Here is a 288,358-nt window from a genome sequence, read left to right as displayed (position 1 = left end):
GGCACCGGGATATGAAGACATAAACGATCATGTTCCCTTAAACATAACCTTCATGAACAATATCACTCAGCAAGTCTGTTTCACATGCTATCACATTTCTATACATTATTATCTGCGCCATAAGAGAACTTTCCGGTCAAAAGGAAAAATATTTGATTTTCAGAGAATCCCTAAATATGGAGGTAAGTCCACTGATGCAATTTCCTTCAAGACAGGGGTAATATTGTGAAGAAACTCACTGGAGGTTTTCACCTCTGATGTGATAGCGTTCTGTTTATTGCGTATTCCAATACATTTGACTCTCTGTGAGATTGGTTGCAATTACAGTAAGCGAAACAGATTTAAACAAGGATGCAACTCCTTACTCACACTAGATGGCATGGTTCAATATTGGAATTGCTCCTTCGTCAGCACCATCTCGGTGCTATACAAACTCATCCAGAGCTCTTTGAGTCTTTTATGTAAGAAAGGAAGGTGGAAGCAATGGAGGAACTCAGAGCAAGCTGTGAAAATTGTGTTAAGATTGGGTGGATGTAAGTCACACTACTAACTGGAATATTGAAATCCTATCTTCTACAAGGTTAGGAGCAACAAGGAGTGGGAAAGAGAAAGGGGCTAATTAGGATGGAGGTCGACCTTTCATTTGACCTCCACCCTATCGTAGACGGGACCGCCAGAACAGGCTGTCAGCGGTCCTGCCAGAGGCATTGGGATGTGACCGCCACCATCGCAGTCGCAATGCCTATGTTTTGCATTGCACATGCCACAATGCAAAAAGGGGACACTTTACAGGGATATGTAAGGGGGCACCATATGTGCTCCCCAAAACCCACAACTAACAGCAGGGGGGAAGGGGGGCCCGCTACGGGACCCCAAAGTCCCTTTCTGCCTACCTTTTCATGGCAGGTTAACTGCCGTGAAAAGGCGGGCAGAAAGGGATGTCCTAATCCATACGGCAGTGCCTGGCAGGCACCGCCACGATTGTAGAGATTGGATTTCCCTCCAATGCACAGAGTCGTGGCAGTCAGTATTTCCGACCACCAACCATCTGCCCGCCATGGTAATATGGCGAGCGGAATACATGGTTCCGATGGAGGTGGGACTGCCACCAACGGGTTGTTAACATATGGTGTTATGTCATCATAATTACCCCCTAGGTTTTCACACAAACCCCTGTGCTGTCTGGAGTCTACTTCCATTCCAATAGAGCCAGAGTCTCCTAGTACAATGTACAGTGTGACAGACCTCTCAAATTAATTTCATATTTCCCCTATACTAATTCACTGCTTTTTTATTAATTTTTTATTTTATTTATCTCAAGGAGTAAACATATAAGCCATACATCAAAAGAAAGATTGATATCTATAAATTGAGTAAATAAACTTGTAGGAGATAACCAAAAGAGAAGGAAAAGAAAGAAATATTTGGAAGTACATTAATACCCAACCCTTTTACAGTTCTAATTTTAACATAGGCCCCGAAATTCGATGAAACTTCTTTCCAGAGCGGGCACCCCTGCTCTTAACTATAGCCATCTCTCTTTCGAAATTCTCCCTTAGCATTGCCCACCAGTCCAGAGCCCTGGGTGGTAATTTAGATATCCAAGCACGGGCAATGCATAATAGTGCTGTTGTTATAATAATCAATATAAAGGATCTTAATCCTAGGACAGTATCTGATTTATAGCCAAGCATAAGCTTGTTCTCCGTCAATTGTATATTAATCTTTAAGCAATCATCTATTATATGCAAAACATATTTCCAAAAGGCGACCAGACCTGAGCAGCGAACAAACATATGCAAACTGTCAGCGGCAACCAATCAACATTTTGCGCACTTGCATTTACCGTTCATATTTATGCCATTACGTCTATCCATCTAGCTATTCGTTCTGGAGTATAGTAGAGCATATGTACTGTTTTAAACTGTTGCAACTTTAGGTTAATAGAATATACCGCAGCATCTAAAGTCTCTAATGCCTGTTCAATATCTCCGGGACTAATATCTTGCCCCAATAGCGCACCCCATTTTGATGCTGGCTTTAAACTACCATTCTCCCAGGATTGAGAGAATAGCTGATATGCCTTACTAATAGTCAGTTTTGCCTCTCAGTGTAAATAAGTCAGTAAATCTGATCACATAGGTTGTCTTATATCTCTATGTCCCCATAAACAATCTCTAATCTGTAGATATTTATAAAACCTATTCCTAGGCATACCAGATATCATCTGTAAATCTGAGAATGTACGAAACCCAGTGGCACTGTATAAATGGCTAAGTTGACTAATACCATGTCTGTCCCTGGATTTAGCTTGCATATCATGGAAAATTACCAGAAGGGAAGGATTATACCATAATGTCATGCTAAAATGCATCAAAGGCAAAGAGCATTCAGCTCCGATCTCACGCCATATATAAACTATATCCTTAAGAGTCTTAAACTGTGCTCTTTTAAAATAGTTTGGATCATTCATCTTATACAAAAACATAATGCTATCACTACCAATAGCAAGACTATAACAACAGTGTTGTCTACTGGGAGATAGAAGGTCCCGTAAGCCTTCAAACGAAAGCGGCCCAAAAATATAATTTAAAATCAGGTAATTGAAATCCTCTATATCTGTAAGGAAGTTTTAGGTATCTTATAGCACGTCTCGATTACTTATAACTCCATACAAAGCTTCTAATAGCCCCCTCAAGTTTTTGTAAAAAATAATTCGGAACTCGCAGAGGTATGGCCCTAAATAAATAAAGACATTTTGGCAAAACAATCATTTTTATAATATTACAGCGCCCTATAATACTAATAGGCAATTTATGCCAGTCCCTCATTTTGGAAATCATCCTCTTAAGTAGAGAATCGTAATTCAATTTTGTAATCTGTCCCAAATCTGCAGTAATCCATACACCTAAATAGGTTCGTGATGTACATGCCCCAATTACCTCCCTGTCAGCTTGAAAATTAAGAATGGTCTGTGTCTAGTTAACATTCAATTTGTATCCGGAAAAATTCCCATATGTACTAGCTTCGATTTGGATAGCCTCTATAGCTCTGACTGGGCCATAGAGAGAACAGCTATATCATCAGCGTAAGCCGTTATTTTCAATTCTTCAAAGCCTATTAATAGAGGTGGGATGGATACATTGACAAGCAGTGATCTAATAAATGGCTCTATGTATAGAGAGAAAAGTAGAGGTGATAAAGGGCACCCTTGTCCAGTACCGCTCAGTATCATGAAGGGAGCAGACTGTTAATCTAAGTAGATACATTTTTCCTCTTGGGCATTTGTATAAAGCTTTAATCCAATCATAAAAATAGCCGTGGACATTTTACACCATAAGTATGGTCCAAAGGCAATCCCATGTTACACAATCTAATGCTTTTTCCGCATCAAGCATGACCATTCCTATGTCCTGATTTAATTTAGGAGCAGCATCAAAAGCAACGAAGGCAATATTCACGTGTGCAGTCGTATCTCTGCCGAGTATAACTCCATGTTGTTGATCTGAGACTAATTGTGTCATAAAAGGCGCAAGATGCGTTGCCAGTATTTTTGCAAAGATTTTTGCATCAACATTTATTAGCGAGATCGGGCGATATGACCCACACTCTTCTTTCTGCTTATTCTTTTTTAAGAAGAAAACAATGTTTGTCATATCCCACGAACTGGGTACCATCCCACTCACACTAATATAATTCGTAATCCTAGACATGACAGGAATCAGACTGTCCTTAAATATCTTATAAATTTCCGCTGGTATTGTATCCCCACCTGCTGCTTTGCCAGCAGGAAGAGCACCGATAGCATCAGATATTTCATCAACCGTAATATCTAAATTAAGAGAGTGTACCTGTTCATTTAACTATATAGTCAATACATTTGCTTTTATCAAACACATTAGAGTTACTATATAATGACTGATAAAAGCCAAACAATTGTTCTACTATCTCTTCAGGCTGAGTATAGAGTAACCCCCAACATATCTTATACCCTTTATTTCTCGCTCCGCCCTTTTGTCAGAAAGTTGATGTGCGAGCACTTTACCTACTTGTTTGCCATACTCGTATTGAAGAGCTCGATTTTTATTACAACTAGCCGCCGTCTTATCTTTTAGGGACCGTCCTAGTGCAGCGCGTTTTTCAATTAGAAGTGATATGTTTGTGAATATATTGAAGCTGCCGTCTGTTGCGTAATACCGCTTCATATTTCATTCGCATGTGCTATTTCTAATTGTCGGATGCCTTCTCTAATAGCCTTGCTTGCCAGGTTTTTGATACGTTTTGATCTAAAAATATATTGCTGAGTAGCTCCTCTTATGTAAGCTTTAAGTGAGTCCCAGATAGAGAAGAAGAATCTGAATCTTCATTATCTAAAAGAAAGTTACTAATACTCTTTTTCATAAAAGCTTGAAACTCTATATCCATAAGCAAATAACGAGGAAAGGAAAATTGGCGTGTTAATTTAGTAGATGAGCATAGCGCAAGTTCCAACAATAAGGGATTATGGTCTGAGACTATCTTGGGGCACACTTCACATTTAGCTATATTAAGGATAGCATTATTGGTCAAGAACATATCAATCCTTGAATATTGCTGGTGTGGTGCACTATAGTAAGTATAGCCAGGATGCAATGACTGCCAGACATCTTTCAGACAATGCAATTGAGCCATTTCCATATGGCGGCCCTTTCTGAGCGAGGCACCTGGATTAGTTGAATCTAAGCATGAATTCATGGTACAATTAAAATCTCCCATAATAATTAAGTCTCCCTGCCAAACAAAGAGATCTAGGGATAATGTCTCCAAAATATGCAGCTCGTCCAAGTTTGGACCATAAAGAGCACACAGTACAAATTTATAACCATCTATAATTAGCTGTATGATTATCCTCCTGCCACGGTTATCATGAGAGGCCCTAAGCAAGGTGTAGTTGAGCAGTGTGTCTATTAAAATAGCAACCCCTCTAATAGAGACCGTCTGGGAAGTACATGCAATTATCTTATAATCCAATTTTTTTAATAACTGTCTGTCTTTGAATGCTAAATGTGTTTCAACCAGCCCCACAACATGAGGTTTATAGTAACCCTGGGCGGAGAACTACGCTCCGTGGAGTTTGCGAATTTTCGGCAACTTCACACTTCGTGGCGAGCGCGAAGTTGTCGACTACTTCGCAATCTACAGCGTAGCGTAGTAGTTTTTCTTCCTCGCGCACTCAATAGCATTCTCGCGTGCGCGGTAATGACTTACCGTGGTTCTGCGTTCGCTTTCTCGCTTTTCTCTCCCGGTCGCGTTCCCTACGATGTTTGGAATCCGGCCTCACAATCCCATGCGACTTTGAGAACGCGAATACGTCATTCAGACGCGCGAACATGTCATTGGGACGTGCGATCCTCCTTGCAGCGCCATGTTGGTAAGATCGCGTTTCCGAACACGCAGAAACTGTAATCTGGCACAGAATATCTCCCGAGCATGTTAAAATCTTCTAAAAAATGTTCATTCACTTACGACCGCCCACCGCTGAAGTTTCCTCCCCCACTGTTGCTACTGCAGGTGCCGCAGCCACTGTCCCCTCCTGGGTGGCATTAGTATCGTCGCTGGCCCCGTCAGCAGTGGCACTGGTCGTTGGTAGTGACTGTGCACCTATAAAAGCAAGTACACCTTTTGAGATGCCTGCACAACTTCCCCTATTTTACTAGTTGTACTTCACCAGGAAGGAAGATTGAAAATACAGTTACGTACAACATAAAGCATTGTAAGTGTGACTAGTCCAAATTGCGTACTACTGTACAGCAGTCATTAGACAGAGTTTAGTTTTACTTTATTAGATGGTCCCTAGGGTCATCTAATCTCTACTCCTACTCTAGTCTTTGGAACGTTAGCCTGAGCCGTAACCATTTTAGAATGATTCGGGTCTACTGTTTTGCCCATGTTGTTACCTTGCAGCTTGTTGCAGTAAGAAAGACACCTTTGAGGCCACATGAGTGTTGCATACAACTAAAGAGGTTGACTTACTTACTTACAGTATTGTTAATCCATTTTGCTTATCCATAATGTTACACTTTTTTGGCATGACTGCTATAAACTGGCATAGTTATTCACTGTCTAACGTGCAACATTTTCCTCCTAGGCAGATGAGAAGATTGCCTTCTACGAACCAGAGATTAGCAGAGCTTTCAAAAGATGCATGTGTAACCAGTATACGTTCAACAGTGAGGGGTCTCCCACAATTCCCACAGTTCTCTATCGTGCACTAGTTGTACAAAAATGTATAGTATTTAATCTTCTTTATTGTGCATGGTGGAGATGGATGTTTTTCATGGAACAACTTACAAGTTACAACAATACAAAGCTTGTTGTTAAAAAAATAAAGTTTTTGAACTTGCACATAGACTCTGTGGTATATTTTGAGTGTCTGGGGTGTTGTGGACTTAAACGAGTGAGTGAGCGAAAGGGTGTTCTTCTGTTCTGGGTTGTGTAAGAAAATCATTGGGTATATCTAACTATCTTCTTGTGGGGGTCGGGACGGAGTGGGACAAATGACTATGACTGAGACACTTAGGTAGGTAGACTGTCGTTGAATTGTGGGTTCTTCTGACTGAGTTCTGTGACTAGGGTGTAAGTAACGTCCAACCTCCCTATCACCAACATCCTATTTTCTTGTGCATAGTTCTGTATGTGCCTGTGCAGAGAATAACCGCAACAGTAGTAGTAGTATAATAACCTAACAAAAATTAGTAGGCAAACATCTGGTTGCGCATTTTTGGGGTGGGAATTGACAAAGACTAGAGATTACAGATGACAACGCAAAAGACAGGAGTGGACCCAGTGGCTACAGCTATTCTATCACAGCTTTATTCCAAAGAAAAGAATACCTTAACTAAAGAGTGGCCAACAGGGCAAGCCTAGCTAAAGACAGACTAATAGTAGCAGCACAAAGAGTCATCGGGCAGAGGCAATTTGAAGGAATTTAAACTAGTCAGGGATGGCATTAGATACCCAAAATTTGGAAAACAAATTGAAGACCAAAGAAGGTTTAGCTAACATTTAATTAGGAAGGAGGCTTAATAGGTTTGAAACAATAAGGTGCGTTAAAAAGTCAGGGAAATATAATTCATAATAATATAAGCACTGGAGGACTTACTGGGGCCAGCAGCAGGATCCTCGGTAGAGGAGCGCTCCTCTGTTGGTTGTCCCGCCGACTCGGACCCCGTCTTCGTGCCCCTGGGTGGTGCTGATCATGTAAGAAATAATAAAGAAAGAGAAACATTAAGTGCTGTGAAACAAATACATCATTCATAAATCCTCTCAAACATTTCAGGAAACAACAATTGCAATAAAATGTACTTCGAAGTCTAAATGACTACTGGCTTGCAGGATTCACAGACCGTCTACTTATAGAACACTAATCAAATGTTCCATAAACATTCTGATTGCAGAATATACTAACGAAGCCAGTACCTCCTGACTTACACCACCTATTCCAGAATCCAGCCGGACCAATCGTTCAGTAAGTCGGCATTTCCATTTTATTTTTGCCCGCAAACATGCATAGATGAGATGGAGGAGTAGGACACATGCATAAATTTGTGCATACACGAAATTGTTGGTTGCTTGCGTCATATGAAGTGCTACTGACTGACGTGACAATACTATTGCTGCTAAGCCTACCACTCAGTAAACAAACTGCAAACCGGTTCTATGGAGGGGTGGGATAAATAAGAACTAACTAAGCATTGTTAGACCACTCAGCCTTAGGGTGGTCTTCACCCAAACTTTTTGACAGCTTACCTCCTCTTTTTGCTAATTCTTTTTATTGGCCTTAGGGCTCGGAGCACTTGACCAGTGCTAAAGTGCATGAGCTTCTCCCCTAAGCATGGCTAAATGTGGTATATCCATACTTAGGATATTTAATTTTCCTGTAAGGCCCTAGTAGAGTGCACTACCTGTGCCCAGGTCCAGTAAATTAAACGCTACTAGCAGGTCTGCACCACTGATTGTGCCACACAGACAAGTAGGCCTTTAAACGTGTATCAGACCTTCCATTGCAGAGCCTCCATGTGCAGTTCAATTCAGAATAACTTTATTTGGTTGATAACACAATCATAAAAGCAAACAGGAACATAAAATCCTGAAAAAACATGTGATCAAACATGTCCATATTTGATAGTATTAAAATGGTACCGCACACAAGAAAATCCCAAAATAAAAAGCTGTATAGATAATGCAGGCAAAGTGCATAGTGCCTTTCATTTCATCCCATGAGATAGCTTGCAACAACACATATTTTAAGTAAAGTTAAGTAAAGTGCATAGGGCCACATGATCGTACTGCAGTGCAAAGAAACCAGGTTACAACAGTACCTCATCTGAAAAACGTTGGAGAAAAAGGTAAGCTGGGAGACAATTTTTAACATTTCTAGATATCAGAAGTGGAGCCAAAATACTTTTAGTATTTAATATATAAAATTTACAGAAGAAAAAAAATGGACCATTGATTGACTAGCACCCTAATTTCATGGGAATGCAATTGCATCTAAATTCGGCTGAAGCCCTAGGGGAAAACAGAGTAAGTTCTTTACTTTGAATACAAAAAGATGAGGGTAGAGGCTATTAAATATAGCACCTAACAAATGAACAGTGTCTCAATGTATCAGATAATGCAAAGAACCAAGGAGCACTACCCTCTATGCTCCTTAACTAGGAACAAGTCCTACAACAATATTAAGCACAAAATGGTTCAGCACTATACAACAAATTATGAAAATCCAACATCAGTATTCAAGAGACAGTGAGCCGACGGAAAGATATCCAAGTCCCAGATGTGTGTTTCTTAAAAGGATTTCTCTTTATTTCTTATATTCACAGAGGCAGAAGATTATAGCCAACGCGATTTGTCTCCCACAGAGACTTCTTCAGGGCTTCACAAAAATCACAAAGTATATTCATACGGACCTTTGTGCAGTTCAGATATTTAGGAATCCAATGTTTGGCAGACTTCTATGTAATGTACAATATCAGCAATGGCATAGTAACCCTCAGCTTGTATGCTCCTTGTGTTCCAATGGAAAACGAGGAGCATACAAACTTCCTCCCGAACCGTGGTGGAATTCGCGCCGCGGTCAACGGGTTAAAAAGAGGACACTGGTAGTATACATGCTCAGTCCAATTACTGGGAAATTACAATAGGTGGGACTCAGGTAGGGAGACTCACCGACAGTAAAGGTCCAAAAACCCAGTGATGAAAAAGCTAAGGATTTACGTGGACTAAAATCTGTGTTGACTGAATGGGCAGACCCCATTTTACTACACAACCCCTATTTATTTTGCTATGAAGAACTGAGACTTTAGTTTATTGAGAACTCAATTAAACTTTCTGCTTTGTAGCTTTGATTGTCTATTTCGGACCAATCCCCATGCATCTTTTAATCTGCCTGTCATTAGGGACTAATAAATTGTGATAAGGGGATGATGGTTCCATGGCTGTCTAACGTTAAACAGTCTTTTGAGGCTTTAGGAAGGTCATATCTCTTTGATAATCCATGTTCAAACTGTAAACCAGATAAAATGTTGTTAAATCATAGCTTCAGTGATAGTAGACGACCTGTTAGAAAAGGTAAAGAACTAAGCAAATCCTTGATAATGTCAAAATGTTGCCCTAGAGACAACGTTTGAAATAGACCTTAATGAATGTATATCACCAGCCATTAGGAAAGGCAATTGCTATTTCATTTGAGGTTTGGCTCTCTGATTTATTTATTTTGTTTTCCCCTGGGATGCCAGGGAAGAAATAAAATGGACAATTGTCCTTGTGAAAATCAGTAAAAAAACAGACTTTGCTGCACTTTATTCTGATTTGTATGTATTATGAAACATACACTAAGAGATTATTATTTACTCTGCTTAAACATACGAATTTTATAAAATGCAGACTCTCATAACATTTCTTGCAGTTGTTACCGGATAAAGAGGTATGTTTTATTGCCTGATCTTACCTTAAATCAATTGTACCTTGCCGTAATTCTTGCTCTTTTAATGATTTTCTCTTTTTTTGTGTCTAATGTTTTGATAAATGAATATCGTTTTTATTTATTGATTCATTGTTATTAGAGAAGTTGTTTGAGGAGTCCCAAAACAAAGAAGATCATTTGGATATTATTATAGTGAAGTGTAAACTACATTATATGATTTGCAAAGACTATACCCTGAAGTTTAGGAGCCAAACTTATTGAGAAAATGTAACAAAGGTTTCAACAACAGGAGAGAGAGGGAAAAGGACACTCTCAGTCCCCCAGGTAATTATGTTTCAATCAACAAAAGAGTGTCGGTTTTATATGTGTGTAAGCACAGACACATGAGAAAGGTTAGAATTAAGTGAATAAATCACATTGGATTTTTCAGGAAGCCCTCACTCACCACCCTGGTTGGTGACATGCTTCATCATTGGGCCCACCAGGAGAAGCTGAATACTTCCCTGGTGTGCTACAACGCCAGGATACTGCGGAGCTGGTTGTGTGACAATAGTGTAAAAAGGTGATCTAAAAATGTCATGGTTGAATGCCACACAAAAAAACTTTATTCAGTGGTCAACGTGACATATTAAAATATGTGTGGGGAAATTACCAAGTAGATTGTTTGGATATTTCCACTTAAAGTGGGGTCGACATGTTTCTGCCCTTTATGTGTAATTTACTGGGCTTTCTTCAGGACCATGGGAAGTGTACCTCGGCGGTATGGACGCGCTAAGGCCCACCCTAACCTGAGGACGTGAAGGTTTAAACTTTGGTGTAAAAACTATAAGGTGCAAAGAAAAAGAGCACAAACCAACAAGTTGTGGGATTTACCTCGAGGTCCGGCCGAGGAAGTAGCTAGGTACCCAGCGGGTGCTAGGCGTTGCGGGCGGCGTGCCATTGTCGCCTCCACCCCCCTCCCGAGACCTATGGGGCGTGGATCATTTCAGTAGCAAACTATACAGGTTCCTCTAATTCGAGGTAAATCCACATGGAGTCTGAAAATAGTTAAAGAAACTTGAATTATAAGATCGATAGGAATTGAGCTAAGTTAAATAGTTACATCTAACACAGCTATTAAACTTCTTTTGTTAAATGCTTTAAAAGATAATATGTTAATGAGGACTTGGTTGACGGTGGTTAATTCTCAAAGTTTCTTAAAGAAGCTGAAGGGCTGGCCTTATGTACAAAAGATATTCTGTCAAAAATGACTCTAGTAATGAAACAAAAAGTTACGTTTATGACGCAGTTAAGTATTGGAAAAGTTTCAGCATGCTCGATTTATATAGGCTCACTGTTTAATTTTGCTGCAATTGGAAAAATGCACACCTCTTGTCACAACTCAGGGCAGACTGCGGGTTAGACGAGTATGAATGAGAATGAATGTGAGCACTACATATCCCAGAAGTCTCAGGGGGATAGGAGTCCTTTCTCTCTTTCTTGTCTGTCTTTCCTTTATACACTCTGTGGGCCAACGAGAAGGTGCTTGTCACCTGGATTCTGGACTCGCTACTATCGAGACCGGATGCTCTCCTCAGTTGTTGTTAGCGTACAGCGCTGGTCCGTGCTATCTCTCGGGACGTTGCTCGCGCCTGGGGCGCCGCTTTTGAAGACATCGGCATTCTCATCGCCGCCATTGGAATCCGCCACGGTCAGCGCTAATCCGCGCTGACATCCTGTCGAGCCGCAAGTCACAATCTGAACCTTTCAGCGAGAGTTGAGCTGAAACGCTGGAGGTTTCTATTTATTGGAATGGAGTAAGTGAAGGCGGGTGCTTGCCGCTTTCATTTAATACTTTTGCACACAGCGCTGGTCGCGCTATTCAAACTCCGTAATCGTTGGGGAGCATTTGTATGTCCTTTTGCTCTCATTTATTTTGGTAGACGCTGGGGCGTCATTGAATATTATTTTGGAACCCAGTATTGTGTCTACAATCACAAGGATAATCGGCCCTTCTGACATTCCTAGAGGAGCTGAGTCTTTTTTCCTTTTGCATTTGAACAAAGATGATTTTGTCTTTATCTTGAACATCAGAAGGTCGTTTGGATCTCCTAGCCCCATTGAGCTGTTGAGGTCTCGGATTAGAGTACGCACAGAGCTTGACTCCTTACCAAAGGGTTCATATTTTTGCCAGAGATCGGCCTGGCATCAGATAAGTGCATCATTCTATGGGAGTTTTCCATTGACCACTTTGGATATAGACCTGTCTTGTCACTGAGAAACCAAGTGATAGAGAACATTGATTTTCTTTTCTCTTACTTTCTTTTTTTTTCTTTTTTATTGAGCATTTTTGTATGACGACTGAGCAGCAGCGTATAACTGTAAGTTTATGTCCACACATAGATTTATTGATAGTAGTACTGATAATGTGTGCCTTTTAAGTGTGTTTGATTCTCTCTTCTACAGGACACACTACAAACCAGACGGAGGCACTTCAGTTCTACTACCTTCAGTACTGGTCTACGTAATTTTGTCTGCTGCTACGTTTTTGTTTCCTTTCTCCCTTTTTTCCCCTTCCCCGAATGTTGCAATATCTGACGAGTGCTGATGTTACTCTCAGGTGGTACCATACAGGGGAAGGAGAAAGCAAGCATCCTCATCGCTCCTGCTGTATCCGGCTTCTGAGGTTAGTGATAACCACGGTCATGACAGAGTGACAAGCCACGGTTATCTACAGCCTGAGCGATGGATACTAACACCGTGTTGACCACTGTGTTAGAAACCCTAACTGCCCTACGCATGGAAGTGGATGCCTTCCGAGGGGAAAACACTGAAATGAGAAATGAGGTGGGCACCCTAAGAAGAGAGGTAGCCGGGTTGTCACGTGGTAGTTCACCTGGAGCACAGGGTACCACTTCTTACATTAGGAACTGGACTCTTCCTCCCCCTACCTCGCTAGACAACTCTCAAGAACAGACAGGAGGAGTGGCTCCTACCACCATACAGGTTATACAACCTTTACAGTTACCACTAGCTCCTCCTGAGAGGTTTTTTGGTGATCCAAAAAAGTTTGGTATCTTTTTAGGTCAGTGTAAACTGCATTTCATGTGCAAGCCCGCTGTGTTTCCTGATGACAAGGCTAAGACTGCCTTTGTTCACTCTTATTTGGGAGGTAATGCAGCTAGTTGGTCTTTCCCTCTCATTGAACGAAATGATCCTATGTTACTTAGCTTCCCTCTTTTCTGTGATGAAATGCGCAAGTTGTTCGATAGGAAAGCACATCACCTTACCCTTGATAGAGAACTTCTTACATTGAAGCAGGGTCCACAGGACTTATTGTCATACATAACCACATTCAATAGGTTGGTAGTGGAAACCGAGTGGCCTGCTGCAAAGAGAACCTCCTTGTTTTACCAGGGGCTACGATCCGAATTGAAGGATGTATTGGCTCAAGTAGTTCATATGCCCACTGCTTGTGAGGAACTAATAGACCTAACGGTACAATTGGATCATCGGCTGCAGGACAGGAAGGGAGATAAACAGCGTTCAAACTCTCGCTATTTTTACCCTCGCCAAAAACCCCTACCTGAGGTGACTCCATCAGTCTCAGACAGAACAGAACCAATGCAAATTAGTGGAATCCGAGGACCTATAAGCCAAGAAGAACGTAATAAAAGAAGAAGTCAAAGACTATGTATGTACTGCGGAAAGCCCGGCCATTTCATAAAGGAATGTAAACTCGAACAAAGAAATATCCCTAGAGATGTGAAAGGTTCCAGAAGTGTACCAGTGGTGGACGGGTCGACAGAAGAATTAGAATACTCGGAAAACTAGAATGCTCAAACAAGAAGGAGACCCCTTGTTTGACGCAGAATGGAGAAGAGGTCTTTTCGGCATTAGCCAATACTGTCCAAACATCTGTGGCTCACATGAATGTGTGCGTGACATTGGAGTTGCCAGATGGGAAATTTATCTTAGTACACGCCTTACTGGATTCAGGGGCTACGGGAAACTTCATTGACCAGCAATACGCACAAGAACTGAGTATCCCATGCATCAGGAAGAAGACGCCAGAACCTGTGCGAGCGGTAGACGGAACCGCCTTAACATCAGGGCCAGTGTGTTTCCATACAGAATTGTTGCCCATGCAGTTTGGCATGAATCATTTTGAGACCATAAGGTTTGACATTATTGATGCCCCGAATTTTAAGCTGATTCTAGGAATGCCTTGGCTTACGTTACATGACCCTCTTGTGAAATGGGCAGCTCGCACTGTAACCATGAATTCGTCCTACTGTACGGAACACTGTACTCGGGAGCAAAAGCCTAATCTCATTCACTCAAACAGTAATGCCAAGGTGTTAGCAGGAGCATGCTGCGTTCAGAGCATTTGCAGCATGTCAACGTTACCACAAGACTATTCCAAATATAAATCAGTGTTTGATGAACAGGAAGCTAATAAATTGCCTCTGCATAGAGACTATGACTGTGTAATAGACCTGGAACCAGGATCCAGCATTCCCTGCAGCCACGTTTATACACTAACAGAGGCAGAAACCCTCTATCTGCAGCAATACCTGGAGAAACTATTGGCCTCTGGTTTCATTCGTCCATCTACCTCCCCTGCATCTTCGCCTTTGTTTTTCATCCCGAAACGCGAAGGAGGCCTGCGGACTTGAATTGACTATAGGGCGATCAACAGGGTCACTAGGAAAAACAGATACCCACTGCCTCTGATTCCTGTTCTTCTGGACCAGCTAAAAGGATCCACTATATTTACGAAATTGGATCTCCAAAGTGCTTATCATTTGGTGCGAATGCGGCGGGGGGATGAATGGAAAACAGCCTTTCGCACAAAGTTCTGGCTATATGAATAACAGGTGATGCCCTTTGGCCTATGTAATGCCCCTGCCGCATTTCAATACTTCATGGACGAAGTTTTGAGAGGACTGTTGGATGTGTCTTGCATAGTCTATATTGATGACATTTTAATCCATTCTGCTTCAAAAGAAGATCATGTCCTTCATGTGACAGAGGTGCTGGAACGTTTACAGAGTTATTCTCTTTATGCAAAGTTGGAAAAATGCCTTTTTCACTCCGCGGAAGTAGAATTTTTGGGATATGTCATCGGACCGGGGGGGATTCGAATGGATGAAAAGAAGACTGAAGCCATCACTCTGTGGGAATCTCCCTCAAGTGTGAAAAAATTACAAAGCTTCCATGGCTTCGCCAACTTTTATAGAAGATTCATAAGGGATTTCTCTAAAATCATCCAACCCAAGACCCATCTTCTCAGAAAAGGAGCTGTCTTTCACTGGAATAAGGAGGCCGAAGAAGCATTTCAGGCCTTGAAAACCTGCTTTATCAGTGCTCCTATTCTACGACATCCGGATCCCAGTTTACCTTTCATGTTGGAAACAGATGCTTCGTATTACGCCTTAGGGGGAATCCTTTCGCAAAGACATCCTGATACAGGTCAACTCCATTCTGTTGCCTTCTTTTCAAAGAAACTGTCCTCTTGCGAAGTCAATTACAGCATCACCGATAAGGAGCTGTTGGCCATAAAGTGAGCATGTGAAGAGTGGAGGCACCATCTGCTGGGAGCCCGTCACACGGTTGAAATCTACACGGATCATCGAAATTTGCTTTTCCTGAAGAGTGCCAGAGCTTTAACTCCTCGTCAACTCCGTTGGTCCTTGTTTTTTGCGGATTACGATTTTATCATCAAATACTGACCTGGACCACAGAACGGAAAGGCTGACGCTCTATCCAGACCTATGCTGGTACAAGACAATAGAGTGGAGAAACATGACGATCCTCCCAGTATCCTACAGAAAGCCTTGTTTCCAACAGAAGTAATGGCTCTGGATACCACGGCCTCATTCTTAGATGAGGTAATGAAACAAATCAAGGATCTAGATGTAAAGGAATGGGTCAACAAAGATCCGCAACATTGTTCTGTAACAAAAGACCTGCTGTTTTACGATAAGCAATTGTACGTTCCGAAAGGTCCACTTCAGCTCCAAACCCTGCAATGGTCTCATGACTCGACACTAGCTGAACACTTGGGAAAGCAGAAAACATTACAAAATATGAGACGACATTTCTGGTGGGAATCCTTGAAGTCGGATACAGAAAATTATGTCAGCAATTGTGCTGTGTGTGCTCAGGCTAAAGGATCACATCAGCGACCTAGTGGATTACTCAAATCTATTCCATTACCCCTAAACCTTGGCACACCATATCCATGGATTTCATTGTGGAGATGCCTCCGAGTATGGGGCATAACACTATTCTTGTTATCATCGACCATTTAACCAAGATGGGGCATTTCATTGCATTGATGAAACTACCTACTTCAAGCGAATTGGCCCTTACCTTTCTACAACACATTGTCAGATTGCATGGACTCCCTTCGGTTATCATCACAGACAGAGGTACTCAATTTACATCCAAGTTCTGGACGGCATTGTGCGAGGTGATGAAAATAGATGCCCGATTATCCACGAGCTACCATCCTCAAACGGATGGTAAAACAGAAAGACTGAACCAGACCTTGGAACAATATTTACGATGCTTTACCTTAGAATACGGAGCAGAATGGAGAACTCTCTTATGGACTGCAGAATTCGCATACAATAATGCTGAACATTCATCATTAGGGTGCTCTCCGTTTTATTGCCTTCACGGGTATCATCCTAACATGATGTCATTCGAACAGCCCGTCTCATCTACGCATCCCACAATACAAGAACACCATGCACACCTCAAAACAGTCCTCTTGGACGCAAAGATACATCTTGAAACATCTAGAACTAGAGATAAGTTTCAGGCAGATAAGAAAAGAACAGTAGAACCGACATATCAGGTCGGGCACAAGGTGTGGTTAAACACAAAACATTTGATATTCAAGGGGAACACTCTATTGCAACCCAAGTATATGTGGCCCTATTCCATCCATAGTGTTATAAACCCCGTAGCCATGAAGCTTATTTTGCCTGCTTGTTGGCATATCCACCCTGTGTTTCAGGTATCTTTGCTTAAACCTTGTCTCCCTAGCGTTAGGGTGCCCAAGAAACCATTGCCAGTGGCGGTTGAGGGGGAGGAGGAGTATAAGGTGCAGGACGTTCTTGATTCTAAACTTGTCAGAGGGAGACTGTACTATTTGATAGCGTGGAAGGGGTACGGCCCGGAAGAACGATCCTGGGAACCTAAGGGTAATCTTCACTGCCGGGGTGTTTTACGGCGGTTCCACACTCGGTATCCATTTAAGCCAGGTGGCCCACTGGGACGTCGGGCCTGGAGAGGGGGTTCTGTCACAACTCAGGGCAGACTGCAGGTTAGACGAGTATGAATGAGAATGAATGTGAGCACTACATCTCCCAGAAGTCTCACGGGGGATAGGAGTCCTTTCTCTCTTTCTTGTCTGTCTTTCCTTTATACACGCTGTGGGCCAACGAGAAGGTGCTTGTCACCTGGATTCTGGACTCGCTAGTATCGAGACCGGTTGCTCTCCTCAATTGTTGTTAGCATACAGCGCTGATCCGCACTATCTCTCGGGACGTTGCTCGCGCCTGGGGCGCCGCTTTTGAAGACATCGGCATTCTCATCACCGCCATTGGAATCCGCCACGGTCAGCGCTAATCCGCGCTGACATCCTGTCGAGCCGCAAGTCACAATCTGAACCTTTCAGCGAGAGTTGAGCAGAAACGCTGGAGGTTTCTATTTATTGGAATGGAGTAAGTGAAGGCGGGTGCTTGCCGCTTTCATTTAATACTTTTGCACACAGCGCTGGTCGCGCTATTCAAACTCCGTAATCATTGGGGAGCATTTGTATGTCATTTTGCTCTCATTTATTTTGGTAGACGCTGGGGCGTCATTGAATATTATTTTGGAACCCAGTATTGTGTCTACAATCACAAGGATAATCGGCCCTTCTGACATTCCTAGAGGAGCTGAGTCTTTTTTCCCTTTTGCATTTGAACAAAGATGATTTTGTCTTTATCTTGAACATCAGATGGTCGTTTGGATCTCCTAGCCCCATTGAGCTGTTGAGGGCTCGGATTAGAGTACGCACAGAGCTTGACTCCTAACCAAAGGGTTCTCATTTTTGCCAGAGGTCGGCCTGGCATCAGATAAGAGCATCATTCTATGGGAGTTTTCCATTGACCACTTTGGATATAGACCTGTCTTGTCACTGAGAAACCAAGTGATAGAGAACATTGATTTTCTTTTCTCTTACTTTATATTTTTTCCTTTTTATTGAGCATTTTTGTATGACGACTGAGCAGCAGCATATAACTGTAAGTTTATGTCCACATATAGATTTATTGATAGTAGTACTGATAATGTGTGCCTTTTAAGTGTGTTTGATTCTCTCTTCTACAGGACACACTACAAACCAGAGGGAGGCACTTCAGTTCTACTACCTTCAGTACTGGTCTACGTCATTTTGTCTGCTGCTATGTTTTTGTTTCCTTTCTCCCTTTTTTCCCCTTCCCCGAATGTGGTGATATCTGACGAGTGTTGATGTTACCTTCAGGTGGTACCATACAGGGGAAGGAGAAAGCAAGCATCCTCATCGCTCCTGCTGTATCCGGCTTCTGAGGTTAGTGATAACCACGGTCATGACACCTCTCCATATAAATATACCACTTTGGACTTACTATTGACCGTTATTCATCTTAAATGTTGATCTAACAATTTTAATTTGCATCTTATTTCTGAGGAGGGACTATATTGTTTGATACTTAATCATCACTGCCAGGTTGGATTTAGTAAGGAGAGGTATGCGTTCCAAAATATATATAATTTTTTTTAACTTAAGCTAACTTTGTACTCACTGACACTGAAAGTAGTGGTTAGTCTTGACGGTAAAAAAGCCTTTGACAAATATAGGTAGTGTTTTTTTTATCTGAAGCATTTAAGTCTTTTGAGAACTGTTTCAAAACACAGTTAAATCTTTATATAAAAGCATGAATATTTTGATCAATTGATTTATGTTGTAAATATTCCCATTAAAAAAGGGCACACGTGAGGGACTCTTTTCTCCTGTATTATTTGAATTATTACTGGAAACCTAACTTTGTCATCTAAGAAAATCCCCACGTTCAAGGAGTGGACATCACCGAGGATGACACTGAAATGCTACTAAATACTGATGATATTCTGCTACTTTTATCTAACCCAAGACTTCAATGATTTAAACCTTACAGATTATTGGGCCAAGACATAAGCTATTTAGCACAGAATGTTTCTCAGTTTTCAAACCTTGTAATACAAGACATACATGGGGAATGAGTAGGGTGGTCCTCTAAAGCATTTACATATATTCCCAAATACAGTTTTTTTCTCTGGGGAAAATGCAATCACTTCAAGAAGAAAAACATGACATTCTTAAGGATTATGTTAGAGCAGAGGCTTCAATCTGTGGGGCGGGACCCCCAGGGGGGCCCTGGAGTACTGGAAAGGGGGTCACGCATTCCCCAGCTTCACTTATCCCTGCAATCCAAAAAGGTTTGCTTTCCTTTTTCAAAAAACAGCTGTCCTGGGAGGGCTAATTTAGATCCTTATCTGCTGCTTGCCTGAATAAAATGCAAACCAGTTAATCTGCAAGCTAAAGGATGAGCAGTTCTGGCTTTAATTGATTAAATAACTCCAAGGTTTGTGATGACAAAAAAAACAAATCTAAAGAGTGGAGGTGCAACGAGCTAACAATTGGGCTGGGGAGTGCTTGCTTTTAGTTTTATTGCATTTACACAGCCCTTGGTACTCCTAAAGAGGTGTTGAAGGGACCATCATGTAAAAAAAAAGAAATTTGCATTACATACGCTCTAGTATTACTAAAATCTACATTTTGGAAGCACCATTTTATAGTAAAACTACTTGCACGTTTTGCAGCATTCTATTTTACACTGTGTGTAATGCAAGTATAAAATAATGACTTGCATATTTACAGTCCTTTCTGTCACAGGCTGGGACCTCGTTTCACTAAAAATACACATCACTATTATCCACTGCACCATTCCAGATTTAATTCTGTGGCTCTTAGGTTACACACAGACCTCGGCAGTGAATTAACTAATAGAAGATCCATAATGTACTGCAGTGTATTTCCCACTGAGTAACAACTTTTTAATTTATTTTTCATTTACGCTGCCCATTATTTTATATGTAGATAGCTGATGGTTAAAGACCTAAAAAAAAAACCTACAGAATATTTTGGTGATTATTTGTGAGAGGCTTGCATCACCAGAGCATCAATTATTTTGACGCTCCGGTGGCACAAGCTTCTCAACCATACCTATGAGTCTGTGAAAAGTCACTCTGCGTGGCTTTGCATGCCCTCATAGATATGGAGTAAGACATAGCAGTGCAAGTCCCTGCGTTGCCTTATTCTGCATCAAGGAGGTGTTCCATGGGCTTTGCCTGAGATTCCCATGCTACACCCATGGATTTTGATGCTACCCAGTAGGGGCTCGCAGAGGGAGTGCCACAGGGCGGTGAGGCGGGGCGGGGGAGGGGAAGGATGTGGGGTAGTAAGCTCCCGTTCACGGCTGACCAGAGTAACGTAAGTAAATAAATAAATAAAACAAATTTCATTGCGCTCGCTGAAGCGCATTTTAAATGAAATTTGTTTTATTTATTTATTTACTTACATGACTCTGGTCGGCCGTGAGCCGGAGCTTACTAACCCACACCCTGCCCCTCCCCCCGCTCCCTGCGGCACTCCCTCCACGAACTGCTACTGATGCTACAAATCACGTAAACCTGGGGCATCTCCAAAATTGGACCCCAATGGAGGCGTAACGTGCAGAGAAATGTATTCTTTTCTCCTAGTTTTTCCTCTTTCCTAGTGCACTGCATTCTGCAGCTAACATAGTAAACAGTATTTGCTGTGGGAATTGGGGGCTTTTATGGTTGTTGATGATGAGTACCAGGTTCTAGAAATGTTTCTCAGCTGGGGGTCCTGACGTCCAAACAAGTTTGACAAAGGGGTCTCGTCATCAAAAAGTTTGAAGACCCCTGCTTTAGAGGATCTCAGTATGAACCCTGGTTTGCTTCGGAGAGATTGGTTTTGTTCAACATCTGTTATCAGTGGTCAGTTTGTGCACGTGGTTGCAGGTTGTGAACATTGCCTCTCATTTTTGGGCAAGGGGGCATATTTTTCATCACCCAACTTTGACTAAAAGCCAGAATTATCGAAAATTCATGACAAAGGGAAAAGCAAGAATTCAAAAAGAATCTGCCAGAGCGAGAGAAAGAAACAGGAAGTGCAGTTTGCTCGAAGAAAGAGACATGAGGAGGAATCAAGGCTTGGGCCCTGATTTACTGTTTGACAGAGGAGTATTCCATCGCAGACGTGACAGATATCCCCTCTGCCTTATTACAAATGCACCTGTAATAGGGCAGACCCCTGGCGTTTATGATTGAGCACCCATCTGTCAAACTCTCGATCAGGCCCTAGGCAGCCTTGGTATTGGACAATTGCGGTATTCGGCAGGGCTGCCTGTGGTGCTATAATAGCAATGGTTGCTTTCTGTACTTAATTTTTTGCACCTATTAAGCAATGCCTAGTTTTCGTTTTGTACTAAAAGGAAATGATGGCGAACATTCCATTGTAAAAGCCCACGGTAGGTGAATTTGGGAAAGGACAACCTTGCAAATGATCTGACTGGAGTAATTATCCTACCCAACTGAAAAGTGTTTTCCTTTGAGGGAAGAGCCAGTGTGCACGTGAAGGTGAGAACGGATTGTTCTGTGCGCCAGTGTTTATTTTTAAAACACGCTAAACGGGTTTCCTTTCTCACTTTCTCTTGAAAGATTTTTTTTTGTGAAACATTGAACTGCTCTGCCAAGATTATATCTTCTTTTTGCATAAATGCTGGTGCGGGCCGAGCCCGCCTTTTCGGGTTTTGGCTATGTGTGTGTGTGTACACGAATAAATGTTTCAGGCAGAAGGGCGAGTCAGGGCCCAATCTATATCCAAGTTGCATTTCCGGAGTTGGTCTTGTGCGTGTACAACTCTTTAACTCCTCCCAGGCCGATGGGGTGATGTAGTTGTGGGTGCGTTCCAACTGCAGGCAGGGCTCCAAAGTGCCACGTCTTCTGTGCCACCTGATTTAATACAGCTCAAGGATTCACCAGCTGCATTCCTGCCTTCTTGTTGGTGTGTGACTTCACCTTTACAGTTTGTGCGTTCTTTCCAACGTTTGAACATTCCAGCTGTCGTCAGCAAGTTCCACTAATAGGAAGGCATGCTTATTTATTGGTGATTGTAGTTAATTACATTTACTTTTAAACATGACAACCCAAGATCGCTTCTAGCGTCAAGATTCACGTGAAAAAATACAAAACATACAAAAAACGCACAAAATAAAATTGGGCCTGGATGGATAAAGTTAAAAGTTAAAGTTTGTAGATTTATATAGCGCTGATAATCACCCATAGGGTAATACAGGCGCTGTTCATGGGCACGAGGAGATTCGTGGATTTGCCTAGAATGTTGCGCCGACGCCGAGACTCGAACCCGGATTTCCAGCACCCAGCCGTGCCACATGCTTTCCCGTGCATTGGCAATAAAACAGAGAAACAGTGCATACTCATGCTTAGCCAAGCTCCTTAAATGAGAATAATGTGTTACACTTCGAGACAGAACAATTGAAATATGTCAGGCACTGCGTGCTCGTTTCAGGAGGTGAAGCAGACAATGTATTGGGACTCTGTGTTTCCGTCAACCATCCAGCCTGCCAAGGAAACAATGTGTCTGTTTAATTATTAGCTAATGCAGCCCACTGCTGCCTCTCCTGCTACGTCACCAGCCTGTCATGTTTCCCCTCGGTACGGACGGTGAATGACTCAGATCCAAGAGACACCACGTTCATCAAATGGTTCAACAAATCTCCCTAAACTCACAAATTATGCAATTAAGGGGAAATGAAGATTTTCAGTCCTCGGCGTATAATTTACTGCCACTCAGAGGGCAATTGGAACAGCAGTGTGTAGCTTTGTCCTTAAAATGGGAAGCGTCTTCTTGTGTCACATGTAAACCCTGGATGGAAAGCTCTTGGTTACTATGTGCTTTGCTGAGCCATTCATGCATCTTGAGAGGTGTGGCTTCTCTCTTGAGTAGATACTGCATCATCAGTGTAGCTGGGGGACTAGCTCTGATGTTTGAGGTGCCTGGCTTTGTCATATGTTTGACTTGAGTACTAACTCTGCTGTCTGATTTCAGGTCTGTGATTTGAACATCCCATCAAAGAGCGCTGTTGTCTGGAGTATAAAGCTTATTATCAGTCTACCTTGAAGAACTACCCTTCCGCGAGATCAGTGGCCAGATATAGATTTGATGTCTGAAACCTGAAATTTGGTATCTAAGATCTAAGTCTATTAGGTCTTTGTAATCTGACTGCTAGCATTGATCTGACTGTGCCCCACAAGTAATGTCATCCTAACTTACTTTGTTCTACATGATGCACAAAGTGTGACGGGTATGCTCAGACGTGTCTGGTACTCTCTTGTACCATGGGATTCAAGCTGTACGTTACAGATGCGATCCAAATAGACAAAAACGCTGTGAGTTACTTGTTTTTCCTTCTGGACTTCGTATCACCCCGCAGTTTGGTATGGACTGTTCTTATGAGGAACAGAGTCAGTACTGATTTCCTTAAGGAAGGCCTCTATTGAGAGTGGCATGGTGGGCGATAAGCAATGGCAGTGGCTGAGATTAATTAAAGCATTCCATCCATCACCTTGGTATTTGTTGTAGTTGATGTCCTAAGTGCGAAGAGTATGCCTAGACCTTGCTTCCGTTCTCACTGTGCCACAGGGCTCAAGATGCATGCACCTTAATGATGAGGCTCAAATACACCAAAACTAGTTGTGGAGTTGCATGTGTTCCTTTCTGTAAGCAGCCTCACTAGCCAGCTCAGGATGAACTGTTCCATGTGGTGCAGGGTCAGTACTTATTTACAGAAGTTAGGTCTGTCTAGAGTGGGATTGTGGGCAAAACGATGGACTGAAATGTGGCTCTATCTGTCTGCTAGTGGCTGAAATTAATTTAAGCATTCCATCCACCATCTTGCTGTTTGTGGAGTTCTTTCTTGGAGCTTGATAACAAATATATATAAATATTAAATATAAACAAATTTAATTAAATAGTCATCTTCTCTGATCTGCTAGCCTGTCACACCTGCAAAATTCTAGGCATAGCTCTGTTAGACAAAGTTGGCTCCTGTATCTACTTTCCATTTTGGGGGATGACACTAATCTCTGATGCAGATGTACAATTTGATTAACTTTAATGACAGCTCCACTGTCTGAGATTTCTAGCCTATAAAATCTCTATAAACTGAGATAAATTTATTGTTTTAAGTGTTTCACTGTAATATTGGTGGAACAACAGATGCAGTTCGGGGTTTCGAGGTTCACATCTGTAAAATCTTGGTCATATGATAAATATCACTACTGTTTGAAGTGCAAAACTGTAAAATCTGTGTACGCTGATCTGATCTCCCTGCCTACATTATATAGTACGTCAAATGGATAATGTTGATATCTGAGGTGCACGTCTTCATCCTCTGTGCTGTAGATTAGAACAATTCCCAACTGGTATCATTTAAAAGATTCTATCATCAAAGAATTCGTACCTGTCACAGATACATACATACGTGACATGATGGACCTCATTAATACCATAGAAGATCAACCCTTTGACCAAGAGGCCCAGCTATTGGTTAGTATGGACATCGAGTCTCTTTACACCAACATCCCCCACCGTGAAGGACTCGAGGTCATCAAAAATCTCCTACTTTCCAGACCACAACCCACTCAGATCCCGACTGATTTTATCATGGACCTTCTACGTGTTGCTCTGCAGAATAATTACTTCATGTACAAAAATAGCTACTACTTACAGGTGAAAGGAGTATCTATGGGCGCTTGCTTCGCCCCTAACTTTGCTATTCTATTTGTTCACGACATGGAGAAATCTTTGATCCTAAACTCCATTAATCTGTACCGGCCCCAAATCCATCTGTGGCGCCGGTACATAGATGATATTTTATTAATCTAGAACGGAACATCGGACACTCTTCTACTCTTTGTTGACTGGTTGAATACCGCACAGGAACACTTAAAATTCACCAGTGAATGGAAATCTAACGACCTACCATTCCTTGATGTCACAATTCATGCTGAAGACGGCGCCCTGGGGACATTGCTCTTTCGAAAGCCAACGGAACGTAACACTTTATTACATTACTCAAGTTACCACCCTAGAGGCCTACGCGACGGCCTACCCTATGGCCAGTTCCTAAGGATTCGCCGAAACTGCAAATGGCGAAAAGACTACTTCAGGGAGGCAGACATATTGGTCACCAAGCTAATCAACAGAGGCTACCCCAGACGCTTGGTCACAAAAGCCAAGAAACGGGCCTGGTACAATCATCGTGAGGATCTGCTGGTGCCAAACAACAACAAAAAGACTATGACCAGAATCCCCTTTGTCTCAGTATACAGCCCTGACAGCAACAAAATCTCTAAAATAATTAAGAAAAATTGGCCTATTTTACGATCTGAAGAACAATTCCAGGAGCCACCTCTATTTTCATTTCAAAGGGCTAACAACAATGCCAACCACCTGGTACGAGCTATTACCTGGCCCACCACCTCTACGGAAAGACACACCATCACTGCTGCCTGGGGCTTGGATCCAGTGATCGGACATTTTAAATGCCAATCCTGTAGTGTCTGCGAGCTGACTGCCAATACAAAAGAATTCTTGTACAACGGGCAAACCCACCAACTCACACACCACTCCAACTGTAAAACCCAAAATGTCATCTATGCCATCCGCTGTCCTTGTGATCTCTTCTACATTGGCCAAACCACACAAATGGTCAAACAAAGGATAATCCAGCATAAGAGTAGGATTAACTGCAAGGTTCTTACAGCTCCCCTTGTTACACATTTCATGGAAAAATCACATGCTGACACAGACCTGAGATGGACGGTCATCGAAAAACCCACACTACCCATCAGAGGGGGCAATATGACTACCCTTCTGAATAGAGCAGAATGCAAATGGATTTCACGAGTGGACTCTGTCAATCATGGTCTAAACACTTTTGATGAGTGGAATAGCACCATTACTGTCTAAAGTGTGTCCTCTAACCATTTAGGAATCCTGAGATATATAACCCCAGACTTTAGACAACATTGCCCTATTAGACCACATGGCCGTAGAAGCCAATTTCTCATAACTTGTTCAATTGAGCCATCTCGCTCTATTAGTTCAAATGGTTATACTAGGCCATTATCCCACAATGTGTTCAATCTGAGCCACCCATAGATCTCTATGTAATTAACCCCCCGGTTTTAAACCACACTGCCCTTCTGCCTACCACTGTAACCCAAAATTGTACAGGCAGATTTACATGTCACCTTAATTGTATCTGTGCCCGCTTTGGACGGGAAATAGTGGTATGGACCTTAATTTGTGTAATTATTGTGTTCCCCTCTCTATAACACTGTATGGTTATGTGCTGCTATGGAAGGAACATTTTTCACCAAAACCTTTCCTGTTTGTCGACGTTGCCATCTCAACCGAGAGAGACACCCCCATACTCCCGGGTTTTATAATACACTATCCTTCTGGCCGACCATTGTAATTCCAATTGTACAGGTAGTTTTGTTCGTCATCTTAATTGTATTTGTGTATTTTTAGAATGTGGACCTTAATTTGAAACTATTGTGTTCATCTCCAAAAATACTGGATGGTTCAGCCCGATTATACCAATTACTGCAGCTGTATACGATCCTATGCCTGTTGCCCTCCTCTTTCCACTGACTCTGTTTCCTCGCATTCCGCCATAACCAGTGTTGAACCTTTTCCACGGTTCATTCTTCGGCGTTGCTGATTAATGAACGCGTCCCTGTTCCCACCACAACCCTTCCTGTTTGTCGACGTTGCCACCGCAACCGACAGACACACCCCCTGCCCCGCCCCAACCCTCCCGTGCGCGCGCCGTGCTGACTCCACCCCACCCCTTCGGTTTCCATTCTCCCAGTCACTGCTATCGAGCCGCGCGGAGCTGCTGCATTAACTGCGAGCCTCAGTCCCTTGCGATAGTCTTCATCGCCCCCTCCGTCCGGATTTACTCAGGTATGTTTAAGACACGCACTTCTTGTGCGATCACGTGCTGTTCTGACAGCCACTTGTACCCTGTCACTACCTGACCCCCACTCTGCTTTCCTCCCGTAACAGACGCCGCTTGGTCCCGCTGAACTGAGCCTTCCGAATTGCCGATCAGGTAATCACTGGTTGTCATACAGGACGCTGTTACCCCTAGCGCCCTTTACCAAGTCCTTAATTAATTTTTTTCTTCTCTGCAGCCGTGGACCAGCAATTGAACGCCCGTAACCCTGTCACCCATGCTACTCCGCCTTGGGTGTCCATGTAAGTGTCCCAGCCTCTTGAAACTGTGCTACTGCGCCTTTCATACCCTTCCCATAACTGTGCCACTCCCAATTTAGTTGCCAGTCTTCTATCTTTAGTCTCCCTACCTGGCTGTCAGTATGATCTCGCGCCCTCACCCGCCGCGCTTCCTACACTAGCGCCCTCATTAATTGCAGTCGCGCTCACCCGCACGCCGCTGCCCTAATTCTATATCCGGACCCACTGCGCCCTAAGTTGAACCCTCTGGATACTTCCTAATCTCCAGCTATCAGTCTCCTGACTTGGCTGCTATCAGTATTTTACGCTCCTCCCACCTTTTCCTCCTGTGCCTCAAGCAAATGCAGTCGCGTCCTCTTCCACCTCCCTACCTTGCGCTCGCCTCCCTGCCACCCAATTTACCCGCCCTTCTCTCCCCCCACAGCACTGTTTTCATCGACGACCCTGTCCTGATGACGATCCCGACTGACGGGGATCGAAACGCCGTCAACCACACAGCTTAAATTTTATGGCGCCTATTATGTTTTGTACTCCTGAAAAATTTACCTATTCATGTTTTAAGTGATTACAACTTGATCCTTGGAGCCACTACTTGTTTATAATTTCACAAATTGTCATAACGCGCCGACCACGCTGTTTCACCCCAGCACTTGCACTATCACTACCACCCACTGTATATATCTATGTATATATCACTTTTCACCAAGTGCTACCGGGTTGTCACACGATTTGATCTGTACAGTGCTGTCTAACTGTATTACCATGTAATAGACCCGCCTTGCTCTCTAAGTGGTGAATAATACCCTTCTTCAAAAAACCGCAGAGACTCCTTTCTGTTAATTTATGTAATGCGTATTGCATACACCTTTGAAATTGTCTTTTAAATGATACCAGTTGGGAATTGTTCTAATCTACAGTATACACCCATCCCAACGTGGATTATGGGTCCCCTCCTGTTATTCTTACACATTCATCCTCTGTGCAGCACAAGCATATGCCTCTTTGTGTATCATCTACAACATCTTAACAATAATCCTGTTGTCTGTGGTGTATACCATTTTACACCGAGGGGCTGCTCATCTCCTATGTGCAAGCCTGTAACATCAATATAACATGCTGCGTTTGCTAATCTGCTCCACACTCTATGGGGAAAGGCCATGTTTTTCTTTCCCTAGCTGGCTTCTCTTGGTTTCTGGCTCTATCTTTAGTATGGTATGAAAAAAATCAAGTCTCCTCTTTAGAAAATGCAAGATGAGCGAAAGTTGCATCCACAATTTTTTTCCTTAGTAGAGTATAAACATAAGATTGTATGTTTACTTTCTGATATCTATGTGTGAACTCCTTCTGCTCATCTTCTATGATCTGTTATCTGTGAAATATTTGGTGTTATAAAAAATCTGAAATGTTCTACCTATAACCGCAATTTCACTTCAGGCTGATCACAATGGATTCTTTTATCGAGTATTGTGCAAGCCATACACATACTGATGCTCTGAGTACTGGAATCCACAGCTTTACTGCAATAATTCAGTGAACATCAAGGTAGTATGGACATCATCTAATCAAACGATGGAATAAATGGATATGAAGCTGAACAAGTATAAGAAGACTCTTTCATAAATTTGAAACACTATTGGAGAAAACAGAACCATTCCCTGAAAAAATGGAAGGAAGGGCCTTCTTTCTCAAGAATCGAATGAATACAACAGAACAACATGATTTCAAGAGCACTAGAGATTTGAGATCTTACAGCTCGCTATGAATGGCTGGAGAATTAATCGCAAAGAAGCAATATCATAACTATTAGTGCACAACAGGAATGTGAAAATGAGAAGTGGCTCAAAAAGTATATAATTTCTCTTCTAACAAAATTTCTTACAATCTACAATACATTTTGACAAGAAATTAAAAAGTAAGCCTGGTTTTAAAACTTTTCAAAATGTCTCTGCTTTTTGTGGTTTCACAAAAAACTTTCCTGCTATACACTAACTTCCCCCTAATTTGCCTCTGTGAGATACTGGTGCTTCATCTCCAACACACTATGGTTCCTCCAGTATCACAATAATACAAAACGGGATTAGAGGAACAATTAATTTATGATGTATTCGATATCCGTTTAAGTACGTTAACATCACTTATATATTTATTTTAACAATTCTTTATTCAGATTTTTAAAGGTGTGCAGGCATTATGTAGACAGGTACATAAAGTAACAAGCATTTACAATGAAACGGTCTCGCCTTTGTAAAACTTAGAGCTATTGGCATTGTAAATGACAAAATTGCCATTTATGTGTTGGTTTTGAAAACAGATAAATAAATGGAATTGTCATATACAATGCCAATAGCTTAATCTCTCACACACGCCACAGACAAACACACAGACCCACGCCCACACACACACAGAGCCCCACACACACTCACACAGAGTCCCCCCACACACACACACAGAGCCCCCCCACACACACAGCCCCCCACACACACAGTGCCCCCCCCACACACAGAGCCCCCCACATACACAGAGCCACACACACACAGAGCCACACACACAGCCACCCCCACAGAGCCACACACAGAGCCACACACAGAGCCACACACACACAGAGCCACACACACAGCCACCCCCACAGAGCCACACACACAGAGCCACACACAGAGCCACACACACAGAGCCACACACACACAGAGCCCCCCCACACACAGAGCCGTTGCATTGGAAATGCTTGTTGTTGAAATAATTGGTCTGAGCCAGTCCTTCCATCTGTAGAGCGGGGCAGGTGCATGTTATGTGCGTGAACTGCTTTCTTCTGACACGTTCTGCTGGTGGAGATCTTTAAGGCAACCATAGGCTATTCTGTGTATGCATTGGCCTTAAGAAAGCACTAATGACCCAACGGTGGCTGTTTACAAATACAAACGTACACATACAGACTCCTACTCAAAAACTTACACACTTAACCACGGGCAAACACAAGCATAGACGCGTACGCAAGGCATAAATACACACAGACTCATAGATCCAGACACACCATCCAATGCACTAATCCACACGGCATGCACATACAATCACACATGCACATACACACAGACTCACAGAACCAGACACACAGACACAGACACACTCACAGATCCAGACACGTCATCAAACAAACACACATAGACCCACAGATGCGCACACACCAATACAGATCCAGACACACAATCAGACAGGCCCACACACACACGTTTGCATACACGAACACGCGCACACATGTAATCACGCACACACTAAGATGCAGAGAAGAGAGCCAGGATGAAGTGTGCAGATTGGAGGGGGATAGGCACAACCCATTCCCACCCTCACCCAGTCCCTATAAATCATTCAAACATGGAACAACGCTCTGGGCTGAGACCCCGGGTGATCCCATAAAAGGAGCAGCAGGAGCATAGACGCATACACAGGCACAAATACACACAGACTCATAGATCCAGACACACCATCCAACACACTGATCCACACGGCACGCACATACAATCACACACGCACATACTCACAGATCCAGACACACAGACGCAGACACACTCACAGATCCAGACACTCGCCATAAAAAAACACACATAGACCCACACATGCGTACACACAAATACAGATCCAGACACACAATCAGACATGCCCACGGACACAAGTACACACATGCATACACGAACGCGCGCACACATGTAATCACACACCCACTAAGATGCAGAGAAGAGAGCCAGGATGAAGTGTGCAGATTGGAGGGGGATAGGCACAACCCCTTACCACCCTCAACCAGTCCCTATCAGCCGACGCCAAGACTCGAAGCTGGTTCCCCTACTCCAAAGTGGGCAGGTCTGACCGTCACTCCACATAAAGTTGAAGCATGGGTTCAAGAGGGGTGAGTTGGCGGGTACCCCCTCCCTCCGTAATGGCAGCCGCAGAGCCTGGCTACAGTGCGACTCACCGCTGCCTTGATAAGTGGTGAACGCCTGTGTGTTTTGTTTCCCTTGAGAATGGAACATTTAAGGGAAATAATACTGCCAACAAACACGGAAGGCGTGCCACCAAATAGCTTTAATGGCTTTGTGAGAGGGGGTATGGGGTTGCACTTTTAGCAAAACTGCACAGATTCTTCCAGTCTTCAGCCCCTTACAAGGACTCCCCAATCCTGGAGACAGCCCTCCATTATGTGAAAAAAGAGTGCATTTACTCATCGCATTTAGGGTAAGAAACTGTAAGCAGGTCGTCAGCCCTGAGCTGGAATGCGTCTAGCGCCTGAAAGGTATCTGGGCTGCACAGCATACTGGGGTACAACACTCCCTGGTAGGGAAACAGCAGCTCTCCCGGTGCCTTCTCCTTCACTGCTAATAATAACACCTAACAAAAGGTTCAGGTACACAGATTCACTAGCAAGCTACAATTTCTACTGGAAAATTAGTTCAAATAATGAACGGGGAGAGAAAGAAAAAAAAAAAAGAAAAAAATAAATAAATAAAAGAAAGAAAGAAGCCTATATTTCAAAAACAATTACAAAAGATACTCATAATTTATTAGACATATAATTTCAAAAAACACATTCCAAGTGAAATAAACGCTCATAAAAAGGTGTTGGGAAAACTAAGACAACCAATTCGGTAGTCAGACAAAATATCGAAATTAAAATATCGATATACAATAATATCGATGTTTTAATATCGATGGTATAGTATATCGATGTGCCATAATATCGACAGACAGAATATCGAGATTAAGGTATGTATGTTAGTAATATCGAAATTTTGTTGTTTAGTGTTATGTATTTTATTTTGTTGTTTATATGTTTGCTAAATATGTTTAGAAATGTATGTTTGAAAATTAGTAATTTTGTTAACATTTTGCGTTTTAGTATTAGAGCGGGTTGTGGGTTTATAGGGGAATAGGGTGGGAAGTAATTTAATAATAATTAATTAATTAATATATGTTTGTAAATATTTTTAATTAATAATTAATTGGTAATTAATTAATATTAATTAGTTAATTAATTAATATATTGTGTACATATTTGTAATTAATAATCAATTGGTAATTAATTAATAATAATTAGTTAATTAATTAATATATGTTTGTAAATATTTTTAATTAATATTTAATTGGTAATTAATTAATATTAATTAGTTAATTAATTAATATAAGTTTGTACATATTTTTAATTAATAATTAATTGGTAATTAATTAATATTAATTAGTTAATTAATTAATATAAGTTTGTACATATTTTTATTTAATAATTAATTGGTAATTATTTAATATTAATTAGTTAATTAATTAATATAATTTTGTACATATTTTTAATTAATAATTAATTGGTAATTAAATAATGTTAATTAATTTTGGGTAAAGGAGTATTTTTAGGGTTCAGGGTCAGTTTTCAGTTCTTGGGTAAAGGGGTATTTTTGGGGTTCAGGGTCAGTTTTCAGTTTTTGGGTAAAGGGGTATTTTTAGGGTTCAGGGTCAGTTTTGGGTTTTTGGGGTACAGGGGTATTTTTAGGGTTCAGGGTCAGATTTGGGTTTTTGGGGTACAGGCGTACAGGGTAAAAATAAAATAAATTTAAATTTAATTTAAATCAATTAAATGAAATTTAAAAAAAAATACATTAAATTATTAAGTTTTTAATTTATTTTAAATGTATATGTATTACTTTTAATTTTTAATTATTAATACATTTAAAAAAACGATATTTTTATTTTCGATATTTTTGTACTACGATATGAAATTTTCGATATTTTTGTACTTACCTTTATGAAGATATGACTCCGATATTTTTGATTTCGATATTTTTGTGTCGATATTTTTGTATGTCGATATTCTGTCTGTCGATATTATGTCATACAACCAACCAATTCATTTTACCAAACACGTGGCTAACATACAAACATTACATATATAGAAAGAACAACAAAAACAAACATAATGTGTCTTTCACAGTTTGTGGCCACAGAATGCGTCGACGGCGTTTCAACCGCTGGTTGACTATGCGGTCATCCTCAGGACAAACAGTGGTTAGAGCGTTTTCAATAACAATATTAAAAAGCTGACGATTCGGCTGATGAACAGCAGATATAATACGTTAAAATTTATAAAGCAAATCGTAAATCCTCATAACACCATTCGAGGGCTGATAGAGAAGCATATATAAGAGTGTGTCTTCAGCACGACAAAAAAGTCCGTGGGGACCAATTAGTTATGGACCAACGTTTGTTGCGAGTGGCAGTGCCCTTAACTACTCGGCTGGACCAGCGGACGTATGCCGATTGACTGGGCATACGTTGGGCCATAACTAATTGGTCCCCACTGACTTTTTTGTCGTGCTGAAGACACACTCTTATATAAGCTTCTCTATCAGCCCTCGAATGGTGTTATGAGGATTTACGATTTGCTTTATAAATTTTAAAGTATTATATCTGCTGTTCATCAGCCGAATCGTCAGCTTTTTAATATTGTTATTGAAAACGCTCTAACCACTGTTTGTCCTGAGGATGACCGCATAGTCAACCAGCGGTTGAAACGCCGTCGACGCATTCTGTGGCCACAAACTGTGAAAGACACATTATGTTTGTTTTTGTTGTTCTTTCTATATATGTAATGTTTGTATGTTAGCCACGTGTTTGGTAAAATGAATTGGTTGTCTTAGTTTTGCCAACACCTTTTTATGAGCGTTTATTTCACTTGGAATGTGTTTTTTGAAATTATATGTCTAATAAATTATGAGTATCTTTTGTGATTGTTTTTGAAATATAGGCTTCTTTCTTTCTTTTATTTATTTATTTATTTATTTTTTTCTTTCTCTCCCCGTTCATTATTTGAACTAATTTTCCAGTAGAAATTATAGCTTGCTAGTGAATCTGTGTACCTGAACCTTTTGTTAGGTGTTATTATTAACTGTCCCTGGTTCAGGGGTATTGGACAGACTCTGTTGTTGTTAATGATTCTCCTTCACTGCAGCTGCGATTTTTTCATTCATTTCCACCAATCTCTTCAAGTTTGACATCTCGGTGCAGACTGTGCGAGGCGCTATGCGTAGGAGGGGAGGGTGCTGAGGCGCTGTGCGGAGGAGGGGAGGGCTGCGAGGTGCATGCCAAGGAGGGCTTAGAGGCACTGTGCCAAGTAGGACTGCGATGCGCTATGCCAAGAAGGGCTCTGAGGCGCTGTGGGGAGGAGGGCTTTGAGGCGCTGTGCTGAGGAGGGATTCGAGGCGCTGTGCCAAGTAGGGCTGCAATGCGCTATGACAAGAAGGGCTGTGAGGCGCTGTGCCAAGGAGGGCTTAGAGTCGTTGCGCCGAGGAGGGCTGCGAGGTGCTGTCCCAAGGAGGGCTGTGAGGCACTGTGCCAAGGAGTGCTACGAGTCGCTGTGTCAAGGAGGGCTGTGAGGCACTGTGTGGAGGAGGGAAGGGCTGCGAGGTGCTGTGCGGAGGAGGGGAGGGCGGTGAGGCGCTGTGCTGGAGAGATAAGCAGAGACGGCTACTTGTGCGGACTCCCCACCAGGGCTGCATGGGGGTGGGGAGGCGGCCCAATAGAGGTCTCAGCAGGCACTTGCCAGCAGCTGCTGCCTTTATCAGAGGCCCCAAGCAAAGTAAACAAGTTCTCGCTCCTGCCCAGTTAGATAGCTCCCTCAATGTGGCTATTCATACTCCCAAACCACGGACCGGCGAGCCAAGCCTCCCTGCTGTCCCCCTGTCCCGTCCCCTCGCGTGTACCCGCCCCTCTCCGCCAGCTCCTCAAATAAACACGGCTTTCACATCAGCCAGGCTGTCACGTGACCCGCAGAGCCACTTCAGAAAGATGGAGGGGGGGGAACGGGAGCTCCAGGGGCGGGAACTCATAACGTTTAAAGTTTTTCGTCTCGGCTCATATTCATAGCACACAGCGAGATTAGTCTTTGAGGTCAGACATTTTACAACGTGAAATAAAAGACGGGAAGGCCGAGCATTTGAAGAGGACGATATATTTCATAACCCCCAGGTACAGTCCGAAATAAATCTCTCCTGATAGGCTGCTCTGGAAACCTGAACTCCAGCATCACGTTTCCTACAAGCAGTTCAGAAAACAAGCACGCGCCACAACGCCAAGACGTTCTCTTTTAGCCCCGTCCTTTTCAGGAGGGCTCGGCATGACTTCCTGCTGACTTAAAAGGTTCCTTATCTTCTTTATGGGGCCATCTGGACCCATAAAGAAGATAAGAAACCTTTTACTTCAGCAGTAAGTCAAGGAACACAATCTGAAAAGGACGGGGCTTAAAGAGAAAGAAGAACATCACTAGGACCTCTTCTCCAATGGCTGGCCACCGTTTAGGAGGCCAGCTAATGGAGGAGAGGGGCGGGGCTTAACCTCGCTAGTGATATTCTCTCTATCTCATTAAATCTCGCCAGAGAGACTGCGCAAGCGCAGCCATGGCAGGCTGAGACCTAAAAAGAATACAATAGACTCCATGGTCGGAAAAAGCAGCAGAACAATTAGGCAAAAAACAAAGCCACAGACATGAGAAACGGAGCATATACAGCTGAAAAAAGAGGAGGATTATCCCCCATCCAAACAGGGTGCCTCACGAGACAGCATGCCAACCATAGCACTGTTAATAGTGCGGGGGGGTGTCTAGCAGCCGAGCAAGATGGCTGCAGCCTAAGAGAGCTCAGAGATCACGGGAGTCTTCCCTATTAATCTGGCCAGTTATCCTGTACCTGCATGGCTAAAACCAGGCGGAATCAAGTCTGGACCAACTGTAGACCCGATCGTGCCGCTTCGGAGACCTAGAGGATTGGCGGCTACCGATTGATGAGATGCGGCAAAGCTGAGGCCTGCAAGACACGTTGAAGCTGGGGCCTCTCGTAATTTACTGACCCCCTTCCATGAAGGATTTGGCGGCACAAGACACGGTTGAATACGAGCACTCGCCAGGGCACTGATCGTGAAATCGACTGCAACTGTGTGGCGCGAAGCGGAGAGGTGACTGCACACTGTGCTGCATCGGCGGAGAAGGTGAACTGCGAAGCATACATGCGAACACTCCTGGGCCTGCAACCAGCGTGAGCGGCACATCCAACGCGGCCGCACAGAGAAAGAACGGCAGACTCCGGGGGGGTGGAGGACCCTTCCCTGCACTATGATAGAGGACGAGGCAGCGCTGACTGGAACTTCTGAGGTCCAAGAAGCCTGAAATTAATCAAATTGGGGCTGATTGCGGGACTGCTGAACACCGTGTGATCGAGCACCATGTTGGAAACTGCCAGCGGAGAAGCGCTGCATGTGGACGCTTGTTTAAATTCAGAGGCTAGCATTGATGATCTTGGAGCCCGCGACCTTGGAGCCCGTGAGAGAGAGACATTGTGGCCTTAAGTCCCATGAACGCATGCAGACAACTCTATACTACCTAGCCAAGCAGAACTGCGTTTTTACCTACAGGCCCACACCTTTGCCCCAACAAATGCACGGACTGCCCCCGCCGTTACAAACAACCGAAATGCTATGACCTGGTGACACTGAGACGGTGATCCGGTTGTACCGTAGATCGCGTGCGCCCAGAGCTGGTCACGTGATACCGGAATCCACTGGCCCCAGTATTCGACACCCTGCAGAAGCACCACAGCCGGGTCATAAGCTCAACTTGACACCATCTGCATCTGATGCCACGGGAGGAGGAGGTAGGAATCCCGAAAGGACGAGCGTAGCAGAACACCACGCGGCAGGCAGAGGAGATTACTGCCCCCCGCCTGTGTGCTTGGTGAAACCCTTGGTGCACAGGACAGGATGTGGGTCCGTCTACCGTTAAACTGGACAAGTATGCATATAGCAAAGATCAAAATCAAGTAGGGAAGGATCACTTGTCCTAAATAACCAGGGTATGCAGGTTACGTACCGATTTGTCCCAACAATTATTAATCATAGCGTGTGAGGGCCCTAATTACTCCATCACACGACTCTAATTTTATCATCTCAAATCCAGATCAAATAAAGAGTATTACTCTGGCTGTACAAGATTTTAACCTCTAGTTATCACACCTTCACATCACTGATCACTACTGTTTTTAACCAGGGGTAAACCTCCGGCTGGAGGATGCATAACCACTAAACCCTATGATCATGCAAACACGTGTGTATAGCAACGGAGAATCAAGATATACCGCTCTCATTACCAACCCTACACGTGCATGAGGGTTTTTTAATTGGGACAAATCGGTACGTAACCTGCATACCCTGATTATGCAGGACAAGTGATCCTTCCCTACTTGATTTTGTAACTTTGAAACTAAGGAAGCTGAATGGATCACGTCTTCCTTCTCCCTCCACTTTGATTCGCTGATTATAGCAAAGATCAGCCAGAGAAATCACAAATGGACACTGCCGATTCAGTAACTCCCACATCAAATAATTCTGATGATGTCACACTGGTAGATATTATGGCCGCCCTGAAAAAGGTCCAATCTTCTATTGGCACGATCTCCACAGACATCTCCCTAATAGGGGCAGACTTCTCCAAAATAACCGAAAGAATGAAGGAGGTCGAGACCACAAATGCGGCGCTTTCCACAGATACGGCTACTTTGCAACACCAGGTACGCCACCTAGAAGCAGACAATAAACTAATATTGGCTAAACTAGATGATCAGGAAGGCGCTCACAACGTAACAATGTGCGAGTCATTGGTGTGCTGAGAATGTAGGGGGGCCAGCCTTAGACCTCTTTGTGGAAGACTTAATCAAGAACCAGTTGCAGCCACGGCGACTGTCCAGCTTTCTCTCAGGAGAGAGGGCACATAGCGTACCGGGTGGAAGGCCAAGACTGGTTGCCCCCCAGACCAATAATGGCACGTATATTCAACTTCCGAGATCATGAAGCAATCTTGCAGGCAGCAAGAATAGCTCTCCTTATTCGGATTGAAAATTGTACTGTCACGCTCTATCCAGATTATACGGCTGTGGTCACCAAAACACAACGCAGTTTCTTGGAAGTGAAGAAAGAAATGCACGCCATAGAACTCAAATATTCAATGCTATTCCCGGCAAAACTGAGAGGAGAGGTGGAGTGAAAAACCTGGTTCTTCGCGACACCAGAAGAGGCCCGCAACTGGCTGAAGGGATGCTGCGAGATCCAGGAAGATGGGAAACCAACAGCAGCACGGACTGACTGAATCACAATTGTCCAGATCCAGAGAACTCAGTGAAACGGGAGACTGAGAATAAATCAGCGATGGGAAACACAGTTGGTATTACACTACATGACACCAGAGCCAGTTAACAATTGAAAGCCACTGAAACACCAAAGGGCCACCAGAAAGGCAATTCTCATATTGTTACGACTCACTGTAAGCGTTTGAGTTGCTTAGACTACAATGGCGGCATAAGAAGCCGCCCCCTGCAGATGTTAACTGATTGTATATAGTGTTGGCCGCTGCAGTATGTATATCTAAGGGAAAGACTTGTGAGGGTCACTGGAAGACTCTCCTCCTCACGTAAGTACAAGTTATGAGACAAAAGCACTCTGCTCAGTAGGGGTGACGGGTAGTTCTAGGACCGCCGGGCAGGGAGGCAGGGAGGGGGAGGGGTAGGGGGATGGGGAACAGTTCAAGGTTTTGTGTTTGTTTTAGTTGGTTAAGATGCACAGTACTTCAGGGGGTAATATACACTATGTTATAATGGCGCAAGTGTCGCGAAACGCATTGCACTTGACTGCGAATGACATTACACATGGCACAAACGATACACTACCTGACAAGACAGATGCCCAATCCCTGACTCCCAATGCATTGGGCTCCCCCCTCCACATTAAACCTTGGAATGTCAATGGCCTAGGTGATAAGATAAAGAGAGGGCTGGTCCTACAATATCTTAAACGCAAAGACCTGAAGGTGGCACTGATCCAGGAATCACACTTGAGGGGTTCGGCATGTAAAGCCTTAGATAGATGGGGCTTCAAAAGGGTGGCCCACTCTGCATTTACCTCTGGTTCCCGAGGGGTGGGTATACTGCTACATAAGAGTTTTCCCCTTATCATAACTGGGTCCTGGACAGATGATCAGGGTCGTTTTGCAGCAGTATCATGTCAGTGGGAGGGGCGAACTTACAATTTAGTGTCGGTCTACATTCCACCTGCACTCCACCAGACGGCCTTCCCTGCCTTGGGTAAATTAATATTAACACTACTGCAAGGAGAATTGATTATGGGTGGCGACTTCAATGCCACGGTTGATGCTACTATAGATCGTAAACCCCCCAGAGACCCTAATAGCGCCACTCCTAAATTGAAGGAATTTATGGACGCGCTAGGACTCATTGATGCCTGGCGCACCAGGTTCTCACTTGAACAACAATATACTTTCAACCCAGGGGTCCATAACAGCCTCTCAAGGATAGACTATATTTTCACACTTGCAACAGGCCTTAGGAGAGTCCTCGAGGTAATACATTTGCCCAGGGGTATTTCAGACCACTCACCGGTCCAAATTAAATATACATCGCATATCCCGGGTCAGAGACGAGTCTTTCCACTCTACCCCGGATATCTTAAAATCCCCGCGATAGGTAAGGGCCTTCTCAAGACCACGGGTCAATACTTTGTGGAGAATGAACAATCAGTTGCATGCCCGACCACCCTATGGGAGGCATACAACACAGTGTTACGAGGCCACACAATTTAGTTAATTGACAGACATAAGCAGGAACAAACGACATCACTTAGACATCCTGGAACAGGGAGTGTCCCGGGCTGAGAGCGAACATGCCGCAAACACCAATGACAACACGGCACATGATTTAAATCTAGCACAATTGGAGTACAGGGCATATGCATGGGAAGCAGCAAAAGCTAGGAACACCGCAGCACAGCACACAATATATGAAGTAGGGGACAAGACGGGCAGGCTTCTCGCTTCGTTAGAGAGGCGGGAGAAAGCCAGTCGATGGGTTACACAACTACAATTAGGAGATGGAATTATCACTACAGACCCACAGCAGATAGTGGACACACTAGCGGCCCACTATAAGAAAATATATACACCCACAGCCTCTCTACCATTTAAGACAATCTGGCCTTTCTTCACGATATCCGACTACCCATACTATTGCATACTGCAGCACAAGAACTGGAGGTTGATCTGACGTCTGACGAGCTGGCGCTAGCGCTAGGAGCACTACACACAGGGAAGGCTATAGAACCCAATGGAATACCTGTAGAATTCTACAAAAAGGCGGCCACACCCCTCCTATCCCATTTGCTTAATATGTACAACGATAGCTTGGAAAAAGGGGAATTACCAAGAGATCAGCGCCTAGCAACAATAGTCTCAGTACACAAACGAGGCAAACCACCACAGGAATGCATGTCATATCGGCCGATTTCGTTAATAAATGCAGAAGATAAAATATTGGCGAAAGCATTAACAATCCGTCTGCAACCACACCTTACCACGCTGATACAGCCGGACCAATCTGGATTCATGCCAGGCCGTAACACGGCGCTCAATCTGAGGCGCTTGGGCGGTGCCATGGCGCGCATACCTACCATACAGGAAGATGCAGTTGTCCTCTCTTTAGACGCTCGCATGGTGTTCGACCCTGTCGAATGGCCATTTCTTTTTGCGGTCCTTCAGCGTTTGGGTTTTGGCCCCAAATTCTGTGTGTGGATGCAACTGTTATACACCAAACCCCTGGCATAGGTGGTGGCGAACGGGCGCATCTTGAGGGATTTCTCACAGGGAAGATGTACGCGGCAATGATGACCCCTGTCGCCGCTCCTCTTTGCATTAATATAGGAGCCGCTGGCCGCATAGATAGGGCAAGACACGATTATCCATGGGCTGAAATGGACAATGGGGTGATAAGACCATATTTTGCTATATGCAGATGATCTGCTGCTGTATATGGCATCCCCGGCGCGTTCCATTGTTAGCCTATTAGACATCTGCGCTGCATATGGGAAGGTCTCCTGTAGTGTGTTATCTAGGAAACCTGAATCGATATTCCTATTTCATGCCCTTGTCCAGCTATAATCAATAATATCCATACAACGGCATAATAATCATATCCATAATTCAGTCGTAGCACATGCTGTCACATTAAGCAAGGCTACTTCTCCGGCCCCCTAGTAAGCACACCGAGTTCTCTAAACAAAACCAAGCCTCCAGCAACCTGGGAAATCCCCCTTGCTATTGTTTTGATTGCGTCCTAGAACTCCAGTAAAGCACTGTAAGAACGGCCAGTTCTTAGTGACATCTTTATTGACGTCTTATGTCCAACCTTACGTCAAACCCAGGCACCTTTCAGGTATAAATATACCAACGTTGCCTTAAGCAAACACACGGTGGTGAATCTGGAGCAGAGCAGCTATCTACTTCTGAGAGCCCAGCTGATGCGAGAGCCCACGGACGCTGCCCCTCCCTTTTGACGCGCTAAGAAAGACGCTGTCTTTTCTCTTGCCGAGAAATCCAGCTCTGGCGTTTCCAGCCTACCCTTGCGGGTTGCTGGGATATCGAGTCCTGAGAGAGAGATACCAGACCTCCTGCTTTCTATTACCCAGGTACGGAACTGACTAAACCCTTACAGAGAATTCTTGAGTCAGATTCTTGGCAAAACAAACTTAACTTAAACTGTTACTTACTCCCTCCCACGTATTAGGCTTAGGTCAGGTACACCGGGGTAGGCGTATTTAGAAGCACCAGTTGAGTACGATTAGCCAATGTATATATGTATGTATATATTTGATCTATTTAAAGTATCATATGGCTAAGAAACCATATCAATGCTTTTACAGTATTATTTTATAATCCTGCTTTTACTGTACGCACTTTACTTTACTATAAGTATTGCAATTGTAGCAATTCATTTCTCCTGTATGAGGAAGAAGACTGCTCAATAAATAATACCTTTATTGAAAACGCCCGTCTCTCTTTTCTCTGCATTCTGGTGAAACTAAGTACGCACCTTTGACTGAGTGAAATAGCTGTCTTTTGTTTTCACACGACTCTAGAGATATACTCTTAATCAGGGAGAGCAAAGTTGTCATGTTTTATGGTTGTCAGAAACTAAATCCCTTCTTGTCTATCCAGGGAGGTTAAACTCCTCCTTGCTTATTCGAGAAAGTTTCTAGTGACATCTGAGCTAGCTGGCAAAAACTTAAGTCTAATATAGTCAGTAGAGACCTAGTTAACCTCAGTCCTACGTCTACACTGCTGAATATATTATTCCAATGCGCAGAGCCTATTGGGACTATAGGAACTACACTACATGGAGCCCAAAGTTTGGTAAGGCGATAAATCTAACGCAAGACGTTAGAGTAACTCAGTCGTGCTTTTCACACAGACCCTTTCTCCCGTAAATACTCCAAAGACGACTGGAGTGGGTCAAAAGTTAAAATCCGCCGGAACTTAGTAGGAAGAGATTTCTATGTATAGTTTTTGGTTTATTCAACGTTGAAGGATACAGTGTTCCAAAATATTGTGCACCTAATCTTTGTTTCCTTGAAAACCTGATCTGCAGCAAAAACCTTTCTGTCAGTAAAATGTCAGAAAATGAAGAAGAAAGGGAGACAGCTAGAATAGCAGCTCGACTCCTAGAGGATGACACAAGTCTCCTACAGAGTGACCCGGAGGCAATACTCATTCCGGTCAACATAAGAAAAACTATAACTCTTAAACTTATAGAAAATGGACTGACATCGAGAGGTGGTACAGTCATATTCATAATTGAGGCACATGAATATCGGCAGACAGAGGTATTCTATTCATGGATATACTTTCCAGCAGCAAACGCTGTCACACATGAATTCCACTATTACAAAATAGAGGAACCACCGGATGAGTACACCCCTTTCGAGGAGGTGGAAATCCCAATAAAATACCAAGAGCACTTGCTCTGGTTTAAGGGCGCCCTAAAACATAATAATCACATCACCAGGCTCGGTCCACTAGGTAGACCAGGAGCAACGTGGCCGGTTCTAGCCAGCTACACACCACATCCAGACATTGAAAAAATGTCAAGTGAAGAACTCTTAGTTAAAATAAAAGAAGTAACACAGGCATATAGAGAGTTGGTTCAATTGGCAACGGAGGATATAACTTTCCTCCAGAAATTGAAAGAAACAGATATAGCAGAACAACCATTTGAACTTGCCAGAATCATAGAAAAATCCTATGAAGAACTAGGAAGAGATAGTTTGGGTGGGAAACCAGTAAAACCCCAACTAACTGAAAATCCTGAAAAAATATTTATTAAAAATAATTTAAACGCTTTAAACGCTTTAAAGAGCTGGGATGGAAATAAACAATCCACTCCCAAAGAAAAAAGATTCCAGTCCAGAGGAAGGTCTCCTCAGCGGAGAGAAAGATCTCCGGACCAAGGACACAAGTCTCCCCAGAGGGAGACCTCTGAGAAAAGATACAACCTTAGAAATAGGGATAATCTAAAGAAACCTGATAGATATCAAGATATTGATACTCGTCCCTCTTGATCTTTTCAGACTTCCGCGCAGAAATCGGAAAGAAGAGGACGGTCAGAACAACGGGAAGAGCACGTCAAGTCCAAAGACAAAAAACCTGCTCATCAAAGTAAAAAATTACAATTTCCAAGAAAGAAGGTAGCCAGCATTAAAATAGTCAAACATGCCGAGGATACTGAGGACACAGCTGAAAAACGGAGAGTGGGCCCAGACAGTGCTAGACAGCGCAGCAGAAGTGACCAAAGCTCGCAAGATCCTGATGAATCTTCTGGAGATAGTGGACACAAATGAATACATTCAGGTGGAAACTGCAGATACCAGAGTTAGCAAACCTCATAAAATATACGAGATAACATTACGTATAGAGGGACATAAGACTAGGAAAGTAAGGGGTCTATTTTGGGATAACCTTTCCAAAGGCTATGACATCCTTTTAGCTGAAAAAGACTGGCCACCAGAGTTTGTCAGGGAGTGCCCTCATTGCGAAGAAATGATTATGCCTGCCTTCTCAAATCACATTCCAATTCATAAAAAATATACACTTGCAAGAAAGTGGGCAGTAGCCCAAGCTCCTGCATAATATAAAAATCATGTAGGATGGGATGAGGATTCTTCTCCTCACAAAATCCAGTTAAAATGTCAACCAACTGCACAAAGGCAGTACCCAATTAAGCAAGAAGCTAAAAAACAGGTCAGGGAGATTTTAGATCAACTTGAATACCAGGGGGTGATTTAAACATGCACCTCACAAATGAACAATCCTTTGTTTCCTGTCTCCAAGCCAGACGATTCATATCGTCTAGTTTTGGACTACAGACACCTAAACTCATGTTGCAAAACATTTGCGGTACAAAACTCACATAGTGCAGCACTAATGAATAACATCGTGCGCAAAAAATACAAAACAACATTAGACATCTCTAATGGATTCTTTTGTCAAAACATTGCACCTGAAAGCAGGTATTTGACCGCTTTTTCAATAATGGGCTCGCAGCAAAAATTCTGTCGACTCCCACAGGGGTTCAAGAACAGTCCAGAATTATTCTCAGCAAGAGTAACAGAGTTACTACAACTGTATGATGATGAGGCATTATCTTATGTCGATGACATCTATCTAACAGATGATGACTTGGATACTCACTTGAAAAGAGTGAACACCATAATACTTGGGTTCGCAGCAGAGGGTTACAAATTCAACTTTAAAAAGTCACAAATTGCCCATCTAACTGTCCTGTTTTTAGCATATGAATTATCAAGTGAAGGCAAAAGCCTGGCAGACAATTTCTTAGAAAAATGCGCTGTAATCCAAGCATCAAAAACGCTGAACAACTTACAATCAATTCTAGGTTTCCTGAATTTCGGAAGAACTTACATTCTAAATTATGCAGAGAGGGTTAAACCTCTCTACGATCTAATAAGACCAGATTTTAAACCAATCAATTGGACTCAAAAACACACAGAAATTTTGAGATCATTGCAAACAGACATGTTAGCTAAAACAAAATTGCAAACTCGCGATAACACACGCAACCTTGTAATTCGAGTCATCCCAGGAAGATGCGGATTCACGTACCTGACCTCTAATGAGGGAGAAAAGGTACCAATAGCGTACAAATCACACTTGTACTCACAAGCTGAAAAAACATTCAGTCTTGCGGAAAATGTTGTAAATGCGGTTCAAACAGCTGTTGCAAAAGAAAGTGCCCAAGCCCAAGGCAGACGGATTACTGTCTTAACAGCAGAATCAGCCTTCGAGGCATTGACAAGCCCATGTAATTTAACTACCGTGGCATTAGATCCAAAATAGATACAATGGGAAAATTCTCTTGCTACAGAAAAAGTGAAATACTATTTTGACCCGGAAATGAAAAAAATGAAATATCTAACATATGAAAAAGAATATCCTCTGCCTGATGACATTCTGCCCATACAACTTTACGCCTGTGTAATATACACAAACAGTTATGCAGAACCCTCAGTTTGGGGAAAACAAGCTTATAACGCTACGTGCGAGGTTGTCAAATGCCGGTGGCGCGGACGTAAATTGATGCCACTGGTAACAATGTCACAATCTGTAAAAGACAATTCAGGTCAGCAAACTGAACTAATAGCTTTAAAAATGGCGCTCGACATTGCCGATCGCGAATTCCTGACACTAATAGTGTGCGATTCGCATTCCTGCATCAAATCATACAATGAAGGCTTGCAGAAATGGGTTGAAAACGGTTACAAAGATGACACAGGTTCCACAATTAAGCAAAAATCGCTTTGGGAACAAGTAGTTCTTTTGAAAAAAGAACTACAAAAGACTCACGTGATCCATACACTGAGTCATCAGCGTGATGGCGTTCACGCTGCAGGGAATTCATTGGCTGAGACAGCCACAGCGGAAGCAACTAAGCCGGCTTCCGTAGCCACAAAAAAGCGTTCAGAAAAATACATAGACGGGGAAACCATGCTGGCGGTAAAAACGTCTTCAAAAGGCGACTGTGCAGCACTACCCGTGAATTATCCACTCAATTATACATACATAATCGATGCAAACTCCGTTCCTTTTGCTCGAATCCCTGGAGTGGGGGATAGAGTGATTCCAAACACGAACAGGAGAATCTTCTTAATACAAGAAGCACATATGGGATTAGGGCTAAGGCATCAGATGATCAAAGAATCTCTGACAGAATTACAATCAGAATACTGGTGGCCGGGAATGAGCGTGGATAATCACAAATTTGCAAAAAATTTCGAAAACTGCAACAGAGATCGCAGTGGCGAACCGGCCGACATAGTGCCAGAACACCTAATAGAAAGCATAAGGCGATCTATATGCATGATTAAACAGGAAACATGCGTCCCAATGTATATTATTTAAGACTTGATTCACTCAAAATGTGGCCCCAGCGCTCGGCTGACGCCAGAACTGTTATAAAAGATTTGCGAGTCTATATCGGCACATACGCAATTGGCATGCTACATTCTGACCAGGGTCCTGCTTTTAGCTCTCGAGATTATAAGGAGGCCATGACCAGCATGGGCATTGCATTGCGGTATTCTTGTCCCTTCCATCCTGAGGGAAACGGGATTGTGGAAAGAAAAAACCGAGACATAAAGCAATCTATAACGGCAAAGGTATTAGGTACGGGTGATGGGTGGGTCAAACATTTAACAAGTGACCAACGTAGTCTTAACAATCTGCCAAGACATTCTCTAAAAGGTTTCAGTCTGTATGAACTATTGTTCGGGACTAGAATGCATATCCAGGACCTTGATAGTCAGACTTCAGTGGTAGAAGGAAAATGTTTTGATATCAAAGATAGTTTGGCTATTTTACAGGACTTAAATGAAACAAGAAAAGACCTGAGCAACGTAAAGCTAAAACACCAGCCAACAGCCACTGAAGAGAAACCACCTGTCCCAGCAAGGCCTGTCTGGATTCCAAAGATTGGGGATCTGGTTAGAGAGAAGATCGCGGTGAAGAAGGAATTTGGGCCTTCTTACAGAAAAGCAGTACCTGTCTTAGCTGTCAACAGAACAAGATCAGTTGTACTACCGCCCCTTGCTGGTAAAAAGGAGAACCGAGTTGTATCCATCAACCTGGTTAAACCACAATCATGTGGCCAATAATAAGTAGTAGGCCAAGTGGACTCCCAAGAAATAGCAGAACGCCAAAGTTTGCTACAAAACAAGAGGTTCAAACTGAGAGACTAATCACATTTGATAAAGCTACAGTGAATGAACAAGGACTATGCAACAAAGCCATGGAACTTATGCCTCTTAAAACCCAAATTGCAACAGCTCGTCAAGAAACACCTGTCTACAACGATGTAGCCTCAGACTGTGCTAATGAAACAAAGAAAATTCCAAAAGCAAATGAAAATCCGGATGCAATTCCAACAATTGACAGAACTGCATCAGGCTACTTCATCAATTTTGATGACTTTTCTGAGGATCCAAGCGAACCTGAGGAACAGCCAACAGAAACAAAGACTTTTAAAGACAAAGCAAAAGAACTCTTTCATCAACTCAAAGAAACCTATCTGATTTCTCCATGGATTGAATTTTGGTTTGTGCTAGGTGTACTTTTCCTCCTGCTTTGGCTCATCATGGTACTGTGCTTGGGACATTTCATTGAGGGAAAATATAGTACAATGGACGCAGCAAGTCAGAACATCAACTTGGTCCTAAAGCCACACAAGTCATCCCACATTGAGAAAAGAGAACTATGATCAGTAAATTTCACAGCCAATCCAATACCCGGTGGGGTAGCTTGGGACAAAACAGATTATGAAATGTATGGCCCGGTCGAGCTCTTGAAGTATCCACATCAATTCAAGGTTTCATTAAGTGACTTTGTAAAACCGAGCATATTCTCTGATGATTGGGACTTTGAAAGTATTAATGATATGATGTCAGATTTAGTTATGTCAGCAAAATTTACAGAACATGATTATTTACAGGGTTCATCAAATTATGAACAGATGTACTGCTACAATCACTATGCTAACCATTATTTGCATAAATCTGCTCAACCTAGAAATGTTTTTAATTATAATCAATGGGAACATTGTGCAACTCCACCAAAAGGCAGTTCAAAAACATTTTTTTATAAATTCCTATACTTCTCAGGGTTTAACACAAGTGATGCAGAAACGTTTTATTTCAAACTGTTAAATAAGACAGGAATGAAAACCATGCTGACAAACACTAAATTAATCTATTCAGAAACATTTTTTGAAAAAATGACTACATTTGGTTTTGATTTTTTGAGAAACAATATTGAAACAAAAACCATCTGGGGTACCAAAGATTGGCAGGTCCAAGGTATAGAATCATTATTTAGAGCCTGCATGATCCCAGAACAAATTATATTCTTGAATGATACCATTCAACAGACAACCTGTCTTGGCCTAGCCAAAATTAAATAACTAAATAAACAGTCTATTCCAAAACCAACACCTGACAGTAATAGCACTATAGATGTTGAGATAGACGTATCCCATATTTTTAACCAAAACAGAACACATCCTGATTGGAAGAAATGGTTGATCTGGCCCACAGACACAAATAACTGTCAAGATAGATTCCTGAACAAAATACAGGGGTTCAAATTGACCAGGCCAGACCCTAGATACTCCCAGAGACAACATCCAGGGATAGTTACAACGTACAGTGTAGGAAAACTCTGCCTCGAATGGCTACAGACATCCACACTGGCAGAAATTAAGCAACACTTGACTTTACTTAAAGAAGGTGCTGACTTGCATAATTTCATAATGGGACCACGCAAACAGCGTCAAAAACGTTTCATAGCGGCCAGTATATATGCGGCATACAACGAAGCTTGAAAAGAAACACAAATTGAAACAGCAGAAAAAATACGAGAAATTGACCGTATTAATTTGGAAAAATCACTTTCTGTTGTGGACAATGGGTTAATGACTCTGTCTTCCAGAATATATTCACTGGACAGTATTGTATCATCTGCAATTGATATAATAGAACAGGACTTACTAATGTTACAACACGGTCAGTCCCAATTACGTTCTATTGTACAGCTTGGCTGGACGTTACAAAATCTGCGTTAAGGCTACGTGCCTTTGCGTTTAATCAACACAACGTTATTATTCTCTATCTTTAACCTTACTGATACACAAATCAGCTTGGCACAAAAAGGAGCGGAATATACAATTCTGAGCATTGAAAAACTTGAGAGATTACCATTGACAATGTCAGAACGACCTGTCATTGAATGGATAATACACGGAATCATAACTATTCCGATAACTACTTTCCAATTTAAATACTGCCAAGAGTATATACGAGCAAGCCAGTATGAAAGGTTGGGTAAAGAATACATTAAGTCATCATGGAAATTACCTTACACACACACATGTTATAGTGAAAAAGGATAGAGTGTATTTCTTAGTAATGATAATTGTAAAAGGTCACTAAGTGGTATACTTCTGTGTCAGGGTATAAACCTGCATGGGACCTGTGAGGGGACTTCAAATAACCTTTCATGTCACCAGCATGGCACACCTGCAACTCGAATAGAGCCATTTTTTAGACGGCTTTCTAACAGGAGCTACATTCTAATAGTGGACCACAGATGTTGTGGCTTGGTGCCAGGAAAAGCTTATCTAGTAAGCGTTTCTTCCATGGTCACTTGTTGTATGCAAGTATTGTATCCGAACAACACTCCAGACAGGGAGGGAAAAATTTGGCCCATTTTGAATATCTCTTCTATTCGAATTGATACTTTAAGCAGAATGAAGTCTGTTCTTCTACAGACGACTGTGCCCTTGACGTCATCAAAAGAAACGTATGATCTGCAAGTTGCAAGGACAACGGCAGAGATACATAGCCTTTTATCAGCAAATTGTCCCCTACATTTCGCAGAAATGTTAAGCCAAATCCTAAATATGTCAGATACTGGAGTTGTCCAACATGTATTTAAGACAATTTTTTCGGGACTGTTAACACACTTCACAACAGTTCTGGGCATTTTTCCTAATTTTGTCCATTCTGTCTTTGGTGGCCTACCACTCCTGTTGCAGGCATTTTATTTTTGATTCTCCTGCTTCGTTATGGCAAGCCAAAACGCAGACAAGACCCTGCAACAATGGAAGAAACGATCCTAGCTATACGCTATCGGGAGCGCATAACTAAAGTCCTTGGATTAGCCCGGCTAAGAGATCTGAATATGACCTGGTTTCTTTCATTCAGACCCATCTGGCAGAATTGTATCTTACCTGTGCTTCGATGTATGCTGTGCGGAGAAGAATGTGTGTTGGACGTCTGTCTTACACTACAATCAGAAGTACCATTGGATACGGATACTTTGCTAAGTCCTGTAACGGCTCATGCATCGCGTTGTCCCCAGCGGTTACTATCCTGATGACGGCATTCGTGGAAACTTCACCACTGCGATTAAAGGGTAGTGAAGTGCAAGATGAGAGCAGCATCAACCAGGTACGACCTTCTGTGAGTAATGCTGATCAATACATCGATGATAGCAATCATTCTCACGACTGCACAGTTGCGGCATTTTCCAACTTGGTCGAACTTTCACCTAAAGCGGTAAACTGCTTTTTTGAAAGTCTGTCTGAAATGATGTTCTCCCCTGAACAGAAAGAATAACTTTAAAGCAAACAAGCACACAGCGTTCCCTGAACTCTGAATTCGGCCTTCAGCTTTGAAAAACAAAAGCTACTGAAAATATTTGGAACTATATTTTTTTTCTCTCTCCCCTGAAAACGAAATTAATTTTTTTTCCCGATTCCAAAATATTTACCTTTTTTATGGCACTTGTACTCTGCTTAAAGTAGAACTATTCTTAGAGAACAGAGCTTCTATTTTAGGAACACTAAAGACAATATATCACGTCAGCCTCTAGCACATTTACAGCAACTGTATTTATATGTGATGGAATGGTCTCGCACCTTTTTTCTGTATTAAGAGCCATTTCATGTGTAAATTTCGCAAATCATTCATGCTGATATATATATGCATCCTTTTTTAATGAATGATTACACTGCTTGAAACGCGTGCAGTACCTATAATCATTTTCATGTATTTCGCATACACCATTTCAAATGCAAAAATGTATTTTGGGGTGGGTTGAGATACACGTGCAGCTTTTATGTTTACTATTGTTTAGTTTTAGTAATGATGGACATTAATTCGTGGAGTGGGTGTAGTGTGTTATCTAGGAAACCTGAATCGATATTCCTATTTCATGCCCTTGTCCGGCTATAATCAATAATATCCATACAACGGCATAATAATCATATCCATAATTCAGTCGTAGCACATGCTGTCACATTAAGCAAGGCTACTTCTCCGGCCCCCTAGTAAGCACATCGAGTTCTCTAAACAAAACCAAGCCTCCAGCAACCTGGGAAATCCCCCTTGCTATTGTTTTGATTTCGTCCTAGAACTCCAGTAAAGCACTGTAAGGATGGCCAGTTCTTAGTGACATCTTTATTGACGTCTTATGTCCAACCTTACGTCAAACCCAGGCACCTTTCAGGTATAAATATACCAATGTTGCCTTAAGCAAACACACGGTGGTGTATCTGGAGCAGAGCAGCTATCTACTTCCGAGAGCCCAGCTGATGCGAGAGCCCACGGACGCTGCCCCTCCCTTTTGACGCGCTGAGAAAGACGCTGTCTTTTCTCTTGCCGAGAAATCCAGCTCCGGTGTTTCCAGCCTACCCTTGCGGGTTGCTGGGATATCGAGTCCTGAGAGAGAGATACCAGACCTCCTGCTTTCTATTACCCAGGTACGGAACTGACTAAACCCTTACAGAGAATTCTTGAGTCAGATTCTTGGCAAAACAAACTTAACTTAAACTGTTACTTACTCCCTCCCACGTATTAGGCTTAGGTCAGGTACACCGGGGTAGGCGTATTTAGAAGCACCAGTTGAGTACGATTAGCCAATGTATATATGTATTTATATATTTTATCTATTTTAAAGTATCATATGGCTAAGAAACCATATCAATCCTTTTACAGTATTATTTTATAATCCTGCTTTTACTGTAAGCACTTTACTTTACTATAAGTATTGCAATTGTAGCAATTCATTTCTCTTGTATGAGGAAGAAGACTGCTCAATAAATAATACCTTTATTGAAAACGCCCGTCTCTCTTTTCTCTGCATTCTGGTGAAACTAAGTACGCACCTTTGACTGAGTGAAATAGCTGTCTTTTGTTTTCACACGACTCTAGAGATATACTCTTAATCAGGGAGAGCAAAGTTGTCATGTTTTATGGTTGTCAGAAACTAAATCCCTTCTTGTCTATCCAGGGAGGTTAAACTCCTCCTCGCTTATTCGAGAAAGTTTCTAGTGACCTCTGAGCTAGCTGGCAAAAACTTAAGTCTAATATAGTCAGTAGAGACCTAGTTAACCTCAGTCCTACGTCTATACTGCTGAATATATTATTCCAATGCGCAGAGCCTATTGGGACTATAGGAACTACACTACACTCCGGATACACTATAAACTGGGTGAAATCACTCCTATATGTATTACATGGCCCCCTCTGAGACTCCCGCCGGGCTGTTAACTGCATTGAGACCAGGGAATTTAGGTACCTCAGGTTATATATCATGGCCCAGCCCGAACATTTCATTGAGGAAAACCTCATGGAACCACTAAAATGATTTCGCCGCGATATAAAATATTGGTGATCATTACTGCTGACATTACTGGAAAGAGCAGCCCTCTTTAAAATGATAACACTACCCAGATTATTATACGCCCTGCAAAACACTCCATTCCTGGTTCCCCCCACATACTTCAAAGCAATTGACACTGAAATCACCAATCTCCTATGGGATGGGAAGCCCGCGCGTGTAGCAATGCACAAACTGGTTCGGGGCTGGTACGATGGAGGGATCTCTTTACCTAATATGTTGTAATATCTTTATTCGGCAATTTATCACCATAAAAGAATACATATACATATACAATTCCAGATTACCAATAAAAGATTATAAAATACATAAAAAACAAGGGAATCTCCTTCGATAAGTTATTACACATCAAGTTCAGATCAGCCTATAGGGCCCCCCAGGCGCGATTTTAGTAAACGGGAGCGTATCAACCATGCATTTCCCAGAAATTTGGCCACCCCACAGATCATAATGGCAGATGAAGAATCTGTAGAGAGGACACGAAGTGCCTGGCTGTGGCACCTCAACCCTAGTTCCCTACAGACGGGTTTCAACCAGAATTTCCGCGCCCCTTTGTAGGCTGGACATGCGAAAAACAGATGAGCCACCGATTCCTTTGGGGCCGCGCAACCAGGGCATGTACGCAAGAGGGCATCAGAATTCGACCATCTCGCCGTGAAATCGTGCACCGGGAGCGTCCCATAACGCAATTTTAGGTACAGCGCTCGATCCAACGGTTTTGTTATCAGATCTAGAAAGGGTTCCAATTTCTTCACACACTTGGTTAACAAAAATTGGTCAGTAAGAGAACCCACATTCATAGCCCTCGTGGCCTTACTCTGTACCCAGTCCCAGTAAAGTTTTTTAATAACAGCTTTGGGTGGCGGAGATTGCGACTCCCATGCCTCTCTTAGACCCAAATTAAAGGCCAGTTCTTTCAATTTATTTAGCCATCCTATTTTATTACATGTGTCCAGCAAAAGCAGATCGTCCAGCCCTTCTGCATACTTTGCAAGCTCCTCAGTTCTTCTTAGTCGGGACCAGAAGAGCAGCGGGCGTAACCTCACCAAGTCCTTTAGTGTTCTTCTGCCCAAATCTAGTCTTAGGGGGATCATTGGAGTTGAAGCGGGAAGAGCTACCACTTTCCTAAAGAAATTGTTTTCCGCTACCACCAGATCTGTAACCCCTTCGAACCCCCAAAGTTCGGAGCCATAAAGAATCTGTCCCTCATAGATGGCCATAGCTGGAGAGACCGGTTTACTACTTGATTCCCGGAGCTCCTTCAGCGTCACCCCGGATACTCTACGGTGACTAAGTAGCATTTTGGAAAGATGATCCTTCCAGGTCATACAGCTATTTATCCGGACTCCTAGATAGTCAAAGGATGTGACCAGCTCAAGGGGGGCACCATTGAGCACAAAATGGTTTTTAAATCTTTTTGAGGGGGCAAAAGCCATCAATTTAGTTTTCGATGTGTTGATGGTTAAGCCTCGAGTAGTGCAGAAGGAGCTAAACAGGTTCAAAAGTTTTTGTAAGCCCACCGGGGATTTGGATATTAATAGGGTGTCGTCCGCGAAGAGAAGTGTGGGGATTCTCTCCCCCGCCAGGGATGGGGCATCCGTCTCTTCCCCCTTCAGATGGTCCACCACTCCGTTTACAAATAGGGAGAAGAGGGTCGGAGCCATAACACAACCCTGACGTACTCCTCTCCGCACAGGGATCCTATCTGTTAATTGTCCCTGCGATCCCCATCTAACCCGCGCGTAATTCCCCTCGTGCAGCTTCACAATTAGGTTCAGAAGACTGCTGGGAAAACCCATCTCTCCGAGTATTTGCCAAAGTTTAGCACGAGGGACCAGGTCGAATGCAGTCTTGAGATCTATGAAGGCCATGTACAAACTGCCTTTCTTGATGGTAACCGCCTTCCAATAGATTGCAAAAAAACGAAAGACCTGGTCCATCGTGCCAACCTTCCTTCTGAACCCCGCTTGTAAGTGGGAGAGGACACTAGCCTCCTCTATCCAGTCGCCTACTCTTGAGATAATGACCCTGCCGACCACTTTCTGGATGATGTCTATCAGACTGATAGGTCTGTAGTTTGCAGGGTCATCTCTTGCCCCCTTCTTATGCACGGTAACTACCTCGGCTCCTTTCCAGGAGTCAGGTACCTGATGACCCCTCGTGATCAGATTCATTATTCTAGCGATTAGTTTGGCCCAGACTTCTGGCTCCGCCATCAGCAGATCTCCGGGGATCCCATCCTGCCCGGCGGCTTTCTTAGGGGTAAGGTGCCTAATTGCCATCATTACTTCTGAGGCCGAAAATAACAAAGCAATGTCCTCCGGATGGACCCCTTCACCCGACCCTTTTACCCCAAGACTCGATGTTTCCTCTAAGTCGCCATATAGGGATGAAAAATGAGTAAACCATTGCTGACTAGTTATATGAACAGCCAATGGTTGCGATTTTCCCTGCCTTGTTTTATTAATCAAATCCCAAAAGAGATTCGGGTTCCTACTACTCACAGCCGAGGAAAGTTCCTGCCAATGCCGTTCCTCCCACTCCCGTTTGGCCAATGATAATGCTTTCAGATAGTCCTTCCTGGCCGCTCTAACCAGTAAAGGGTCACCTGAAAGCAGAGCTCTTGTCAGATTTTTCCTTGTGCTCTTGCAATGATCAGTGTACCATGGTTTACAAAGAGTAGAGGGTATAGCAGGAGCCCTATTGCCTTTCCCCTTCAAAATGAAAAATTGGCCGACTTGATCTATTGTCGCTTTATAGACAGAGTCAAGTGAGGGGTGTTGGGGATCGATGGTCCGATTATCTCCCTCCCAGATCTCTAAATTAGAGGTCAAACCCTCAATCAAGGATTTAATGATACCTATATCATCCTCCTTGAGGTTAGCCTTATCCCATTTTAATCTACGGTTATTATTGTATGGGATCACCTCTTTAGTTGTTTTTAAGGAGTCGCTCACCCCCCTGACGTTAAAAACACCCCAATTGAACTTACAGCACAGGGGGTTGTGGTCACTATCCTGACTTGGAGAGACCTTCATATCAATAAGGTCCGCCCAGAATCCAACATCCATTAAGATGTAATCTATTCGGGACGGACCCGAGAGTCTATTAAAGGTCACAGCCCCTGACTGGTCGGATAAGGTCCTTCCATTAAGGGCTCTTAGATTGTAGTCCCTAGTCAGTGCGTTCATTTGAATGGCCCTGGGTGACCACTTCTTGATAGGGGGGAGGGAGAGCGTTGGAATGGACCATTTCGAATCCTCCTCTTCAATTCTTAAGGGATCATCTCCAAGGAGGGGTTCGAAAGTACAATTAAAATCACCCCCCACAAGGATTTTTGCCGAACAAGAACAGTGGGCTAAGGCCGAGTCAAGAGCTGATAGAGTCGAAGAGGTAGAGTCGCCTGGTGTCCCTCTAGCATACACATTAAAAAGGTCAAGCCTGACTGCGTCCTCCCGTCCTCTTGCCGAAAGGTGGAGTATATCATTGCACTCCACTTTGTGGCGTGTGACCACCCAGTTCAGATCTATTTTTAACCAGACCATGAGCCCACCCGCTGGTCTGCCCTTACCTTTGCTTACAGCAGGCACAAAGTGGGTGGTGTACCCCGATTTGTATAGCGGGACTAAGCTCCATGTTTCCTGAAAGAGGCAAACATCAAACTGCTCAATGAATGTATGCCACTCCGGGATTTCGAGCTTCCTCTTTAACCCGGCAATATTCCAGGAAAGGAGGTTTATTACCCGCTGTCCTTTGGGCATAGAAGTATTACCCACCCCAATCGGACTCTCATTAACCACCCTGCTCATAAGACTCCCCCCCTCCTTGACCAGTGAAGTGGAGGTTGTAGCGCAACCAGCCATAATAGTCAAAGGCCCGGCTAGCCTAGAATCTTCAATGAGGTCATTGGTGATGGCCATATGGGCTGTAGGTAAACTAACTTCTCCTGCTTCTATAATCCCACCAATTAATCCAGTATCCTCTGCTCCATGGAGTTCATTCTCCCCCCCCCCAGGCCCCAAACTTCAATCACAGTCTTCCAGCCCTGACAGCTGAGAAAACCGATTGTAAGTATCCAGCGGGGTAAACGGTATCAGGTGATTCATCCTAGAGCCCGAGTTCATCGTATGTCTATAGGGAACCATAGACCAAGCGGAGTGTAAATCAGGCATCCTAGTGGACTGATGCCCATACTGGGGATGGTTGTTAATATAGGGTAGTGTAAAGGGCGGCCTAGAAAACTGAGGTCTATTAGCGTATTTAGTGGTAGTGACTTCCAACCTGGGATAGAAGAATGTTAAAGCCCGTGGGGTGATGCCAGTTTCCCCGTTCCCAGGTGGCCAGTTTAAGATATAATCAACTGCCCGAGGGTCTCTAAAGTTAACCACCACTAAGTCCCCCTCTATATTTTTCGTAGTACTCCCCAACCAGTTAATCCTTCTGACATGAACTATGTCCCCATCTATATTTGGCGCTATCGGCCTATGCATCCTCAACCAGTGAATGATTTTATTCTTGAGGTCAACATATCCCTCCTTCTTGTTTCCTGTTAACTGTGGCACCCCCGTTAGAATCACAACATAAGGCACAGCTTCTGGAGGGATCTCTACTTGTGGGACCCTTTTATGAGATGTTCTACTATTATCACCATCCCCGTGTGCATTCTGAATGTTGCTAGTCGAAACCTTTAAGGTTGGTTTAGTGGAGACAGCACCCGATACAGTGGCTGGTGCCTTTAAATGTGTGGGCGGCGATGTGTTTTGTGGAGGGGGATCAACTCTACCCTGAGACTGGCTAATTTGCTTAATCTGAACAGGGACAGATGAAATTCCAGATTTCCTTTGGGGTATAGTGGGAGGGGGCCCTGTCAGGGGTATAGAATGCACCGCCCCACTTCCTTTATTAATGGTAGCAGTGGACATACTAGTTATGGCAGCTTCCAGTATGGTTAATCTAATTTCAACCTTTTTGATAGACTCATTGATAGGAAGGAGAAGAGATCTCAACAAAAATTCCAGGTTCCCCGTCACTGAGGAGAGAAGTTGGGGTGAAGTAGCAGATGGGATGGCTCTATCGTTGTTAATTGGAGTTGCATCATGTGTGTCTACTACAACAGGGCAGTGAACCGGTATAACCACACCCTGTGGTGTATGATCCTGCGCTACAACTGGTGGAGTCTCGGTTGTAAAAAGAGTTTTAATCCCTTTACCAAAGTCGGTGTGCGATGTTTTGGCTGTACCTGGTACCACCCTTTGTTTCTTCCTTCTTTTACTAGGGGGAGGGCGGTGAATCTGTGCTACAGGTAAGGACTTAACTTTATGCTGCTTAGGTTTAGAAGTCTCAATAACACGGCTACAGCTAGGGGTAGGTGAGACGCTTACAATATCATCCGGGGGCAAACAGGGGGTGGCTGCAAAGTCACGAAACAATAAAGGGACTCCGTCTTGGCTTGTGTTAACCTCGCTCAAATCAATCAGATCAGTCGAATCTCCCTCCCGGTTCAATGCAAGAAAACTATCGGTGAGGGGTCTGTATTTCATATTCTCAACTGAGCGGCGCCGCTCTGCCCTACGCTCTGCTAGGGTAGCGTCCCTTTCTCCCTCACTCTTCTTAGGAAAGTAATTCTCCAGTGAGCCATTACGTAATTTAGGATTTTTACCCGGAGTAACCTCTTCTGTTGCCATATCCAACTTGTGTTGAGACACTATCCTCCGAACTACAAGATAAAAGGGGTCAGGCCCAGCCCGGCCTCCTGCGGCCCCGGACGGCCACAGACGGTCCCGCCCTTGTCCCGGGCTTCTCCCGGCGCCCTCCCGCGCAGCGGGAAAGGCTGCTTCTTTTAAAGGTGAACTAGGGGGCGCGGCCGGCAGGGAGAGGAGCCCAGCTGACACGGGCGCGCGGGGACTCCTGGAACTCAGAGTCCACCCGCTCTACCCTCGCAGCCCTGCCGGTGTCCCAACTAGCCCCAGGCAAAGTTCCACACACTGCTAAACCGCGAAGCGGGACCCGCGCAGCGGGTCCGGCGAGCAGCAGCGGCTAGCAGGCAGGATTCGGCAGAGGTCCGTGGTCCGAGGTCCGTGGCGTTGCAAAGATAAAAGTAGATTCCCGCTGGTGTGGGAGATGGAGGTAATTAAATACCGCTGTGTTGGGGGCGCGGCCGGCAGGGAGAGGAGCCCAGCTGACACGGGCGCGCGGGGACTCCTGGAACTCAGAGTCCACCCGCTCTACCCTCGCAGCCCTGCCGGTGTCCCAACTAGCCCCAGGCAAAGTTCCACACACTGCTAAACCGCGAAGCGGGACCCGCGCAGCGGGTCCGGCGAGCAGCAGCGGCTAGCAGGCAGGATTCGGCAGAGGTCCGTGGTCCGAGGTCCGTGGCGTTGCAAAGATAAAAGTAGATTCCCGCTGGTGTGGGAGATGGAGGTAATTAAATACCGCTGTGTTGGGGGCGCGGCCGGCAGGGAGAGGAGCCCAGCTGACACGGGCGCGCGGGGACTCCTGGAACTCAGAGTCCACCCGCTCTACCCTCGCAGCCCTGCCGGTGTCCCAACTAGCCCCAGGCAAAGTTCCACACACTGCTAAACCGCGAAGCGGGACCCGCGCAGCGGGTCCGGCGAGCAGCAGCGGCTAGCAGGCAGGATTCGGCAGAGGTCCGTGGTCCGAGGTCCGTGGCGTTGCAAAGATAAAAGTAGATTCCCGCTGGTGTGGGAGATGGAGGTAATTAAATACCGCTGTGTTGGGGGCGCGGCCGGCAGGGAGAGGAGCCCAGCTGACACGGGCGCGCGGGGACTCCTGGAACTCAGAGTCCACCCGCTCTACCCTCGCAGCCCTGCCGGTGTCCCAACTAGCCCCAGGCAAAGTTCCACACACTGCTAAACCGCGAAGCGGGACCCGCGCAGCGGGTCCGGCGAGCAGCAGCGGCTAGCAGGCAGGATTCGGCAGAGGTCCGTGGTCCGAGGTCCGTGGCGTTGCAAAGATAAAAGTAGATTCCCGCTGGTGTGGGAGATGGAGGTAATTAAATACCGCTGTGTTGGGGGCGCGGCCGGCAGGGAGAGGAGCCCAGCTGACACGGGCGCGCGGGGACTCCTGGAACTCAGAGTCCACCCGCTCTACCCTCGCAGCCCTGCCGGTGTCCCAACTAGCCCCAGGCAAAGTTCCACACACTGCTAAACCGCGAAGCGGGACCCGCGCAGCGGGTCCGGCGAGCAGCAGCGGCTAGCAGGCAGGATTCGGCAGAGGTCCGTGGTCCGAGGTCCGTGGCGTTGCAAAGATAAAAGTAGATTCCCGAATATAAAATTGTACTTCTGGGCCTCGCAGCTTATGATCATAAACCAATGGCTACATACCTCACAGGAGGAGCCAGCTTTCCGCATGGACAGGTATGTCCTTCCATCTGAGCACATTATGGGTGCCCCGTACAATAATACCAGGAAGAATACCCTCACGGGTCTGACAACACACACTGTTCTGATATGGCATATAGCGCAGCAAGCACTGGGGTGGGAAGGAATTTTAGCTCAGGCTACGCTACTCTGGGAAACCCAACGACTAGGCAAACACCAAGGGATTCAGACAGTGGGACATCATAGGTATCTCCAAGATAGAAGACCTGTGGAAGAAGGGGGAAGTCATTGCTTTTGCTCAACTAAGAGATACTTATGGCCTGGCACCAACTGAAACATTCCGATACATGCAGATCAGACACGCACTGATGGGAACTATCCCACCGGGAACGCAACTGTCAGAGGCCTCGCCATATGAGGACAGACTCCTTACAGATTACATGTGCCAGAGGCTATCTCCCAAACCTATCGAAAGATAATAAACAATCAACCAGACCCCACAGCGACTCTAAGTGAATGATGGCAATTGGATGTTGGAGAACTGGATTAAACAGACTGGCAGGAGGCACTCGCATCTCCGTGAAGAGTTGCGATCGCCTCCAAACTTAAATTAGTACAACTAAAAATCCTCCATCGCATGAACTACATGCCTGTCACAATGCACCTACTAGGTAGAACACCCACACCCCTCTGCTTGCAGCAGTGTGGCTTTCTGGGTAAATTTTATCACATTTTATGGGAATGTCCGCGGATCACACCCAACTGGGAGGCAGTCATGAGCAAGATCTCGCGGGCTGGTGGAACCACTGTCCCGCCAGAACCAAAAAGGTGTCTCCTCAATATCTGGGAGCCTACAGATCTGAACTTGAGGACACAAGGCTGGGCTGCACTGGGGATGGTAATTGCGAAACGTAACCATGCCCAGCACTGGGGTACGGGGCTGATTACCACCTACCAACAATGGGGCTGTGATAAGGACAGCGCAATGGTGGCAGAAAGAGCACACAGATGTGTAAAGCAGGATCAGAGTAAGAGTTTTAAATTTTATGGAATAGATCATGTGTACATAGATTCACGAGGGGGAAACAGAGAACTGAAATTAAGGCGGCAGGAGGCAAGATGGATCATGCGCTTGCGGGCTGTGGAGGACGGCCTAAACTATGACCGGGAGTTGGAATTTATTTTTCCTGGGAGATTAGGAATAAAAGACAATGTGGTACTTGTAATTGTAATTGAGATATTTTGTACATGTTGGAAATCTGTCATTTTATGATCAAAAGCTTTAGTCTAACTCCACTTTAAGATGGCAGCCGGGGTAGCGTAAATGGTGAGTCCGTTTTTGGTGCTAACTAAGAAATATCATGAAACACGCTATCCGGCAAAATCCCCACTCAAAGATGGCGACCGGGGGAGAGATAGCGGCAAGTCCGCTTTCTATGTTTAACTCGGGAACATAACGGAATCAGGAAGTAGTGAAGGTGTTGCCTGTACTCGGGACGCCGAGACAACGTGGAGGGTAAGCATCCAGAATTGAGGGATTTAATGTCGAGATAAGGCGGTTTTGAGCATTCGAAATGGTAATGGCAAGTTATGCCGCTTTCTGTCCAACAGGGAGAGATGCAGGACTAAGGGCGGAGAAAAGAATGGAAGAGATATGGAGCAAAGTTACTGACTAAGGTACGAGTTTGAGGCTGGAAATGTCAGGAACAAATGTAGTGGCCAACGTAATGATAAGTGGAAGCGTAATTGTGAATTCTAATTTTTAGGTATACAAGCAAGATAAAAGTGAGTTAAAATTGAAAATTGAGAATAAGGGAAACTGGATTGGATCGATTTACCGAATAATACTGCAGGTGAGAGCAGAGTATTGGCAAATGGTTATTCCTGTTGTTAGTGTGAAAGGCTTGTAGAATTAAAAAAATGAATGGATAAATAAATGCAGGAGGTTTGAGATGTGGATATCAATTATTTTATAGGAATTACGAACATTGAAAAGAGGCTTTTCTCCAACCGATGGACTATAGTGATAAGAAATAGAGAGAGCGACCTCCCTAAAGTTTATATAGGTAGGAAATTTCGTTTTTGGAAAGTGCAGTAATCATTTGTGTTGCGTAGTTGATCAGTCTTCCTTCATGCCGAGACTTAAGAGTGAGGAAAATGTTTCTCCCCTCAGGCAGGAGATTGTTTGTATAAAGACAAGGTAAAATACTGTCGGAGTTAATATCAAAAAAACTTTTGGGGTTATAAGCAGACTTTTGTAATCAATGTCACAGGAGGATGTTCACCTTCAATTATGCATGAATATGTATAGGTCCTTTTAAGACACCACTGTGATACGTATTGGGACTATGTTTTTCACATGATGGATACAGTCTCAAATATATTTTCAAAAATATGTTTTAAATAACACTGTCAAAACAAAGCATTTGTAAATAAGAGTGATGTGCATGTATTCACTAAATAATGGTTTTCGAATGGCACAGGTTTCCTCTATGGGCCTAATGGGGCTCTATTTTGCTTATATTTGCAACTGTAATATTTGTATATATTGCTAAGATAGAAACCTTTTGTGTTATTTCCAGCCCTGATGAAGCCGATAGGTGTTTAATGACCTCGGCGAAACGCGTTGGTTTGGGATTGGAATTGGAATTAAAGAAGAGAATCTTCAAAAGTCCTTGGATTGTTTAATTATTTGGCTAATTGGAGCTATTATTGTGGGAGTGCTTCAATCTGTATGACTTTATAGGTGTGCCTAATCAATTTGATTACGCAGGGAGGAGTAGGGTGTTTTCCTCCCCTGAATATTGTAAGCACCCAAGTAACAGAAATTGTAGAGAGCTAATATAAGTGTGTATTGCCTCTTGAGCGCCGCTGTAAACTCCTAGAGCACCCAGGATCATAATGTGGCAGAAAGAGCAGTTTACATGCATAGAGGGTGCCCCAAGAAGTGGTCCAGGGCGTGGGGTACATGGAATGCATTTCAGGGCTATATATGCGAACCCCCGCAGGAAGAATCAATCTCTGATGTCAGTGATTAATGGATGTGTAACAAGACTAGGCGTATCTCACTGTAATGCTCTGCAATGTGCTGCAAATTATGAAAAAGTTTTTATTAATGAACCAACGACAAATGTTAACATTTTACCATGTACTGAGAGATCTCTACATCTTTACCGTGTACTATAATTATAAGTCAAGTTGACTGCGAATGTTCAGATTGTAAAATATCAATAAACTACTAAAAAAAAATAATAGTGCAGAGCACCGTAGCCAAGATTAGACGGGGCAGCATGCCAAAGACATAATTGAACCAAGGGGCCGTAACCATCCTCACCATCTGGACTCTCCCCTCTAGGGATACCTGCAGAGCAGACAGACCATCAAGTGAAGTCCTGCTCCATGCGAACCATAAAGAGTTGAATGTTATCCTGTACCATAATAAAAAAGACCCCGGTTGATCAGGAGGCCAAACATCAAACCCTTTGGTTTCCAGGTGAAGCCAAAGGCTGTCAACAAGGTTCGGGGTTCACAGAGCCTCAACGGGAGCGCCTCACTCTTGTTCTAAGCAAACCTGTATCACAAGTAAACTGAAAACTTGTCAGTCAAATAAATAAGATGCCCAAAAGCCCCAGGGTCACTCAAGGATAGTCAAATGTCATCTGCATAACGCAAAATCTTGCATTCACCTGCAGGGGTATCAATACCCCTGATGAGGGCCAACTGTCGGATGGGGCCACCAAGGGTTCCAGTGCCAAGAAAAAACAAGAGAGGGGACAATGGATATTCCTGCCTTGTCCCCCATAGAATAGGAAGTGTTTGTATATTACGTTTACTTGAGACGTCGAAAGCCACGATAGCAGTACCTATATGGGCCGTTGTACCTCGTCCATGAACAAAGCCGTGTTGCTGTGCTGATGCCAACTTGTGGACAAAGGGAGCGAACCGGGAAGCCAGAATTTAAAAAAAGATCTTGGCATTCGCATTAATGAGAGATATTGGTCAATAAGAGCTTCTATTGTCAAACGGCTACCCTTTTTTAGGGAAGACCACAATATTAGTAGTTCTCCATGAGTCAGGCACATTGCCCCCCTTTAAAATACCCAAGCTAAGCTGCAAATAAACCGGAACCAATAGATCCTGAAAAACCTTATAAAATTCAAGCAGGATGGCATCATCGCCAACTGCCTTAACAGAGTGAAGGGATTTAATAGCTTCCTCCACCTCATCCAACAATATATATTTTTGCAATTCGTCATCGACAAAGCAATCCATGCGAGGCAGATGACTCGCCTGCAAATATTCAGAGCCAGTGTGTTGACAGAATGAAGAAGCAGCTGTATATAAGTCAGCATAATACAGCCTAAATTGCTCTAAATTGTCCATTGGCTGAGTAAATGACTTACCACCCAAATGGGCATGATTATGCTTGACGTGGAAAAGGCGATTGACCGAGTGGCCTGGGATGCTTTATGGCTTACCATGCAGTCATTCAGATTTGGCCACAGGGAGGTTTTAAGCTCCCACTAAGTATTTATGGTAGGTGTAACGTTATAAGAATGAATAACCTCCCTAAATTCCTATATTTGTTTCGCTCTATACCATTATGCGTCCCCCTGTATTTCTTTAAGAAATTGAATAGTGTTATAGGTAGATTCATATGGCTGTATAAGCGTGCCTGGTGGGCTCTTAAGTTTATGAGATTAAAATACATACAGGGAGTTTTTAAGCTCCCAGATTTTCAGTTCTATTTTTGGGCTTCTTTTGCCAGTCGGCTCCGTGGCCTGCTCTGCGGACTGGAAGCCGGCCCAACATTGTTACCATATCAGCTTGCTTGTGGCCCAATAGTGGGTTTTATGTTGTATGAAACCGCTGACCCCAATCACTTCAAGCGGGTAAAGTTCAAGGTAATTATAGACATAAATCGGATATGGCTTGACATCTGTAAGCAATACTCTATCCTGGCGCAGCATCAATACACTGTGCTATGGGGCAATCCAACGATGCCCAACATATTCCAGGATCGTACTGGTAAAGACTAGCATTCTAAGGTCATTATCCACCTCGGACAACTTTCTGATGGACAGGGGTTCCATTCTTTTATTGCACTTAAGGATGGATTAGGCCTCTCGCAAAAAACATTTTTCCAATACCTGCAGGTCAGGGAATTTTTGTTACAAGGCAAGAAGGTATTAACATTGCTAAACCCTTTGGAAATACTGTCTGGAATATATACACGCACTGGTCGGGGGTAATTGGCTCAGTCTATCGAAAAATTTCTGGCTCGGGCAAGCGATGATAACGTACTAGTCGCGGATAAACTTAGCCAGGTCTTACAGGTGTAAATAGCCGCTTAGGATGTTTGGGAGAGTATGGAAGTACTCGATCAAGGGGTAACATTAGTTAATTTAAAGTTGCAACAGCATCGGGCTGTGTACATGCTGGACTACACTCCGGCGGTTATATCTAAGTGGGCTTCTGGTAATACGGAAAAAGCTAATATTGTCCGAAATGTCAGCTATATGCTGCAGACTTTAGGCCTATGTTTATTGATTGTCTAAAGCTCGACGCATTCTGGAGAGGGGTCACCAGGGTTCTCAGCCCACTCATTGGCCCTAATTATCACCTCACTGCAAAATACGTTTTTCTTGGATTAGAAGTGGAATCTTCTGGCAACTATTGTTATTGTTTGTGCCAGTTTATGTATTGCTAGAGCTTGGGTAGAGTCTAGCAGTCCTAGAGTTAATGTATTATGGGTTCTACATAGACAGGTTTATGAAATGGAACTTGTTTTTGCTAAAATTAGGGGACCGCGTTCTTGGTTGAAATGTAATAAGATTTGGACTGACCAGTTATGGGAACAACAAGGTGTTGTTTACCCATGATGGTGTTTCATTTTCTTCTTTTATGTTTTTTTATTCGTGGCTTTAAAGGTATTTGATTCTCGTTTTCTCTTTGTCTTTAATTCTTGGATCTCTTTTTTTAAACTTATTTCTTTAATACATTTTTCTTTTTGTTGTGTCTACCCTTCTAATTCCATGTATATAATATTTGTTACATTTATGGATTAAAAAAAAAAGAGTAGGAAGTGTTTGAGACTAGTGACCTCCACAATCAATCTGTGTGGTGATGAAGGTGTAAAGCCATTTGACTTTTTCGTAAAAATCAGTGGTGCAAAATAAGTACCCCCACTCCACCCTATTGAATGCCTTCTTGGCATCTAGAGACATAAGAAGCTTATCATCTCTGTCATCACAAATAAGCCATAGGACCTTCGCCATGAGGCGCATATGATTGTGTAAGGAGTGGCCGGGCATGAATCCCACTTGGGAGTCATGGATAAGATTCAGGATCACCCGCTTGAGGCGAGTCACCGGAATCTTTGCAAGCACCTTCATGTCCACATTGAGAAGGAAAATTGGGGGGTGGGGGGGTAGCTCGCACAACTAGTTAGTTAGATCCTTATTAGGCTTTAAGACAAGACCAAGGAGAACTTTGCTATATTCGGGGTAGGAGGGTGTCGGGGACTTCTTACTCTTTAAAGAATTTCTAAAACAGGGGGACCCTTATAGAACTCTGTCGGGAATCTGTCATCGTCTGTGGCTTTGTTTCTGGATATGGTGCCAATGGCATCCACAAATTCATCCGCAGTGATCTTGACCTCTAGGAGCTGATGGCCCACATCCGACAAGGTATGTAGTTGAACTACCATGAGAAAATCCTGCTGCAAGGTTTGGTCAGCAGGAGCCTTTGAGCGATAAACGCTCTACGATAATAGGCAAATGCCTCGGTAATCTCCACCGGGTGTGCCAGAGGTTCACCCCCCCCCCCCGATAGCCAGAATGGCGCTACTGGCCTCCAATTGGCTTAGCTGAACGGCCATCAGCCTGCCTGCCTTCATCTCTTGTTCATAGTGCCACCACTCCAGTCGACGTGGGAGATCCGAGGAGGGGCGTCTCATGCAAGCCTCATACAGGCCCTGCTCTTCCCGGGCCGCCCGCTTGTGAAGCACTGAGTGCTCATGAAAGCCTTCCTCATAGTACCATTGCCCACTGCCCAAAGATGCTGTGCAGAAGACGTGGAAAGTTTAATATACCCAAGACAGCTGCAAAGTGTTCTGCAGCTGTCTTTTCGCCTCTGGGGTCATGTAGTGGAAGCAGTTCAACCTCCATCGGTTGAAGTGAGGGGAGACGTGGTCAAAGTCATGCTCCAGTAGGACCGGGCATGAGCCGAGATCACCCACCACTGTATCACAGGCCCTCAGCAAGGGCAAGGCAGAGTGGGAGAGAAGGAAGAAACCAATCTTAGAACACGTCCCATGAACACACGACAGGAAGGGGTACTCCTTGTCTCAAAGGTGTGTCAGACTTCAGTGATCGAGCAATCCATGATCTCCCATGACATCATGCAGGATGGCCTATCTCTTGTCCTGGCCTTATCTATAGGATCCAAGCGGTTGAGATGGGGGTCCAGTGCCACATTCCAGCACACCCTCCCAATAATCACCCTGAGGAGAGGAAAACCACACTGTCCTTAAAGTAGGCATACAGGGAGCCCCCAATCAAGGTCTGGCCTACGGTGCCAAACTTCATGAACACATAACCACCCGGGGAATCAGTTCAAGTTTTTAAGATACTAAAATAAAAGGACTTGTGAAAATGGATGGCAACCCTGCACTTTTTCGGGGAAGGTGTAGGGCAGGTAGGACCACCCACCCCAGCAGCATCAGGCAGAAGGCTACTGCTAATAACCCTCCCCACCCAGTCCCGCCAAACTTTGTCCAACTCCAGGAGTGATAAATGGGTCTCCTGAAATAGGGCAATGTCAGGGAAGTGTGCCCCTGCAACAGTTTTATTATGCTTAATAAAATGGGTAATGCCATTAACATTAAGTGATATAATGCATAGACACTTGGGTCTCAAAAACGGGGCCATGGGCGGCACCTGCAAAGATGCGGAAATGGGCAACCAAACAAGGAGTCACAGGCACACTCAAAGGAAAGCACTCAGCAGGAAGGAAGGGGGAAGCAGCTCCAAGGCTGGTAAAAGGACACAATCAGATGTGCAGCAAACACCAGCAAGGCAGCAATCCACAGAGGCTCAAGAAAAGTACTTAGCATTCCAGTAAACAAGAACAGAGGTGATAACAAAATACAAAATAGAACCTTTAAACAGGTGAGCTTACCTCCCAGTCCCTCGCCCACTTAATGCTCTCGATCAACAGGAAGAACAAAGAGCAGGAACATGCTGATGGAAGTGAATGGCTCCCCCATATTCCCCACATTTCACTCAGACATCAGCCCAACAACCGCCTCTCCCAAAACAACATTGCCAGGATAGAAGTAAGGAGGGCAAACATGACCAGAATTCCAAAATGCCAGGGCGCCAGGACTCCCAAAGCAGCACTCCCCCAGAAATGACCCATAGTAAGATAACAAGGAGAATGTCCTGTTTCCCAATAAAGCAGGTGGGGCTTACCAGGGGGTGAGAGAAAACTCCCCACAGGCCGCTCAAGAGTCTATTTGGTCACAGCCGAATCGGGGAGGGTGACTTGTCCTGGCACATGTTAGCCGCTTCTGCACCAACCCTGGGTGCACTGCCCTCCCACCTTTTGAGGACAGAATACAGTCTCAATTGTTAAGGGGAAGTGGGGGTCAAATCACTCTGGGGCATAGCAGACAAAGGTGGGTCACCCCTTGGAGACGTCCAGGCCCCACAGGCCTGGCATCCATGTCTGTGTCCGAGAACCTAGACAAATAGCGTCCCAGCTCTTCTGGGTCATCAAACTCCCAGTACTTTATATTGACAGTAAGCAGCATTGTGGCTAGTTTCAGGAAGTCATATCAAATGTTCAGTTTACGCAGCAGCAGCCAAAGTTGCAAGAACTTGTTTCGGCGCACGACCGTGTCATGTGAGAAGTCTGCAGTCATAAAGATCTTGGCGTCGCATTGCACAAAAGATCCATTCTGCCACTTGGCCACAGCAATGACTTGTCATGTCTGCTGGTGGCAGAGGAACCATGCAATAATCAGTCTGGGGGATTTGCGGCATGTGACACTCCGGAGACTTATCCCGTGTGCTCTTTGGAATTCCAGTGTTGGAGGGAAGATGAGTCCAGTGAGGTCTAAAAGAAAAGTGGTCAGAAATCCAGGCATGTCCGTAGCCTTCATTCCCTCCGGCATCCCATGGAAGTGGACATTATTACGTTGACTATGATACTCCATGTCTGTCAGCTACTGATGGAGGTGCCATACTTCACTACCAACATCAGGGTTAGTCTCTAACACAGTGATGCGATCGTCCAAGGCTTCCATCCTGTGGTGCCTAGCGTCAAGGTGTGGGTTGAAAGAATACAGATGAGATTGGAGGGATTTGAGATCAGCAGCCATCGAAGTGGTAGCAGCATGCATGGAGGCCATGGTGGTCTTGATACCTTTGAGCTCCTTCATGATGGTCTCCAGCATGATGGCCACCATGGCTTCAGGTGGGTGGTGCAGCTTGCCCGCCACCAGGTCAGTGAATGAGAGCTTGCAGCTGGCTTTATCTTTGGGAATCAGGGTGTGGTAGCCCAAAATAGTCACTGGCAGCAGAGGCCCAAATGGCGGGAAAAAGTCAAAGACAGGACCGTGCACAAGGCCAAGACTATGCGGGTAATTCCACCGTGGCCTGCCACATGCAGGAACTCCACCACCCCCAATACCACCAGAGTACAGTACCTTTATAGCAGAGGGTGCCAGGGCCTGATGTAGATTAACCAGCCACCAGGCAAGGAAGCGGCACAGGGCACACACAGTCCTAGAGCTGCAGGGGCCTCCCCCACTGGTGATAAGTAAGACAAACCAGGCAAGGCGTCAGAGCCGATATCTCCAGCAGATAGACAGGGGTCATAGAGCATAAAATAATGGGCCTCTAAGCGTCAATACATACCCTCCAGTGCTCGTCTGCATGCAGGGTAAAGAAAGAGCGGGCCACAGTCTTCATAGTGGTCCAGTAATCTGCAGTATCCCCAAGTGTGGCTAAGATCACAAGGCAGTGAGGAAGGGCCAGAAGGTAAAACAAAGGATGCCCCACAGGATTCTAGTCATGCCCCCAGATGCATGTCTGGCAGGAGTTAGGCCACAGACTCAAGGGCCTGAGTACAAGTTCAAGCTGCGCTGGGCCAAGTGGATGCAGGAAAGATCAAAGCCCATGATGGTGATCCAGCGAGAGTGCAGGCAGCTCCCACTGCCTCTCGTCTCATCTTGTGCACTGCTGCCACTCAGAGACCCTGAGCAGCATGCACCTCACTGGAATGCTGCAATGTCTCATGCCACACCCATCAAGCTCAGGAGGCCACACCAACCGGTCCACATGCCTACACAATGTGACTCAATTGGAGCCCTCACGTCCCCTTCCCTGTCCCACCTCCCACGCCAGCAAAAGAGAGGCCGATGCCAGCCCATATCTGCCTCGAAGCATTGGGCGGCACAGGAGCTGACTGTCTTCCTTTGTGAACAGCAAAACACACAAGATGATGGACAAAATGTTGCACAAGGGTAAAACATTCAACCCCAGTCACAGTTCTGGGTTTAATCCATCATTATTTTGCTCACCCAGCCACCCCAGTTCAGACATGGCCATATACAAATCAGTCTTGACCCTGTGCCTCATGAGAACAGTCCAGCCCGAACTGCCAAGCCATGTCTTCCCTGGACCGGAATCAAGCATCCTAGTACCGGTTTCTGGCTATCAGCCGTCTTCAGCCAGGATAGCTTGACTCCAGTGGCTTAGTGAGCACGGGACCCACGTCTGGGCATACCCTTCCCACATAGGGCGAACAGCAAAACACACAAGATGATGGACAGATTGTTGCACAATAGCAAAACATTCATCCCCAGTCACAGATCTGGGTTTAATCCATTGTTATTTTGCTCACCAAGCCACCCCAGTTCAGACATGGCCATATGCAAATCAGTATTGACCCTGTGCTTCATGGGAACAGTCCAGCCCGAACTGCCAAGCCATTTCTTCCCTGGACCAGAATCAAGCATCCTAGGACCGGTTTCTGGCTATCAGCCGTCTTCGGCCAGGATAGCTTGACTCCAGTGGCTTAGTGAGCACGGGACCCACATCTGAGCACACCCTTCCCACATAGGGTGAACAGCAAAACACACAAGATTATGGACGGAATGTTGCACAATGGCAAAACATTCACCCCCAGTCACAGATCTGGGTTTAATCCATCGTTATTTTGCTCACCAAGCCACCCCAGTTCAGACATGGCCATATGCAAATCAGTCTTGACCCTGTGCCTCATGGGAACAGTCCAGCCCGAACTGCCAAGCCATGTCTTCCCTGGACCGGAATCAAGCATCCTAGGACCGGTTTCTGGCATCAGCCGTCTTCAGCCAGGATAGCTTGATGGCCATCCTCAACAAGTCTGGAGTGTAAGACATCAAAGAAGATCTCAAGGTCAGAGGAATCCAAGCTAAGAGGCATGAGAGGTGTGATGAAAGTACATGTAGTTATGAAAAGGTTGACTTTGCTGAGAAACGTCATCATTGTGAAGAGTTACTGATGACATTTGTTACACATATTCACATTGATCCATGCATGTGCTGTCATAAGGTATAATAACTCCCTAATGGTACTGCTGACATATATAGAGATTGGACTACAACAATCATAATATATTGTAATCTTGATGAAGAGAGTTTATTTGTCTCCCAATACGTGGTGGATGACTTGTTATCAGAGTAGAACTAATGTTGCTTCTCCACAGGATCATGGCACTGTGGTTTGATCTAGGCACCTAACACAGCAGCTCAGCATTCACATGTTCACATCAAACAAAATTGGCACATAAATCGCCTGCTTCATCTTATGCTTTCAGCACACTTGATCCTGTCTGAGTAAGAACCACCTGCTGCACATGAGTGTACTCCGTTGGCCCAATGATGTAGTAAATCCTGCTGTAGCACAGATATTTGCTTTGTGTATCGACGCTGTGGGAGTCCAAGGGGAGCTGTATATGCTGTCCACTAACTCTCTGCAAAGTATCATCAATTAGTAGAGTATTCTGTTTAAGGTTGACTCAGAAATGGGATTCACCCATCATACTGTCTGCTGTATGGTCTCTGTTGCAAAGAATTCTAAAGTTGCTAGCATTTTGAAGACGGGGAGATGACAATAGATCTCTATGTTGGGCTCCAGGGTATCCATAATGATAAAAATATATTTGCTATGATGCCCATATGAAGCATCTATATCCTTTTGATCTCAAACGGACTTATGTATATGGGTTCCTAACTCAGTCAGTCCTGACTGTCATCCTGCATTTCTGCACCATTTGTGGTCAATGATTGGTGGCCTGGTTCCCATCCTCATGTTGGTTTATTGTATCTGAACATGGGTATGGCAATGTATTATTTAGTGGTCTAGCAGTGCTGTATCCATGATGTTGTAGTGTGGAATGGAAGTGTGAGCTGTTCCCATGAACCCGTGAGAACTTCACCTGTCCACAGCTGTTTATACATATCTGGCCCTAGGTGCAAGTGGTTTTGATTTTATTTTTTTAGCTCACACAGTGCAAGTACTGTGTTTTGTGCATTATTGTGTGGGTCTTAGTTTTTATGTATTGTTTTACAGGTTTTCTTTAATTTCCTACACTTTCAGAAATGTATACCACCTAACTTTGACTAGAGGTATGTAAGCATGTATTTTCCATTGGGTTTCAATGGCCTGACATTTTTGTAATTGGGTGTTATTCTTTGACCTGTCATTCATGGTGTGACCTTTCCCCAAGTGGTTTGCTATCAACCTTCCTGTTTTCTGAATTTTATTTTTGTTGACAATAGGATTCTGTATATATTGAGAGGAAACAAGGGAACCCAAGTAAGGTCTACCAGGGACCTTGGGAATTAAGCTATTTTTGAGAACAGTGGTCCCTAGAGAAACAACAATTGAAACGGGGAAATGAATATAGACCCAGTCAGTGCTATATTTGTATAACTTGTCCAGCCGGACAGAGGTCAGATATTTAATATTTTGGATTCAAATAGGAACAATACAGACAAACAATTTTGTAAGTGGGACACAAGCCTGCATCCTACTGAACCGGGAGGGACAAACAATAGAAAACATAAAAGGCACAGGCAAGGTTGTAGGTTTGTTGAACATACAATTTTTAAATGTAACAAACAAATCGCAAGGGAACACCTTTACACATTAAACGACTATTCAGAGAGGGTGCATAAGGTGTATAGGGTGTCAACGGCGTTTCGATCCATATAAACAATAGATGGATCATCTTCAGGGCAATGCCTGTGTGCAATTGCCTGTAATATCTGGGGTACAATGGGGAGAAAAAACGGGGGGATGGGGGGGAAGGAAATACAAATAATTAAAAGAGAGCACCAGTTCAGATACACACATTGAAAACAATATAGAACAATAGGATTCTGTGCACATTACCACGGCTAACCAGTGCTAAGGTGCAGTCCTCTCTCCCTAAAACATGGTACAATTAGCTCCCACCTTATTGACATATTTAGCTTACTTATAAGTCCCTGGTATATGGTACCACATGGACCCAGGGTCTGAAAATTAAATGCTACTAGTGAGCTTGAAGCACTCATTTTCCACCCACTCAAGTAGCCCTTTAAAACATTTCTCAGGCCCGCCATTGCAACCTGTAGCGCAGTTTTAAAACTGCCAAATCAACCTGCAAAACTAAGGGGGATATTACCAACAACTAGCGATATTTATCGATACATGGGCTTAGCGAGTTTTTTTATCGCCAAGCATCGCCGGATATTATCGCAGAAATAACGTGCTATTAGCAACGTTTATCTCTAAAACGATAAAATATCCGGCAATTGCAGCGAAATGCATGAATATCGCTGAGAATACAGCAATATTCACGCATTAACGCCAATAGGGTCTTAGCCATATTATCCACCTCCCATTGGATATAATGGCTAAGAACTGGTCTGAGCAGGCGTTAGCTTTTGGAGATATTCGCGCTTAGCGCGAATATTTCCATCGCTACGCCTGCATTGATAATAGGCGATAGCGATGTTAGCAACTGTTTTTAATGGCTAACAGGTTGGGTACACCCACTTTGCATGTCATTAGCGATAATTATCGCTGACATGCAAAGCGGGCCCCAAACCGCTCGCTATTGCCTCAAAGCTGTCGCTAACATCAGTTAGCGACAGCTTGCTAATAGGGCGATATAATTATCGCCAGGCTTGGTAATATCTTTTGCCAGGCCTAAATCCCCCCTTTTTAAAACATATAAGTCACCCCTAAGGTAGGCCCTAAACAGCCCACAGGGCAAGGTGCATTGCACTAAAAAGGTAGAACATGTGTTTTTAAATGTTACATGTCCTGGTAGAGAAAAACTCTTAACATAAATCTATTTCTCCCTTCGGTTAACATTGGATTACTTATTACATTTATTAAGTTCTAAGATAGGATTGGGAGCAGGTAGGGATGTCAAGTTTGAACTCAAAGTAATTGAAAATCCTCTTTAATGGTAAAGTCGGATTTTAAATCACAATTACGGAAAATGCCACTTTCAGAAATTTGGCATTTTACTTTCCTAACTATGTGTTCCTTCTGCCTGTGTCCTGGGTCACATGACTGTGACCAGCTTGGAAATTGGCCTTTGTGTATTCCTCTCAGACAGTTAGACAAAGGGGATTAGGTCCTGGCAGGATCTGCCATCCTGACAGGATGGATGAGGCAACTCTTCCCCGCCTCACTTATATTTCAAAGGGTTGCCTCAAGAAACTCACAAAGGAACTTGACACAAGTCTTCTGTCATCATAGACTACTTGCAGCCTTGGCAAGGGGAAGGAAGAAGCTATCCACAACTATCTGTTGAGGGACCTTCAAAGACTGCAACCAGGTGTAAATAGTGGTTCTCCCAAATCGCCTATTCAGTACACTCCTGGGCCTGCGGACTACAGAAGAAGGACTGCCTTGTCACTCTGAGGATCGCCCTGCTGCTTGAGGCATGCCTTGTTCTACAGAGGACTTCCCTGCAGCTACCAGAGGACTGCCCTGCTGCTTGAGGACTGCCCTGCTCTCTGTGAAGGCAGACTGGACCTGCTTCCTTCATTCCAGGCTAACCTGAGTGACTCCAAGGGTCAATTGGCTGACCTCCTATTCTGAGCTACAGGGACACAACAAGCTCTAGAGACCTCCTGAGCACAGCTCAGCTAGCCTGCTGCAACTGGACCTATAAATGGATCTATCTGAGCCCTGCTGGCCATTGCAAGAGTAATTTCCTGATCCCCAAAAGGTGCCTCCCTATGTCCTGAACCCTTAGCTGGCATAAGAGTGCACAGCCATACCCTGACAGCAGCCCTGATTCAATCTTCAACATTCGTGGGAATGAAGTCCTTCCACTTCATACATATTTCTCTTCTGGCAATTAGTATCAGGTAGAAGAGCAGCTTTCTCTGCGATCGCCTCAAGATTGCTAGTTATCTCGTCTACTCCGAAGAGGACAAGGGGGGCATTCAGAGAGAGCTCTATATCACCCCAATAAGTTCCTAACATAGGGCATTGGAAAAAAATATGGACATCCTCAGTGTCCAAATGTACACACCTTATACACTTGGGAGGAGGCTGAGGGGCGGACTTTGCCATTTTAAACAGTGTCCAGTAAAGTCAATTAATAGTGAAGTGATTCCTCTTCAGATTAGCAGGTTGACGATAGAATACAAGAGCCTCAGGGAATTGCCCTAAGTCGATTTAATATCCATCTCCTGAAAGGCTCCTCTCCATACTAGGTGAGGAAGCGGCAAATCGTCATTGGCAGTGATTGCTATGGATGCGGCCAAGGCTTTCGATCGAGTGTTGGATGTTTCTCTGGGAGGTCATGAGTACAATAGGGTTCAGCTCTTGCTTTCTAGACACACTTCAGTCGATGTATGAGGGTTCATCAGCTAAGATTCTCTTAAATGACACACTGCCTTTTAGTTTCAGTATTTCAAGAGGGACACTGCAGGGTTGCCCCCTATCTCCCCTAATATATATATATATATATATATATATATATATATATATATATATATATATATATATATATATATATATATATATATATATATATATCAAGGTTCCACCAATCCGAGTCAGGAAGGTAAGAGGCCACTTCGGGGACAAACAAGAAAACCTTTATTTAAAAACAGCATGGGCATGATGCATTTCGGCGCTGTGGCCTTCCTCAGATGCCGCTGTTAGTCCGAATGTAGCTCCGCCCCCGCCTCTTAAGTGTCCTGTATTCTCCCCCATTGGAGGGTGAAGCTCAACCCCCAAATCACATGGTCGCACTGCCACCGCGATCCAAGCAAAAGTCAAAGTCCCAGAAAGCAGTGTTTCAGGTTGTGGGATGCGAGAGACGGAAGACAGGGAAAAGGCGTGTTGTAAGGGGATGGGCAGTCCAGACAGCAATATTAACATGAGGCTTCCCTGGGTCCCCTAAACGCTCCCAACCTGTGCATAGAAATCCACCGTGCTGTGAGTCGACTTGACAGTGCAAACGGCTCCCCGTGAAGTCACAGGCTGCACCTGGCAGCATCCCTGGCGGCGTCCAACACAAAGGTGGGCAGGAGTAATCCAATATCTTGGAGAAAAGAACAAGCTGCACCAGCTAATGCCAGAAACTCCTGCCACTTGAAAGGAACGGGGCCCCTTTCACGCCACTGGCCGGCGTGTAGAGAAATCAAAGTTCCACCAATCCGAGTCAGGAAGGTAAGAGGCCACTTCGGGGACAAACAAGAAAACCTTTATTTAAAAACAGCATGGGCATGATGCATTTCGGCGCTGTGGCCTTCCTCAGATGCCGCTGTTAGTCCGAATGTAGCTCCGCCCCGCCTCTTAAGTGTCCTGTATTCTCCCCCATTGGAGGGTGAAGCTCAACCCCCAAATCACATGGTCGCACTGCCATCGCGATCCAAGCGAAACTCAAAGTCCCAGAAAGAAGTGTTTCAGGTTGTGGGATGCGAGAGACGGAAGACAGGGAAAAGGCGTGTTGTAAGGGGATGGGCAGTCCAGACAGCAATATTAACATGAGGCTTCCCTGGGTCCCCTAAACACTCCCAACCTGTGCGTAGAAATCCACCGGGCTGTGATTCGACTTGACAATGCAAACGGCTCCCCATGAAGTCACAGGCTGCATCTGGCAGCATCCCTGGCGGCGTCCAACACAAAGGTGGACAGGAGTAATCCAATATCTTGGAGAAAAGAACAAGCTGCAACAGCTAATGCCAGAAACTCCTGCCACTTGAAAGGAGCAGGGCCCCTTTCACGCCACTGGCCGGCGCGTAGAGAAATCAAAGTTACACCAATCCGAGTCAGGAAGGTAAGACACACTTCAGTCGATGTATGAGAGTTCATCAGCTAAGATTCTCTTAAATGACACACTGCCTTTTAGTTTCAGTATTTCAAGAGGGACACTGCAGGGTCGCCCCCTATCTCCCCTAACACACATATATATATACATACATACATATATATATATATATATATATATATATATATATATACATATATATATATATATATATATATACACACATATATATATATATATATATATATATATATATATATATATATATATATATATATATATATATATATATATATATATATATATATATATATATATATTCACTGAAAAAACCATAGGTTATAGACCATATATAGTTAGGAATTAGCATTTAAAAAACCTTATTTTACTCACACAAAACCATTGAAATTCCATATATAGTTAGTTGTACTAACTATATATCGCGCACCCGCAATCCACTGCTGATCATGTCACATATTACATCATTCATGACATGGTCAGTGACATCACTGATGACATCTCAAATGACATCACTGATGACATCACTGATGACATCTCAAATGACATCACTGATGACAACATCCAGTGACTGTATTTTTCTGTAAAGTTAAAATATGTCTTACATATTTAAGAATGAGTGGATGTATAAGTGTCTGGATGAAGGATTTAGTAGGTGCATGACTGACTGTATGAATGAGTGATTAAATGTGTCTCACTGAGTGCATGGGTTAGTGACTAAACTGTCTTAATTTGTGCATCATTATGTCTGTTGTTCTGAAAACTGCTGCATGTGTTGTTCAGTAGCTATATGAGTAACTATATGGGTTATTGATTGGTTGCCCAAGTATTTGTATGGGAGACTGAGTGTGTGTGTGGGTGGCTGGGAGGTGTATGACTCTGTGCATAGATGTGTGAGCAGTTGATTCACTAGATGTATGGGTTCAAAAGTGCATGTGGAAACAGCTGTATGGGCGGTTGACTGTGTGCATGAGTGTATTGGTGAGTGAATGGATATCTCAGTGCTACATGTCAAAGTAAGTACATATGTAAAACACAGTACATGTGAGAGTTGACATATATAAATAACTTTGCAAAAGAGCCAGTGAATGTGTGAGTGGCTGTATGGATCATTGTGAACTTGTATCAGGGATTGTATAAGAGAGTAAATATGTGTTAGTATATGTTTGAATAAGTAAGGTGTGTATAACTGTATAGTTGAGGAAATGGAGGTGTGATTGATTCTTTGCATGACTGACTAGGTGTGTGAGTAACTCCATGGATGAGTGACAGTCTGTGAGTGTCTGTTTACACTGAGTGTATCTAAGGTTATATTAGAGTCTGAAGAGCTTCATCGTATTATCACATGAATGATGTCATCAGTGATGTGATCAGTAATGTCAAATGAGATGTCATCAGTGATGTCATCAGTGATGTCATTTGAGATGTCATCAGTGATGTCATCAGTGATGTCACTGACCATGTCATGAATGATGTAATATGTGACATGATCAGCAGTGGATTGCGGGTGCGCGATATATAGTTAGTACAACTAACTATATATGGAATTTCAATGGTTTTGTGTGAGTAAAATAAGGTTTTTTAAATGCTAATTCCTAACTATATATGGTCTATAACCTATGGTTTTTTCAGTGAATTTTCAAGGTTTTGTAAATGCTAATTCCTAACTATATATGGTCTATAACCTATGGTTTTTTCAGTGAATTTCATTGGTTTTTTAAAAGCTAATATCTATAGCTGTAAAATGTATTCTTCTTTAAATCCAAAAATATATTTTATATGTTTATTAATAATTTTTTTTTAAATATTTTTTTTGTTTCGCTCCCGGTCCGCGAACCGGGAAGCTTCCCGTTAGCTCATCTTGATGCCGCGACCCAGTCCGCGAACCGGTAAACGTTCCGTTTGCGCAACTGGCGCTTTAGAAATCAACATCGTGACGCGTCGCGAAAGCGCGACGTATCGCGTTGCCGCGTAATGCGTCTTATGACGTACCGCGTTAGCGCACCCGGAAGTGCCCCGGGGCGCGGACCGAGGCGCGAAACGCAGCTCCCCGGAAGCGATCTGCGGCGCGTCGCGAAAGCGCGACGTATCGCGTTGCCGCGTAATGCGTCTTATGACGTACCGCGTTAGCGCACCCGGAAGTGCCCCGGGGCGCGGACCGAGGCGCGAAGCGCAGCGACCCGGAAGCTATCCGGGGCGCGGACCGGGGCGCGGACCGGAGCGCGTAACGTAAGCATAACAGGTCATGTGACTTGTTAATAACACTTTTCATTGGTTCATTTCACTTTTGGTTTCATAATCATGTAAGGCTAGGTCAGGTGACCTAAAAATAACACTTTTCATTGGTTGAGAACTATTGTTTTTCCCAAATGATGAAAACCCCTCCTTCTTTCCTCACTCTGACTTTCATCATTGTGAGAGGAAGACCTTTATTAATACTTGAGAAATGGCTTCAGTAGTTGCTTCAGCTGGTGCACCCCCACCACCACCTCCACCTCCTCATGGGAAGAGAGGACCACCTCCCCAGGTCATGACCAATACAGAGGAGGAAGAAGAAGAAATAGAGGAAGAGGAGAGAGAAGAACCACAGTTCTTGGAAGAGATGCCCTGGGTTTCCCATAGGAAAGCCAGTTTCATCTGGCAGTTTTATTCAATCCCTCCAGGGCAAAAGAAAGTGAATGCGAGGTATGTCACCTGCCTCATCTGCAAAGATAAATTATCAAGAGGGACTGATAAAAAGTATAGTTATGGGAACTATACCATGCATAGGCACATGACCAGGAAGCATCCACTCAATTACAGCCGGGCGGAAATACGGGATATGGAACAAAATCCAACATCAACTCCTGTGGCCAGGTCAAGATCGTCAATATCATTGACACCAGCAGAGGCACGGGAAACTGTGCCAAACATCCAAGAGAATTTTGGCCACATGAAACATACTTGTATGCACTGTGGTGCGTTGATAGCATGTGGCAACATGAGTATCAATTCAATAAACCTAGCTTACAACAATCATAATTGCCCTAACCGCCCCCAGTAATTTTTGTTTTGCTCCTGTTGAGCCCTTTTCAATGCCTGTTTTTTGTTGTTTCCCCCCCCCAAAAAAACCAAAAAAAATATAAAATCGTTCAAAAAATACAAAAAAACAAAAAATGTTCAAAAAATAAAAAAAATATAAAACAACAAAAACATTTTAAAAAAAAGTTCTTTTCAGAACTACCTCCCCTTTCAAAAAAAATTGCTAGAATGTTTAGCACTCTGGCAAGCTCTATTTCTTTTGGTTCGCTTCCCGGTTAGCTTACCGGTACGCGGACCGGGAGCTAACCAAAAAAAAAAAAAAAAAAAAAAAGAGTAAGTATAAGGAAAGTAAACAGAGAGTGATGTTAAAAGAAAGACAGCTATAGGGAGTAAAGAAGAGATACTGTTTAATAGATCTATTTACCGAAGAAAAGACGGAAGAGGGTATAATTGTGAAAAACAAAATAGATAAGGAAGTGAAAGAAAAAAAAGAGAGTAGAACAATAACAAAGAAGAGTTTCATGGAGAATGTGAGTGAATGTTCAAAATAAGATTAAAACATGGGGAATAACAGAGAGAAAAAATAGAAAACAGAAAACAAAAAATAACAGAAAAAGATTAATTGAAACAGCAAAGAAATGTAAGTAACATAGAGCCATATCATCAATAATAATAATAATAATAAAACATTTATTGAGCGCATGGCTGCACAACTGTGTATCCCCGCGCTAATTGCTGAAGAATCTCAACCCAGAATCAAGTCAGAGGGAGAAAGCGAGGCGGAGTTATTGAGGGAACAAGTGGGTTTTCAAATTAGCTCTGAATAGAGTTTCCGATGGTTCCATTCTTAAATGAGTAGGAAGAGCGTTCCAGTGCTTCACTCCCAGATAACGAAAGGAGCGACCACCGATTTTTGCTCTGTGGATGCGGGGAAGTTTGAAAAGGGACATTCCTGAGGACCTCAGGTGTCGGGTAGGGCGGTGTATGGTCATGAGGCTCCTTAAGTAGGTGGGACCCTTGTTGTGGGCTATCCTATGGGCATAGCAGAGGCTCTTGAATTTAATTCTCTCCTTTACGGGGAGCCAGTGCAATTTGGATAATGCAGCTTTGGCAGAAGTTCTTTTGGGAAGGCCTAATACCAAACGGGCTGCTGCATTTTGTACACACTGCAGCTGGTGTAGATGTTTTTGGTTGATGCCTAGAAGGAGAGCATTCCCGTAGTCCAGGTGCGGTGTAATAAGTGCATGCACGATAGTTTTCCTGGCTTTGATTGGTAACAGGTCAATGATTTTTCTGAGAATTCTTAATGTGCCAATGCATTTTCCAATGATCTTGTTAACTTGGGATTTTCCTGATAGATCCGAGTCGATCATGATCCCAAGGTTCTTGACTTTCTCGACAGGTCGAGGGCATTCGCCGAGAGATGAGGGCCACCACGCTTGAGACCATAGGGAGGTTTTATTCCCTATCACTAGCACCTCAGTCTTATCTCCATTGAGACGGAGGCAGTTACTGTCCATCCACACGGCCACAGCAGCCATGCACTCCGAGAAGTTTGAGGCGTACTCCTCGGTATTAGGAGTAAGCCTAAACATCAACTGAGTGTCATCGGCGTAGCTAACAATGCCAACCCCAAAGTTCTCTATGATCTGAGCCAGGGGTTCCATATAGATGTTAAACAATGTAGGGCTCAAGCTAGAGCCCTGTGGAACCCCGTGGCTGACGGTCCGAGATGACGATTTGAAAGGCGGGCAATGAAGCTGGAAAGGTCTATTGGTGAGGAAAGAATTAATCCACGCCAATGCACATTCCTTTACTCCGATATCTGAAAGACGGGACAGCAGCGTGGCATGAAGCACAGTATCAAAAGCTGCGCTTAAGTCAAGCATGACCAACGCTGCTGTTTCACCCTCGTCCACCATCTTGCGGATATATTCCGTGGAATACAAGACAGCTGTCTCCGTTGAGTAATTTGGTCGGAAACCGGATTGGGTGGGGTGAAGAATGTTTTCTTCCTCTAAAAACGCCATAAGTTGAATGTTAACAATTTTCTCTATTATTTTGGCGCATTGAGGCAGTAGAGATATTGGCCTGAGATTTTGAAATTGAGTGATCGGAACATTGGGTTTTTTTTTCAGGGGAATGACTTGGGCGTTTTTCCAAGCCACCGGGACATGGCATTCTTTGAAAGAAAGGGTAATGAGTTGGCTTATTTGGTCCATGAGGGCAATGTCCATAATGTCTTTGCATTTATCTAACGGGCACACGTCATTAGGGGAGCCAGAGTGGATACTGTTGATTATGCTGGACAGTTTTTCTTTGTCAGGAGTGAAAAAATGGGTGAGAGTAGTTTTGTAAAGAGGGGGAATTGTCGTACCAGCTGCAGGGAGGGTGGAGAAAGTGGCATGAATTTTCTCTACTTTGTCGACAAAGAAGTCTGCAATGTTTTCGCATAGTTCATTAGAGAACGTGTCCTGCGTGTCCAGGCTTGACGTGTCTGTTAGCTCCTTGTAGATCCGAAACAGTTCTTTAGAAGGATTTATGGCTTCTTCAATTCTATTTTGGAAAAAATGGCTTTTTTCCTCTCTTATAAGTCTCTGATAGGCCCTTAGTTCTTGTTTGTAGGTCTCCTTCAGTTCCATGGAGTAATTCTTTCTCCATTTCCTTTCAATCGCTTTACAACGAGCTTTAGCTACCTTTAATTTTTCTGAGAACCACGGTTCAGATTTTGTTCTCCTAGCTGGGGGCTTGCAGGTCCAGGGGGCAATTTTATCAAGTGCTTTGCTAAGCCATAATTCGTATGAATTCCAGGTTTCTTGAAGGGACTGACCTTGGAGAGGAGGGTGGATTTTTAATTCGTCAATCAGACGTTCTGGGGTATAGTTTTTCCAATTGCGTCGCTTGGCATACAAGGGTTTGTGGACATTAGTCTTAGACCTGGTCTTGGGTATGTTGAACATGATCATGTGGTGATCTGACCAAATAATAGGGACCGGGGGTTGTATGTCGATACCTTCCCAGGTCGCAAAGATGGGATCGAGGAGATGGCCATGTTTATGAGTGGGGGAGCTGGATATCAGGGTAATTCCCAGAGCTTGTAGGGCAGTTCTGGGAATTACCCTGATATCCAGCTCCCCCACTCATAAACATGGCCATCTCCTCGATCCCATCTTTGCGACCTGGGAAGGTATCGACATACAACCCCCGGTCCCTATTATTTGGTCAGATCACCACATGATCAACATAGGCAATAAAAGTTTTGCAGCTTTTATCGCCAGAAATGTGTCGCTAAAGCCGCTTTTGCGGCAGAAAACTGCTGCTAAAACCACTTTTGCACCAGTTTTCTGCCAATAAAAACAGCAATAATTTTATTGGCTGTGTTCATAATATGCCCCTTAGTGTGCTTCAACTACACAGAGAAAGCATTATGAACAAGTAGTGATAGAGTGATCAGTCAAAGACACTAAGAGTAATAGAGACAGAGTGAGTGAACAAGAGTGAGGAACTATGAGAAGAGAGGGACTGAGAAAAAGAGTGGAAGGAGTTGAGTAGGTAGGTAATAGAGAAAGGAATGAGGTAAGTAGCAAAGGCAGGAAACTGAGGGTTAAAGAAATGAAGCAGTGGAACTAATAGAAGTTAAATGTGATAGAAATGTAACGAAAAGAGTACAAAATATTTACCTTATAATTGTCGTTAAATTACTCACTTTTTGTTTTTATACTTTCAATCTGTGAAAGAGAGAACAAACATTTGAAAAATATTAAAACATGTATTTAAAAATTACAAAAGACAAGGGAAAAGATTGAAGGACAAACAGTTTTTCAACAACTTTGACACTTACAGAAGCTTCTGCTTCTCCAGGCCCCCTACACAGTCCTAAAGATATACATTTTAAACTAACAGTATCTTGTTGCAGATGAAGTGAGGCCTATCTTAAAACATGGTGCATCTTTTGCATTGCTGTTGTCTCAGAAAAGTGTCGCAAGACACTAACATTTTTAATGATTGCTTCAGGATGCCAATAAGATGTGTCCTATCCAGAGGTTTGTTTGAGGTGAGGCCTACTCAGGGTTGCAGATGAAATTTAGAGTTGTTGAAGAGTACAGAGAAGATAATACATTTGCAGGCCTACCAATGAAGTGAGTCATGTCCACTGCACTCTTGAACAAAGGCCAAACCTCCTCTGTTTCCCTGGACAGACCTAAACTTGATCTGCACAATGTGATTCGTAATGATAGGAAACACAGGTGATGTAATTGAAATACGTGCAATTTCTTTTGCTCATTTCACAATCACATCACTTGTGTTTCCTTTGCTTAGGTATCTCATTGTGCAGATGTAGTCCAGCATATGAAAGAGTACGCAGAAGTGCAGCACTGCATGCAACAACTTTGACACTTACAGAAGCCTCACCTTCTCCATGCCTCCTACACAGTTCTACATATACATCATAAATGCAAACAGTACAGAATTAATTATACATGTTAAATGGTTTATTTTTGCTGTTCTCAGAATGTATCAAAATTCACTAAAAACAGTGACTTGAAGGTATTCATCATATAACAGCGGGGAAAAAAAAAACACAATCAAAATGATTGTGTTTAAAAAACCCATACAACATAACAAATCAGAATTCAGAACTCCTTAAAGTTAACTTACTTTCCATGACGTCAAAGGATGTCCTATGAACAGCTTACACTCTGTTGTGCTGTTATTACTTTCAGCCCGCCACTTTCTGAAAGAAAACCTCCATCGTTTTTAAAAACATGTTACATGCAATAAATGACTTCTTGCTCTCTACCACAAGTTTCCACAAGGCCAAATCTTGTCAGAGCCATTTATAACTCTTGGATTTCTTGTAAGCCAATCCCGTCATTTGGCATTTCTGCAACTTTCAGAATTAAAATGTTGAAGATCATTTTCACAATCCTGGAATAGTAATATCTTCCCCTTCTTGCTCAGTCATGTTCTACATTTCCTATGACACTGATACTGCTTACTATGAAGCAGACTTACACTACCTCTATGACTACTACAATTATTTAATTCTCTACATCACTTTTAATCACAAAGCAATGTAAAACAGTAGACAGCATTGCAGACTTACATTCCCTCTACTCTATGTTTTGATTGGCTGCTTCAATTAGCTTATAAAAAGAAATAGTTTTTCTGAACTCATTCAAAGTGCACTTATTTCTCCATGACGTCCAGTCTTATGGTTAGAAGTTATGTCTCTGAACTACACTTATCCTCAAGGCCAAATCGTGTAGGAGCCATTAGAACTTCTTGAAATTCCACAGAGCACATCCCGAGATTCTTTCCCAGGTAAGAGTTTTTAAGGTCATACGGCAAATTTTTTTTGAAAATTAAAACAGAATCATTGCAGAATGACCAGCCATTTCTAGACTTTAAATAAGCTGTGTAATGTCCTGATGTTATTGAAGGACCGTCATGATATATAATTGCTGCAGTTACAAAAGTCCTTCCTGATATTGACAACTGCGAAGCCACAACATTTTTAATTAAAGTTGTCAATTTTGTTCCAGCAGGCCTACATCGTTGGAACATTAAAATGACATACTGGCCATATGTTCGTATAAATAATGTGGACATCATTTCAGATTTACATTGGCTACACTCCATGTTGTGATCAGCTGCTTTTACTAGCTTATTAAAGGAGACTGATTTACTGTCTGGCAAAGTTAAATATATAAATCTTTCTGAGTCTACACTAGTAGTACTTGATACCATACAGTTCTCGCAGTCATGCTGCCATTGATAAGAAAGCCCAAACAGCTGATCTACATCTACACCTTCAGCATGCAATACATCAAGCATATACATTAAAAACTCCTGACAATCTTGCTGAATATTTTGAGAGAATTGTGTTTGGCCTGAACATCTGTCTAACAGATTTCGAATTTCAGACACACTTTCTATGTTTGTTCTATCAGTGCTACATTTCTCTAACACAGAATTTAACAAACTGCAAAATCTTTGATCAGAATTGACCACAATCTCTTCTTTTACATTTTCTAGAGAAAACAAAACATTAACCACTACATTAGCATAGCAGTTGACACCAGAACTGTTTTCAAATTGAAAACCAACAACATCTTCAACAGAATCCTTTTTGTTTCTGCTTATAATTTCAGGTTCATCGACTTTTCGTCTTTTTGCTACAACCTCCCCAGTATTGGTCACATTTCTTCGTTTCCGGCCTACCACACGTTTCTCAAACAAAGGATATTGAGGCAAATGTGGCGCATACTCTCTTCTTAACCTATTGTATTCCTTAACACAATCTAGATCCGCACAAATGCTTGTGACATCACACTCAATCAAGTACAATCCCGATAAAGTTCTAACTCGTGACAATGCCACATATGCCATACCCTCCTTGAACACAGAACTGCCAATATTCACCAATGCACTGTCTACACTTAAACCTTGCGATTTATGGATTGTCACCGCATATGCCAAGCAAACAGGAAACTGCTTACGGCGAACATATAAGTCTTTTACAAGCAAAAATCTAGCAGAACAACGACCAATTAGCTGTACTTCCTCAATGCCAACAAATTTAATTTTTAAAAATTCAATTCCATCTCTATTTCTGTATTTTACAAAATCAACAACATTACCCATTGATCCATTTACCAGACCTCTTTCAACATGTAAATTCCTTCTTAAAATTATACGGCAGTTCAAGCACACATTCAGAGTCTTTTCAAAACCTGCAGTTTTAGATATACTCTTCTCTAATGAATCCAATTTTGTTTTCAGATTCTCAGACAAAATAATTGTTGATCCCATATGCTCTACTCTGTCAATAGCTTCCAGTTTCACAATCTCTTGCTTTTCTAAATGCAACATTTTGTTGTTGAATTTGGCACATTCTGCAAGAGTTGGCATCAAACATATTCCAGATTTCTTCTCAGTAATTTTCTGAAAAATATTCTCAGGCACAACATCTTGTTCTGGATATAAATTAGACAGTAATCGTGCATGTAAAGCTTCTTTCCCATGCTCGGTCACTTTTCCAATTCTAACATCTTGTAGAATAGTCTTGTAAACTTCATCCTTCGCCTGACGCATATTTTCATGCAGTTCAGCATAATTGAAGTTTAACCATATATTGACGTTGCCAATGCTGCCTAGGCACTTCCTGGTATCTTCATGCATGAGCATTTTGAACCCAGGTTGCCCTTTCACTGGTGTCAGCTGCAGAAGATCTCCGAAAACAATGATGTGTTTGCCACCAAATAACACATCATACTCTGTTTTGAGAACTTCTTGCATTCTCAAATGCACAAAGGCAAGCATGACATTGGAAACCATGCTTACTTCGTCAATGATAAGAAGTTTCATTTTCCTCAAGATTCTTGAAACTTCAAAACAAGCATCTCCAGATAGCTTGTGATATTGTAATTTGTTGTCATGCTCCACTGGCAGCATCAGTAAATGATGTAAAGTAATCCCTTTAATGTTATGTGCTGCCAGTCCAGTTGGAGCGGTGACAACACAAGACAGCGATGACTCTGTCCTTTCCTGCAAATAGCATGAAATTGCTTTAATGAGGAAACTTTTTCCAGTTCCCGCTTCTCCACTCACGTACAGTCGGACAGGCTTCAACGACGTACATGAGCACTCTTTCTTGTCATGACTTAATCCATGATCAATTTGCATGGTAACTTCGTCATATATTTTCCTCTGCTCAACGTTGAGTTGTCTTTCCAACTCTTCTAAGTTAACCGCATCCTCCTGAGCATGTGCCATGGCTCTTTCCACTTCATTCATAGCAGTGGCAGCTTCATTTTCGATAACAGGTCCTCCTAGTGGATCCTGACTCAATGAAGTAGAACTCTGACTGTCCTGAGAACTGTCTCTGGCAATCTCGGCTGCAATCATTGCTTCCTGCTCAATTTCCGCATTCAACATTTGTACATATTTGGGAAAAGCAGGACATTCTATGGTCTCCTTGGCGGCATTGAAAGAGTCTTCGTAACAGAGAAAATCTCCAAGCAGTTCCTCTTCTGCACGCCAAGGCTTGAAAAGTTGCAAAAGTGCTAAATAGAAAAACTCCTTTTTTTCAGGAGATTCGCCACTCAATTTTCGATGGTTTACCAAGTGGCATTTTCTTTGCTTGACCAGACATCCCTCACTTCCTATTACAGCATACACTCCTTTCTCAGTATCTTCTTTGATGTTCCTCTTGAATATGTAATTTTGAAGAACCTCATACAGACAAACATTCTCGAGGTGAATGCTTCGATTTGGATAATATGTATCCAACATGTTGGTCTTCAAAATGTCGGTACTGTTTGGCTCCTTTTCCGCCAAATACTCAATTTCCCGCACAGGTTTGAGAACTCGATTACGCGTTGCAGCAAGACCAAGACTCGCCCAAATGATACTCCTGGACTTGGCATAGAGACTTGCTGAAGACAACCGGTCAGAACATTCGTACGCTCCGATTTCTCGATGCGACAACATCTTCAGACTGAAACTGTACAACTTCTTGCTGAGGCTCTTTTCATGGGAAATGTCCTCCCACATATCCTTCAATTCTGTCTTCTCTTTTTTGGTGATGTAAGACGTCACATACCGAGCCACAGCCATACAGTTATCAGCCACAAACTGTATATCCATGTTAGCATTCCACATGGACAAAATCACCGGGTTGTAGTCGTTGATGTTCTTGGACTCTTCGTTCCTCTTCAAATTGTATGTGTTTTTAGGTGATTTCTTCATCACATTATGTCGCAGCGAAGACATCAAACTGTTTACTCTTCCTTTAGAAATCACCGGTCGTGGAAAGCCGAAACGACATTTGGTGTAGAACTTGTCCTTGTTTCGGAATTTACGACGACAGTACTTTCCACATCGATGGCTTTGGAAACGCAGAACTTTTTCTCTTAGGCTTTTCTTCTCCTTTGCGTTTGGAACAGCACACGTAGAATACTGTTGTATAAAACTCATCACTGAGTCTTCTGGATCCGTTCCAAATTTAGGTGCATCCTTGATCCACAGCAACATATGTATATGAGGAGCACCTCTTGCTTGGTACTCCTTTCTCCAGAAGAAATCCAACACCTCTCCAAGAGGTGGATTCTTCTTATTCATGATGAAAGACATCATAGCTTCAAATCTATGATTGAAGTACCTACATACATTGACTGGATCCAAAGAGCACAGTTCTCCGGGTGTCTTGAATTCGATGTTTTCTACGTTAGCATTTGCCTCTCGTAGAAATTCAAGTAAGTCTTCCCAGCCATACTCGGCACAGCTCAGAGTGAGGAACCATGTGGGAGTACCTAAGTTCCTCAGCATACATTTTAAATCACCATGACGACGGTACCAGTACTCATTAGTACCACGCTGACATGCCATGAGATTAATCAGGTGAGAATCCAAAATACTGTCTTGGACATTGACTTTATCCATAAAGTCACTTGCCGAGATGTTTTGCATGTGTATACCACTTTTCAAGATGTGGTTCACTGCATATGACAGTCCAGACAGATCGCTTTCAAACAGGAGATGAAACAAATAAGGAATGCATTGTCGAAACCTAGCATCTCCTGCATACAATCGCAAAGTCCGGTATTCAGAAGCAGGAATTTGATGAGGTCGCTCATCATATCTTCCTCCCTGACCTGTTGGAAAAAGCTGTGGGAAACACCGAGCTTCCAAACTTTCCTCCCAAACACTAATGGGACTCCCTTTGGCTTGTTTCATTTGAAACAACTCAATAGCATTCCCCATGACTTCCTTGGAATGCAAAGGATGAACACTATAATGTTCATATATTTCTTCACTAGTAGAAGTTTCTACTTTCTCAATTTGACCAGCACACAAATCGCTATCCTCTTCCTCACTTACTTCCTCTTCTGCAACATATACATTCTTATAGTATTTATTATTTTTTTTCAAATACAATGTTGCCTTTTTAACTTTCCTAACATCTACTAAATCTTGCCATATTTTCTTATTCTTTGTCGGAACCCCATTAACTAAGATAACCAGAGGTTCCTCGTCCACTTTTTCTACTCCAATTGTGTTAATGTTTTTCTTCAAATCTAGAGGCAAATAAACAACTCTTCCCTTTAATCCTCTCTGTAAATCTGATGGAGGCAATTTCCCTGTCTTTGGCTCCATTCTTACAATAGCCTGAAAGGGATGGATACTTTGAATCAAAATAGATTCATAAGTATTTAAATCCTTCAATTCAGAAGGAATCTCAACCAATTCCAGATTATTATGAACTGCTCTAGCAGGCATCTGGTTTTGATTTAATTTGCAACAACAATAAGTACACACACGTTGATCCAATCCCAAATCAAAACAATTTTCTACCATCAAGTATGTTGCGAAATCCTTCCATTCACTATTATTTTCCCTTTCACTTTTTGCATATAAATCCACTAACTTAGTCTGATTCTTATAATAAGTGCGTCGACAACACACACAAGTGAAATTTGGCCTCTCACTTGATTTGACCTGAAACGTGGCAATTTCCCTCTGGAAATTATCTGTACTGGAAACCTGTACACTATCTTCCACATCACCCGCTTCTTCTTGGTCAATTTCAACATTCTCCTCTTTATTTCCAAAGTAACAAAACTCAATTTCTTCACATATATTCTTCACATCTATTTCAGAACCATGCAAAAGAGCAGCACATAATTTTTTAAGCATAATTGCTGGACTCTTAGCATAATACAATATTCTAACTAATTTCCTCACTTTATTATGATGCACTGCTAGCATCCTGAAATGATGAAAAACACTCTGGCATACTCTCCTGGAAATACAAGCCAGTGAATGACCAAATGGCAAACCTGGCACTTCTCTCACTCTGCAAGGATCTAATTCTTGCAACAACCTTATTTTCTGTTTCAAACTTTTCTTATTAAATGACCGTACAAAATCACAAAGCAAATTGATGGAATCCTGTCGCACACTGCAAATACTACTACACTTCCAGGTGTACACAGGACCCTTAGCACGTCTTCCTAAAACCTCATTACCTAACACCTCTTCTGCCTCTGTTGTCACAAGTTTTTCTTTTTCAACTGGACAACCATCTTTCACTTCATAAGCACGACCACTGGTGTCAACTGCATGCACCAAATCATTATCCTGGAAATAACTCTCCTCATTAAAAAATGCCTCACAGCTTGAACTATGCATCCATTCTCCAGAAAAAACTTCACAAAAATTACTACGATTAACTATTCTCTTCCATCTACTATTTCTTTTGAAATCATAAATTGCCTTGTTTAGCTTCCTAATTCTATTGATTATCAAAATAAATAACTTACGTTTAATTTCAAATGCCTGATCAATAACTTTCTCAACTTTTTTTTTTCTCTTATAAAAAAACACTTTCTGTTGACCTTTCTTAATATTTTTTAACAAATTGCCAATTATCCTGTTGCGGAACATTCGTTTACGAATGTCCCTAAACTGTTGTTTCCTTCTACTATCATGCACAGAGTTATCTCTTGCTCTAGCAGTAACATTTTTGATTGGCCTTTCCTTTCCATTTGAATTGCTTCTCTTTTTCTGGACTGAAACATTTTCTGTAGTAATATTTTTTTTACTACAAATATTTCTTATGAATGTTTTTGTACTCTTACCCGGTGCTTTCTTGTTGACTTGACAAATCTTTTTGTTAGAGGACTGCTGCTTTTTTTCAATCACCTGCTGTCTTTGACGTTTTTCAGCCTTTCTCAGTCTTTCTTTCGTTGGCATGGTGAAATGTTGAAATGATCTGCAGTTGAATCTGTGGTAAAATATATTAAAAAATTTTATTAACCACTATTACCCAACAGTACATCAATAACAGTAATCAAAAACTTAAAACACTACTTTACATTTTTACATATAAGATTTTTTAGTGCATGGCAATTTTACAATACAGAAATAGCAGAAAAGAAATGGAATTTATATTCATGTTACCTGTGCTATCTTATATGTGAATCTGATCTAATTTTATGAGCATATTTTAATATTTTATTGAAGACACTACACATAACCTGTTTTTGAAGGTGTCTTTATTTTTAAATTAAACGGTTTACATTTTTACTTTTTATTTATTATAAATTTTAAAAATAAATGTTTATAGTTCCATAGGATCAAGCAGGTCAGCTTCCCAACCTATGTCATATAATTCGGACAAATCTGCATCCTCATCACGTTCTTCTTCATCCTCAGGATTTAAATCATCCAAGGGATCAACATCCACTGATGTTTCAATTACAAGTTCAATGATGAGGTCAAAATCAACTGATTGCTGATTGTCGCTCATGTTGATGTTGTCTTTATCTTTAAAGAAAGATAACAACAATGAGATGTTGCAGAGTAAGAGACAAATCTCAGAGATTATAATAGTAAAATTGTTTAACAAGAGTAACATTTTGCAGCTATTATTTAGCCATGTCCAGCGATGCTGAGCAGGTGAAGCCTATGTCTAATTTTTCAGTGAACAGGACTCATCTCTTCTTAACCTTGGATAAGCCTCACCGACTCTGTGTCCCCTGCACATACTTAAATGTAAAGGGGCAGATTTATGTTAAATGGCACATCCCCAGGCATGCACCAGTTAACGTGCACCGCTGCTCTGCCACCCATGGAGTGCTACATTTACAATCAGATAGGAGAAAGCTGCGTCAAAACCCTGCGCCTGCTTTAAGCAGGCATAGGTCTTGACGCAACATTGTGGAGATGGGGCACCCCTGAGCCTTGCTGGAGCTGCATCGCACTTGCGATACAACTCCAGCAATGCGCCACCTTTACAGCACAGATACGTCACGCATCTGTGCCATTTTTGCCCCATGCTGCGCCGCATTGTAAATGCAGCACACCATGGGTGGCGGAACAGCGGCGCAGGATGACTGGCACATCCCTGGTGATGCGCCAGTCATCATAAATCTATCCCTAAGCTTCTTATCTTGTTACAGATGAACCGCCATATGTATCATCAAACTATTTTGCATTTCCTAAATAGCGAATTTTAAGGAATAAATAGCAATTCTTTACCATTCCTAATTTGCAATGAGCAAATTGCTAATTGCAAATTACCCATTCATTTCCATGGGCTAGGAGGCTCATAGGAATGAAGGTGCAATTTGCGATTAGCAATTAGCTCATCGCAAATTAGGAATTTTTCCAAGGGTGCAGGGGTGTCTCAAGAACACCCTGCTGCACCCCTGAAAAAGAAATTTGGGGGCATATGGCGCACATACATGCCCTAAGGGCATGTATTGGCGTCATATGGCACCTTTTGTTTTTTGGAAAAAAAGCTTTTTGAAAAGAATTCGCAAATTACCACCAACTAAAAGTTGGTGGTAGTTTCCAAATCCTTAATGTCATTTTTTACATATTTTTTGTTTGATACATTGCATTTAAGGAATCGCAAAATTTGCAAATCCTTCAGTGCAATCGCAAAATAAGGAATAGCAAATTTTGCTATTCCTTATTTTGCATCAAACTTGTTTGATACATACCATTTGTCTAATTAGCATTCGCAAAGGCCGAAATTCGCAGAATTTTGATCTTTGCGAATGCTAATTAGCTTGATACATATGGCCCCAAGTGAGGCCTGTCTTGCAACATGGTGCATCTTTTGCATCACTGCTGCATCGGTTTCATGTGGCACGTTTTTTTTACACCATGACACATCTGCCTAAATGCATCAATTTGTAATTTTGTCGCCTCATAGCAAATCTTTTGCACCGCCGCTGCATCATAAAAGTGACGCACAGTGGCGCAAAAGAGGCATACACCTATCATAAATCTGTCCCTAGCATTTTAAATAATTAATCCAGGATGACGATAAGGTGTGGCCTATCCAGAGGTTTGGTTAAGGTGAGGCCTACTCAGGATTGCAGATTAAAGTTACGCTTGATGAAGAATACAGAGGAGATAATACATGTAAAGGCCTACCAATGAAGTAAGTAATGTCCACTTTATTGCGCCAGTCATCATAAATGTATCCCTAAGCTTCTTATCTTGTAACAGATGAACCGCCATATGTATCATCAAACTATTTTGCATTTCCTAAATAGCGAATTTTAAGGAATAAATAGCAATTCTTTACCATTCCTAATTTGCAATGAGCAAATTGCTAATTGCAAATTACCCATTCATTTCCATGGGCCAGGAGGCCCATAGGAATGAAGGTGCAATTTGCGATTAGCAATTAGCTCATCGCAAATTAGGAATTTTTTCAAGGGTGCAGGGGTGTCTCAAGAACACCCTGCTGCACCCCTGAAAAAGAAATTTGGGGGCATATGGCGCACATACATGCCCTAAGGGCATGTATTGGCGTCATATGGCACCTTTTGTTTTTTGGAAAAAAAGCTTTTTGAAAAGAATTCGCAAATTACCACAAACTAGAAGTTGGTGGTAGTTTCCAAATCCTTAATGTCATTTTCTACATATTTTTTGTTTGATACATTGCATTTAAGGAATCGCAAAATTTGCAAATCCTTCAGTGCAATCGCAAAATAAGGAATAGCAAATTTTGAATTAAGGACATTTTAAGTCATTTCCACATGTGCAGTGTTTTCAAATTATGATTTGAAAATCGTTTTTAGGGAAAAGGAATGGTTTGTAAATTTATGACAAGGACATAATTGTGTATGCTTCTTTATAAGGCATTTCAGTGTCTCTGATGTCATTTTTCCCATATTACATTATAAGACCTTTCCCCATGGAGCACATTCCTTGTAAATATGCTCCCACCTGTGCATGGTAAATTTAGATTTTGACTGTTTGAGTCACATAGCCATGTTAAAAGTGACCCAAAAAAATTGCAAAGGCTTTAAAAAAACACTTTCATGTGTCTTAAGGACATTTTAAGTCATTTCCCCGTGGGCAGTGTTTTGTAAGTGGCGCAAAAGAGGCATACACCTATCATAAATCTGTCCCTAGCATTTTAAATGATTAATTCATGATGACGATAAGGTGTGGCCTATCCAGAGGTTTGTTTAAGGTGAGGCCTACTCAGGATTGCAGATTAAAGTTACGCTTGATGAAGAATACAGAGGAGATAATACATGTAAAGCTCTACCAATGAAGTAAGTGATGTCCACTTCATTGCGCCAGTCATCATAAATGTATCCCTAAGCTTCTTATCTTGTTAGAGATCAACCGCCATATGTATCATCAAACTATTTTGCATTTCCAAAATAGCGAATTTTAAGGAATAAATAGCGATTCTTTACCATTCCTAATTTGCGATGAGCAAATTGCTAATTGCAAATTACCCATTCATTTCCATGGGCCAGGATGCCCATAGGAATGAAGGTGCAATTTGCGATTAGCAATTAGCTCATCACAAATTACGAATTTTTCCAAAGGTGCAGGGGTGTCTCAAGAACACCCTGCTGCACCCCTGAAAAAGAAATTTAGGGGCATATGGCGCACATAAATTTTAACAACATTCCTTTACCTCAAAAACGATTTTCAAGTCATAATTTGAAAACACTGCCCACAGGGAAATGACTTAAAATGTCCTTAAGACACATGAAAGTGTTTTTTGAAAGCCTTTGCAATTTTTTTGGGTCACTTTTAACATGGTTATGTGACTCAAACAGTCAAAATCTAAATTTACCATGCGCAAGTGTGACCATATTTACAAGGAATGTGCCCCACGGAGAAAGGTCTTTTAATGTAATATGGGAAAAATGACATCAGAGACACTGAAATGCCTTATAAAGAAGCATACACCATTATATCCTTGTCATAAATTTACAAACCATTCCTTCTCCCCAAAAACGATTTTCAAATCATAATTTGAAAACACTGCACATGAGGAAATGACTAAAAATGTCCTTAAGACACATGAAAGTGTTTTTTGATTGCCTTTCCAGCATGGTTGGGTCACTTTTAACATGGCTATGTAACACAAACATTCAAAATCTAAATTTGCCATGCACAGGTGGGAGCATATTTACAAGCAATTTGCGCCACAGAGAAAGGTCTTACATTAAAATGGGAAAAATAACATCAGAGACAGTCAATTGCCTTATAAAGAAGCATACACCATTATGTCCTTGTCATAAATTTAAAAACAATTCCTTTTCCCCAAAAACGATTTTCAAATCATAATTTCAAAACACTGCACATGGGAAAATGACTTAAAATGTCCTTAAGACACATAAAAGCGTTTTTTGATTGCCTTTGCAGCATGTTTGTATCACTTTTAACATGGCTATGTAACACAAACATTCAAAATCTAAATTTGCCATGCACAGGTGGGAGCATATTTACAAGCAATTTGCGCCACAGAGAAAGGTCTTACATTAAAATGGGAAAAATAACATCAGAGACAGTCAATTGCCTTATAAAGAAGCATACACCATTATGTCCTTGTCAGAAATATTATAACCATTCATTTCCTCAAAAACGATTTTCAAGTCATAATTTGAAAAGACTCCACAGCTCCTATGCAGAAAAACACCCTGTCAGTACTAATACTTCACATTTTCTCCAATTACATTTTCTCAAAGAAACAAAATCTATTTGTAAAACACTTGAGACAAAGCAACATTTGAAAAACACAACTTTCTTCATAATTTTCTCCTTAAAGCACACTATTCTCTATCTAAATTAAAGAAATATTTTCTCACCTTAGCAAATACTTTGAGTTTCAAAACAGTCTCAGAAACACACCAATTTGTCTTCAGCAGAGCAAAAGGTATGCACTCCAGAGTCTGCAGCTATCAAAAGCACAGAAATGCTGTAATTCTTCACACATATCTCTCATGTCACCCAATCAAAACTCTTCCCTCACTTTTTTTCAAATGAAAACCCTTCCCCCCTCTGCCATTTCATGCCTTTTCTGCATGGCAACCACCTCTTGGAAGACTTCTGGTGTTTGCAAGTTCACACAACAATGTTGCAATTGAACTCTGAACTCTCAGTGCACCTCATATCCAGTGCATTCTTTCATTTAATGATTTTTTCTTGACCACTCAAAATACATCTTTCAAACAACTCATCCATGCACCCTAACTTTCTGTTTTCAGCAATCAAAATCCACCAATCACTGTTACTGCTTCATTAACACAGAAACTCCACAGTTTTTTTCATTTTAAACTCTTATTTTTTCAACTGCCATTTCATTGCCACACTTCATCTGACTGCAGGAGAACCTTCTCTCACCATGTTTTCTGTCTGGATTGTTGGACATAGTTACATCTATTGGGCTCAGAGGTATGCTGAGAACAGGAATTTACCTAACCTCAATTTACAAGATGTGGAAATTAAGTGGTTTGGCCACAGAGGATTAAAATGTCACCAATTGATACCATTGGTGAAAACCTTTATGCATTTGCCAAAACCTGACCTGTTAATTGTGCACTGTGGAGGTAATGATTTGGGCACTTTGACTGGGGTAGGTCTGGAAATGCTTTTAAAGGACACCTTTGAGCAATTGATGGCACTTTTTCCTCAAACTGCCTTGGTATATTCAAATATATGCCAAAGACAGAAATGGAGGTGGTCAAACCAATTTTGTCCACAAATTGAGAAGTCGAGGAAGCATGTAAACAAATCTGTTTCAGCTTACATGAGAGACCATGGAATGGGCTCCCTGTACAACAATAACTTGCGTTACTACATGCAAGATATCTACAGAGGAGATGGAGTTCACTTCTCAGATGAGGGCAACAGAATTTTCATTCTGAATTTAAGACTGTGCATTGGTACCTACTTATAAGTACCTAAATGTACCATAAACCCAAAAGCTCTTCTCAGAGCTACCCTACATCTGATCACTCACAATTATTATTTTACTCTAACATTTTTCACTAATTTTCAACAAAGTACGCTCCCTGGGGCGCTTCCCGGTACGCGAACCGGGAGCTAACCTCGCGAAATTTTTAAAAAAAATGTTTTTTTTTGCACATATAAGCCTCCTCAGCCACCCTCAGAAAACCTAGGGGGTCAAAATAAGTCTACCGTGCCCCCTTCTACTCATTCTGAACATTATTTGCCCTCCATCTTGTATCTTAATTCGACCGAAACACAAAATGGTGGACTCCCGTAACGCTTAAGGTTCGCGAACCGGGGCGCTCACCAGTTCGCGTACCGGGTCGCTCCCTGGGAAGCGCACCATCAAAAAAGGTGGGAAAGTAGTTTACAGAAAAGCGACTGGAGACAATTTCACCAAATATAGATTAGCTCATACTACATACCAATCCCTACCATTTTCACAAATTTGATTGGAATTCCATTTAGCCATTTAGCCTGTAGACCTCTCTAAATACCCTGAGGTAAATTACTTATCAATAACATCTGAAGTGTTGGAATTGACAACCAATTAAAATGTTACTTTCATTTTCTACTTTTTTTACCTGACATTTGATTGGTTATGTATCATCTGAATATATATAAAGAAAGAGAGAGAAACACAGCCATTTTGACTACTACTTCCTGAACTACATTGCAAGATCATTTTCACTCACAACTTAAACTTGTTTTTAGAAGGTGAGATATTATTTTATAAATTTGAAAACATTTTCAGATAGTTATATACTATCCCTCTGTAAGAGTTAGACATTGAGAAAGGCTTCTTTATTATAATTATGGATTGATTTAGGTTTCTGTGGTATAATTATGAATTTACTTAGGCTTCTTCACAGGCACTTTTTAATAGTACTACTTCACGCCTGAAACCATACAGTGCCCATAGATTACTTCTCTGTTATAAACTCACAAGTACCTGTCTGAACTTAAACCCAACAGTGCCCTATCTCTACTGATATATTTATTTTTTATGCAAATTACAGCAATAAAATGGAAGGTGAGCAGAATGTTTCCTTCGAAATTGTTCTGGACAGCAACAATGAACAAGTTATGGAACCCATTGATGACTTAGAATTCATGGATGAGTCACGGGACTATGAATTACTTCAATGTGTAGAATCTGTCGATCATTTACTCCATTATGATGACGGTCAAATGTGGGAACTTATGTTCACTCAACAAGAGGACATATCGGACAGTCAAATGCTAGACGTTCTATTAAATTTTGAAAAACAATCCGAAAAATAAAATTGTATGTAATATTAAAAAATTGTTTGAGTCTTTAATCATTTTTATATGTAATTCATAAACTAGTTAAATGTTAGAAATGTTATTAAATTTTGAAACACAATCACAATAATAAATAATTGCTTAAAAAATAAAAAAATTAAAAAATAATCAACAAAACCAACAATCAATTAACATACAGTATTTGAAAAGTCTATCATTCATTTTTCATTATAGTACGCTGCCCAGAACGCTTCCCGGTTCGCGAACCGGGCGCTACCCACGCAAAAAAACAAATTTTTTTTTTATTTTTTTTTGCCCCGCGGGGCCCTTTTAAAGCCTCCACATTAAACCTAGGGGGTCAGGGAGGATATACTATGCCCCCTTATGGTCATTTCCCCCTTTGTTTTGGCCTCCTCTTGTCTCTCGATCCTACCGAGAGACAAGATGGCGGCCGCTCCGGACTGTTTAGAATGTTGACAGGCACCGGAGAGCCAATCAGCTTCGCTACGCGAAGTTTCGGTACGCGTAAAGTCCGCGAACCGGAGCGCTGCCCGGAGCGCGCTTACAGATATATATCTTTTTTTAAACGTTAATTTCTCAAAATCCACTGAAGCACATATATTGAGACCTAGCAAAGGCACATCGGGCTACCAGTCCCTACAATTTTGCCAAGTTTCGTGCAAATCCATTCAGCCGTTCGGGCTAAAAGTGAGGCCAACCGCCCTATGGAAAACTCAATGTTAAAAACACGTTTTGGGACCCCCCTTTTTTCTCGGCCCCCCCTTGACGAACCCCCCCCAAATTTCCAGGGGCTGCTCAGAAACAAAATGTTCCATTTTCCTGAAAATTTCAGCCAATTCCGTCCACAAACGCCAAAGTTATTAGACATAGAATTTTCAAAAATCCCATAGGGAAAAAATCCTAACTATATATACCTACTGGCGACCGCCAGTAGGTAATATATATTACCTACTGGCGATAGCCAGTAGGTATATATAGTTAGGATTTTTTTCCTATGGGATTTTTGAAAATTCTATGTCGAATAACTTTGGCGTTTGAGGAGGGAATTGGCAGAAATTTTCAGGAAAATGGAACATTTTGTTTCTGAGCAGCCCCTGAAAATTTGGGGGGGTTTCGTCAAGGGGGGGCCGAGAAAAAAGGGGGGTCCCAAAACATGTTTTTCCCATGCAATTTTCCATAGGGCGGTTGGCCTCACTTTTAGCCTGAACGGCTGAATGGATTTACACCAAACTTGGCAAAATTGTAGGGACTGGTAGCCCGATGTGCCTTTGCTATGTCTCAAGATATAGGCTCCAGTGGTTTTTACGAAAATTAACTTTGAAAAATATATATTGGGCTACATTGGGCTATATATATGTTGGAGCCCAAATGTAGCCCAATGTAGCCCAATGTAGCCCAATGTAGCCCAATGTAGCCCAAAGATGGCCACCAGAGACAAAAAAAACAAATGTAGCCCAAATATCAGCCAGATGTAGCCCAACTATAGCCCAATGACAGAATGTCCCAGAGTGTTCTAAAGAACAACTAGAGTGCTAACAGTCCTACTTATTACAAAGGTATGGCACACCTGAAGCCATCTTGATTGGAATAAAGTGGTAACTCTTAAAACATTTAATTTAAAAAGGAACAAAATGAGGGGGTTCATTTTGCCATAGAAAGTATGATTAGCGAATATATGACGAAATCCCGCATACCATCAGTCCGCAAAAAAAATCCCGCATGTACTATTAGGCCGCAAATTAAAATAACGAAAACTTTTAGAACGAATATGCCTTTAGCATACACTAAACAACTAAACTACCCTAAACCCTAAAACACTACCCCCAGCATGACCCTACACTACACAAACAGTACAACACTACCCTTAACCCTAAAACACTACCCCCAGCATGACCCTACACTACACAAACACTACAACACTACCCTAAACCCTAAAACACTACCCCCAGCATGACCCTACACTACGCAAACACTACAACACTACCCAAAACCCTAAAACACTACACCCCAGCATGACCCTACACTACGCAAACACTACAACACTACCCTAAACCCTAAAACACTACCCCCAGCATGACCCTACACTACACAAACACTACAACACAACCCTAAACCCTAAAACACTACCCCCAGCATGACCCTACACTACGCAAACACTACAACACAACCCTAAACCCTAAAACACTACCCCCAGCATGACCCTACACTACGCAAACACTACAACACTACCCTAAACCCTAAAACACTACCCCCAGCATGACCCTACACTACGCAAACACTACAACACTACCCAAAACCCTAAAACACTACACCCCAGCATGACCCTACACTACTCAAACACTACAACACTACCCTAAACCCTAAAACACTACCCCCAGCATGACCCTACACTACGCAAACACTGCAACACTACCCAAAGCCCTAAAACACTACACCCCAGCATGACCCTACACTACGCAAACACTACAACACTACCCTAAACCCTAAAACACTACCCCCAGCATGACCCTACACTACGCAAACACTACAACACTACCCTAAACCCTAAAACACTACCCCCAGCATGACCCTACACTACGCAAACACTACAACACTACCCTAAACCCTAAAACACTACCCCCAGCATGACCCTACACTACGCAAACACTACAACACTACCCAAAACCCTAAAACACTACCCCCAGCATGACCCTACACTACGCAAACACTACAACACTACCCAAAACCCTAAAACACTACCCCCAGCATGACCCTACACTACGCAAACACTACAACACTACCCAAAACCCTAAAACACTACACCCCAGCATGACCCTACACTACGCAAACACTACAACACTACCCAAAACCCTAAAACACTACACCCCAGCATGACCCTACACTACGCAAACACTACAACACTACCCAAAACCCTAAAACACTACCCCCAGCATGACCCTACACTACGCAAACACTACAACACTACCCAAAACCCTAAAACACTACCCCCAGCATGACCCTACACTACGCAAACACTACAACACTACCCTAAACCCTAAAATACTACACCCCAGCATGACCCTACACTACGCAAACACTACAACACTACCCAAAACCCTAAAACACTACCCCCAGCATGACCCTACACTACGCAAACACTACAACACTATCCTAAACCCTAAAACACTACGCCCAGCATGACCCTACACTACGCAAACACTACAACACTACCCTAAACCCTAAAACACTAGCCCCAGCATGACCCTACACTACGCAAACACTACAACACAACCCTAAACCCTAAAACACTACCCCCAGCATGACCCTACACTACGCAAACACTACAACACTACCCTAAACCCTAAAACACTACCCCCAGCATGACCCTACACTACGCAAACACTACAACACAACCCTAAACCCTAAAACACTACCCCCAGCATGACCCTACACTAAACAACCACCACAACTCTACACTACACTAACACAACACTACACTACACAACACTACACTACACTACACAATCACTAACCCACGAAAAAATTGTATGGGTGAATGAGTGAATGTGTGTGTAGACGTAGGAATCAGTGAGTGCGTATGTAGTAACTGGTATTGGTGTGTCATGATGTCATCAGTGATGTCATTTGAGATGTCATCAGTGAAGTCATTTGAGATGTCATCAGTGATGTCATCAGTGATGTCACTGAAGTATGGTGTTCTGTGTTTAACTGTATAGATGAGGAAATCGAAGTGTGATTGATTCTTTACAGGACTGACTAGGTGTGTGAGTAACTCCATACAATCACTCATACATACAGTCACTCATTATTACAACACTATCATATGCACTCATACACCTATGCAGACACTCACACACTGCCACTCATCCATGGAGTTACTCACACACCTAGTCAGTCCTGTAAAGAATCAATCACACTTCCATTTCCTCATCTATACAGTTAAACACAGAACACCATACTTCAGTGACATCACTGATGACATCACTGATGACATCTCAAATGACATCACTGATGACATCTCAAATGACATCACTGATGACATCATGACACACCAATACCAGTTACTACATACGCACTCACTGATTCCTACGTCTACACACACATTCACTCATTCACAAATACAATCACTCATACATACAGTCACTCATTATTACAACACTATCATATGCACTCATACACCTAGTCAGTCCTGTGAAGAATCAATCACACTTCGATTTCCTCATCTATACAGTTAAACACAGAACACCATACTTTTCACACATATACTAACACATACTTACTCTCTTATACAATCACTGATACAAGTACACATTGATATGCACAGAGTCACACACCTCCCAGCCAGCCACACACACACTCAGTCTTCCATACATCCACTCATTCTTCAATATGTAAAACATATTTAAACTTTACAAAAACACAGACACTAGATGATGTCATCAGTGATGTCATTTGAGATGTCATCAGTGATGTCATCAGTGATGTCATTTGAGATGTCATCAGTGATGTCATCAGTGATGTCACTGACCATGTCATGAATGATGTAATATGTGACATCATCAGCAGTGGATTGCGGGTGCGCGATATATAGTTAGTGCAACTAACTATATATGGAATTTCATTGGTATTATGTCAATAAAATGTCCAGCTAACTATATATGGTCTCTAACCTATGGTTTTTTCAGTGAATACATATATATATATATATGTATATATATACATTTATATATATACACACACACACACATATATATATATATATATATATATATATATATATATATATATATATATATATATTCACTGAAAAAACCATAGGTTATAGACCATATATAGTTAGGAATTAGCATTTAAAAAACCTTATTTTACTCACACAAAACCATTGAAATTCCATATATAGTTAGTTGCACTAACTATATATCGCGCACCCGCAATCCACTGCTGATGATGTCACATATTACATCATTCATGACATGGTCAGTGACATCACTGATGACATCACTGATGACATCTCAAATGACATCACTGATGACATCATCCAGTGACTGTGTGTTTCTGAAAAGTTTAAATATGTTTTACATATTGAAGAATGAGTAGATGTAGAAGTGTCTGGATGAAGGATTTAGTAGGTGCGTGACTGACTGTATGAGTGAGTGATTAAATGTGTCTCACTGAGTGCATGGGTTAGTGACTAAACTGTCTTAATTTGTGCATCATTATGTCTGTTGTTCTGTAAACTGCTGCATGTGTTGGTCAGTAGCTATATGAGTAACTATATGGGTTATTGATTGATTGCCCAAGTATTTGTATGGGAGACTGAGTGTGTGTGTGGCTGGCTGGGAGGTGTGTGACTCTGTGCAGATCAATGTGTACTTGTATCAATGATTGTATAAGAGAGTAAGTATGTGTTAGTATATGTTTCAAAATGTAAGGTGCTCTATGTTTAACTGTATAGATTAGAAAATGGAAGTGTGATTGATTATTTACAGGACTGACTAGGTGTGTGAGTAACTCCATGGATGAGTGACAGAGTGTGAGAGTCTGTATAGGTGTATGAGTGCATATGATAGTGTTGTAAAGATGAGTGATTGTATGGATGAATGATTGTATGGGTAAATGAGTGAATGTGTGTGTAAACATAGGAATCACTGAGTGCGTATGTAGTAACTAATATTGGTGTGTCAATGGTTTCAAAAATTATACTCTGTATTTAACACTGGGTGTAACAGAGGTTATATTAAAGTGTGAGGAGATGCATTGTATTGTCACATGAATGATATAATCAGTGATGTGGTCATTGATGTCAAATGAGATGTCATCAGTGATGTCATCAGTGATGTCATTTGAGATGTCATCAGTGATGTCATTTGAGATGTTATCAGTGATGTCATTTGAGATGTCATCAGTGATGTCATCAGTGATGTCATTTGAGATGTCATCAGTGATGTCATCAGTGATGTCACTGACCATGTCATGAATGATGTAATATGTGACATCATCAGCAGTGGATTGCGGGTGCGCGATATATAGTTAGTGCAACTAACTATATATGGAATTTCAATGGTTTTGTGTGAGTAAAATAAGGTTTTTTAAATGCTAATTCCTAACTATATATGGTCTATAACCTATGGTTTTTTCAGTGAATTTTCAAGGTTTTGTAAATGCTAATTCCTAACTATATATGGTCTATAACCTATGGTTTTTTCAGTGAATTTAATTGGTTTTTTAACAGCTAATATCTGTAGCTGTAAAATGTATTCTTCTTTAAATCCAAAAATATATTTTATATGTTTATTAATAACTTTTTTTTAAAATATTTTTTTTTCTTCGTTCCCGCTTCGCGAATCGGGAAGCTTCCCGTTAGCTGACCTTGATGCCGCGAAATAGACCGCGAGCCGGTAAACGTTTCTTTACCGCAACTGCCGCGTTAGAAAACAACATCGTGACGCCTCCCGTCCGCATGACGTTTCGCGTTGTCGCGTGATACGTCATATGACGTGCTACGTTAGCGAACTCGTACGCTTACCGAGTCGCAAAGCACAGGTTTCTGGAAGCAAACCGGGAGGCCCTGCAAAGCGCGTAACGTAAACACAGCAGGTCATGTGACTTGGTAATAACACTTTTCATTGGTTCATTTCACTTTCGGTTTCCTAATGATGTAAGACTAGGTCATATGATCTAAAATGAACACTTTTCATTGGTTGAGAACTATTTGTTTTCCCAAATGGTGAAAATCCCTCCTTCTTTCCTCACTCTGACTTTCATCATTGTGAGAGAAAGACCCTTTGTTACCAGTGAGCAATGGCTTCTTTACTAGCTTCAGCTGGTGCTTCCCCACCACCTCCACCACATCCAAGGAAGAGTGGACCACCTGCTAAAGTTATAATTCAGCAAGAAGAGGAAGAAGAGGAACAGGACGACCTAGATAATCTCCCTATTATGGCCAGAAGATCTGTTGTACCGGAAGTAACGGGACCAGAGGGCAGGGAGATGGTGCCAAATATACAAACGAGATTTTGTGAAGTAAAACAAGTCTGCGTACATTGCAGTGGATTCATTTGCTACGGAGAAAGTAGCATCACTCTGATCAACAGAGCTATTGACAATCATGCTCATGTTTGTCCGAAACTCCCCAAACAATAAATTCTTTTTTTTTGTTTTCTTGCTCCTGTTGAGCCCTTTACAATGAATCGTTTTCGTTGCCCCCTCCGAAAAAAAAACAAAAAAAATATAAAACTGTTCAGAAAAATTCAAAAAAAGTAAAAAAATGTTCAGAAAAATAATAAAAAAAATATAAAACAACAAAAACAATTTAAAAAAAAGTTCTTTTCAGAACTACCTCCCCGTTATTAAAAAATTGGTACAATATTTGCAACTGTGCCAACCTCTATTTCTCTTAGTTCGCTTCCCAGTTCGCTCCCCGGTACGCGAACCGGAAGCGAACCAAAATTTTTTTTTTTTTAAAAGAACAGTAAGTATAAGGGAAGGAAACAGACAGTTATGTTAAAAGAAAGACAGCTATAGGGGAGTAAATTAGAGATACTATTACCCGTAATCCACTGCTGATGATGTCACATATTACATCATTCATGACATGCTCAGTGACATCATCAGCAGAGGATTGCGGGTAACAGTATCCCTAGTTTATTCCCTATAGCTGTGTTTCTTTTAACATAACTGTCTGTTTCCTTCCCTTATACTTACTGTTCTTTTTAAAAAAATTTTTTTAGATCAGTCAGAAACAGTGAAAGTAATGAAATATAAAAGACTACGTAGAATATGAGCACTGTATGCAACAACTTTGACACTTACAGAAGCCTCACCTTCTCCATGCCTCCTACACAGTTCTACATGTACATCATAAATGCAAACAGAACAGAATTAATTATACATGTTAAATGGTTTATTTTTGCTGTTCTCAGAATGTATCAAATTTCACTAAAACAGTGACTTGAAGGTATTCATCATATAACAGCGGGGAAAAAAAAACACAATCAAAATGATTGTGTTTAAAAAACCCATACAACATTACAAATCAGAATTCAGAACTCCTTAAAGTTAACTTACTTTCCATGACGGCCAAGGATGTCCTATGAACAGCTTACACTCTGTTGTGCTGTTATTACTTTCAACCCGCCACTTTCTGAAAGAAAACCTCCATCGTTTTCAAAAACATGTTACATACAATAAATGACTTCTTGCTCTCTACCACAAGTATCCACAAGGCCAAATCTTGTCAGAGCCATGTATAACTCTTGGATTTCTTGTTAGCCAATGCCGTCTTTTCGCATTTCCGCAACTTTCAGAATTAAAATGTTGAAGATCATTTACACAATCCTGGACTAGTAATATCTTCCCCTTCTTGCTCAATCATGTTCTACATTTCCTATCACACTGATACTGCTTACTATGAAGCAGACTTACACTACCTTTATGACTAGTACAATTATTTAATTCTCTACATCACTTTTAATCACAAAGCAATGTAAAACAGTAGACAGCATTGCAGACTTACATTCCCTCTACTCCATGTTTTGATTGGCTGCTTCAATTAGCTTATACAAAGAAATAGTTTTTCTGAACTCATTCAAAGTGCACGTATTTCTCAATAACGTCCAGTGTTATGGTAAAAAGTTATGTCTCTGTACTACACTTATCCTCAAGGCCAAATAGTGTAGGAGCCATGAGAACTTCTTGAAATTCCTCAGAGCACATCCCGAGATTCTTTCCCTAAAATTTTGGTTTTAAAAACACCAGGTAAGAGTTTTTAAGGTCATATGGCAATTTTTTTTTGAAAATTAAAACAGAATCATTGCAGAATGACCAGCCATTTCTACACTTTAAATAAACTGTATAATGTCCTGATGTTATTGAAGGACCATCATGATATATAATTGCTACAGTTACAAAAGTCCTTCCTGATATTGACAACTGTGAAGCCACAAAATTTTTAATTAAAGTTGTCAATTTTGTTCCATCAGGCCTACATCGTTGGAACATTAAAATGACATACTGGCCATATGTTCGTATAAATAATGTGGACATCATTTCAGATTTACATTGCCTACACTCCATATTGTGATCAGCTGCTTTTACTAGCTTATTAAAAGAGACTGATTTACTGTCTGGCAAAGTTAAATATATAAATCTTTCTGAGTCTACACTAGTACTACTTGATACCCTACAGTTCTCGCAGTCATGCTGCCATTGATAAGAAAGCCCAAACAGGTGATCTACATCTACACCTTCAGCATGCAATACATCAAGCATATACATTAAAAACTCCTGACAATCTTGCTGACTATTTTGAGAGAATTGTGTTTGGCCTGAACATCTGTCTAACAGATTTCGAATTTCAGACACACTTTCTATGTTTGTTCTATCAGTGCTACATTTCTCTAACACAGAATTTAACAAACTGCAAAATCTTTGATCAGAATTGACCACAATCTCTTCTTTTACATTTTGTAGAGAAAACAAAACATTAACCACTACATTAGCATACCAGTTGACACCAGAACTGTTTTCAAATTGAAAACCAACAACATCTTCAACAGAATCCTTTTTGTTTCTGCTTATAATTTCAGGTTCATCGACTTTTCGTCTTTTTGCTACAACCTCCCCAGTATTGGTCACATTTCTTCGTTTCCGGCCTACCACACGTTTCTCAAACAAAGGATACTGAGGCAAATGTGGCGCATACTCTCTTCTCAACCTATTGTATTCCTTAACACAATCTAGATCCGCACAAATGTTTGTGACATCACACTCAATCAAGTACAATCCCGATAAAGTCCTAACTCGTGACAATGCCACATATGCCATACCCTCCTTGAACACAGAACTGCCAATATTCACCAATGCACAGTCTACACTTAAACCTTGCGATTTATGGATTGTCACCGCATATGCCAAGCAAACAGGAAACTGCTTACGACGAACATATAAGTCTTTTACAAGCAAAAATCTAGCAGAACAACGAGCAATTAGCTGTACTTCCTCAATGCCATCAAATTTAATTTTTAAAAATTCAATTCCATCTCTATTTCTGTATTTCACAAAATCAACAACATTACCCATTGATCCATTTACCAGACCTCTTTCAACATGTAAATTCCTTCTTAAAATTATATGGCAGTTCAAGCACACATTCAGAGTCTTCTCAAAACCCGCAGTTTTAGATATACTCTTCTCTAATGAATCCAATTTTGTTTTCAGATTCTCAGACAAAATAATTGTTGATCCCATATGCTCTACTCTGTCAATAGCTTCCAATTTCACAATCTCTTGCTTTTCTAAATGCAACATTTTGTTGTTGAATTTGGCACATTCTGCAAGAGTTGGCATGGATTGGTGTCACTACAACGCGGTTTTTTACAACGCATTCCGTTACATCGGAATTTTTACAACGCAGGATCCATTACATCGGATGCCATTACAACGCATGGCATTACATAGCAGATGCTATTACAACGCATGGCATTACATCGTAAGTATAGGTAAGTATATCTTTTTAAAAAAAATGTAATTAAGTTAATTTAATTAATTTAATTTAATTAATTTAATTAAAATACATTTTAAAATAGTAATTAATTTAATTTAATAAATTTAAATCTATTTATTTAATTAAATTTTAATAAAAATTGTAATTAATTTTAATTAATTAATATAATGAAATTAATTTAATTTAAATATTTTTAAACATTATAATTAAAATAAATTAATTAAAATATTTTATTTAATTTAATTAATGTAATTAAAAAATGTAATTAATATAATATAATTAATTTAATTTAATAAATATATTTTAATTAATTTATAAATGGTAAATATAATTTAATTAGCCCTAAGCACAAACCCAACCCTGAAACCTAAAAACACCCCTGTATCCCAAAACCCAAACCCTGCCCTGAAACCTAAAAACACCCCTGTACCCCAAAACCCAAACCCTGCCCTGAAACCTAAAAACACCCCTGTACCCCAAAACCCAAACCCTGCCCTGAAACCTAAAAACACCCCTGTACCCCAAAACCCAAAACCTGCCCTGAAACCTAAAAACACCCCTGTACCCCAAAACCCAAACCCTACCCTGAAACCTAAAAACACCCCTGTACCCCAAAACCCAAACCCTACCCTGAAACCTAAAAACACCCCTGTACCCCAAAACCCAAACCCTACCCTGAAACCTAAAAACACCCCTGTACCCCAAAACCCAAACCCTACCCTGAAACCTAAAAACACCCCTGTACCCCAAAACCCAAACCCTACCCTGAAACCTAAAAACACCCATGTACCCCAAAACCCAAACCCTACCCTGAAACCTAAAAACACCCCTGTACCCCAAAACCCAAACCCTACCCTGAAACCTAAAAACACCCCTGTACCCCAAAACCCAAACCCTACCCTGAAACCTAAAAACACCCCTGTACACCTGTACTTATTTTAAAAATTATTTTATTTAATATAATAAATAATAATTTAATAATATTATAAAACATAAATAAATATATTTAATTATAATTATTATTAATAAAATTAAAAAAATTAAATACTTACCTATACTTACGATGTAATGCCATGCGTTGTAATAGCATCTGCTATGTAATGCCATGCGTTGTAATGGCATCCGATGTAATGGATCCTGCGTTGTAAAAGTTCCGTTGTAAAAGCCTCCCGTTGTAAAAGTTGCGATGTAACGGTGCATTACCGTTGGCATCAAACATATTCCAGATTTTTTCTCAGTAACTTTCTGAAAAATATTCTCAGGCACAACATCTTCGTCTGGATATAAATTTGTCAGTAATCGTGCATGTAAAGCTTCTTTCCCATGCTCGGTCACTTTTCCAATTCTAACATCTTGTAGAATAGTCTTGTAAACTTCATCCTTTGCCTGACGCATATTTTCATGCAGTTCAGCATAATTGAAGTTTAACCATATATTGATGTTGCCAATACTCCCTAAGCACTTCCTGGTATCTTCATTCGTGAGCATTTTGAACACAGGTTGCCCTTTCACTGGTGTCAGCTGCAGAAGATCTCCGAAAACAATGATGTGTTTGCCACCAAATAACACATCATACTCTGTTTTGAGAACTTCTTGCATTCTCAAATGCACAAAGGCAAGCATGACATTGGAAACCATGCTTACTTCGTCAATGATAAGAAGTTTCATTTTCCTCAAGACTCTTGAAACTTCAAAACAAGCATCTCCAGATAGCTTGTGATATTCTAATTTGTTGTCATGGTCCACTGGCAGCATCAGTAAACGATGTAAAGTAATCCCTTTAATGTTATGTGCTGCCAGTCCAGTTGGAGCGGTGACAACACAAGACAGCGATGACTCTGTCCTTTCCTGCAAATAACATGAAATTGCTTTAATAAGGAAACTTTTTCCAGTTCCCGCTTCTCCACTCACGTACAGTCGGACAGGCTTCAACGACGTACATGAGCACTCTTTCTTGTCATGACTTAATCCATGATCAATTTGCATGGTAAGTTCGTCATATATTTTCCTCTGCTCAACGTTGAGTTGTCTTTCCAACTCTTCTAAGTTAACCGCATCCTCCTGAGCATGTGCCATGGCTCTTTCCACTTCATTCATAGCAGTGGCAGCTTCATTTTCGATAAGAGGTCCTCCTAGTGGATCCTGACTCAATGAAGCAGAACTCTGACTGTCCTGAGAACTGTCTCTGGCAATCTCGGCTGCAATCGTTGCTTCCTGCTCAATTTCCACATTCAACATTTCTACATATTTGGGAAAAGCAGGACATTCTATGGTCTCCTTGGCAGCATTGAATGAGTCTTGGTAACAAAGGAAATCTCCAAGCAGTTCCTCTTCTGCACGCCAAGGCTTAAAAAGTTGCAAAAGTGCTAAATAGAAAAACTCCTTTTTTGCAGGAGATTCGCCACTCAATTTTCGATGGTTTATCAAGTGGCATTTTCTTTGCTTGACCAGACATCCCTCACTTCCTATTACAGCATACACTCCTTTCTCAGTATCTTCTTTGATGTTCCTCTTGAATATGTAATTTTGCAGAACCTCATACAGACAAACATTCTCGAGGTGACTGCTTCGATTTGGATAATATGTATCCAACATGTTGCTCTTCAAAATGTCGGTACTGTTTGGCTCCTTTTCCGCCAAATACTCATTTTCCCGCACAGGTTTCAGAACTCGATTACGCGTTGCAGCAAGACCAACACTCGCCCAAACGATACTCCTGGACTTGGCATAGAGACTTGCTGAAGACAACCGGTCAGAACATTCGTAAGCTCCGATTTCTCGATGCGACAACATCTTCAGACTGAAACTGTACAACTTCTTGCTGAGGCTCTTTTCATGGGAAATGTCCTCCCACATATCCTTCAATTCTGTCTTCTCTTTTTTGGTGATGTAAGATGTCACATACCGAGCCACAGCCATACAGTTATCAGCCACAAACTGTATATCCATGTTAGCATTCCACATGGACAAAATCACCGGGTTGTAGTCGTTGATGTACTTAGACTCTTCGTTCCTCTTCAAATTGTATGTGTTTTTAGGTGATTTCTTCATCACATTATGTCGCAGCGAAGACATCAAACTGTTCACTCTTCCTTTAGAAATCACCGATCGTGGAAAGCCGAAACGACATTTGGTGTAGAACTTGTCTTTGTTCCGGAATTTACGACGACAGTACTTTCCACATCGATGGCTTTGGAAACGTAGAACTTTTTCTCTTAGGCTTTTTTTCTCCTTTGCGTTTGGAACAGCACACGTAGAATACTGTTCTATGAAACTCATCACTGAGTCGTCTGCATCCGTTCCAAATTTAGGTGCATCCTTGATCCACAGCAACATATGTATATGAGGAGCACCTCTTGCTTGGTACTCCTTCCTCCAGAAGAAATCCAACACCTCTCCAAGAGGTGGATTCTTCTTATTCATGATGAAAGACATCATACCTTCAAATCTATGATTGAAGTACCTACATACATTGACTGGATCCAAAGAGCACAGTTCTCCGGGTGTCTTGAATTCGATGTTTTCTACGTTAGCATTTGCCTCTCGTAGAAATTCAAGTAAGTCTTCCCAGCCATACTCAGCACAGCTCAAAGTGAGGAACCATGTGGGAGTTCCTAAGTTCCTCAGCATACATTTTAAATCACCATGACGACGGTACCAGTACTCATTAGTACCACGCTGACATGCCATGAGATTAATCAGGTGAGAATCCAAAATACTGTCTTGGACATTGACTTTATCCATAAAGTCACTTGCCGAGATGTTTTGCATGTGTATACCACTTTTCAAGATGTGGTTCACTGCATATGACAGTCCAGACAGATCGCTTTCAAACAGGAGATGAAACAAATAAGGAATGCATTGTCGAAACCTAGGATCTCCTGCATACAATCGCAAAGTCCGGTATTCAGAAGCAGGAATTTGATGAGGTCGCTCATCATATCTTCCTCCCTGACCTGTTGGAAAAAGCTGTGGGAAACACCGAGCTTCCAAACTTTCCTCCCAAACACTAATGGGACTCCCTTTCGCTTGTTTCATTTGAAACAACTCAATAGCATTCCCCATGACTTCCTTGGAATGCAAAGGATGAACACTATAATGTTCATATATTTCTTCACTAGTACAGGGTTCTACTTTCTCAATTTGACCAGCACACAAATCGCTATCCTCTTCCTCACTTACTTCCTCTTCTGCAACATATACATTTTTATAGTATTTATTATATTTTTTCAAATACAATGTTGCCCTTTTGACTTTCCTAACATCTACTAAATCTTGCCATATTTTCTTATTCTTTGTCGGAACCCCATTAACTAAGATAACAAGAGGTTCCTCTTCCACTTTTTCTACTCCAATTGTGTTAATGTTTTTCTTCAAATCTAGAGGCAAATAAACAACTCTTCCCTTTAATCCTCTCTGTAAATCTGATGGAGGCAATTTCCCTGTCTTTGGCTCCATTCTTACAATAGCCTGAAAGGGATGGATACTTTGAATCAAAATAGATTCATAAGTATTTAAATCCTTCAATTCAGAAGGAATCTCAACCAATTCCAGATTATTATGAACTGCTCTAGCAGGCATCTGGTTTTGATTTAATTTGTTACAACAATAAGTACACACACGTTGATCCAATCCCAAATCAAAACAATTTTCTACCATCAAGTATGTTGTAAAATCCTTCCATTCACTATTATTTTCCCTTTCACTTTTTCCATATAAATCCACTAACTTAGTCTGATTCTTATAATAAGTGCGTCGACAACACACACAAGTGAAATTTGGCCTCTCACTTGATTTCACCTCAAACGTCGCAATTTCCCTCTGGAAATTATCTGTACTGGAAACCTGTACACTATCTTCCACATTACTCTCTTCTTCTTGGTCAATTTCAACATTCTCCTCTTTACTTCCAAAGTAACAAAACTCAATTTCTTCACATATATTCTTCACATCTATTTCAGAACCATGCAAAAGAGCAGCGCATAATTGTTTAAGCATAATTGCTGGACTCTTAGCATAATACAACATTCTAACTAATTTCCTCACTTTATTATGATGCACTGCTAGCATCCTGAAATGATGAAAAACACTCTGGCATACTCTCCTGGAAAGACAAGCCAGTGAATGACCATGCAAACCTATCACTTCTCTCACTCTGCAAGGATCTAATTCTTGCAACAACTTCATTTTCTGCTTCAAACTTTTCTTACTAAATGACCGTATAAAATCACAAAGCAAATTGATGGAATCCTGTCATACACTGCAAATACTACTACACTTCCAGGTGTACACAGGACCCTTAGGACGTCTCCCTAAAACCTCATTACCTAACACCTCTTCTATCTCTGTTCTCACAAGTTTTTCTTTTTCAACTGGACAACCATCTTTCACTTCATAAGCTCGACCACTGGTGTCAACTGCATGCACCAAATCATTATCCTGGAAATAACTCTCCTCATTAAAAAATGCCTCAGAGCTTGAACTATGCATCCATTCTCCAGAAAAAACTTCACAAAAATTACTACGATTAACTATTCTCTTCCATCTACTATTTCTTTTGAAATCATAAATTACCTTGTTTAGCTTCCTAATTCTATTGATTGTCAAAATAAATAACTTACGTTTAATTTCAAATGCCTGATCAATAACTTTCTCAACAATTTTTTTTCTCTTATAAAAAACCACTTTCTGCTGACCTTTCTTAATATTTTTTAACAAATTCCCAATTATCCTGTTGCGGAACATTCGTTTACGAATATCCCTAAACTGTTGTTTCCTTCTACTTTCATGCATAGAGTTATCTCTTACTCTAGCAGTAACATTTCTCATTGGCCTTTCCTTACCATTTGAATTCTTTCTCCTTTTCTGGACTGAAACATTTTCTGTAGTAATATTTTTTTTACTACACATATTTCTTATGACTGTTTTTCGACTCTTACCCGGTGCTTTCTTGGTGACTTGACAAATCTTTTTGTTAGAGGACTGCTGCATTATTCCATGGTCCTGCTGTCTTTGACGTTTTGCAGCCTTTCTTACTCTTTCTTTTCTAGGCATCCTAAAATCTTGAAATAATCTGCAGTTGAATCTGTGGTAAAATATCATAAAAAATGTTATTAACCACTATTACCCAACAGTAAATTAATAACAGTCATCAAAAACTTAACACACTACTTAAGTATATAATATACTGAAGCCTATCTCCAATTTTTCACTGAACAGGACTCATCTCTTCTTAACCTTGGATAAACCTCACCTACTCTGTGTCCCCTGCACATAATTAAATGTAAAGGGGCAGATTTATATTAACTAGCACATCCCCAGGGATGCACCAGTTAACGTGCACCGCTGCTCTGCCACCCACGGTGTGCCGCATTTACAATCAGATAGGACAAAGCTACATCAAAACCCTGCGCCTGCTTGAAGCAGGCATAGATCTTGACGCAGGTAGGCTGAAAGCTAAAGCAACAACTAAGTGTCGTGTGCAGCAGTTACAAAAAAGGAAAAATGGCGTTTAAACCAGTAATGAGACCATGCTAACGTAATACAGAGTAAAAATATCCAGGATCTACATCAGTTTGGGGTTCACGAACCTGGCAGGTACAAGGCACTGAGGCTTTCCACCGTGCATGTCTCATCCCAAAACATATGTTGTTTGTGAATGAAACAATTTCCCAGACCAAATGCTTTGGATTGGCTACTTCTAAAAAATTTAACACCCCTACTATCCCGGAGTTAGAGGAATATGATGGTTGGAGTAATTTTACTCGTTGTCTATTAAAGATTTACAGGCCCTACTCCGCAATTCTTCCTTTAACATTTCCAGTATAAATCCAAAAGGTTGACTGCTTTGGCAACGTGCCTTATCCACGGTTTAATAACGCTGCCTTTTGCTTTATATAAGTTTTCAAATTGTATGAAATATATACCAATAGGTCGTTATTAACCTTTAGGTAGTGGTTTTCTTCATGAAGTCTGGTCGCTTCCATACACATACAGATTTTCAAAGATGATCAAGAACTTTATCTGAATGGAGAGGAATGCACTGAGACGCCAGATCATTCACTAATGTGTAGGCACATACAGTTACACGGTTCATGCAACAAACACCGACCAAATATGGCTTGCGTGTTGCAAGGCACACCAGTTCCTGCTATCATCCCCACGTTCAAGTTCTTGGAAAATGGTAGTTATTTGATGCTCAATAATGAAGATTGTTCTTGGTTAATTAAAAGTATTCATTTTATCGTAACAGTAAATGAACGGGTTATTTGCTGCAGAAATGTTCTATTTCCTCCCACACATGAACATAGGGAGTTTTCAATCTGGCCACAAATACCAACCTTGGGAGCACATTTCAACGGCATGGCAAGAATAAGAGCTATTTTGTCTCAGAGAGAGGTGGCCTTGAGTTCGGCCCGTGAAACTTTCGTGCTTCACACAGCGAACACCCGTACAGAGGTGCAGACCCTTTTAAATACAGATTCGCCTTTCCATTTCAGCAAGATGGTTCGGACTGTCTCTAACGCGTCCTCCACAAAGGGCCTGGCGCACTTTTTTAAAGTTGTTACCAGTGGTCTCGTGACTTCATTTGAGAAAATCTTTGGAGTCATCCCTCCTTTCTTACATTCTATTTTTTCCACTCTGCTTCGTGGATTCCCATTTTTACTTGCATTACCAGCGGACGCTCTTGTGCTTTTTTACATTTTTAAATATGGATGTCCCTCCTGTGCAAGCTCCCGCCCTGCAGCTGCTGACACTGTTCCGCAATCGCATGCTAGAATATTATGGCACAATGCCGTTGGCGATATTAAGCACGGCATATGGATTATCTTTTCTATGCTGATGTGATTCCTTCAAATCTAAGACACTAAAGTATCGGCACGCCCTAAACCAACACAAAGAGACCTTCTTAGCAAATAATATATTATGTGTATTAGGGAGGGTGAGATATAAGCAGCCGCGGGCCGTGGAGGGAGTTACGGTGGGGCAGGGATGCGGGGAGGGGGAGGGGCAGGGTGGAGCCCTCTCCACCCTGCCCCTCCCCCTCCCCGCCTCCCTGCCCCACCGTAACTCCCTCCACGGCCCGCGGCTGCTTATAAGTGTTGCTAACTCTTATTCATTTACAGCATGTTAACATACTGTCACCATTCGCTTTTTATGTACTATTGACTATGCTGGTAATTTTGCTACTGATAATATGTGTACTTGTATAATCTAAGATACTACGCCTGAGAAGACGGCATTAGTAAATAAACATTTCAAATACACATGTGTTCTTCTTAACTCCATGTTCTCGTTTCTAAGAAATATATAACGACCGACTGTTCATGAGTTCCACGTATCCTGAGGTACTATAAGTTCATATTCTGGATTGTCTAAACATTGAGAGTTTGTTATATCCAATGTGACACTGTACCTAGCTTGCTAAGGGGTTTTGATTACTAAGGTGAGTTTTGGGACACCCTAATTCGCCGAGGTTCCAATCCTCTGTCCGCAGTTCTGTGTCAGAACAGAAACCCTGCGACAGGGGCACCCCTCAACCTTACTGGAGCTTCATCACACTTGTGATACAACTCCAGCAATGCGCCAACTTTACGGCACAAATACGTCACGCATCTGTGCTGTTTTTGCCCCATGATGCGCCGCATTGTAAATGCAGCACACCATGGGTGTCGGAACAGCGGCACAGAATGACTAACACATCCCTGGTGATGCGCCAGTCATCATAAATCTATCCCTATGCTTCTTATCTTGTTAGAGATAAACCGCCATATGTATCATCAAAGTTTTTTGCATTTCCTAAATAGCGAACTTTAAGGAATAAATAGCGATTCTTTACCATTCCTAGTTTGCGATGACCTATTTGCTAATTACAAATTACCCATTCATTTCCATGCAGCAGGAGGCCCATAGGAATGAAGGTGCAATTTGCGATTAGCAATTACCTCATCGCAAATTACGAATTTTTCCGACGGTGCAGGGGTGTCTCAAGAACACCCTGCTGCACCCCTGAAAAAGAAATTTGGGGTCATATGGCGCACATAAATTTTGAAAACATTCCTTTACCTCAAAAACGATTTTCAACTCATAATTTGAAAACACTGCACATGGGGAAATGACTTAAAATGTCCTTAAGACACATAAAAGCATTTTTTGATTGCCTTTGCAGCATGTTTCAGTCACCTTTAACATGCCTATGTAACGGAAACATTCAAAATCTAAATTTGCCATGCACAGGTGGGAGCATATTTACAAGCAATTTGCTCCACAGACAAACTTCTTACATTGAAATGGGAAAAATAACATCAGAGACTCTCAATTACCTTATAAAGAAGCAGACACCATTATGTCCTTCTCATCAATATTAAAACCATTGCTTTTTCTCAAAAACGATTTACAAGTCATAATTTGAAAACACTCCACAGCTCCTATGCACATAAAAGCCCTGTCAGTACTAATACTTCACATTTTCTCCAATTACAATTTCTCAAAGAAACAAAATCTATTTGTGAAACACTTGAGACAAAGCAACATTTGAAAAACACAACTTTCTTCATAATTTTCTCCTTAAAGCACACTATTTTCTATCTAAATTAAAGAAATCTTTTCTCACCTTAGCAAATACTTTGAGTTTCAAAACAGTCTCAGAAACACACCAATTTGTCTTCAGCAGAGCAAAAGGTATGCACTCCAGAGTCTGCAGCTATCAAAAGCACAGAAATGCTGTAATTCCTCACACATATCTCTCATGTCACCCAATCAAAACTCTTCCCTCACTTTTTTTCAAAGCAAAACCCTTCCCCCCTCTGCCCCCTCTCTGCTTTTTCTGCATAGCAACCACCTCTTGCAAGACCTCTCACACAACAATGTTGCAATTGAACTCTGAACTCTCAGTGCACCTGCATATCCAGAGCATTCTTTCATTTAATGATTTTTTCTTCGCCACTCAAAATACATCTTTCAACGAACTCATCCATGCACACTAACTTTCTGTTTTCAGCAATCAAAATCCACCAATCACTCTTACTGCTTCATTAACACAGAAACTCCTCAGTTTTTTTCATTTTACACTCTCATTTTTTCAACTGCCATTTCATTGCCACACTTCATCTGACTGCAGCAGAACCTTCTCTCACCATGTTTTCTGTCTGGATTGTTGGACATAGTTACATCTATTGGGCTCAAAGGTACGTTGAAAACAGGAATTTACCTAACCTCAATTTACAAGATGTGGAAATTAAGTGGTTTGGCCACAGAGGATTAAAATGTCACCAATTGATACCATTGGTGAAAACCTTTATGCATTTGCCAAAACCTGACCTGTTAATTGTGCACTGTGGAGGTAATGATTTGGGCACTTTGACTGGGGTAGGTCTGGAAATGCTTTTAAAGGACACCTTTGAGCAATTGATGGCACTTTTTCCTCAGACTGCCTTGGTATATTCAAATATATGCCAAAGACAGAAATGGAGGTGGTCGAACCAATTTTGTCCACAAATTGAGAAATCGAGGAAGCATGTAAACAAATCTGTTTCAGCTTACATGAGAGACCATGGAATGGGCTCCCTGTACAACAATAACTTGCGTTACTACATGCAAGATATCTACAGAGGAGATGGAGTTCACTTCTCAGATGAGGATAACAGAGTTTTCACTCTGAATTTAAGACTGTGCATTGGTACCTACTTATAAGTACCTAAATGTACCATAAACCCAAAAGCTCTTCTCAGAGCTACCCTACATCTGATCACTCACAATTATTATTTTACTCTAACTTTTTTCACTAATTTTCAAGAAAGTACGCTCCCCAGAACGCTTCCCGGTTCGCGAACCGGGCGCACTCCACGCAAAAAAACTAAAAAAACGGTATATTTTTTTTTGCCCTGCGAGACCCTTTCAAAGCCTCCACATCAAACCTAGGGGGTCAGGGACGATCTACTATGCCCCCTTATGGTCATTTGCCCCTTCGCTTTGGCCTCCTCTTGTCTCTCGATCCTACCGAGAGACAAGATGGCGGCCGCTACGGACTGTTTGGAATGTTGACAGACGCCGGAGAACCAATCAGCTTCGCTTCACAAAGCTCCGTTGCGCGAAAAGTACGCGTCCTGGGACGCTGCCCGGTCCGCTGTTACAGATATATATCTTTTTTTAAACGTTAATTTCTCAAAATCCACTGGAGCACATATATTGAGACCTACAAAAGGCACATCGGGCTACCAGTCCCTACAATTTTGCCAAGTTTCGTGCAAATCCATTCAGCCGTTCGGGCTAAAAGTGAGGCCAACTGCCCTATGGAAATTAACATGGGAAAAACGCGTTTTGGGACCCCCCTTTTTTCTCGGCCCCCCCTTGACGAACCCCCCCAAAATTTTCAGGGGCTGCTCAGAAACAAAATGTGCCATTTTCCTGAAAATTTCAGCCAATTCCGTCCACAAACGCCAAAGTTATTAGACATAGAATTTTCAAAAATCCCATAGAGAAAAAATCCTAACTATATATACCTACTGGCGACCGCCAGTAGGTAATATATATATATATATATAAAACACTTCTAAAACTGAGGTAATGAGCTGGAATGCTAGAGATTGGGGTGGGAGAGTGAGCTCAAATTTGAGATATTTGGGGATCACAAGTGTTGATAATGTAGATAATATCCCCCAGAGAAATAGATTGCTTACTTGTCAGGTGGAGAAATCTCTCATTAATCATTTTTGGGCATGACACTTTGATAAAAATGGTGATTCTCCCCAAAGTGACTTACCTCTTTCATGCTATTCATGCTATTCCTCTTACATTTCCAAAATTCTGTGTTGACAACATTAAGAGGAAGGTCCTCAGTTTTATTTGGGCCTATAAGGGGGCTAGGTTGGCCTGGAAAAAACGTAGACGAAGGCTGAATAAGGGAGGGCTGGCCTTGCCTGATTTAATCTATATTGCACAGCGTTCCAATTTAAAAACATTCAGATGCTGCTGGGGAAGCCTGATGATTCCATGTGGGGGAAGCTGTTAGGGGAAATGGTGAAAGAGGCGAGGACGGAGGGATTTTTCGACACGTTCGGTGCTCCTATATTTTTAAAGAAAGTTCAATTAAAGGTATTGAGTTCTGCGCTGAACTTATGGTACAAGATGAGGAGAACGTGGGGCCTAGGCTACTACTCAATTCTTGCGCCCGTTTGGGACTCCTCTAGTACTCCAACATGTTTGAAGGACAGATTAAGCCTCCCACTGAGTAGGGCAGGCCTCACTCCATGTGCAGATTTGAGGACAAATGAGGGGTTACTTCCCTGTGAAGTCCATAAGGCAAAAAGTGGAAATAATCTGTCTAACTTTAAATTTATCCAACTGTCTTCCTGGTTTATAGCCTCAAAACAGGAGATAGGGGGCAACTGGGAGTTAGATACTTTTCTCCAAGAAACAAGACCTAAAAGTAAGGAGGTTGCACGGTGGTACGAGAAACGTCTGGAGGCTGAGGAGAAGAAGAAAAGGAGAAATCCTGACATTTTCGCCTCTTCATGACTGTGAACCGGCCCGTCTCTGCCAAAACTCTGCCAACTGTGACAACAGGCAATGCGAAATTCCATTGAATCTGAGTCTTCACGCTACAGCAATGACCAGCTGTAACTGGCAGCCCTATATGGGCACTTATTTTGCCACTGTAAAGTAAATCCTCAGGCAACCTCTCTCTTTACTTACAAACAACGTTTCATGATTAACAGTGCTCATAAACACAAAAAGATTAGAAAAACTACAAAATTATGTTATTGTCAATATTAAAAAATATATACACACATGCCATATATAGATAAATATACATAAAAAGTACAGCTCTAAAACAAACCAATACAGTCACCCACAACTGACATGACACATACATATTCATAGATTACACTTGATAAACAAGAAATGGAGTTCCAAATTATTTATCTATCATTTTCATTTTGATATACAAGTCCTAATCTGAAAGATAACAATTCAAACATATTTTCTTAAATGGATAAATATATGGCATATGACACCAATTTCAATAGCCCAATCTCTTTACAATAATTCCAGATGGATTTTCACCCTTGAACGAACTTGTGTATGTGCTTAAAGTAGGCCACAGAAGCTACTTAATATCGTCTGTGTGGTACCGCCAGGTCCACCACATGAAGTGAAACTGAAACAATATTTTCAGTTGGATTTTCACCCTTGAAATGATCTTAAAAACTTGAGTACGTTCTTAATGTAGAACACGGAAGCTACGCGATACCGTCCGTGTAGTGCCGAAAGGTTCTCTGCACAAACTTGTGCAGATGACGTGGAGGCACGATGCGACAGGTATCGAGTAGCTTTCGTTGTCTACCTTGAGCGCATGCGCAGGTTCTGAAGCCACTTTTAAGGGTGGTAATCCATCTGAAAATAGTGGAAAAAGGTTGGGACACTGTCTTATAGCAGCACAGTTACAAGCAACTTGTTCCAAATTTTGCATGCTACTTAATCCCGTTGTCAGGCACTATTTTTAGTAATTTGTCACAGGAACAATTATACAAAACCATTTGAGGAAAGCTAGTCACTTGTTATACGTCAACCCTGCAGCGTTCGATTACGTGAAGCATACATTCCTACAAGCAGGAATCAGGATGGTATCACTAAAACCTACAAAATATGGCTCTCTTGATGAAGGCCTGTCAGCCAAACCATGCATAGAGAGATCTTCTGAGTGTATCTTTTTACTCCAGCTACATTACATTCATCAATTGTCAATGATATTTGGCTATTGAAATTGTGTCATATGCCATATCTGGGAAATATTGGTTAAATCGCGGTGTTCACACCGCAACACCTTTACAACGCAGGCATTACAACGCAAGTCATTACAATGATTTGCACTGGATGGCGCTCTAAGCTAAGGAAACGTATGATTTACTATTCCAACACCTTCCCTACTGTAACATAGGCTGGAGTTGGAATAGTAAATCATACTATTCCTAAGACCAGGGACTTCCAGCGCAAGTTGTTGTAACGACTTGCGTTGTAATGCTTGCATTGTAAAGGTATCACGGCGTGAACACCCCAATGTAACATCGTATATTCGCTATATCTTGATCTATTTAAGAATATTTGTTTGAATGGGTATCTTTCCGATTAGGACTTGTATAACAATAGAAAATGATTTATAAATAATTTGGAACTCCATTTCTTGCTTATCACTTGTAATCTATGAATGTGTGGGTTATTTTAATTGTGAATAACTGTACTGGTCTGTTTTAGAGCTGTATTTTTATATAGATATGTATGTATATGTCATGTGTGTATATATTTTTGAATATTGATAATAAAGTAATTTTGTAGTTTTTCTAATCTGTATGTGTTCATGAGTTCTGTTAATCATGAAACATTGTTGTTTTTAAGGAAAGAAAGTGGTTGCCTGAGGATTTATGTTATAGTTGCTCTTTTCTCTGCTTCAGGAACTTCCCATTAGTGCAGGGGGTCCCCTTTATAAATGCACTTATTTTGCCACACCATTTTAGCTCCCTTGTACTGTAGTGCAGTTCCTTTATTCCCAATAGGCTCTGCGCATTGGAATAATATATCCTATAGATTAGACGTTGGACTGAGGTCAACTGGGTCTCTATCCAATATACTAAACTTAATTGTGTGTGTGCCACCTAACTCAGAGGTCACTAGAAACTTTCTCGTTACACAAGAGGGGATTTGTTTCTGACAACCGCATAAACATGACAACTTTGTTTCCCAAGAATAAGAATATATCTCTCAGAGTCGTGTAACCAATAGATAAGTATTTCACTCAGTCAATCGTGCATGCTTCGTTTCTACAAAGTTGCAGAGAAATAGAGAGACGGGCGTTTTCAATACAAAGGTTTATTGAACAGTCTTCTTTCTCATGCAAGAGAAGTGAACTGCTACAATCGTTATGCAGACTGCAAAGTATAATGCGTACAGTGTAAACAATAATATGAAATAATACTGTTAGAGCATTGTATGGTTTCTAAGCCAAATACATACATACATAACATTGACTAAAATACTCAACTGGTGCTTCTAAAATACCCCTACCCCAATGTACTTAACCTAAGTATAGTACGCGGGAAGAAGTAAGTATTGTGTAGCATAGGTTTAGTTGTTTTTTGACAAGAATCTACCAAAGGTTTCTCTAGGTTCTAATCAGCTCCATACCTTGGTTTAAATGAAGGAGGTCTGGTATCTCTGTCTCAGGACTCGATTTCCCAACACCCTGCAAGGGGAGCCGGAAATACTGGAGCTGGATTCTCGGCAGGAGAAAGGCAGCTTCTTGATCAGTGTGTCAGCTGGAAAGTTGGCTTCCTTCTGCACTTGCTGTAGCGAGCTGCGTCGGGCAAGTAGATCTTCGAACTGCCCTGAACCACTGTATCCTGCTAGAGCAAGTAAAGGTATATTTATAACTTGAAGGTGTTTAGGAATGCCATAGTTTGACGTAAAGTCCGGCATATGAATGTCAGGAAAGAACCCCTAGGGAATAGTTGTTCTTTGTAAAGTAGCTGAGTTCTTGGACAAATCAATATTCAAGCAAGGGGAATTTCCCTAACTGCTTAAGGTGGTTTTCCAAGAAATCATTGTGACGTTTGGTACGGGTGGAAGTAGCCATGCCTGTATTTGGGTGGCATGGGCTATGCCTAAATAAGGGATTGATTTCTATGCCTACATAAGGGCAATGTGAATTGTACCTATATAAGGGCATGAATCTGGAAAATTCAATCGGAACCGAAAACGCCACACAACACCCACTCCACTTTCTTATGTACGACATTACTAAGTTCTAAACACATTAAAACATATCTAAACATGATGTGTTAAAAACCCACCCAAAATACATAAAAATGCATTGGTACTGGTTGTACACAAAAAGCATATGTGCTGTATGCATTTAAAGCAATGTTTCATTCAAAGCATATAGATGAAATTTGAAAATGCTATCCGAATGAATCATGAAAATACATTTAAGAAATGGCTCTTAATTACAGAAGAAAAAGTAGAGACCATTCCATGGCAGATTATATAAACTGTTTGAATGTGGACAAGGTCAAATATTGTCAATTTGGAAGTTTTCAAAGAATTCTAGTACTCTATGAATAGTTCTACTTTAAGCCGATTACTTTGTGCCAAAAAATAAAAAAATACAAATTTGGAAAAACAAAAGTTTGATCATAGAAAAAATTAGAGTTCAAAAGATAGAAGGTCAAATTCAGAGTCTCCCAGAACACTGTGTGCCAAATCAAAAGTCAGTGTTATTGTTTGGTGAAAACATAAAATCTTCTAAGTCTGAAAAGAATTCGTCTACCATTGTAGGTGAAAGTAGGATTACCTCGTTAAGAAGATTAATTGCACATAGATGTGAAGCATCGCTGTCAGCGTTGGTCGCATTTTCAATGTTCGAATTTGGTACCTGTGTGCCGCTTTCCTCTCGTACCTCACCATCAGCATTTTGCGTCTATGAGATCTTAATGAATGCCGTCATCAGAATTGGTAGCCGCTGGGGACAACGCAGTACATGAGCCATCACTGGTCCAAGCAAAGTATCAACATCCGTTGGCATGACTGAAGGGATTGTGAGACAGATGTCTAACACGTATTCTTCTCCACATAGCAGGCATCGTAGAACAGGTAAGATGCAAACTTGCCAGATTGGTCTGAATGACATTACCCATGTGGTATTCAATTTTCTCAAACGAGTTAATCCCAAAATTTGGACTATGCGCTCACAACACTTTATCGCCAGTAGAGTATTTTCCACGGTGATCAGGGTGTCTGCTGTGGATTGGCTTGCCATATCGAAGCAGTAGGAGCAAAAATAGTATCCCTGCAGCGAGTCCCAAAATGAGAGGCAATCCACCAAACACAGAGGGCACTAAGTTTAGAAATATTCCTAGGACTGCTTCGAAAGGTGCTAACAGTCCTGAAAAAATTGTCTTAAATACACGTACAATACCCCTCGTATCAGACATGTTTACGATACGACCTAATATTTCTGAGAAATGTACAGGGCAGTTTGTAGTTAATAGGGTGTGTATCTCTGCAGAAGTCCTTGAGACTTGCAGATCATCGGTCTCTTTGGCCGAGGTCAGTGGCACCGTTGTTGGTAAAAAAATGGCTTTCATTCCGCTTAAAGTATCAATTCGTATAGAAGAGATGTTCAGTGAAGGCCATAATGGTGACTCCCGGTCTGCCTTGGTTTTTGGAAACAATACTTGCATACAGCAAGTGACCCTGGCTGACACAGTTACGCGATAGGCTAAAACTGGCAACATGTAACAGCAGCTGTGATCATTCAACATAATGTAACTTCCATTAGAAAGTTGCCTAAAAATTGGATCAATCACTGCAGCTGGTGAACCTTGCAGGTGGCAGGATAAATTGTTAGAGGAACCATCGCAGGCCCGTGTAAGTTTATACCCTTATAAAGGAGAGAGCCTCTTAGTGCGTTTTCACAAATATTACCACTAAGAAACACTTCTTTTCCCCCACTCCAACATCTGTGTGTGTAAGGTAATTCCCAGGATGTCTTGATGTATTCTTTACCCAACCATTTATCTAGGCCTGCTGGTATATGTTTTAAGCAATACTGAAAATGGAAAATTGTAACAGGCAGAGTGATTGTACCGTGTATTATCCATTCAAAAGCTGTTTTTTCAGCTACTGTAAATGGCAATCTTTCCAGTTTTTCAATGCTCATCACCGTATAGTCTGCTCCCCTCTGTGCCAAATTGATCTGTTTATCAGTGAGATTTAATTCTGAAAACAGTGACGTTATATTGATTAAACCACAAGGTACATAGCCTGAACAAAAGTTTTGTAACTCCAGCCTAATAGCATTATAGAACGTAATTGCGACTGACCATATTGCAACATGACCAAGTCCTGTTCCATTATGTCTATGGCAGAGGATGGTGAACAGCGTTTACAACGCAACTTTTACCACGCAGTACCTTTACCACGCAACTTTTACAACGCAAGTCGTTACAACGACTTGGGCTGGAGGGTGCTGTAGCATATGGGAATAGCTTAATTTACTATCCAAAACCTTCGCTACTATCCACGGGGACTGGAGTTGGAATAGTAAATTAAACTAGTCACTATCCAGCGCCCCCCAACGCAAGTCGTTGTAACGACTTGCATTGTAAAACCTGCGTGGTAAAGGCATGCGTTGTAAATGCATGCGTAGTAATGACATTCATCCGCAGAGGATACTATGCTGTCCAAAGAATCTATCCTGGACGACAGAGTCGTTAACCCATTGTCAACTACAGAGAGAGTTTTCCCTAAATTAATACGATCAATTTCTTGTATTCGTTCTGCAGTCTCTGCTTGCCTAATCTTCCATTCTTCATTATACATGGCATAGATACCGGCGTATATAAAATGTTTATGACGCGGTTTAGTAGGTCCTTGTAAGAAGTCCCTCAGGTCAGCGCCATCTGTAAGTAAAGATAAGTACTGTTTAGCGTAGACTAGTGTAGCCATTCAAGACACAGTTTCCCTACACTGTATGTTGTTACTATTCCTGGATGCTGTCTCTGAACATGTCTTGGAACTGGCCTAGTGAATGTGAACCCTTGTGTTTTATTCAGGAATCTATCTTGACAGTTGTTTCTGTCAGTGGGCCAGATTAACCATTTTTTCCAATCTTGATCTGTTAAGTTGTGAAGCAAAATAGTATGTACATCGACCTCTTCCTCTGAAGTGTTACTGCTATCAGGTGTAGTTGTAGGTATGGACGGTTTGTTTAGGTCTTTTATCTTGGCTAACCCAAGACAAGATGTCTGTTGGACAGTGTCATTCAAAAACATTATTTGCTCAGGGATGATGCAGGCTCTAAATAAAACTTCCACTCCCTGCACCTGCCAGTCTTTTGTGCCCCAGACAGTTTTTGTCTCAATGTTGTCTTTCCAAAAGTTGAAACCTAATGAAGACAGCTGAGCATTTACTTGGTATTTGTCAACATACTTTTCATTCCTGTCCTATTAACATTTTTAAAGTAAAATGATTATGGATTTGAAACATTAAAACCTAAAAAGTATGGAAATTTGCCATAAAATGATTTTGAGCTACCCTTTCGTGACGTAGGACAATGCTCCCATTGGTTATAAGTTAATACATTTCTAGGATTTGCAGATTTATGCAAGAAATGATGACCATAGTGATTATAACAATACATTTGTTCATAATCTGATGAACCTTCAAGTATTCATGATTTGAAAACTTTGCAGACATTTCTAAGTCTGACATCATATTAATAACGTTGCCTGCTGCCGGTGGAAGCGTTTTCTCAGCGTAGCGAGGTATTGACCAGGAGCGGTTACAACATGCAGCTGTAGCCAGATGTCGGGTATACAGGTTACTGCCCGCCCTCGTCGATCATGAGGGTATTTTAATCTATTTTCAAGTTCACCACTTATTTTTAAATATTCTGGTCCTGACGAAACGCCAACGACCCTTAAGGCGACACAGGCGTGAAACATGTTGACCTATGTATACACCCTGGCATATTATGCCCTTGGGGCTAGATTTTATTTATTTAGCAGTTAAGACTGCTTTGGGTACAAATTACAAACATTCGCTCCATGGTTACCCACTAAATATTTTACACAATATTAGCACGCACTTTCTATCAACCTCACATGACCCCCTACCCCGCACACCCACATGCACCATCCGGCAGTCCTAAAAAGATCTCCGATAAAGAGACCCTTCGGGGGGCCCGTAGGGAATTGCAGCGCCGGCCCTACGAGGAGCAACTGCCCGATGATGAAGCATGCGATACAAAAGGGGATAATGGACGGAGCGCTTGAACAAATCAAACACTCACCCCCAGTCAACTGATCTGGGTTTAATCCATCACCATTCTTTAGTTCACTCAGCCACCCCAGTTCAGACATGGCTATATGCAAATCAGTCTGACCCTGTGCCTTATGGGAACAGTCCAGCCCGAACTGCCAAGCCATGTCTTCCTTGAACCGGAAACAAGCATCCTGGGACCGGTTTCGGATTCATAATCCTCATCAGCCAGGCTATCTTGAATCCAGTGGCCAAGTGAACAAGGGACTCACGTCTGAGTATACCCCGCCACACCTAGGGCGAACAAAGCGATACAAAAGGGGATATTGGACGGAGCGCTTGAACAAATCAAACACTCACCCCCAGTCAACTGATCTGGGTTTAATCCATCACCATTCTTTAGTTCACTCAGCCACCCCAGTTCAGACATGGCTATATGCAAATCAGTCTGACCCTGTGCCTTATGGGAACAGTCCAGCCCGAACTGCCAAGCCATGTCTTCCCTGGACCGGAAACAAGCATCCTGGGACCGGTTTCGGATTCATAATCCTCATCAGCCAGGCTATCTTGAATCCAGTGGCCAAGTGAACAAGGGACTCACGTCTGAGTATACCCCGCCACACCTAGGGCGAACAAAGCGATACAAAAGGTTATAATGGACGGAGCGCTTGAACAAATCAAACACTCACCCCCAGTCAACTGATCTGGGTTTAATCCATCACCATTCTTTAGTTCACTCAGCCACCCCAGTTCAGACATGGCTATATGCAAATCAGTCTGACCCTGTGCCTTATGGGAACAGTCCAGCCCGAACTGCCAAGCCTTGTCTTCCCTGGACCGGAAACAAGCATCCTGGGACCGGTTTCGGATTCATAATCCTCATCAGCCAGGCTATCTTGAATCCAGTGGCCAAGTGAACAAGGGACTCACGTCTGAGTATACCCCCCACACCTAGGGCGAACTGGGCCTGGGACAGACTAATTTGCATATAGCCAGGTTATGAACTGGGATGGTGCAGTGAGCTAAAAAACGGTGATGGATCAAGCCCTGATCTGTTGACTGGGTAGGAGTGTTCTGCTTAATTCAGATACTCTGTCCATCACCACCCCCTTTACTGTATCGTTTTGTCCACCATAAGCGTGGAAGGGTATGCTCAGACGTGAGTCCCTTGCTCACTGCACCATCAGGATTCAAGCAAGCCGGGCCGAAGACGGCTGTGCTGCCAGAAACCGGTCCCCGGAAGCTTGTTTCCTTTCTGGTAAAGAATTGGCTTGGTAGTTTGGTCTGCCCTGTTCCCATGATGCACTGGGCCAGGGACAGACTAATTTGCATATAGCCAGATTCTGAACTGGGATGGTGCAGTGAGCTAAAAAACGGTGATGGATCAAGCCCTGATCTGTTGACTGAGTAGGAGTGTTCTGCTTAATTCAGATACTCTGTCCATCACCACCCCCTTTACTGTATCGTTTTGTCCACCATAAGCGTGGAATGGTATGCTCAGACGTGAGTCCCTTGCTCACTGCACCATCAGGATTCAAGCAAGCCGGGCCGACGACGGCTGTGATGCCAGAAACCGGTCCCCGGAAGCTTGTTTCCTTTCTGGTAAAGAATTGGCTTGGTAGTTTGGTCTGCCCTGTTCCCATGATGCACTGGGCCAGGGACAGACTAATTTGCATATAGCCAGGTTCTGAACTGGGATGGTGCAGTGAGCTAAAAAACGTGATGGATCAAGCCCTGATCTGTTGACTGGGTAGGAGTGTTCTGCTTAATTCAGATACTCTGTCCATCACCACCCCCTTTACTGTATCGTTTTGTCCACCATAAGTGTGGAAGGGTATGCTCAGACGTGAGTCCCTTGCTCACTGCACCATCAGGATTCAAGCAAGCCGGGCCGAAGACGGCTGTGATGCCAGAAACCGGTCCCCGGAAGCTTGTTTCCTTTCTGGTAAAGAATTGGCTTGGTAGTTTGGTCTGCCCTGTTCCCATGATGCACTGGGCCAGGGACAGACTAATTTGCATATAGCCAGGTTCTGAACTGGGATGGTGCAGTGAGCTAAAAAACGGTGATGGATCAAGCCCTGATCTGTTGACTGGGTAGGAGTGTTCTGCTTAATTCAGATACTCTGTCCATCACCACCCCCTTTACTGTATCGTTTTGTCCACCATAAGCGTGGAAGGGTATGCTCAGACGTGAGTCCCTTGCTCACTGCACCATCAGGATTCAAGCAAGCCGGGCCAAAGACGGCTGTGATGCCAGAAACCGGTCCCCGGAAGCTTGTTTCCTTTCTGGTAAAGAATTGGCTTGGTAGTTTGGTCTACCCTGTTCCCATGATGCACTGGGCCAGGGACAGACTAATTTGCATATAGCCAGGTTCTGAACTGGGATGGTGCAGTGAGCTAAAAAACGGTGATGGATCAAGCCCTTATCTGTTGACTGGGTAGGAGTGTTCTGCTTAATTCAGATACTCTGTCCATCACCCCCCCCTTTACTGTATCGTTTTGTCCACCATAAGCGTGGAAGGGTATGCTCAGACGTGAGTCCGTTGCTCACTGCACCATCAGGATTCAAGCAAGCTGGGCCGAAGACGGCTGTGATGCCAGAAACCGGTCCCCGGAAGCTTGTTTCCTTTCTGGTAAAGAATTGGCTTGGTAGTTTGGTCTGCCCTGTTCCCATGATGCACTGGGCCAGGGACAGACTAATTTGCATATAGCCAGGTTCTGAACTGGGATGGTGCAGTGAGCTAAAAAATGGTGATGGATCAAGCCCTGATCTGTTGACTGGGTAGGAGTGTTCTGCTTAATTCAGATACTCTGTCCATCACCACCCCCTTTACTGTATCGTTTTGTCCACCATAAGCGTGGAAGGGTATGCTCAGACGTGAGTCCCTTGCTCACTGCACCATCAGGATTCAAGCAAGCCGGGCCGAAGACGGCTGTGATGCCAGAAACCGGTCCCCGGAAGCTTGTTTCCTTTCTGGTAAAGAATTGGCTTGGTAGTTTGGTCTGCCCTGTTCCCATGATGCACTGGTCAAGGGACAGACTAATTTGCATATAGCCAGGTTCTGAACTGGGATGGTGCAGTGAGCTAAAAACTGTGATGGATCAAGCCCTGATCTGTTGACTGGGTAGGAGTGTTCTGCTTAATTCAGATACTCTGTCCCTTACCACCCCCTTTACTGTATCGATGATGAAGCATGACACCTCTCGAGGTGTGTGAGGGCAACAGAGGACACTAAATGTTTTCCCTGTTCACTGTGGGTCACTTTACCTAGGAATTCTGTTTCTTTTTCCTTCTTGGTTTGTAAATATGGGTGACTATTTGCACCCGCATACATAGGTGACTTTTTGCACCTTGTATTAGGAACAGTGTCCCCTTTGTTGTAAGTATGATTAAATCAGGAGCATGGACACTGGACCTGGTCAAGCTCCTTGATCCCTCCCCCTCTATTTTTGTTAAATCATATTATTAACAGTCTCGAAGTCCCAATCATCAGAAAAGGTACTAGATGAAACAAAGTCATTCAAGGAAATCTTGAACTGGTGTGGAATCTTTAACAGCTCCGCGGGACCAAGAATGTCATATTCAGTTCTGTCCCAAGCTATACCACCAGGTATAGGATGGCCTGTGATGTTCACTGATGACAAGTCTCTTTGTTCACGATGAAATGATTTGTGTGGCTTGAGGAGTACGTTGATGTTCTTACTTCCTTTTTAACATATCTTCCATTTATCAGCATTCCCAAAGTAAATACAAGAGTCAACCAAAGTAGAAGAAAAAGTACACCCAACACAATCCAAAGTACAATACATGGTGAAACCAGATACGTCTTTTCCAGTTGATGAAAAAGTTCTGTTGCTTGTTCTTTGAAAGTTCTTTTTACTGGCGTTGTTTCAGGTTCACTAGGATCCTCCGAAAACGTATCAAAGTTAATGAAATTGCCAGAGGCAGTTCTGTCAATTGTAGGGATTGCATCAGAATTCATTGAAATTGCTGGAACCACTTGATCACTTGTTACATTTTTATAGTCAGATGCTATTTCATTGTAGACAGGCGTTTCTTGATGAACTGTTATTTGGGTCTCAAGAGGTACAAGTTCCATGGCTTTGTTGCATAGTCCTTCTTTTCGCACTGCAGATTCTTCAAAGGTGATGAGTCTCTCAGTTTGAACCTCTTGGATAGTAGCCAGATTCGGGCATCTGCTACATCTTTGGAGTCCACTTGGCCTACTGCCTATGATCGGCCACATGATGTGGTTTTACCAGGTCGATGGACACGAACCTGTTCTCCTTTTTACCAGCAAGGGGCGGCAGTAATACTGTTCTTGATCCGTGGATGGCTAGGACAGGTACTGGTTGTCTGTAAGAAGGCTCACGTTTCTTCTTGTCCGCAATCTTTTCTCTGACTAGATCCCCAATCTTTGAAATCCAGACAGACCTTGCTGGGACGGATGCTTTTTCTTCAGTGGTCGTTGGTTTCAGGCACACGTTACTTTAGCTTTTTCTTCTTTCATTTAAGTCCTGCAAAACAGCCAAACGGTCTTTGATATCAAAGGGTTTTTGTTCTACCACTGAAGTGTGACAATCGAGATCCGATATAATCATTCTTGTTCCAAAAGAGATTTCATATGGAGTGATTCCCCCTAGAGAACTTCTTGGCAGATTATTAAGACTACGTTGGACACTTATTAGATGTTTGACCTACCCATCACCCGAGCCTAATACCCTAGCTGATATAGATTGCTTTATGTCCCGTTTTTTTCTCTCCACTACCGAATTTCCCTCAGGATGGAATGGACTAGAGTACCGCAATACAACGCCTAATTTGGCCATGGTCTCCTTGTAAGCTCGAAAGCTAAACGCAGGACCCTGGTCAGAATGTAGCATGCCGACTGCGTATGTGCCGATAAAGACTCGCAAATCTTTTATAACAGTTCGAGCGTCAGCCGAGCACTGAGGCCACATCCAAATAAACCTTGTCTTAATATTTGTGGGACCGCATTTGTTCATAGGGACGTCTGGGTGTAGAAAGTCTTCTGCTGTCTAACAATGGTGTCTGTACTGGGCTAGCTACACTGTAATCAGGTATCTGGCGGTGTTCTCTGCTGCGATCTCTGTTGCAGTTATGGCATTTAATTGCGAATGTGACCATTCATCCCTGGCCACCAGTACGTCTCTTTTAATTCTAGTATAGATTTAGAGAGCCCCTGATGTATCAGACCCTCTCCCAAATGTGCTACGTGTATCTAAGCTACTCTAGGTTCCTGTTTGGAATCACTCTATCCCCCACTCCAGGAATTCAAGCAAAAGGAACGGAGTTTGTGTCAATTATGTATGAGTATTTGAGTGGATAGTTTTGAGGTAACGCTGCACGGCTGCCTTTGCTTGTGGCATTGACAGCTAGCAGTATTTCGCCGTCTATTTTCGTTTTTGAACAAGTGATTGCAGATACGGAAGCCCTTTGCACAGCTGCCTTCGCGGCTTCATCAGCCAGTGAATTTCCTGGAACGTGAACGCCATAACTTTGATGACTCAGTGTATGTATCACGTGATCCTTTTGTATTTCTTGACGTAACTGAACTACTTGTTCCCATAGCAACTTATGCTTGATTGTGCCACCTTTTGCATCTTTGTAACTGTTTTGAATCCAGTTTTGCAAGTATTCATTGTAAGATTGAACACAATAATACGAATCGCACTCTATGAGTGTGGGGAATTCGCGATCAGTATTTTCAAGCGCCATCTTGAATGCTTGTAGTTCAGCTCGCTGAGCTGTACAATCTCATAGAGATTGCGTTTTAGTGACCATTGGTCGGAATTTACCATTGCGCCAGCGACCTTTAACAATCGCACTATAAGCTTGTTTACCCCTCGTAGCGGGTTGGGCTGATCTGTCAGTATAAATTATACATTCATACTGCTCTAGAGGCACAATATCAGTAGGCAGAGGACATTCTTGTTCATATTGTAGAAATGCTTGTGTTTTCAAATAAGGGTCAAAACGTATTCAACGTCTGTTGCAGCAAGATAATTAACCCATTGTATCCATCTCAGATGTAAAGCTTTTGCATTTGGAATGCTCGCTTTCGTCACTGCCTCTAAGGCAGGTACAGGAGTAACGACCATATTGCGCATACCCTGTGCGAGGGCTCTCTCTTTTGCTACTGCTGTTTGAACCGCTGTCAGAATTTTTTCTGTTGAAGTGAATTTCATTTCTGCTTGTGTATACAAATGTGATTTGTAAGCAATTGGTACTTTTTCTCCTTCATTAAAAGTTAAGTATGTGAATCCGCATTGTCCTGGAATGATTCAGATCACTAAGTTGCGTACGTTTACGCGTGTTTTTAAATGTTTTGTTGCTAACATGTCTGTTGCAATGAATGCAACATTTCTGTGTTTTCGAGTCCAATTAACTGTTTTGAAATCAGGTTTGATTAATTCGTAGAGAGGTTTAAGCCCTTCTGCGTAGTTTAGAATGTAAGTTCTTCCGAAATTTAGGAAACCTAGAATCGACTGTAAGTTTTTCAGCGATTTTGGAGGTTGGAGCAGCGCACATTTCTCTAGAAAGTTTGCTGCCAGACTTTTGCCTTCACTTGAGAGTTTATATCCTAGGAAAAGGAAGTTTAAATGGGCAATTCTTAATTTCTTGAAATTGAATTTATACCCTTCAGAGGCGAAGCCCAATATTTTGGTGTTCACCCTGTTCAAGTGCCTATCCAAGTCATCGTCTTTTAGGTAGATGTCATCGACATAAGATAATTCCTCATCATCATAGGTTTCTAGTAACTCTGTTACTCTGGCTGAAAATAACCCTGGACTATTCTTGAATCTCTGAGGGAGACGACAGAATCGACCCTGTGTCCCTATAATTGAGAAAGCGGTCGAATACCTACTTTCATGTGCAATGTTTTGACAGAAGAAACCGTTAGAAATATCTAATGTGGTTTTATATTTTTTACGCACAATGTTATTCATTAATGCTGCACTATGTGAATTTTGTACTGCAAAGGTTTTGCAACAAGAGTTTAGATGTCTGTAATCCAAAACTAGATGATATGTATTGTCTGGTTTGGAGACAGGACACAGAGGATTTTTCTTGGAAGAGGTACATGTTTCCATCACCCCTTGGTATTCAAGTTGATCTAAGATCTCCCTGTCTTGTTTTTTAGCTTCTTGCTTAACTGGATACTGCTTTTGTGCAGTTGGTTGATTTTTTAACTGGATTTTATGGTGAGGAGAATTCTCATCTGATCCTACATGATTTTTTTATAATGCAGGAGCCTGGGCTACTGCCCATTTCCTGGCATAGGTATATTTTAAATAAATTGGAATGTGGTTGGAGAAAGCTGGCATAATGATGTTTTCGCGATGTGGACACTCCCTGACAAATTCAGGTGGCCAGTCTTGTTCAGGTAGAAGAATGTCATAACCCTGAGAGAGCCGCTACAAAAAGAGTGCTCTTATTTCTCTAGGTATGTCCCCCTTCATCCGTAGTGTTACCTCAGATAACTTATGTGGGACACTAACCCTGTATCTGCAGTTTCAACTTGAATTAACTCATTTAAGTCCACTGTCTCCAGATGATCTTTCAAGTTGTTGCGAGCTATGGTGACTTCTGCTGCGCTGTCCAACATCTTTTGAGCCCATTCCCCGTTTTTGAGTTGTATCCTCAAGATCCTCTGCATGTCTGATTTTTAGACCTGCTACCTTCTTTTTTGGTGAATTGAGTTTTCTTATTTTTTGGAACGTGCTGGTCGTCTTTAGACTTCACGCGTACTTCCTTTTGTTCTGACCGTCCTTTTCTTTCGGATTTCTGTGAGGAAGTCTGAAAGGTACGAGAGGAACGTGTATCAGTATCTTGATATCTATCAGGTTTTCTCAAATTATCCCTATTTGTGAGGTTATACCTCCTTTCAGAGGGCTCCTTTTGAGGAGACCTACCTCGGGATTGAGAACGCTTCTCTTTAGAAGTTTGTTTAGTGTTCTCCCACTTATTTTTAGGAGGAGTAGGAACGTTTATAATAAAGACCTTTTCAGGACTTTCTGACAGTTGAGGTTTAACTGGTTTCCCACCCAAGCTGTCTCTGCCTAATTCTTCATAGGATTTTTCAATTATTCTGGCCAGTTAATGTGGTTGCTCAGTTACATCAAATTCTCTTAGCTTTTGGCGGATCGCCACGGATGCTGCTTCACCTTTAATATTAGCTAATTTTATTGTTGAGACCTGTTTGAAATCTTTCAGTGATTTCATACCTAGATTTAGAGCAGGCTCTGCTCTGTATTCATTTTGAATCTGTTTCAGGACGTCTGGTATTACCGCCATGGACTGAACACCATGTGTTTTGGTGTAGATTGCAGCAAAGACTGTACCCCAAGTGTTGCAGTCCTCCAGATGTGGTGCGATCCCCATAGGTAAACAGATTGTTAGAACTCTGTCCCCCACATGCATCAACCTATTTAGGAAGTGCAAACGGTGCGAATCGGTAAATTCGGCCGTTTGCACTTCCTAAATATGTTTTTGGGATGCATCAAACAGAGTGTCAAAATTCGCTAATTTTTGCATTTCTTAAAAATGCAAATGCAATTAAGGAATCGCATTTGTGCGATTCCTTAAATGCAATGAATCATTTTTTTAAAAAATTGCGAATTTTGAAATTGGAAGTGCAAATTAACACGAGGTTGACCCTCGTGTTGATTTGCGAAAATTTTTAAAAAAGCAAAAAAATGCATTTTTTAAACTTGGATGTTACAGACACACATGTCCTTAGGACATGTGTGTGTGAAACATGCACTTGAAAATACATTTCAGGGGTGCAGGCGGGGGTCCTTTGGACCCCCCTCTGCACCCTTGCAATGCATCAACAAATTGCAAGTGCAAAAAAAAAAAATGCAAAACGGCATTGATTCCAATGGGCCTCTATGCCCATAGGAATCAATGTAATGCCATTCCTTAATTGCGATTCGCAATTAAGGTATCGCAATTTCCGAAAAATAAGAAATCCTAAAAACTTTTAGGATTTCTTGATGCATAGGATTTTGCATTTCCTAAATAGCGATTCCTTAATTTTCGCTATTTAAGAAATGCAAAATCCTAGATTGATGCATGTGGGGGTGTGTTTCTTATGAGGAGTAGTATCAAGAAATACTGCCTCGATTTTAGTAATTGTTTGAGCTATCCAGAATGGAATTTGTTCATGTTTTGTGGGTAATTTACCAACGATTGACTGTAAAGTCTGTGGTGTAATTTTATTTGTGTTCCCCTGGTAAGGGGTGTGTTGTTGAATCCTTATTGTCGTTTGGACAGTAAAGGTCCGCATGACATATTGAACCAATTGTCTGTAAATTTTGATTAGCTATTTTAGTTGAACTATTAGTTCCTCAACCGACATTTCTTCAATGGCAGGATGTGGTGTATAGCTGGCTAAAACCGGCCATGTTGCTCCTGGTCTACCTAGTGGACCAAGCGTGGTAATGTGATGTAAATGTTTTAGGGCGCCTTTAAAGCAGAGCGCATGCTCTTGGTATGTTAGTGGAATTTTCAATATCCTCGAAAGGAATGTATTCCTCTGGTGGTTCATCTTCTTTGTAGAAGTGAAACACTTTTGTTCCTGGATTTGCTTCAGGGAAGGCTATCCATGAATAGAATACCTCTATCTGGCGGCTGATGACATTTGAAATTGGTGGGGCGTAAAAGTTGATGATAAGTGTTATGTGGATAGCAAGCAAGCCGACTATCATAGGAGGGACTCGAGGGGAGAGGGACTTGCAAAGTGTGTGCAAATGGAGCATTTTACAACAACTTTTAGAGGGCAAGAATGTTTATAAAGCAATTCTGAAAGTGTAGACTTGAAATATGCAAATACATTACAAAATACCCAATATATTACAGCACTAAATGAGCATTCTCTGCCTTAAGTGTCTCGTCTGCCCTCCACGCCTCCTCTGCCTTACGTACCTCTTCTACCCTCCGTGCTGCCTCTGCTCTCCATGCCTCCTCTGCTTTCCGTGCCTCTTCTACCCTCCGTGCCTCCTCTGCCTTATGTACCTCCTCAGCTTTACGTACCTCTTCAGCCCTCTGATCCTCTCTTGCCTTATCTTCCTCTTCTACACTCTGATGCACCCCGTCTACGCTCTGCACTGTGATCGTCTTCTGCCCTCTTCACCTCTTCTGCCCCTTTCCCAGCCTCCTCTCCCTGCGCCTCTCCCGTGGCCGCTTCGTCTGTCTTCTTCTCCTCCTCCTAAATCCCTCACATCACATTGACACGTGAGGGCCTAGTACTAAACCAGCGAATGCGCCTGTGCTTTGTGGGTGTCCTGTCGCTCTGGAGGAATCCATACTATATGCTGGTTTGTGTGTACTCTGCAAGCTCCTCAGCACGACGCCATGCGGACTGCCGGGGGCAGATATACATAACAGCCCCATCCCACTTCTTGTTGCCCGGCCCTGTCATTATACCCCTCTCTCCCGCCCAGGTGCTTGTTTTCAGGTAGAAGTGGGTTTGGCAGCCTATTCAAAAGTCTCTCACAGCTGTGCGTTTTCGCTGAGGCCCTGCTCCTCTTCCTCTGACCCCCATGTTCCTGCTGATTTTACGAACTCAGAGATCGCATGAGATGTGCAAACCCTCCGGCTCTTCACTAGTAAACGATTCAGGCCGTGTAGAAATACCGCCCCCTTCGAATTCGCACGTACTCTGGGTTTTCTAGGAAGTTGGAATAACAGACGCTCACTCATCAATATTTTCTGGTCATTTAAATACCGCACCAAGAAGCACTTTTCCTTGCGCGCACTACACTTCATGTTTCCTACCAATAGATGCGATATTGGAACAGAATCCTACTTCACAATACCACCACGGCCTTTCTTGAGAAACATGATATTTTCCACACAAAAGGTGTTGTTTCTCCCGATCTAGGCACGGAATGGGCACGACAAGCACTGCCGTCTGCCAATCGTGATAGAACCTCAGGTAGAAACCACTGGACAGATCACTCTCTTTGAAACGACAATTCATAAGGCTTGCCCACACCTTTTTATTCTTATACATAGCATTGACTAAGAAAGTGAAAACAACGCCCAAGTTTGATTCATCTGAGAATTCAAGAGTTGCGCCGCCTCACTTTCCACCAGACATTCCTCCCAGGATGTTGAGAACCTTTATGCACATGCCTTCACACCGCTACACAGTCTACTCTTACCTGAAGCCAGTCGCGGCTCGCGGGGGGTATGGGGTGTCACACGGGGGGGGGGGGGGGAGAATTATATAAAACAAAAGAAAGTTACCTCGCTGGCCGCCGGTCCGGGTCCGCGCCACCTGCTCTGCTCCCCTTCTTGGATCCTTCACTTCACAAATGGCACTGCCCCTCTCAGCCAATCCTGGCGTTGCTGTAGCGCCATGATTGGCTTGGGGCACAGGTTACTTTTCGCCCGCAGCATGCTGATTAGGAGACCGAGGGGCTCCTAATGGGCATGCGCAAAAAAGCGCAAATACAAGTGCGCATGAGAGGGCACGGGTAAAAAATTCACCCTCCATCCCCACTCATGCGCACTTGTGTTGCAGCTGCCTGCTGGTGCTGGCCCTGGTGACAACAATCATGTCAATCAACATGACGCCAGACCGCGCACCCCCTTCAGACTCTGAAGGGGGTGGGCGGTCTGACGTCATGCTGACTGACATGATTGTCAGACCCTCGGCCTCTCTGAATGGTACAGAAACGCCGAGGGAGCTGCGGGCGGCTGCGGGCGGGGGGGCTATGCCCCCATGCCCTAATGGACGCACCGTGCCTGTTCATGTGCCTCTATCACAAAAACTACCCTACCACCTCTAGATGATAGGCCATTTCTTCTAAGTTTCATAGTGATGGCTTTCCTTAAAGTTTCTGGAATGCTTATAGCATCCTCGTCGGTCTCTTGGAGACCTGTAAAGTTTAAAGCTTGTACGGCTGCATCTGCTGCCGCTCCACCGTTTGCGGTGTTGTCGCCATTATTCGACATTGTTTCGTGAAAGTTGCAGAGCAACTTTCAAGGAAACAAAGATAAGGTGCACAATATTTTAGAACACTGTATACTTCAACGTTGAAAAACCAAAAACTAATACATAGGATTTTCGTACTACTCAGTTCTGGCGGATATTATCCCTTTAACCACTCCAGACGTCTATTGGAGTATTACGAAAAAAGGAGTCTCTGAGGAAAGCACGACTGAGTTACTTTAGTATTTAGTGTTAAATTAGTGCCTTACCAGACGTTGGGTGCCATGTAGTGTAGTTACTATATTCCCAATAGGCTCTGTGCATTGGAATAATATATCCTATAGATTAGACGTAGGACTGAGGTCAACCAGTCTCTATCGAATATACTAAACCTAATTGTGTGTGTGCGAGCTAACACAGAGGTCACTAGAAACATTCTCTAATACACAAGAAGGGATTCGTTTCTGACAACCGCATAAACATGACAACTTTGTTTCCCAAGAATAAGAATATATCTCTCAGAGTCACGGAAACAATAGATAAGTATTTCACTTAATCTATCATGCATGCTTCGTTTCTACAGAGTTGCATAGAAATAGCGAGACAGGCGTTTCAATAAAAAGGTTTATTGAACAGTCTTCTTTCTCATGCAAGAGAAGTGAACTGCTACAATCATTATGCAGACTGCAAAGTATAATGCGTACAGCGCAAACAGTAATATGAAATGATTCTGTAAGAGCATTGTATGGTTTCTAAGCCATAAAAAAATACATACATAAATAACATTGACTAAAATACTCAACTGGTGCTTCTAAAATATGCCTACCCCAATGTACCTAACCTAAGTCTGGTACGCAGGAAGAAGTAAGTATTGTGTAGCATAAGTTTAGTTGTTTTTTGCCAAGAATCTACCAAATGATTCTCTAGGTTCTAATCAGCTCCATACCTTGGTTTAGAATGAAGGGTTTCTGGTATCTCTGTCTCAGGACTCGATTTCCCAACACCCCACAAGGGGAGCCGGAAACACTGGAGCTGGTTTCTCGGTAGGAGAAAGGCTGCTTCTTGATCAGTGAGTCAGCTGGAGAGTCGGCTTCCTTCTGCACTTGCTGTAGCGAGTTGCGTGGGGCAAGTAGGTCTTCGAACTGCTCCGAAACACCATATCTTGCTAGAGCAAGTGAAGGTATATTTATACCTTGAAAGTGTTAAGGAATGCCAAAGTTTGACGTAAAGTCGGGCATATGAACGTCAGCAAAGAACCCCTAGGGAATAGTTATTCTTTATAAGGTAACTGAGTTCTTGGACAAATCAATATTTAAGCAAGGGGAAGTTCCCTAACTGCTTAAGCTGGTTTTCCAAAAAATCGTTGTGCCGTTTGGTACGGGTGGAAGTAGCCATGCCAGTATTTGGGTAGAATGGGCTATGCCTAAATAAGGGATTGATTTCTATGCCTATATAAGGGCAATGTGAATTGTACCTATATGAGGGCATGAATCGGGAAAATTCACTCGAAGCTTAAAACGCCACACAACAATACTTTTCCCCTGTTCTGGGCCTGTCCCACTCCTGCTGTTTTTCCCACTCCCACTGTTTTTCTGATCACAACCCTCCCACCTCCGTGCTAGTCACTTCTACTTCCCAGGACTTTTTTGGAGGATGCTCTGTGACCGCGCACACAGCGGGCATGCCACTGGCATGCCAAAGGCAAGCCCATCTGCACCCATTAGCATCTGGACCGCTCCTAGCTCCAGGAACCCTGGCACTCCATACTCCCACCGATACGCCACTGGAGACCTATGGGCCCCGGATGCAACAAGAACTGATGTCTAGCACCACTTGCTTCACAGTGGAACCTTTCACCTGCATTCAATGCAAGTTCACCTCCACCCCAACACCATCATCAAAGCAACCAGCTCCACTCCAGCCCCAACTGTCTCCTTGGAACAACTCAGCTGCCTCTTGATCAATGCCAGATCACTCTGCAAATATGCCCATCGCCAGCCTCACCCCTGACATGACCTTCATTACAGAGACCTGGCTCACCTGAATCTGCCCCGGACATCGCCAATGCCACACCGATCAGCTACAAGATGAAACACTGCCACCGCAGATATGAATCGCCATTGTACACAAGGAATCAACCTCCTACACCATCACCGATGGCAAAACTACGACGACCATGGAACACGTGAACTTCCAGCTCTGCACAGGTGACAAAACCACCATCAAAGGCACCCTTGCATAGAGACCTCCAGGACCACAAACCAGCCTCAGCAACGCCATCGCTGAGTTCATCACCCGCTCGCCTTTGAATCTGAACACTACGTCTTCCTGGGAGACCTCAACTTCCACCTTGACGACTCCACTGACACCAACTCCACCAACCTCCTGGAAAGATTGGACAACAGCAGCCTCAAGCAGCTGGTCACTGACCCCATACACAAAGTAGGACACACACTGGACCCTATCTTCACATCCAGCTATAGAATCATATACAGCCACACCTCGGAACTGACCTGGTGGGACCACTCCATCGTTCTTTTCACCCTTGCTGAACCTCCCCACACAACCCCAACCACCACAGCACCCACAACCACAGCTGGACGAAGGTAATTCAGCAACAATGGACTGACGCCCTCGGCAACACACAGCCCATATTCACCATCAACCTGGACCAGGCAGTAGAGCACTTCAACGCCTGGATCACCAGTACTGCCATCCAAGTCGCTCCCCCCAAACCTGGCAAAATGCACAGACCTATCAAACGAGCCAGCTGGTACACTCCAGAATTCAGCACATCAAAGCACAGGTGCAAACAACTGGAAAGAATATGGCGTAACAACAGGAACCACACCGACCAAGCTACCTTCAAATCAGCCCTCAACAGCTACCACTACCAGCTCAAAGCCACAAAAAAGGATGCCCAGACCCACCGGATCAAGACCAGCGCCAACTAAACCAAGGAACTTTTGACATCATCAGAAAATTCAGTTGCCCATCAGCCACAAAAAATTCGGTCCCCTCTTCACAGGAACTCTGTGACGCCCTTGCCGACCACTTCCACAAGAAAATACCACCTGCTCACCTCATGGGAACAACTCAGCACACCGAACACAACCACGCTTATCGACTTCATCTAATCGGAACCACCCACCGACCCATTGCCCCACCAACTTTTCAGCCTTTGATGAGATGAGATCAGCAACCAGCTCACCACCATCCTCAACTCCTCAATAACCACAGCCACTTTTACTGATGCCTGGAAACAAGCAAGGGTGATAGCCCTACTCAAGAAAGCTTTGCAGACCCCAGTATGCTCCAGAACTACTGCCCCATCCCTCTGCTCCCATTCCCCACCAAAGTCCTGGAGAAGGCCATCAACCTAAAGCTTACCAAACACCTGGATAGAAACAGCCTACTGGACACTTGCCAATCAGGCTTCATTGCCAACCACAAAACAGAGACGGCCCTGATCGCCATAACAGATGACATCCAAACCCCACTCAACAGAAGAGAATCAGCCCCCTTGATCCTGCTTGACACACAGTGTTGACCAGCAAGATGACTTGCCACGCTGCACTGCTTGATGTCTTCAGAAATGAGCCCCTGCTTAATTTTCACATACTGAAATGTTCTATAATAACTATACTGACTGTTTTGCCTAATTGCTCAGCTTTTATGTCTAACACCCAGGTGTTTCATGCGTTTAAGATGTGTTCTATGTAAAAAAGGGATAGAAAATGGCAGGAATATATTTGGATATTTATATTTTACTACTTACCTAAATATTTCATAAAAAAGAGCAGTGAGATGCGTTTCACAAATAAACAGTTATACTGGTGGTATCACTGATCCAAATATGTCTCTTACGAAAGCAGCTCCTGTCTCTTTGTCATGTTTTTCTCTATGGTACATCTTTGGTATTAATATGCCTAAATAACAGGTTTCTCATGGGATGCACTTAGAGAGTCCACCTCCCTCCCTTCACCTAACAACCCAAATACATGATATGCAGAGCATCCCATCCCTTAGTCCTAGCCTCTTTAATATCTACAGGACACCACTCGCAGAAATCAGATCGTACTACATTAGCATCATCTCCTATGCCGACAATACCAGCACGTCCTCTCGCTCTCGGCGGACCCCATCTTCATGATGACCAACTTTCACAACTGTATGAAGAATGTCTCTGCCTGGATGAAGGACAACTGCCTGAAGCTCAACACGGACAGAACTGAGGTTCAGATCTTCAGTAGATACACCGCCCTCTAGAATGACTCCTGATGACTGGTGGAGCTCGGACACGCCTATGCCAAAAGACCACGCCCCCAACTTCAGCATCATCCTGGACAGCAAACTCTCCATGAAACATCAGGTCAGCGCTTCTCTGCATCCAGCTTCCACAGACTCTGCAAGCACCGCAAACCTTTGAAGTGCCTGCCCATCAGCACCAGGAAAACTGTGATGCAGGCCCTCATCACCAGCCGACTTGACTGCAATAACACACTATATGCAGGCACCTCCACCAAACTCATGCAGAGACTCCAGATGATCCAGAACGCAGCTGCCTGACTGATCCTCCAACTGCCCAAGAGGACCCACATCCTCCAGCACTGGGAGGCCCATCACTGGCTCCCGTTTGCAGAGCAGATGTCAATTAAAGGTTCTGACCCACACCCACACCCTCAAACCCCTCATGAACCACCCCCTGCATTTCCACTGACATCCCAGGAATCTCCAATCCGTACACCTTGCCCTTGGCCAGATACCACACATCCGCCACTGCTGGTCCAGAGGCTGCTCCTTCTCCCAACTCAGTACCAAAGCCTGGAACATTCTACCCCTCCCCCTGCACCACTGCACCGCCCCCTTTCTGACCTACTTTTGGAAGGGACTCAAGACCTAGCTCTTCGACCTGTGCCTGCAGCACAGCACATGAATACCCTCTCAGGTGATCAGCCGCGCTATACAAGTATGCCCTGATTGATTTATTGATTGACAGCGACAACCACGCGCGATGCTGTACCTGCTCCTTGCGGCCTCCTCTACTGCAAACTGGACTCTACATGCCGGACTGCGAGAAGGTAACTTTTTTAGTAGATCTAACTGGTCCTTGTATATGGCCCACATTCCATTGCAGTTGGCCTGAACTCACAGCTTTCTCTGGTTTAGCTTGACCAGGTGACTGCGAGTGGAGCTTTGTGCTTTTAGGCGCTATACTTACCCAAAACGTTGACATTGCATGTCTTCGGTTATACTGAATGGATGTTTGTCATTGTGGTATCATTTCATTTATTCATAAATTTACTCTAACTTACTGAATTTGTTTGGGATTTTTCTTGTGTTGTATTTTCACTTTATTATTGTTTGTGTGCTGCATGAATACTTTACACATTGCCTCTAAGTTAAGCCTAACTACTTTTGTGCCAGGCTAATATATTAACTTTTGTGGTTCACACTGATGGGATTGTGGCTATTGCTTGAGAAGGGTTTTCACCCCTCTCAATCAATAGCCCAATGTCTTACAGTTATTTATCACGTGTTATTTATCGCACGTTGTAAAATATCACATATTGTAAAAATCGCATGTGATAAATAGTGCATGCGGACCACAGACATCTGGTATTTAGGACATGAGATGGATATCACAAGCTGTTTTTAACATGTGATCAGATGATTCAGTAAATTCATGTACTATTTATTACAGCATGCAGTAATTACCACTCTTCCGAACTCATAATCAGGGACTTAAATTCCTTCATCTACCTTTACTATTAAGGCAATACTATGCCGTTATGGAACATAATGAGCTTTGTCAGTGGTGTCTGAATGCAGTGACAGGTTCTTCTGTTTATCTTTACCAATAGACATAATCATTTCATAGTACACGTCTTAGACACTTTTTGCTATTAGCCTTTCTATAGCACGTTAACATAGTGTATCATCTAGGTTATTCCAAAAGAAATCTTCACAATCCTGGTCAAGGCCAGAGAAGCAAATAATTCAAAGCAGGGAGTATTGTTTAACTTATAACTGTAGCTAAATTGCAACCAGTAGAAGGCAAACATGCTAGAAGTCAGAAAATAAAAATAAACAATTTACAGGTGCGTACGTCTCTTAAGGGTGCATTTAACAACCATTAGTAAACACAAGTGTTACTTAATGAAACAGATTTCAATTACTCTGATTCTTTAGTAGATGTTTAAAAATAACATTGTGTTTCCAATAGATCTGAATTGTTTCTGTAACACGAAAGCAACATATCACGGAATAGGATAATTGGATTTCTAGTATCCTGGTAAAACAGATAACCATGTATTAGCAATGAATAAAACAAATGGAATGCAATAACACACTATATGCAGGCACCTCCACCAAACTCATGCAGAGACTCCAGATGATCCAGAACGCAGCTGCCTGACTGATCCTCCAACTGCCCAAGAGGACCCACTGTCATGTCCCGCGATGTAAAGCAGTGTGCACGGGTCCCGAGCTGGAGACGGAAGCAAGAAAACTACAGTTCCCGGCATGCTGCGCGTAATGCACGTAGGACGTCATGTGCGCACGCATGCCAGGAAATAAAGAAGCGGAACTAACGGCCGTGCAACGCCGATAATTCCGAAGTCCCAGAAGAGAGTACGGAGCTACGGTCCTTTTGGCAGTGTCTGACTTGTTTTCATAGTCCGTCAGAACCGTGAGTAAGGAGCTTTATGGCGGCGGTGTGAGGCGTTGGTTCCATCGATCCCAACAGCACACCGGCCGGCCGCCACCGAAAGCTCCCAACAGTGTTGAATGTTTCTGAGCCCTGTTTGTCTTTTCAAGGGCAGTTTGGAGCGGCAATAACCTGGCGCTGCTGCGTAGCCAAACATTATTTGTATATATCTGTGTATTCTGAGAACAAGGAAAAGCGAAGGGACTCACTTACACCAGGACACTGAGCCTCGCTATTCCATTAGCCCTGTAGGAGTATAACTACGACTCCTTTATTAAGACAGGGCACAATAACTCGGGGGGATCGCGGTGTGACGTCAACACTGCGTTCCGTACAAGAAAAGGAGCCTTTATCTTGGTGCATTCAAGGGAGGTTCCACAAGAAGCAAAATTTATGGTTCTTATATTCTTTTCATTTCTGCAGGAGACAGGAGAGGTCATGAGAGAGGGGCTTGTGAAATACCCGTACAATCTGATATAAAACAGTATTCAGGGTATGTGTAGGGTATTTACTGGTATACCGCAGTTAATCAGGTTACCTTGCACCAGTATATGTTATACCGTGTATGTTTTGTTTTACAGCTGGGTACAAGTCCTCTTACCTCCTCCACAGCAGTGTCTCCGCTAGGAATAAAGCCTTGTGTATTTTCCTTTACAGGTATTAGTCAAGCATAAAGAGAAGTACACTGTTTTAGTAAAGGGCACTGTGAATACCCGGTAGAGTGAGGGAGATAGGGTGTGCTAATCTGGTGTTCTTTGTCGTTGCAGATCTCCCTCCCCGCTGTTCCCTTCCTTTCCCGCGCCCCGTTGAATTACTTCGTTTGTTCGTGTCGTTGCATATCGAACATTGGGGTAGTTTAGTAGGGCCGGGTATTGGACTCTCAACTCAGCCCCGAGGAAGCCTAAAGCCGAACCTTGACAGAATTATCGGCCCAAGGAATTTACCTCCTCTTGGCTGTGTTGAGAGCCGCCATGACAACCTTAGAGGATGTTCTGGCTGCTTTGGCCTTAGTACAAGTAGAGTTGGCCGCATCCAACAGAGAGGTAGCCGCCTCGAGGGCAGAGAATGCCCAATTGCGGGCTAGGGTGGATAGATTGCCGCAAGCCTCCACAACCCAGGGAGCTGCCGGTGGCTCTTCCCCTACCACGTCTGTGGTGGTTGAAATGCCTGCCCAAATACCCCTGGCTCCACCGGAACGATACCATGGGGACATTAAAAAGGTGCAGGTGTTTATGACGCAGGTTCAAATGCACTTTATGTGCAAACCAAAAATGTTTTCCACACATCAGGCAAGGGTGGCTTTCCTTATATCGTATTTAGGAGGGGAAGCTGCTCAATGGGCGGTTCCGATAGTCAGAAGAGATGACCCTCTTCTGTATCACTGGGACAATTTTAGAGAAGAATTCGAAAAAACATTCGATAGGAGGGCTGAAACCTTCACGGCGGATCGTGAGCTGCTGAAGCTGAAACAGGGGGATGCCGATCTTGTCACATATCTCAACAACTTTAGACGACTCGTGGCAGAAACAGATTGGCCAGAAGCCAAGAGAACCGCGTTGTTCTATCAAGGTCTTAGCGAGGAAATGAAGGACGTGCTGGCACAAATCGATCCTCAACCACGTACATGCACTGCTCTTATAGAGCTCTCCTTGCGATTGGACCATCGTATGAAAGAAAGAAAGGGAGAACATAAGAAAAAGGACAAGACCGTGATGCCCTATGAACAAGCTGGTAGTGGTGAAAAACAGTCTACTCATACCGAAGCAATGGAGGTAGGGGCAGTGCGAGCCTCATTGACCACGAGCGAAAGAGACCACAGGCGCAAACAAGGGTTATGTCTCTATTGTGGCAAGAAAGGCCACTTCCTGCGTGAATGCCCGGTGAAACCAAAAGGTAATAGATACAAGGGAGGCCAAAGCCTCGCCGGAGTGACAGAAAAAGAGTCGGGAAACTACACGGCTTGACGGCGGAGGAAGGGAAGCCCTCAAGCTCGCATGTTATCCCTTCGCTCTCCCCAAGCACAGAAGCAGAAAAAACTCATTTGTTTCTGTACATGACCATGACGATAGATGGAGTACAACAGGATGTACGTGTGATGATCGACTCAGGTGCTACGGGTTGTTTTATGGATGCCACTGAAGCACGGAGACTAGGAGTGACGCTAGTACCAAAAAACACACCAGAGACGGTCTACGCAGTAGATGGAAACGAACTACAAGCAGGACCCATACGCTTCCACACGCAGGAGTATGAACTGGTTTATGATAATCATCATCAGGAAATGCTGGTGTACAATATCATAGAAGCCCCACAGTATGGCATCATACTGGGTCTCCCATGGTTACAGAAACACGACCCAGATATACGGTGGACCACTAAAACGGTTCAGTTTCTTTCTCCATACTGCAGCGAACACTGTATGATGAAGCCTTGGAACCCTGCTTCCGCCTTAGCTTCTATGCAAACTATAGCCACAGCAGCAGAAAAAGATGTGACGTTGCCTCCTTGTTATGCAGAGTTCGGGGCGGTCTTTAGCGATAAAGAAGCAGAAGAACTTCCACCTCACAGAACCTATGATTGTCGCATCGATCTCCTCCCAGGCTCTGAAATTCCCAACGGGAGGATCTACGCGCTGACGTTGCCAGAAACAGAAACCCTGAGAGATTATCTTGAGAAATATTTGGCTCTTGGATTTATTAGACCTTCCAGATCCCCTGCAGCGTCTCCCTTATTCTTCATTCCGAAAGCAAACGGAGAAAAAAGGTGCTGCATTGACTATCGCGCGCTTAACGCCATCACGGTAAAAAATCAATACCCTTTGCCCTTGATCCCGGTACTCCTGGAACAAGTCCGTGCAGCACGTATCTATACCAAGTTGGATCTGCGTGGGGCATACCACCTTGTACGCATTAGGCAGGGTGATGAGTGGAAAACGGCCTTTAAAACGCGGTATGGGCTCTATGAGTATTTGGTGATGCCCTTTGGGCTTTGCAACGCCCCGGCCGCGTTTCAATTCTTTCTCAACGAAGTGCTTCGAGACTTTTTGGACCGTCATGTGGTCGTTTACATAGACGACATTCTGGTCTATTCAAATTCAACTGAGGAGCACATAACCCATGTTAAATCGGTATTACAGGCTCTTAAGGAACACCATCTCTTTTGTAAAATCACCAAATGTGAATTCCATGTCACAACAGTGGAATTTCTGGGTGTGATACTGACGCCCTCGGGACAAGTGATGGCAGAAAGAAAAGTGAAGGCCATAGTGGAATGGCCTGTACCCAAGAATGTCAAGGACATACAGAGCCTGTTGGGTTTTGCAAACTTCTACAGGAGATTCATAGCAGGGTTCTCAGGAATGGTGGCACCCCTCACGAAACTTACAAAGAAGAACACCCGGTTCGTGTGGGACCAGGAAGCAGAGCGTGCGTTCAATGCATTAAAAACTGCATTTTCCTCTGCCCCGGTGTTGACGCATGCCAATCCGGATCTCCCGTTCATCGTAGAGGCAGATGCCTCTGAGATAGCTTTGGGGGCAGTTTTGTCCCAAAAAGAGGGTACCTCGGGTGTTCTACACCCAATCGCCTATATGTCGAGGAAACTCAGCCCTGCAGAAGTAAATTATACTATAGCGGAAAAAGAACTGCTTGCCATCCGAGACGCTTTCTTGACCTGGCGACACTGGCTGATGGGAGCAAAACACCTGATCACGGTGTATACTGACCATCGCAATCTACAGTTTTTAAGAGCAGCAAGACATCTGACCCCAAGACAGCTTCGGTGGATGTTGTTCTTCGAAGAATACCGCTTCATGGTGACGTTCAGGCCCGGCACCAACAACAGAAAAGCTGATGCACTGACACGAAGAGAAAACCACCTACTCCCTTTGGAGAAACCTGTTCGATCTATCATTGAACCCGGACAGGTGATAGGAGTAACACACACCAACGATTTCCTTACGGGTGTACGGAGAGGAGCCCAAACCTGTGTGTGGCGCACTTGGCTTCGGCATCATCCTGAGTGGAAGATGAAACAAGGTATCCCCATGAGAGGAACACAGGTTCTTATACCTACGGCTGCGTTGCGGAAGACGGTCTTCTCCTGGTGTCACAGCGCCCCGTGTGCGGGACATATGGGATTCATTAAAACGTTGGAAAAGACCCAAAGACAATTCTGGTGGCCTTCCATTAGACCAGATTTGATCCGATGGGTGGCGGAGTGTGTCACTTGCAATCAGATGAAATCAAACCGACAACAACCGCAAGGGTTGTTACAACCGCTTCTCACTCCTACCCTTCCATGGGAAAGATTCTCAGTGGACTTCATTGTAGGACTCCCAAAAGACCAAGGCAAAACGGCTATAGTGGTTGTGGTGGACTTCCTAACAAAGATGGGTCACTTCATAGCCTGTGATCAGGTGCCCTCTGCGGGCCAATTGGCTCAACTCCTACTGGTGAACGTTGTAAGGCTACATGGTCTACCCCGTGATATCGTATCTGATCGCGGGGCTCAGTTTACAGCCAGATTCTGGAAAACATGGTGCACCGCCTTACACATCACCTCGTCTGTGTCCACAAGCTTCCATCCGCAAACAGATGGACAGACGGAGAGAGTAAACCAATCCCTAAAACAGTATCTCCGTTGTTATGTTCAAGAAAGCAGCGATTCCTGGGTAACTTGGTTGTGGGTGGCAGAGGTGGCCTACAATAGCACCCAACACGCATCCACTCTCCACTCACCTTTCTATTGTTCCTATGGGCATCACCCCCGGTTCACCCCCATGCTGTTACCATCAGATAATGTGAAATTACCTGAGGTGAGGGAGAGATTGCTGCGTGTGCGCCAAGTTCTCTTGGATACGCGCAGGAATCTTACAAAGGCCAAAGCTAGGTACAAACAACAGGCCGACAGGCACAGGAGACCCAATCCAGTCTATCGGAAGGGGGATCTGGTGTGGTTGTCCACTCGTAACATCAAGTTTAAGAGGCCCAGCGTGTTTAACCCCCGGTTCATCGGTCCTTACCGAGTGGTGGAACATGTGAACCCTGTGGCTGTGCGTTTGCGTCTGCCGGCGCAGATGCGGATCCATCCGGTTTTTCATGTGTCGCTTTTGAAACCCTCTAGGTGTCCTGTGCGCAGATCACCTCAGCCTGTCTGGGTGCATCAGGATAAGGAGTATGAGGTACGGAAGGTGCTGGACTCTAGATGGGTGAGGGGTCGATTGCAGTACTTGCTGTCCTGGAAGGGGTATGGGCCGGAGGAGGATTCCTGGGAGCCGGCCAGGGCAGTTCGGGCTCCCAGGTTGGTGGCTCAGTTCCATCGGTTGTTTCCTGCGAAGCCCAAGGCGGGTAGGTCCCCTTTGTGAAGGGGGATGTACTGTCATGTCCCGCGATGTAAAGCAGTGTGCACGGGTCCCGAGCTGGAGACGGAAGCAAGAAAACTACAGTTCCCGGCATGCTGCGCGTAATGCACGTAGGACGTCATGTGCGCACGCATGCCAGGAAATAAAGAAGCGGAACTAACGGCCGTGCAACGCCGATAATTCCGAAGTCCCAGAAGAGAGTACGGAGCTACGGTCCTTTTGGCAGTGTCTGACTTGTTTTCATAGTCCGTCAGAACCGTGAGTAAGGAGCTTTATGGCGGCGGTGTGAGGCGTTGGTTCCATCGATCCCAACAGCACACCGGCCGGCCGCCACCGAAAGCTCCCAACAGTGTTGAATGTTTCTGAGCCCTGTTTGTCTTTTCAAGGGCAGTTTGGAGCGGCAATAACCTGGCGCTGCTGCGTAGCCAAACATTATTTGTATATATCTGTGTATTCTGAGAACAAGGAAAAGCGAAGGGACTCACTTACACCAGGACACTGAGCCTCGCTATTCCATTAGCCCTGTAGGAGTATAACTACGACTCCTTTATTAAGACAGGGCACAATAACTCGGGGGGATCGCGGTGTGACGTCAACACTGCGTTCCGTACAAGAAAAGGAGCCTTTATCTTGGTGCATTCAAGGGAGGTTCCACAAGAAGCAAAATTTATGGTTCTTATATTCTTTTCATTTCTGCAGGAGACAGGAGAGGTCATGAGAGAGGGGCTTGTGAAATACCCGTACAATCTGATATAAAACAGTATTCAGGGTATGTGTAGGGTATTTACTGGTATACCGCAGTTAATCAGGTTACCTTGCACCAGTATATGTTATACCGTGTATGTTTTGTTTTACAGCTGGGTACAAGTCCTCTTACCTCCTCCACAGCAGTGTCTCCGCTAGGAATAAAGCCTTGTGTATTTTCCTTTACAGGTATTAGTCAAGCATAAAGAGAAGTACACTGTTTTAGTAAAGGGCACTGTGAATACCCGGTAGAGTGAGGGAGATAGGGTGTGCTAATCTGGTGTTCTTTGTCGTTGCAGATCTCCCTCCCCGCTGTTCCCTTCCTTTCCCGCGCCCCGTTGAATTACTTCGTTTGTTCGTGTCGTTGCATATCGAACATTGGGGTAGTTTAGTAGGGCCGGGTATTGGACTCTCAACTCAGCCCCGAGGAAGCCTAAAGCCGAACCTTGACACCCACATCCTCCAGCACTGGGAGACCATTCACTGACTCCCGTATGCAGAACAGATGTCAATTAAAGGTTCTGACCCACACCCACACCCTCAAACCCCTCATGAACCACCCCCTGCATTTCCACTGACATCCCAGGAATCTCCAATCCATACACCTTGCCCTCGGCCAGATACCACACATCCACCACTGCTGGTCCAGAGGCTGCTCCTTCTCCCAACTCAGTACCAAAGCCTGGAACATTCTACCCCTCCCCCTGCACCTCTGCACCGCACCCTCTCTGACCTACTTTTGGAAGGGACTCAAGACCTAGCTCTTCGACCTGTGCCTGCAGCACAGCACATGAATACCCTCTCAGGTGATCAGCCGCGCTATACAAGTATGCCCTGATTGACTTATTGATTGACAGCGACAACCACGCGCAATGCTATACCTGCTCCTTGCGGCCTCCTCTAGTGCAAACTGGACTCTACATGCCGGACTGCGAGAAGGTAACTTTTTTAGTGGATCTAACTGGTCCTTGTATATGCCACACATTCCATTGCAGTTGGCCTGAACTCACAGCTTTCTCTGGTTTAGCTTGACCAGGTGACTGCGAGTGGCGCTTTGTGCTTTTAGGCGCTATACTTACCCAAAACGTTGACATTGCATGTCTTCGGTTATACTGAATGGATGTTTGTCATTGTGGTATCATTTCATTTATTCATAAATTTACTCTAACTTACTGAATTTGTTTGGGATTTTTCTTGTGTTGTATTTTCACTTTATTATTGTTTGTGTGCTGCATGAATACTTTACACATTGCCTCTAAGTTAAGCCTAACTACTTTTGTGCCAGGCTAATATATTAACTTTTGTGGTTCACACTGATGGGATTGTGGCTATTGCTTGAGAAGGGTTTTCACCCCTCTCAATCAATAGCCCAATGTCTTACAGTTATTTATCACGTGTTATTTATTGCACGTTGTAAAATATCACATATTGTAAAAATCGCATGTGATAAATAGTGCATGCGGACCACAGACATCTGGTATTTAGGACATGAGATGGATATCACAAGCTGTTTTTAACATGTGATCAGATGATTCAGTAAATTCATGTACTATTAATTCCAGCATGCAGTAATTACCACTCTCCCGAACTCATAATCAGGGACTTAAATTCCTTCATCTACCTTTACTATTAAGGCAATACTATGCCGTTATGGAACATAATGAGCTTTGTCAGTGGTGTCTGAATGCAGTGACAGGTTCTTCTGTCTATCTTTACCACTAGACATAATCATTTCATAGTACACGTCTTAGACACTTTTTGCTATTAGCCTTTCTATAGCACGTTAACATAGTGTATCATCTAGGTTATTCCAAAAGAATTCTTCACAATCCTGGTCAAGTCGATAGAAGCAAATTATTCAAAGCAGGGAGTATTGTTTAACTTATAACTGTAGCTAAATTGCAACCAGTAGAAGGCAAACATGCTAGAAGTCAGAAAATAAAAATAAACAATTTACAGGTGCGTACGTCTCTTAAGGGTGCATTTAACAACCATTAGTAAACACAAGTGTTACTTAATGAAACAGATTTCAATTACTCTGATTCTTTAGTAGATGTTTAAAAATAACATTGTGTTTCCAATAGATCTGAATTGTTTCTGTAACACGAAAGCAACATATCACGGAATAGGACAAATGGATTTCTAGTATCCTGGTAAAACAGATAACCAGGTATTAGCAATGAATAAAACAAATGGAATGCAATAACACACTATATGCAGGCACCTCCACCAAACTCATGCAGAGACTCCAGATGATCCAGAACGCAGCTGCCTGACTGATCCTCCAACTGCCCAAGAGGACCCACATCCTCCAGCACTGGGAGGCCATTCACTGACTCCCGTATGCAGAACAGATGTCAATTAAAGGTTCTGACCCACACCCACACCCTCAAACCCCTCATGAACCACCCCATGCATTTCCACTGACATCCCAGGAATCTCCAATCCATACACCTTGCCCTCGGCCAGATACCACACATCCACCACTGCTGGTCCAGAGGCTGCTCCTTCTCCCAACTCAGTACCAAAACCTGGAACATTCTACCCCTCCCCCTGCACCTCTGCACCGCACCCTCTCTGACCTACTTTTGGAAGGGACTCAAGACCTAGCTCTTCGACCTGTGCCTGCAGCACAGCACATGAATACCCTCTCAGGTGATCAGCCGTGCTATACAAGTATGCCCTGATTGATTTATTGATTGACAGCGACAACCACGTGCAATGCTATACCTGCTCCTTGCGGCCTCCTCTAGTGCAAACTGGACTCTACATGCCGGACTGCGAGAAGGTAACTTTTTAAGTGGATCTAACTGGTCCTTGTATATGGCACACATTCCATTGCAGTTGGCCTGAACTCACAGCTTTCTCTGGTTTAGCTTGACCAGGTGACTGCGAGTGGCGCTTTGTGCTTTTAGGCGCTATACTTACCCAAAACTTTGACATTGCATGTCTTCGGTTATACTGAATGGATGTTTGTCATTGTGGTATCATTTCATTTATTCATAAATTTACTCTAACTTACTGAATTTGTTTGGGATTTTTCTTGTGTTGTATTTTCACTTTATTATTGTTTGTGTGCTGCATGAATACTTTACACATTGCCTCTAAGTTAAGCCTAACTACTTTTGTGCCAGGCTAATATATTAACTTTTGTGGTTCACACTGATGGGATTGTGGCTATGGCTTGAGAAGGGTTTTCACCCCTCTCAATCAATAGCCCAATGTCTTACAGTTATTTATCACGTGTTATTTATCGCACGTTGTAAAATATAACATATTGTAAAAATCGCATGTGATAAATAGTGCTTGCGGACCACAGACATCTGGTATTTAGGACATGAGATGGATATCACAAGCTGTTTTTAACATGTGATCAGATGATTCAGTAAATTCATGTACTATTTATTCCAGCATGCAGTAATTACCACTCTCCCGAACTCATAATCAGGGACTTAAATTCCTTCATCTACCTTTACTATTAAGGCAATACTATGCCGTTATGGAACATAATGAGCTTTGTCAGTGGTGTCTGAATGCAGTGACAGGTTCTTCTGTCTATCTTTACCACTAGACATAATCATTTCATAGTACACGTCTTAGACACTTTTTGCTATTAGCCTTTCTATAGCACGTTAACATAGTGTATCATATAGGTTATTCCAAAAGAATTCTTCACAATCCTGGTCAAGTCGAGAGAAGCAAATTATTCAAAGCAGGGAGTATTGTTTAACTTATAACTGTAGCTAAATTGCAACCAGTAGAATGGAAACATGCTAGAAGTCAGAAAATAAAAATAAACAATTTACAGGTGCGTACGTCTCTTAAGGGTGCATTTAACAACCATTAGTAAACACAAGTGTTACTTAATGAAACAGATTTCAATTACTCTGATTCTTTAGTAGATGTTTAAAAATAACATTGTGGTTCCAATAGATCTGAATTGTTTCTGTAACACGAAAGCAACATATCACGGAATAGGACAAATGGATTTCTAGTATCCTGGTAAAACAGATAACCATGTATTAGCAATGAATAAAACAAATGGAATGCAATAACACACTATATGCAGGCACCTCCACCAAACTCATGCAGAGACTCCAGATGATCCAGAACGCAGCTGCCTGACTGATCCTCCAACTGCCCAAGAGGACCCACATCCTCCAGCACTGGGAGGCCATTCACTGACTCCTCTATGCAGAACAGATGTCAATTAAAGGTTCTGACCCACACCCACACCCTCAAACCCCTCATGAACCACCCCCTGCATTTCCACTGACATCCCAGGAATCTCCAATCCATACACCTTGCCCTCGGCCAGATACCACACATCCGCCACTGGTGGTCCAGAGGCTGCTCCTTCTCCCAACTCAGTACCAAAGCCTGGAACATTCTACCCCTCCCCCTGCACCTCTGCACCGCACCCTTTCTGACCTACTTTTGGAAGGGACTCTAGACCTAGCTCTTCGACCTGTGCCTGAAGCACAGCACATGAATACCCTCTCAGGTGATCAGCCGCGCTATACAAGTATGCCATGATTGATTTATTGATTGACAGCGACAACCACGCGCAATGCTATACCTGCTCCTTGCGGCCTCCTCTAGTGCAAACTGGACTCTACATGCCGGACTGCGAGAAGGTAACTTTTTAAGTGGATCTAACTGGTCCTTGTATATGGCCCACATTCCATTGCAGTTGGCCTGAACTCACAGCTTTCTCTGGTTTAGCTTGACCAGGTGACTGCGAGTGGCGCTTTGTGCTTTTAGGCGCTATACTTACCCAAAACGTTAACATTGCATGTCTTCGGTTATACTGAATGGATGTTTGTCATTGTGGTATCATTTCATTTATTCATAAATTTACTCTAACTTACTGAATTTGTTTGGGATTTTTCTTGTGTTGTATTTTCACTTTATTATTGTTTGTGTGCTGCATGAATACTTTACACATTGCCTCTAAGTTAAGCCTAACTACTTTTGTGCCAGGCTAATATATTAACTATTGTGGTTCACACTGATGGGATTGTGGCTATTGCTTGAGAAGGGTTTTCACCTCTCTCAATCAATAGCCCAATGTCTTACAGTTATTTATCACGTGTTATTTATCGCACGTTGTAAAATATCACATATTGTAAAAATCGCATGTGATAAATAGTGCATGCGGACCACAGACATCTGGTATTTAGGACATGAGATGGATATCACAAGCTGTTTTTAACATGTGATCAGATGATTCAGTAAATTCATGTACTATTTATTCCAGCATGCAGTAATTACCACTCTCCCGAACTCATAATCAGGGACTTAAATTCCTTCATCTACCTTTACTATTAAGGCAATACTATGCCGTTATGGAACATAATGAGCTTTGTCAGTGGTGTCTGAATGCAGTGACAGGTTCTTCTGTTTATCTTTACCACTAGACATAATCGTTTCATAGTACACGTCTTAGACACTTTTTGCTATTAGCCTTTCTATAGCACGTTAACATAGTGTATCATCTAGGTTATTCCAAAAGAATTCTTCACTATCCTGGTCAAGTCGAGAGAAGCAAATAATTAAAAGCAGGGAGTTTTGTTTAACTTATAACTGTAGCTAAATTGCAACCAGTAGAAGGCAAACATGCTAGAAGTCAGAAAATAAAAATAAACAATTTACAGGTGCGTACGTCTCTTAAGGGTGCATTTAACAACCATTAGTAAACACAAGTGTTACTTAATTAAACAGATTTCAATTACTCTGATTCTTTAGTAGATGTTTAAAAATAACATTGTGTTTCCAACAGATCTGAATTGTTTCTGTAACACGAAAGCAACATATCACGGAATAGGACAAATGGATTTCTAGTATCCTGGTAAAACAGATAACCATGTATTAGCAATGAATAAAACAAATGGAATGCAATAACACACTATATGCAGGCACCTCCACCAAACTCATGCAGAGACTCCAGATGATCCAGAACGCAGCTGCCTGACTGATCCTCCAACTGCCCAAGAGGACCCACATCCTCCAGCACTGGGAGGCCATTCACTGACTCCTCTATGCAGAACAGATGTCAATTAAAGGTTCTGACCCACACCCACACCCTCAAACCCCTCATGAACCACCCCCTGCATTTCCACTGACATCCCAGGAATCTCCAATCCATACACCTTGCCCTCGGCCAGATACCACACATCCGCCACTGGTGGTCCAGAGGCTGCTCCTTCTCCCAACTCAGTACCAAAGCCTGGAACATTCTACCCCTCCCCCTGCACCTCTGCACCGCACCCTCTCTGATCTACTTTTGGAAGGGACTCAAGACCTAGCTCTTCGACCTGTGCCTGCAGCACAGCACATGAATACCCTCTCAGGTGATCAGCCGCGCTATACAAGTATGCCCTGATTGATTTATTGATTGACAGCGACAACCACGCGCAATGCTATACCTGCTCCTTGCGGCCTCCTCTAGTGCAAACTGGACTCTACATGCCGGACTGCGAGAAGGTAACTTTTTAAGTGGATCTAACTGGTCCTTGTATATGCCACACATTCCATTGCAGTTGGCCTGAACTCACAGCTTTCTCTGGTTTAGCTTGACCAGGTGACTGCGAGTGGCGCTTTGTGCTTTTAGGCGCTATACTTACCCAAAACGTTGACATTGCATATCTTCGGTTATACTGAATGGATGTTTGTCATTGTGGTATCATTTCATTTATTCATACATTTACTCTAACTTACTGAATTTGTTTGGGATTTTTCTTGTGTTGTATTTTCACTTTATTATTGTTTGTGTGCTGCATGAATACTTTACACATTGCCTCTAAATTAAGCCTAACTACTTTTGTGCCAGGCTAATCTATTAACTTTTGTGGTTCACACTGATGGGATTGTGGCTATTGCTTGAGAAGGGTGTTCACCCCTCTCAATCAATAGCCCAATGTCTTACAGTTATTTATCACGTGTTATTTATCGCATGTTGTAAAATATCACATATTGTAAAAGTCGCATGTGATAAATAGTGCATGCGGACCACAGACATCTGGTATTTAGGACATGAGATGGATATCACAAGCTGTTTTTAACATGTGATCAGATGATTCAGTAAATTCATGTACTATTTATTCCAGCATGCAGTAATTACCACTCTCCCGAACTCATAATCAGGGACTTAAATTCCTTCATCTACCTTTACTATTAAGGCAATACTATGCCGTTATGGAACATAATGAGCTTTGTCAGTGGTGTCTGAATGCAGTGACAGGTTCTTCTGTCTATCTTTACCACTAGACATAATCATTTCATAGTACACGTCTTAGACACTTTTTGCTATTAGCCTTTCTATAGCACGTTAACATAGTGTATCATATAGGTTATTCCAAAAGAGTTCTTCACAATCCTGGTCAAGTCGAGAGAAGCAAAGAATTCAAAGCAGGGAGTATTGTTTAACTTATAACTGTAGCTAAATTGCAACCAGTAGAAGGCAAACATGCTAGAAGTCAGAAAATAAAAATAAACAATTTACAGGTGCGTACGTCTCTTAAGGGTGCATTTAACAACCATTAGTAAACACAAGTGTTACTTAATGAAACAGATTTCAATTACTCTGATTCTTTAGTAGATGTTTAAAAATAACATTGTGTTTCCAATAGATCTGAATTGTTTCTGTAACACGAAAGCAACATATCACGGAATAGGACAAATGGATTTCTAGTATCCTGGTAAAACAGATAACCATGTATTAGCAATGAATAAAACAAATGGAATGCAATAACACACTATATGCAGGCACCTCCACCAAACTCATGCAGAGACTCCAGATGATCCAGAACGCAGCTGCCTGACTGATCCTCCAACTGCCCAAGAGGATCCACATCCTCCAGCACTGGGAGGCCATTCACTGACTCCCGTATGCAGAACAGATGTCAATTAAAGGTTCTGACCCACACCCACACCCTCAAACCCCTCATGAACCACCCCCTGCATTTCCACTGACATCCCAGGAATCTCCAATCCATACACCTTGCCCTCGGCCAGATACCACACATCCGCCACTGGTGGTCCAGAGGCTGCTCCTTCTCCCAACTCAGTACCAGAGCCTGGAACATTCTACCCCTCCCCCTGCACCTCTGCACCGCACCCTCTCTGATCTACTTTTGGAAGGGACTCAAGACCTAGCTCTTCGACCTGTGCCTGCAGCACAGCACATGAATACCCTCTCAGGTGATCAGCCGCGCTATACAAGTATGCCCTGATTGATTTATTGATTGACAGCGACAACCACGCGCAATGCTATACCTGCTCCTTGCGGCCTCCTCTAGTGCAAACTGGACTCTACATGCCGGACTGCGAGAAGGTAACTTTTTTAGTGGATCTAACTGGTCCTTGTATATGCCACACATTCCATTGCAGTTGGCCTGAACTCACAGCTTTCTCTGGTTTAGCATGACCAGGTGACTGCGAGTGGCGCTTTGTGCTTTTAGGCGCTATACTTACCCAAAACGTTGACATTGCATATCTTCGGTTATACTGAATGGATGTTTGTCATTGTGGTATCATTTTATTTATTCATAAATTTACTCTAACTTACTGAATTTGTTTGGGATTTTTCTTGTGTTGTATTTTCACTTTATTATTGTTTGTGTGCTGCATGAATACTTTACACATTGCCTCTAAGTTAAGCCTAACTACTTTTGTGCCAGGCTAATATATTAACTTTTGTGGTTCACACTGATGGGATTGTGGCTATTGCTTGAGAAGGGTTTTCACCCCTCTCAATCAATAGCCCAATGTCTTACAGTTATTTATTACGTGATATTTATCGCACGTTGTAAAATATCACATATTGTAAAAATCGCATGTGATAAATAGTGCTTGCGGACCACAGACATCTGGTATTTAGGACAGGCGATGGATATCACAAGCTGTTTTTAACATGTGATCAGATGATTCAGTAAATTCATGTACTATTAATTCCAGCATGCAGTAATTACCACTCTCCCGAACTCATAATCAGGGACTTAAATTCCTTCATCTACCTTTACTATTAAGGCAATACTATGCCGTTATGGAACATAATGAGCTTTGTCAGTGGTGTCTGAATGCAGTGACAGGTTCTTCTGTCTATCTTTACCACTAGACATAATCATTTCATAGTACACGTCTTAGACACTTTTTGCTATTAGCCTTTCTATAGCACGTTAACATAGTGTATCATATTGGTTATTCCAAAAGAGTTCTTCACAATCCTGGTCAAGTTGAGAGAAGCAAATAATTCAAAGCAGGGAGTATTGTTTAACTAATAACTGTAGCTAAATTTCACCCAGTAGAAGGCAAACATGCTAGAAGTCAGAAAATAAAAATAAACAATTTACAGGTGCGTACGTCTCTTAAGGGTGCATTTAACAACCATTAGTAAACACAAGTGTTTAGTTAATGAAACAGATTTCAATTACTCTGATTCTTTAGTAGATGTTTAAAAACAACATTGTGTTTCCAATAGATCTGAATTTTTTCTGTAACACGAAAACAACATATCACGAAATAGGACAACTGAATTTCTAGTATCCTGGTAAAACAGATAACCATGTATTAGCAATGTATAAAACAAATGGATATTCAAAGGAAGTGAAAACAAAGGATGAGACTTAAAGTAACCTCCACACACAAAATGGCAATATACATATGAGCTGTATGCAATAAAAAGTTACCAAAGCAAATACTGTCCCGTGTTTTAGGCAAATGAAAGCACCTCATACAGAAGCAGTTTACTGTTAAGCAATCACTTCTCACTTAGAAGAAGAGCAGACTGAACATAGTGTTAACTCGTGAAGCAATTGTCCTACTATAAATCGGTATGATATTTAGGTTCAGATTATCATTTGGATGGTTAATTCCGACCTGTGCGTTACCCCTGTTTACACATTGGTTGGAATTACCAGTTGTTAAGCATTGGAAAAGGGTCCTCTTTCATGAGTCTCCTCAAACCTTTTGCCTTCCTCTTCCTCTTTTTGCTGAACTCGTTTTGTTGGCCTTAGGACTCTGACCATTTTACCATGCTGACCAGTGCTAAAGTGTATGTGCTTCATCCCTAAACATGGTGACTTGGTGTATATCTGATTGGCATATTTGACTTACTAGTAAGTCACTTATAAAGTGATATAACCTATGCCCAGCGCCTGTAAGTCAAATGTGACTATTAGGCCTGCAGCACTGATTGTGCCACCTGAATAAATAGCCTTTCAAACCTGTCTCAGACCTGTCATAGCAGTGCCTGTGTGTGCAGTTTACTGTCATTATGCCATGGCATTTAAAACTACTGGCAAAGCTTGAAACTGCACTTTAATCACTCATAAGTCACCTCTTAGGTAGGACTTGGTAGCCCTAAGGGCAGGGGGCTGTATAACTGAACTGTAGGACATATACTGGTATGTTATGCATGTCCTGGTAGTGACAAACAGCCTGTTTCGTTTTTCACTACTGTGACACATACTCCCCTGATAAGTTAGCATTGCAAAATCCTTAATACACTTTCAAGTTGTAATTCCTGATCAGAGAAGAGTAGCTTTTTCATGTTTCATATGCTTGGAATGGTAATGAGAAATCCTTCTCACTGGCAAAGTTAGACTTGTCATTGCTATTTTAGAAATGCCACTTTTAGAAAGTGGACATTTATCTGTGCTTATAATTGTGTGCCTGACCACCTGTCTCCAATACACATCTGTGGTGGGTGACAGCTACACTTTGTGCATTCCTTCTAGACAGCCACCACGCAGAAATGATACGTGTGTCTGAATACTCATCTACATACATTTGCATTCTGATGGCCGTGCCTGTGCAGGATGGAAGGGAGGGGCTGGCACTTCACTTGAATAGGCTGTGTCCTGTCTTCACACACAGAAAGGATTACCCTTCACAAATAGCCTGACATACATGTCTTGGTTGAAATGGATACTTGTGCACTTCAGAGAGCTGCTTTGAGGTCACCCCCTCATCAAAGGCACCTTTGGGTAAAAGTAGTCAGTCTCTGACCCACTAAAACCAGACACTACTGAACCTGTAACTGAACCGTTGCCAGAAGAACTGCTGTGCTTCTTAAAGGACTCAACTGCATTGCTGATCTGGAAGGGATGCTTTTCTGCTTGTTGCCCTGTTGCCTGCTGCTCTCTGACTCTGCTGAAGGAGAGTCAGACTCTGCCTTCTTCCAAGTGATCTCCAAAGGCTTGTTGGCTTGCGACTCAGGGATATCAAAGTCTCTACCCCTGTTCCTGTGCCTGGCTCACTGGAAGTGGGCCATATATTTGCAACACTTGTTTCGATGCATCCCCTGTGTGCGTGTAGCACAACCAGCGCATCAACCTGGTTGCAGGGGTAAATCTATGCTCAACCTCAGAACCAGCGCTTTGCCTCCAGAGATCGATGCATCGAATAGTGTATTGCCGCCGCTGAAGCTTGCTGAGATCAATGTATCCCCTTGACTGTGTGGAAATGTCCGGCACATAGCTTGATGCCTCTTGACTCCGGCACCCGTCTTCGGAACTGACCCTTCGCCTTCACTGCGTGGAGAAGATCGACACAACCTGCACCTGTGGCCTTGACATTGACGCATCTTGCTGTATACGACCAGGAAATGTACTTTGTTAACCGGGGCCTTCATGGGCCATGTAGTCGGCTGGCGCTCCATTGTGGTCAGCCTGAACTTTGTATTTGCCCTGGTTCAGCGTTACTTGGTACTCCCCTGAGGCGGAAAGCCGTGGGATTAGGGTTAGAGCTGTGACTTTAAGATTGAATTGAATTTTTAAGCTGTATTTTACGTTCAAAACTGAATTTTAAACTTGTGTGTACTGCCGCATTTAATTTGCTCTTGCCACTATTTTGAACTTAATTTGTTGGCTGGTTGCTCCGGTGACGCTCACCTGTCGGACACCACTTCCTGACCTCCATCGGCAGCCGATTAGGCGCTGACGCGGAAGGGGACACAGGGAACCGCCATCTTGGAGGTAGGGGAAGGTCTGTGGACTAGTTGTTGCAGCCTCCCGCCCTCCCAGGGACATAAAGCGGGCCGGATATCGCCGCGCTCAATCTGGTACTCCACTGAGGCGGAAAGCCGGGGGACTAGGGTTAGAGCTGTGACTTTAAGATTGAATTGAATTTTTAAGCTGTATTTTACGTTCGAAACTGAATTTTTAAACTTGTGTGTACTGCCGCATCTAATTTGCTCTTGCCACTATTTTGAACTTAATTTGTTGGTTGGTTGCTCCGGTGACGCTCACCTGTCGGACACCACTTCCTGACCCCCCCGCGCAGCCGATTAGGCGCTGACACGGAAGGGGGCACAGGGAACCGCCATCTTGGAGGTAGGGGAAGGTCTGCGGACTAGTTGTCGCAGCCTTCCGCCCTCCCAGGGACATAACGCGGGCCGGATATCGCCGCCCTCATTCTGGTACTCCCCTGAGGCGGAAAGCTGGGGGATTAGGGTTAGAGCTGTGACTTTAAGATTGAATTGAATTTTTAAGCTGTATTTTACGTTCGAAACTGAATTTTAAACTTGTGTGTACTGCCGCATTTAATTTGCTCTTGCCACTATTTTGAACTTAATTTGTTGGCTGGTTGCTACGGTGACGCTCACCTGTCGGACACCACTTCCTGACCCCCCGCGCAGCCGATTAGGCGCTGACGTGGAAGGGGGCACAGGGAACCGCCATCTTGGAGGTAGGGGAAGGTCTGCGGACTAGTTGTCGCAGCCTCACGCCCTCCTCCCGCCCCCTCAAATGGCCACAGGGCTTCGCCCGCGCAGCGGGCGCGCCGGCGGTGCGCCAAAGCCAAACCCGTCTGCGCCCGTCCGTGCCGGACCCGCGCTTAGCGCCACAACCACTGGCCAACAACATGCAGGTCCTCGGCTGAGGCGAACATTCAGCCGAACTCAGTTGTAGAACTTGAGGGGGGATGTGGGAGAACAGGCTGCATCACTCTGAACCCTGACAAAGATATGCAGGCAGGCCCCCGATGGTGTCCATCGTGCCAGGCGGACCTCCCAGTGATTCTCTGCAGTAAAACTAGGGCGTTTTCCTTCACTCCTACTCTCAAAGAAAGGCGGGGGGAGCAAATTACGAACTGCTTGCTGATCAATGCCAGATCTCTGGTAAAGCACAGTATTGAGTGTGCTGAGATGATTCAGGACAGAAATATTCAAATGGCTTTTGTCACTGAGACCTGGACTGATGCAGCATCCGGTCCAGACTTAGTGAAGGCTACTCCACCTAACTACTTGAACTTCGTCTTGGATAGGCCAAGGAAAAGGGGAGGAGGTCTGGCTGTTATTTACCACGCTTTCATCCAAGGAATATTTCAGCCGGTGACCTCTGAGGCCTGTGAGCCCTTGGGGTTTAAGCTGCTGCTCTCCAACCATCAATCATTTACGGTTTGCCTCCTGTACAGACCTCCTGGGACGAAGTCCCTCTTCCTCGAAACAGTGGGTAGTATCCTAGAGGAAGTCCTTTGTGTAAACTCCTTTACGATCCTGGGGGACTGTAACTTTCATTTAGAGGGTGACACTGACATGGATACGTTGGCCCTAGCTGAGGTGATCCATGGGGCAGGACTGACTCAGGTGGTCACAGGGGCAACGCACCTTGCCGGGCATACACTAGATGGGATATTCTCGAATAATCCTGACCTTGAGTTCATTAAAGCTGAACCCGTGGACAGATCATGGGGCGGTGCTGTTTACCATCTTTAGCCCCCCGGTGCAGAAGGCATGGCATGATGGGAAAACAACTAGGATGTGTAGGGCATGGAAAAACCTTGACGGTATGGCCTTTGAGGAATTGCTGTTGACCTCTAGGACAGCTTTGCCAGCAGATGTGAATAGAGCTACCACTGAGTATACGGACTGGATCGATCAGGCCTGTCATACGTTATCCCCATCTAAGATATGCCGGCCTACTAGGTCGGTTCCATCTGCCCAGTGGTTTTCGGACGAGCTTAAAGAAGCCAAAGCAGCTTGTAAGAAGTTAGAGCGGATCTGGCGAGCTAAATACAATGATCTGGATAAAGAGAGACTGAAAATCAGCCAAAGGGCTTACAAACACAGTATTAGGAAGGCCAAGAGTGTTTATTTCACGGATCGCATCGAGAAGGCCAAGAATTCAGCAAGGGAACTCTTCGACACAGTGGCCAGTCTGACTACTTCCAAACCGGTGATTGTGCCACCCAGTATCAAACTCTGTGAGTCCCAGGCAAATTTCTTCCTGAGCAAGGTACAAGCAATCTTTACCACACTCGAACCGCAGGTGGCTCAGAGCCTCTTGAAGGGGTCTCATAGGGCTCCCCAGGCCAATTTATCGGTGGCTAAATTCTCGGCGTTTGAGCCAGTGCGCTCCGAAGACATTTTTAAACTGCTGCTGGCAACTAAGTCGGGATCTCCCCACGATCCTTGTCCTACGTCAGTGGCAAAGTTGGCAGCCTTCACAATAGCTGACACTCTAGCCAACCTTTTCAACCTGATGTTTGAAAAGGGTGACTTTCCCACAGTTTGGAAGCTGGCTTCCATTTCCCCATTGCTTAAGAAACCCTCTTTGGATATTACTGATCCTAATAGTTATAGGCCTATCGCCAGATTGCCGCTGCCGGCAAAACTTCTCGAGAAGGCCATGAACCTTCAGCTATGTGCATTTTTGCGCACTTCGAAGGGTCTGTACCTAGCCCAGCATGGGATCAGGGAAGAACACAGCACTGAGACCGCTTTGATTAAGTCCACAGAGGAGGTCAGGAAGGCACTGGATGTAGGGGGTCAGGCGGTGCTGGTCCTTTTGGATCTGTCTGCGGCCTACGATACGGTCCACCACGCTGTTTTGGTGGACCGGTTGGAGGACTGCGGGGTCCAGGGACTAGCACTGAGTATCTTGAAAGCCTTCCTCAAAGATCGGGTTCAAGTGGTGACGATGGGAGATTTTGAGTCAAGACCTTTCGAACTCCCAGGGGGGGTCCCCCAGGGTTCCTCCCTAAGCCCCACTTTATTCAACATCTATGTATCCTCTCTTGCCCCGGTGATCCGATCTTTTGGGTTCGAGTTAACATCATATGCAGACGATACCCAGATTGTGGTCTCAGTACTCCCTGGGAAAGAGCTAGGTGTGGCTGCTAGGTTTCATGACTGCATGTCAGCAGTTAGTTCGTAGATGGCAAAGATTTGCCTAAAACTGAATTCTTCCAAGACCGAGGTTCTTATCTTCGGGTCTGATACAAACCTTTGGAGCTCTAAGTGGTGGCCGGCGGATATGGGATCCCCGCCATCTCCTGCTTTGAAGGTGAAGAATTTAGGGGTTATTATATATAACCAACTCTCCATTAAACCTCAAGTTAAGGCGATTACCTCCTCTATGCACTGGACTCTGAAAATCATTAGGAAGGTCCTTCCCTTTTTACCGGTCGGGAGCAGAAAGACGGTGGTGACTGCACTCGTGCTTTCTCGCCTCGATTACTGCAACAGCCTTCTTCTCGAGGCCCAAAAGGGTCAGCTTAATAAACTTCAGGTCCTACAAAATGCGGCTGCCCGCCTAATAGGGGGTTTGCCCAAGTTCTCATCGGTCACCAGGGAACTGGAGAAGCTGCACTGGCTCCTGGTTCGGAAGCGGACTCTGTTTAAATCCATGTGCATAGTCTTTAAGGCGCTGCACGGTCAGGGCACGGTGTTTCTCCAGGAGGTCTTCCAATGGTACAGACCTAATAGACAACTCAGGTCGGCCAGTATGGGGCTGATCAAAACAGCCCGCATCAGGAAAGTGCGCTGGGGGGCAGAAACTTCGTCAGGGGAGCAGCGAAGGCCTGGAATGCCCTTCCTTTGGCCCTCAAACAAAACATGAACCTGTTGGCATTCAGAAAAAATCTGAAAACATGGCTTTTTACTCTCTAATTTGGGAGGTTTGAATCTTCAGGGAGCTACCACTTCAGCCCCAGGACACCGGTTGGTAACAGTGCGCTTTATAAGTGATATAAATAAAAATAAATAAATTACTTAAAGTAACCTTTTTAGTGCTACTTGCTTCTAAGTGCTCTACTGCATTTATTCCTTTAAAATTCAACATCTAAACTTCTATACATTCGAATTTTTGTCATTTTGGTCTTGTTTTGTTCAGATTATAATAATGTATTATTAAAACCTGTGTGAAGCCTTTTTGTGGTCTATTCATTGTGTTACTATGAGAGTGTTTTGCACAAATACTTTGCCTCTTTAGCTAAGCCTGACTGCTCTGTGCCAAGCTACCAGAGGGTGAGCACAGGTTATCTTTCAGTGTGTATCCAGCTTACCCTGACTAGAGTGGTGGTTCCTGCCTGGCCTGGGAGCATACCTCATCCAACCAGGAATCCCAGTTCCACAATTATTGGATGTAGTAAAAAACTCAACCTTTCTTGAATCTCGGCAGGTCAAACAAGGGAAATCCATACAATATTTACCATCTCATGCGGATTCTGGCGCATTAGACACCAAATCTGCATGTTATTTCCCAACAACTTATTATAGGTGCTATTTGTCACACTCGATAAAAAACGTACCCGTGGTGTTGTTATTTATCATGTGTGATAAATACCATTGACACTCAGAATCAGGACCTAAGACTTTGGTCCCTCATATACCTGATCATTGATTCTAATTACTATGCAATATTTTCCATTGATCTACGATTAACATTTGCACATAAGGTCTCCTGTCATGGTGAAAACCTCATCAGAGTAATCACAGTGCTTAAGAAGTCAAAACACTAAAGTGCCATGCAAGGCATTAGCATTTTCTGTCTGAGGAGTTTTCCCCCCGGAAAAAATCCATTTAGAAGGGATGTGAAAACTTGACCTCATAAAAAATTCTTTTTTTGTGCACCTTTAGGAATACATACATTCAAAGTTGTACTACATTTTTTTTTATAAACATTAAAAATGACTGACATTTATCAACCTTCAAGTGATGAGTCTTTTGCAGATTGCATATGTGAGAAGTTGGCCTGGTATATGATGTCCACTATTCTAATGGGCACCTTGCACCAGTCCAAACGACCCTTATGGTGATGGTTGTAAAGTGAACCTTATAGACCAGCTATCCTAGTGGTAGCATGGACAAAACAGTCTTAGGCTAAAACTTCAGAGAGCATGTGAAGCCAGCTGTTTTACCATATATAATCCCTTGAATACCCAATGAAAGGACACCACACAAGGTATATATCAAATATATAGGTATTTATTACTAACACAACCCCTCTGTGTAGAGATGACCCGGACAACAGGTAAGTTGGTAACAGGCTTTATGCATAAGCACACTGACAACAAAGCACGTCTTACAGCCAAGAGCCCTCGCAGTAACTGTCACCCCCCAACTGTCATAACACTTGTCAGCGTTCCAGATAAGAACACGCTGACGTCATAATACAACCAGCACGAGACGCTTGCAGGCACATCACATGGTACAGTAAATAAGTAAACACAACACATCTCCTTATCAATAATAACAAAACAGGACTATGTGGAACCAACAAATGAGGTGTCCTGGCAAGAGGTGAGACCACCCGCTAATCACGCACAAAATCGTGTAACTTAACCAGTGGTTTGACTACTCTCCTAAATCTGCTCACAGTAGGCTCGTCATTAAAACTGGTGTCCCGAGCCGAAAGATCTTCATCAACAGAATCATGTAAGTCAACATTTGTGTCACGCGTGGCCTGATATCCTTTGTACACTTCCGATAACTCCTCGCTCAACCTACTACTACTGTCCTCCCGAATCAATGAACTGTCAAAGGTATGCTCACCCCCTGAAGATACATCATTTGTACCCGAAGATACATCATTCGTATCCTGTGGGTGAGAGCCTCCACACACCTCACGATCCAGAATCCAATCGTAGTCTTGAGCATAGGAACCATCACGGTCAACAGGTACGCACTGGGAATGGGACGTGCCCACCCCTCTTTACACATTGACAATGAGGAAAAATGCCATATTTTACCATCACTCAGTAACGCAGAATTACAGAAAACCTTCTTTACTTCCATTGGTTGTGAGTAGTGATTCTGCCCTTTGCTCGAGCACTTCGATTTTTTTACTCTAACTCTGTCTCCCACCTGGACGGAAACTTCTTTACAAGCATGTTTGGAGTCATAGTGTCTTTTTCCCACTGTTTGTGACTCCCGCAAATTTTCCTGAATTGTCTTGGGAGACCAACACTCTCTTTTGGGGACTGCCCAACCCACATTGTCCTTAGTTATGGGGTCCTCCCTCTCAAAAGCACAAAAGGACTGGCACCCGTGGATTCACAAGGAGTTACTCGGAAAGCCCAAAGATTGTTGATGAGTTGCTTTCTCCATGACAGGTCATTTTGGTTAGCTAGTTGAATGATCCCTTTAATCACCCGATTAAACCTCTCAACTGCACCATTACCAGCAGGATGGTATACAGAAGTGGTTTTATGTTTGATTCCATGTTTAGCAATGAAATCTTTAAATACTGCAGACGTAAATTGTGGACCATTGTCAGATACTATACAATTTGGGAGGCCCTCTCTAAGGAATAACTTGCGTAAGAATCCTACCACACTTTTGGCCTCCGCACTCTGGACCACTTCTACTTCCGGCCACTTCGAAAAATGGTCTACCAACACAATAAGGTACAATAGTTCATCGTGTTCCCAAATGGGTCCACAAATGTATATCCCTAGTCTGACCCAGGGCATGGATGGACAAGAAAGGGGTTGAAGGGGTGGCCTCAATGTGTGTTTAGATTTGTCCGAATTCTCACATGCCACACAATTCCTGACACTCCTTTCAATTTCGATGTCATACCCGGGCCACCAGTACGAGTTTCTGACTCTACTCTTGGTTTTACCTATTCCCAGGTGACCCTCATGACGAATCTCTAGAAGTTTAGCACGTAAACACTTGGGAGGAACAACCTTGCCATTCCTTAGTACCAAATCTCCTTCCACAGACAGTTCATCCTTAAGTTCCCAAAATGAATGTAAATGTCCAGGAACTCTTTTCTTTAGCGGCCAACCAGCTCTTATATACTTTTTTACTTCAAGAAGAACAGTGTCTTCCTCCATAGCTGCAGACCAATCTGCCCCAGAAATACAAGGTATCTCATCTACAATGTTGGCTATGCAAAAAGTATCAATGTCCGAGTCTTCCCCATCAGTGTTGGGTAAAGGTAAACGACTTAGACAGTCTGCAACCTTATTTTTAATTCCAGGAAGGTACACAACCTCATAGTTGAACTCTAGCAGCTTCATGGAGATGCGAGCTAAGCGGGGGGATGCAATTTGGAGACCCTTTGTAGAAAGTACCTTAATTAGAGGTTCACTTCTTAGGGTGAACTTGTAACCCCAAATGTACTGCCTAAAATGATCCAAACCCCAAGCACACACCAGTGCCTCCCTCTCAATCACAGAATACCTTTCTTCTGTGGGTGTGATCGATCGTGAGGCAAAGGCTACAGTCTCCTCCTTTCCTTCCTCAGTTATCTGTGACAGTACAGCTCCCAGCCCTTTATTACTCGCATCTGTGGTGACCACGCTGTGGAACGAGGGATTGAACCCTTGGAGGGATGGGCATTGCAGATGTCTTCTTTAATCCTTATAAAGGATTCTTCACACGTGGAACCCCATTCGAATTTGCTTTTTTGTTTGATAAGTTCTCTTAAGTGAAAGGTCTTTGCAGAAAAATTACGCACAAATTTGGCATAAAATTCCGAAAGGCCTAGGAAAGTCCTAACTTCCTCCTTGCTCTTGGGTGAGGGAGCTTCCCTAATGGCTGATAACAGTTCTTTCTTTGGTTTTATGCCACTGCCATCAATTTCGTGTCCCAAATAAGTAACCTTATTTGTAGCAAATTTGCACTTACGCAAATCGGCCGTAAGGCCATGGTGTTCCAGTACCCCCAAGACTCTGTTCAGTTTCTCGTCATGTTCTCTTCTGGTGGTGCCTGTTACCATGATGTCATCCTGAAAATTTAAGAGATTCTTCTCTTCCTTAAAGAGTGTGCTTTGGAACATGGCCGCAGCCGAAGCCAGTCCGAAAGGTACCCTCTTAAACCTAAAACATCCCAAAGGTGTTACAAACGTAGTGAGGCTCCTACTTCTGGGATGCAAAGCCACTTGGTGGTAGGCTGAGCTCAGATCAATTGTGGAAAACCACTTTGCTCAATTAGTGTGGGAAAGCATCTCACTAATCTTCGGCAAAGGAAATTGGTCAACCAAGATGTTCTTAGTGAGATCGCGTAGATCAACACATAGGCGGAGTTTGCCATTGGATTTCTTCGCGATAACCAAGGGCGAAACCCACTCCGCTGATTCTACTGGCTCAATAATACCTTCATTTTGTAACCTCTTCAATTCATCTTCTACTTCCCCAATGATGGAAAACGGTATGTTCCTAGATTTTTGTATGCAAGGGACCGCATTTCCTTTGAGTTTGATCTCATGAGCAAAACCTCTAAGTTTTCCAACTTTCTCGGAAAACACCTTGGGATATCTTTTCATAAAGAAATTGTTACACTCTTCCTCAGTTTGTAAAATCAAAACAGGATCAGGGCTATTAGGATCCAGAATTATTCCTAATTCTCCTTGATCGATCCATCCTAATACAGATGGACCAACCTTGGAGATGTACAGTTTTCCTAGCGTTTGACGAGACATAAACTGAAATTGTAACTCTCTGAAACCCAACATTTCGATAGGGTCGTATGTAAAAGATTTAGGAAAAATGTCAGGACTTTGTAACTTCTTGCCTATAACAGGGACACATTTTTCCAACCACACCATTTCGTTAACAATGGTATAAGGTGAACCTGAATCAGCTACTATTGAAATGTCCACCCCACCAATATTCATGTGACAAATAGGTTTCTTCCTTTTGCTCCCTCCATCCTCAACATTCAACACAAATAAATTCATATCATCCTCATCCGAAGAGATACTATCATTGTGTTCATCAAAAACAATTGCTTTTACATTTCTTCCTTCTTTCTGTTTCTTCGGACACATTGCAACAAAATGCCCAACTCCCCCACAATTTGAACACTTTTGCCTCAAAGCAGGACAAGATTTGTCATTTGCCAAATGGTATCTGCTACCACACCTAAAAGATTTCCTATCATCAGAAAGTTTAACCTTATAATTTGAATCTTTTTTTTGTACATAACTAGCACGGGTTTGCTGTTAGTATTTTTAGAAGCTATTACTTTTGCAATAGTGGATTTATCTTCCGTGGAAAATTGTTCTTCCTTCAACACAGCTTTGGCACATCTTCCAGTGAGCTCAGTACATTTAACAATCTCCACTACTTCCTCTAAAGGCAATTCGCCTTTGGCCCACAATTTCTCCTAAACATGTTTATTAGAGGACCTCATGACAACTTGGTCGCGAACTAATTCATCATGTAATGCCCCAAACCTGCAAGTAAGTGCTACGTTTTTCAACGCAGCCACATAATCTTCAACTGACTCTTCTGGCCCCTGTTTACGTTGAAAAAAATTAAACCTGTTAACTGAGATAGAAATAGTGGGCTTGAAATACATAGTTAAATCTTCCAATGCGATAGTATATACATCACCTACTCTAGGTTTTTTGTTAATACGATTGTACATTTTCATAGCTTTGGCACCTAAACAATGAAGGAGAATTTTTTTCTTCTTTTCAGGAGTCAATTCTTCTTCATCCTCGAAAGTGGACATGTAGTTCTCAAAGTATTCTCGCCACTCTTCCCACTTAAGTGCATCATCACCTGTTGAAGGAATGAAGGGCAGTGGGGGAGACAGATTCCACACATTTCCCGAAGCCATAGTTGTAAATGAAGAAGGAAAGGTACAGTAACAAAGTACAGAATAAACTTATCCAAAGGTGTGCGTGTCACCGCAGGCAAGCACAATTGGGACAAAACAGCAGGGAACTTCTGACACCCTGCTCTTGTGAATAGTGTAAAGGATGGTGGTCAAAATGTGCGTGTAACCCCCAAGTAACACGTAATATAGCACCTTGTAATCTCAAAAGAATGTATAAACTTGCGTGTCACCGTTGGAGACACATGTTATTGAAAAACACTAATGTGCGTGTTACAGTTGCAGAAAACACGCAGACATTTGCCAGGATGTAATAAATAAATTGGTGTGCATGCCACCGTAGTTGGAGACACGCTTTATGTTTGCTAACAGAGGTGTGCGTGTCACCGTAGTAGTAGACACGCCTCAACAAACCACCAGGAGGTGTGCGTGTCACCGTAGTAGTAGACACGCTCCAATGTAGATATCCTATGTAGATATGCTCAAATATGCCATAACAGGTGTGCGTGTCACCGTTGAAGATGTGGATGAAATGCGCTTTCGAGATACTGAAAGAATAGGTGTGCGTGTCACCGTAGCAGGAAACACGCAGAGGTTGAAATTCCCAATCAAAAATGGCTGCCAGACGTCGATTTACGTGTGCGTTCCACTCACGTCATCACTCGTAATGACAAGAATGCGTTGTCAGTGAAACCACAAAGACATTTCCTCACATGCCAGGCCACGAACAACCAGATCCCCTTAAGGTGACACCACCACCACACGGGTATCCGACAGCAAAAATATGGAAACTCCGACAGCTAGCAGAATCCCCCCCCCCGCTGGTCGGCAGAAGCAACACTCACCGGCTTAACAATCGGTGCAAAGCGCTCTGTGTGACCCACTGCTTGGAGGGAAGGCCGGCCTCTGAATGCAGGACACTCGAAATGCCGCCGTGTGGAACTTGCCTCCACAGATGAAAGAACCACACAGGTTGTGAAGAAAAAAAAATAACGCAGCAGTAATTCCTTGAAGATTCCACAATAAACCACTGGCGCAAATGCTGGCAACACCAAGGTATATTTAACAACAAGGGGTCTGCCCTGTTCCCATGATGCACTGGGCCAGGGACAGACTATAGCCAGGTTCTGAGCTGGGATGGGGCAGTGAGCTAAATAACGGTGATGGATCAAGCCCTGATCTTTGGACTGGGTAAGAGTGGTCTGCTTAATTCAGACACTCTGTTCATCACCACCTCCTTTTCTGAATCAACACCAAGGTGACATGTAGAAGGGAAACGAGAATGGCAGAACTCGGCAGATGAAGACGTCTTCTGATAGAAAGAAAGTGGAACAGCAGACCACTTGTGGGTTCATTGCGGTGTCAGTAATCCCGTATCGTCGCCAAATTGTAGAGATGACCCGGACAACAGGTAAGTTGGTAACAGGCTTTATTCATAAGCACACTGACAACAAAGCACGTCTTTCAGCCAAGAGCCCTCGCAGTAACTGTCACCCCCCAACTGTCATAACACTTGTCAGCGTTCCAGATAAGAACACGCTGACGTCATAATACAACCAGCACGAGACGCGTGCTGGCACATCACATGGTACAGTAAATAAGTAAACACAACACTCTGCACTCTTTATGAGGGCAGAGTTCGAGATACGTTACAAGTTACTTATTAAGCATACTATAAGTTGCACAAATACAATTCTGCCCTAGGGGCCTCACGAACCATATACTAATTGGGTGGTATAAGAGCCACTTCAGGAAAGGTGAATAGGCCTAGGGCCTAGGGAATAGCTGGGGCTACACTACAGGACCAAAGGTTTGGAAGTAGGAGACCCATGGGAGATGCGTGCAGTGTGGGAACACAGACGCAAGCTACCATTGACTTACAATGGAGAACGAAGAAGTTACAAATTTACTGATTAGGGACACTTTCGAGTGGACTACGGTGAAACCCCTTTAACCTAGGACACTTGGATAGTCAATACCCACCGGAGCACCGGAGTACTCGAGTTACCTCACCCAGGGACGCCGGGTGCATAGGTGTCTTTTCGTGTCGGGTTTCGTCGATGCTTTCAATGGAGACCTGCAAAAGAAGTGCTGCAGGTGGCCGAAGGAAGAGTGTCCGGGTTTATCCAAGGGTGGATCAAGGAGCTGAAGAACCTGAAAGCAGAGGGGACAGTGCCTGGGTTACTAGCCAGTGACCAGGATGGAACCAGGATGGAACCAGGTGATGTCGCGATGCGAACAGGTGAAGAGGTAAAGCATGTCTCTGCAGCCATGAGGACCAGGAGGCGTCAACGACAACCAGGAGCTAGAGTCGAGCTGTCCCACAGAGGCTCTAGTTGACTGTGGTGTCGGTATCCGGATTTGACCCAACAAGCCTTGGTAACCACAACCCACACAGGATGTGAAGATTCGCTTCAGTTCAGACCAGTAAGGTCTGAGGAGCTTTTCTTTTGGAAGGAAGCTGGAGCAAGCACAGAGCAACCAGTCAAGCATTGGAAAATCAAAGGATCATCTTCAAAGGGCACACAAGACAATGGGCTAGCAACCGGGAAGACACGTCAAGCTGAAATGCAGGAACAAGCCCCACGCGGCACTCGTGGAGTGTGGAGGGCTGAGCTTTGGTGCACAACTGCGAGGGTACCTTGGTCGTTGCACAATTAGCAAAGTGCAGGTAGTCCAGGATAACCGGTCCCACGTCTCTCGTGTCCGCCATTGGTCTCAGCTTTGCTGTGGATGTGGATCGAAGTCGGAGAAGTCTGCAAGTCTAGTTTCTGAGTTGCTGAGTCATCGGGTGCCCACTGGGTAATCGACAAAGCAAACTGGCAGGTTACTGGTGGTGCCTGTTTGAACAGGGTGGTCTCTCCTTGACCACCAGGGAGATCTTCTTCAGTCTTCTAGTCAGCATAGAATGCCAAAGTCCAAGGGTTTCATGTTGTAGTTTCTTTCCGGGGTAATCTGATGTCTCTAGACACAGATTCTAACTTTATACCAAACTAAGGGTCTGGATTACCTGCTAGGTCCCTCCTATGGGTGGACCCTGAGAAGGGGCGGTTACACCCCTTTCTTTTTGTCCAGTTTCGCGCCAGAGCTGGGGCTGGAGTGCCCCAGCAACTGGTTTGAACCGGGCTATGCATGGAGTACCTAGTGTGTCCCAGGCAGTGTCTAATTTTGCAGCCCTCCCTGCCCCAATACACTAAAAGCCTGTCTGGAGAGGTGCTAGCACCTCCCAAGGCAGGAAACCTATTGCCCAGGCCTCTCCTGCCGGAGTTTCGTCCAGCAGCAGGAAGTCAGACTCATGTCTGTGGCAGCACCATCCATTTTGTGATGCTGAGGCTCTGTTTAACTTTAACCGGGTAAAGCATTAACCAACATTTCTTCTCCCTCTAGAAGGGTGGAATGCTACCCCGTCACCAGAATTGGTGGGGGGGTAGTATTCCAAAGTATTTGACACCTTACACGACATGTTTTGATAAAGCCATACCAAAGTTAGCATTTAACCGCGAGGATTATAATGCACTTAAGAGTATATGGTATGGCTATATCATAGAACAGCTTTAAGGACATGGTTCCGAAAGCTGCAGAGGGGCTCGGTTCATGCTAGGGTACCCTCTCACATAAAACCAAGCACTCTGCCTCCAGGATTGTCGAGGCCTACCATAGGAGTGACTTATAGGTGCATATGTGTCTATATATAAGGTAGATATAGATATACTATATCTAAGTGAGGGGTGATTACACCACCTTACCCAAGCTGAGTGATCAGCCTGTGGTGTCAGTTTGGATGGCCCGCCAGGGGTGGCATAATACATGCTTTAGCCCCTGGTAGGCCTTGGATGCACCGATGCCCTGGGTACCTATGGTACACTATACAGGGGCTCACAGAGGTGACCCAATATCCAATTTGGTATGTCCCTAGAGTACATGGAGTCCATTTTGTAGAGAGAACAGATAGCCTGGGGCTCTGAATAGCAGGATCCCAGGCCAACTAAGTCGAAATCTGTCCACGCCTAACCCCTAACATAACATCTGAGGAGAAGAACCTCTGCCCCAACTGCCTAGGACGTCTGCCACACATCAACCCCCTCCCACTTGAATCTTTACCCAAACTGGAACTGATAGCTGACAACAGGCATTTTCCGTTAAAGAATGCTGGATACAAGCACTCTACCAAGGGAGAATTAATCAGTGGACTATTAAATGTCAGATCCCTCCCGAAACATGCCACTGAAATACAGCTGTTGATCGAATCCAACAACCTGGATATTCTATTCGTAACCGAGACATGGACGGCGGTGGGAATGGAATCAGAACTAGGGCCGGCATGTCCGGTAGGATATAAGATCGTTCATAAACCCAGGACTACGGGACAAGGGGGAGGAATAGGAATTATCTTCAGGGAAGAGCTAAATATTGTAAAACTGGATGTCGATATGGTCTCATGTGCCGAAGTTCTCGGGATATCGATCAGACACGACGCAGGCCATTGCATCACGGGTTTAATATGCTATAGAACACCGGGGCACATCAATGCAATGCAACAGCAGGAACTGATTACTGTGATTAATAACATGTCAATCTCACACAGCAGACTGCTGGTATTGGGAGATTTTAACCTGTGGGATAACAACCAACTACACACGGCCTATTATAATATTACACAATCCTGTAGTAACTTAGGTCTGAAACAATGGATAACCACTCCCACACATAGGCAAGGAAATATACTGGACTTAATATTCGCCGCAGAGGACCTCGTTACTATGGGAACAACACTACCTGTAGACTGGTCAGACCACCATCTCCTACTATTTAACATCCATATCTTGATTAATACAGGACCAACAGACACGCAGACTAGGACCTTCATTAGCCTTGACTGGAAGGGTCTGCTAAAAAGGAAAGAGGAAGGGAAGCCCGACTTCCGCCAAGTGGGGAACTCGTTTGATCTAGAGAACGATATCACCACAAATTATCATCTACTATTTAAGGAGGTAACCAGGAAACTTGATGATATTGCACCATTGAAAGCAATTAGGAAAAGAGGAAAACCCTCCGCCCCCTGGTATACGGACAAACTGAAGGAATTGAAAAATGCCTGTAAAAAGACGGAGAGGCTTTGGAGGAAAGATTATCTAGAACAGGAGAAATTGATCTGGAGGCAGACAATTGCGCAGTATAAGAAAGAGATCATTATAGCCAAAGCAAACTACTTCGCAGACCTAATATTAAACAGCTCTAACAAATCTCGTGACACCTTCAGGATAGTCAAAGAGCTGTCTTACCCTGAATGTGCAGAAAGCCAAATCAAGCCCTCACAAGAACTATGCGATGGCCTAGCATCATTCTTCCAGGAAAAAATTACCAAAATCATCGAGGGTATGAAGGATATCTCCATTCCTCCAGTGCAGTATAATAATAACACCGAGAATAGGGAGAAGAGTGTAGGAAATGTAAGACGCCTCACTCCAAAGGCCATCTTGGAGAATTTTGAGGCCCAGACAGAACAAGAATTTACAAGGACTGCCCTTAATATAACATCAGGATCCCCTTTGGACCCTCTACCTCATAAAATAGTAAAGGAGTTCGGGGACAAACTCTTCCCAGTACTGCGACAGCTGTGTGAGCAATCTCTTAACACAGGCACTGTACCAAAAGACTGGAAACTAGCAGTTGTCACCCCCCTACTGAAGAAATCAAATCTGGACCCGAACTGCTATAAAAACTATCGACCTATATCGCTCCTGCCATACCCAGTTAAGATCATGGAGCGGTTGGTCAGCAGGTCACTAGCCCTCTTCCTGGAAACTAACAACATCCTTGAAGAGGAGCAATTCGGCTTCAGACCAGCTCATGGAACCGAGTCAGCTTTGCTGACGGTTCTGGACGACCTACGAATGAGGGCGGACAGGGGAGAATCAGCAATATTAATTCTGCTGGACCTGTCCGCCGCATTCAATACGGTGAGTCACGACATTCTGCAGACAAGACTGAAGAGCATTGGAGTTGAGGGAGTTGCGCTTGACTGGCTCTACTCCTATCTGACGGACAGATGGCAGGCAGTAGCAATTCCTCCGTACCAGTCGGAGTTTGTTAAAGTTCCACATGGGGTCCCACAGGGGTCTGCAATTAGCCCAATACTCTTCAACATATATATGCAACCCCTGATGGGCATCATCAAGGCTCACGGCATTAGCGTGATCAACTATGCGGACGACACGCAGCTGATGATTTCTCTTGATGGTGCCCATGCAGACTCACTTGAGATCTTCCACACCTGTATGTTGGAAATGACATCCTGGCTAAACCAGAACTCACTACAATTTAACAGTGACAAAACCGAAATAATTCATTGCAAAGTAGGTAAAATCACTAGAAGTCTACCTACAGACTTCTGGCCTCTGGAGCCAGGTGAGTCTTTAACCCCAGAGAAATCAGTAAGAAACCTTGGAGTCAGTTTCAATGACAGTCTGAGTCTAGAGACCAATGTCAATAAGCAGGTGAGTAGCTGTTTCGCCTTAATGCGAGGACTTTGAAAGTTGCTGCCCCTTCTGCCAGCACAGGTCAGAGCCACTATAGTTAGGAGCACCATTCTCAGCCGCCTGGATTACTGTAATGCTCTGCTGCTGCAATCCCCCGCCTACCTGATTTCCAGACTTCAGAGCATCCAGGCGGCTGCAGCAAAACTAGCACTCTCCCGAGAGCGGAGATCCTCCACTACCATCGCTTTGGCCGACCTTCACTGGTTGCCTGTGCACCAGAGGATCCTTTTAAATCCCTATGCACTGTCTTTAAGGCAGTGCATGGGATGGGACCTCGACCACTCCAAAACAAATTTAAGTGGTACGAACCCACTCGGTCCCTTCGATCCTCCTCCTCCAATCTTATCAGCATACCCAGGATCAGGAAAGCCACCTGTGGTGGCAGAGCCTTCAGCATAGCGGCAGCTCATCTGTGGAATAGACTACCTATCGACCTCAGGAAAACAGATGCACTGATGGCCTTCCGAAAAAAGGTGAAAACATGGCTCTTCCCTAAAATCTAGCCCCATAACATCAAAATACCCAGAATCAAAAGATATCCCTTCTACCCATGATGCACAGTGTTGTCAGCAATATGTACATAGCGCCAGGATGCCCGTAGGGTTGCAGAGCGCTTTACAAATGCTATAAATAAATAAATAAAAATAAATAAAACCTGCAAAACACTAGGCAAAAATGTTGGGGTAACCATAGTCAGATATCCACCATCCTACAGCATATATTTTAGGTTTTCATATGTAGACATATAGTTGACAGGGGGAAATTTGATTTTGAATAATTTATTAGGAGCTCCACGCACATAAACTCTATAAGGGCTACATACGTTTATTTACCTTTTTTTTTAACATAGTGGAGAACACCATTGTTTACTAGTGTATTTGATGGTAGAAAACATCTCATATGCCTTCCACCACAATGCAAGAGGCTACCTGAGATTGTCTCACAAACGTAATACACAAGATGGGTTCAGAATATTGACATTCTGCTACTCAGATCTATATTCCCAGTTGCCAAAAGATGCTCTGAACTTTTCGGCAGTCCAGCTTCTTCTACCTTTTCAAGTTGTTATAGCAGCAGTGAGTGAGCATGTAACACTTGTAAAGACAACAGCCACGGCCCGTGGAGGGAGTTCCATGGGGCAGGCAGGCGGGGCGAGGGAGGGGCAGGGTGGGGGTTGGTATACACTGGAATATGGATGATTGCAGGTAAGTAAACAATTAAATTAATAAAACGAATTTCATAGCGCGCCCTGCATCGCAAAATGCGATGCAGGGCATGGAACGAAATTCGTTTATTTAATTATTTTTTATTTCGTTATTATTAATTAACTGCAATCATCCATATTCCGGTGTTTACCACCCCCCACCCTGCCCCACCACCCCACCTGCCCGCCCCACAGAACTCCCTCCCCGGGCCGCGGCTGAAAGACAGTATATATCGTGGTCGACATTTGTAGTAATTAGAGAAGTTGGGGGATCCTAGAAACATCCACACACATGCAGCGAAATAGTGGCATGGATCAATGTAGACTCATGAACTCTGATTTTTAATATGACATCTTCATATTAGAGACTGAGGGCTAGGTTTATCAACATTTGGCGCAACGCAGCAAGTAAACTTGCTGGGCTGCATCTATAGGACAAAGCAGAAATGTGCCAAATGACTAATCTAATGGTGCAACCCTGCTCTCTTTCTGCTCTGGCGCACTTGTGGCTGCCAAGTGTCAATGCAGGCACCCTTGCACCACGGTGCAAGGATGGCTGTGTTACAAACAGGATTGTTTTTGTGCAGGAAGAGAAGCCTTCCTTCACAAAAACATTCCTTAGAGACATTTTCCTATTTCTATGTGTGCTGCAGAATTCAGCCCACATGGAAATAACGAGGAGAAATAAATAAATATATTTCTCCTTATTTCGCCTCACTAGGTAGGTTTAGCATTTTGACTCATTTCCAGGTTTCCTAGTGTTAGTAAATCTGGGAATATACATAAAATGTATGGATGGGAACACCCACGCTTCAACCATGAAACGCATTCCCAATGCTGAATAACTCAAGACAGCGACTTGCGCTGCCTTGTCTTACTCCAGATTTACAATATCATGCAGCACCATGCAAGGTGGCTCTGTGTGGCATAGTAAATTTGACTTAAGGGCTTGCGTTGCCTTAAGTGACGCAAGAGCAACACAAGCCCTTGATAAATCTGGCCCTGAGTTCAGAACCAGGTAGAAGTTTGAAATAATTAGAGAGGGAGCCAATATATATTTTCATTAGAAAAGACGAATAAACATATGGAATTGTTGCTTTGAGTGAAATTTGGTTTGCTATTTAATGCATTATATTATTGTAGTTTAACTGCTGTTTAATCAAGCTCAATGTCGGTTACCCCCAGTTTTCTTTCTGGCATAGGTAGCCTTATCAAGCATAATGCCATTGTTTGCTGGTCACTGTGCCAGATCAGTGACAATGGCAAGCCATTCAGTTCATTAAAGTGGATATTACATGATTACCAAAGCCATGTAAAAATCCCAGGAACATTACCATCTTTTTAAAGCTAACCTGCCCATAAATGTAATCTCCAACTTTCGTTCTGAATTCAATAGAACTCCTGGGCCCCTAATTGCCTTTGTTATGTTTCCCTGTGCAGTATGTTGTATCTCCTGGTAAATTTGAACCCCTAGGTATTTGACGTTCACATTTGAGTGTCTCCCACTTAGTGAGGAAAGTCAGTGCACTCTGTGTTGGCCTAAGAAGAAATATACATGAGTTATGCCAGTTAACACACAATTCTTATATGTTCTCAGACCTCTCTATCTCTTGCATGGCCTCTTCCAGTCTCATTGCAGTATCTGCCGAAAAGCGCTTCAACACCCCATCAGGGGTAGCAAGCGCTATATGAATGCAAACCCTTCCCTCTTCTATCCCCAACTATCCGTTTTCAATTCACATGACAGACTAACATGCCCACCACTTAAATTAACTTCATATTCCTCTATACAAATTTCCCCACTAATCCTGCTTGGGTTCTGGAATAGCGTGCTACCCGCCGAAATACGCTTCAACAACCAATCAGGGTTAGCAAGCGCTATGTTAATGCAAACTTGTCCCTCCACTATCCTTTTCAATCCAAATAGCAGACTAACATGTCCACCGCTCAAAATAATTTCATATTTCCCTATACTAATTCACCACTAATCCTTTTTAGGTTTTGAAGTAGCATGCTACTTTCCAAAAAAGCACTTCGATGCCTCGTCAGGAATATTAAGCACTATATAAATGCAAATACAATTACAATTTACTAATGGAATTGCAGATATTATGCTTTACCTTCTTGTGTTATTTAGAACCTGACTCGTCTCGTTTTTCACAGGGGGTACTTTTGATGATAATCTTGCTGGTGTATCCTTTTTCGACTGCCTTTCAATGCAAGTATAAAAGACCAAAAATGTAAAAGTTCTGATGATTACACAAGATATTTGTTGTAAAAGTTGCATAGATATTAGTTGCCTAATTCGCTATTTGACGTCTCTAAAATATTGTGATTTGTTGTTTTCGTATTTTCTTTTCTTATGGCATATGCAATGTTGTTAGTCAAAGTAATTTATAAGCAATGTTGTTATTCAAAGTAATCTAGTTGCTCAGTCTTCAGTAATGATTCGTACGATTCTACAGAGGCAACATTCTAGAATTCCTTATTCTTACCTGCCTGGTGAGCTGGGAGTCCTTGCTCAGCTGTGCAGTCTGTCATCCACTGTTTGGGTCCATACCTGCAAATAAACGGTTATTTTTCATCTTGCATCTCTGATTCGCCCTAATTTTGGCATGAGGAAGAGAACATCAATTAGCTTTAAATAAGTTCAAGGCTCCCATTGTTAATGCCTCGCCATTTGTTCCTTTCTATTACAAGTTTCATTGTGTATTTATGTTGATGCTATTGCATAGCGCCTTAGAGCGATGTTAAATCAAGAGAGCCAAGGAGGTGAAAAACGGTAGCCTTTGCCTCAAGACCTCTTCTTGTTCTGAATTTAGATATTCCACCGTTGAAAGAGGAGTATCGGTGTGCGCATGGAAGTTGAACGCTTCAAAACGTATTTGTGGGGAAAGGAATTCAGTTTTGTGAGGATGTGGGTGCAGTTTGGGATAAGGCTGTGGGGCCTTATCATAGAGTACACTCGCAAATACCTTCCTGAGTCCAGTCAGTCTCATTTTACATGACCCTAGCTCACCCCTGGCTGGCTGTGGCTGCAAGAAGTAAGGCTTGACAAAGGAACTGAGGGGCTCATTCTGATGGCGGAAGGACCGCCACCGCCGGGCTGTTGGTGGCGGTCCTTCTGCCATCACTGAGCATTTTACCCACCGCCAAATTAGGAAGGTGGTGGGTATCGCGGCGGACGCAAAGTCGGTGTGCCGCTTTTCCGTCGGTGGCAATCGCAACGATTGTCTGGCGGACGGAAAAGCGTCACTAATATGGTGACGGGGCCTAGCAGGCACCGCTCACCATATTATTATGTGTCCTGGGGGATGCTTTCCATGGCGTTGCTGCCGCCATAGAAAGGCTGGTGGGGATTGTGTTTGGAGGCCCATTGCGGGCCCCCTCAGTGTGGAGGGAGGGGGTAGGTGCACTTGGGGGTACCTATGGTACCCCCCTACAATCCCATGCACAAGGTGGCAGGCACCGTGTAGTGCCAGCCACGTTGTGCATGGAAATGCACATCCTGGCATTTTGGCATAGCGAACGGTGCTACAGTCAGCAGCACCGTCCGCAATGCTAAAAGGCCAGGATGCGCCCGCCATACTGGTGGGTCATCCTTATTGGACTGGTGGGACCGCCGCACGTCTGGCGGGCGGTCCCAGCACTGTTATGATGGCGGGCAGACTGATGTCCCCTCTTAGGGGCTCATTATGATGGTGGAAGGACATCAGTCTGCCTGCTATCAGAACGGTGCTGGGACCTCCCTCCAGACGTGCGGCGGTCCCACCAGTCCAATTAGGATGCGGCCGCCAGTATGGCAGGCACATCCTGACCTTTTAATATTGCGGACGGTAAATGCTACGATGTGCATTTCCATGCACAACGTGGCAGGCACCGCGTGGTGCCTGCCATCTTGTGCAAGGGAATGTATGGGGGTACCATGGGTACCCACGAGTGCACCTACACCCTCCCCCCAAACTCAGGGGGCCTGCAACGGGCCCCCAAACACAATCCCTGCCAGCCTTTCCATGGCGGCAGCGACGCCAAGGAAATGCATGTCCCAGGACACAACAGAACATGGCGGACGGTGTCTGCTAGGCACCGCCACCATATTAGTGGCCCTTTTTCGTCCGGCAGGCAATCGGTGCGATTGCCACTGGTGGAAAACCAGCCGACGGACTTTGCGTCCGCCGTGATACCCACCTCCACCCTAATTTGGTGGTGGGTAAAATGCTCAGTGATGACGGAAGGACCGCCACCGCTGGCCCGGCCCTGGCGGTCCTTCCGCCATCATAATGAGCGCCTCAGTGTAAAGCATTTAACAGCACCAAACAACAAAATCGTAAAGTCATACAACAAAAGAAAAGAGATACAACAACAATTTATAAATGTAGAGCATATTTTAATGAATTTATAGAGTCCTTGATCATCGGATTCCACTGGAGGGTCTCGGATGTAAAGATTTTTGAAGGAATAAATACTTTAAAATGCAACCGCAAAGAAGCACTGGTCAATAAACACGTTTGAAAAGTGTGAAGCAGTTTGTTCGTTGACTCTGGTCCAGCTTGGGTGACCAAATACAACTGGGCATAGGTCTAGGACCCAATAAGGTTACTTGAGACAGTTACCTAGACACAAGAGCATTTTTAAGGCAAGTTCCAAACTTTACAGAATGACCGCTATAAACATCAATGGAGTGGTCCTGATACTGCGGATATAGGAAAAAGATGCTACTGGTGCTTTGTGGTCTATGGGGGTGAAGTGTGGTTGATCCTTTGGCCATGGATGGGTTGAGGCAACTTTGGCCATGGCCCTTAGGGTATCACGATGTCCTCTTTGGAACAGTAGAAGACCAGCTGTGGCTGGGCTAGCAATCTTGCGACTCGGCAGAGACAGCAAATATCCTTGGTGGGGTCTAGTGTCCCTCTTGGGTGACAAATCCAGTCTCTGAAAGCACTACCAAGTCTGGCAGACTCAGGAGCAATTTCTGGCCATCTCAGATTTGTCTCTTGGCATGCCCGGCAGCAGCCAGCTATGATTCCCGTCTTTGCCGGTTTGGGCTTCCTCAGTTTTGATGTTCATCGTGCTGTTCCCGGTGGCCAGCTGAATGACCCTTGGAGCCACTGCTTCAATCTTGGGCTGGAAATCAACTTTTCCCTGAGACAGGAGCTACAGCCACAGTACAAACTCACGAGTTCAAAGTGCAGCAGGTGCAGTTCTTTCGATGATCCAGCCTCTCTTCATGCAGCTTCAAAGGCAGCAGGGCTGTGCTCTTTAGGTCCTTTCTCCACATCCCATGTGTACTGAGGTTCTGGGTTCTAGGGGTGCCTGAAGTTACAAAATGGTTACTAGCAATGGGCTAGTAGGTCCCCTCCTCTTTGGTGACAAAGTTGCAGTGATGTGTGGCATTTGGCAATCCCAGAGTGCAATATTTTTGTCATTCTCAAGATGTCTCAATATTCTCTTGACTTTCCGGGGCTTTGTAGCCCATCCCAGAGGTGTGGCTACCGAAGGCTATACACCCATGGGAAAACTGGGTTGGGGATGGGGTTTTCCTCTCTGTCCCTGTCCTTAACTTGTCTGCAGGAGCAAAAGGCATCCTGCTCGTGTGGTTTGTTACAGGCAGCCCTTTAATGGCGGCTTCCCCTTTAAATCTTGGGTTTTTTACTAACACCCCGAGTGACCTTCCTGCGAGACCTCTAACTGCCTTTGTTCCCAAGCCTGGTGGTGTACATACTGGTCTTTCAGTCTGCAGTGGCAGGCTGGTGGCCATTTAGTTGTTTGTAACACTCAGGGTGGTACAAACAGTGCTGCACTCCGGTTGGACACTCTGCCTTATATGCCCTTGGCACCCTTAATACATACTATATACAAGGGACTTATAAGTAAGCCAGTATTTGCCAAATTGGGACATCCAATTTGACATAGCTTTAGTAAAGGGTCAGAACACTGGCACCCAGTTCTGCTTAGCAGGCCTCAGTGTTCTTTCATGCTCGAAAAATGAGCGCTAATAGTCCAATTGGGGCAAACAGTGTGTGTGTGTGGGGGGGGGACCTGCAAAAAGACCTGCTCCGTTACAACTATTGAGACTGATCATAAGCCATTAATGGCTTTACTCAATAGCAATGGGCCTCGGAAGGCCTTTGCTCAGTTAGTCAGAATTTTACCTCAAAATGCATGAATATAATTTTCATGCAGAATATCGTCCAGGGACTTGCAGTGTTATAGCAGATTGTCTACGTTACCTGGTTTATGACTTGAGAGTAGGCCAGAATTGATTGAGGGATGTGTGGCTGTGTCTGTATAGAATGTTTTTGCTTTATACAATTATGAGTTTTCCAAATAAGGTTAAATGGAGGTTTTCAAGGCTTATGATTATTTGTGTAAATCTTTAGAGTTAACCAATGAAGACTGGCTACGCCCAACAAGATAGTAAGATGGTGACAATTAACGACCCAACACTATAATAATAGGAGGAGCTGCCCTAAATGAGGAGAACATAGTACTAACATTCTTCATATGTTTGCCACATGCCCTCAGCTAGTGGTTTTTTGACGCAAAGTCACGCTTGTTTCGAAAAATCGTCTTAGATTAGATATTACCTTTTCTAGCAAGGAGATATTGCTGGTTTATGAGATTGATTCTAATCGAGCAAGGTTTGCAATAATGGCTATAATTATAGTCACCGCTAGATTGGCTATAGCTCGGGCATGGATTTCTCCAAGACCATGTAATCCAGCAGAATGGTGGGGTATTCTTATAGAAGTTTTTGAAAGGGAAAAGGCTTTGGCTAGGGGCTCAAAGGCAATGCAGAAATGTAACGCTATTTGGCATGGTATGAATCAGGGTTAATTTTGGAAAATAGGTGGCCGTTTTACTTTGCTTATTTTCTTTATTTGCGTTGGTTTTTTCTCCCCTGCTACTAGAATGTATGGATATTGAAAATATGTAATATGTTGATGTAACATTTTCTTCTTGTTTTGTTTCCTTTGCACAAAATAAAAAAGTTAAAATAAACATTTAAAAAAAAAACCAATAAAGACTGGCATCGGAAGAAACTTCTTTCGCCAACCATGCATGTTTTTAGGAAGGTTAGAGATTCTATTTCCATTAGTGACGAGGTTGTCATGAAGGAGGAGAATGTTATTAACCCAAAGAATATTTATCATATTATATTTGGGTGAGACTCTTACTAAGAAACAGGTCAGAGAGGTGTTTTGGTGACCTTACATGGATTCTCTAATTTCTAGATATGTTAAACATTGTTTAATGTGTCTTAATTCGGACAAATCATGAATAAGGTTGATACCCTTCACACAGAGTTTCCAGATAGGCCCTGGAAAAAGTTGGCTTTGGATATACAGGCCCTAATGGCAATGTTTCTCAAAGTAAGGTTTATGCTTTCATTCTCATTGAGTATTTTTCTAAATGGGTTGAAATCAAGTGGACAACTCAACCCACCTCTGACACAGTAATTAATTTTCTCAGTGAATGTTTTTTTAAGAAGGGTTTGTGTTAAAACGAATAATGATGTGCAGTCATGTCTTGTAAGTAAAGGTGGTAGATTTATTCTTGTAGTTACATCACAGGTTCTTAGTTACAGGAAAATGTTTTGATCCATAAAAGTGCCCCACCAGGAGCAGCCTCCTCGCTGCTCAGCCCTTCCACACCAACTGATTCTCTCCTACATACAAACTCACTCAACATTCTATATGACCTCATCATAGGCTGAGCAGCAAGGCAGAGAACCACTGTAGGGAGAGTGCATTGAGTAATTAATACATCACAACACATCTCCCCCCTTACAATGATCGAAAACATTCAAAGTGACTGAAGGTGATAAGATACACATGTCAGCAAAGTAGAGATAGTAAAACACACCTTAAACAGAAAAGGAGGATGCATTACCAAACACATCCTTCTCCCTGATAATAATAATACAACAAAATGTAAGAAGGTGTTAAAACTCACATATCAGAACAGGAGGATGCATTAACAACAAAACGTTATAACACATCCTTCCGCCTGATAATGATCATAGACAACAAGGAATGCAAGACAAGAAGATACATTCTCAAACTACACACTGCGGTTACAAATCCAACTCACCACACGGAGTACCCATTGCGCCACAACTAAGGCACAAGACTGCAGCAAAATAGGGATCTACAACCCTCGAATGCACAAACTAATGGCAGGGCAGGTCCACCTCAAATAAGAGGGATCAGATCCACCCATACCAAGACAGAGCACTTATAATCCCAACACTCTAGAAACTGATATGGCTATCTTTAAACCCAAAGTAAGACCAGGGTATCCTTTAACCCAAAACACACTCAAAATATTCTATGGGTAACTATAAACCCCAAACAATCAGATTATGAGTATCTATAACCCAAGGCAAACATATTATGTTTTTTTTTAAACCCAAGGTAAACCTATTTTGGGTATCTATAAACCCAAAGTAAATCCAGGGTAACTTTAAACCCGAAACACACTCAAGACACTCTAGGGGTATAGTTAAACCCAAGGCAAATCCAGGGTATCCTTACCCAAAACACTCTCTAACACTCTATGGGTATATATAAACCCAAAGTAAAACAAATTCACAAAATATTACAGAAATCGTGACAAAAGGGAACACACCTTCCTATGCACCCAAAACTGGAACAACCACCGCCCTCCAAAATTACACCTAATAGGGACTGTTGGACTTGGCACTTTTGGCAGGTTCACCCTGAAACTTTTTGCATTTGCCTAGCCTGTTTCTGTAACCTGGTGTTGGTGATTTTAGGCCTCTGAGCACTTTTCCCTGTGGTCCAGTGTAAATTGCATGTTTTCTCTGCGTATGTGTGATGAGAGTGGCCTTCCCTCCCATGGGAATGCATGGGGAATATGTGTGACCATGGTAGTTCCTGATGTGTGGGGAGTGCAGGGTTGAGTTTGGTATGTGCAAACTCGTGTGATTAAATGCTGCGCGATGATGTGCGCAGATTTATTGTGTCTAGTTTGGAAGTGCCACTTCTAGAAGTTGGTATGTCTGTGCAGTAAATGTGAATTGACTGTCTGGCTTGTGATTGGCTGGAGCTGGCTGGTGTGCCTGGCTCCAGGAGTCAGGATGGGTCTGCCCCGGTGGTGAATGGAGAGATCTGCATGTTGATGGCAGGTAGAAGTGCACCTGGGACCTGAATAGGGCTGGGCCTTCCCTCCACAATGCTGGCTCCACCCCCTGTGGTGTGTCTGATGTGCCTGACCCACCCTGTGAATAGGCGGAGGGGCTGAGCAAAACAAAGTGCTCAAGAACCAGTTGCATCTGGTTCACCCTTTGCCTGCATCTTTGGAAACAAAGTGATTTTGTGTATAAAAGAGGGGCTGTGACCCCATGAAAATGTTCGTTTTCTAACTTGAAACTACCAGGGGCGTGCTGCTGCTGGGGCCCAGGGGAAGGCCTGCCTCCCTGGGCCCTGCCCAGCCCCTGGATGCCCTTGAGGACTTCTTTGGGACCCTCCTGCCCTCTTCACCTAGGAGGACCTTGTTGCTGGGGCCCTGTTTGCTTAAGGGGCCATATCTGGGGCCTTTGAGGTTGTTGTGCTCCCCAGTGCCTCGGGAGCGCTTTATTTTCATTTATGGGCAGAGCGCTGTCGTTTTCCCAGAGAGAAGCGCTCCTGCCCCTTTTGTTCCCAGCGTAGGTGCCCACCCCGCTTATTGCAATATTTTATATAGCAGGTGCCCACCCTGCATCATGGCTGTAGGAGTTTTATTTAAATTACAGCGGGTGCCCACCCCGCTGTGCATTTTCGTTCTTGATGGTGCCTACCCCTCATTTGCCGAAGGAATTGCCGCCGCAGCCCAGGAGGAGCACCGGAAGCTAAAGTCCGGCCCGCCATTGTGGGCGGGGCCAGGTGTCCATCACTTCTGCTTCCCCCCTGCCAGGGGGAAGCCGTGCCGCATTGCATCTCTCGAGTGGGGAGAAAAGGAGTATGACGGCTCGGCAGGGCTCCCATGAGCAGAGGGAGCCCTGCAGCAGGGAGGAGTTGCTCCCGGGTGAAGCGCGGTATGGCGGGTCCCTGCGAGGCCCTCTCAGGATCGAAAGAACCCCGCCCACTGCTGCACTACTGAGAGAAGTGCCGCTGCCTCAGGAGGAGGTGCTTCCATGCTGAGGGCCGGTGGAAGGAGAGAGATCGCCGGACCCGGTGAGTGTCATGGGGGTGCTCTGTTTGTGTACTGGGTGGCCCCGCCTGACAGAGGGCCACACCAGCTAGAATGATGGAGGGCCAGTGAGGACCCTGTGGCAGTCAGAGCGGCCCCATCTAGCAGCAGGCTGCTCCAATGTTTGCCAGGACAAGTTCTCGAGCACTGGTGGCTCCAACGATTAGGGGCCATGATTCTCAGAGCCAGTCCGCTCCAACGTGGCTACATTTGTTAAAAGGTCACCAGGGAGGGTCCCGACGTCCCATGGGACTCGTTATTTTCTGAGCCTAGGTGGCTCCAACGATTAGGGGCCTGTAGTTGTGGACAGAGCCTGCATGGCTCCAATGCCTATCCTAAATTAGTCCCAGAGCCAGATGGCTCCCGCCATGTTTGGGGGCCCGTTCTTCCCAACTTTTGCTGGTGCATAATTAGTTAAGGAGCCCGAGGGCTCCAAGGCACATGTTGATTTTTAGAGCCCCGTGTGGCTCCAACGCTTTGTGGGGCATATGTGATTTCCAGAGCCCGAGTGGCTCCACCAGTGGGCATGTCCCGTATTGAAGAGTCAAATGGCTCCGGGGGGCACAGTCAGTTGTCCCTAAGGGCCAGCGAGGGCCCATGCTGCAGTTTTGCATTCACAGCTGCCCAGCAAGTAGTGGGCAGCTGCACAGTTTAGGTTCTTTCTTTCTAGAGGACATGTTCTTGGTGAACCCAGGAGTGAGACGCACTCCCTTCGCCCCTACTTTGGCCTCCACAGCTGTGCAGCACTTAGAGCCAGCTGCAGCGATAAGTCCCTGTTCTTGTTCTCAGCTGCCCAGCAAGTAGTGGGCAGCTGCAACACTTAGGTTGGCGCAGATGGCGCACCCCTGACTGGCGCTGCCTTGGCAGCGTGCCCTGACATTCTGGACACAGGGCAGTTGAGCCCTTTCTTGAGATGGCCAGTTGGCCAGGGGGCTAGTATGTGGCCGTAATGTGATTGATGTGTTCTAAATGTGGTGCTAGGAAATGTATTGTTTATAGTATGTTTTGCGCACCCTGTATCTGATACCTCTAAAACTGTGATTTACGCCCCTAATGTGAGTTAGACTTAGGAGGTAGGGTCTAATGTGTTTAGACTAGTGAGAAGAGTACATAATGTAATTTATGTTACAGGTTGAGGAGGAGCACGATGATTACCAGTAGTTACTGGTTGTAGGTTTATGATCTATTTTTACTTGTACCAATTTCTGCTATGTGTTGATCCTAGCAGTGGCCCACGTGGCCCTGTCCTGTGTAAATAATCCCTTGTGAATATTGCCCGTGCCAGTTGGCACAATGTATATTGTGTGATTACTATCTGATGTGCTTTGAGAATACAAAGGCTATTTTTATATACCCTTGTGTGGAGTTCCTTTTGTGGTGTGCCTGGGATGTTGTTGCTGTGTGCGTGCGCAAATGCTTTACACATTGCCTCCGGGATAAGCCTGACTGCTTGTGCCATGCTACCAAGGGGGTGAACAGGGGTTATCTTTGGTGTGTAACTCCCTTGCCCTGACTAGAGTGGTGGTGTCTGCCTGGCTTTGGCGCAAGCCTTAGCCAACCAGAAACCCCAGTTCTAACAGGGACTGAAGCCCACCTTAATAATAGAACTACATTTAAAGAAACACTGTAAGATGCTTGAAGATTACATGTTAAACATTTTAAGCATTAAAAAAATATATTATGCAAGGCACAGAATAAATCAATTAGAGTTGACATGAAAACAATTGAAGTTTTCACTTCACAGATAAAAGAGCACAGTAATAACATGTTGAGATAACTTGTAAAAAGTACACCAGGTGTGCGTGTCTCCGCAGATAAGCAGAAGAGATGGCACGCTCTATTTGTCCCACAATCTGCGTTGCAAAGAAGGGCATCAGGTAGGCACAATAACTGTCACCAATAAATTCCACACCAGAGAGTCATGTAAAAACGTTCTTCGGACAGCCGCAACAGGAATACGAGAGGTAATAAAGAAAATACTCAACAGTACCTCTTCGAAAGTTTTCATATTCGATGCCCTCCGCTTTAACCAAAACCAACGTCCACCATGAATACCCATGTAAGAAGGATGAAGACAGAATAATTCTATGTCAGGACGGAGGCTCCGAATATGCTTACTCAATTTCTTTACCGAAAAAGACAGCAGCCAATCAGCACACAGTAAAGAAAACGAAAAACTACGTTACCCATGAACCTTGGGTAACCATAGAGTACATAGACAGAGTAAATAGAGTCATAGAGGTCACAACTTCCTCTTTCTTTGCTGCTGCCGCAGCCAGTTAAGTGCACTTTTTCCTATTTACTTGCTTGTGAACTATTAGCTCTAATTGTGCTTTATTTGCGCTTACTACCGCTTTTCTGTTAGATAATTGCTTGTATTGCGCTTCTTACCGCGCTTCTGCTAATTCATTACATGCGCTCGTGTTTTCACCGGCTTCCGCCGGTTCGCTTGCCTTTCTCTGTGGTTTGTTCATTGTGGGGAGCGTGGGCTCACCTCCCGGTGGCTGGCGCACTCTTGTGGCGCCGCTTGTTCGAGTGGAGCGGGAGAACAGGAGGCTGAGGGACCGCGTGCTTCGTCGCGCGTCCCTCCTCTGTGCAGGCAGCTGTCAGCGTGCATGCACGACAGCATTTGTTTACATTTGGCTTCGTTTTCCATGGAGCGCTTCTCTGAACGGCTGCGTTTTCACACAGCCCTTGCCCACAGCCTGTCAACAGTTTGCCTTCGCCGACGCCTCATTTAAGTAGATAAGTGAGGTAGTTATAACGTGCATAGGCTCTGCCTAGAGTGGATATATCTCTGTGCAAGCCCTCCCTCCACTATAAATATTTATTTTACCTCAGGTTTTACCCTGTTGTGATTACTGGCTTGCTTTTGGGGTTCCACTCCCCCTGAATTGGCCTTGGCTATAACAAAACGTTTGATTCTTCTTCCTGTGGGCATTAATTGGCAGACTATTGTCAACATGGGAGATTTTTATGAAGAAGAAGGTTATTATTATGATGAGAACGAGGCCTCTGGTTCTGTTGATGACTATATGGGGCAAGCTCTCTTTCAGGCAATTGCCCCTTTGAAAAGACATTTGTCGGATTACGCAGCCCAACAGGGTTGGTTGCCTCCTCCTTCTAAACGCGCTAAGAAATCTCCCAAGAACCCTCACCATTCGGACTTTGCTAAATTAGCCAAGACTTTGTCTTCTGCCCGTCCATCCAAAAAACCAGCTGCATCTGGCCTTTCCTTCCCAATTACTGATTCTGATGATGGTTCCTCCTCATCCTCTTCCTCCTCCGTGCCTACGAAACCGCCACCTTCAAAGAAGTCTCGTAAAGAGCATTTTGTGGATGCCCCCTCTACGCCACAAGTGCTTACCTTTGATCCAACCGAAATTATTCATCCGAATTCTTCGTCCTGGTCGCCCTCTCCTGAGGTGGCGGACTATATCCAGAACAATATACGCCGTCCTTTTGAGAAGGATGTGCGTGCGCGTTTGCGCTCTGAATGTCCGCGCCCGGACCTCGCTCATAAGCTTGCTGACACTCCTGAAGTGGATCCGACCATGGTCACATATATGAGAAAATATTCCAAAGACCCAAAGAAAGGTATAGACCGATCCTGGCGGTCCTGCCAGGACAAATTGCTGGATCTGCTGGGTCCCCTTACGGAAATTCTTGATTTAAGCTTTCGGGCCAAGGAGTCAGGTGCTTTACTTGATCCGGACGAATTGGTGCAATGGTCGCAGCGTGCGATTTGCATCCTTGGGAATGCGACTGTGCTTTGTCATCTGAGCGTCGCCGCTCGATATTGATGAAATTGGATCCCAAACTCACCGACTTGGCTTCTTCCGAGTCGGGGCCTCAAGCCCAGGGTTTGTTGTTCGGTTCCCCGTTTATTAAGGAGCTCACTAAGTTTGTGGCCACTTTCAGTGGTTTGGATAAAGCCCAAACTAACTTGCGACGGGCTTTTCACCCGGTGTTCGGCAGGGCCGGACGAAGGGGACGTTCGTTCGGCCGTGGCTCCGATCAACCCACTCAGAGAGGTTTCAAGTCCCAGCTAGGTGGCCAGGATTACTCCTCCTGAAAATCCAATTTCTATCCCTCCAGGAAAGGCAGAGGACAATATAAGAAAGGAGGTTACAATTGTAACCAGGGAGGACGACAGGATTCCTCAGCCTCAGGTGAGCTTGATTCTGGCTTCAGATGTGGTTTTGGGGGGCAGACTGCAATTTTTTCTCCCAAATTGGCAGTTAATCTCGAGCGATGCCTGGGTGTTGGAGACGGTGCAGGGTTACAAAATAAAATTTTACACACGCCCTCACCAACATCAGTGGCCTAAGCCTCTTGATTTTTCCCAACAAGATCGGAACTTCATCTCCGCAGAGATCGTTTCTCTTCTGGCCAAAGGGGCCATCGTCTCCACGACGCCTCACCCGCAGGGCTTTGTCAGCAATGTGTTTCTCGTGGAGAAAAAGGGAGGAGGATCGCGTTTGGTCCTCAACTTAAAAGAGTTCAACGGCGGGGTGGTGTACCGTCATTTCAAGATGGAAGGTATCCATCTTCTAAGGGACCTCCTTCAGGAGGACGATTGGATGGTTCGCCTGGATTTGAAGGATGCTTATCTTTCGGTTCCGATTTACGCGCCTCATCTTAGTTACCTGCAGTTTCAGTGGCTCGGGACCTGGTACGAGTACAAGGTCCTTCCATTCGGCCTTTCATCAGCTCCGTGGTGCTTCACGAAGCTTCTTCGTCCAGTGATGGAGTCCTTGCGGCCGCGCGGGGTTCGCTTAATTGTTTACCTGGACGATGTCCTCCTCTTGGTGCAGTGCCCACTTCTTCTTCAGTCTCACTTGCAGTGGTCCATAGATCTATTACAATCTCTAGGTTTTCTAGTGAATCCACAGAAATCTGACTTTGATCCGTCTCAATCGATGGATTTCCTTGGTTTTCGAATAGATTCGGTCTCATGTCAACTTCTCTTGCCAGGTCAGAAGATCAGGTCCATCAAGAGGGACTTGAGATTGCTCCTAGCTCGGCAGACTGTCTCTTTGGGATCGGTGGCTCGAATCGTTGGCCTTCTGTCCTCTTCGATTCAAGCAATTTTTCCGGGTCCGTTGCATTACCGCGCTTTGCAGCGTCTCAAGATCAGACATCTGCAGAAGGGTCTTCGGTATTCGGATCACATTCCTCTTTCGGAGGATGCCCGAGCAGAGATGTTGTGGTGGTTGGACCACATGGAATCTTGGAACGGCCGGGCGTTGTTCGGGAAGACCCCGGATGTAGTGATCGAATCCGATGCCAGCCTTTGGGGTTGGGGAGCCCGGTGCGGTCCAGTTGCGACGGGAGGTCGATGGTCCCAGGAGGAGTAGTCACTTCAAATCAATTGCCTGGAGCTTCTGGCAGGCTCTTTCGCGATTCGGTGTCTGTCTCCTCACAAGACGAATTGTTGCATTCTTCTCAGGATGGACAATATCTCGGCGGTGCGTTATGTCAACAAACTGGGAGGAACCAAATCCAGACTTTTGGCGGAGATTGCGAAGGACTTCTGGCATCTTTGTCTGCAACGTCAGATCATAGTTATTGCAGAATACTTGCTGGGCCGAGACAATCGGATTGCGGATTGGAACTCTCGTCACCTGAGAGATTACAGCGACTGGAAGCTTCATCCTCGCATCTTTCGCTTGTTGTCCAAGATTTGGGGACGTTGTCACCTCGACTTGTTTGTCTCCCGCCTCAACGCTCAGGTTCCCCGGTTCTACAGTTGGCGTCAGGATCCGGAGGCCCTGGCCACGGATGCGTTTCTCCAATCTTGGCCTCCTCTCCTGTGCTTTGCTTCTCCTCCGTTCGTGATGATTCCACGGGTTCTGGCCTGTGCGAGACAGTTCAAATCGGAGCTCATTCTCATCACTCCTCTTTGGAGGGCTCAGGCTTGGTTTCCAGTTCTTCTGGAGATGAGCTGCTCGACACCGCTCCTTCTTCCACTCATTTGGAATCTGTTGCTGGACCCTCTTCACGAACCGCACCCTCTGGTTCTGTCGGGTCGTCTACGTCTGGTGGCGTGGAGGATTTCGGGGGACGCTGAAAAGTCCCGGGGTTATCTGGAGATGCTTCCCGATTTATCAGTGAGGCTTGGGCCCCCAACACACGCAAGCGTTATGCGTCAAGTTGGAAATGCTGGTGTGATTGGTGCGCACAACGGTCGATGGATCCCGCTACCGCAGATCTCGCTTTGATTATTAATTTTCTAGCCTCCATGTCTTCTTCTGGGTTGGCTTACAGAACGGTTAACAATTTTCGTTCTGCGATTTCTGCGGGTCATGTGTCTACTGATGGTAAACCCGCTGGGGAGCACCCCTTGGTATCTAAATTACTTAGAGGCATCCGGATGGTAAAACCTCCTTGCCCTAAATATGTTGCCTTGTGGGATGTATCAGTTGTTTTGCGTTTCTTAGAGGCTTGGCCTTCTAATTCTTAATGTCCCGTAAACAACTCTCAGCTAAGTTGACCATGTTGTTGTGTTTGATCTCCTGCAAGCGAGTTTCTGATGTTCGAGCCTTGGACCTTGCAGGTCGCACCTTCTCCCTGGAGGGGGTTACTTTTACTCTGTCGAGACGTACTAAATGTAATACATCTTCAGTTTCATATCCTTTTTTTCCTCACAACCCTCAGCTGTGTGTGGTCCAGTGTATCAAGGATTACGAGGTAAGCACTGCACCTTTTCGTTCTGATTTACAAGGTCAATTACTGATTGCTTTGCAGAAACCTTTTAGGCCTGTTACTCCTGCTACGCTGGCACGTTGGTTAAGATGGCTCATGCTGGAGGCAGGCATTGATGTTTCCCTCTTTGGTGCCCATTCGACACAGGGAGCTATGGCTTCCAAAGCTTTTTCCATGGGTGTCAATCTTCATGACATCATGAAGGCCGCTGATTGGTCTTCTGACTCTGTTTTTAATTTTTTTTTTTTAAACCTATTGTAAGTGTTTCTTCAGTAGTGGTGGATGAGCTTTGAACAAGCATAATCGGAGCCTCCATCCTGACATAGAATTAAAAATTTGCTAACATTCGTGCCAAGAATTTTCAATTCTATTAAGGACAGGAGGCGAGGATTATCCCACCCTTATTTCATTCTTTATACTGGATTGTATTGTTTACGCATTTCTGCTGTAACATAATGTTGATTGTTCTATGAAATGTTTCCCGCCCTGTCATGGGTTCTGTGTTTATTCCTTTTTGGGATGGATTTTATGGCTCTGTTTTGCTTCTTCCAGGCTCTGACCTTAAATGAAGTGTGCTTCGAATTTCTCCTGTTGGTTGGTCTTTTGTTGTTCCTGTGGGTCTGGGAGATTCCATCGTCTCTTCAGCCTGATGATGACCTCTCCGCGGGACTTCCTTAATGGATTGTTGGAGTTGCCGTTTTGAACTTTTCCGTGATGGTTATGGACAAAGAAAGAGGAAGTTGTGACCTCTATGGCTCTATTTATACTGTCTATGTACTCTATGGTTACCCAGGGTTCATGGGTAACATAGTTTTTCGTTTTCTTTACTGTGTGCTGATTGGCTGCTGTCTTTTTCGGTAAAGAAATTGAGTAAGCATAATCCTCGCCTCCTGTCCTTAATAGAATTGAAAATTCTTGGCACGAATGTTAGCAAATTTTTAATTCACACAGCACGGCAAGATTACAACTCCTCTCAGGTATCGGATCACTTCTAAGAAGGACAACATGGCAGCACGTAATTGACGCCGTCCCGGGTGGCTCACGGCACGTCAAGGCAGGAAAGCGACCCCAAGCAGGCACAACTGCGTGAATACAATCACGTCAGAATGGCCACAGAGCTGCTCCTTGTGACAATCAAAGCAGGTAAGCCTTAAGCGCATTACCTGACTCGCGCACTGTTTTTTTTTAATAGATAGTGTGACAGTTAAACTGCGCCCAGCGAAAAGCAACGTGAAAAAGCATGAAACCCTAAAAACAATAAAATAACTGTGCTCCAAGACATTTAACACATCAACCCAGGACACCTCCACCCCCACACGGGCTACAGGTCAGAGACATCACCTGGACTTTCCAAATCAGTGCAACAGCACACCAGGGGTTTCGATCTTTTCCAGCATACAGTAAAATAGCTCACTGGGGATCTCTGTCATTTTCCCAAAAGAAATAGTCAGTTGCTGCAAATTCCCCAGCCCTAGTCGTTACTGCCAATCCTCCACAGTAATAAGTAGACCAAGTAGAAATAGCAGCTCTTATACATTAAATCAGCAACAGGAGCACTTGGTAGGATGGTAGCTGGAACTCATTACAGCAAAACAGGAACAAATTATCCAAGGAAGGGTGACATCAGGCTCCACAGAAATAACATCAGGAACTGGCAGGCCCAGGCTAGGCTGACTGTTTACAGGTGGTGAGGAATAACAGAAACTTCAGTTAGTCTAGTTACTCATATGGGGAACACTCACCCAAGTTCAGCAAGTACTGGCACGTCCACGATGGGGCCGACCGGTCTTTGGTCACTGGTAGGGCTTCTGGACTGCCAGCTTGCTTCTTTTAAATGCGCTTTTTCAGTTTCTTAAGGGAAAGTCCATCCAAGGTACTTGGTTCTTTAGATCGTCACCAGTGTTAAAACGAAGAATGATGCGCAGTCATGTCTTGTAAGTAAAGGTAGTAGATTTATTCTTGTAGTTACATCACAGGTTCTTAGTTACAGGAAGATGTTCTGATCCATAAAAGTGCCCCACCAGGAGCAGCTTCCTTGCTGTTCAGCCCTTCCACACCAACTGATTCTCTCTTACATACAAACCCACTCAACATTCTATATGACCTCATCATAGGCTGAGCAGCAAGGCAGAGAACCACTGTAGGGAGAGTGCATTGGGTAATTAGTACATCACAACAGTTTGCCTTGTAGTATTGTCACTAATAAATGGTAGGAAGTTTAAATCTTTGAATGTACAGACACGTTTTAAAGACAAAGGCGTTTGTCGTAAGAAGCTGTCTCTGTATTCTCCAAACATGAATGGACTAGTTGAAAAGTTCAACAGTAATTGTTGAGACTGTGTAGGCAGCTTTGGCCAATTAAGTTGATGTCAAAAAATGAATTGCTGCGAAAATGTTGGCATATCAGTCCGTCACTAATTTGGTCACAAGGTTTTTTTCCTTTTGCTATGTTAAAAGAGAGGGTTCCACACAAGCCGATCTTAATCCATCTTGGATTAAACAGACGTTACATGTCCTTGATCTCAAGGAAATGTATTTAAAGTAAAAGCAAGTGTTGGATTTTAAACATAGTAACTCAGATGCTACAAAATTCAAGCAATCTGAAGTTGTGGGTGGGAGATTGTGTCAAAATCAAGGTACCTTGCCATGTCAAAAAGGAAAAGTCAACATTTTCTACAGTCTTTAGGGTTATCAAATTGTGGAAATCCTCTGTCAAACTCAACAATGATTCTTTGTGGCGTATGAGCAGATTAGCCATGGTTGATGAATGTTTGTTGGATAATGGCAAAACAAAGAGTGTTGACATGTCCAGTTTGAGGGATGTTCTGATTTTGGTTCACAATTTCCTGCTTTTGCATGTGGCTGTGAAATAATTGGCTCTGGGAATTCTGGTGTCAATTCTTCACTTGACAATAGCACTTCTGGTATGAGTGAGTCTTCTCAATCTTTGGTTAATGAAGCCCTTAATCTGGACAACCAATGTATTTCTTTTAAAAAATTGGAAGTTAAGCTAAGTCTTTCTTTATGTAAAGGAAATGTGTCTCCATATGCTTTATAAATACCGGTTTTGGACAGCTAGATGGATCGTCCCATTAGAGAAATAGTTGCAACAAAAAAGTTTGCTGATTTTGTTTCATGGTAAGTAAATAAAGTGAGAAGTTGTGATGGGATTTGTATTTTTGTTGTTTTCATATTTTATTTTACTATGGTACAAGCAGTGTTGTTTGTCACAGTAAAGTATAAACAATGTTGCTATTCAAAGTAATATAGCTGTTCAATCTTCAGTCATGCCTCATGCGATTCTGCGGAGGCTACATTCTAGAATTTTCAATTCTTACCTGCACGGTCAGTTGGGAGTTGCTGCTAAGCTGTACAATTTGCCTTCCTCTGCTGGGGACCTACATGCAAATCATACAATGGATAGCCACCGCTGGCTACCAGCACAAGTACAGTAGGTGAGTCTCAGTATAAATTCGACAGCATAAAGGTAACATTATCAGACCCATGTGGAAACACGCACAAACAGTTTTACAATAAAGTGCCATGCCTAAAATGGTCCCACCATTTGCTCCAGATCCCAGCGTGTTTTTTTTGGGCAACCTCAGGCTTCATATACCAGCCTCTCCTGTTGTGCACACCAGTCTACAACCCGGCACCATTAAAACAACGAGGGCAGTTTGGGTGATGTCCATCTGCAGGCTATCTCCCATTTTGCAAATATGGTGGCCACCCCAACCATCGTCCAGTCAGCCCTCGTACCCCTCATCCCTTCAAAGATCCCCTGGGGAACAATTTCTGGTGACAACTCCACTTCCCACCCCGGCACCTCTGATAGTGTCAGAATCACTTCACCTCAGTATCTGACAATAAGGGGACATGTCCACACCATATGGCAGAAATCTGCTGTGGTGTGGGCACATCTGAAACATGTGGAGCCAAGGAGGAGACATGCTCTGTACAGGTGGCTGGGGGTAACATAGGCATAGAGGAGATAGTATGTTTGCACTATCCGGAACCTAGATGAGATTGTGATGGTGTGAGGAGCCATTCTGGCATCCCGCCGGTCTTCTTTCTACAAAGGTCCCGACCACTCCTCCCACTGGGCTTGTAGCAGCTCAGATGTGTCAGGGGCATTAAAGGTTAAGGAGTGGTAGATTTGGGAGATTCCCCCTTTCGACAGCACACCTATCAAGAGTTTAGTTTCCTGAGGAAGGTGTTTGGGGTGTTCCGTGCCTGGTGAGACATGGACTTTCAATGTATGTTGCAGCTGAAGGGATTTGTAGAATTGTGTGGACAATAGAGCATAGGTCTATTGGAGCACCTTAAACGAGTGGGTGTGGATATGGGTACCGGACCAGATGTACCCCAGCAAGGTGGTGCCTAACATGTCACATTGGGTAAATTCCTTCAGACTGGCCATCTCACTCAGCCAAGTCCCTCTCCAGAAGGGGAGAAGGGGTCTGCATTATTAGTTTGGAGTACTAAATCGAGAAATGAAACTCTGCACGCCAGCAGAGAAGAACTACTCTGGTCTCCTTGAGGAGTATCTGAGGAATAGGGGCATCATAGAGCATCCCAAGCACAGAGTCAACATTTTGTAATTTAGCAATGATTAGGTTAAGCATTAGCAGAAGACATCTTGTATTTAGAGACTATCTTGTCCGTTTTACGGAATCCATTTTGTATTTCTATCGGCCATTTTGTTTGCCATGTGCTCGCCATGTGCTCTGTCCTACCTTCCTGTTAACTGCTCTTGAAATCTGCCTAGTGACGAGATATATTTAGCCTCTTCTGTTTACACATGCTCAGTTGAGCTTACAGCTGTCCTCAACTTGTAACTGTCAGGATGTGTCCACCAGAATTAGCTAACTGATAGTTCCTCCCAGTTGTTGCCTGTACACTTTCTGTATGACCTAATATGTACCTACAACCAGCATTCTGTACCTTGTACCACCCTCATTTGAGCCCCTGTGTGGGTATAAAAGGACCAAACTCCTTCCAGTCAGTGTGCTACTTCATACATTACCGAAGGGTGCTGTGTGAATGTAGTTCCACCTCATGAGGTTTAATAAACTCTGTCTTTTCTATTCCAGCTTCTGTGCCAACTTCTTTCTATTGGTCTGAGGACTCTGTGCAGAGAAGGGAGAACCCCTAGCACTGGTAGGCCTGGCTGAGGCTCACCACCACAAATATCCATCAAGGTCCGCTTCACTCTGTACACCGGGTCTAACCAGTCATTGAAAATAAGGGTTCCAGATGCCAAATAGTACAGGTAGAGGTTAGTCATACCTAAGGCCCTGTCATATGGAACTTGTTGACATTTATCTAGGGCTAGTCTCGGCCTAGATTGCTGTAGGAGAAACAACATTGCCAAGGAGTCCATCTCCCTGAGCCACTGGCAGGGCACCATTCTTGGGATATTTTGAAAGAGGTATAAGAAACACAGTAGAATCTGACCAATTGAAGTACTTTCATCTGGTTAATTAATCAGTGTTACCTCGTTGGGTGAAAGTCTTGTGCATATTTTGTACTACAACTTCATAAAGGACCACAAGGTAATGCTACGAGTGAACTTGTGTGCATGTACTTTCGGGAATGTGATTGTTCCTCCAGCGTCTTCATCCACAATTCCTTGATAACATGAATCCTTGTCAATAGATGATGGCGCCGCTATAAAGAGGTGAATTTCCACCAAACAGGAGTTTCCCCTTAACCAGTACTTAAGTGGGATGAAAGAACTGGGGGAGTCTCACAAAGGGATGTGGCAGGTGTAACTAAGGGCCTCGTTAAAAAACACATCAGCTGAAAATCTGTGCTTAGATTAGTGTGCCCCCGACTGCTATTTTGCTGCTTTTGCCATTGCATCCATATATATAATACAACAAGTAACATTACAACTACAATAAGCCACCCAACACTGGCTTTGTTAATGGTTGCCAGTTGCATAAGATAAATAGGAAACAACTATACTTTGTTGTATAGAATATTGAAAATGCTTCAGTTCTGTCACATGTGCCCTTCTTCTTTTTCTAATAAAACCTTCGGGCTTTTTTCAAAACAAGCACAGGAGTCCACACTTGATTTAAAAAAAATTGCAGCTGATTTACCGCTCTGTCACGATTATGCGGCAAAAGAAAAGTGCCTCGTTGCCCTGGTGGGGTCCCAGCAGGACTTCAGTACCAGAGCTAGGGGGTTAGGGTATTCCTACCCTGCCCCGTTTTCTTTTTTTCGTTAATTTTTTTCTGGGACTCGGTTGAAACTGAGTCCCAAGATAGTTGCCAACAATTTCTTGTTTAAGTGTTGGAATCCAATCAGATTTCAGCACAGGGACTGTTGAATCTTTGGAAGATACGTGGCCCTAGATGTGAAAATCTGGTTTTCCCTTTATATTTCAAAAACTACTGAATGAATTCACACCAGTTAAGAGAAAGGTTGCTTTCTGGATCAAGATCTACCTTTCTGACAAATAGTGATGTAATTCCGTTCAGCGGTTCGGGCAGTAGCTGTGTCTACAATCCCTAAGCAAACCTCTATGGAGAAAACACATTTTGAAACCCCCTCCTTTTTCTGGCCCACATTTGACGGATCACCTAAAAATCTTCAACACAGCAGCTAACCTGAGCATCATACTAATTCTGTAAACAGCCTAGATAGGCATTTGACTTTCAAAATGCTGTGTACGTCACACAAAGAGACTGGGGTACTTCTCCTGAATTGGTGCCAATGTGGCCCTTGACTTACAAGAGGTTCAGTCTGAACGGGCCCAGGAGGTTTTGTAAATCAATAAACCATGCTGTTTGCTTCACTTGGATAATATTACACAGAGGGTGCAGTGGGGCTCAGCGTGCTACAACTACCATCATGCCTCACGGTGGAGTAAATCACATAAATAGCAAGTGAGAAAGAACTCAACTTGTTTAACTTATCCACTTTGAAAAAGACTTGAACGTCGAAACGCGTCAGTGGAGTTGGATGAGCTACAAGTAGTGTTTTGCAAGCATGTTTGTAATTATGGTTGCATCCGGCAGCATGAGAAGTTGAAGATCTCGATTAGCGATGGCTACATGTGATACTAATCATTGCAAGTGTACTGAACAATGAAAGACTAGAACAGCCCGGAGAGGCATTTGACTTTCAAAACACCAGGTACTTCACACAATAAGACTAGGGTACTTCTCCTGAATTGGTGCCGATGCGGCCCATGACTGACAAGAGGTTCAGTCTGAATGGGCCCAGGAGGTTTTGTAAATCAAAAAATCATGCCATTTGCTTCACTTGGATAATATTACACAGAAGGTGTTGTGGGGCTTAGTGCACTACAACTACCATCATGCCTCACGGTGGAGTAAATCACATGAATAGCAATTGTGAAAGGAATCATCTTGTTTAACTTACCCACTCTGAAAAAGACTTGAACGTCGAAATGCGTCAGTGAAATTGAATGAGCTACAAGTAGTAATTTGCAAGCATTAAAAGGCAAATCTGATTTATCTGGGAGTGCGGCGTTCTCATCTTTTTGCTGTTCATCAAACCTTTCTGCCAAATTTGGTGTAATTCCGTTCAGCGGTTCGGGCTGTAGCTGTGTCTAAAATCTCTATGCAAACTTACATGTACTCTCCCTTTAAATGTATGTCAGCAGTGCTGAGAAGTGCAGGTACTCTCACACCAGGCAGGCAAATACCAGCTCCTGCTGGGATTTCAGCTACATGTACGAATTGATCGGATATTTTATAGTGATATTTTATCCCTAATGATCAATATTCGCAAAAAAATATAGATTAATTGTTTTTTTTTGTGTAACGCAAATATGTTTCCTTGTCTGATCATAGCAAATATTTAAAAAATAATACATCGTAAACATTTGTATGAATATTCAATAAATGCAAACTTTCTTTTCTTTGCAAGTCCTCAGCTAATTTGGCTTTAAGAAAATTGACACATAGTATTAATTTCAGATGTGTTAAACATATATTGAACAGTGCAGTTTCAGTGCAAGGGGGATTTAAAAAAGAAAACGGTTCTATTAAATCCATTGCCGTATACTTAACTATGCATACAATGACTTACCCTTTCTGAAAGCGAATTCCCAAAATAGGTGCAATATAATAAAAGTGAAACTCATCTTGCAATTTGGATTGCTGCTTCACGCTGTGTTTGTGGCGACACTTCTTTCAACCAATTGGACATCTTAAATTCGGCACCGCCCTCTCTTCTTTTTTGCTTATCTTCTTTTTCCATAGAAATCATTTACGTGAACTTCAAGCAGCATTGAATCGCTATAAAGGTTTGGCGCGGCAGGAGTATCACTAATGATTAACCTCGCATATCAGAAAGCAGATAACAGGAAAGGAAATGCCCTCATTTAGACTTCAACGTTTGCGGGGTTATCAGTTTAAGTGCAAGTAACTCACCTGCGATTAAAAGAAACCACTTCAATTAATGTGGTAAAGTAAATAATTTGACAGGCTCTTAGAGAAGATGCCTGAGGGGTCATGCTGCTTGTGGTTTCACTTGTGTCATTTACGAGTCACCTCACTTCATAAGCAGAGAGAAGGGGTGATGTTGTTCTGGGGAAATATGGATGTCTGGTAGTGAAAGAGACCCCTGCCCTCCCCCCTCCCCCGTGAAAGTGACGCTGCTAGAGATGCAGAGCGATATCCCCATTCGATTTGGTATTGATCTGAACTCGCCAACAGTTTGGTGAGAACCGCCGGGGAGTAGTGTGACGACCCTCTGACTGTGTTATGCTATGTTATGTTACGTTATGTTATGTAATGTTGTTATGTGTATTTGTAGGGTGCACTTCTACCAATTTTATGACACCATAGCGCTTTCCACGTTTGAGCGCTTTTTCTATGAGGTTCTGGTATTTTCATTGAATAATTGTGTTTGATTGTATATGGCCAGTAAATAGTGGTTTGCCCAAAGTAATAATAAAGGTTCGTATTGGTTAATATGGCACCTACATTAAATTGACTTGAATATATTTGTCCTATGGTATCTGGCATATAATGGCAAAGTCACGACTAGTGATGGGGGAACGGATGGAAGCCGACTGCTGTCAATTTATCTTAGTCAGCCACTTCCTGTGAGCCCTGGTGCTACTGACAAAGCTTCTGTTGTCAAACCATCACACACTTGTGACCTATCTGCATAGTAAACCTTCACCTTGCAGCCTTGCATGGTATCATCCATCATCCATAATATGAACTTTACTTTCATCACTTGTAGTTGTATGTGCTGCTCATCACCCCTCACCATTGTGTCTAGCACTTGCATTCTGCCCAGCAGCAGCATCAACAAACTCTGGTATTAGTGCATAATTTGAGCCGGTGATTTCCGGTGCTCGGCACCAGCACTTAAATGTCAGCACCGGGTCCAGTGCACCACATGGTAGCACTGTCTTTAATTTTGAGATGAGCACACCAACAGTTTTTATTAAGACAATATACAAAGAACATGAATAGTACCAGCCTCTCACACCATTATTATAGCTTAGTGTGACCTTAAATAGTCGGAATTGTCGCACTTGTAGGAGTGAGATGGTTGGTGTTATGTTGGTAATGTCATTGGCAGTGGGACCTGGCACTTAATTCTTTACAAATTAAGCACTATATTAGAGTGACTTGTGAGCGGCTGTGCCTGGTCTTTCACTATGGTCAATGTGACGCACAACACAAGTGCTCAGCACACACACCTAAGGTGCCTAAAAACAGACAATCTCCCAAAGAGCTGCGACATTGGCTGCTCCTACTTTCAGACTGTACAATGGGGTCCTGGGGGGGGGGGGCGACCGCAGGGAGGCCTGCCCCGCCCGGGGGAATTTGGGGCCGGGGAGAGGGGGGGGTAGAGATGGCGCCGCAAGGGGACGGGGTTTTGGGGTTGTTGGTAGCTTTTGGGCTGGGGGCGGGGCTGGGTTGGGCTTCCTGTGGGCGGGGCCGTAGTATCCGCCCGGCCACGCGGCAGAGACACCATTTTAAGTGAGGTGTCTCGGCCGCCGGGCGGGGGGTGGCGATTTGGAAAAATTTTGAATGACAGTGTGAGAAAGTTGGACTTGTGCTCGGAATTTTTTGGGACAATCTCCTCAAGTTTCCAGGGTTGCTAGCGGCACGAGCGGAGGGCCTGCAGCGGAGGGGACTTTCACTTCACGATGGTGTGTGTGTGAGGGGACTTTGCGGGCTTTCCGAGGGGTCATGCCAGGCTTGTGAGGAGACTTTCACGGCGCGGGACCCATCGCTGGACGTGGGAGGAGCTCGGGAGAGCAGCATGCGGCTCCACGCGACCGAGTGGATGGGCCTGTTCTGGCTAGTGCGGGTGGTCAGGCTCCCACGTGGGACTAGGTGAGTCCCTTCTGCCCCCTACCCGATGGGTCCATACGGCCGCCGGGGTGCTACGTGGGGGCAGGGGGGGTAAGGACCTTAGGGTGGTTGGGTCAAAGGTGGTTTATTGTTCGATATTGTTTGCTGGTTACATATGTGGTTCATGTTATCCAGATACTTGTGCTGAGGTTTTATTGGGTGACAATGTTTGGGAGTGTACGCTGGGGGTGGGGACCTCTTAGTGGTGTTCGAGGTGGAGGAGGGGGCGGTACGGTCCGGGGCGTTGCTCGGTGCGATGTGTGGCGGGTTTCAGGCGTCCACCCCTTTTCCCCCGCTGCAATACAGAACGGGCGTCCCGCGGAGCGGGAGCCCTCCAGTGCTTCCTTGCGCACTTCTAGGCAACGGCAAGGCGTTGTGGGCAGTGTCTGCCGCTGCTGATCCCGCTGCTGATCCTGGGGAGTGTGATACTTCCTGCTTCTGACATACAGAATGGGCTTCCCCATATGTGAACGATAATGGGTATTTGAAGCTAAACATATGAAAGAGGATACCACAGGACTTAATTTCCATTCTTGTTATAAGCCTCTTTGAGACATGCCCGAGCAGGATGATATGGTCATTTGGTATGCATTTACGAAATGCAAATCTACCCTGGCCCTTGAATGCTATCCATTTGCATAATGACAAATTAGATGGGGATTTATTTGTACTTGAGCAGATCGAGCTTGAGCCTGGGCGCTCGAGAATTTTTCGGAGCATTCTGCTGCAGTGTCTGACCTCAGTCACTCATTGCAGCCTCCTTTCTGAGTTGACAGGGAGCTGTGATTGATTTATGGTGAACAGAGTCATAATAATGGTCCTTGGTGTATGTGGGGTGTGAATTGTCACAGTTTGCGATGATCTTGGGTGCGACACTGGTGCATTTCATAAGTAAATGTTTAAAGTGTTTGTTGTTGTGTTCTCTAGAGCCATAGAACTCTGATCCTCAGGGCAATGTTGCAAGGAAGTTATCTCACAAGGTTTACACCAACCTACTTTATTGTGATAAAAACCAGTGGCTTATATGTGGAACGTAAATAACGGAATTTGGTGCAATAGCCTACTGAGCATTCTCGCACGATTAAATGTGTGATCTGCAGGATGCACGTGGATCTCTGCAGTACCCACATGTTGCCATTGGGTTAGGCCTGGGCACCAGAACAGATGCAGCCCCCATTATGGACCATGATATGTAAAAAGGTGGCCCTCATTTCCAAATCGCAACCATTTTCAACATGTAAAGGCAGGCTGTTGGGTATTGTGCAAGGTATGGGAGACTGCATGCATTTGTGTTTGCTGCAGGCAGTGCTTGTGATAATAGGGAAATTAACAGTAGGAATTGGCCTACATGGCTAGAAAACCTGACCACTACCTCCGAACACCGCACATTGATGACATATCAGACCGGCCTGCCGACACTGCCTGATTACCCTATAGGCCAGTCAGGCCTATGGGCAAGGATTGGAACCATATTAAACGTGGGACCTTGCGTCAGGTGTATTAGTCCTTCGTGCCATCTCATTCACAGTTTAATCTATAACGCACAAATCTGAATTTTCCAACTGTTTTCTATGTTCAACTGTTTCTTCTTTGCTTTTCATGGTTGGCCTTTTCGAGTGCAGTTCTTTTTCAGTCAGCACTCTTCTTCCATTTGTTTTCTATTATGTTTTATTTCTTGTGTCTCAGACGTTGGTCACTGCCGTGTGGGCCAAGTATGGTATTGTGAGTACTTTTAAAAGCGCTTCCTACCCTGACGAGGTGCCGAAGCGCTTTTCAGTGGGGTAGCTTGCTAATCCGGAACCTATGAGGGATTCATATGGTGATATAGGGAGGTTATTTGCGGGGGTCCAGCCTGTTTTAGCACGGGTGCCAGTGGAGACCTAATTGAAAGGCGGCACGTGGTTCAATTGGAGCTACACGGTTTTCTATAGAGCAAGGCGGAGTTGCACTTTGCGCCTCCGTGCAGTGAAGTATGTTGAATCTGGGCCCAGGTTACTGTTCTTGCATTCTGTTTTCGAATCCCACGCTTTAAAATATACATACTTTTCTTTGCGGTGGACTTATGGCTGATCTTTCTATGCGAAGGGGCATTGCGGAGTACCACACGGATGTTTTCTGTAGAACCCCCTTTTATTAGTAGGACACAGGGAGGCAAGCGCATAGAGTTTATAAATGTGACATTTTGCGTGGGTAAGAGGTACGTTCTTTCAATTTTAGTAGTATGAAGGAGGCAAGCTTATAAAAGTTACGAAAGTGACATTTTTACGGTTGACATCCCGGAGGGGAAATCATTACCAAATATCTGCAGATGCACTTGTGAATACGGCGGACAACATTATCGTTTCAAGGGGCCGCGGCCGTTTCCAGTCGCGCGTGGGTGAGGTGTGCGTTCTTTGCAGTGGGCTTTTTCCTGGCGGACAGGCTCTGGGGGTGAGGCACTGTGTGGAGGACTTTTTTCTGGGCGCCGGAGAGGAAGCACGGTCCCATGTCAGTGTGGTCATCTCCGTAATGAGCTCGACTCCATGGCCAGGGAGCGCGCCCGCCGAGGACAGGGGGGGTCGCAACGAGGTAGCAGTCGCGCGTGAGGGTGGGGTACGTTGTGCAGTGGGTTTTCCTGGCGGACAGGCTCTGGGGGTAACGCACTGTCCCATGTCAGTGTGGTCATCTCCGTGGTGAGCTCGACTCCATGGCCAGGGAGCACGCCCGCCGGAGGACTGGGGGTCTGACGCCGAACGGGTGCGGCAGGGGTTTCTTCCTGGCGGACGGGCGCAGGTGTGGGACACGCATCCGGAGGGCTTCTCTCTGGTGGGACAGGGGTGGGCCTCTGCGCCAGAGAGGGGGCACGGCCCCGTGTTAGTGCGGCATACCTGTTAGGGAGCTCGATTCCGCGGCCAGGGAGCACGCCCCGGGGGTGACGTCAACTGAGGGCATGGCCCTGTACGGTTGGTGGCGGAGGGCATGGCCCTATGCATGGGTGACGGAGGGCATGGCCCTACGCATTGGAGACGAAGGGCATGGCCCTAAACATTGGTAATGGAGGGCATGGCCCGATACGTTGGTGATGGTGGGCATGGCCCTATACATTGGTGACGGAGGGCATGGCCCTATACATTGGTGACGGAGGGCATGGCCCCGGACGGGCGCAGGTGTGGGACACGCATCCGGAGGGCTTCTCTCTGGTGGGACAGGGGTGGGCCTCTGCGCCAGAGAGGGGGCACGGCCCCGTGTTAGTGCGGCATACCTGTTAGGGAGCTCGATTCCGCGGCCAGGAAGCACGCCCGGGGGTGACGTCAACTGAGGGCATGGCCCTGTACGGTTGGTGGCGGAGGGCATGGCCCTATGCATGGGTGACGGAGGGCATGGCCCTACGCATTGGAGACGAAGGGCATGGCCCTAAACATTGGTGATGGAGGGCATGGCCCGATACGTTGGTGACGGTGGGCATGGCCATATACATTGGTGACGGAGGGCATGGCCCTATACATTGGTGACGGAGGGCATGGCCCTATACATTGGTGACGGAGGGCATGGCCCTATACATTGGTGACGAAGGGCATGGCCCTATACATTGGTGACGGAGGGCACGGCCCTATAAGTGGTGACGGAGGGCATGGCCCTGTACGTGGTGTCGGAGGGCATGGCCCTATACATTTGGGACGGAGGGCATGGCCCTGTGGTGGGGGGGAGGACCTGCCGGCGGTTTGAACGCGTGGATAGGAGCACGGGGTTTGAGGGGGTCCGCGGCAGCCATATCGTTAGGGGGTGGTCCTGCCGAATGGGGCAGGTGGCGCGTCCCGGGTTTAGGGAGGGGGAGTCCTAGGGGGGGTCGAGGACCGTTAGCACGTCCCTCGAGTGGCGGTTCTTCCTAATATATGGGGGAAGAGAGGAGAACTGTTTGGAGTATCGGGGGGTAGGTCTAGCACAATAAAGTATTTACACAGGTGGAGAGGCAAATTGACGTTATGCTAATTGTTAATGTTTGTGGATTGTGGGAATCACTTAGGGGAGGGGGTGGGGGTGAGGCAGGAAATTACATATTTATGAGGTTTAGATTGTGCGGCACAGGCCAAGGTTGTTATTGTGTAGGATGCACCTGCTTCCAATAAAGCGGCCTTTATCACACTTACATTGAGTCTCGGGTCGGTGCTTTCTCCCCCCCCCTTTCCCCAATGGGCCCCAATGGGGTCCTGGGGGGGGGGGGCGACCGCAGGGAGGCCTGCCCCGCCCGGGGGAATTTGGGGCCGGGGAGAGGGGGGGGTAGAGATGGCGCCGCAAGGGGACGGGGTTTTGGGGTTGTTGGTAGCTTTTGGGCTGGGGGCGGGGCTGGGTTGGGCTTCCTGTGGGCGGGGCCGTAGTATCCGCCCGGCCACGCGGCAGAGACACCATTTTAAGTGAGGTGTCTCGGCCGCCGGGCGGGGGGTGGCGATTTGGAAAAAATGTTCCCTCCCTCCCTCCCTAGGCCATGATTCGGGGGGGGGTGCCCACGGGCAGGCACTACTCTTTACGGGGGATTTCCCTTTGCGGGGGAGTTTAGGGCTATGGGAATTTTGGGCAAGTTTTGTTGGAGGCTGGTTCACGAAGGGGTTTGAACGGGGTGATGAGTTTGGTGGACGCACATCTTGGTGTCCTTAGGCTCAATCCTTTTGTGGTATGAATAGAAGCAGAAGAGTTTTGCTTTGTGGAAAGGGCTTTTCAAGGCTATTTACAATGTTTTGTATTCTGTGCAAAAAGGGGTTTTTTGGATTGGGTGGGGGGTTTTCGCATGTCGCTGGAGCAGGTGTGGGGTGCATTCTGTAGGTGGGGGCGGTTCTTCCTAATATATGGGGGAAGAGAGGAGAACTGTTTGGAGTATCGGGGGGTAGGTCTAGCACAATAAAGTATTTACACAGGTGGAGAGGCAAATTGACGTTATGCTAATTGTTAATGTTTGTGGATTGTGGGAATCACTTAGGGGAGGGGGTGGGGGTGAGGCAGGAAATTACATATTTATGAGGTTTAGATTGTGCGGCACAGGCCAAGGTTGTTATTGTGTAGGATGCACCTGCTTCCAATAAAGCGGCCTTTATCACACTTACATTGAGTCTCAGGTCGGTGCTTTCTCCCCCCCCCTTTCCCCAATGGGCCCCAAAGCAAGCTGTGCAATTGATCAGGTGTTCAGACGAGCATGAGAATACACGCTTGAACATGTATTTCACATGTGTATTCCTTTAACCCTGCACCTGACTCTTTAATGCCACCTCATGCAATTCATCCCTAGGTCTGATGTACTTAATCAGGGCCACTGGAAGGATGCGGCAAGGGAGGACCAAATTAAACAGCAGCAGGGTTTCCTAAATTATGTGGAAGAAAAGACAAATTATGCGACCCTAATGCCACACATTTTGAAGCTGTATTATTTCACTACTTTCTCATTTTTACACATGCTAACATTGCATGGGAAAGGTATATTCTCATTAATACCTGTTTAACACCCAAATACCAAGTGTTGGAGTTCCTAACCATCAGTTTGATACGTAGCTGTTAGTATTATCTTGACAGATTCAATCCATCCTACTCGAGTTATAATTGTTTACCTCTAGATTGGAAAATGATCAGTAAAACATGTACATTAACCCCGCCAAACCTACTCGCGATGGACTGAAATCTAGGACTTATAGGTTAAACCAGATCTTGTAGTCGGCACATTAACATAGGGCATGTAGCTTGAATATTACATAAATCTCCAAGCAGCAAGCAAATTAACCTCTTGGGTTTAGTGGATTTGAAGCCCTGCACCTCTGCTTACAACAATGTCCTCAGAGGATGCACAGCCCAATTTACCCAGTTTACAGATGTAGAAACATGCAACCTATAGATTAAATTTGTACCTGCAGCAGATGCATTAACTGAATATGCTATTGTGCTGAGTTATGGATCATGTAAACTTCAGGTTGCGCATTTCTGCAGGATGTGCATTAACCCACCAAGTTATCCAGCTGGAATTGGAATAGGAAACCAGCAGTTTACACACAGATCACTCTGAAATACTCTCTACTTTCTGACACGCTATCAGCATAGTTTAAACTAGTTTCATACAACACTCTTGCATTCTTATGAAATTTTGTATATTTTTGGCTGTTTTTCAATCATATTTTTATTGTGTTCTTATTATGGTAATAAAGATTTTCATACAGCAAATTACCATTCATTCATACAACACTCAAAGACTGCAATAATTCAGTACATTTGATGGTTTATTTGCGTCCTTTTGCTCTGTCTTACTGTGGTTTACATAAGTGTTTGCCTATGCAGCTAAACAGACAGCCTCTACATATTTTAAGCTGCTCATCTCAAACTAGTTGAACAGCAAGGACTATTTTTAATTTACATACATAATACTAAGTTTAGTGAACGCAAAGGGAAGAAAAGCTGAGCTGACCCTTCTAGGATTCGAAAGTGGTAATCAGCAGGTTGCTCAAATCTGTACAACAGATGTATCAAATCCATGAAGAAACTTACCAGTCCTTGGTGAGAAAATGAGGTAGTGCTTGGTGCAAACCCCTTTTACCACCATATTATGAAACTAGGTTTCTGGAGGTGGTAATGCGTGACATGAATGTTTGTGCATATTTTTATGCAGAATTATGTTGTGGGAGTGATGTGGTCAGCTGTCATTTGTGTTGCATTATTGCAATGTCATGTTGTGTTGTACTGTAGCGGTTGAACTGTTTTCGGTTTTGACTGTTTTGTTGTGTTGCACACTGTTGTGTTTTACCTGTGATGCTATGCTTCCTTATATGCTATGTTATGTTATGTTAATTTATATTTGTAGAGTGCCAAATCACCAGAGGTCTCTAAGCGCTTGCAGCATAGGCCAAGAACCCGGGAATCCCTTATTCCTGTTGAGCTCAGCACAAATTAGGACGAACTTATCCAAATGCCTCAGTGAACAAAATGGTCTTGAGTTTCCTCCTGAACGGGAGTATGGTGGCTTCCCCACGCATTCTGTCCGGCAGCTTGTTCCAGAGCTGTGGGATCACAACTGAGAAGGCCCGTCCCCTTAAGGCGTCTTTATTATAGTGCGGGCAGGCCAACAAGCTTGACCCAGATGAACAAAGGCATCGTCCAGGCACATAAAGCTTCAGACGGTCTTTGATGTAGTTGGGCGACACTCCGTACTGTGCTTTATGTGCAATGCAGAGGCCCTTGAACCTGACCCTCTGCTCGATAGGGAGCCAGTGTAGCTGTTGTAGTAGGGGGGTGGCATGTGCTCTTCTTGGCAGTTTAAAAATTAATCTTATTGCATCAATTAGAACCACCTGAAGTTTCCCCAGAAGTTTATCAGGAAGCCCTATGTATACTGTGTTCCCGTCATCCAAGCTTGACAAGATTAGTGCCGACAAGATGGTACGCATGGTGATAAATGACAACAGGGTCGCAAGTTTCCGGAGTTGTAGCATCAGACCCACACAGCTCCCAACTACAGCAGGCACCTGATTGTTTAGCGTTAACTTGGTGTCTAGCCTGATACCGAAGCTCTACACTGCTGGCACCAGTGTCGGGGTGGTGCCAAGCTCTTGTGGCCAGAAGACGCTGGACAAGGGGTTGGCCCTTGTTGTAAGAACAAGCACCTCTGTCTTATCGGGATTTACCTTAAGGGAATTTAAGGTCATCCAGTTCATAGTGAACCAGAGGATGTTCTGAACATTAAGCTGTGCCTGAGGGTAATTATCAACTTGTACAATTAACTGGGTGTCATTGGCATAATGAAATACCTGACAATCCAGGTTTGCCAGTGCTTCTACCAATGGCTGAAGGTAAATATTGAAGAGCAGGGGGGAACAACGCAGAGCCCTGCGGAACCCAACATGGCAGGGCGCCATACCTAGATGTACGTTCCCCTAATTGAACCTTTTGAGACCGATCCTCCAAGAAGGAGGCTATCAATTGAAGGACCGTCCTGGTGACTCCCAACCACCGAACACCGGCCAACAGCTGCGCGTGGTTCCTGTGTCGAACGCGGCTGAGAAGTCTTATAGAATCAGTGCTGAGGGGTTCTTCTTGTCAGCTGCGAGCCTCAGTTCTTCCAGCACTGAGAGCATCACCAACTCAAGACTGTTGTGGGCCCCAAATCCTGCTTGCCATGCATGTAACAGATGATGTTCTTTCACTCATAGAAGTGGTACAAAAGGGGGTGGTGATGGACGGGTTTCTGGCATTACACCCTTGTTCATCACCACCCCGTTTTGTACCGCTTTGTTCGCCATAAGTTGGCAGGGTATGCTCAGACGTGAGTCCCTTGCTCACTTTGCCACTGGATTCGAGCAAGCCTGGCTGAAGACGGCTGTAATGCCAGAAACCGGTCCTAGAAAGATTGAATCTGATCCAGGGAAGGCATGGCTTGGCAGTTCGGGCTGGACTGTTCCCATGAGGCACAAGGTCAGACTGATTTGCAGATGGCCATGTCTGAACTGGGGTGGCAGAGTGGGCTAAAGAACGGTGATGGATAAAACCCAGATCTGTTGACTGGGTGTGAGTGTTTGATTGGTTCAGATGCTCCCTCCATCACCACCCCCTTTTGTGCCGCTTTGTTCGCCATAAGTTGGCAGGGTATGCTCAGACGTGAGTCCCTTGCTCACTTTGCCACTGGATTCGAGCAAGCCTGGCTGAAGACGGCTGTAATGCCAGAAACCGGTTCTAGGAAGCTTGAATCTGGTCCAGGGAAGGCATGGCTTGGCAGTTCGGGCAGGACTGTTCCCATGAGGCACAGGGTCAGACTGATTTGCATATGGCCATCTCTGAACTGGGGTGGCAGAGTGGGCTAAAGAACGGTGATGGATAAAACCCAGAACTGTTGACTGGGTGTGAGTGTTTGATTGGTTCAGATGCTCTGTCCATCACCACCCCCTTTTGTACTGCTTTCACTGATAGAAGGCAGGGATTTATACGAGTGTTGCCTATTTCCGTAATAATGTCTTTAACCTTACCTAGAAAGAAGTCCTGCATCTCTTCACAGTCACCCTGATTGGTGACCATCCTCTGTTCTTTCTTTTGACTCAACTCCCTGAGTACATTAAAGGTCTCTTTCTCAGTTTCTGTGGCCGCCCTAATCTTCAGTTCATAATAAGCAGATTTGGTAGTGATGATTGATGCTTTGTAGAAAACTAGTTTTCCTTTATGCGTCTCCTGGGCTTTTGGGTCGTGTGATTTCCGCCAATGCCTTTCACATTGACGGAGGGCTTGTTTTCCCCTCTTAGTTCTTCCGTGTACCATGGGGCACCCTTCGTTCTGTATGTTATCTTTTCCATCTGGGAAGGAGCCACAATGTCAATCGCTGTCCTCAGCAGATGTGAGAATTTATCATACTCCAAGTCCGATTTCCGGACTGTGTTCCTGATGGCACTGTCTCATTTAATGCTTCCCTCAGCCTGGCGTCCTCTACCTTGCGCCAATTCCGTACCACCCTCCACACTGGTGGTAGGTGATTAGTTCGGCTGCCCACAGGGATCACAAAGCTGATCAGATAATGATATGACCAGCTGCAGGGTCTGCATTCTATACGTGACATAGCTGGAGACGTAGTCCAAATAAGGTCTAAAGTGTGACCCGTCTCGTGGGTGGGTGTCTCCATAATTTGTTGCAGCCCCAACATGGTCATAGCTTCTCTGAACCTGCTAGACACACAATCTCTTGGTGTCAGATCCCAGTGGTAGTTGAAATCCCCTAATACAAGAATCTGTTGGTATCGCAAACACAGATCACTGACCACTTTGTGGAACAGGTCATTAAACAGCGGGGTTGACCGCAGAGGGTGGTATACCACTACCTCTATCAGGCAGGATGATTTAAGCCTGATCTTAATCTCTAGTACCTCCGCCCCATCTAGGCTCTCCTCGACTATTTTCTCAGTTGTAAGTGTCTTGCGGCTAAATACTGCAACTCCACCCGCTCTTTTGTTGCCCTGCCGTTTGTAAGTCAGGGTGTGTTAGTCTGGGGGAGGGTAAGCCACTATGTCTGGACCTGAAGCATCCTCTAACCATGTCTCTGTTAGTGCGAGGATTTCAAGCTCCTTCTCTTGAAGCAGCATGAAAATTTCCAGGTTTTTGAAGGGACCAAGTATTTAGCAAAGCAGCCCTTAAGCCAAAGGGCACGTCTGGCCCTGCGTCCTTAGCCCTCTGAACCAGCGCACCACTCAGCTGTGGTTCCCCATTGTACACTAACAGATTGTTTGAATGGAGCCTCTCTACTACAGAATCCAAGAAGACTGGCGCATGGGTTGCACCTTTTAGTTTAATAAGTTCTTCCAAGGAGTAAACCAAGTTTTGCCCAGGGTTCCTGGCCCCGGTCAGGTGCGGACGGGTGAAGACGGGCTTGCATTCGGCATGCCAGTGGTGCACCAGTGGTGCACCCGCTGCGTTCGTCCGCTGCGCATCCATCCCAGCATTGGTCTTATGACTGGGAGTAGGGGCAGCAACTAGAGCGCTAACTTGCCCCTCACCGGAAGTGGAGCCAGAATGCTTTCTCCACACAATCAGCAACAGTTGTGGTGGACCGGAAATCAGGGTACACAGCAGTAAGTAAAATCTATCAATTTTAAAAGTACAATGCTAAAAATAAATTAGGAGCCAAGAGGCTAATAATACCCCCAAACGTGCACATAGGCAGTTAAAAACAACTGATATCAGGATGCAGTTTATCCTTAGCTTAGGCTTCGAACTTCAAAATTAAATGCGAGTAACCGGCACGAGTAAAATAATCCAGAGTTTTATCTGCTGGGTGTCCGTCTCAGGGTTATGTTCTCTTCTTTACTTTGGAATATCTTCCACATTCCATAAGAAACAGAGCTAACCAACTGTGCAAATTACACACCTTTTACCATCCCCTTGGTAAGAACGACCCTTTCATAGACCACCTAATGGAATTAATTGCTGCAAACTCTTCCACGCAGTGCAATGATATATTCCTGGGGGACTTCAATCTTCATTGGGACTATTCTAACGATAATCAGGTTAATGTCTTTAAAGATTTCCTAGCAGACAAGACACTTACTCAAGCCTTCACCCTCCCAACTCACAGAAAATGCTCTACACTATACTGGATCATGTCAAAGGAAAAGGCTGGCAAGTTAATCTTGATTACTCCATGCGACTGGTCTGACCACCATTTTATTACCTTCCTCATAACTGGCGTAATAAAGAAAAGACCTTCGCAATCAGTCAAACCGAAGCTATGGATTAGTGTAGGGAGCTGGCTCTGTATATACTATACCAAAGTAAGGTATAGTGTGCACAGCGTCCATTGAATCCCCAAGGGTAGGTTAAAGTAGACAGCACCTTACTATCTATGTGTGGTAGTGTGGACGAGCAGTAAGGCCTTATCACAGGGCAGTGCTAAGCATTTATTGTACAATTCAGGCAAGAAATTATTTCACACACCCAAGGACTGAACTCTGACTAACTGGTTTGTATAAAAATACTGTTTAGTTATATTTATTTTTTAGAACCAAGCCAGGCCTTCTACAGGTAACTATTGGAATACTTTGCAAGTATATGCTGTTTAAATATAGTTTGAATGCAGTGAATTAGTTACAGTAGAATTACTTTGTATTTGCAGATAGTCAGAATTAAATTGCTGTTACTTTTCTTATACAGCCAGGTATCTCTAGATACAACGCTGGTGCATTTCATGAGGGAAAGAAAAATTAGACATGTTTTGCAAACGTAATACAGGTTTACAGTACTACCCGCGAGCCCCATTGAATGTATGATGTTACAACGCATGCTTTTACCACGCATGCTGTTACAACGCAGGTTTTACTACGCATACCATTACAACGCATTACACTTGGGGGTGCTGGATAGTGAATAGTTTAATTTACTATTCCAACTCCAGTCCCCGTGGTTAGTAGGGAAGGTGTTGGATAGTAAATTAAACGTATTCCCAATCCTAGAGCGCCCCCCAGTGTAATGCGTTGTAATGGTATGCGTAGTAAAACCTGCGCTGTAACAGCACTGCGTGGTAAAAGTTTCGTTGTAATGGTTGTAAACCGCCCCATTTAGTCCTTAGAAGGCAGAACTGAGTTTTACGGGTTTGTGGGCAAGATTCGGTCAAATGGGCACTCAAGTCGCACTGCCAGCGGCACAGATGCAGCTGGGTGCAGAGTGCAGGGACGACACGTTAGCCAACCGGGTAAGCACAGTCGGGGGCTTGGGACTGCAACGAGCAAGCCACCAGATTGGGGAACAAAAGTTCCTGGGGTCGAGGTCAGCACTGGATGGCCCAATGGCCAACACAAGAACTACAACCCCAGCGGCACAGGGGGCAGCGGGGTGTAGGAGGCAGTCATGGCTGATGCTGCAAATTTGGTTGCGGTTCCCTCGGAGTCAGTCAGCTGCTGTTGAGGCGAATGGGGTCTTTGGGAGTTGTCGTCCTGTGTCAGCAATCGTTAGGTGATGGAGTCGGTCAGACGGTCGTGGTTGTTCTTTCTGGACTGCTTTGATTAAGGGGTCGGTCAGGTTGTCGCCTTCGGTCGAGGGGACCTTCTAGGTATTGGCTGCAGGTTTGATCTGGGAGCTTGTTGAGGTTCAGGGCCACTGGGATCCAGGTTAGTATCGCTGGGAGGACCTCCTTAGGGTGTTGGTTCACTCTGGCTCGGGGCACTGGGAGTGGAGTGGGGGAGACTCACGGAGTCGGCTGGAGTCAGAGTCGGTTGGTTTTGAGCAAGTCTGGTGCTCACAGGAGACAAAGTCTTTTTCAGTCGCAAAGGTAGGGCAGGTTCTCCGGGTTGTTGAGGTCTGCTAGCTGCAGGACACACCGAGGTTCTGTTGGAGGAGTCTGAGGTCGGACAGGCCTGTAAGACTAGGGCCAAGTCAGTTGGTGTCCTCCCCTTCTTCTCACCGCATAGCTGTTCAGTCCTTCTTCTTCTCGCTTCTTCTTTTTGGCTCTGGTCTGAGGAGACAAGGTTCAGGGTTGACCCTAAATACTTAATTTAGGGGCATTACAGGTAGGTATAGGTCAGGACCAATAGGCCCCTTCCATGGGGTGGGTACACCCCCCTATTATGCCACTCTCCAATGGGAGGGGGCATAAGCCTCTGATTTGCTGGGTCCACCATCCGGGACTAAGAGTTGTGCTTCACCTCCCCTCCCCCACCTGAGGGGTGGGGTTGGCAAAGGTGAGCACACCTCCCATCCTAACTTGGTTTTCCCGCCAATTTTCCCACCCAAAGTGGGAGTCAGAACCGGTGGGGGCCATTTGCTGGGAGCAGCAAATGGCTGGGGTAGCTCACAAAGGCGGCCGGCCTTTGAAGCTTATCCTTCATAGGCCCTGCTCAACCTGGGGCAGGAGACTTGGCATCATGTCCCAGGATGTGCTTTGTTCCAGGACCCGAGAGCGGCAGGCTCTCGCAATAGGGGTCCAGAAACATGTTTGGTGGTGGTAGCTGGCGAGCAGCCAATCAACCAAGACACTAGAGTTAGGCCATTTTTTAGGGGGCATCTCTAAGATGCCCTCTGAGTGCATTTTTAATTAAATCCCACACTGGCATCAGTGTGGGTTTAATGGGGTGAGAAATTGATACCAAACTTCCCAGTTTTCAGTAAAGCCAGTATGGTCCTGTGGAATGCGTAATGATAAACTCCCAGACCAAGACTCTATATGGCATTACTGCACTCACAATGCCAAAGAATTGACTTAGACACTGTAGGGGTACAGGGCTCATGCCCCCTGTACCCTCACTATTGGTATAGTGCACCCCGCTAGAGAGGTAGCTTACCTATGCTAGGGCAGTGGATTGTAGGCATGGCACACAGGGATGTGTGCCATGTCGACTCTTCACTTTGTTCTGCACCAAAACATGCAGCCTGCAATGTCAGTATGTGTGTGTAAAGGTGCACGCCCTCTAAGGGGGGGCAAAGTAAGTTCTGCAGCCCTTAGAGGTCTTCACTGATCACAGTGCCCTTGGTACATATAGTACCTTTTTACAAGGGACTTACATGTGTCCAGAGAGTTGCCAATTGGGTTTTGCAATAGTACAGTTTTAGGGAAAGAACGTATGCCCTGGGTACATGGTTGGCAGGACCCAGGACACATTCAGTTAAAGTTCATCAACATTAGGCAAAACGTGAGGCAACCATGCAAAAACAAAAAGGGGCACTTTCCTACAATTAGGGATGCAAAAGGCTTAGACTTTGAGAAACTGTCAGTACACTGCGAGAAGGATCTTACCCCACCCTCTAATTTAAAAAGTGTCAGTGAAATTATGGAACACTATAACTCAACGATGTCAGAAATAACTGACTCATCAGCTCCTTTAAAACTGTGAATAATCCAGGATAAAGACAAGAATCCTTAGTTCAATGGTTCCCTAAACGAGGAAAGGGGGAATTGGAAACTACCCGAATGGAAATGGAGACCACACCCTTCCTCCCCCTAGCCAAAACCGCCAGATAAGAAGGACCAGAAAGGCTTACAACAAAAACATTCTTAAATCAAAAAAATAATTCTTTAGATTTTAACTAGAGAGCACTAAAAATAGATCTCGTAAACTCTTTGAAATGGTAAAAAAACAATTCAATAAATTGGCCAAATCCTCTAAGGAAGCAACAAAATCCCACATAATCTGTGAAGAATTCTTATCTTTCTTCTCAGCCAAAGTCAGTTCCCTGGGAAATGAGCTGAAAAAACCAGCTATCATCCTGCCACTCTTGACAGCTGCACAAATCGATGAATCAACACACTCCTATCAGGCAGTGCCCAAAAATGAAGGTCACTGGTCAACCTTCAATGCATATGACAACAACATCTCCAAAATCCTGTCGCCCATAAAACCAAATAACCACTTCAATGACCATCTCCCTTCGAAATGTATGACCACAACCAACCAATTTGTCATACTCATCTGGACAGGGATAATCAATGCTCCCTTGTCTCAAGGTTCCATACCTAACTGTCTAAAAATGGGTCAAGTCATCCCCATCCTAAAAAAACAATAATGAAACCGTGCTGAACCTAATAATTTCAGGCCTGTATCCAATATTCCCCCATTAGCGAAAGGGCTGGAAAAATGCATGCAACAACAAGTGAGCCAACACATCGCTACATTTAATCTGATAGACAAATGCCAATCAGGTTTCAGGCCAGATCACAGTACAGAAAATACAATACTTCATATAGTGGATGATGCCTTACAAGCACTAGGCCAAGACAAAACTTGTCTCCTAATTCTTCTGGGCATTCTACACAGTAAACCATGAGAAATATCAACTTTAATACAGGATGGGATTATCGGGAACCATTCTAAATAGTTTAAGTCTTTCTTGTGGAACAGAATGCAAAGATTGTAGTTAATAAAAAACTATCATCACCGTCCCCTATTTTGATTGGAGTACCGCAAGGCTCAACTCTCTCCCCAACTCTATTTAACCTATATATGGAACCCCTTCCATATGGATGCAGATTTACATAACAAGTTTGTCACTGCAGGAGATCAAGACAATAAATGAAGTACTAAAGATGACCATTTAATGGTTAACAATTAATCAACTTAAACTAAACACTCAAAAAACAGAATTCTTACTAATATCCCCCCTAAAAGTTCCGCTGACATAAAAGAATGGACTAAGTTGATGACTGCGCTGAACTGCACCCCGATTATAGTGGACTCAAGCAAATCACTAGGAATTACACTGGGCAAGAACCTGTACATGAGAACTTACATCAACTCACTGGCTAAAAGCACCAGGTTTCACATGAGCTAACTAGAATATAGAAACCACTCTTGGAAATGTCAGACCTCAAAATGGCAGTTCAGGCATTAGTCATCTTGAGGATCGAATACGGATGCACAACTCTATCAGGACTGCCCAAGATCTCAACAGGTCCTCTAAAAGCCTGTCTCAACACATCTGCAAGACTCAAAACAGGTTCCAGAAAATTAAACCACATCTCTCCACACTTGAAGGCTCTGAATTGACTACCATATGAAGCCAGAATCCAACTCAAACTGGCCTGTATCACACACTATGCGTTACACTCTAAAACACCTTCGTATCTAGCTCAACAAATTGGTATATATGGAGGCGGCAGGTACTCCCGGAGCACTAGGGATATGGTTCTGAAACCACTATTCTTCCGGAAGAAGAAAACCTATAACAGAGCTTTCTTAGGTGCCACACCTACAATCTGGAATTCCCTCCCGCTAAACATTAGAAGAATGCCGATCATGCCAAGTTTCAAGGAGGAAGCTAAGATTTTTCTAATGGGCAAATTCCTTCCATAACTCCCTTCAGAGCAAACACCGAACAGTTGCTTAGTGATTATCAACCATTCCTTACGGGCATATAATCTGCTAGCTCCGCAAGACTTCTAAAATGAAGCTCATTGGGAACTGTACAACCCTCTTTCAGAGAGTCTTACCACGTAACTTACGGAGGCTGATACCCAGTTAGTTTAACTGTAAAATAAAGTCAATTTTATGGTGTTTAGTCGATTGCAAAATATTGTATTACAATGTACTCCTTCTGGTTCAGAGATTATTGTAAGCGTATATGCCTTTTCCTGCTTTTGAATGTAATGCTTTCACTTGAGTGTGAGATATGATTGCTTGCTTCCGTCACTACTGAGACCACTATATCTCTGTTAAGTGCTCTGATATCCCTAACGGGTCATATTTGCGCTACATAAAACACGAAATAAATAAAAAATATAACAAAAAATTCTAATCCTTCCAGCAAAAGCACCATTTGGCTTTAAAGTTCCAGTGACTATCAATCATTTATGACTTATTAAAGTGGTAAAATAGCACTGTTCCAGCGCTTCAACTATTTAAGACCCCAAAGAGCCCAAAGCTGTGCAGTGACTGTATTTTAAATTAGCACTCTCTGTGTTCACTTTATACTATACAGTCCAGAGAGACTTGCCTCAAGTCCCTATTGTAATGTGTTGTGGCAAATTAATTTGTTAAAGTAGGGTGTGAGTAGTGAAAGTACAGCACACGTGGCAGGTCAGAACCGAGGTGGCTTGTGAAAGCTGTGCAAACTTGTCTACATTTTAAAGTAGTGCATGTTGCAAGCCAGACTAGAGGTGCATTGAAGAGCATTATGGATGCCTCAGTACTGTGACATGCAGGTACACTGAAAATCTGGGCAAAGTAGTACTGTGTGAACACTGTTGGTGTGTCAATACTGCACAAATGCACACTGTTGCCCAAGCTTGCGGTACTATGAAAAAGCATGGTCACCTTGAAAATTGGATACAGGTGCATTATACAGATGAATACAAGTATTGTGGGAGCTCCATAAATGTGTCTTTAAAGGTGCCTAAGGAGGCAGTGAGGTCAGGATTCCCGACCAGTCCTGGGCTCCCTTTAGGTGTCTGGGACATAAAGTGCTGCTTATGTCATAATACGGGGCTATTAATACAACAAGGCATAACGTCCCTTTTGCCTCCTTTTTCCTGGAAATACCTTTCTTTATCAGTTTGCTCACGAGATCCACTCTTATATTCCACCCCTCACTCCTTCTACTTTTCTGCCTGTATTTCTGCCTTCTACCTTATCACCACTCTTTATACAACACCCCATTGCTTTATAGCTGTGTTCACTCTTTGTAAGTCCCATTCATACATAAATAAATACATGTGTAAAGCCAAGGCAGAGAAAACAGCAATTAGCAAAAGCAATAGGTCTCTAAATTGTACATGCCAAATTACGTCTTCCTGATTGGTCAGCTTGTGTGCATATGGTTGTGTGCTATGGTGAGTGAGTGAATGTGAGAATGAATCAACAGCTGGATGGATGAGTAACTGCAGGAATGTAGGGATGATTTAGTGATGTAGTTCATGACAAATTAATGGTTGATTGAGTTCATGGATGCATGAGTGAGTGTATGGGTGAATGGGAGGAGAATGAGTGCATGGAGGGATATGTGGATGTAAGAGTGAGTGCATGAATAAGAATGAGTGAGTCTGGGGAAGGGGGAGAGCGCTGGTTTAGCAATCTTACCCCATGAAACCTCAGCAGTGGTGAGAATGTTATGAAAACGCCAAAAATGACCAATAATAGTGCAGTGTGAGTATAACGCTAAGGTTGGGTACATCAAGCTACGAATGCCAAGAGGAAACATATCAGCAAGTTTTCTTAGCAAGCTCTGGATAGGCACCAACTTGCATCCCTCATACACAAAAATGGTCCTTAAAATGTACATATAACGCCCATCCACTAACTTTCAGTCAAAAGGTAATATGTTTATGCCCCCAACATGACATCTCGAGTGACCTGCATGTCACAATTTCGTATGACATTAGCTGATAGTAATACCTGTTAAGCAGAAAGGGCTAAATGAGAAATGTTGATTTAGTCGAAATATAATGCACAAACCAAAGACGTGGCAGCCTGTCCACCCCCTAAAGGAAGGCTAGAAAGCTGAGCAGCATATTTATGTGAAGGACAAAGAATAACTTGGTTCCTAAATCTCATTAGGATTGTTAGGATTCACTTCTGAAATGTCATTATTGCTGCATGTGTAGATGCAGAGCCAGTCTGTGCCTCCCAATGTTATACTTATTATAATTAGGGCTCCCGGTTTTATGGTAATTATTTTTTCAACATTTCCGTCTGTATTTATCCATATTTATTTTTTGCTAATTTTTTTCTGAATCTAACCATTTTTATTTTCTGTATAAATGAAACTGCAGTGGGTATTCTTCAACATTTATTTAACTGATAAATGTATACTTTGAATGTCCAGAAGGTTTCAGCAGTATGCAGTGCGATACCGTTATCTGAAAATACTGGCATTGCAGAATACCATAAATAAAACTAGTTCTGCACTTAATTACGCTTAATTGACAAATCTATTTCCTTTTTTCATCCCCCACCTCTAAATCTGTAAAGCTCCTACCTGGCACTCATGATTGGCAGCTGAAAAAAATCATCCAAACAAGGCCTATTTTCCATATTTTCCTGTAATTATAAATAGCTTTCTGTCTGTGTTTATCTGTAAAAATCAGTTGAAACGGAAAACTGGGCGATCTGATTATAATGTGGCTACTTCCCAATTCCATTAAAGGGACAATGGTCCTGTTTATAACTTTCACAGTACTGTAAGAGTGCAGATGTGGCATGCGGAATTTACATAACTGTGCGGTATTACCATACCAGTACCACTCAATCACAGTGAACCTTAATGGAATGGGGAAAAACCACATGGGATTGTATTTACAAGCTGTGAAACCTCACAGAATTTCCAATTCTATGGGGATTAACACATGCATGGCAAATTCATGCTGTGACCTCTGTGTGGTGTGGGATTTAGGGGGGAAGCTAAGGTCTGGCTGGGGGAACATCTCCTTTACCATTAATGCAATGGAGAAAGAGGCTTGCCTGCTGCTACTGCCAAAGCCTTTTTAGGCAATTTGTATGGGTGGAATTACCACCTGGTAAAATCAGATCTAGTGTTCCAGCACCTAGGGAAACTGCTTGTAGAACACTGGCCCTCTCAGAATCAGACAGAGCTGAATTCCATACGGTAATTCCACTCCAACTGACCGATAATAAGGGGCTCTGTGTCGTCAGAATGGCAGACCTCCCGAGTCAGCACAGACGCCTTGTTGAATAGTTAAAGGCTACAGAAGGTCTCGAACATTTACAACTATTACAGTCATCTTGAAGTCAGGCAGGTCAGGCCTTCCACATTACTGTAAAGGAGACTAGCAAACGTAATATCCAGTAGAGAAACTCTGCAGACAAATTATCATTGCTGAAGGAGGATATAGAGAGATTGTTCAACCCAATACAAAATATAATTTAGAGGTAATCAGCAATGCTAACAAAAAGGGAGACAAACTTTGCAAATGTTCAGTCACTACAAAAAGTGCACCAGCAGAGAGCAGGCACAGGGAGTGAATGTGCTTGATGAGGAGAGGGCGTTTGTGCGTCATTCCCACGGCACGGCTGATAATATTGCTCTAATCACGGAACACCAGACCATGTACATCCATATCTCACACTGTAAGCTACTGCTGGCCCGCCTGGTCACAATGAAGCCAGAAAACCCTGGATTGCATCCAGAATAAGCACAAATAATCCTATGATAAATATATGCCTTTAGGACTCTGTGCAGCGAACATTGTGGCCTGATGGAAACACAACACAGCGTTCTTGGCTGCCTCACTGTCCCCATGCACTGTGGAATGAGGAAGAGCCAAGGGCCAGCAGTCAGAGTCCACGGGAGTTGCTCAACAGCACATGAAAGAACCACCTCTGTCAGCATTGGCAGAGACCCTGCTATGGGGGGTACTAGAGGGCAACCGGCAGCACTGCTGAGCAACTTCGGACTGGCCTATCGGGCGATCTGGCAATGCCCGAAGGTCCAGTGCTTCATTTCTGAAAGAAGTGTGCTGGTGCTGCAGCTCTGCTCAGAAGCTGTGGACGGTCTAGTCTAGCTAAATGACAGCACAGTCAGGAGAAAGACTGGGTGATCTTGAATTCACCTAAGGTTTCTTTAATCCACTACCAGACACTCCCTTCACTTCTATCTCACTCCTGCAGGCACCTGCTTTCTCCTTTTGGTTTTTGTCTTTCTCATTCCCTTTCTTTCCTGTTTGTGTGTTTTTCCGCTCTTACTGGCCAATATCTGATGCTGATAAAACAAGTGCCAGTCCCCAAAAATAAGTGCTGGTGGTCCCCACAGGCAACCACAGACTCAAATTACGCACTGGGTTGGTCTGACAGGTCAGTATGTGGGACTATTTGTTTGGCTGTTTGGTTATTCTGTTTTATGGGCTAATGGGCTATTTTAAGTGTTGATTTCCCTGATATTACTGCAAATATTGCCTGCAGCAGGCCCAAATGCAAGCAGTCTTCCATTCCTTGCAATACCCTTATACACTGGGCCTTACAAGTCAAATCTGCTCTACTTTGCAAAAGAGGGCTACTTTTTTTCTATCTGATTCATTAATGGGGTGCATTCTTATTTTGATGCCCGGGCCTATTTTCTGTCCCAGTTCGACTCTGTTGTCGAGTGGAGGCCACATGGTCTTGAATTAACACTAGTCCAGGAGCACAGTGAGATGGAGAACGGAGGCTAGGGGACAAACAAACATGCCGGTTTGTCCCTGATCGACCGACGCCCAAGGACGAATGAAGGGAATTGTTGTTCACGGGGGAGTTCCCATGCCTGGGGTCACCTTTGTTTAGGGCCTACTCCTCCTGATCATACACAGGGATGAGCTGCATGCAATCTGCTGCCAGCAATACAAATGTCAAGATAACTCTTGTATTTAATGTTCCTGCAAGAGAGAGTGATTGGGGTTTTACCCAGTAGCAGTTTTGACTCGCCGTAAAGTAGTACAGAGGGTTAATACGCCTGCTTCAAAGAACAGATCTGTATTTTATGTGGATAGCTGAGTGGATTGGTGAAGCCAACCTTTACCAGCACTTTAAAACAAATGAAATGTATGTGAGAGGGGCTATGGAAAAATGAGGGGCACTTTTGCCGGGTGGTTATAAGGAAATCTGAGGAGGTGGTCATTGGGGGCGGGGTGCACCAAAAAATATTGTCGCCCCAGAAGCCACCAACACTAAAGCCAGGTCTGGATATAATGGTCTATTCTTTTTCACCTTCCTAGAATGCCTGAAAAAAGGACAACTGTTCCCAGTTGCCACGGTGCTGCCCTGCACAGGAAATATCCATGAAAGGTATCAGGTGGCCATTAGGAGCATTCCTAGTTGAAGGGAAATGCCGAAAGGGCATAGAAAAAAACCTTGGGACTACTGGACTGTTCTTGGTTGAAACTGAGACAGGAAGATGAAGAGTAAGGCGCTAAAACTCCACTGAGCCAGGATGACTGTGTTGCATGCAGGATTGTTTTTCTGCAGGAAGGGGCACCTTCCTGCACAAAAACAATACCTGTGGCATAGTCCTCCTTCGATGTGTGCTTCAGAATGTAGCATGCATAGAAAGAGAAAGTGACGGTGAGAAATAAGGGTATTTCTCCTTGTTACGCCTCCTCTTGGAAGGCGTAGCATTTTGGCGCATTCCCAGGTCTACCAGTAATGTGTAAACCTGGGAATAGGTTAAAATCCACTGTAGTTGCATGGTAACACCCAAGAAAACCCCATGGAATGCCCCCCTGGGGCAGAATAATGCACCACAGTGATTTGCACTGGGTTTCATCACTCCTGATTTTTCAAGGCACTCAGGGTGACGCAAAGGAGCCTTGCGTGACTTGATAAATCACATTTTAGAGTTTGCGTTGTGCATGCATCGCATTCCATGGTGCAAACACGATGCAAACCCTTGATAAATATGCCCCTGAGTGTTCAGTGTAGAGACAGGACAGTGAGTGTGTGAACAGTTATCTGGGACAGCTCTAGTTTTATTCATGTGCAGACGTGGGTTGCAGAGACAGTGCCTTCTCCTGAAGTGTCTGCTGGACAAGCTAACCAAGCTCCCACTGACTGCTTTATTGTATTGTTGAGTGAAAACTGGCTAGCAATGTGGGATGTACCTCATTACAAAAGAGTGTAGAGTTTGGTACTTTGCGCGTTTTCCTGATGAAAACAATTCTGGTGTAGGTTTATGGCAGCGATAGTACTGCAGATGATCCAGTTTTGGCACAGATCTAAGGGAGCACCCATAGCGGAGGCAGAGGCGCTGGTGAAAGGGAGCCGCCTTCCCGCATTGGAGGTTGTTTACGACTCATCATGTTAAATAAGGGGATAATGGAATATCCTTTGCCCCTGCTTCATCAGTGTGTTGACTCGTTCATGTACAAACCAAGATTCTGAGGGTCTCCCTTGGCTCACTGGCTCAGGTTGGCAGCGCCTCCGCAAGACTTTGATCTCATATGCAGTGACACAGATACAGCCTGGGTGGTGCTTACCACCAGCAAGCTCTTCAGATGCTGCTCTGCTGCTGAGCGCCATACCTACTGTTCCAGTCACTCTCCCTGTGTGGGGCTGTGCTGCAGTATCCAGCCTCTGAGCCGCCACCACAAGCAATCGCTCACTGGAGGGCCTGGTATGCATTGTGCCATGCTGGTGGCTGAAGACGACTGCTTTTGCTTTTGGTACTTATTTCTTCCTTTTGTAGAAACGAAGCAGTGAGCATTGAATGTCGTCACTCATGATAGCTGACACTCAAAACTCTGAATGACTGTCTTGTTGTCTGATTCAAAATAGGAATGAGACACCCAACAAAGCAATCTCTTTCCCCACTCTATTTAGACTGTCCTGTAATCTGATCCAAAATGTTAATGACAATTCCTGAAAGTAAGGGCTGAAGAAGGCTTAACTAACCTGCCCCCCTTTCTATATATTAATGTTTCTTCATTACATGATGTCTGGGAGTTAGTTAAAGCTTTATGCCAGGCTTAAAAAATAGGTTTGGATAAGTTACTTACTATGCTTGGTACAGGATAACATTGCGAGGAAGGGGAGTCTCTGATTTGTGGCAATAAGAGTGGGGAGCTGGGATAGGACAGGTCTCTCTGGGAAACTCTGTTTTTTCTCTGTATTAGTCATCCAATGGTAGGATGAGTGTCTCATCCAGTACTGAACTCCCCCTTTAATTTCTTTTTGCAGGGCCCATACATTCAAGAATTTAAAAAAATATGTGGTGTAGATGAACCACTGTAGTCTTAGATAACAATTTAGCATGGCATGGACATTCAGCTGTGGAGATTAGTGGCAGGCAGAATGATTGGAAAATACTGCTATAGGACATCCTTTTGCTATGGAAGTAAAGGACTGGCAAATAGAGACACAAGGAAAATTTGTCATAGGATCTTCTGTGTGATGCGGGCATTACGAAATTGGTAATTTTCTAAATGCAGCTGCAAAAGGACATCTTTTTATTTTTATAGTTTCATTAAGGACGAACTGGACCCCAAGGTATTGGAGCTCTTTACATGAGTACCAGTTACATTACACAAAGAAACATACATTTTTGGCAGGGACGGAAAAATTAAGGACCCAATTATGAATCTGGCATTCTGACTTCTGGTGGCGCCGCAGTGGCGCACTTGTGATCGTCACATTATGACCTAAGTGGTCGTGCCTCCCTGGGACTGCTGACTTCGCCAGGGAACTGCTATTCCCTGGAAGCGGCTGGGTGGTCCAGATGTATCTATATATGCTTGGAGGGACCGCCGCGGTCCCGCCAAGCATATAACAACTTCCATCACCGCCACTGATTTCATGGAGGTCTTTTCCTCCATGAAAACACTGGTGGTGAGGAAAGAAAGGATTCCCTGCAGGTGGCCCTTGTACCTTAAACAACATGTTCCCCCCTGTGTGCATGCAGAGAAGTTCCAGCACAGCTTGAACTTTCAAAGCCATGATGTGTTGGAACTTCCTTTGACGTTCCCATGGTGGTGACTATTTTATAGGCACTGGCATTGGAACGGCAAATTTCTTTCTACGACCTATTGTGCAGAAGATGCCCACCTATCTCCAGGACACAAAAGATGTCCTGAGAGCCCTTCCTGAAATTGAATTTGACCCTGAAAAAGACCTACTGGTCTCGTTTGACGTAGAGTCTTTATATACCTCAATCCCCCAGGATGAGACTCTGGAAGTAGTCGCCTCCATTCTGTTTGACAACATTGGGGATACCATAACACCGGTACCTTTCATCATGGCCTTGGCTAGGTTGGCAATGAAGGACAATTTTTTCCATTTTGAGGATATAGTTTACCTTCAGACCTCCGGAACAAGCATGGGCAGCGTTTTTGCGCCGAGCCTGGCAAACCTGTACGTGCATCATTTTGGACAAAGGCATGTGCTCACACCCACCAACCCCTTCCACACATCGATAAGATGGTGGAAGCGTTACATCGATGACGGGTTGGTGGTGTGGAGAGGGATTCTAGATTCCATCAACGATTTCCATCAGTGGTTAAACAGCAGGAACCAATATCTGAAAATCACAGTGTAGGCTCATAAAGACAGACTTGCCTTTTTAGATCTTTCTATATATGTGACACCAACGAACCTACAGAGTGAACTGTACAGGAAACCGATGGCAAGAAACTCTTTACTTCTATACGATAGCCACCATCCTGAGTCCTTAAGGGACTATTTACCATATGGACAGTTCCTCCGGAGGAATTGTTCTAATACTGAGGATTTCAGAACCCATGCTAACAATTTGTCAATACAACTGAGAAAGAGACATTACCCCCGATCACTCATAAGAAAGTCTCGAAAAAGAGCAAACAACAATAACCGTGAAGCTCTGTTGGATCCTCCAGTCCAGAAAGATCCTATGAGTAGACTGACCTTTGTGAGCACCTTCAACGTCAGGAGCAGTAACATCCAGAAAATAGTCAGGACTCACTGGCGGATTCTGAATCATAACAATGAAAAGATCGCTTTGCCCCTCTTTGCTCTCAAAAGAGCAAGCAGTATACGTGATCGCTTAGTGAATACCCGGCCAAAAGAGGCTCCAAAAAGAGTGCTAGGTACACTATGGGACCTACCACCAGCTGTGGGACACCACCCTTGTGGTAGTTGTTCAATGTGCCCGCAGACTACACATTTCACTCAGATTGACATAGGTACCGACAGACCTTGGTCACAGATGCATTTCAGCAACTGCAATAGCAATAATTTGATCTATTTGCTAACATGTGCATGTTCCATTAGATATGTAGGGATGACTACCCGAAAGGTACGAACACACATGCTAGAACATAAAAGTTCATTCCGTTGCAAAAAGATCAACACAAGGCTGACTAGGCATTTTGTAGAGAAGCAACATAGAGACAGACTTCCAGTGGACTGTCCTAGAGAAACAGTATATACCTTCACATACAAGCGATGTCTCCAGATGTTTGTTCCAGAGAGAACAAAAATGGATTTACAAGTTACATAAAGATACTGAGGGACTCAATGACGACATACCCTGGACTGCTCTGTAGGGCCCTGTTCTGTTTAGTTAGTATAAGCAGGCCCTCTGACCTACACTTAGGTTGGTATAGATATGTTAACATCTAGCACATGCTTACACTAGTGAGTGAATGCGTCTAGCACATAAAGATATCGAACCTCTGGACTATACCTTTGTGTGGGCTCTGTCTACAGTTTGGTGTTGTAGCTATATAGATATTTATTATCTTATATTGCACAACAGTCATTTGTACCATGCTGTTTGAGTGAGTTGAGTATCGCAGTTATGAGTAGAGTATCACTACATGAGATCCCGAAGGTGGTTGTTGATTGATTGATTTTTTGATTTTTTGGCTGCTATGAACGGTGGTAATTCTGATCCCTTTTTCGATCTGTCTTAGGCATTGTACTCAATATGCCAGATCGAATACGGGCCCAGACACTTTGTGGAACTACAATAAAGGACGGCATGACGTCATTTTGTAGTTCCGCTTTTCTCCGTTGGTTCTTGGTAGTGTGCAACTCAAACAGGGCTCTGTAATTGATCCTTTTGCCACTCGGATATGGTACAACTGAGGGAAGGATAAGCAACAGAGTTAATCGGCGGATTAACGTTTCGGGAACACCTAATTCATTTGAAACTACAGACAGAGACGCAGTGACGTCATTTTGTAGTTCCATAATGCAGGGCGGCTCCGCGATTCGGCGGCGTCCTGAATTTGGCGGAGACTTTTCCAAATGAAGGGTGAATATACAGTTTTATGGGCGATACGCTCGTTAAACGAGATTCAGGGCAGTTACTATGAACAATCAAGGTATGTCCTTATTTTTGATGCGGGGGACCTCCGCTGTTGGATGACTTGTGGCTCGAGAAGAAAAGGAGTCCCTAGATTAGACATTAGATAAAAGGGCTGTTGCCGCTCCGATCGGTGCCTCCTCCAAGTCTCAGGATTGAGCTTGAGGTACCGACGGAGAGGTGAGTGGTTGTTAGTTTCTGGGAACTTTGGGCAATAGTTGAAGTAGTTGAATAAGAAATAAGGAGCCTTTAGTCTACTGATTAGGTGGACTCAGAGCACTTTAATATATTTGTGTTTAATATGCAACTCAAGTTGATAGTAGAATAACCATATTAGCTAGACAATAGAACCAACAAGTCTATAACACACCTGTATACCAAATGTAATGTTTTTATAAGTGTGGTATGGAGATCATTGGACTTGCTAAATAAAACATTTCAAGGACTATCTGGCTGTCTCCGGAGTGATCTACTTTTGAAGCACATTTGGAATATGAGAACGACAAAAATTAGTGAATACTATTGATTATATTGTGGAACTTTGGCAAAAAAATAAAACTTTATGCATGAGGAATGTTTCCTGATTTGACAAGCAGTGCAGCAGACGGGGACGCAAACAGCGAACTCGGTTCTTCTCTATTGTTAGATTACTGTGTTGGGACGAACACAGTTCTGCTTTGCACGCAATCATCAAAAGGTTAAAAAAAAGATGAAACGGAGAAAGTATTAAAAAAAAGGGAAGGTGTGCACACGCTATTTTTTCAAATGTTTAGCAAACAGTTTTTGTCCCACAAGCTGTGTGCACCCCGAGTGTTAAACCAACTCTTGAAAATTTAATCTTCGGAAGAACTTTGTCATTAAGGAGGCAGCTTACACGTACAAACGAAACGCAGATGATAACATCTCACATGGACCATGTTCATTTTAAGTTGAAACTGAAATTGTATTTTATTTATCTTTTGTTGTACTTATGCACGAGGGTTCAGTTATATCTTTATAAGCACACTGTTTAGTATCTAGTGATGATTTACACATAGGATTACACCAATTTGTGACTGTGTTGATTCTAAAATATTTAGTGTATATTTTGCGCGTGCGGATTTTGTTGGAAATTGTAGATGCATGGTGGGGAATGTAGTTTTTTGGTTAAAAACTCATATGGTGACTGATTGAGAACACGTGATGGTAATTAAGACAGAGGCGGGTAAATGCGCGGGTTGAGGCTTTAAGAACTAGTAAGGAGGGAAACCTCAGGCAGAGGATATTGTGATTAAGCTCATGACATAGGAGAAGATAAAGACTTGTTACAAGCCGCTGGCTTTCTGTAGATAACCAGGTACAATTTACATTCATATTTAGAGGCTTGAGTTTTTGACCAACTAGGGGTGTGGGGAGAGTACATTATTCGGATTAAGTCTTTGAATTCAGCTATGTGTAAATATGAGGGTGAGGTTAAATCGAATGGGCCGCTATGAACATTGTGTAATTTTACCGCGAACTCGATAGGGGCTAATTTGGGTTAAGAAATGTTTGTTTAATCACTGATGTTTGTGACTGCATTAATTGTATGGAATGAATTTGTTATTTTTAGTCATGAGTTGATGTGGCCCTTTATTTGTTGTTTTTTCAGTACCCCTGAAGAAGAACTAAATAGTTCGAAATGCATTGGGTGACAAGACTGGTTTGTTCGTAATAATGTTTGAAGCACATGTCTATGTAAAAGCCTCGGCAACATCAGACATTTGAAAATGCTAAATAAAACATTTCAAGGACTATCTGGCTGTCTCCGGAGTGATCTACTTTTGAAGCACATTTGGAATATGAGAATGACAAAAATTAGTGAATACTATTGATTATATTGTGGAACTTTGGCAAAAAAATAAAACTTTATGCATGAGGAATGTTTCCTGATTTGACAAGCAGTGAAGCAGACGGGGACGCAAACAGCGAACTCGGTTCTTCTCTATTGTTAGATTACTGTGTTGGGACGAACACAGTTCTGCTTTGCACGCAATCATCAAAAGGTTAAAAAAAAGATGAAACGGAGAAAGTATTAAAAAAAAGGGAAGGTGTGCACACGCTATTTTTTCAAATGTTTAGCAAACAGTTTTTGTCCCACAAGCTGTGTGCACCCCGAGTGTTAAACCAACTCTTGAAAATTTAATCTTCGGAAGAACTTTGTCATTAAGGAGGCAGCTTACACGTACAAACGAAACGCAGATGATAACATCTCACATGGACCATGTTCATTTTAAGTTGAAACTGAAATTGTATTTTATTTATCTTTTGTTGTACTTATGCACGAGGGTTCAGTTATATCTTTATAAGCACACTGTTTAGTATCTAGTGATGATTTACACATAGGATTACACCAATTTGTGACTGTGTTGATTCTAAAATATTTAGTGTATATTTTGCGCGTGCGGATTTTGTTGGAAATTGTAGATGCATGGTGGGGAATGTAGTTTTTTGGTTAAAAACCCATATGGTGACTGATTGAGAACACGTGATGGTAATTAAGACAGAGGCGGGTAAATGCGCGGGTTGAGGCTTTAAGAACTAGTAAGGAGGGAAACCTCAGGCAGAGGATATTGTGATTAAGCTCATGACATAGGAGAAGATAAAGACTTGTTACAAGCCGCTGGCTTTCTGTAGATAACCAGGTACAATTTACATTCATATTTAGAGGCTTGAGTTTTTGACCAACTAGGGGTGTGGGGAGAGTACAGTATTCGGATTAAGTCTTTGAATTCAGCTATGTGTAAATATGAGGGTGAGGTTAAATCGAATGGGCCGCTATGAACATTGTGTAATTTTACCGCGAACTCGATAGGGGCTAATTTGGGTTAAGAAATGTTTGTTTAATCACTGATGTTTGTGACTGCATTAATTGTATGGAATGAATTTGTTATTTTTAGTCATGAGTTGATGTGGCCCTTTATTTGTTGTTTTTTCAGTATCCCTGAAGAAGAACTAAATAGTTCGAAATGCATTGGGTGACAAGACTGGTTTGTTCGTAATAATGTTTGAAGCACATGTCTATGTAAAAGCCTCGGCAACATCAGACATTTGAAAATGCTAAATAAAACATTTCAAGGACTATCTGGCTGTCTCCGGAGTGATCTACTTTTGAAGCACATTTGGAATATGAGAACGACAAAAATTAGTGAATACTATTGATTATATTGTGGAACTTTGGCAAAAAAATAAAACTTTATGCATGAGGAATGTTTCCTGATTTGACAAGCAGTGCAGCAGACGGGGACGCAAACAGCGAACTCGGTTCTTCTCTATTGTTAGATTACTGTGTTGGGACGAACACAGTTCTGCTTTGCACGCAATCATCAAAAGGTTAAAAAAAAGATGAAACGGAGAAAGTATTAAAAAAAAGGGAAGGTGTGCACACGCTATTTTTTCAAATGATCATTGGACTTCACCATTTGGGTTACATGCGAAGTTGGGACACCTAGAGAACGAAGGGGTGTTCTAATACTGAATCTACAAATGGATAAAGTTGACATAATTAACAGAGGGGAGTTAGATGACAGCGTTAAGATCTGTTGAAAAAACAGGATGATGTCTCTACCTTTTGTTTGCATCTTTAAATCCATAGAGCGGGGCCTCGTAGACCTGAGCACGGTCCAGGTGAGGTGAGGTCCATTCCCCTGTCAAATCGGGTGAGCAATGATGTAAAAATGTTCTATAAACATGTTTTTTTGGGAGCACGAATGTTTGGGAACTAGTGAACACTGACAGGACACATACATTAATGAATTTATCTTTTATAGTTGCATATATTCCAATGACACGGAGGATTAGTGCGTCGTGGTTGGTACAGGTTGTATTGTTTCCAACCTTTATTACACTTATTTATTCATTTGCATTTAATTTTCTGTGATTTTGATTTGGTCACTTCTTGATAACAGTAGAAACTATTCTTGAGAGCAGAGGCCCTGATGAAAGCCGAGGGATTTAGTGCCCGTTAGGTAAAAACAAGTTGGCCCATTTTGCGATAATAATTTGTCTATATCGTTGCTTGCACTGTTCTAGTTTTTAATTAGGGGATGTGCCCTGCTATGCATTAAAGTTTATTTTTTGAGGACATATCATCCTATTTTAATTCACCACATTTGTTTATGTTGCTCTGTATTTTCACAACTTTCACAACCATCATCGATTAGCTATCAGATGACGAATTACAGAAACCTGTGGACCAGATCCAATACTCACTACTGATTGTGTGGCATTTAGTCTCGATGATCAAGGGACTAGCCAGTTTCACAAGGAGGACAGCCAGATGATATGACTGATCATTAAGTCTTCTTTGATGGTAATCCACTATCTTGATGGTATGGATCTTGTCGACCAGTTTGTGAATAATATTTCCTGTGTGTCGAGTGTTTCACATGTTGCCAGATTGGTAGTAATTCCCTGTTTGAAGGCTGTTCTACGGTAACTTGGGTACCTTTTGACTTGTTAGTCTTTCAAGACAGCCTAGCCAGATTATCTGGTTTTCAGACCCCCCTGGTTCCTTTTGTGTGTATTATACTGTGTAGCTGGGGATTCGAATCAGGTGAAGGTCTTTAAATATTTTATATCCCTTTGACCCTCTCTCCACTGTTTGTATTGAAAGGGACAAATGATGTCAGCACTGCCCAGAAGTACTGAAATGCTCTGCACATGTTCTCCCTGGTTAAGCTTTTGGAGGTAGCCAGGCAGTGGCAGCTCCTCCGCCAGGAAGCAGAAAAAGAAAGGAAAAAATAAAATTATAATAACGTTATGTTATTATCATTTTACTTTGTCCTTCTGCTGTGGCAGCATGCATGAGGGGGCGGGGCTGCTGAGCAGGGGAGGAGTAGTGCAACACTCCTGTGCGCAATGACTGTTTGGTCCGCGCTCTCGGCCATCCAAAACAGTCAAGCACACTTCCCTGTTCTCCATGCGAGATGCATTACAGCATGCATGGAGAAAATGCCCACCCCTCCAGTCCCTGGCTGCGCGCGTCTCATGGCGCTCAGAACAATCAGCGTTGTGATTGGCTGTGGGGGGCATGGGAGCCCTGGTGATTTTTGCTTCCTGTTTCAAGCAATGCAGCCAGGAAGAGGATGGGAAGAGACACAGGAGAGTCAGTGGTGGCCTGCCAGCCGGACGGCCGGGAGGTAAGTGATTTTTTTTGTTGTTGACTTTTTTACCCAATTCTCCTCCCCCGCTCCTTTGTCCCCACCCACCCCACTGCTGCTTCTAGGCAGCAGCCGCAACAGGAGCCATGCCAATTAGATGTACAGACTACGTTATGTAAGTATTATATTCATGTATGTATAGCAATTCATAGCCGTTCATTGAAGGTTAATATGAAGATAACATTGAGAAGCTATAGAATGAAACGGAATAAACGGAGATAGAAATTGCATTTGGCAGTAACTCATATGGAAGTGATAATAACCTCGTTCAAATAGGAACATTTTGATGATATTATGTATCAAATGAAACAAAAAAGACTAGAGAAAAAATAACATAAACATTCTAACGTGAACTTTCTACATTTTTTTAAGAGCAGCAACATCATTCAGGGCACACTTAATTACATTTATATCTTTGGGTCTAAAAAATGAGGCGTTTTGTAATCACCTATCAATGAAACCCGTGCTTTTGATGTTAGCATTTCTTGATTATTAGTGCCTGGAGGGGGAAGTGCAGGGCCACTGGAATTATGCGATTATGTGGCCATTACTTTTGTTGCATAATAAAGGATTTTACCACATTTGCCAGATAATCAATCATCTGCAACATAATCTGCAGATTTTAATTTAAAAAAACTAATTCTTTCTAGCTCAAACAAACCAAAAGTTATGATAAACATGTCGATTTGTGTTCGCAAGCTTTGGAAGACTCTTCAAGTTGACTGGTCACCTTTCAGTTGCTTTTTTATGTATTTGTCAGTTAAACTGGTACTAATAGGTGAACTCTTTTCACAGACAGTATTACCATGTGTACAAATTGCAAAATTATGAAGTAATAGCATTAAAGGAGTGTCGCATAATGTTGTATAATTGGTCTGTTCTTTCCACCTAATTTAGTCAACTTTGCCACATAATTTGATGCTCCCCTGATGTATAATTCCAGTGGCCCTAGGTATGTGCTATTATAACACCCATTAAATTCTGATACCCTGAGTTTCTAAATTTAACACGCTACATAAATAGCACTTACTATGAGTTGACTTAAGAGCGAATGTTACGGCATTTACTAGCCCTTTTGCCTCTTAAATTTCAGAGGAGTTCACCGGCTAATATTCATCAGCAGAATAATCCGAATGTGCGGTCTTTAGCGATTACACTAGTTTAATGTTTTAACGAGGCACTCGTGTTCAAGGCCTAGGTGGTGCTTTTTATAAACCAGCGCAGCAGAAAGTCTGTATCTAAAATGAAGAGCACCCCATTACCAAGTACCATTTTTTACTAGTAAACTCCCCAAAAATTAAAAAAAAACTGATGCAAGCTCCATGGCACACTGCGAGCAACAGTATTTTGCTTTGCTTCTAAAGCAAGCAAGGTACCCTATAAAAAGGCCGGTTTGTTCCTCGTATGTTTTTTCATTGGCATGCAAATGTTGATGAGTCAGTGCCTGAATGTCTGAGCAATAGAGAGGCTGGCAGCCAGCGGAGTAAGGTGATGTGGTGTTCATTTATAGCTCTGCTGCCTACTGGGCTAGCCAGTCACGCCACATTCGCTTCGTTTGATACATGGAATAACTGGAATGAGGCCATGAGAGAAACGCATTGCTGACTCCTTGGTCATCAGATCTCCTCATGCCATCACCTGACCGAAAACAAATGAGCTTGCACTTTGATTCAGCACACATAAATCTTACATCTGTACCGAAGAGTTCTTGTTATGTTAGTGCACACAAACGCACACGCACGTGCCTCCCTCTCTGACACTCTCTCTCTCCCTGTGTGTGTGCGCGTGTATATCTATCTATCTATCTATCTATCTATCTATCTATCTATCTATCTATCTATCTATCTATCTATCTATCTATCTATCTATCTATCTATCTATCTATCTATCTATCTATCTATCTATCTATCTATCTATCTATCTATCTTTATACACTGCACCAAAAACCGTGCTTGGATATATATATATATATATATATATATATATATATATATATATATATATATATATATATATATATAAATATATATATATTTTCAAGGAAACACTGAAATTCACGAGTTAGAATTATCTTAAGTAACTCCGACTCGAGCCTAAAGTAGCTATAACTCGAGCCCACTCCTTGCACAGTGTTGTCAACAATGATATAATTTCACCCAGGGTACTCACAATCAGGGCGGGACGGGGATGCCAAGGCAGCCCTAGCAATTTTCTCAGATCAGCCCCTGCCTGGCCCCAGGCGGCTGGAAACGCTTGCTTGCTGCTTGTATTAATAGGGGCTGATATTGCAGCACTGCTGCAAAACCTGCCCCCACTGTGGCAAAACCGGCTCCCACCCTTCCAGCCTCCTGTGGATGCACGGTAGGGCCAGCACGGAGCTGTCCACAACTGCCCAAATCGTTGGGTGCCATGGGAGACTCCCAAGACGCCCATGATTCCTGATGGACCCCCAGCCAGCACCTATAGTGGGTGCCGGAGGGAGTCGGCTTTCTTTCTTTGCTCTTCCCCAGTGGGAGCAGCTTTTCTCTATGCTCCCTCTCGGGCGAGAGCAAAGTTGTGTTCACTGCTTGGGAGAGTGTGGGCAGGGAATAAAGTTTATATTCCCTGCCTCCACTCTCCCAGGCAGGGAACACAGTAGTCTTCTGATAGATGGGGCCACTGGGACACTGCACATTCATTGGGCTGCAGGGAAATAGATTCCTAGGGCCAATCTATGGCTCGAGTGGGTTGTCACACACCCCTTCTCCTAAAAATACAAGAGGTCCCAGTGGTTAGGATCCCAGGAGCCTCTAAGAGTTTAGGTGAGGGGGGCCAAATTCCTCCTTCCCTAAAAAGTAATTTGAGTCTAGTGGATGGGGTCCCCAGGGCCTTCAAAAGCTCTACAAGGGAGGCTGCATGTCCCCTCCTCATTAAAAGTAAAGATAGACCCACATTCTTAAAATGGCTCGGGAGGGGGACTACAAGGCTCCTTGCCAATTATAATACATTGTGACATCTCCTCCGGGCCTTGGCCCACCCTAGGGCTTTATTAGTTCAGCATCTGCAAATGCTGCAGGAATATAGGGAGGAGGCAGAACATGATGTCCTATACTTGGGTTGAGGTGCCTGTGTGAAAACATTTGGAGAAAGCGACAAACTGGGCAAAACTCTAGCCTGGATTGCTAACCGTGATGGGAGGAATGACAAGTTACTATACAGACAAAGGCTCCCCCTAAAAAATACTTCAAAGGTCAGAGAGCTAGGGGAGAAAAACTAAAAATACGGAGTATTGCTCCCTCATGACCTGCATTGCTTCTTGGAAGCTGAGTAGAGCTCTAAGGGCTGGCTATAATGGAGATGATTGAGTCATGCATATAAACACAATCATTTCTATTTTATTTCATTTTTTATACAAAATATTTTTTTAAATATTGTTTTTAATTTCTGAATCACATTAGTACACAACGAAGAAATAATCTAATTATACATACTTATACACATTTGTATGTACCCACAATTAGTTCATGGTTACAAATATACTATTACTTTGCATTGGAGCGCATCAAATGTGACTTGCATCTCATACAAAGATCCTTTTAGGAACTATGTAGAAGATGATAGAAAAACAATGGTACTGGCATGTCATATACCATCTATAAATGTAACTACACACAACCATTCTAACCTCATACATAACAACTTGCTCACACACTCGCTCCACACACTAAAGACCCCAAGCACAAGAGCATACACCTCTGGAATTGGCGGAGAGAACATTTCAAACAATATCCGGCAGGATGTTGCCAGATGGGAGTTCACAACAATCAGGTCAACACATACGTTTCAGTGGGAAAGACAATAACCATCCACCTTTGTCAGGGGCACTCATATATCTGGTTACAGGTGAGTGGAGTGGTGGGGAGTATCATAGTGGGTTCCTAGAGGGTTATATTTTATCAGCACCAGAAACTCTGGTCTGGACACTCATGCAAAGAATATTAAGGGGCAGCGGAATGCAATGTATACAGCCCAATAAGATTCAGTAAATTGCTTCCCCGTTGCAAATGGTCCTACAAGTGGCAAAGATATACCAATTGACCAGGCTATTGGAAATCAATTATGAGCTCATGTCCGGCTATACCTTCAATGACAGGATCACCAGTATTAAATGTGTGGGGATGGGTGTCACTACTGACCTAGATTTCATACTGAACAATTTTCTGCTGTTTTATGAACGCTTAAAGCTTAAATGCCAAAAGACCCCATAAGGTCCAAGCTGACCAGTCAACTTATCCGGACCAGGTCGCACTGGTCTGGTTAGATGGTGAGGCCAGGGACCTAATGAACTCCCCAATTACACTGGGGGGTGCCCAGAGTGCTAAATGAACGTTTCCAATGATAAAGTTCCTGGGAATGAGGGTCTGCCAACTGACTTTTCCAAAGCTTATATAGATAAATTGGCCACAAGACTACATAAGATGTACACCAAATTGATTGTAAAAAGGAGTCCCTCCACTCTCTACCATGGAAGTGATCATTATGATACTGCTCAAACCCAATGAAGACCCAACCGAGTGCTCTTCTTAGCCTATCACTTCTTAACACAGACAACAAGATGTTCGCTAACATCCTCTCTCAGAGGCTACAGCCTTGAATGCATTTCCTACTTTTTCCCGAAGAATGTGGCTTTATTTCACAATGCTTTACTTCTTTTAACCTTTGAACGTTAGTGGCCAGCCTACATAGACCTAGAGTGGGTCCTCAGCTCCCCTCTGCTGTTTTTCTTCTGGATGCTCAGAAAATATTTGATGCGCTTGACAGGTCGTTCATGAGAGAGACGCTTCATAGGCTAAGGCTGGGCAATTTCTTTCTATCAATTTTAAATCTATTGTACACAACTCCCACTGCAAGAGTTTTCATGAACAAACTGCACTCCAAAACATTCATGGTTGGCAGGAGCCCCCAGCAGGGATGCCACCTCTTCCCCATTATTTTTGCTTTGGCTAAAGAACCTCTAGCATTCTAAGTGTAGGAGTTATATTCACATCATGAATATCCCTCAGCAGTACATCGTTGATAATTTCTATACCTGCAGACGGTGTAATACTGTATACAATGCCCAGATGGCAATCTTGCACCCATTGTTAGAGATATAATCCAGTTTGAGGTACACTCTGGACTACAAATTAACTATTTTATATCAGATGTGTTTCTCTTAACAGACACCTTCATGGCACTTACACTGGATTAGCCCTTTCAATGGAGCCTGATAGGGAGCGGTATCTTGGGATTTGGGTCTCCTGTGAATATGATGAGCTGATCCATAGTAACTTCGTCACAACTCTAGGCAAGGTTAACACAAGTGATAGAGTAGGCATTTTTATATCTTATTCTTCTGGTGTAGTCATTAAATAACCCCCGCAATTGGTCATGTGGACCTTGGTTTGTCGACAAGGAGAATTGTGAAGGAGCAATAATTTACACTGATCACCATAAACAGTGAAGTTCATTTGGGGATTTACAATAATCAATAAAAAGAGTTTGAGTGAGTGACAGGGTTTTATTAACAAATGAAATCAAATTGATTAATTTAATTAGGAAATATTAAGCTTTAGTCATAGTCATTACAGATGCAAGTAATGCATTATTCGGTTTTTCAAGACTAGATTAAATACAACATTAGTGAGTATTAAAAATGAGCTAGAGAAAGTGTAGCAAGGAATTCAATAATCTAGATTAATTCAACAGAAGCACAAAAATGTGGAGGACAAAAAAAGATAAGGTGTCAGTTCAGAAACCCAAGTGAAGAGTTCTGATGTGTGAATAGCAAAGTTGTGGCACAAAGTCTTTGTATTTAAGCAATAGCAGATTTCGCAAGTCTGGAAAGTATTCTAAATCAACAGACATCTCCGAGAAGGACTTAAATGGGTCTCTCCTGAAGAGTAGCAATCCTAAGAATCCCAACTACTCTAGGAAAACCCACTAATTTAAATCTGCTTAAACATATTTTGCCACAGTTGATACATTCAACGTGCCAAATGTCCAATCAGTGGCCAACAAATAGGTGAACACCCTAGTTTTTCATGACTTCACAACTGCCCACAGAATCTTGTCCACATCTTGCGGTTCAGATAGTTCTTCCCATGAGTCAGATTTCCTGCCATCTTCTCTCCTCTCCGTGAGAACCTCACTATCAGTTGTCGGATGTATGACTTTACAACGCATGCTTTCAATCCGCATGCCATTACGACGCAACTTTTACAACGCACGTTGTTACAACGACTTGCGTTGGGGGGTGCTGGATAGTGGAATAGTTTAATTTACTATTCCAACTCCAGTCACCGTGGATAGTAGGGAAGGTGTTGGATAGTAATTAAACTATTCCCTATCCTAGAGCGCCCTCCAGCGCAAGTCGTTGTAATGACATGCGTTGTAATAGTTGCGTTGTAATGGTAGTGCGGGGTAAAAGTTGCGTTGTAAAGGATGTTTTCCTCAGTTGTCTAGTACATAGCAAATGCCTATTCACTAGCTAACAGAAGGCTTCTGGAAAGTTACAGCATCTGCAGTGGAAGAGAAAAACATCTTCTACATGAAACAGGCCTTTTCACCCTAACGTGTACAATTATTGTTAATATGTTGTCAGTAGTTAGGCTAACTTAAGTCAGTACATTATGTTACTTCCTTTGTATGCTTGAAGGGCAGTAGTATTATTACCTACTTAAAAAATTGATATTTGTATGATATGTATTATACAGCATAGATTTTTGCACTCTTCAATTAAATGCATTTATTTTGCCCAATAAGGATATTTGCTCTGTCACAAGCAAAGAGTGATGGATACCGCCCTCTTTACTCCTACTTGGGAGAATTTCTTTAATCAAGGTGGTGATACTGCCAAAATCTTTATACGTATTTGCAAACCTCCCCGTAGCCCCACAACTTCACTTTTTTAATCACCTAAGACCAGTTCTCTTCCGACTGATTTGGTGTGATGACCAAACCAGAATATGCCGGGAAGTATTGACATGGCCTATGCATGTGGGTAGGTTAATGCTGCCTGATTTCCATATGTACTATCTTGTAGCTCAAGCTTATTTTATTCTATTGACGTAGTGGGCACCGTTGCAATGTACACCCATGCACATTAAGGTGAAGCATGTCTTTGCCTGGTCGCACTCTATACTAGTACGGATTTGTGTGAGACCGCAAATAACTCGGCGAGATATTGACATACTCGCTTCAATTAACCAAGCTTGATGGGAGCTAGTGAGGGGACTACAATGTGAATGCCTCTTCACATTGCTTTGCCTATTGCGGATAAACCCATGTTGCCTCTCACTAAAGAGAAGGCTGTCAAGGTACTGTTGCGACAGATGGGACTACCTGATTTGGGAGACCTGTTTGAACATTACAACCCCCCAGAGGTAGCCAACACAACAGGCCATGCGCAGAGTGGGTTTGGTTGCAGGCACCCAATGCTTCGCAGTGCACGTCTGAAGGCCATGTGGCCAGCGCCAGTCAGTAGGAACCCACCACAGACGCTGAGGCCTAGGCCCTAATACATTTTTTTATTTTTTATTCCTGTGATATCCTGCTTGAGCCAGATTGCCCCCCTGTGCTCCTGTGGGACTCTACTGCAAGACATCCGGGGGATCATGGAAACCAAAAAGAAATATCCTGAAATGTCCTGAAATGGCAGCTGCAATGTTGCAGTCTGGCAATCAGAGTGCAAGCTCCCGCGGTAGTTCGTGAGAACCTTCAGCTCCAACGTGTGCGAGACAGCCAATGCAAAAAAAAAACCTCAGCCAATCAGATTGCTCTATTATTTGAAGCTTTATAACCATGGGACTATTGTGCACCACCTGCAAACCCAACAATCCAGATATACAAAGGTTTTGAATTTACAAAAACTACTGAACAGAAATGCACCAAATCACAAAAAACATGATCTCCAGACCAAGATCTAGTTTTCTGGCAAATTTGGTGTCTATGCCTTCCATGGTGATATTGCAGGAGAGTTTATAGTCATGGATTAAAATATTTTGGTATTTTATGCGGTTTTACTCATTATACTTTAATTATGTATACTAAATTGGTATGAGTACTTCAGTTGTTTTAGTACCTACTTTCTGGGTTGATTTTGTGCTGTTACATACAACATTTATATAAACAACGGGGTATACTCAATTCACCCTCCTCGGTAAGGAAAATACAATTTCAAAAAAGGTGGTATGGAAGAACTAATATCTCTTCTTTTACTTACTAATAGGGAACATCAAAGTACCCTCTCATTGGTTTATTGTCCCATTACAATTTATGAAAAGTTAATTTAAACAAAACACATACCACAAATACAAAGGAAAGAGCAATCATTATAATTTCTTTTTAAACTGAAAAACATAAAAATACATATATCAGCAAACATTTACATCACAAACATTTATAAGACAGGAAAACATAAATCAAATTGAAGTTGCCAGTACCAACTTATTTCTATTAGCTACAGTGTTCACACAATTAATCTAGGTAATCCACTGTGACATAGACCTCTATGCACACGAGGTTCTCACACCTCTACAAACATTAATCAAGTGTGCGCAACCAATTATGATAATTCTCATATTTAGGGCAGACTCCTCTTGTCAAAAACATATGCATCTCAGGGAATCCTGCTGCTTGTGCCAAGCTACGAAGGTTAAGGCAAGGAATCCTCATCAACCTCATTTTGCCTTCTATGCACTCGAGCCCAGATTTACTATTGCTTTGCACAAGTATGAACATGGAGCACAGGGACTTAGGGGCCTAATTTAAATCTTGGCAGATCTGGTCCCCCATCACTTTTCTGAAGGTTTCTCCACCACCTACTAGGCAGTCCACCCTTCAATTTAGATGCTGTCGGGTCTATAGATGATAGTGTGTCTGAGTCCTGCCGTCTTTGCTAGACTTTTCCTCCCACGTCGATGGCGTCATAGGCAAAAAAGGTCGTTGACGGGAGTCCAGACAATATTTCCACCTGGCCAATAGCGATGTTTCATTCCATCAAGGAAATTGTGGTGGGTAAACCTCCAAATCTAAGTTGGTGGTATTGAAGGGATATGATTGAGAAACATACCTTTTTTCCCGCTTTTCGCTTCAGTTTCCATTTTGAATCCAATTGCCTAAGTCCTTCCTTTGCTGCTACTACTTGACCATGAAGCAAATCAACTCCGTCATCACCGGAATCGAAAGTAAGGTTATTTTCACTTGTTTTCTTATGAATTGTCTGTTTACATTTGCTCTGGACTCGGGTATTTTCAAATTGCACTTACATACAATTTTGTTCTTATGTGTAATGCATATTGTTATTTATTATTATTTATAAAGCGCATCATTCATCCCGAGGAACATCATGGCGGTCGGATGAAATTTGGTGCAATGCGAGTTGGTCTTTGATATGATCAGTATCTAGGGAACAGGTTGGTTTTCAATTTTTTTCCTGAACAGCAAGTAATCATCTGTCAGGTGAAGATCAAGGGGTAGGTTGTTGCAAAGTACCGCAGCTAATTTGGAAAAGGACCGGTCACCCATCCTAACCTTGGAAGTGCGTTTGAATGAGGCGAGAGCTTGATGACATGATCTCAGGATGCGCGAAGGGGCATGGAATTGTAGTTTGTCTTGCAAAATGTGTGGTGCTTTTTATGCAAGGTTTTATGCGCAAAACAAAAGAGTTTGAAACTTGCTCTCAGGCGAACAGGTAGCCAATGTAATTCCTTCAATCAGTGGGATGCTGAACTGTATTCTTTTTTATTGCAAATTAATTTTGCGGCCGCGTTCTGGAACACATGGAGTTTAGAAAAAAGATGGTCGGCAATGCCAACATAAAGGGCATTGCCATAGTCCAGTCTACTCAGGAGCAGAGCCTGTGTTACTGTTTGTCTATAATTAGATGGGATCCAGGGAAAGACTTGTCTGAACAGTTTCAGTTTAGAAAAAGCTTTTCCGCACAAAGTGCGTACAAGGTCCTGCACAGATATGGTGTCATCGAAGATGATGCCTAGATTTTTTGCTGCTCGCTTGGGTTCTGGGGAGGTGCTCAGTGCCGGGGCCACCTGCTATTTTTCCAAATCGCCTGGGCACCCCCGAAGAGGAGAATATCAGACTTCCCGGTGTTTAGTTTTAAACAGTGCTGGGACATCCAGCCTGCGAGTTCAGTGAGACAATTTATTAAGTTGCTCTTAGTCTTGGTGCTGGTCAGTCTGTTTATCAGGGGGATCATTAATTGAGTATCATTGGCGTAAGAGCAGATGTCAAAACCACACTTCCTGCTAATATCTGCCTGAGATGATACATATGTATTGAAAAGGTTGGGACTTAAGATAGCTCCTTGCATATGTGTTTCTTTTTCAACTTATTAAAGTAAAATAAACACACTGATATTAAAACTTGAAAACCAAATTCCAATTGTAAAATTAAGACAATGTAAAAATGAGTTAGATAATTCTATCATGTCCTTTTTGCCACTACAAAAAATTGTTACGAAAAAAATAAATAAAGGGTAGGAGGGGTGGTAAACAAGTGACTTTTGGTGGTCAAGGGAGCTGGAGTGGAGGATGTGCTTGTCTTTGTATGTTTGCCAGTTGCATGTGGGTCTGGTGTTTGTTGTGTAGGTTTGGATATGTGTTTTTTGGCTGGTGAATGATAATCTGATGAGTGTGTGTGTTTGCTTTTGGTTGGTGTTATTTTGTGCATAGGTGTGCTTTTATGTAAGTGTGTTGGTTTTGATGAGTGTGTTGTTATGGTGGTTGGTGTGCTTGTGGGTGTAGTTTCAATAGTATGTGTATGTTGTTTGTGTATTTGCTTGTGTTTCTTCATGTGTTTGTGTTTATGTGTGTGTGTGATTGTGCTGTTAGTGTCTGTTGGAGTGGGTGTCGGAATGAGGTGAGGGTGCATGAGATTTGCGTGGGAGTATGGAATTGGGTTGGGGAAGGGATCTGAGTTGGGGCAGACGTTGGGCTGGTTGGGAGGCTAGGGTGAGTGAGGCGGCTGCTATGCTGTATGTTAAAAAAGGGCAAAACACATTAGCAACAACTAATTTGAGAGGGAAAAACTACATGTATGTTTAGTGACACATGGGGCTGGGAGAACCACCACCAATTCTCTGGACCCACAGGTGATGCTTGGAGGTATGCAGGTGAGAACAAATAGCACAAACACATCAGGTGTGTGACGCTTGCATCCATCAAAAAGCCCCAGGAACAGTAGTACAATGTTGAACGCATCCCATGATGAACTCACTCCACCACGAATCTGCGTCTAGGACAACACCAGCATAAATGTGAAATCTAAATGATCTGGCACATTCTGGCCACCCTGACTGTGACAAAGTAATGTTACCCAGCAGAGGAGTCCGCTGCATCGAAGGTTGTGAGTCGCTTACATGACGGAAAACAGTCTGTTAATGTGGACGCTAATAAGCCTGCCCATATCCAAATACGGCAGGTGGGAATCCGTCAGCTCAACAGAATACTTGTAACCACCGCCACAGAAGGATGACAGGAGTCTTGGCAAGATCTAAATCAGGCCCCAAGTAACAAAGTAACAGTAGCCATTTGCTTCCTAGCACAAAAAGTGTTTGTGATAGGTAGGTGGCTTTTTCAAAGCGCTAACTTTACTTTATGACACTTTGAATTAAAGGGACGATTTATTTTAGGAAGGATCAGTGGAAACACCAATAGGTTTTGATTCAAAGCTCAATCTACTAAGAAAGCTTCACCCGACTTTCCATTACCAACTAAGATGCAGTTTAAGCAGGTGCAAGCAAGGTGGAATGCATTGATTTCTCCTAGGAATCATTGCATTCCACCTGTGCTGAAGTTCAGAGCAAACATCAGCCTCATTAGTTTGTCTATGTGTAAAGAATTTGTGCTGGATGTGTATGCTGTAGGACAAACGCTATGCTGTGCAGAGTCAAATTGCCTCTGCGCCATTATGTAAGGGTCTGTATTGTGCATTCCAGTGCAAGAGATTACACCAGCCACATGCTATTCTTAGCCTGGTTATGAGCTGTCATCACAACACAGCAAAGTTAAATGCTGCTCTGCATTGTACAAAATCTTAGTAAATCTAGACCAAGATAATTGAAATTTGTGAAATCTCAGCCGCGGCTTATATCAAGACTGAGGCTCTCACTACAAGTTATCTAGTTCCCAAGTCTTTCTGAGAGACAGCGGAAATGGGAAATGACTGCCACATGAGGATTTCCCCCATATACACCATCTGTTCATCCCCCGATAGTGTCAAGATGCTCATATGGTAGCCACCTTGAGAAGCTAAGGAAATGTAATCTAGCAATGACCCCACTTCAAATGGACATCCATGTGTCTGTATCACCTCAAAAATACATAACGGGTATACCCTAGCAATTAGTGTAAAATAAACTGCATATGTGCATGAATTGGAGAGATAGGAATGCATAGACTCCTACCTGTCAGTGACTGGAAAACTACCTTGTTCCTCAGGCTAGTGAGCCACATGCGCCTGATCTGAAACTAACATTGGGGAAGCACAAAAGGGACTGGGACCGCTGACTCATCCTACACCTTACTTCACAACCACAATTACACAACACACAAACCATATGTGTCAGGCACCACCATCACCTGCCGCAATGCAGCACAGCCAGCAGAAAGACCCCATCATCATCCACCTCCACCCTAGAAACTGTTTGGAACTCAGAACCCATCAGAGAATGGATACCAGATTGAGGTGGGCAAAAGAAAAAATATAGTATGTGTTGTGTATGTAGACCCCTTTTCTAGGCACCACAGAGGTTGCTGTAAGGTATGAGGTCATCGAAAAGATGGAATTATTGGAAACATGGGTAGCGGTGCTGATTCAATAAAACTAGGAATTTAGGAATGGGGCAATGAAAGGTAAGAGTGAGGTTGGCTGAAAGTGGTTATATTGGTGACAATGGCACGAGAGAGGACAGAAGTATGTTAGTTCTTGGATCACAGACCAACTGCATGTACATAAATTGTGTCTGCCGGCCAATGCATTATGATGCTGATTTACCTCATATCGTTGGGGATGTAAGTTGATGGAAGAATCTCGTATGCTTAATGCAAGAGGGTTAGTTTGCAAATTAGAAACTGTGAAGAACAGGATGAACTCTCCAAAAAAAATGCAACTTCAGATGACAAACAACAAGATTAACTTGACTGGCAATGCATGCTTAGAAATAAGTTGGGAAAACACCCAAACTTTAACAAAGACATTGAATGTGGCTTATCTTCTCTTTTATCTTGACTTTAGAATGACATAGAATTTCCAAGGTCCATTGACTTAATATTTTCCAGGGTAAAAGCAGTTATATAAGGTCAAGAAGGAGCATCTCTTTGTTCGGAACTTTGTGAATAAAAAATGACAAAATCTTGATAACGTTATGAGAAAATTTGCCTCTCGGTAAAAAGGACATCCAATCATCCTGTAGTATGGCAAAGCAGCAACTACATGTATATATTTAATTTCAGAAATATCACAGATATTGTGCGGGGTCTTGAATAGTTATTTTTGTTTTTCCATTGGACTGGTGGTTATAACTAGAAATCCACAAACCTTACAAAACCCCTCCCAAAAACAGGACAGATATCAAGTACTTCCATCAGATATTGATGTATTTGGTCGACCATGAAGATAAAAAATGTCTATTGTAAAACGTTGAGCCATTTCTTCAGATGTTGGTAGTTCTAACAGGGAAGAAACATTAGCTGTTTTAGAAAAAGTGGCAATGGGAAACATTATGACTCGAAAACCTTCTGAAATAGGGTGACTGGTCGTGAAGTCAGTAGACACTCTACGTCATGGTTCAGGAGTAACTGCTAAAGGATGTAAATATCTAAAATATTTAGAATTTAACAATTTATTTTGGGCACCAGTGAGACAAGAGGAGACATCTTTTTAAATGTCAGAGTGCACTGTGTGCCACCAAAACTTCAAAATCAAATATAATGTAGAATTAACTTCTCTATTAGTCTATGACATGAAGTAGCTGAGTCATAACGCATGAGCATCATGTCCTGTTGTAGTCCCTTAGTATGAATCAAAATTGCTTGTTGGATAAAATACAAATCATTATGTCAAGTCAATGTAGTTTTAAGAAGAAGACAATCTACCACATTATGGCCAGGAATCTAGGATAAAGTGAATGGTGTGCGAAGAACAATATACATTTTGTTTGACAACTGTTCCTTCATTGAATAATTTATAGGCATTGTAAACATCTAGTTATCAGCCTCCATTTCAAAGTGTTCCATGGTGTCCACTGATAATAGTCTACATTTATTTAAAGCCATCTTCATGGCTAACAATTTCCTTTCTAGAACTAAGTAGTTTCACTTGTTTCCAGTCAAGATATGAGACAGAAATGGATATTCTCATTCACCCCTTTCCTGCATTTGCAACTAGACTACCACAATGGCCGCCCTTAAGAAATGTAAGTCCTTATAATTCTAAACTCTCTTACAACTATGAATACTGTTACAGATTATATCATCAAGACTAGTCTGCATGCTTGAAACTATTGGAGTTTATACAATCAATCAATCATTACATTTATAAAGCGCGCTACATACCCGTGAGGGTCTCAAGGCGCTGGGGGCGCTACTGATCGAAGAGCCAGGTCTTGAGGAGTCTTCTGAAGGCCAGCAGAGTCTGTCGTAGGTTGGTTGGGAGAGTGTTCCAGGTCTTGGCGGCGAGGTAGGAGAAGGATCTTCTGCCGGCTGTGGTTTTCCGGATCCGAGGGACTGTGGCGAGGGCGGGGTTGGCTGAGCGGAGGCTTCGGGTGGGGGTGTGGAAGCTGAGTCGGTTGTTGAGGTAGGTGGGTCCGGTGTTGTGTAGTGCTTTGTGTGCATGGATGAGGAGTTTTAAGGTGATCCTCTTGTTGACGGGGAGCCAGTGCAGGCCTTTCAGGTGGAGAGTAATGTGGCTGCGGCGGGGGACGTCGAGGATCAGTCGAGCCGAGGCGTTCTGGATTCGTTGTAGTCGACTCAGGAGCTTGTTTGTGGTTCCTGAGTAGAGGGCGTTCCCGTAGTCTAGTCTGCTGGTGATGAGGGCCTGGGTGACGGTTTTTCTAGTGTCGGTAGGGATCCATTTGAAGATTCTGCGGAGCTTTCGGAGGGTGTTGAAGCAATACCAATAATTATTGTTCTTTCTCATTTTCTTCCCCATGTGGCCAACGTTGCCAAAAAGGAACATCAACTCCCAAATCTCTTCTATCATCAATACCTCAGATTTATTAGATCTACCTCAAACAGGGTTTGGAGTGGCCCACAATAGTAAGGTTACATTGGCTTTGGTTCAAAACAAGCTTTGTATCTTGCTGGATAGTGGCAGATCCGCCATGGCATTATTGGACCTATCAACAACCTTTGATAAGATGTCTCATACAATAATCATAAAAAGACTGTGTCAGTATCTCAGGCAGAGCTTTATAGTGGTTAGCCTTCTTTTAAAAGATTTTGTACAAGTTGTGAAACTTGCACAATATACCTCTATATTGTGAGACACCAAATGTGGCATCCCACAGGGTTTCCTAATAGGCTCAAATTGTTTTAAAATTATATAGTTGTCTCACTGGTAAAGTTAATCAACTTCTTCGGTTTGTTCTGGCTATACCCATATTGTGCCACAGCTTAACAGCACACAATGACTACACATGTCCAATTCCCAACTTGCATGCTAGTAGTTGCACTTTTATGACACACTATTGTGTAAATAAAAAATATGGAGAACACAATATTGTCGCCCTATCACATAAAACACAAAAGCACAAATATCGACTACAAAACATCACCATAAAATATATCCAAAAAAGATAAATATTGAAAACAAAAATATAGAAATGCTAAATACAGAGATTACAATAAAACATAACAACATGTCAAAAGTACTAAAATTAAAATATTGTAAACAAAAATATTGCTGCAAATCCCCAGATTGAACGCCTACTGTTTGCGTGTGTATTTCTTTAAATGAATATAAATCCTTATAACCTAAACCTACACCTTTTACAAGAAAAAACATAATGAACGTTTACCATAAAGCCAACAATCCATGAAATGAAATTTTAAAACAGTTATCAAATAGAAATATTTTTCAAATTAAAAAGTAACATAAAAATGAAATTAGCATGTAGAGCTAATTCATGCAAACATAGGCAGCACTACTGGAAAAACATCACTCTGCCCAACTGAAAGGACAACCTGAAAGGTCTCAACGCTCTCCAGAAATTACACAATACATTTACAAATTACTGAATTACTGACCATAACCTAAACTTAACTAAACAAATAACTGACAATATTTCAAAACATATTCAACACATAGAAAAAACTGGTGGTCTAGTGAAGATAAAACACTACAGAGGCTAAGAGACAGAAAAGTCAAAAACGGATCACTCGTCAAGACTCGAGGCCCTGATCAGCTACAATAACTGACACATGTGCAACTTTATGACAGAAGAAAAACCCTGAGGACGGGAGAAAACAATAAGGATTTCCATCAACTGCCCTTAGTGGCCAGTGTCATCATATGGAACTCCCAGATAGCCCCTGTCACCTCAGCTCTTCTGGCAACAAGCCATAAAATGGTAGGCTGGGCATAAGGAGAGCAACAATGAAAACGATAATTGACCAAATCAATCCATTAATGCAGTGCAAGAGTAAACAATAAGTAAGAGTGATGTTAAAAAAGTTTCAGCAGCAATCCTGACAACTTTATTAATGATTACTGATGAGCTTATTAAAAACAGTATATCGGCAATAAACAAATCTGCCGGATGTAATGGTCTACTAGTTTCAGCCGTACTGGGTCACAGGACCCCGGCTTTCTTCAGGACCTTTAAATAGAGGCTACCGCATTCAGTGCAATTTGACCAACATGAGACAAAAGTGCATACAAATAAAAAACCATGAGATTAAACACAATACCACTGGTTGTGAGCTTACACAATACCTCTACACAGGTCGGATGATTATTCAAACCTGTGGGGTGTAACGACAGCATGCCAAAAAGTCAATGCTCCAAATATAGCCAACCAGCCTGTATCTGACTGCATGCTCTGTAGTTATAATTGATTAAGTAGAAGTGATGATCAACTCACCTATCCTGTGTGAGGTAACAGCCTCACCTCACCTGGGACAGACTCAGGTATAGGGAGGCACCGCCCTAAAATAAAATCGAACACATCACAGACACAACCATTTAATTCTATATACACATAGAACATTGTAGATGTTAAAAATATATCCGGCTGTGCTGTGGTTGCTAACCTGCCTTACAAACTCCAAATTCATGTACTGTTCCACTAAGAAGGCTCCTATGAGGAACTAGGGATGGGAACCCCGTGGCAACAATCACCTATTGTTTTTTTAACGGAAGAGCATGGCTCACATACAAGACGGAGCTTCACACGGAACCCTTCGCCTTTGCAGATAACTATTTGCAAGTGGGAGCTTGGAAGATGAAGATATCGCTACTACAACAAGGCTGTAACTCAGACACAGAGCTGGCCCTATCCAAGCTGGTGCTAGTAGTAAACAGCATGCTCTTGCAACTCCCCACTGGTACAAATCAGTGGCCACAATCACTCACTGATGGTAAAAAATCCCGGTGTTCTAGATATAATCTCGGATATCTCCGGGGGAAAAAAAGGAAGAAATAAAGCAGCAAACAGCTCTGCCGTGTCAGACCCACTATACAAAAGGAAACAAGAAAAAACGGGGATAACCCCGCTTACCTCTCCATCGATACCTCAGGCAGGTATGCTGAGGCTGGGGGAGGTGGCGTCTACTCGCCGGGCAGCGCCATTAGAGACCCGCTGGCCAGAACCACGTGGATGATGACGTCAATCCCGTGTCCAATCCCTGGCGAGAACTACAAGATGACGCAAGACGTTGCGTACGAGTAGTTTATTCCTGTGTTGTTGAACACGGTAGACTATAGTGATAACAGACTGTCTACCTGTTACCCGATACTGTCTTAAGGTCCAGAGTGGACGCATTTTCTAATGAGTATGTCTTCTGGATGACATTCTTAACCGTGAGAGAACAGTAAGTTGAAGCATGATTTAATCAAAAGAGAACCCACATGACTCAGGACCAGACTCCAGTGTTTTTAGCTGCGGGATGCAAGTGCCTTTTATTTGCAAATCTCAAAAGAAGAGAAATGAGCTTGTGCACATGTACACCACTGAGCTGAGCTGAGAACTAATAAAGACAGATCCACATAGGGTCTAACGGGAGAACCGTAAGGAGGGGCCATACAGTCTTCCAAGATTGTCTAAGGTGTATTTGATGTACATAGTGTAGTGGTCAGGCCATCTAGAGCAAAGTCCTGGGGATATCATCGTTTAAACCTTGTGTGTCACTTTTAAGTTTAAACACCCAAAGTTTAAACACCCACCTTTGCTCTTTCAGAAAAAGAAACTTGGTCTTATCCTTCACATGAGGTGGTATAAGAAGTATGTCCAAAACAGTCCAGAGGAAATCCTCTGGCTTGTGATTCATTTCTGCAAAGTGACTGGTGAGCTTAGTGTTAGTTTTACCGCAATGGAAAGTACTCTTGTGTTCCAGCATCCGTTGGCGTACCTTCCTGGTGGTCATACCAACATAGCGTTCACCACAAGGACATTCAATTAAATACACCAAGTGGCCGCTATTGCATTTGGAAAAATGTGTCTGGATCCATGGTTTATGTGTGCCAATGTCACCGTTTTGGACTGTTTTGTTTGTGGACACATGGAGCAATTTCCGCAGGGAAAATGCCCTTGAACAGGAGGCAGATCCTAGAGGGTGTTGGTCGTGCTAGGTTTAGTAATCGGTCTAGTATGTGCTAAAGCATCACGTAGATTCCGCACTCTCTTAAAGGCGAACAGAGGCAAGGGGATTTGTTCTTTCCTGGTATTAAGAAAACGCCAATTTTTTCGAATACATTTCTGTAAGCCATTACTCAGAGTGCTGAAGGTATTCACACATGTCATATGCCCCAGAGGGGGTTTCTCTATTTTGGGCTCGAGCAAAGCTTCCCTATGATTGTTCAAAGCCCTCTTACATGCTCTTTTCACCAATCGTCGAGGATACATTTTGTCACTCCGTTGTTTAGACAAATTGTCAGAGTGACGTTTGTAAGAGTCTAGGGTAGAGCAGTTGCGCCTCAGTCGCAAAAACTGTCCAAAAGGAAGATTTCCCTAAGAGCCCTTGGGTGCTGGCTGTCAAACCTCAGTAGGGAATTACACGCCATAGGTTTGCGGTATAATTCATTTGCCAGACCCATTGGGGTCACAAAAATTGAGAGATCCAGAAAAGACAATCTGGAACTACTCATTTCCAGGGTGAATCTGAGATAATTGTTCTGTGTGTTGAGCCAAGTGTGGAAGGATCTAACTGAATCTTCATCCCCTCGCCACACTACACAAATGTCGTCTATATACCGCTTCCAAAGTCTAATTGACTCTTGGAAGGGATTGGTGGCGGTAAGGACCACGGTTTCTTCAAACTTGTGTACATATAGATTTGCCAGGCTCGGCGCATAAACACTGCCCATGCTCGTGCCGGACACCTGCAGGTAGTAAGTCTCCTCAAACTGAAAAAAGTTCTCCTTCATGGCCAAATAGGCCAAGGTCATAATGAAATTCACAGGAGTGATAGAGTCAAATTCAGTATGCTGCAGAATGTCAGAGATGGTCTCCAAAGTCTCATCCTGAGGGATAGAAGTGTACAAGGATTCGACATCTAGGGATACTAGGATGTCGAGATTGGGATTAAAATCCACTGTCGGGAGGAGTCGTAATACATCTTTAGTATCTTGTAGATAGGTCGGCATCCTTTGTACAATGGGTCATAGGAAGAAATCTACAAAAGTGGATAATGGTTCCAAACATGAACCGATCCCCGATATTATCGGTCTCCCTGGTGGAGGCCTTTGGACTTTGTGTATCTTTGGGAGGATATAAAAATAGGGCATGACAGGGTGGGTAGTCTGCAGATAAGCTGATTCCTGATTTGTAATCCATCCCTCTGTCAATGCTTCCTCCACAGAATCTTTTATGATAGCACTCACTCTGGATGTAGGGTCCTCCTTCAAAGGGCGATAGCATTTCCTGTCACTCAACTGGCGAACACATTCGGCCCGGTACGTCTCGGTGTCCATAAGGACTGTGGCACCGCCTTTGTCAGCCGGCTTAATAGTAATGGACTGATCATTAGTGAGAGCTGTAAGAGCCTTCAACTCCTTCGTGGGGATGTTACTGTATGAATGTGTTTTGTTTTCAAGACATAAAACTTTTACTTCCTCGAGTACTGCTCTTTCAAAGGCCAGGACCTGTGGGGGTACTGAGTGCAGTGGTGGATTGAAAGTAGACCTATTCTTGAGGCCTGTGTTGGTGTTGTCAGTTTGTTTATTAGGCAGTGTTTTATCCTTGAAGAAATGGTGCAACCGCACTTTCCGGAAGAATTGAGCTAGCTCCCGATGTACAGTGAAATAATCCCCCTTATTGGTGGTGACAAACCCAAGGCCTCTATTGAGGACAGATACTTCATCTGGTAAGTATTTTGGAGCTCAAATTGACAATCAAGTCCTGTTTCACTGTCCCCCTCACGTCTGTCCCTGGTTCTGCCCCTGGTTGGTTTTGGAGCGAGTCCCAATCTGATTGGGGGTGGTCTGAGGTAGGTTCCAATGCACCTGTGTTGGTGCCTGCGGGTTCTGTGGGTTCCGACGTCGCCCACGAAACCTGCCTTGGCCTACCCCTAAAAAAGACTGGTTAGAAAAATCGGGCTGATAGGTTTGCCAAGGATTAGGTGCTTGAAAATGAGTAGGGGGGAAGGCCCAAGGGGCAGGTGGCCACCACTGTTGGAATGGGGGGGGCATTGAATCCTCTCCGCGATGCTCTTCTCCCTCTTCCCCTGTGTTGGTATTGATTCTGATCATGAGGATCCGAATCACTAGAATTGCCATCAGAGCTACTACCAGAGTAAGTAGATCCCAAACGTTTCCCTCTGTTGTTAAATGTAGGTGCAACATAATCATCACTAGTGTATGGATATACCACCTCATGCTTAAACTTGGCCAAGTCCTTTTTAAATTTTTAAATTTTTGATTGAAGGATAGAGTCTTTGAGATCTTTGTTGGCCTTATTGGATTCCTCCAATTTTTTTTTGAAAATGATATTAGTAACAGTAGTCTTGATCTGGGCTTCCATGACCTGTATTTCAATCAGGATGGCATCGGCAATCCTCTTAGCCGTGCATATAATTAGTAAGAGCCAATCCCTCGTGCAACGCCAGGCTATTAGGGACCAATCCCTCCGGAATGTTTTGTCCTGTAAAAATACCCTAGGAGCGTTGGTCACGATGAGTCCTGGGGGGGCGCAATTACCCCGCAAATATTCTGCCATTATTGCACCGTGTATAACCGTGCGTGTATGTGATTTTTTAAGGGCCGTTAATGAGTCCCAATCATCGGTAGCAGGAGTGGGTGGTCCACTAAAGGAGTCTAAGATACTCGGTGTGTTGTCGAGTATACTCTGGTAAGTGGCATCATCAAATGCCAAACCACTGAATTCTGCCATACCAGAATGGTGTGTAACAGACCTGATTCTATAGCTGAGATAGAAAAAACAGAGCAAGTAATAGAATTAGTAATCAAATTGGAGTAAAAAGGAGAAGGTTGAGAAAAGGCAGTAGAACCTCTATGCTAGAGGGACTAAAGGTACCAAGCACCCGATTATTGAGTACTGGTTCAATTTATAAAATGACCCGTTGCAACCAACTGCAATAGCGACCACTTGGTGTATTTAATTGAATGTCCTTGTGGTGAACGCTATGTTGGTATGACCACCAGGAAGGTACGCCAACGGATGCTGGAACACAAGAGTACTTTCCGTTACGGTAAAACTAACACTAAGCTCACCAGACACTTTGCAGAAATGAATCACAAGCCCGAGGATTTCCTCTGGACTGTTTTGGACAAACCTCTTATACCACCTCATGTGAAGGATAAGACCAAGTTTCTTTTTCTGAAAGAGCAAAGGTGGGGGTTTAAACTTAAAAGTGACACACAAGGTTTAAACGATGATATCCCCTGCACTTTGCTCTAGATGGCCTGACCACTTCACTATGTACATCAAATACACCTTAGACAATCTTGGAAGACTGTATGGCCCCTCCTTACGGTTCTCCCGTTAGACCCTATGTGGATCTGTCTTTATTAGTGCTCAGCTCAGCTCAGCGGTGTACATGTGCACAAGCTAATTTCTCTTCTTTTGAGATTTGCAAATAAAAGGCACTTGCATCCCGCAGCTAAAAACACTGGAGTCTGGTCCTGAGTCATGTGGGTTCTCTTTTGATTAAATCATGCTTCAACTTACTGTTCTCTCACGGTTAAGAATGTCATCCAGAAGACATACTCATTAGAAAATGCGTCCACTCTGGATCTTAAGACAGTATCGGGTAGCAGGTAGACAGTCTGTTATCACTATAGTCTACCGCGTTCAACAACACGGGAATAAACTACTTGTACGCAAAGTCTTGCGTCGTCTTGTAGTTCTCGCCAGGGATTGGACACGGGGATTGACGTCATCATCCACGTGGTTCCGGCCAGCGGGTCTCTAATAGCGCTGTCCGGCGAGTAGACGCCACCTCCCCCAGCCTCAGCATACCTGCCTGAGGTATCGACGGAGAGATAAGCGGGGTTATCCCCGTTTTTTCTTGTTTCCTTTTGTATAGTGGGTCTGACACGGCAGAGCTATTTGCTGCTTTCTTTCTTCCTTTTTTTCCCCCGGAGATATCCGCGATTATATCTAGGAACACCAGGGTTTTTTTACCATCAGTGAGTGATTGTGGCCACTGATTTGTACCAGTGGGGAGTTGCAAGAGCATGCTGTTTACTACTTGCACCAGCTTGGATAGGGCCAGCTCTGTGTCTGAGTTACAGCCTTGTTGTAGTAGCGATATCTTCATCTTCCAAGCTCCCACTTGCTAATAGTTATCTGCAAAGGCGAAGGGTTCCGTGTGAAGCTCCGTCTTGTATGTGAGCCATGCTCTTCCGTAAATAAAACACAAGGTGATTGTTGCCAAGGGGTTCCCATCCCTAGTTCCTCATAGGAGCCTTCTTATTGGAACAGTACATGAATTTGGAGTTTTTAAGGCAGGTTATCAACCACAGCACAGCCGGATATATTTTTAACATCTACAATGTTCTATGTGTATATAGAATTAAATGGTTGTCTCTGTGATGTGTTCGATTTTATTTTAGGGCAGTGCCTCCCTATACCTGAGTCTGTGCCAGGTGAGGTGAGGTTGTTACCTCACACAGGATAGGTGAGTTGATCATCACTTCTACTTAATCAATTATAACTACAGAGCATGCAGTCAGATACAGGCTGGTTGGCTATATTTGGAGCATTGACTTTTTGGCATGCTGTCTTTATCCCCCACATGTTTAAATAATCATCCGACCTGTGTAGAGGTATTGTATAAGCTCATAACCAGTGGTATTGTGTTTCATCTTATGGTTTTTTATTTTTATGCACTTTTGTCTCATGTTGGTCAAATTGCACTGAATGCGGTAGCCTCTATTTAAAGGTCCTGAAGAAAGCCGGGGTCCTGTGACCCAGTACGGCTGAAACTAGTAGACCATTACATCCGGCAGATTTGTTTATTGCTGATATACTGTTTTTAATAAGCTCATCAGTAATCATTAATAAAGTTGTCAGGATTGCTGCGGAAACTTTTTTAACATCACTCTTACTTATTGTTTACTCTTGCACTGCATTAATGGATTGATTTGGTCAATTATCGTTTTCATTGTTGCTCTCCTTATGCCCAGCCTACCATTTTATGGCTTGTTGCCAGAAGAGCTGAGGTGACAGGGGCTATCTGGGAGTTCCAAATGATGACACTGGCGACTAAGGGCAGTTGATGGAAATCCTTATTGTTTTCTCCCCTCCTCAGGGTTTTCTTCTGTCATAAAGTTGCACATGTGTCAGTTATTGTAGCTGATCAGGGCCTCGAGTCTTGACGAGTGATCCGTTTTTGACTTTTCTGTCTCTGAGCCTCTGTAGTGTTTTATCTTCACTAGACCACCAGTTTTTACTATGTGTTGAATAAGTTAGGATTTGAGGATTGAATCTGGTTAGGTCTCTAAACATTTCCCTGTGACCCTTGCTCCCCTCCGGGGGCTGTGTGTTGTAATATTTCAAAACACACAATTAATTGACAATTATTCAAAATGTACACCTATAAAACGCAGGCATTAGACTGCCAATGAACAACACCAAACAATACACAAAAAGACAAGCCACAAAACTTTTCAAACTTTATATTACAAGAAAGACAATACGTAGCTATAATAATTTAAAATTGAAGAGAAATCACTAAAATTAATCAACAACTATCCTTTATTATATAGCAATAGCTTGCAAAAATTTACAAACCTACTCTCTCTAAACAGCAAATTAAAAACGAGAACAAAAAAACAACAGCCCCCCCAAACAACACAGAACCAACCAACCCCAAAAAATAAGAAACATTAAAAATGTAAGTTCTTAATTTAAAACATGATGTACAAATTTAACTATATTTTCAATAATATATAATGTACATACAAATTAACATATATTAAAAACAATCTCAAAACCACTGATATAATGTTGGTAATTGCAATATACACCCCAAAGGGGAAACTACTATTAAGTTATAGAGACTACAAATATAGCAATGAAAGCATTTTTAGTGAAAGGTCGCATTAGAAATGTACTAAATATTATTACAGTGCTTGATATGGCAGAATCACCACCAAAGAAGATATTTTTGAAAGTGTAAAGGACACACTCATCCTCCAAACATTCATCAAATTCAAGTTAGGAATGTCCTACAGGACTTAAGAGAAGCAAACCAAAGTGAGCAAAACCCCAAAGGAACTATAGTGAAAAATGTAATTCCTGAAGGAGTGATTGGGCCAACCCCTCACCTAGAAACATTAAAAGAACTAATGAGTCGAACAAGGAGAATCACTTGAGGAAAGTCCAAGAACACCCAGGACACATGCTATGATAAAATATAAACCAACATTTAAAAATAACACAAACTAACCAAGATTTCTTACTACATGACAATGAAAATAATGACAAATGAATCATGTATGCAATTTACAATAATCTACTAATCCTTACAGAAATACGAAAGCACTTCTACGAATTCAACCATAGTATATCGATGCACCTACAAAAATCTACATTAGCATAGAGTACACCACAAATGCAGATCTGACCTATGGAACTCCCTCCCTCTCCACCTCCAGGCAGACAGCAACACTAACATTCGCCAAGTTCTTGAAGGGCCTCAAGACCTGGCTCTTCAACGAATTACCAGAAATACCCAGGAACTGCCCCCTCCCACCCCCTCAGTGCCTTGAGACCCTTTCGGGTGAGTAGCTGCTCTTACAACCCCATGATTGATTGATTGACTGAAGTAAAAAAATCAATAGCATTAGCCTACGTTCTTGTCACAGAAGTAGCCAAACACTACAACATTTAATCCCTAAAACTATAAAAAAAACAAAAAGAAACTCTCATCACTGATAGACTATTTCAAAGACACATAGGCTGGTAGTTTGCTCGATCAGGACACAGGCACCAAAATAAATTTCACGTCCAGTGGTGGAACGTGTATGCTAGCACCATTTCTTAAGAAGCAACAGCTAACAATGCAGTGGAAGGGACGCCAAATTCCTTCCAAGGAATGGTTGGAGGAAGACACTCAAAACTCTACACAAAAAGAACAAAGCTACCAAGATATAATATTAGAAGAATCCCTAACACCACTGAAACCAAGAATATTCTAACAAACCAAACAAATGCATCAAATGCTTGCACTAAATGCAACTCTTTACTAGCAATAAATGCATTCACTACCTTGAAACAATAGCCTGAACAGTACCATAGAAACGTACCAGAAGGAAGTTAAACTAAAACCCAACTTAAAGTAATTAAAGAAACAAAAACCTACACAATTTTATAAATAATATTTTATCAAATGTCTTAATACTGAATGAAAATATAAAATTAAAAAAACATGATTTAAGAATGATAAGACAATGCCTATTAATTTGAAAAAATAATTTCTCTAAATAAATCAACTAAGATTTGAACAAACACAATACAATTAAAAATTCCACCCAAAAGGTAAAACAATTACAAAATAGAATTAATCACAATTTTGTAGCTAAAGTCCTCCAAGAACAATATGAAATTTATAACAAAATATAATCTATAAAAAATCATAAAAACATATCACAGAATTGCAAAAATGCAAATAAAAAATTTAATCTAGCAAATAAAACCAAACAAAATCCAGTGATGCCATTCAACATATGAAAAACATTAAGGGGCCGATTCTGATCAGGGTCGGAAAGCTCTCCCACCGAGCCAGATCCAGAGTGTTTTCCGACGGAGCCGGACTCCTGCCCGAGTATGATGCGGCTGCATGCTGCCGGACTCGGTTTGGTGGGACTCCTATAGAAGTCAATGAGAGCCGGTCGTACGGCGCGTACATGGGCTCCCATTGATTGAATGGGTAAGGCTCGCACAAAGGCGCCCCCTATAGTGGGTACGTGTTGGTGCCATTCGCACCGTACAAGCCTGTGTTGGGGAGACCCTTGGGTCTCCCCCTGTGTCTGAGTCGTAAAGCTGCGGGTGACAGGCGGTCTGATGCGGACCCCCAAAGGCAATTTCCCAGATGTTTTGCGAGCCGGAAACTTTGGCTCAAACTGGCTGTCCGACTCATGCATCATACTGACTCGGTCGTAAATCGCATCCATTACACAACGCAGTTAGCTGAGGGCCGAGACGTACGGAGCGGTTCGGACCCGGAAACAACTCGGTCGGTGAATCCCATGTAGCTCGCATCGTACTTGCTCGCTCGTACAGCTGTACGAGTCAGCCAGAAAACAAGCGTACAGCTCGTAGTTTTTCCGGCCGTATCGCGTTCGGTGCCCTTCCTACCTGGATCGAATTGGCCCCTAAATAGATCAATGTGTCTACCAACAAGGAGCTTAGAGGGAAAATAAGGTCATAGGTCGCCCTCCACTCAATATACACTTTCCACAACTTTGACCTAGACCAAAAGGCACTTACAAACTGCTATTTTTAATGGTGTACCATATGTTGCAAACCATTACAACTAACTCCCCTATTTTAATTAATGGGGTAGGGGGTACATCCACATTGTGCCATATTTAAAAATTGCCCAGTCCCTTTTGTAAAACAACAGTTGTGAGACGACAAACACCACACACCCAAGTGTCAAACTCAAACGAAAGAAAAAAAGTGTGTGTGAGCGAGATGGCGCCTCACGGGCGCACCACCGACGGGAACCTGGCAGGTACTTACCAGGATTGCCCTGATCTCATCATTGGCACCATCAAGCTCAAAAGAAAATATGTGTCCAATAACAAACAAGAAGTGTGTTTGTGAATATGTGCAGTGTAAATAGACAACGGACAACAAATCTAGTGTCAAAACAACATATAAACCACAAACAACACGGATGTTGAATTTTATTCTGTCTCTTTCGTGTTGGTTGTGGGCTCTTAAAAAAGTGAGTATGGCTACTCCTTATCCGACCATACTCTACTTGCCGACATTTTTCATTGCCAATCAAATTTTAGGCAATTTCTTCAGGGCGTCACACATTTTAAGCCACTGCATTGGACAGACGTAGTCTTCACAACCTCAATCAGCCAACTTGACTCGTACCAGCTAAAAAAGAGGGCAAAACCCTCGTGTATTTCTATATAACTCGGCAAGTCGAGTATGGTTGGATAAGGAGAAGCAAAGCTCACGAAATTTGTTATAGCATAATTACCCGACATTACATCAAGATTAAGCATGATGGCATGGAATTATTTGAGGTTTGTGACCCTGCATTTAGGGCTATTTCTTAGTGCACATTACACTCTTGCATCCAGAATGAACCTGAGGATGCATTTTGCACTAAGAACACTGCGCAAAATGCAATAGAACAGCAACAGTAGCTGCATAGACACATCGGGGCACATGTTGTGCCCAATTGCATGCACCCCAAGGCGCAGAGGAACAGGTGGCCCTATAGGGCCACCTTTATTTCCTCTCCACAATGGTTTTCATGGAGGAGAAACTACCATGAAAACCGTGGCAGAGAGGAAATTGTAATATGCTTGGCAGGACTACTGTGGTCCCGCCAAGCATATTGTGGCTTCTGACCACTGCAAAACCACCAGGGAATAGTGGTTCCCTGGCAGATGTGGCGGGCAATGGCGATCTGACCACCCTAATTGTAATAGGGTGGTTGGAAGATCGCCATTGCCGTGCCCCCACGAGTCTAGCAGTCTGGTGACCACCAGACTCATAATTAGGCCCCAAGTCTGGGCTGGACTGGCAGGCAGAATACAGCACAACATAGAGGTCACTACAGGATCAAAGCAGGAGCACTCATCATAACAATGATTATGCTGGAGCACAAGCAGAATGGCCCAACTCTTATCATCCACATAGGAGTCTTTTACTCCACCCTTTACCAAATCATCACAGGGTGGCTGGTTAAGGTGAGGCTGGCTGGCCCCTCTCCACTTTATGACAATATGGCAAAGGGTGGGCCAGTCTGGAGGCCCCCCTGAGTGAATGCAATGCAGTCTCCATTGTTGCCAGGTTTGCACCTACAGTGCCCCAGGCATCCTTTAACAACAACACCGCTGTTGTGTCTTAGGGAGCCTTCAGGCGGTGTGTCTCCAGTGAGGCTGGCCAGGGCTTTAATATACTATGCCCAGTAAAGAAAACAACAGTTTGAGCATGCACAGTAGATCAGACTGCTTGCCTGACCTTTGTGGTTAGATTCATGTAGAGTAACATTAATTTGTACTACTTATGTATGAATGCCCTGATTACTTACCATAATCTTCATCACTCTTAGCCCTACTCATCCTCTACCCACTCAATACCTTTAAGGTTAGTTGTCCAATCCTAGCACAGGAAACAACACAGGAACTGTTACCTAACCCCACCCACCCATAGCTGGATGCTAATAGAGAGTTAGTATTATTCCCAGCACTTCCTGTAATTCCAAACCTCTTATCAAATGCCTAGATACTAGGGAGGGTGGAAGGGATCTAATGACAGGGTCAAGGATAAGTTGGACTAAGAGTAATGAAGATGGTGGTGCACTGTCAGTGTGCCCCCTGACTGCAGCCCTCTGGAGTGGGGAAGGGGAGTGTGCCATGAACCCCAGACATCCTCTTGTAGGTGGGTGCAATCACTCACTGCACCCACCTGCAACAGGGTCTCTAATCCCCTTTAGAATTCCAGTCGGGTTGCTGCCTGCACTGTAAAAACATGTAACGGCTTCAAAGCAGCCACTCCATTTTTCACAGGAATGCGCTGTCCCCTGGGGGCAGCATGAGTTTGCGGCTGCCCCAAGGACAGCAGATTCACCACAAGGGGGAGCATTTACATTGTTTGCATAATACAAACCCAGGATACCAAGACATAATACAACAATAAAGTGATTTAATGCCAAAATTTCCTGACCATTACACCATCAATATGACACAGAAACAATCTTCATGGTAATACTGATTGCAAAACACCAGATCCGAAATTCTCTTGGTCATGCAAAATTTCATTCAACCTGTAATGTTTCATAAATTTGTGCTCTGAAGCCCAGGTTTTGGCTCTACGAATCTCTTCTAATGCCACACCTTTCAATTCTGCCCTGGAGGAAGCCACTCCTTTTGTGGAACGACCTTGCGGGCCTGGAGGTATTGGAAGATTATAGATGGCATAGGTTAATGTAATAGTATCTTTGATCCAGTGGCTCAGTGTGATCTTGGATGCTTTCTTACCTTTCACTGCGATGCCATAAGTGACAAACAGAGAACTTGACTTCCTATATTCCTTGAATCTGTGAAGGTAAATCAAGAGATTAAGCGTAATATCCAACAAATGCATTCTAGATTTCTCCTCAGACGGCAGAGAAGGAAAGAAGGTAGGAAGAATAAGCTCTTGAGAAGGGAAAACACTTAGGAAGAAAAGAAGGATCTTGTCTAAGAACCACTGCATCACCCAGAAAAGTTACAAAGGGCGGGTGACAGAGGAGAGTAGGAAGTTCCCCCAACTGATGGGCAGATGTAATAGCAACTAAGAGAAGGACCTTAAAGGAAAGAAATTTGAGATCCACTGTGTTCAAAGGCTCAAAAGAGGGGTCTTGTAACCCCTTTAAAACAGGGTAAGATCCCAAGAAGGAACCTAAGATCGAAGAGGAGGTTTGAAAATTGTAAAGTTCTTAAACATCCTAATCACCAGGGGAACTGCATCCTTAACTATGCCACCTTTCCGATGGAATACCTTAATGGCATAGCAATCTGACCTTAATGTAGAAAGGGACACATTTTTCTAAAAACCCATCCAACAGATAATGAAAATTAGAGAAACAGAACATCCCACAGAGGAAACCCCCTGTGTAGAACACCAAGAATCAAAGACTTTGCATTGTTTTAATAGACATCAAGAGTTAAAGATCTTCTAGATCTTTGCACTACAGAAATATTAAGAGGGGGCAAAACTTGTTCTCTAAAATGCTCCTCTTTACCTCCAAACCTAGAGGGAAAGATGAGGATGTTATTGAGGGATGCAAAACCTCAGTGGGTGAGGAGAAATAGGAATGATCAACAGAGGGAAACCTGCCATGCACTTCAAAAGTTGGAACCAAGGTCTCCTGGGCCAGTATGGAACTGCCACAGTCACTTGGGCCTCCCCCTGATGATTCTTGCATAGGAGCCTTTGTAACAGAGGAAATGAAGGAATAGCAAAGAGGAGTCTCTGAAGCTACCCCAATGTCCGTACATCCACATGCCAAAATTCCCGTTCTGGAAACCTTGAGCAAAACTTCGGAAGGAGAGCACTGCTCTTGGAGGCAAACAAGTCCAGAAAGTGAGTGCTTAACCTCCTGCAGATGGCCTTGAAGGTGGATCTGGTCAGTCTCAAGTCCTGAGATGGGGAAACTCTTGACTCAAGCTGACTGCCACAACATTGTCGAGAAAGTTGAGGTGAAGATGAGTATCTGCCAACAGATCCAGACTGCAGGCAAACTTGTTCAAGGGTTGGCAACTGATTTATGTATGCCATTGTCACTGTGTTGTCAGATCTTATCAGCACATTGCAGTGGTACAGAAGTTGATGGAAGCGCTGGAGGGCCTGGAAGGCTGCCATCAAATCTCTCCCATTTGTTGACTTAGAACCCTCTGTCCCAGACAATATTGCTTGTACTGTCAAGTCTCCCAGCATAGCTCCCCAGACAAATGAACTTGCATCCATTGCCAAAATCCTCAGAGAAAATGGATGCATCACTACTCCCTTGCAGAAGTTGTCCGAGGTCATCCACCACTGCAGCAATGACATAATTCATATTCCTGACTGACAAGGCTGCATGGTGTTGCAGATTACACTGGTCTCATTTTTAGTCTTGCCCGTGGCACAATGAATACTGATGCCACCACATGACCCTGTACCTCAATCCATTTGAATGAGGTGGCCTCCTTGCTCACAAGTAGATCATTCAGTATACTCTGGAGGAGAACAATTTCAGTATACTGGAGGAGAACAATACTTTCAATAAGTAGAAACCCTTTGCCCAGTTGAATATTGAATTGTGCTCCACTGATCTAAAGATCCATGGAAGGAACAAGTTGACACTTTGGGAGATTCAAAAGAAACCCATGATGATATAGAGTAGCAGCAGTCAAAGAGAGATGCTGCTTTAAAATCTGTATTGACATAACTTGTACCAAGCAGTCGTCGAGATATGGGAATAATTACACACCCTTGAGATGAAGGTGGGCCACCAGTGGAGCCACCACCTTTGTGAACACGGCCTGGGATGATCAGAGCCCAAATGAGAGAACTCTGTATTGCCAATGTTTGCCCTTAACACCAAACCGCAGAAACTGCGGATGTAGCTTGTACATTGACACATGAAGGTATGCATTCATTAGGTCGAGGGTGATCAGATAAGCATTTGGTTTTACTAGAGGGATGGTCCTCTGAAGTGTTTCCATCTTGAGGTGTATCTTCTCCAAAAACGTGTTCAAGGCCTTCTAGTCTGTGATCAATTTGGGAGAAAAAAAACGAAATGTTGGGAACAAGAAACACACTCAAGTACATTTCTTTCCCCTCCTCTTTCTTTGGGACTGCAATAATAGCCTTCTTCTGAACCAATGAAATGATGCCTTTCCTCAATGCCATTCTCTTTTCATGTGATCTGGTTACAAGAGTGTGAATGCACCCTGAAGGAACTTCTGGAGACGCAAACTCGATCTTCTAACCTCTATGAATGATATCTAGTGCCCATTAGTCCGATGTTGTTGACTTCCATGCCTGTAGGAAGTAATGGATCCTGCCCTTAACCTCGTACTTGAAAGTATCTTCTTCCTCTATTTCGCGCTGATTTGAATGCTGGGAATCCTGTTTCATCTTCTTGTGGAACTTCAGGGAAGAAGACCAGCCTTAGAATCCTGACCCCTGCTCCACTTTCTGCTGCCTTCTTTAAAAAGCTGTCTGAAGGATTTAGCTCTATTCTGGTAGGCACACTTGGGTGAGTTTTGTCTACGAAAGGAAAAATAATGTTTTCATTCTTTAAATATCTTGTGGAATTTCTCCTCCAACTCTGAACCAGCATCAAAAGAAATATGCTGCAGAATATACACCTGCTTCTCCATGTTCTCCAATAACTCCAGACACTGTATACTTTGTGGCATTGGTTTCACATATCTTTAAATTCAAACAAGTACTGGGCAGTATAAGCCCCATAAAATCCAATACAAATAGCCAAATGGAGAACCAGCATAAACCTTTTTTAGAGATTCATCTACCTTCTTGTCTGGTGGGTCTTTTAAACATTGTCTTTGGCCATATACGATCTACCAACAAGGCTAGCAACCATAGAATCCACATGCACAGAGTCCAGTAATTTCTCTGCCATCCCTTCTGATGGATACAGCCTGGACATGAAGTGAGGATCATTAATCTTGTCAGGGTCTTTCCACTCATTTAGAACCATATCCAGAACGTACTGGTGGACAGGCACCCCAATATTAACAGGCTCTTAAACTGTCACAAAATTGCATCATTTGAGGATTCACAATCCTCCTCATTAGGAAACCCTATGTTGTCCTTAATATGAGATAGCAAGTCTGGTAGCATATCTTTAGAAATGTATTTCCCTTTTTGCTCCAGTGGAGGAGGGGAAGAATAGCCAGATAAATCAGTCATACAAGTCAGAGTAGGTGCTTTCCTGATCTGCATAGTCACCAAACTCCTTTTTGCTTTTCTTCAGTTAGACCAGGTTCTTCATAACCAGCTTCCGGATCATGTCCTCATTTAGTGAAGCTTTGCCCTTTTTCCTTGGCGTAGAGGGAGACAGGGAGCTAATAGAGGAATAACCCAAAGGAAGAGATTAGTGTCTCTTCTTCATAATATTTTCTCTATGATAAAAAGAGAAAACAATATTAATTAGACACAGATACCAAAAAATCTCTCACCTCCTGTGCAGTTGGGGCTAAATAAGGAGATCCATGTACATGGATCTGAAAGGCTCTCATCCACGCATGCATGCAAAGGAGACACCGGTCAAGAGTGTGAATGATCAGCAATGCTCCGATACACATGAGCGGTAACCACACCGCTTCTGTATCTAAAATTTGCACGTGCGGTGAACTACATGTCCGATATGTGCAGATGTGGAGACCATAACTCCCAAGGAGCAAAGATGCGTCACTGGAGCGCAAGACAGACCGTTAAGCAAATACTTGAACAGCGCATTTTCAGGCACAATGAAGACCCAATAAATGAAAGGCTCTCACTTACTAAAAATCATAACCATCTCATATACCGATCACCATGCTTGCCTGGGGATGCCTCGGTTACTTACCCGTAATCTTCGTTGCTTTGAGTGTTGTCTTACTCGCCGAATGACTAGCATAGTGAGCTTCAGCTCCCCAGCAGAACCCTCCATGCAAATTGGTGCTCTAGCTCTCCCATCTCTCCCTAACATGGGTGACCTCCTTCACCATTGGCCTAGTATAAGAGGAGGCACGACCTGCCTCAATTCCTGTTCTATTACCAAGTCTCAACAACCAAAATAAAATGAAGCCAATAGCCAAACATTGAAGGAAGAGATGGGAACACATGTGGCGAGGAAAACTACACTCGGAGTAATGAGGATTGTATTCTGGCTGACACCTCCGACCCCTGAGACTTGTATACCAGAAAGATCATCTGTTTAATCCACCTACTCAAGGCAGAAAGAGAAGGCTTATGACTTGACTTCACTGAGCCAAAGACGACAACCAAACTATCACACTTGCAATACTCCAAGGTCCTCTCTAGATACACCAACACTGCCCTTCTGACATTCAACAGCGGAAGACCAGAGTCAACCCCAAACCCAAGTACAGGAGAAATGTGGGTAGAACAACCTCCCTGGAACGATTGGCAATGGAGGGGATCTGGGCAAGAAGTTTGGATTAGAGCACAGGACAATGCGATCCGGCAACACTCTCAAGAAAGAAAGGAGGAGATATCATAAAAGACCCCAAGTCCCCAATTCTACCAACTGGCACAATAGTCACCAAAACCACCATTTAATGTCCACTGCCCCCAAAGGTTCAAAAGGAGCGGCCAACAGCGACCCCAACACCAACGGAAGATCCCAGAGCAGGGAAAGACAAATCTCTTGAGGACGCTGAAGAAAGAAACTACTCATCAACCTGGAAACCAAAGGATCCAACTCATCCAAATGTGGACTTCAGGAAGTCCACAAGGCTCCCCACTGTACCCAAACAGTAGACGGAGCCAGGCCCAATGAAAAACCATCAGACAGAAAATCCAGTATCATGATTGCATCCACCGAACCAGAGTCTAGACCCTTAGTGACACACCACCTAGATAATAACCCCCCAATGTCTGAAATACGACCTTAGAGTCGCCTGACATCTGAAGCCCTGAAGCAGGTCCACCATCTCTGCAGAGCTACCTCAGGACAACCGAATCACCCTTTCAATAGCCAGGCCCGAAGATGGGGCCGCCACAGAACCTCCACTGGCAGAGACAAACTCCTCAGAGGATACAGATGGTCGGAAACCGCCCAACACACCTGAACCTCAAACTCCCTCAGCAGAAGATACCGCTAACGCCGGACCTAGTCCGGCACCACCAATAGAACAAAAACTCATCCAGGAATCTCTTAAACAACACCCTGGTAATCAAGGGGATCAGAGAAAATATATAAAGTGTGCCGTCTGGCCACCGGAAGGACATCACATCCACACACCCTGCTTCCAGACAGGGAGTAATGATGCAGAAGCGGGGCAGGAGAACATTGTCCTTGTCCGCAAATAAGTCCACCGTCGGATACCCAAACCTCTTCTGCAACACAAGGAACACCTCAGTCGACAAAGAGAACAAATTCATGTGGGAAAAACCTTGCTCAGATGGTCGGCCGCATAATTCTCCTTCCCCGAGAGATACACCACCCCTAGAGACAACACAGTGCTCTCTGCCCAAGTCAGAATCTCCTGAGCCAGGAGCCACTAGGATTGAACCCCGCAAACCCCATGCTGATTGAGATAATCCATCACTACCTGATTGTCCATCTGAACCAGCACATAGTGAACCCTGTTGCCTGACGCAAATTCCTGAAAAAATACCTAAACAGAACAACCAGTCTGCAGGTGATCCCATAGCCCCTGCACAGACCAGGACTCCAAAGCCACCCCCTCAGCTCAGATTGCCTGCAACCATTGTCAGCACCCGGGAGGAGGACACCTGAAAGGTCAGACCCTTTGCAAGATTGGCCTCTTACATCGACCAATCCAGGGCGATCTGGATCTGAGGGAACACCACCACATGAAGATCTTAATTGGCAGAAAAAGGGGACCAGTGGGACAGGAGATAGTTCACTAATGGTCACAGGTGCAACCAAGCCCACAAAAACATGTTGATTGCTGTTGACATCAAGCCCTGTAATCTCAACTACTGCTGGACCAGGGCTGAATCCAGGGTGAGCAGGCAACCCTTAAGATTGCCCTCCTCTCTGTCGGCAAAAACACCAGTCTCTTGACCATGTCTAGGTGACCCCCAATGAACGCCAGTTCCTCAGTGGGAACCAGATGCGAGTTCTTGTGGTTGATCAGGAAGCTGTGGACCTCCAGAATCTCGCAGACCCTCTGCACATGATACATCCTCTTGGAAAACGAAGAGGCAGAAATAAGCCAGTCATAAAGGTGTGGGAACACCTGAATGCCCTCCTTATGGATGAGGCCAACTAAGGTAGCCAAGACATTAGTAAAAACCCTCAGAGCAGAGGACAAGCCAAAGGGTAATACCTTGAACTGAAAATGCACGGGCCCACACAGAACCTGAGGAATTGCTTGGAGGCCTGATGAATCAGCAGGTGCAGTTAGGCATCAAGTAGATCCAAGGAAGCCGCCACATCCCCCTGAACCATCAAAGAAAGGATCTCCATCAAAGACAACATCTTAAACTTAACATGAGGGACAAACGAGTTCACCCACTTCAAATCCAGCACATGATGATAGTTCCCTGATGCCTTTATCACCAGGAAAAGGAAAAAGTAAACACCATGACCACTCTGACAGGCTCAAGTAGACGAATGGCCCCTCTAGCGAGAAGATCAGAAATAGCCACCAAAGGAGCCTCCCTCTTTGTGGCAGCTGAGGGAAAAGGAGTGTGAACAAAATACTCTGGGGGCGGAGAATCAAAGGCACTTGTGTAGCCCTCCTCAACAATCCATAAGACCCACTGGTCGGTGACTGGCTTCCCCCAAGTATCTACGAAATTCAACACCCCCCCCCCCCCTTCCAGGGAGATGACCAATGGGGCCTGTCACACAGTAAGGACTTTGATGAGGTGGTGGAGCCAACATCTGACTGCTGAGACCAGAACTTGTGGGAGAACGGGACACTCCGGCCCCTCCCACAAAATGACTGTTTACCCCATGGAGCAGAAGACAGACCGAAGGCCCGCTTAGGGCCAAAGAATCTACCTCAGAAGGACAATTGCTATTCTCCACTGACTTTTTCACCATTTCCTCCAAAGGGGCACCAAACAGTTTCATCCGAGAGAAAGGAATCTTCATCAGAATGGACTTCTGCGCTGCTTGAGCCTTCCAATGGTGCAACTAGACCTGTCACCTGCCCTAAAAAGCAGCACCTGCTGAGAAGCAGAGGACCCTAAGGTATCAAAGGATATGTCTGACAACATCCTGGTCTGTTGTTCCATGACTGCCAGGGTAGGAATGATGTCCGCCTCTTGCTCCATAAGTTCAGCAAGAGACTTGTAGTCATTCAAAAGAGACTGGATTGTGTAGTAGAGATAGCAGAGGCCCTAATGGAGAAGTTGCCCGTGGTGTAAGACCTTTTTCCTGCCTGCTCCACCCTCTTGTCAACCAGGTCTGAAGGCAAGGCATTCTCCGAAATGGTGGTCCCCTGAGAGAACAGCCCAGCCATCACTAAATCTACCTTACCTGCCGCCGGAGAATTCTTAGCAAAGTCTCAAAGGGCATAATGCTTAGAAAAGTACCTCGGGAAAGACTGCATGTCCACCTCTTGCCACTCAATATCCATCACCTTCTTGATCGAGGGATGCAGGGGAAAGGACCCAGGATCACGTCTCTGGTACTGCATGAAGAAATCCTCTGATACTTCTGCCACCTGAGGCACAGAGAATGCAGGGTTATCCTTGGTATGCTGCAGAATCTTATTAAGCTCCTGCCCCTGCACATATCGTCCCCGGAGATCAACTGCCTCTCCGTCAGCCTCCGCACTTGTGGAAGGCTCAACACCCTGCCACTTAGGGAAGGAAGGGTCCTCACGCTCCTTAAACGCCGCATCCACCACATCCATTGATCATCTGCTGAATGGCTGCAAGGAAGGAGGCTCTGCCGGAGTCTGCACACTAGGGCCTACCCCCACTTGCAGAACGTCATCATTCTCCATCTTGACATACACTCGGATCAGGCATTGAACCGCCCTAGGGAGCCAGGCTTAATGCAGGCTGATCCTGTTGTAAAAGCCCCAAAACTATAGGAAGCCGGGCTGAGCACCCACCTACACAAGCAGCGTGAAAGCTGCCAGCCTGAACCAAATATCCATATTCCCCAGCTACTCTCAGTAGTCCAGGAATGCTTGTCGTGTCACAGCCCCAGCATCATAACGAGCCGGCTTCCCTACCTCAGCCCAATGCTCAAAAAGCTCCCTAGGAGACACGCTCCAGCCCCCATACCAATCAGGACCTGCAGCACCCACCATATGGACCTCCCGCACCGCAACCTAGAGCGCTCAGTGGATGCAGGGCCATGAAACAAAAAAGGTAAGTGCTCGCTATGGCCGGCCACCCGCAACTCACACACTCCTGGACCACCCGTACTACAACAGAACGTAGTCACAAGAGCCCGCTTAGCAGGGCTTCCACTGGGCCTCAGGGTCGGCTACCACATGACCGTGCCACACTTACCTGTAACTTGCTTGAAGAGTCTGCAGTGCAGAATAAAAAAAAATCAGGAAGTGGGGTGGGTCATGTCTCCTCTTATCCTAGGTCAGGGGTGAAAGAGGTCAGCCATGTTAGGGAGGAATGGGAGACCTAGAGCGCTAATTTGCTTGAAGGGTTCTGTTGGGGAGCTGAAGCTCACTATGTTAGTCATGTGGCAAGAAGACTTATGAGGAGGCGATGCATTCCAGCCCTTACCTTCAGCGTAGCTCCCACATAGCTAAGGATGAAGCTCCTAAGTCCAGCAGAGAAGCTAACAATCCCCACAACAAAGGAAGTCAATGCCCAGCAAAGAATTCAGCATTCCATTGTCTTGCGTTCAAAGGATAGGAAACAAAACAGGAAGTGCTGGGAGAAATGCTACACTCTTGTAGTATCTAGCTCAGGGTGGGTGGGGCTAGGTAGCATTTCCTGCTTTGTTTCCTTTCCTCGGATTTGACAACTAACCTCATAACTAATGACTGAGTTGAGGACAAGGGACATGGAGGTAATTATAGTTTAGTCATCAATTGATTCAGAAAGAGCAAAAATCAGGGATGGTGTGTCCCCGATGCTCCTAGAGGTGAGCCACCCATGAATTATCTGCTTATCCCTTACACTGAAGATTTAATAACATAGGTATCCAGCTCTGTGGTTCAGTTTCAGCCTCTGAAATCTGCAGGTCAGGCGCTTTATTCTTTGCTAGGCTAGCTTTGTTTTTATTCTTCCATGTTCAATAAATTGAGAAATCTTAAAATGTATAATAATAGCATAACTCTTATTTATAGAGCTTAAAAGCAAGATATATATAAACACAATCATTTTATTACTAATGGCACATAAATGAGAACTCTCATTTGCTTTCGGCGATTCACATTACTTGTCTTACCTGATAAATTAATTAATGTTTACTATTATGTGTATGTCCAGAACATATACTGGTATTCAATTAACTTTCGTGTACAGAGCTCTATTGCCTTCCAGGCCAAGACTCTGGCATGAAGTCTATTAAACTACAAACTGAAGTGACCTATATAAATTATGTATGAGTGTAACCGTTGCACGTTTTTGTAGTTTTCGTTTTATAGCATGAACTCGGCCGAAGGGCATTGGGGAGCTTTACATGACCACCTATTGCATTAAACAAGCTCACATTCATGTGTTTAGGCACAGAGAGATCAGAGCCAGTTTTAGCGCTGGTGGCCCCTGGTGAGACAATCTTTTTTGGCACACCCTTATGACCTCCTCCTTGGATTCCTTCACTACCACCCAGCCAAAGTTCCCCTATCCCTCCATGGGCTCTCCCTCGCATACATTTAATTTGTTTTAAAGCTCTGGTTAAGGGTGGTTTTACTAATCCACTCAGCTATCAACATAAAATACAGTTCTATTCTTTGGAGCAGGCACATTAACCCTCGTCAATACTTTATGGCAAGTCAAAACTGCCACTAGACAAAACTCTGCACTTCCTCAATCAATCAATCATACAGTACTTGTGTAGCGGAGCTTATTATCCATGAGGGTATCCAGGTGCTAGGCTGTGGGTTTCAGTCAAAGAGCCAGGTCTTGAGTTTCTTCCTGAAGTCTGTCAATGAGGGTGGTATTCAGACGTGGAGGGAAGGGCATTCCAGGACTTGGCGGTGAGGTGGGAATAGGGCGAGGGGCGGCAAAGAGGAGGTTTCTGGATGGTTGGTTGAAGTTCAGGAGGTGGGTCATGTGTGCAGGTTCTTGTTTGTTTACAGCTTTGTATGTATGGGTCAGTAGCTTGAACTGGCATCTCTTTTGGATGGATAGCCAGTGGAGGTCTCTTATGACCTGGGTAATGTGGAGCCTTTTGGGCAGTTTGAGGATCAGTCTGGCTGCTGTGTTCTGTATCGTTTGGAATCTTCTCATGAGTCTGCTGGTGGTGCCTGAGTAGAGTGCGTTGCCTTACTCAAGGCGGCTGGTGATGAGGGCCTGCATCACTGTTTTTCTGATGCTGATGGGGAGACATTTGAAAATTCTGTGGAGCATGCGGAGAGTGTGGAAGCAGGCTGAGGAGACGGTGTTTTCTCTGATTTCTTTTTTTAATCTAGTTTTCCCGGAGTTCAACTCTGTTAAGTAGTCATGAAGAGAACCATCACTCTACATATAGAAGATTAATTTTCTCTCCAATCCTTAGAGCGGTGCCCCATTTTCCTGAGCCGTTGCCAGGTGAGGTGCAGCACGTTCCTCTCGCATCTGAGGTGAGCTTGAGGTTAACTTTGGTTCCAAGAGAAGTCTAGTGGGAACTACATGATGATATGTCTATTTAAATAGTTTATAATACTTGATGACTTATACTAATTGTAGTACTGTTGTTTTCATTTTCTGTCTATGTTCTGTCCGTGCCCTGGTGTTTTTCTACATCTGGATTCACTCTATCTATATAGGAGGACTATCAGGAGTGAGCAGGTGATATTTGTATCATTAATTGTGTTCACTATATTTAGTTTAAAAGCAGTAGCAAATAATAAGTAGGTCCTGATGAAGCGGTAGATACCTGTGTGGATCTGTAACATCCGCAGAAACATGTCGACCATAACACCCAGTCAGTAGCTATTTGTTCAACCTACTGACCATTTGCACTCCGGTGTTTTTATCCCCTTGGAAATGGACGGCTTCTGAATAAAATGTTTTTTGCGTTCATTCTCCAATTTTAAAGAGCACTTTTCTTTTTTCACTATTTCCCTGCACTGCTTACAGTTACTAACACATACCAACTACCAATTCCCTGAGTCCATATACAAATAGGGATAGCCACCCATCTCTCTTCATTACCTATTGAGGTGGCCACAACATGGACTCTTCCACTCTGTGAAGTGTTCCATATGATGAAAGGGCGGTATGGAAAGAGTAACTGATGGATATAATTTCACACCGTGCAATATCCTGTTGTGTGCCTTGGTAACATACTCTAGGGACAATTAGAACCATCAGGACACACATAGACTCTTTTTGTAGACCCACAGTTATTATTTTTGTGTTGATCATATTCTGGTAGGGGACTATAACTGTGCTTTGGTCTTTAAATATTCCCTTGGACCCACAACCGATCCGTTTTTTATTATTGTTCCAGTGCAGCTAAGGCTGCGGGTCCGTTTATCCTTTTAGTGACAGATTTTTCTTCATATGCTCTCTCATATTGAAAGGGTCATTTGTAGTAAGTGAGGTCCTTCATTTGATAGCTGATCAGTAGGTGTGACTCTGAGGAAACACTTTTGAGACTTCCGTCTTTCCTTGTTTCCTTTTTCTTGCATAAAATTCAACTATAGAACTACAACCCATTATGGCGACCAACCTAAGCCTAGCCTATGATGAGGCAGAAATACAATCCATTTTGAGTGAAAATCCAAGTATGCTTGACCTTATGCCAAAACCTCAAGAGATTGGGGACGATGGGTGGTCAAAAATCCTGGTGTTGAAGAAAAGCCATTCACGTATATGCATCCATGGCATCACCATGGCCGAATATCTTAGAGGCAATTGTGCCCCTACAGGCTTGATAGTCAACAATGCCCCTAGACTTTTTCTAGATAACAAAGAGTTTATAACTGATTGGTATCTGATTCATTGGAAGTGCACACGCGATTGCTTGGTTCTCATAATTAAAACCGCAAAGAAAGCTGCTGATGAGATGATGATAGAGATTCAGACATTAGAGGGCAATATTAAAACCACAATCTCAGGCAAACTGTTCACTAAGCACCAAGATGAGAGTAACAACACGAATAAGGAGTTCAAGGACTCCGTTTTGTTCTCTAAATTAGAGAAATATAAAAAAGATCTGGCTAAATTTTCCAAAGAAAAAGTGTATGCCTATACAAGTGCCACATATGTTCCCACTCCTTTCAATGGAAATGGGCGTAAGGGGGCTCCACCTACGGTACCTCTGCCTCAGAAGATACTTCTAGTGATTCTGATTCTTCTAACCAAGGGAACTCTACAAATTACAACAGAGGGAAAGGCAACCGCAGACAATGGAGAGGTAATAATCAGTACCAAAATCAATTCAACCCCTGGTGGGCTCCAAATCCATGGCTACAAGAACAACCTCTGTTCCCGCCACAGATGGGCATGTACGGCCCTGTACCCTTTCAATCAGGCCAAAATTTGCCTCCTTTTTTAGGCTTTGGCCGAGGGAGATCACGCGGCAGACGGCGAGCTCCACAAGGCCAAGTACAGTGGAATCTGCCCCCGCAAACAATGGACCAACGGAGCGGGAAGAAGGTGCCCCAAGAACAAGCAGGCTCGAGTGCGGGGACAGCCTCATCGTAAACCTGAGCCTGAGGGTTCTCACCCCTAATGAAGAGAAAGTACTGAACCGAGGTTTGGGGTTTGTGGCGACGAATACTGGAGATGCATTTCAAACTCAGATTGAGATATCCAAATTCTTCAGAAAAGTAAGACTCCACTTTTTCTTCTCTAAAGATGATGAACTTGTAACAACTGAACAGAATACAGGTCTTAAAAGACCCTCCACTTTTACTCCTCTTGCTGCCACTGTTCCAGCAAAAGTCATAACATTCGAGGATGCGGTGCAACATGACGTTCACAATTTGTTTCAACTACCACAGAAACCATTTAGGAATATCTCTAAAGTTGAACAGGAGGCTCTGAGAGATCTAACGAAAGATTTAACAGTGACGATCAAACCGGCCGACAAAGGCGGAGCGACTGCCCTGATGGACACCACTGCTTACATAACAGAGTGCCTACGTCAACTTGGGGATACTCGGTCCTACCAACTCCTGACAGAAGACCCGACTTCTAGATTGTCCACTTCTATTGACCACATCGTGGAAGAGGCACTCGCAGAGGGGTGGATTACTACTAATGAGGCCTCTTTCCTGCGGACAACATACCCAGTGATGCCGTACTTCTATGTACTTCCTAAAATTCATAAAGTACAACGGCCACCCCCAGGACGCCCCATAACTTCGGGGTTAGGCTCCTTACTGGAACCGCTTTCAACATTTGTCGACACCTTTTTGAGACCTCTGGTCAAACTCATGCCAACCTATCTCCAAGATACTAAGGACCTATTGAGGATACTACCTGAGATAGAGTTTGATGCTACTACGGATTTATTGGTATCGTTTGACGTCGAGTCACTTTACACCTCTATGCCCCAGGATGAGACCCTAGAGGTAATTGAATAACTACTGGGTGAACGTGACTTAGACTCTATTACACCTGTCTCTCTCATAATGAATCTAGCTACTATAGCTATGAAAGAGAACTTTTTTCAATTTGAGGATAAATGTTACCTGCAAGTCTCAGGGACCAGCATGGGCAGTATTTTTGCCCCTAGCCTGGCGAACCTGTACATGCATAAATTCGAGCAGGACCATGTACTACACATGACAAACCCTTATCTAACATCTGTGCGGGTTTGGAAAAGGTACATCGATGATATCCTGGTAGTGTGGCGAGGGACAGTGACAGAACTGTTGGCCTTTCATGATTGGCTTAATCACCGTAACGACTTCTTACGATTCACAGTGGAACATAATCAACACTCACTAGCGTTCCTTGATTTGCGGATCACTGTAGCACCGGAAGGCCTAAGATCGGAACTGTATAGAAAGCCTATGTCCCGCAATTCCTTATTACAGTACGACAGCTGCCACCCGAAATCACTACATGATAATTTGCCGTTTGGGCAATTTCTGCGGAATCAGCGGAACTGCTCTACGAAAGAGAGCTTCAAAAAACATGCCAAAGATCTGGAGGAACAACTGGGCCAAAGATGTTACCCCAAAAAGCTGATTCGGAGGTCTAAAAAGAGAGCAGCCAATAATAATCGTGAGGCTTTGCTTGATCCAGCCCCCCCGAAGGCACAGAACCAGCGTCTGACCTGTGTGAATACTTTCAGCACCAGATCCAATGCCATCCAACGTATTATCAGGAAACACTGGAGTATACTCAACACGGGTAGTGACGTTTTGGAACAACCTCTCTTCGCGTTCAAATGAGGTACCAACATCAAAGATCAGTTGATACATACTAGACCCCCTACAAGAGAGACTCACCAGGTGGGTACGCTATGGGACATGCCAGCAGTGACCGGACACCACCCCTGTGGTAACTGCGCAGCTTGCCCGCAAACTAAACGATCTACTCACATTGACATTGGGAGCAGTCGACC

The 288,358-nt window shown here is 43.5% G+C and overlaps 1 long non-coding RNA gene across 3 annotated transcripts; it reads left to right on the top strand.

Annotated features, from left to right (window-relative positions):
- Window positions 1-61,857: 61,857 nt before the first annotated feature.
- Window positions 61,858-202,118, top strand: LOC144785461 (uncharacterized). 3 transcript variants are annotated; one of them, XR_013601907.1, is made up of 6 exons: window positions 61,858-61,917; window positions 62,013-62,078; window positions 62,168-62,254; window positions 62,378-62,467; window positions 186,660-186,736; window positions 201,951-202,118. It is a non-coding gene; the product is annotated as an uncharacterized LOC144785461 (long non-coding RNA). The 3 variants fall into 3 exon arrangements; XR_013601906.1 differs by lacking the exon at window positions 201,951-202,118 and having other exon boundaries at window positions 186,660-186,809; XR_013601905.1 differs by lacking the exons at window positions 186,660-186,736; window positions 201,951-202,118 and adding an exon at window positions 62,984-63,157.
- Window positions 202,119-288,358: the final 86,240 nt, after the last annotated feature.

Source organism: Lissotriton helveticus, chromosome 10 (assembly GCF_964261635.1).
Source record: "Lissotriton helveticus chromosome 10, aLisHel1.1, whole genome shotgun sequence".
NCBI lineage: Eukaryota > Metazoa > Chordata > Amphibia > Caudata > Salamandridae > Lissotriton > Lissotriton helveticus.
Note: the sequence above shows the minus strand (reverse complement) of the source record. Positions and strands in the feature narration are given on the sequence as shown.